Raw genomic sequence first — 288358 nt, forward strand, 5'->3', positions numbered from 1 at the left:
TTTCAAACTGTTTGTTTCTTTGTTTGTTTTGTTCTAAAACTTATTAGAACAACTTAATTGCTATAAGTTGTATTACTCATCTACCTATCTAATGGTGCTACACTTCTCCAAGAGGGTGACAGAATAACAATTACCCATAATACACTGCAGAAATCCTCAGCCAATGAGATGCAAGTCTGTGTTGGTTTCACTAATATGTTACCTTTACGCAAAAATGTTATGTTGGCCGAACAAATAATTTTTAAGTAAAGCTGACAATACACACTCTTTTGTTGAATGAACTAGATTAAATCAAGTTCACATTGTTAAATACATTTTTTTAAGTAATCATAACATGAACGGATTAAGTAAAATTAGCAAAGGTGAAAGTACATTTTTTTGAGTGTAAATCTCGGTATGAGGTTGCATTAAGTGTCCATTTTACTTAAGGTTCACTGGTAGCTCTTTCTTGGTTCTCTTGTGTTCAAAATTAAACTCTCTCGTTCTAGCTTGTCTATGATTTCTATTCATCCCTAGAAGTACTGCATAGATTTATACAATCCAGTCAAACTGCAGTGTACATACGCTGTAAGACATAATCAAGGAAGAAGCTGTTGAAAGGATGCAGATGCAACAAGTAACCTAAATGGCATCACTGTAGAACGAATATTGTAGAAGCAAATATAATTATGGTTTGCAGACGTGCACTGCAGTAATAATGCAATAACAACACATGATTTATAGCCCAAATGTATTATATTTATTTATTCGTAAAAGGACATTCATTATCTGTTAAAATGTTGATGATAAAAGTATGCAATAACAAAACTCAGAATACAGCATAATTTTGAGTCACCTTACAATTAACAGATTCCAGATGTTTCAAAAAGTCCCAGCGTGATGCATCATATTTGTTGATATTTCAATTAAATTAATAAGTTTTAACTGAAAGAAAACAGTCAAATCGGAACCACTGGGCAACAATCCAGCATATTGTGTAATAGTGCTTCAGGCGACCCGAGTTTGAGTCCTAGTTTGTTGTGCTTTCCTGATCTTGTTCCCTTCTGTCCTCTCTTATCCCTTCCTGTCTCTGCTTCTACTGTTCATAATAAAGGAATAAATGGCCAATATATATATAATATATGTATATTATATATGTATATATTTTTTTATTCATACATATTATATACGATTATTATCTTCTATTTATCTTTAAGAAACATTAAAAAGTCTGCACTCTAAATAAGTCATTTTTTAAAATACTTATCCAATTCATATATAAGGGGAACTAAAATTACACAGACATTTTGGCTGAAGGCCTTCTTGAAAATGTAACCTTCTATTTTTTTAGTTTTGCTATAGAGAATGTGGCCTAGATGCCTACGTTAGCTAGGAGATTGTGATGGTTGCACTGATTTAAAATTCTAACAAACTGATGTCAGTAACAATCCAAGTAATCCATACATGTAGAGAAAAAAAAAATAAGTTCAGAAATTATGTTTTTTGTGTATATAAAGTTGGATGATACCGAGAAAAAATATTGAACAAAGAAGAAACGGAGGTGCAAAAAGGCATGGAAAGCCAAGACACCAGCTGAAATCTATCAGTAATTAAAAAGCAATCCTAACCCTAGTCAGTGGAAATTAATATTAGTTGGTAGAGTCCCAACTAATGGCCTATAAAAAGGTGTCTCATGACCTATGTGTCACACAAGAAACATTTCATGATGGTTAAAAGCAAAGAGCTTTCTCAAGACCTTAGCAACCTTATCGTTGCAAAACATACTGCTGGCATTGGTTACTGAAGGATTTCTATGTTTCTGAATGTTCCAATGAGCACTGTTTGGGCCAAAATTCGTCATTTCAACATAAACCGGCCACGACCAGTTGACCCTCGCAAGATCTCTGACAGAGGAGTGAAAATAACTATCAGAAGACTTGTCCAAGATCCAAGGACCACTTGTAGAGAGCTTCATAAAGACCTGGAATTACATTGTACAATTGTTTCAAAGAAAATAAGAAGTACAATAAGTAATACACTTAACCACCATGGCCTTTATGCACGCTCACCAGACAAGCCTCTATTGCTGAAGAAAAAGCAAGTTGAAGCTCGTTTAAAGTTTGCTGCACAACATTTAGATAAACCTGTGAATTACTGGGAGACTATACATTATTCCGGTCAGATGAGACAAAAATTTTACTCTTTGGATGCCGTAATAAACTCAATGTTTGGAGATCAAATGGCACTGCATATCACCCCAAAACATCATGGTTTGGTACTGGCAAAACACATATAATTGAAGGAAGGAAGAACAAAAAATGTCCCGAGACATTCTTGATAAATATCTGCTGCCATTTACCAGGATGATGAAGATGAAAAAAGAGTGGACATTTCAGCGACACATTGATCCCTAGTCTATGGAAAGATCTAGAGATTAGAGTTCATAGAAGAGGCCCATGGACCATGTTGGTGTGGCAGAATGGGCCTAAATCAAACCTGATCAATGTATAGTATGCGACCAGTTTCTCCATACAGGAGGTGTCTTCAAGCTGTCATTATCAACAAAGATGAAGTATTAAAATACATTTCAGTAAGAGTGTTCTGTACTTTTTTTCCTTGGGTCATTCCATTTCAGATGACTGAGTTGGAACTGATGGGACAGTGGACAGTGGTGGAGCCAAGGGATTGAAGGACTAAGGTGGAGCCAGTGGGACTGAGGACTAAGGTGGAGCTGGTGGGATTGAGGACACTTTTGAAGCTAAGGTATCGGAGGACTAAGGTGGAGCCGGTGGGACTGAGGACACTGGTGAAGCTGAGGTATCGGAGGACTAAGGTGGAGCCAGTGGGACTTAGCACACTGGTGGAGCTGAGGTATGGGAGGACTAAGGTGGAGCCGTTGGGACTGAGGACACTGGTGGAGCTGAGGTATCGGAGGACTAAGGTGGAGCCGGTGGGACTGAGGACACTCTTGAAGCTAAGGTATCGGAGGACTAAGGTGGAGCTGGTGGGACTGAGGACACTGGTGAAGCTGAGGTATCGGAGGACTAAGGTGGCGCCGGTGGGACTGAGGACACTGGTGAAGCTGAGGTATCGGAGGACTAAGGTGGCGCCGGTGGGACTGAGGACACTGGTGAAGCTGAGGTATCGGAGGACTAAGGTGGAGCCGGTGGGACTGAGGACACTCTTGAAGCTAAGGTATCGGAGGACTAAGGTTGCGCCGGTGGGACTGAGGACACTGGTGAAGCTGAGGTATCGGAGGACTAAGGTGGCGCCGGTGGGACTGAGGACACTGGTGAAGCTGAGGTATCGGAGGACTAAGGTGGCGCCGGTGGGACTGAGGACACTGGTGGAGCTGAGATATCATAGGACTAAGGTGTAGCCGGTGGGACCGAGGACACTGGTGTAGCTGAGGTATCGGAGGACTAAGGTGGAGCCGGTGGGACCGAGGACACTGGTGTAGCTGAGGTATCGGAGGACTAAGGTGGTGCCAGTGGAACCAAGGACACTTTTGGAGCCAAGGGATTGGAGGACTGGAATGAATCCGTTGGGACAGAGGTCGGGGCATCTAATCAGCAAAGCTGCTCCCGTGATTACCCCTAAATCGCCATCACCTGCTTTTAAATGGAGCAGCATTTAATAGACAGAGCTGTAGATCGCTGACAAGCTACGCAATATCACATTCATTATCAAAGGGATAATGAACGTGATATTGCGTAGCTTGTCAGCTGAGCAGGAGGATGAAGTGATGTCTGGGGAACTAATGTTGATCCTGGTATAATTGTTGGAGTTGGAATGACTAGTGACCTGCAGGGAACCATGGGCCATCAATGCTGTACAGAAACAGGTTTGAAGGAAGAGCCTGGGGACAGGAAATAGACATTGAGTCAATTATGATGGCCTGAACCAGGAAATCCACTGAACCAGATGGAACCAGTGAAGGATGAGGAGGAAAAGCTTCCAGGAAGATGAGTACAGTACTGTGTCTACTTTAAGCAGGGCCTATAAGGGATGACAGAAGGCAGCGACTCTCAACTGGTGGGCCACATGCCTATTCTGACAGGGTTGCTAGGAGCAGAGGGAAAGGCAACCCTAATATAAAACAATGAAATCTAAATGAATATATTATGATGCATTGTTAGAATATCAAAATATGTAGGGCATATATACGTATTATTATTATTATTGACTGAATGTGTATAGATTTTTTTTAAACAAAAATAGCATACACAATTACACATTTAAAAATTTCATAAAAAAAAAAAAAAATAATATATATATATATATATATATATATATATATATATATATATACAAATTTACAAACCCCAGGAAAGTGAGCAAGTGAGCATACATAACAGTAGCATTAAATATTAAAATAGATTACAACATTCTCCAGGGTATGTCCTGATTTTGCTGAATTATATTTTGTTGACCCTGGAACAACATTTTAATCCAAAAATGTTGTCATGACCATATCCCTACACCTAACCATGAGTAATCCCTAAAGTGACAGATGAATGACACTGATATACAAATAACAAACATTGGTTGTAAGCCGAAGCTTAATAAAAAAATAAATAAACTGGTTCTTTACATCTGATTGGTTAATCACAAGTGTTTTTCCAGGGTCAACAAAGATGTTGATCCAGTAACATGTCACATTTTCTTTACTTGAGTCTGGTAAGATTCACAGGAGAACAGATACATCTGAAAGTATCCACACTCCCCTTAAGTCAGCACTAATTCTTTCAATTGCCAAATTTTGGAAAAATTGGCAAATAAATAAATAAATAATATTGTGCATTATTTTAAATAATTTATGTAATTAATTCATGATTGAATATGAGAATTAATATTGACTTTAGAGTAAAGAATACGATTGCCAGACTATTGCACAACACGTCCATTACCTCACTGGTTGATTGCATCAGAATGTAATCTTCAGTCTAATATAATCTTGGCATAGTGGTCTCAGTAGAGGAGGCGAGCCATGTTGGAACACAAGTCTGCTATTTGCTTACCTATATATAGGTTCAAGATGACAGAGGGAAGGCCATAGAGAAATTAGAAACGAACGTCCAGCTGATCATAGTCTTCTGAAGCTCAGAAATTCATCTGTTCTCCACAGAGAATTTATTTATTTATTTATTTATTTATTATTTGTGAATTCCTCTGATACCATTTATGACAGTTTTAAGACAGCCTGGACTTTCTGATGAATACTCTTTTATATCATTATTTAAAAGTATTTTATATTAATCTTTTAACGCAGATTCATTATTATGCAAAATCATTGTAAATAACATTTTGATTTTAGGTACTTAAAGGTGCAATAGGTGATTGTCTTCATAAACATTTTTTTGTTATACTGGTAGATCAAGTATATTTCAAGTATACTTTATATAGCAAGTATACAAATATCAGTGTTCTAGTAGTATACTTGTAAGTGTACTGTTTCAGTACTCCTTGGGACTAAATTGGCCCACTTATAAAAGTATACTTTTAAGTATACTATAAGTATAACAGTAGTAAACTTTGAGTACATAACTAGTTTACCTCTATGTTTATAGTTTGTACTGCAGTGAACTTATAGGTTTACTGATTTACTGATTATACTGTTTTATTAATTTAATACTATGTACACTTTTAAGTATAGTCTCAGTAAACTTCTAGTTTAGTAGTTTTATACTGCAAGTATCCTCATAAGTTTTCTTTAAGTGAACTTTTCATCATACTTTAAGTATACTTCTATGTCCCTGTTGAGGTTTTAATTTTTATATATATTTTGTTATATGATTATCTTAACATTAAAACAAAAAACATCCAAAGAAAGAACATGGTATCTGCTTGTAAACAAAAACATTTTATTCTAGCTTTATGCATTCTTTTTTAAACAATTTAACGTGGGTAAGTTTCATAAAAAATAAATAACATTTTGAACAAAAAGCTGAAAAGCTGTAATTATTACCTCTTCATCGGTCAACATTTTTTTCCATAACGTCACATTTTTGATGCTGTTTCATGTTCAGCAAGGATGTGTTACATTGATAAAAAAGTTATACAAATATTTTCTAACAATATAAGTCTCTATTTTGGTGTCTATTTTAAATAAATTGTGTTCAGTTGGACGTTTATTCATTGTCATTTTTGTGTCATTGTTTATTGGTATGAAACATAATTTTTATATAATTATTAGCATTATAATATTTTTTTCTGGTTCTCAGGTGAATGTAAAGAGAAGAAAATTGAAACATTAGATTACAAGAAAGTAAAACAGAGAAAGTAAAAATAAGTATGACTTTGACAATGCATGAGAGGATTGTGGAGGTAGAGAAAGAGAAGGATTGAATGAGGGGCTAAGAAGGAGCGATAAGCAGACCTGTGGGTGATGTCTTCAGATGTGGTTTCAGGGTGCCGATGGTCACAGATGACTGGCTTCACTACAGAATGAAAATCTCCTGAGTCCAATATCTCACTGCCCGCTAATAGAGACTGTCACTCAAAGCTCTGAAAGGCAGCACACACACACATGCACACACATAATCATACTCTCTCTCTCTCACACACACACCAAGATCCTGGCCATAAATCAATGCCTCGTAAGTGAACGTGAGAGGAATATGAAGTCGGACTGACTCATTCACCTCAGTTTAAGACATCTCAGGAAGATGAAACGATGACAGCAGTCTGACCTATAGCCAATGAAACACTCATGGCTCTGTGTCAACCTCATTCAACAAATTCAATCTAAAATCCCTATTTCATGTTGTGGCATCACTCTATAATCCACCAGACATTAAACAGGGAATATTTTTAGCGTGAAGATGTCATACATCATCTAATGCACCATATATTGTCTTCGCATGATTCATAATGTGCTTTGAGTGGATGGAAAGTGGAATGTAGATCGGAGTAAGTAGCTACTTTATCACCTTAACTGCTGCTTTAAGAATTGCAGATGCATTCTGTTAGCTGACAGTTATCGCAGGAAACTGATAATTGGATGTCAGTAGTGACTTTCAGGATGGAGGACGAATTAAAGCTTAAAACCTGAAATAATGTGTTGCAAGGAAGTGTGCTGTGGCTGATTAGTGATGCGTGCTAATGCAACCATCTGGTTTACTGTTGCTCAGTGTTGCTCAGTACTGTTGCTTTCAACAAGTAAATGACTTACAAGTTTCAATAAACATGACATTAAAAGTACAATTTAGTTTATTATAAATGCTTGTCGGTATAACTAAAAAAATTCGGTATTCAGTTTAAGCATATTGCAACAGACAATATAGAAGTAGTTATGAAATTACAAACTTAAAGGGATATTTCACCCAAAAATGAAAATTCTGTCATTAATTAGACCTCTGTTCATCTTCAGAACACAATTCAAGATATCCCCCATTATATAAATTTTTCTACATTTTGAACACAAACAAAGTTACGGACCGCAGCTCTGATTGGTTGTTTCTTACCGGGAGCGATGGAGAATCTGCAGATGGCAATAGGACCACTGGGAGGAGTCAGAGGAGCTCGATTTTTTCACAGATTATCTGTCTCATATTCTACTGTCAGGACATAATGACAGGTTTAATAAATATGTAAAAAATATATTTTTACAAACGTTACTTACTGCAGTTTTAAGGGAGGCAGTTATACAGAAATACTTTGATGACAGACTTTGCTCGGGCATTGCTGAATGACCATATAACAACATTTCAACAGTCCGTTGGTTTGTCAAGATTGACCGTACCATAGCGCAAAGTCGCATTACTTTTTTTGATGCGCTTGGAGGAATTTGTTTGCTAAATGCATTTGCATCTCCCATTATTCCCATTAGCCAATTTTCACACAAGTCAAAAACCACCTTGAAGCGATACTTCAAAATGCACATAAAAGCAGAGTGATGGAAACCCAGCTATAGACAGTAAGGATTCCTTATGCGATCAAGACTCAGAAACGTAGCAAAGAGATCATTAAAATATGTGACATCAGGGGTTCAATCGTAATGTTATAAAAATAACGACTTTATTCAACAATTCGTCTCCTTTGTGTCACCCTGGTGCCATTTTGGAGAGTATCACATACATAAACAATGTGCAACGTATGTACATGGATATATTGTTTAGTTAAATTCAAAGCATAAGCAACAAAAACTGCATATCCACATATGGTGCAGCTGACACAGAACAGCATACCTTGTTTATATATGTGATACAGTTCTCTCCTTAATGGTGCTATAGGGTGACGAGGAGGAGATGAATTGTTGAATAAAGTCATTATTTTTGTTTTCTTTGTGCACAAAAACCATTCTCATAGCTTTATAACATTACGGTTGAACCCCTAATTCCACATGGATTATTTTAACGATCTCCCTGCAGTGTTGGGAAAGTTCACTTTCTACATGAACAAGTTCAAAGTTCAATTCACAAATTTTAAAATGAACTAGTTCAGTTCATAGTTCAAACTACAAAATTTTGAACTAAATTCACTAAGTTCCAAAAATGAACTAGTTCATAGTTCTTTTTTTCCATATGTTGCTGTGAGCTATTATTTTTCACAATTATTGCCACAGCCCATATAGAATCACAGACAGCAATTATTTCATCAGTTTTAACAATGAAGCTATGCGTCAGATTTCATCTTCATATCCATCTTTAGCTCCTCGTTAGTATAGTGGACAGTATCTCCGCCTGTCACGCAGAAGACCGGGGTTCGATTCCCCAACGGGGAGAGCTGGTTCTTTAAGGGGAAGTCGTGGCCTAATGGTTAGAGAGTTGGACTCCCAATCGAAGGGTTGTGGGTTCTAGTCTCGGGCCGGACGGAATTGTGGGCGGGGGGAGTGCATGTACAGTTCTCTCTCCACCTGCAATACCACGACTTAGGTTCCCTTGAGCAAGGCATCGAACCCCCAACTGCTCCCCGGGCGCTGCAGCGTAAATGGCTGCCCACTGCTCCGGGTGTGTGCTCACAGTGTGTGTGTTCACTGCTCTGTGTGTGTGCATTTCGGATGGGTTAAATGCAGAGCACAAATTCTGAGTATGGGTCACCATACTTGGCTGAATTTCACTTTCACTTTCAATTTTGAATCCTTATCCAACCAGGGTTTACATTAGCATTGAGGGGACAGCATTTCTCCATTGTTGCTTTAATGCTTTGTCTCCCATTCTCACCGACCTTGTCATAAACATCATAAAATTAGTTTAAATGATCATACGCCTTCTTGCTACATGCTGCTGTCGCATCCATGGTTTTTTTTTTTTTTTTTTTTTACTATCGTTCAGGGCACAAAACTGTCTCCCTGCTACATTTCTGAGCCTTGATCATGTAAGTATCCTTGCTGTCTATGGGAGGTGAGCTGTTAGATTTCATAAAAAATATCTTAATTTGTGTTCTGAAGATGAACAGAGGTCTTACGCGTTTAAAATAAGTGTAATTGAGATAAATGAATAATCAATGACAGAATTTTTATTTTTGGGTGAACTATCCCTTTAAATTGGTCAAAAAAGCACTCTTAAAGGGTTAGTTCACTGAAAAATTAAAATTAAGTTATTAAAAACTCACCTTCATGTTGTTCCAAACCAGTAAGACCTCCGTTTATCTTCAGAACACAGTTTAAGATATTTTAGATTTAGTCCAAGAGCTCTCAGTCCCTCCATTGCAGCTGTGTGTACGGGACACTGTCCATGTCCAGAAAGGTAAGAAAAACTTTTTTTTGAAGCATCGAAAATACATTTTGGTACAAAAATAGCAAATAATGGGTAACACTTTAACAAAATAATGTTCCATATTTTAACATTACTAAATGCAGTAGCTGACATGAATTTTTAATAAAGCATAAATACAAATATACAAATATTGTCCGCACACTGTTGTAAATGCTCTATAACAATGATGTAATAATACTTTGACACCATGTTGTTAACTTTAGCATATAACTAAGGTACAGAAGCTGTCACCCTTCCAAAAGGTACTAATATGTACCTTTTAGGTATGCATCGATTAGGGGTAAATAATGTGCAAAAGTGTGCCTTTTAAAAAGATGCTGCTTTAATGACAGCTTTTTTTAAAGAGTGTGTAAATTAATATTAATCAGTTTCTTAAATGTAAATTAAAAACATAAAATTGGTATTGGTTTTTCAATACAGAATAAATGATCTGTAAATATTTCCATTCCATGACACCTGTAATGAATGAATAAATACCATAAAATTACAGTTTTACAGGAATAAAAAAGTAGCGAGTGTTTGTGAAGGTTGTTACACAACACACATTTCTGATTAAACAAACATCTTTAAAAGTGCAATTATTTTACAGTATGATGGACAATTTGATTTTACGGTGAATAACCCGAGGTTAAACAAAGGTTACAGCTTGTCAGTAATTTGTTAGCAGTTGGCGAAATATGCCGATGCATCCTCATGAGGCTCGCTTCATCATGCGAAACAACTGTCCTTTTACATTTATGATGTAACGAGACGATGATGAGGACAAACGATCCATTCTCCTCTCTTTCTCTCCCTGCCCCTCGCACATGGAGGAAAACTTGCATTCTCACACAAATTAAGGGCAAACATTCCCACTAAGCTCAAAAACACATACACTGAAGAGCAGGAGCCAGTGTTTGTGTGTGTGTGTGTGTGAGTGTGTGTGCTAAAGTGATGACAGCTGAGCTGAGAGATACACAAGCCAACATAGATTTGTATTACGTGCAAACATGTCGCTGGGAGTCACTGGGAAGCTCCAAAACAGTTGGTGTGACAAATCTCAGCAGACGCCCCAAACTCAACCACTACAGCCGCCCTCAGGGCCACAACAACAGCCAGAACAGCAACCAGTCGCACTATTGTTTCAGATCTTTATGTTCAAAATCATAAATCAAATAAAGTGTTATTTCAACAAATTCAGATTTATGTGTAGTAACTAACATAGAGACTTTGTGGCATACTTTTTAAAAGAGCACTTATTACAAAAATAATTTACTTTAAACTGTATGAAATGTTGCACTATAACTGCAATTAAATTCACATGTATTATAGTTTAAAACTGAACTTTTTAAAATGCTTTTTTTAAAACCACCTATGTATTTATTCAGATTTCATGATTATATTTATTTGAAAAGTTTTTGCTTACATGATATATGTCTGTGTAGTAAAAACACACACATATGGCATATATTTAGAAAATATGTACATGTATGTATATGTGTATATTAATATTCATATAATTTATATTAATATATTTAATATATCGACATAGCATTTTTTTAAATATATGCAGTAAATGCATGTGTGTGTGTATATATATATATATATATATATATATATATATATATATATATATATACATACATAATAAGTAGACATATTAAACAGACATATATTAGGTAAACAAAAACATTTATTTGGGATGTGATTAATCGCGATTAATCGTTTTACAGCACTTATAATTATTTAATATTATATTATCTGCAAGTACAGTTTTTAAAATAAATTTCTCAGATTTACAGTACACAACAAGTGCACATTCATTACAACTGACCTTTCGCAAAAACCCACCCTCCTTAGTTACTGTTGCTATGTCTCACACTACTCATCATGTTCTTACGCAGTGAAAAATAAATCATGATTAAAGAGAAAACTGACAACACGCTGACAGACAAGACAGAGCAGGTTACTTATGGTGTGAAACAATTTTTATTTTTTTTAAAGAAATGTAAACAATAAATGGTGTTTTGTGGCTCTTTAATGTGTCATGACAGATTGCTGTTTTGCTTCAGTTCAAGCGGCACGTAAACCGATCATCTTTTCATATTTACTTGAAACTCCACTCCAAAATGAACATTTTGTCATTAATCACTTACCCCCTTGTCATTCCAAACACGTAAAACACATGGGAATATGTCTATGCACACAATTTTTCAAGTTTCAAGTTTTCAAGTTCAAGTTTTGTCTGATTTGTTTGTAGGGCAAGATGGCAGATTTGGCGTTATGACTGGTCAGATCAACTGTCAAACAAGCTCCTTGCAAATGGTCAATTAAGCACACTTCTCAATCTCTCTCTCTCTCTCTCTCTCTCTTTAGTAGAATTCTATATTTTTAATTACTTTTTATTTGAGTTTTATGTTTAAATATTTTAGTCCATCATGTCAAACTATAAATTAATATGTGAAATATTGTATACTGTATTTTCCGGATTATAAGTCACACTTTTTTTCATAGTTTGGCTGGTCCTGCGACTTATAGCCAGGTGCGACTTATTTATAAAAATTCATTTGACATGAACGAAGAGAAATAAACCAAGAGGGCGCTCTATGCTGCTCAGTGCTCCTGTAGTCTACACTGAAAACATAGAGCGCCCTCTCGCGGCTGTAGACGGTAATGTTTTCTCTTGGTTCTTGGTTCGAAATAAATGCGACTTATAGTCCAGTGTGACTTATATATGTTTTTTTCCTCATCATGACTTATTTTTGGACTGATGCGACTTATACTCACGTGCGACTTATAGTCCGAAAAATACGGTGATATTTAATTATAATGTTTAAGTAACTTAAAAAAGCATTGACTCAAATGAGCCCCTCAAATGCTGGCTTTTCTTTTCCATTGTCCTGTGTGTCTGTTTTCTGCTCTGTTCATGTGCATTGTGTTAATAGATCTGTGCTATACATTAAACTCTCAGATGGCAGAATTTTATATTTTTTTGCCATATTCTAGTTCATAAATTATTAAAATTTGTAAGACTAAAAATCTGTGAATTCTTGTCCTTATATTACCTTATGAAAAATACTATTTTCTTGAGATCAAATTTCTAGCTTTAAGCTTTGTCATTACAACATTATAGTTTTATTGTTCAAAGTCTTTGTGGCTTTTATATTTGATAAATCAATCAGTCAATCAATCAATCAATCAACCAATATTGTGATATACAATATAATATATAAATTCACAATAAAATGTAGCATTCTTTTACAATTATTTAAAATTTACTACAATTATGAGACTTATTTTATTGTTTTATTTATTTTTTGGTTTGTATTGCTTTAAAACAAGGATCTCGAACCCTGCTCATGGAGAGTTGTCCTGCAGGGTTCAGATCAAACCCAAATCCAACACAACACACTTGAACCCAATCATGGGCATCAGAGTTACTAGAAAATTACAGAAAGGTGTGTTGAATCAGAACTGGAACTGATGGTGCTGTCAAGTCCTCCTGGGAAGTTTGTATTTGGAAAGTTTTAATTATGCCATGAGATGAATTTAAGTCCCTTTGTTTAGAGCAAAGGGCTAGTCGTAGTTCACTTGAAAGCAGAAATATAACCTACTTCAGAGTATCTGATATATTTAGATTAGTGCTGTCAAACGATTAATTGTGATTAAACGCATGCAAAATAAAAGTTCCCTTTCAGTCGGACACTCTTAACGCCATGTCAGTGACCGACTCAAAATGGGATATCGCTTCGATAGACCAATCTACTTTGAGTGTAAACTAAATGAGCCAATGCACATTGGCATGCAATTATTGCATCCAGCTGCTGCTGATCACAGCGTGAGTATAAGAAGACAGCAGGTGCAATGCATACCTGCTTTTCGATCCGAAGCCGAGCGACATTATCGTTCTGCTTACCTCAGTTGTGTCTACGGTGAACTGCGAGTTCAGCACGGTCTGGGAAGCTTCCTGTGTTGGCGAGACAACGTAGCGGCGGTCGTTCCAGTGTCGAGTGAGTTGCACACTTCAGACTGCACTACCTCCTGTTGTGTTGCAAGCTGCCATCTCCCCTGTGCGCCTCAGCACTAAAAGAGCATTTCCTAAGAGCAAATTTCCTCTAAAAGAGCTCCACGGTTGATCTTTATAAAGATGACGGATTGTCCTTATAAGGATGCCGTTTCACCCATGCGTTTCTGGATACAGTCGTTACCTGGCACCGGGTGATGGTCACTGTAGCAATGTTCTTTCATGGGAAGAAGGAGGCGGGAACCGGCGGACAAACAAATCACTTAAATAATAAAATAAAGACAAAACAACGCGGCAGCCCCTCGCAGACGACTGCCACACACAAACAAAAATTACTCCAGAGATGGAGGGATCTGCTCTTTGGGAGATAGTGAACACACCACTCCCTCCCATGGATGAGGGCCGGATGGAGAATCTTTTGTTACCTTTTTCCCGCCGTTGCCCATAATACTCAACAAAAGAGAAATTTACCTTATCTCTGGGTCCCAGTAGTGCACGGAGAGTTGTGGACGGCCAAGCTCCGGACCTCAATCATCCTCCTCCCTCCCTCGGGCCCTTCACCGGCTACCGCTCAAAATGTTGACACAGAAACGGATTTCCAGGTGTGTTCGTCCCCAAGATAAGTTTGCAGCGATCGACCTGAAGGACGCGTACTTACATGTATCCATCCTTCCGTGCAACAGACCTTTGCTGTGGTTTGTGTTCATAGGACGGGCATATCAGTACAAGGTCCTGGCCTTCGGGCTGTCCCTGTCTCCTCATGTCTTCATTAAAGTCACGGAATAAGCACTTGTTCCACTCAGAGAGCAGGGTGTTCGTATTCTCAACTATCTAGATGATTGGCTGATACACAATCTCACAATATCAGGATCAGTTGTGCCAGCACAGGGATTTGGTGCTCCGGACCTGAGCCTGTTGGGCCTTTGGGTCAACTGGGAAAAGAGCAAACTCTTGCCAAGGAAGAGGATCTCCTTTTTCAGTATGGAGTTGGATTCGGTCAAACAGACAGCACGCCTCACAGAGGAACGTGTGCGGTCGGTGCTAGCCTGCTTGAATATGTTCAAAGGTAGGACGGCGGTCCTACTGAAACTTTTTCAGAGGCTCCTGGGGCATATGGTGGCTGCGACGGCACTTACACCGCTCGGCCCATTACATATGAGACTGCTCCAGCACTGGCTTTATGGCCGACTCCCGAGGTGGGCGTGGAAGCTGGCTGGGGGGCCACGTACAATGGGCATGCAGTCTCAGGGGTTTGGACGGGCCCACAGCTGCAATGGCACATCAATTACCTAGAGTTGTTAGCAGTGCACCTTGCCTTGAACCATTTCAAAGGTCTCTTATGAGGCAAGCATGTGCTAGTCCGAACGGACAACATGGTGACCGTTGCGTACATCAACCGACAAGCTGGTCTGCACTCCCGTCGCATGTCACAACTCGCCCGCCACCTCCTCCTTTGGAGTCGGAAGGTTCTGAGGTCACTTCGTGCTGTTCACATTCCAGGCCTGTTCAAGCGTACAGCCTCGAGCAATGCTCCCGGAAGAATGGCGAGTCCATCCCCTGATGGTCCAGCTGATTTGGAGACAATTCAGAGCTGCTCAGTTTAATTCTCCAGAGACCACTTACTGCCAGTTGTTCTCTCCCTGACCAAAGGAACTCTCGGAAGGAAAGTCTGGGAGGACGAGAAGCAAGTCTTAGCACTGTATTGGCCCACTCGGACCTGGTTCTCCAAACGAGTGCTCCTCGCGACAGCCACTCCTTGGCCAATTCCTCTGAGAAAAGATCTACTGACTCCGAGATGGGGCACCATTTGGCACCCACGTCCAGAGCTTTGGAAACTCCATGTCTGGTCCCTGGAAGGACCGCGGAGATTCTAGTTGACCTACCCCAAGAGGTAGTGAACACCATCACTTCAGCAAGAGCACCGTCTACGAGACACACCATGACACCGAGAATGGGAAGTCTTTGGGTAAGCAGGACCTCATCGTCAGGTTCCTTAGAGGGGCCAGGAGGTTAAATCCTTCCTGGCTCCCCTCTATACCCTCTTGGGACCTGACTGTAGTGCTTAAAATCGTGGCCTAATGGTTAGATAGTCGGACTCCCAATCGAAAGGTTGTGTTTTCGAGTCTTGGGCCGTCAGGAATTGTGGGTGGGGGGAGTGCATGTATAGTTCTCTCTCCACCTTCAATACCACAACTTAGGTGCCCTTGAGCAAGGCATCGAACCCCCAACTGCTCCCCGGGCGCCGCAGCATAAATGGCTGCCCGCTGCTCCGGGTGTGTGTTCACAGTGTGTGTGTGTGTGCACTTCAGATGGGTTAAATGCAGAGCACAAATTCTGAGTATGGGTCACCATACTTGGCTGAATGGCATGTCACTTTCACTTTTTGTCACTTTTTAAATCACTACAGCAGGGCCCATTCGAGCCTTTGCATTCAGTTGAGTTAAAGTTTCTTTAATTGAAATTTAATTGAATCTTTCATTGCATTTTCGGTCTACGATACCTGCCTAGAGTTTGGGCCAGCTGACTCCCAGGTAATTCTGAGGCCCCGGCCTGGCTACATGCCCAAGGTTCCCACTACACCCTTCAAAGACCAAAACCTGCAAGCTCTGCCCCTGGAGGAGGCAGACCCAGCCCTGGCTTTGCTCTCTCCCGTCTGAGCATTGAGGTGCTATGTAGACCGGACACAAAGCTTCAGGACCTCAGACCAGCTCTTTGTCTGTTACAGAGGCCAGCAGAACGGGAGTGCCGTCTCTATGCAGAGGATGGCCCACTGGATTGTGGATCGAGGGTTACCATACTCAACCGAGACGTGTTTTTTTTTTTTTTTACATAGTATATGTGTGTGTACTGTGTTTATTTATAATGTGTATATAAATAAACACCCATGCAGGTATACATTTAAGAAAAATATGTTAAGTTTATATATTAAATATATTTATATATAATATAAATTAGATGAGTATAGATATACACATGTAAATACATGTAAATATTTTCAAAATATATACTGTATGTGTGTGTATTTATATATACATAATAAATATATACAGCACACACAGATATATTATGTAAATAAAAACGTTTAATCATTTGACAGCATTCATTTTGACACTGGCAACAAAAGTATTTAACATTTTTCCATGACTACATTTTTTATACTTTTGAAATGACTTAAATTAAAAGACGATCTAAGCAAAGAGGGAAATAATCATAAAACATTTCAATATTATTTTTGTACAAAAACAATTGTACATAAAAAACACACATTAGAAATCAATTTTCAGTGTTTCTCTGCATTGCTTTTTGAAGAGCCTTTGGTTTAGTATTTAGGTTTTCTCTTTAGTTTCTCTTCTGTCTCTGAGATTTTGGATGTTAAACCTCAAACAATATTCTGTTTTTACGAACTTTTAGATTAGATGTTTTACTCACAGCTTAGGCAAGAATCATGCATTTGACATTTGCAATATATTTTACAGTAAGTAGGCCAAGTTTGAAATTGGTCAGTAATATTTTCAGTTAGTTCATAGATAAAGGACATACAAACAATAATAAAAACTTGAAATAAAATAAAATAATAATAATAATAATAATAATAATAATAATAATTATTATTATTATTTATTTTTTCTGCTAGTTGCTAAGGAAAAAAATTCTAATTTTCATTCAGTTAAGCTGGATGTGCTAAAATAATTACAACAAGCTGAAAAAAAATTCCAAATCAAAAAGTTATTAACTAATTTCTAGATGATTTAACAGCAATATATTTTTGTATAATAAACATAAACTTTCATTTACAAAATGACTGTTGCATGATATATAAACGTTTCCTAGCACAGTGCATTCCAAAGTTTAATCAAGATTAGTTCAGTTATATGAACTCTGTTGCAATCTTATTTACAGAATATAGACAATATATGGTCAGTGTGACCAGAAATGAAAGGAATAGTTTACCCCAAAATGAACATTCTGCCAACATTTACTCAACCTCACGTCATTCCAAAGTATGACTTTCTTGTGTGTTTAATCAGCAGCATCAGATTGGCACAATATGTCTTCTTGCCGTGCAACAGAACATTTTCATTGCATAATATCATTTGTGTGTGTGAGTGTGTTTCAACAGGCTCAAAAGGTTCAAACAGGTTTGGAATGATATGAGGGTTAGTTAATGATGACAAAACTCATATTTTTGGGTGACTGTCCCTTAACAGAAAGACCTATCAGGACACAGGAAAGCAAAACCATGACACATTTTTGTTTGAATCTGATATCAGCACATGTACAGTCGAGAAATACACTCTGCTTGTCCCAGGAACCGTTGATCAACACTGTGAGAGGTAAATGTCATTCTGGGGTGATTGTGGAGCAGATTAGCATTCCAGATGAAAAAATGATGGTTAAGGCTGTGTTTAGGAATAAGCTTATCCTTGTTTAAATGTGCCCTCTGAGTAAAGATGACTCCACATAGTGATTTTAGTCCAAAGTGAAAGCACTTAAAAAAAGCATGGTTTTAAATCAAGGGGGCGAAATTCAGTGCAACTGCTACAGGAGGATTTTCCCAGTTCCTGCAGGCCGTAGCTGTTTTAAACTTTTAAAAATTAGTCTATACTTAAATAAACAAGTAGTCATTTTGGATTCTTGGCAAGGTCACTCTCATTTTTTCAGATACCCTTCAGCTTGAGGGAATCACATGGGTGAAAAATCTTACCAAATCTGTCAAGAACATTTCCATGTAACATTTTAATCAAAAAAGAAAGAAATAAAATATCATATTATTGTTTGTTCAGTGAAAATTAAGATTAAGGGAAGATTTCGGGAAGAATGGTTTATCATATGATTGTCACCATTCACACAACATATCCTTCCATAAATCACACAATATGCAGTATATGATTATTGCAGGATATGTAATTTATATATATATATATATATATATATATATATATATATATATATATATGTGTGTGTGTGTGTGTGTGTGTGTTTTGTTATTGTCAGTAGATGAGCCAAGTATGGGACTCCGCTTTTATTACCTTTTAGTGGAAACCTCATGCTTTTTTTCTCAGTGAATGTTTTTCACACTGTCAGATATACAGTATTAAAAAATGTGGTACATTTTTATTAAAAATTTCAAATATAAATATCAATTTAAGCATTCAAATTTGATTATGAATAAACTGAAAATCCACTTTTTTTTTTTTTTACATAAACCTCTTCAGTTTGACATAAGATTTTCTTAGATATATTTTTATATTTGAACTTAACTATAAAATATAATCATATGCTCTATGGGTTTCATAGAAAAAGAGGAATAATCAAATATCGTATTTTGTGATCAAATGCAAAGATGATCAAATTAAATGGAAATATTTATGATAAGATCATTCTATTAATCATCTCTTATTAATTAACTTGCTCTACTTTCAAAAGGAATGACAGATTGAAACCAGTCAGCTAATGGAGTCTTGTAGTCTATTTTGGCTCACTAATGAAAATAGCAATAAATGCTGCATTGTTTCAGAATGTCATATGATATCATATTCCCACACCCAGAAATGTATTTTAGTTAATGTAATTGCAGCTTCTTTTAATGCAAGTTTTAATATATAAAGTGCATTGTGGAACTCACAGATACTTTTGTAGAACACATTTTTTGAGGATGGTAATGTCAGTACAGCATACAGATGGTCTGCTGACTTAGATGTCGGATGTTGTGCTCTTGAGCAAGACACAAAACTCATGTCCTTTCTGAGGCTTACTTCTTTAGCTCACCCTTGTCTTTCTTTTATTCTTTATCTCTTTCTCCATAGAGAAGATGGTGGAACATTAAGTGATGACAAACAAGATTTTCCTCTCCTTTTTTTCACTACTTCATTGAAAGATTATTTACCTTCCTCCAATATCACAAGATCTGATCAGCTAACAGCTGTGCTATTAGTTTAATAAAGTAAGCCGCTGTTTCTTTTGTGGGTGATGCTGGCAAAGTAATGGTTCACCACCATGTGAGATTTTCACACTAACATTTTTTATGACCTATGTGGGTTTTCAGCAGATAGGAAAATACAGTAGTTGGGCAGATTTTGCAGTTCCTGTACACATATGAGAAAACTCTTGTGAAGCTTAGAAACTCCTTGGCATCCTGAATTGACCCTTTACTAAGCTCCGCCCCCTTGGTGACTGTTATTTTCTCAGACCAAAGAGGTAAAAGCTTTCCATTAAGCTTTTCCATTTATCTCAATGACAATTGCTTAGCTCACACAAGTACTATATAAGATTTAAAACAAGCCAATATTGCTCATAGGCACTCAGTTGTTGATATAGTATTTTCAATCACTTTAGCCACAGAAGCCATGTAACAAACAGCTCTGGAGCAGCTGATTGACTGATCATAAGAAAGTGCACAATCCCGAATGTTTTAAGCTGACATAATCAGAAAAATAAAATGAAAGAAAATGATAATAATAATTTTATATATATATATATATATATATATATATATATATATATATATATATATATATATATATATATATATATTTTTTTTTTTTTTTTAAAGAACCAAACAGTTGTTGACCCCCACTGACTTCTATAGTAAAGAAAGAAATACCGTTTGATACCAGCATTTTTCAACCTATCTTTTTATATATATATATATATATATATATATATATATATATATATATATATATATATATATATATATTCAACATGTAAAGAAACTCATTTTAGACCTGAGGGTGAGTATATGATGACAACATTTTCATTTGGGGGTGAGCTGTTTCTTTTAAGAAGTAAGTTTTGGTCAGATGTAAGATTGAGAGTATCAGATAACTCCTTTCTTCTTTTATTTTGGGGCATCAGATAAGGAATTTTACCAGTTAAAACAATCAGATAATCTGAAATTTTGACAGCTGAACAATCTAAAGGATTTATGAGATATCGGTTAACTTGTATTAATCATTACAATGCCCAGATGGTGTAGTTACGCAATCTACCAGCAGGAGCTAACGGAATCATGTTAAGCGACCAACCCAACGCTGACAGAACGTTCTACGAAACACTTTGAAAAATCCAGATGTTTTTTTTTACATTTTTTAAAGTTTTTATATACAATTTAAACTATAAAATAAAAAGCTGACAATAATTTAACAGGTAAATATTTACTTTTAGGTCATTTGAAATAGTATAAATTATAATGTCAAGTTTAACCGGCTTGATTTGAGTTTTATTGTATTCATATATTTTATGGAATGTATTTGGTATTTTCCTTTTAGTTATTATAAACAATTTCAAAATGAAAAGTAACGTTGTGAATTGTTTGAGTTTGCTTATTTAAAGCTGTAAAGGTTAAACAATTTGAACCTCACATAGCTGCATTGCTGAGTATGTCCTCTAAAGAAGCATTGTGGTTGGAGGAATACCCATAATCCATTATTTGATCAGAACATGGGGAATAACAAAAATGTATGCGTTAATTGTTATTTAGAATTAAATGTTGACAATATATTTGTGTTTTTGATGTTTTACATTTTTAAACCATTACCATTCACCAGTCATAATTAGTGTGATTAGTGTTCCTCTTGTTTAGGTTTGCCCAGTTCTTTGAAACTGTATATATATCAACAGTGAAGCAATTTTAAGTTGATTAACTTTCAGGGCTATAAAGTTGTAGAAACTTTTCTCCTTTTTTTCTGTATTGTGACATACATTTGAGTATCCTGTCTAGAAGGAGGAAGATATGATTGTAAGAATCGGTCAGGGTTTAAGTGATTACAAAATGATGAAAATGGTGAATTCCAGCTTTGTTGATTCTACAGAATATTGAGGCATTTTCATTCATTGAGACCACTTGATTAAAAATTACAGTGTCAAAAAACTATTATTTTTTCTTTACATATGCAAGGATAAATTGTTCACAGTAACATCAATAACACACATTTAGAAAATGTATGTTATTATAATTTAAAGTTATACTGATATTTTATTCAACCGTATAATCAAAGTTCAACAAATTCTCAAGGTTGTGTCAGATGTTTTTGCTTAGGAAGCTTGATTTAGCTTAAAATAATAATAAACAACCACTCTACCTCAAAAACTACTTGATACAACTAACTATAGAAGTTAAGAAAACCCCAACATGTTTTGCAGCTGCTTAACTCATGTAACTCAACTTTTGTTATTTTTCACAGTTGAATAAATCACAAATCTCTGTGAATAGACTTTCAGTAAAATAGCACAAGCTAGTCTGAAACAACTGCAGACCGCTGCTGTGGTAGTACTGGTCAGTAACCTTTTTAAGGCAGGACTTAGTGCAGGGTCAATTATTTTGCAGCCCCTAATACGTGACATAAGTATCAGAAGTGACCACAGTTTGTCTCTGACACATTAATCTTATCTCTAGTGGCCATAAGTTTCATTTTAAGGCTGCCCATCCATCTATTCCTCACATTTGTCCTATTGCTGGCATGACGAGAGCCTACAGGGCCTTCACAGAAGGTCAGCTTGCATCTTCTCCGGCAGCTGACTCACAGTCACCTTGCTGTAGGATGTACCGATCAACACACAGGCAGTCGTTTGAGGTGGGGTCTGTTGACAATGAGGGTCCGCCTCTGTGCAATGAAGACTGTCCACCAAGCCATTGGAGAGTCGAGTGGAATTGCTAGCATCTTTGTTGCAACGTAGAGATGTTTTCCGTTGAAGATCCTTCTCACCAGGCACAGGGCTTCCTTTGCATGGGCTGGAACATATTCGTTTTCGAATTCGAGCGGTGTCCCTGCTCAGAGATTTGCGAAAGTTGGGCTTAAATACAAGGTACACCACAGGGTTGTAGATGGTGGAGGATTTTGCAAAGATAGCTGCTAATGCAAAGGCTAAAGGGGGAACTTTACTGGGTTCCACAAATGCAGCCCACATTGCCACAACAGCATAAGGGCTCCAGGCAGTCAGGAAACCGATGCACACCGCCACTGAGAGCTATGAAAGAATCAGAAATAACTCGTGAGAATATTTCTACACATTCTGGAGAAAAAAAGTAAATGAATCATTCTTAATTTGCAGTTGCAAAGCACTGCTGTACTTTAAACTCTAGAAAGTAAATCCTCCTGCATTCATAAATTTTATCCCTTAACACAAATAATCAAAATGATGTCAAAATAAAGTCTTCCTTAAAATGGCTTGAAAATAACTCTTTATAGGTTTTATAAAATAACCTTTCCTCATTTAGTATATATAAACAGATCCATTTATATGCAAATTAGTCTCATCCTCCACTCATTTACACAAGCTTGAACTACCTATTCCACTTTCACTCTGTTAACTTATATAGTTCATGCTGTACAATATTGGATTTAACTAACAATATATGTGTGAATTAGAAACTGATAGCGAAAAAGAAGAGGATAAGCAAATTATGAGGTCTCATCTACAAGTATATGTGCAGTATCAGAACAGTAATGCATTTAATATACCTGTATTGCTCTCTACAATGTCAGAGACGTAACAGTAATTGATATTATTAGTCATTGTTTCCTGGAGCCCAGTCTGAAATTATTTTATATGAATCTTCATGTCATTACACCCGGTCCCTTAAAGGGGACCTATTATTCAAAAATCACTTTTATAAGGTATTTGTAAACAGTTGTGAGGCCGCAGTGTGTGAAAACAATATGACTATAATGTTAAAAATGCACCCACCCACTCATTTCTTTTATATGATTCCAAAAATTCATAAACAGTATCTTAAAAAGAGCAGTTACAGATTTCTCCCTATGTACACGTCAATGTAGGGAAAAGGTCCCACTCATTTGTGAGTCTCTCTACCCTGTTAGCACAGAAAGATCCCTGAATGAGAAGCAGCAGTTCGCCATTACTGTTTTCTTGCTGTAACGTTAGCTGCTGGATATACAATGTCAGCACTATAGAAGCCTTAAGTGTTGTGTTATGGGATGTACCAACAAACACAGGAGTCTCCATAGACTCCATCCATCTGAGCCACTGAGTACACTGTGGATACATTTCATTTTTGATTAGGCAAGTATCATGCATTTTCTTTTTAAATAAATGTATAGCTTTTAACAAGCTATAAAAAATTGTCTGTGGGGTATTTTGAACTAAAACATCAGATACTTATTTTATATCTTGCAAAAAGAGGTATAATTGGTCACCTTTAAGCAATGATGCTTTGCACCTTACCTTCACAATAAGGATATGGGCATTTGTTGTCTTGGTCTGTGGTGACACATGTTTCTGTACTGCCTGACGTGACCCTCGTACAGTGATGAGAATCAGTATGTAGGAGAGGAGGATGATGGCAAGAGGCAGGGCATAGCAGAAGAGGAAGAGACATATAATGTAGGACATGGACAGAGCATCCTGGCCTGGTGCATACCTGAAAGAGAGGACAGGACATATCAGTGGTGATGATAATCAGGGGCAACGCTGGAGTTTCTAGGGCCTCTGCTTATTTCCTTGGGCTGAAATCACTGATTGTGTGACCATTGTCTGAATCCTCTAAACATGTTATATCACGGTGACCGTGATATGCCCTTATTCCCAGATTGTTGGTGTTACTGGGCCACCTGAGAGAGACTGAGAATTATTGGGGGTAAATGAGCCCTGTGTCCTAATGGATAAGGTACTGACTTCTTAAGCCAGGTACTGTGGGTTCAAGACCCATCTTTGGCGAGTGGTTAAAGAGCATAACCCAGAGGTAGATGAATCAAAACCATCCTCTGCTAAGACTTCTACACTTACATAGATATTAAGTCTTTCTAAAAGCAAAGCTTCCACTGTCCTATGCCAAATTGGCCATTGTCTAGCCAAAGCTATAAAAAGTAGCACTTAAAGGGATAGTTCACCCCAAAATTAAAATTGTCATTAATTACTCACCATCATTTATCATTAGGTGAGCAGAATATCACAGTGGGAGAGTGCTGGGCCCATAACCCAGAGGTCGATGGACTAAAACCACTGTCTGCTACAGCCCAACTATCTGCTACTCTGCCTTCTTCCAGGTGTGAAACGTCTCGGTTATGTATGTAACCCTCGTTCCCTGAGATGTCACATCATGACTGACTAACTGGGATCTCGCTTAGAGAGACCAATCTACTCTGAGTGTAAACTAAATGAACCAATGGACATTGGCATGCGGTTATTGCACCCAGCTGCTGCTGATAACAGCGTGAGCATAAAAAGGTAGCAGGTGCAACGAATACCAGGTTTTCGTTGAGGAGCTGAGCAGGTAACCCGGCCACTCAGTGGTGGTACAGCATCTGTGGCATTTGGACATGATGAATGTCGAGACAGAGGAGACTGTGGACTCGCCACAACAGTTCCTTATGAGGAGCTCATGGAGGTTGTGACTCATACTGTACGTAGGCAAATTAAATAACGATTGGCCAGCCGAGAAACTGGACGCTCATCCTAAAAGTAATCTAGATGAGCATTTACTGTGAGCTAGATCACAGACTTCATGATGAGGCCTTCTGTTTTTCCCGGATCTCCATGCCGAGGTTTTCACTGGTGTGGACAGCGACTGCAAGACCCAGTCAACTGCCTAATTGGTACAGTTCTGGAGTTTTTGTAGAGGAGCTATTCTCCGCAGGGCTAGCTCCCTCCACTCTGAAGGCATATGTGGCAGCCTTAGCTGCTTCCCACAACCTTCTGGGTGGTCAAACATTCATTTCCTCCATGGCACCCTGAGGAAGTAGGCCAAGAAAGGCTTAATCAGCCCCGTGGCATAGGGCAGATCAGCTGTTTTTTTTTGCCAAAGAAAGGATCCCCAGCGACCACGCAGACCATTATTTGGTGGGTGGTCTAGGCCATCTCACTAGCCTATGAGTTCTCTGGCCTCCCATCACCTATGGGGCTCAGAGAGCTCTCAACCAAGAGTATGGCGGCCTCCAAGGCTTTCAACTTGGGCGTTCACTTTGTAATATGCTCATGAGATACACACACAGGCAGGGACTTGGTAGTATGGTGCATGGATATTCTCATTCCCAAAGCTATTCTCAACGCAGCTCGATTGTCTGAAGGGGAACGTCTCTAGGTTACGTATGTAACCATGGTTTCCTGAACAGTGGCGCCCCAAGAAAATTTTAACAGGGGTGGCCAATTGAGGCCACAGTAAATTTTGGGGTGGCACATCAAAATAAAGAAAAAAAAAAATAAGGGTTTGTAATATAGACAAAAAGTTATATCTCTGTGAGTTCTAGGATTTTATCGATAACGATAATTAGACTATTTTGCTGAGTGTTATTGTGCTGATATCTTATTTTTAATTGTGCTGACACCTGATTTTTTTATTTTATTTTTACCTTTACACCATTGTTTCTAAAAGTGTGCACCATCTTTTAGGTCAAATACTTGCATTTGGGCTTTTACCAAGCAAATGCAATCATTATCAACAAAATTGATCTTTGCAATGCAGATAAAACAGAAGCTGCATCTGAAGTGCCATTTAGATGTTTTTACACAATGTTTAATGCAGCTCCGTGGAACATGGAATACTTTAACCTGCAGTTACAAATGAATAAATAATGTTTTGATATTTTAAAGATAAAACATTGAAAACTGATGTTTGAAATTATTTGAAAAAAGAAAAGGTTCCATAAAATGTGAAATTAAAACCGCCAATAGGGGGCAGCGATTCACTGTTAATAGGGCTTGGGCGCCACGTTGCATTCTGGGACGTGGCGGTCCTGCTGGTAGCTTCGCGAATGTAAACATTCAGCAAGTCGAACGAGAAGATACAGAGTTGAGAGAAAGAGAAAGAATGGTACAATCGCGAAAAGGTTGTGGGATTTAAAGGGATACACAAAATAGGGATGTCAGGGACCGGTATGTGCACAAAATCGGCACTATTAACAGTTTGGATCCATATGAAATTCCCAACAAAGAGTGGAGCACCGACGATTACTTGCTGCCACACTTTTGCATTACAGATATCCTCGGCTACATTGTTTGTTTTATGAGTGCCTACACTTCAGAACAGTTCCGAAGCTACAAGTCATTGGAGTCTCATGTGCAGTTCACAAATTGATATGTTCAGGAGTTGCAGATCATAAAACCGGCAAACAGTATACGTTACAGTAATCTGGACAAAGGTAAGCTGCGCTAAGCCTTGCTGTTTGGTAAACGCTAGTGCTAACAACCATTCACACATGTACTTTTAACAAAAGTGTAGTTAGAAGCTGTCAACCCTCCCGTTTTTATCCGGGGTTCTCACGTTTTTGAGCTCTTTTCCCACTGTCTTCCCGTTTTAGTATTTTCCTGTAAAATATCCCGTAAGCCCTTCGATTGGACCTGTCAGTCTCTGTACTGTTGTGCTGTTGCTACCCCTTGCCCTTCCAGCGAAACATGTTTTCAAAGCATCGTTTTGCTCACTTGAAAGCAACCTTTAGCGTGATGTTGGGCTTTTTAAGATAGCTTGGTTGTTGTGAGAGCACAATTTCACGCAAATCTGCAACTAAAGTCACGTTAGACCTAGCTTCACAAATTGCTTAACGTTAGTTAATGCAGCAGTTTTGTTTTTGCTGTCAGCAGAGGGATAGCAACAAAAAGATGAATGTTGAAATTTCCCGTATTATGGATAAGTAACCCGAGAAATGTCCCTTATTTTCAATGTTGACTTAAGCAATATAAATTAGTATTCAGATGTTATGGTCTCCGTGATCGCGCCTCCAAGCAGTAAAGCGGTGTAAAGTTAATCCATTCTCATTTTATTTTCCCCATGGCGATTATGTGTTGCGCTATTACACCCCACAATACAGCAACGGTTTACCATGGTTGAAATAGATTTTGAATTAATCAAATTAAGACACACGAATGAGAGGGAGTATGTCTAAACACTGCGCAGTAGACCGGGTAGCAGTAAAGGACGCTATCAACGTGGCGGCCATGCCAATTAATGACGTCACGACGCCCAAGCCCTATAAGTAAGTCATTGTGATTGTACCGAATTATTTAAACGGTTGATTAATTCAGGAACAAAACACTTAAATGTTGCTCAGAGACGCAAAACTGTGGCTGCAGCAGGTGCTGAACTTTTTTTTCACTTCTTAAACTATTGTGAATTTACATTCTGCATTGAAATTAATAGTACCCACTGCAAATAATCCTAGGGGTGGCCACAGGTGTGGCCAGAGCTTATACGGCCACCCCTGGCCACCCCTTGGGGGCGCCCCTGTAATCGCGAATGAATGAGACGCTGCATCTCTTTGCCATACTCCCTGCATCCCTGCAGGCGCTACTTCATCGAATCTAACTTGCGCTTTTATACGTTCTGGTGCTCACCTCACCCCACTTGAGACATCTCGCTGCATTGGACTGATTGTACATGTGCTTCAGAATGTGGTCATGCAAGGGCGTTCCCAAAGTGATTCTCGATGTAGCGTCTCGTTCCCTTAGGCAACCATGGTTACATACATAACCTAGAGATGTTATCCATTATTTGTTTTTGAAGCCATTATCTGTGCCTTTCTGGATATGGTATTCAGCTTCAGACACACCTCTAATAGGGACCAACCTGATTAACTAGCACAGCACAACAAACAAACATGACACTATACTACATTACAGAGACCAAAGTATAAAGAGTACTGGATCTTAAACACTATACACAACTGGGCATCTTCCAACATTAAATGGACAAATGTGATTTACTAACATTATATTTACAATACACAACAGAACTTACAACACTAAAGAGACCAATGTCAATGTGTTTTAGAAGTCATTTAAATACATCTTTAAGTAACAACACACACACACACAAAAAAATTATCTCAGTTTTTACCATGTTTTACAAGCATGGCATGACAATTTAAGGAGAAAATGACATCCATAAACATCTAAACTTGGACAATAAAACACTTGTGTAATCTTAAAAATAAAATAAAATAAAGAGCTTTGGCATTATTGAAATGGCAAGAACTTAAACCATTTAAAACTGAAAATATTTACGAAACAAGGGCAGCTCATGAAGATGTCATTAAACAGGCACTGAAATTTATAAGATTAACCCACTTAACATGTAGAAACTACTGCAATGTGTAGAGATACAGCTTTATCCTTAAGGCACTGTTCATCAAAATATGACAAGTTAGAAAACCTGTATGACTGATCCTCTTCAGTGGAACACAAAGGAGATGATTAGCAGAATGTTTCAGACAGCCACAGCTTCAGACACCAACAGCATTCACATTTATTACACATGCTCCATACAGTGAATATCAGTGGTGTTTAAGAATGAGACTGGCCAAAACATTCTGCTAAACATGTACTTTGTGTTCCACTGAAGAGAATAAGTCTTACAGGTTTGGAACAATATGAGAGTGACAAAAGGACAGGACTGCCATATTTTGACAATCTATTCTTAACAGTTAAAATTCAAGATTTCTAGAGTGGGATGTAATTAAAGGGATAGTTCACCCAAAAATGAAAATTATGTCATTAATGACTCATCTTCGGAACACAGATTAAGATATTTTAGATTTAGTCCAAGAGCTTTCTGTCCCTCCATTGAAACTGTGTGTACGGTATACTGTCAATGTCCAGAAACGTAATAAAAACATCTTCGAAGTAGTACATGTGATATCAGAGGGTCAGTTAGAATTTTTTGAAGCATCAAAAATACATTTTGGTCCAAAAATAGAAAAAACTACGACTTTATTCAGCATTGTCTTCTCTTCCGTGTCTGTTGTGAGCGAGTTCAAAACACTTCAGTTTAGTGATATCCGAATCCGAATCACTCGATGTAACCGGATCTTCCTGAACCAGTTCACCAAATCGAACTGAATTGTTTGAAATGGTTTGCGTCTCCAATACGCATTAATCCACAAATGACTTAAGCCGTTAACTTTTTTAATGTGGCTGAGACTCCGTCTGAGTTAAAACAAACCAATATCCCAGAGTAATTCATTTACTCAAACAGTACACTGACTGAACTGCTGTGAAGAAAGAACTGAAGATGTACACTGAGCCGAGGCAGATAATGAACAAAAGATTAAAAAATAAAAATAAATAGTTGCTCTTTGTCAAAGATTTATTTATTTATTTATTTTTTGGAGCAGTTTTCACAAGTCAGTTAAAATGAGAAGAACAGACAGGTGTACATACATAACTTTCAATATTTATTGCACGTCAACAGACAGCAAGAGTTTTATCCTGCACTTCCAAGTATTATCTTTGTAAGAAAAGTGTTTTTGGCCACTTTGTAGATGCGTGTGTCACATATTACATGTACACATTACATGCACGTACACCTTGAAAATGCCAACTTTTCATCGGATTGCTCCTGACTCTCCATCACTGCTGCTGCTGCGAATCTCACGTGCGTGCGTGTGTTTGACGCCGCTGGTGTGAAAACACTGGCTCTGATTGGCTACCATGAAACACATGACTCTGCCTTAGCCAATCATTATCGCTTATCTCGTTATTAACCCACCTCTTCACTCGCTGTGTGAGCCAGGTGTGCCTTCGGGTTAAATAGTTTATTAAATCAATGCACAGTAACGCACCGCATTTAACGTCCAGTAATGTTAACAGCGTTATAACAATGGGAAAAGTAATAAGTTAGATTACCCCGTTGCTGAAAAAATAACGTTGTTACCTAATGTTGTTTTTTTAAACGGCCTTATTCCAAACACTGTTAATGACATAATTTAAATTTTTCGATGAACTAACCCTTTAAGTACTGAGGCCATATGAAAGTTCTAGACCATGAAAAATACCTAAAAAAAAAAACAAAAAAAACAAAAAAAACAAAGTGCTAATCATTATAGAACGGCAGCAAATGAGAACAGGATGAATATCACTTCTTTTGGGTTTTTCTTTTCCGTGATAATTCTCACAAACTAATTTCCAGATTTCTCACAATTTCTCTTATGTTTTGCGTACTGCATCTTGCCAAAACAGGATCCTCAGCAGGTTTACACTGCTGGCACTCAGTCATTGTGTTTTCCTTTGGCTATATGTGCCTTAAAATGCTTCATTACAGCCGTCACTTCAGCATTTGGGAAGTTGTGGCCTAATGGTTAGAGCGTCGGACTCCCAATTGAAGGGTTGTGAGTTCGAGTCTCGGGCGAACGGAATTGTGGGTGGCGGTAGTGCATGAACAGCTCTCTCTCCACCTTCAATACCACGACTTAGGTGCCCTTGAGCAAGGCATCGAACCCCCAACTGCTCCCCGGGCGCCGCAGCATAAATGGCTGCCCACTGCTCCGGGTGTGTGCTCACAGTGTGTGTGTGTGTGTGTTCACTTGGTTAAATGCAAGGCACAAATTCTGAGTATGGGTCACCATACTTGGCCCAATGTCACTTCACTTCACTTAGCACATTCTTGGTCCTCCTTGTGGGTTTTCAATTTTGTCTTCTTCTTCACTCTCATTGTCTGTACAAAAAAATTTGAATCAGTAAATTCGAACTAGTTTGTATTTACAGTGGAGATTAAAATGAGAGAAATTTCAAGTTACCTGCTGTTTTAAGTTATCCAAAGAGGAATAGAAGGGCAGTTTTTAAATTATTTCATAAATTAAATGTATTCTAAAGTAAAAAAACAAAAACCCAAAAAAAACAAATGAGATTTGAAAAACACTTACAGATACCTCCAAGTTATTGGTGTTAATCTGCGACCTGGTGCTAATTTCCTTAATTATATTAAAACCATATTTACCTGATAAAATTCATATAACTTCTACCGAGATTTGGCCGCTCTAAGGTGACTGAAACCCTTAATTTATTTGGGTCCAAGGAGAAACATATATGTTCTCTAATATTGATCACTGTGTTACCACAACCCCCCCCCCCCCCCCCCCAAAAAAGAGTGAGAAGTCAAGTATTTATAGACTGTTCTCTAATTTTGACCACCACTGTATATTGATAGTAGCATTGTAATTTTAGCACTGGTACCTTGAGGAAAATGGGTTTTCTCAAAGGGCATCTTCTGAACAGGTTCAAGAAATCAGTTACATAATGATCAGGAAACTCAAACAGAAGAAAGAAAATTCCCTGACTCTCGTAAAGCTCTGCAGCGGTACATCCGGAACTTTGGTCAGATTGCTGCACCTTTAACGGCACTGACCTTTCCCAAGGTACCATTCAAGTGGAATATTAGGGCACAGGAGGCCTTTGATGTCTTGTCTATTCCAGGCACGGTCCTATCTCAGTGGTCGCACAAGGATGGAAAGGTGCATCCCTGTGCCTTCTTCTCCCATCGCCTGAGTCCCCCAGAACGGAATTACGACATAGGTAATCGGGAGTTGTTGGCGGTCAGGGTGACTTTGGGGGAGTGGCTTCACTGGTTGGAGGGCGCAGCTCAGCCCTTCCTGGTCTGGACGGATCACAAAAACCTTGAGTATATCCATTCGGCCAGGAGTCTGAGCTCCCGACAGGCTCGCTGGGCCCTCTTCTTTGGCCGTTTCAATTTCACCTTATCTTACAGGCCCGGGTCCAAAAATGTTAAGCCTGATGCACTTTCTTGTCTCTTCGAAGCTCGTGGGGAGGGGGAGGAGGAGTCAGCGGACACCATTTTGCCCAAAGAAGTGGTGGTGGCATCCCTCTCTTGGGACATTGAGAGATGAGTAGAGGAGGCCCTACTTAAAGGGCCTGTGTCGAAGGGGGTTCCAGCGGGTAATCTGTTTGTTCCCACCAAGTTGCACTCTGAAGTAATCCAGTGGGGTCACTCGTCCAGGCTGGTCTGTCATCCAGGAGTCTGGAGGTCGCTGGCTGCCATCCGTCAGCAATTCTGGTGGCCATCCATGGGCAATTTTTGTTGATTTTGTCACTGGCCTCCTGGAATCTAAGAGTAACATCATCATTCTTATGGTGGTGGACCATTTCTCCGGCCCATTTCATTCCCCTTTCCAAGCTTCCCTCAGCCAAAGACTGCTCAGGTGATGGTTGATCACGTATTCCAGATTCATGGTCTTCCGGTCAACGTGGTCTCTGACAGGGGTCCCCAGTTTGTCTCCCGGTTTTGGAGGGAGTTCTGTTTGCAGATCGGGGCCTCTACGAGTCTGTCATCAGGATTCCATCCCCAGACCAACGGGCAGTCCGAGCGGGCAAACCAGGATTTGGAACACACTCTTCGCTGCCTGGCATCCCACAATCCCAGCTCCTGGTGTCAACAGCTGCCCTGGGTAGAATACGCCCATATCTCCCTTCCGGCCTCTGCCACAGGTATGTCCCCAATCTAGTGTTCTGTCGGTTATGAACCTCCCTTGTTTCCCACACAGGAACCCGAAGCTACGGTCCCGTCTGCTTTGGCGATTTATAAAAGGTCTCAATTGCATTGACAACTTCAATCTTTTCTGGGGCCATAGACAACTTTTTAAACCGGATGGCCTCCATCCAAACAAAATTGGTGCTAGAGTGCTTAAAGGACAATATCTACTTTTCCCCTGGTCATCTTTCACCATGAGTGTGTCAATCCATTCAGCACACACACCGGATTCGAGTCATCACGTGGTTGACATATCCCACAAGGACACTGATAACTCCATGCAGCCAAAACAAGCACTGCTGATGGATACTATACCAGCTGAGCCCTGCCCACAGAGCTCCTCACAGACAGACTGTGATATATTAAAACAGCTACAAGATTCAACACCCAAGGACGACTTTCTGCAAAACAGCCAGGGAAGCCTGGACAACATATCACAGCCACCGGAAACACCAGAGACACAACCCCGCTCACTGGACACATTATCCCTCTCTCCAGCATCTCCACTTCTGTGCTTCTCACAGAAAATGGATCAGTTGGTGTATGCTGGGACTAAGCTCTCTCACTCATTCGCTGTAAGCTCTCAGATGTCAAAAAAAAAAAAAAAAAAAACGGTGGGCCCTCCAACCACCAAAGCCCTTCGGCCCTGCTCCTGTGAGATCTCTCCGACCGCTGCCACAATGCCAGGGACCAGACCCTCCATCTGATGAAGGTGAACCGAAAACCACTGATAGCAGCACTCAGTGATATGTGTCAGGTCCCCGCTATAATAGCAGCAACATTCACAAATGTTTACAGAACAAGCGGGAACCCAGTGTGCCTGTAGCTTTCTCTATTTCAGTTTTATCACGTGGTAGAAATCTAAGGCCTTCTCAAGCCGAGGGGCAATCTCATCTTATCTGCCGCCTATTATGTATCAAACAAAGATTGATGTAAAGACACAAAGCACTGCCATCAAGTTAGCATCTTTAAACATTCGTTCACTAAAAAATAAATCATTTCTAATCAATGACTTTATAACCACAAACAATCTGGATTTTATGTTTCTAAACTAAACATGGCTAGAAGACAGCTGCAGTGCAACAATCCTCAATGAAGCAGCCCCTCCTAACTTTAATTGCATGAGTGTCTGCAAGACTGTTAGGAGAAGTGGAGGTGTAGCTGCTCTATTTATGTCTATCAATTCAAGTAAGTGTCATTTGCATTTGACAATGCAGAAAAGTTGAGTGGATGTGGCGGAAAACAAAACTTGAAATTCACTAAAGACTATAACTAGCCACAGCTAGACAAAATTTATTCTCAAACCTTATAAACAGTAACTTAAATAACACTCATTTTTTGCCACTGGTGAGAGACTGACAACCCCCCCCCCCACCCCCCGAGTCAGATTCTCAGTGAAATGCTCTCAGACAGCAAATGCAATAAGTTTGCTTCCTTCTTTTCTGAGAAGATCATCAATATCAGGAAGGCGATTAGCACATCCTCAATTACTGCAGAGGTCAGACAGATTAAGCCACAATATCAAAAAGATACTGTCTATTTTTGAAGCAATTGATAGCAAAATTCTGGAAGACATAGTGCAGCACCTAAAATCATCAACCTGCTATCTTGACACACTTCCCACATCTTTTTTTCAAAAGTGTGCTAAACTGTTTAGAAGCAGATCTTTTAGAAGTGGTGAATGTCTCACTTCTTTCTGTGACATTTTCAAACTCCCTGAAAATAGCAGTTGTTAAGCCCCTCCTGAAAAAGAGCAATCTTGATAACACCATTTTGAGCAATTTTAGACCAATATCTAATCTTCCTTTCATAGGCAAAATTATAGAAAATGTAGTTTTTAATTAGCTGAACAAATACTTAAACCCAAATGGATACCTGGACAATTTTCAATCTGGTTTACGACTGCATCACAGCACAGAGACAGCACTAAGACAAGATAATAAATGATATTCACTTTAATTGTGATTCTGGCAAAATATCGTTGCTGGTATTGCTAGATCTTAGTGCTGCATTTGACACTGTAGATAATAAGATACTACTTGAGAGACTGGAAAAGTGGGTCGGGCTTTCTGGGATGGTACTCAAATGGTTCAGGTCAAACTTAGAAGGGAGAGGCTATTTTGTGAAGGAGAGCATAAGTCTAAGTGGACATCCATTACATGCGGAGTCCCTCAAGGGTCAATTCTTGCACCGCTCTTGTTTAGCCTGTATATGCTTCCACTAAGTCAAATAATGAGAAAGAACCAAATTGCCTATCACAGCTACTCTGACGATAACCAGATTTACCTAGCCTTATCTCCAAAAGTCTACAGCCCCATTGACTCCCTCTGCCAATACATTGATGAAATTAATAGTTGGATGTGCCAGAACTTTCTTCAGTTAAACAAGGAAAAAAACTGAAAGTCATTGCATTTGGAAACAAAGATGAAGTTTTCAAGGTGAATGCATACCTTGACTCTAGGAGTCAAACAATTAAAAATCAAATCATGAACATAAGTTTCATTAGTTGTCAAAGTAGTAACTAAATCAGCATACTATCATTTAAAAAAACATTTCAAGAATTAGATGTTTTGTTTCCAGCCAAGACTTGGAGAAACTTGTTCATGCCTTCATCACCAGCAGGGTGGACTACTGTAATGGGCTCCTCACCGGCCTTCCCAAAAAGACCATTAGACAGCTGCAGCTCATCCAGAACATTTCTGTTTCTAACTTTTTTAAATTCATTTTAAATAAGTACATTTTTAAATCATTTTAAAAGTTAAAAAATTGCTAGTTTTATTTTTGTTATTTTTCTTCATGATTATTTTACTTTCTTTTATGTAAAGCACTTTGAATTACCATTGTGTATGAAATGTGCTATATAAATAAACTTGCCTTGCCTTGCCTTGCCTTGCCTAAACACAATTGCCCCGCCCCAGACCTATGTGGATCATCTGCCATTTCATAGAGTCGATTGATGACTAATATGAGGCAGAGCAACAACTTACTGTGTGATGGAGCCTAGAGAATATCCCTAAAATTCAAGAAATGGGACAAAATGTTTGAAATTTTGTCTCATATTTACATCAGGTGGTTAAGAAATATCACACGAACTTTAGGCTAAGTGCAATAACACACTAATGCAAATGTGATATCTTATACAACAGTCCATATTATACACAGTTCAAGTTAATATTGTGTTATTTTAGACACAATGTTGTCTATTTTGTTCAATTTTGCCTACCAGAAGATAAAGACAAAGCAGAACTGTTCATCTCTGAGAAACCCACATCGGCATTTGATTTCATAATCCATGTTTTGAACGAATTTGGTGAACCATTTGATGCGTTGAACCATTGGCCTTAGTCGGATTTGAAGTGGCGCTGCACAGACCAATTGGTGTATGACAAACATTTACTTGTATGATTGCAATTCATATATTTAATTTTTAATTGATAAATTATTTAAACATTAACTATAATTTATCAATTAAAAATTAAATATATAAATTGCAATCATAAAAGTAAATGTTTGCATTTTATATAATAAATTATGATCATAGTTTAAATTACTTGAAACGATTAACAAAAGCGATTAACAATTTTATTATAATTAACTGCATTAACTTACTTGTCGGAAGCTACCGTATGCTGCGGCTGACTGAAGTTTTGCCCACAGACGCCATCTTGTTTTCACTCACAATACGATCCCGCCAGTCAGAAGTCTCTAAACGTACACTTGTGTGTATTATGAAAATCTTCGCTGATGCAGTAGTTGTACCGGGTCCAGGCTACAGCGACACACTCTCAAGCTCAGAGGTACACAGTGTATAGTACAATTTCAGGGATTTGTGATATGTAATGACATGGAACCAAAATTTGAGAGGGAGTTTTTGGGACTTAGAAAATAGCATATACTATACATTGGCCATAAACCCAAATGTCCCTGTAATTCTGTTGCATATTCAGGTCAAAACGTTGTAAACCAAAAAAATCAACACATAAACAAGCACTTAGAACACCTGGACAACTACAAAGGCCAGACAATCATACAGAAAACCCTAGTATAGTGGCAGAGAGGTGCAGTGCAACTAATAGCATATAAATTACACACATCACCTTCAGGCTGACTTTTTGGCTTTCTTTGTCTGTTTTTCTGAGAATCTTTCAGTGCTCCCATTAACATCCTCCTGGGCACTTACCAGTCTATGCAGCATGCTGTTCCATAAGGTTCAGGGCCATAGTGACCCCAATTTGCCAAGGGACCCACAGCAAACACCATGGCATAGCACCACACCCCCACTATCATCAGACAGGCATGAGAGTAGGAGAATTTGTTACCTATTAAAGAAAGAAAAATCACAGATGCATTCATTTAGCACAAAGTACTGATCACTATTAAATGTGTTATACTGTGTTGGAGAACATTATATATATATATATATATATATATATATATATATATATATATATATATATATATATATATATATATAAACCCTGAAAATACATTTTGAAAGCAAAACATTATTATTATTATTATTATTTATTATTATTATTATTATTATTTTTTTTTTTTTTTTTTTTTTTTTTAGAAACACACCACTTCCTCTTGGCCCAATCCATCTATTTATGTGCTTACGAGGGAAAGATTCTGTACCAAGGAAGCTATACTGTGGTAAGATGAGTTTTCAATCAAACATCAGTCATCCTTATTCTTGTCATTTGTCAGAGTTACATTAATATTTTTTTTTAATTTTAAGGAGACCATAGAACATTGAATTCATGAATAATTTTTGCCATTTTTGTTGGCAAAAACATATGAAAGTTAGCGAATAAGCATTGTAGCGCTAGGTTAGGCCATTTTCACAGCCTCGTTGTGTGTATAGCATTGTGTTTATATTTTGCATCTTGCAAACTGCTCTAACTCAAACTTTCAGTTATTATTATTATTTTTGTATATATATATATATATGTGGCGAGTGGGGTGGGGCCGAGAGGCGTGGGAACGAGGAGTGAGGCCAGGTGTAGTGATTGAAGATGAGCTGCACCTGCACCCCACCGCCAGTATCGAGTCCCACGTAGGAGATGGAAGGATATAAAACTGGAGCGACGACCGTGAAGGACGAGAGAGGACCAGGCCTGGGACATTATTTTATGTTTTGGCTTTTATTTGTGCGCCGGTTCCCGCCTCCTTCTTCCCGATGAGTATGGAGATTTTATCGTTACAGTGGTGCCGTGACCCGGATGGGAGTGAGGTTTAGGGGGGTGAGTGTAACGGAGGCCAGCGAGTGGTGCTGTGCAGGTAAACCTCTCTTCCCGATCTCAAGAGACGCACTAGCGACAGACGTTAGTGGCTGTAGCCATTTAGCCTCCTTGTTAGTGCGTCCGCCTCCCATGCCGGAAGACCCGGGTTCGAGCCCCGCTCGGTGCGAGGAGTGTCAGAGAGGACCCGGGTGAGAGGGGTTACAGTGGTGCCGAAGCCTGGGAGAAGGAGGGACGCGCTGCTGAAGATCCCTCGCTGCTGTGGTGAATCCGCGGTGCCCTCGAGCAGGCGAGGTATGTGCCGCCATGGACGCTCAAGGCGGTGGGCTGGAGCGAGTTGCCAGGGACGGGCGAGCTTGCTGCCGGCCGCCCACGATATGGAGGGGCGGCTGCCGTCCGTGAGGGAGCGGAGGAGTCGGCGCCGTTCGCCAGGGGGCCGGAGCCTGCCGCCTCCGTGATGGAATCCGGAGGGGCAGGGAACAGGGGACTCCTGCCGCTGCCCAAAATCGGAGGAGCCGTCGCCGTCCATCGGGCGGCGGAGGAGTGTCGTGCCGTCCAGTGCCACCGCCAGGCACCGCGGAGGAGATCACCTAGCTGGTGGAGGGCCGAGCAGCAGTGCGTCTGGGAACCGGAATTTTTTTTTTTTCCTCTCTCCCCTCTCTCGTCCTTGTCGCTCCTCCTTCCATCTCCTTTTCTCTCGCCTCGTCTGTCCTACCCCCAGGTTCCCGCAGGTCCCCGTGAGCGGTCCCCCCTGGGGGGAAGGGGGGGGAGTAGAGCGCAGTCTCGAGGGTACCCCCCGGCCTGCGAGGGGCGATGGGGGTATGTGGCGAGTGGGGCGGGGCCGAGAGGCGTGGGAACGAGGAGTGAGGCCAGGTGTAGTGATTGGAGATGAGCTACACCTGCGCCCCACCGCCAGTATCGAGTCCCACGTAGGAGATGGAAGGATATAAAACTGGAGCGACGGCCGTGAAGGACGAGAGAGGACCAGGCCTGGGACATTATTTTATGTGTTGGCTTTTATTTGTGCGCGTCAGTCGCCATGAGGGGCTGACGCGCTGTTTTGTTTATTTTTGAATATTAAAATTATGTTTTGATTGTGCGCCGGTTCCCGCCTCCTTCTTCCCGATGAGTATGGAGTGTATATCGTTACAATATATTTATATATAAAAACTGAAAGAGTTGTCGGAAGCTTAACTGTTTCAGTTTCAGTATGTTTATAGCCAGCCTACATTTAGATTTTTACTTCAGCTGATTGTACTTAGGCTTCAAAATTCATAGAAGTTGTGTTCATTTGTGAAGATATTCATTATGAACAAAAAAAGTTCTGTAATAATCAATAAGCCAATTAAATTCTTTATGGTTTTGTCAAGGGAATCAGGCTGATGGTATCATCAGATGATATGAGATGAATGAGAATTGTTGAGAACTGAGAATTGTGTGCACTTGTTTGTTACTTTCAAGTGCATTTTTAGAATGTTATGTCATGCAGGACAAGAGCAAAACAGTCAAACATGCATGTCCAGCACAAGCTGACTATTGAAAAGTAGCACAGTGGGATTTTAAAAAGGCCAGTAATAGTGCTTCCACAACAAACTATAATAAACTATATTACTCTATAATTATGACATCTATCAGGTGCAGAGCTAAAGACCTATCTGGCAACATGACCTCTAAAATAAGGCTTCAACTGCATCCCAAAAATGTTTGCTTCTCTTCCACCTACAGAATCCGTCTGTTCACCTGCTGTCCTACTTGCCATCTTAATCTCTATTCTCAAGCACACCCACATGCTGTTAAACAGCTCCATCTAAATTGTCTTCTCTGTCCCACACACACCTTCATCTTTTCAACAGTCAGTCAAATCAGATCAGTTTCTCCTAGCCCAATGCTCAGTGTGCATAATAGTTTGTACTATTATGCATTAAGCATTGAGCTCAGAGAAACGCAACTTTGTTCTGCTGGACACTTGTTGTAAAGCTAGAATGACAATAAAGTATTTATACTTGAACTCAACTTGAAATGCAGAAACTGACAAATCTAATGAACTCTAACGAGGCCAACTGCTCTTGTCCAGACATGAGAGTACTGACCAAAAGCCAAACGAAAACTGGGCATCTAGAGCCTGATAAAAAGTACTGTAGAATATCCAATAATTACACTGAAAGCCATAAGGTAATGAATTTCCCTTTGTTATGTGCATCGCAGCAGGACAGAAGGGATTCATGCAGCTACATCTGATTTTTAATTAAGATATGGAGGAGGGCCAGGGTGGAAGATAAATGTATTGTGGTGTGAAAGGTGTTGAGAAACAGTACCATAGTTTGGGAAGCAGACTTTGAGGCAGCAGACGGACGACAGTGCGGTGAGATTTGTCAGGCTGGATAAGCCGAAGAGGACACCACATACAGCATAGTATAAACATGTCAGCTCTCCAAACAGCCACCTGAGACAATGAGAGAGAGGCAAGTAAAGAAAGCAATGGACAGTCATTTTTAGGTTTTCCATAAAAACATATTTGTATTACAAATATGGCTCAGAAGCGATCTGAAATGGCTGCCACTGCCACAGAGATTTGAAGTGTGGAATCACATGTACATTCTTTTGAAAGCCGGTTAAAAAACAGTAATAACTGAATAATTTTAATAAATGAATGATGATTCATTAAATCGTTATTTTTTTCATATTTGCATTTAATTTTTCTCCGAATGTGACTTTATATCACAATTTAAATTATTTTTCATAATTACCAATTTTTTTGTTAAATGTTGAATCTCATAACTACAATACATTTCTTGTAATTGGAAGTCTATTTCTCACAATATGATTTTACCTTACAGTTGTGACTGTATACATTACAATTGCTACATTTTTTCTTTTATTTTCTGCTTTATTTCTTGTAAATATGATTTTATATATTTTTATCTCAGTATAATTGTACATATCAGTTACCATCTAATTTCTTTTGATTGTGATTTCTGTCTTTGTCACAATTAGAACTGCATATTTCACAACTTTCTTTATTTCTCATAATTTCTCACAATAAAATTAGATTTTAGCTCAAAATATGATTTTAAATCTTTATTTTGATAATTTTAATTTTACCATTTTATTTATTGAGATTGTGATTCTTATCTCACAATGTGATTTCATGACTATATATCACAATTGCTAATTTGTTTCTAGTTCTGAAATGAAATGTCACAATATAATTTTGTATTTCACAACTCCTTTGATTGTTTTTCTCATCTCACAATGTGATTTTATGTCTTGCCATTGTGACGGTATCTCACAACTGCCATTTTAATTGCAAAATTATTTTACACAATTGTGACTTTATATCTCAAAATATAAATGATCTCACATCGCCTTTAATGCTTCTGATTTTTATATCTCACAAATGTGATTTTTTTGTAACTATTGCAACTTTATATCTTTTAATTGTGACTTTTTCTTGAAATGAATAACACAATGAGGACATTTTAAATTATATCTCAGAATAATCTTTTTTTTTTTTTTTTACCCTTTAGATTAACAAATGCTTCCATATGTTAATGGTTCTAGTACCAGCACATAAAACAAGTCATATTCTGACTGTCATGAAAACAGCAAGGTCTAACACTGTGTCTCAACCATCTGCAGCATGATACAATTTCATAAAATGCTGTACTGTTGGTTGCTAGTAGGTGTAGGTATCCTACTCAACTGCAATATCCAGCTGTAAATGTGTTATATTGTGGCACAGTGTTAGGCAGTTCTGCTTCAGCTTTGGTCCCGTGTCAATGAAATGACGCATCAGAGCTGCTTTAGACTGTCTCTGTTACAGGGTTGAGCATATTTTAGCACAGACTTCTTGTGGCATCTGCCTACTTGTGAGCAAAGGTGGATGGAATCGCCAAGGGAAAGAGAGTAACTGTCATCCCCAGGTCACTAATAGATAAATTTATGATGAAGAATTCCGCCGGCTTGAGAGATGATCTCTTACGATACGCAACAAGGAGCAGGATGCCATTTCCCAAGAGTGACAGAATACCTAAAAAGAGAAAGAAATACATCTGGTGAACAGTCACTACCACAAGCACTCTGTTTTTCCTTGTTGTAACACCCTGCAACCCCAATTTTACTGTTTTGTTATTGCTCTGACAGCTTGGAAAGACCTGAAACTGCTATGATTTATTCTGGCACGGATCTGAAGTCACCATTTAAACTGTCAAGTGTCGTCTCGCTCTGTTTGTCAATGACCCCTGAAGTTTTGATCTAACATCGCTTGATACTTTAACGTTCACAATATAGCTGTATCTCAAGCATCACATTTTGGCTGAAAAACGTCCAAACTGCATAAACGTAAGTGTTGCATAATTGTGTTCCAAAGAGAAACTTCAAAAAGTCAATTTAACAGAGTGAAATGAAACACAACTATTTAATCGTGATGTCAAGCCTTGAAGGCTACTTTGTCAGTTACTTCTAGTAAAAAAAAAAAAAAGATATATATTATACTTATACTTATACTTATACAATTATACTTCTTTTGGCATATGACTTGTGCACAATGCACTTTTCTTAGAAACAAGTGTGTTTTAAAGTAATTTTGAGGATTGTATGATCTTTGAATAACATCAGACTTTAAATGCAAAATATTTTAAGTGTACCTGAAGTGTACTTGCAATAGTTCCACTTTAGCACAATAAAATATACTAAGTATATCTTTATTTGGACTTCAGCACTACTTCGGCACAGTTAAAGTGCATTAAATACAAATTAGTTCCAATTCAGCAGACTTTAAGCATACTTTAAGCACTTTCTACTTTAAGAATGTTTAACATACTAAAATACAATTGCAGGACATTTTATTAATCACATAAATATAAAAATGTAATTGTAGTATACTTAGGATGAAATAAATGTATTTCAAATACATTTAAGTATCTTTGTTTTTGCACTAGAGACAGTTAAAGCTGCAGTAGTTAACTTTTGACGCTCTAGCAGTTAATAAACAGAACTGTTCACGTCTTGCGGAAGAACATCGTAGCCGGAACTACTTCTCTCTGTTTATGTCTATGAAGAATCACAAAGGTACTGGGTTACTCTGCTGCGGTACCCCCGAAGCAATGTAAAATAGTCAGAATATAAACACTTATTATAGGTGCACCCTAGTGATTCAGGACTAGCCAAAAACACGGTCTGGAAAATGGATTCATGGTGTACTCGCTTTTTATATAAATTTTTCTACATTTTGAACACAAACAAAGTTACGGACCGCAGCTCTGATTGGTTGTTTCTTACCGGGAGCGATGGAGTTTCTGCAAATGGCAATAGAACACTGGGAGGAGCCAGAGGAGCTTGATTTTTTCACAGACTATCTGTCTCATATTCTACTGTCAGGACATAATGACAGGTTTAACAAATATGTAAAAAATATATTTTTACAAAAGTTACCTACTGCAGCTTTAACCATTCTAGACATTGGGTCATATGAGATTTTAATGACAAGGCAAGGTTGGTTCAGGCTGTAAACTATCAATAATTTATGATGTTTGTAAAAAACATGTGATAATATAACGTATGATATCAACATGAAAAAAATCATCATGCCATTTCTCCTATCTCTTCCTCAACTTTACTGTCTATCAACTGTTGTAAGTGAATGGACTCACAGAAGGTTGTGTATAAAGAACCCATGAAGACATCGTGCTCCTTTGGGATTTTGGAAACAAAATGGGAAGTTTCCGTGGTATTTCCCATCTGCAGGAAAAAAAGAAAAGAAAAGAAAAGACAAGAAGTTTAGATGAACAGTGGGGAAAGAATGAGGCTAAAGCTGTGGTAGAAATGGAAAAAGTATTAAACATTCATCAGCAAGCTGAGGGTCTTCACGGCTGAAACATGGGATTTTGTGGTTCAATGAGTTTTTTGGTGAGTCCATTACAATTGAGATTAGCAGCTCATCTCTTGGTGAAAAAAGAGCCAGATTCCCACTCGCAGCTAATGACAACATAGAAATGTCCATTTGTTTTGTGGAACATGTGAAGGAGGGAACGGGAATGGATTTGGGTTTCTTTGAGGATATGAGCAGAACATAAACTGTTCTAGTTCAATTTGTCCACCTAAATCATTTTTTGTGATGTGTTTCTGAAATGTCATTCCTTTTTGTGTAATTTCCACCACATCTCATATTATGTAATTTGAAAAAAAAAAATGTAACTTTTAAAATGTAAGTAACCAGTGCTGGGTAGATTACAGAGTCTGTTACTGATTCCAGATTACATAATTAAACTAGGGTTTGTGAAGGAACTGCAGTGAGTTTGTGTTTAACAAAAAAGAAGAATTAGAGAGAATCAAAACATTATGAATATTTTATTATAAAAAACAACAGAGGTTAAGATTTTGAGCGAATACGTCTTTAAGCTCAGTCTGTTTTTCTCATAAAATATTCATAAGACTTAACAACATACATAAGATAATAACATACACAAATCATATGAGCTATGTGTATGGCACTGTAATGTGTTCTTTGGAGCTTGACAGTAACAACACCCTCTCGAATCTACAGATTTTACAACTTGGGCAAGAAATAATGATTTCATTTGATAACCCTAATTAGAGAAGCACTGCCTTGCGAAAGCTAATACATTTGAAAGAATAAAGATTAAAGGGTGAGAAACAAATATTATAGGGCAGCCTGTGTTGCTTTCATGACAAAAAAAAAAAAAAAAAAGTATTTTCAATTAATCTTTTGGTTCTTATAAAAATCAACCCTTGAGACACAAAAACCCATAGATAAACAGTCAAATATGGAAAAAGCATGAAACTAAAAACAGCTATGTATAAAAGCTCGCCTGGGGAAATAGCTAATACAGTTTAATGGTTATTAAACCAAATATTTCACCACAGAATGCTACAGATTTGTCCAATCAGAATCAAATGTCCATGTGCCGCCTTTTCCCTCTCAAAAGATAACACTTTTTTTCCCACTAGAAGCTCACAAACACTTTCTTTGTTTCCTGTCCTTAAATCCTCCTGAAACATAAACACTCATACAGTGCATATGTGTGTGAACAGCTTATTCAGAATAGAGACATAAAGATGTTCATACAATGATATCCATTCAAAGGCAAAGCCTCTGTATAGAGCTGGAGGAGTCAATGACCAAACTGTGCAAACGGCTTACTTTCTGGAGGCTGAAAAATGTCAACTCAGCTGTTCTGAAATGGAGGAGTGATGCTTCAGCCTGTGCCTGAGGTGTAGGGACACAGCTTGCATCTCTGTCAGGACAATGAGTCACCTTTACACAGACGCAAACAGATACAAATAACACGCACAGTTTCATCAGCATGAAGGATTATAATACTGCAAATCATTTTAGAATACTGGATTCTCGATTTGAATAGTGAACTAGAAATACAGAATGCTAATCATTTGCTGCTTTTTTATATATATATAATTTTTGTTAAAACATTCTGTTAAGTACCCGATTTACAGTAAATGAATAAAAAGCTACATTTGTATGTGTTGTCAAATGCACATATTGGTGGTTTATGTGTTCATAGTGCTAAACAAAGAATGACATCACTTCTGTGCTGACAGCAAAATCCAGCAAAACCACACTCTGTCCAGCACTGTTTCAGTTCATGTTGGCAGAAGACATCAGTATTCTGTTTGTTTGTGTATTTTCTCTTTTATTTTATTTAATGGTTGGCTGCAGAAGGGTACATATAATCTGACTTAAAAGTACTTTTTTTTTTTTCATAAGTAAACTGAAGACAAATGCTCTTTGTAGAATATTCTAATATTTCTTGGGAATTTCATGGAATGTTTTTTTTTTTTTTTTCAAAGGTAATGAGAGCCATAATTCAGCGCCATGTATAAAAACTATAAGAAAGACTTACATAATGTCTGTTTAGAAATTTTGCATGTATAATTGTATCATTTTTTTTTCTGTCATTCTTTGTAACTACTTTTTTTAGTCAACTTGAATTTTTGAATGTACAAAATGTCCTGTAATGTGATCAGTTGACTTTACTAAATAAATAGCTAGCTAAACGTCTAACTACAGTTAATTTTCTCCAAATGGCAATTATTTATGCCTGTCTGAAATATCTTATAAACTAAATGTCTAGTTGAAGTTTGCTGAATAAAGTGCTGCATGTTTACTAACGCAAAATATTTCCTCATTTTTCCTCAAGTCAATTATTTACATGTTAAAGAGGCTGGACAAGTCATTTTGTATTTAATAAATAATCTGATTCAAATGAAAAAAAAAAAAAATATGCATTACATTTAATGAATCACATTCAATAGTGTGTGTAGTTGCAGTGTATCTTTTTGTTTCTCTCTGCTTACAATAAATTAATTCTGGATTGAATTAGCCTATGCAGACACTCTATAAAAATAATACTCTTTAATTGTTTTCTCATTTACAGTTGATTTATGTGCTGTTTTATGTGTTGTCACTTTTAATACCTTGTTTTATTCAGAGTTATTTTTGTTTAAAAACTGTTGCTAGCATAAACTATAACAGTATAGCATCTACCATATTGTCTTTCTAAAATGATAAATATTACAGTTAGAATGAATTATTATAAAGTCTACTCTAATCACCTTAATGTTAAATCAAAATCAATGTTCTGGCACAAACTGGCATGTCTCATTGGACCTCTTTCTGTGAACTCAAATAGCAAGTTCACTAAACATATTGGAAATGTGTTCAGGAACAACTGCACATTATAAAGAATGTCTATGGTTAATGGCGACAGTGCAGAACAAATAAAGTCAGATGAGTGTATTAATAAGTTAATAACAGTGTAATCTTTTACACAGCAAGAAATTCATCACAATTTAAACTAAAGATTTCCTTTTAAGCAAATTATTCATTGGCAAACAAGATATTATTATTTTGTATTTAAATTTCATTACATAATGTCAGTATGATGTAAATTCTGCAATCTTGGCCTCTGGCATTGCAAAGATATTGGATTTGTGTAATAATTCATATTAAAAAGATGAGCTTCTAATATTACATAACAAGGGACAGCAAAAAAGGGACATGATGAAATAATCCAATAAACGATAAAATAATCATTTATTCATACTGTAACGCAAGCTAGGGGGCTAGCAAACCCTTAACAAATCTACACATTGTTCTTTATAAAGCTAGTGTTCAAACAACTCTGTTTGATTAGAGGTTTCCCAGACTTTTTTATTTCATAGAAATGACCCTGACCCTGATTTTTGCAAAATGGTACTGTATCGCTTGTAGCATGATTCACTACACTTTCAAAGTAAATCATTGAGTGGGTGTCTCTAAACAGGGCATTTAATTTCCTTCCAAACTTTTAAATGTAACTGTGGCAACATTTTATCGTGCTGCTTGCTGTTCGTATCATGGCAGTTCGGAAATGAAGTTTCCAGTTAGTGGCATTATAAGGTTAATGCTCTGTCGCATTTGAAAGTAGCATTACACCTACATTAAACCTAACCGATAGTGGTTACAAAAGCAAATATGAGCTAAAAATACATTTGCTGAAGCAGCTATGTAATTTTAGCTTGCTTGTACAAGGCTTTGAGCTCTTTTGTGGAGTGTTATGACTCATACCTGTGAAAGAGCAATGCTGTACCAGGTGAGCCACCAAAAAAGTGGCTAAAAAAAAAATAAAAAATAAAGCTATACACATGGACTGTAGTGAGTAGAAACTGATTACATGTAGTCTAGATTATGTAATGATATTCCTAAAATAAAGTAATTGTAATTAGAGAATATTACTTTTTAAAATGTTCATAATCAGATTACATTTACTTTTTTGTGGATTACACGATTACATATTAATCACAACATGGAAGTAACTTATTGTTGATTGCTAATTCACATATGCCCAATGAGCCTGGGTTTAAAAAGCCATGCATGCTAGATTAATGTAGTTATTTTTGTACAGTGAGGCTCCAAATTGTCACACACCTGGACTCATTTAGTGTTTTTGCCCCTGTGACCCAGTTTCTGTCTTCCGTATTTGGTTTGATTAGTTCCCAGGTGTGTCTATTCTCTTCCTCATGTGTGTTAATTTAGTGATTCCATCCACCTGTGTTTCCCCATTATCCTCTGTACTTAGGCCTTGTCCTTTCAGTTCTGTTTTGTCGGGTCTCTTCATTTGCTACTAACTCACTCACTTACGTGTGTCGATCCCTGTGCTCCATGAGTTGTATATATTAAAAGCCTTATTTCGTTTATCCTCGGCTCCGTATTCCTTCAGGCAGCGTAAAACCGTGACAGAAGACCCGACCTAAAAAAGAAAGTTTAAAACCGCGTGTCTTTCCCTCCGTTTTGCTTTCGTTTTTTCACAGTCTTTTCTTTTCTTAGTTTCTATGGATCCCCTCTATCGTCCCGAATTCCTCATCCTCCTGCTGAAGCAGGAAGGACGTTCTCTCGAGGACCATACCAGACAGTTTCTTCTATTAGCTAATGCCACCAGCTACCCGGACGACGCGCTCTGCACCTTCTACAACACCAGCCTGAACTCCAAATGCAGAGCGTTGTCGTCCGAAGATGGTCCTCGAGAGGATTTCGCCGCATTCGTGGAGTGGACTCTGGCGAGAAATGGCTCATCTTTCACCATCTGCCCCATAGAGGACCTCGCCAGCCCCACTCCCGACCCAGAGACCAGCCAGCCACCATCACGCCGCACGGAGCCAGAGCCCACCGCAGCCGCAGAGGCCGAGCCATCCACTGACAGGGAACAGGATCTCGAGAGCGCCACTGACCAGGTGTGTGAGCCGGCAACACCGTGCATCGTGGGAGTCCTCGTGGAGATCGAGGGCGTGGAGGAAAGCCCTGCCCACACTCCTGCGACTGAGGGTGAGCTGTATAAAGTCTCTGAAGGTCCTATGGAGCAAGTTCTGGATCTGATGGACTGGTCTATGGAGGTAATCCCTAATTTTCCTGTTTCCCCGCTGGTTCCGTCCAGCCCTGATTCCCCTGTATACCCTCTCAGTCTCCCACTCCTACCTCCTCCAGTCATTTCCTCTGCTCCATTTCCGCTGGTTCCATCCAGCCATGAATTTTCTGTTTCTCCGCTGGTTCCGCCCAGCCCTGAGTTTTCTGTTTCTCCGCTGGTTCCGCCCAGCCCTGAGTTTTCTGTGTCTCCGCTGGTTCCGCCCAGCACTGAGTTTCCTGTTTCTCCGCTGGTTCCGCCCAGCTCTGAATCTTCTGTGTCTCCATTGGTTCCGCCCAGCTCTGAATCTTCTGTGTCTCCATTGGTTCCGCCCAGCTCTGAATCTTCTGTGTCTCCGCTGGTTCCGCCCAGCTCTGAATCTTCTGTGTCTCCGCTGGTTCCGCCCAGCCCTGAATCTTCTGTCTCTCCGCTGGTTCCGCCCAGCCCTGAATCTTCTGTCTCTCCGCTGGTTCCGCCCAGCTCTGAATCTTCTGTGTCTCCGCTGGTTCTGCCCAGCCCTGAATCTTCTGTGTCTCCGCTGGTTCCGCCCAGCTCTGAATCTTCTGTATCTCCTGTGTTCCCTCCCGGCCTCCCTCTCCCACCTCCTCCAGGACCTGCTGGTCCCTCTGCTCCACTTTCGCTGGTTCCGTCCAGTCCTGATCCTCCTGTCCTTCCTCCCATCCTTCTCCTCTCTCCTCCTCCTAGACCAGCCAGTTCCTCGTCATCCCTGCTGGTGCCAGTCAGTCCCGCAGCTCACCCTCAGTCCGCGCCATCGGGGCGCGATGGTTCGCCGCTGGACTGCCAGTCTCCAGTTCCGCCTTGGCGCGTTAAGGCCCTGTCTCCGCCTCCAGCCTCCGAGCCCTGGACTCCTCCTCGGTCCTTCGACCCAGCGGCTCCGCCTTGGCTCTTAGCTCCCTCGTCTCCACCGTGGCCTGTCATCCCACCTGCTCCACCGGGCTCCCTCGTCCCTCCGGCTCCACCTTGGTCAGTCGTCGACCATCCGCCGCCTCGGGACTCCTCTCCTCTGGTTCCACCTCGTCACTCCATCCCTCCGGCTTTGTCAGGCTCCTCCTTCCCTCCAGTTCCACCTCCATCCTCGGTCGCTCCGGCTCCACAGCGGTCTGCCAGGACCCTGCCTCCGCCTTGGTCGCCTGAGCCTTCTGCTCCACCTAGGCCCTCCGGAACCTCGACGTCCCCCTGGCTCTGCGGCTGTGCTGCTCCATCTTGGGCTCCTCACCCACCGGTGCAGTCTCCGCCTGTCGGCCCCCTGGTGTCGTCGACCCTTCCTTCACCATGGCTCCTCCCGCCGTCGACCCCACCTTGGATCTCCGTCCTGGCTGGTCTCTGGGGGACCATCTGGCTCCTCCTGCTCCTGTCTCCTCCCTGGCTCCTCCCTCCGTCGTCTCCTCCCTGGCTCCTCCTTCTGTGGTCCCTGTCTGCTGGCCCCCTCCTGGGAGTCCGTCCTCCACCGGAACCTCCTCCCAAGTTCCCACCCACGCCTCCCTCTGTTGTTTCTACGGTGCGAGGACGCACCTACCGGGAGGGGGGAGTACTGTCACACACCTGGACTCATTTAGTGTTTTTGCCCCTGTGACCCAGTTTCTGTCTTCCGTATTTGGTTTGATTAGTTCCCAGGTGTGTCTATTCTCTTCCTCATGTGTGTTAATTTAGTGATTCCATCCACCTGTGTTTCCCCATTATCCTCTGTACTTAAGCCTTGTCCTTTCAGTTCTGTTTTGTCGGGTCTCTTCATTTGCTACTAACTCACTCACTTACGTGTGTCGATCCCTGTGCTCCATGAGTTGTATATATTAAAAGCCTTATTTCGTTTATCCTCGGCTCCGTATTCCTTCAGGCAGCGTAAAACCGTGACACATATATGGTCTTTCAAAGAACACTAACCATCACACAGTTGTTTGACAAAATAAGCAGAGCTCCTGCATGCTCATCTCACATTATTGATGCTCTGTGGCAGTGAGAAGACTCATTACCAGCTCACGCCGAGCACGTCTCTCCACCTGTATTCTAAACCTGAAGGAGTAATTCCATCAAAAAGCTGTCATAATGCCAAAACCAGTTTCCTGTTCAAGACCTGAATAGAATGTAATGAGTACTACCCTAATAAGCTAAAGAAACAGATGAGCCCTGGCTTGAGACTGCACAGATGGGTTAGAAACAACTAGACATTCAGAAATGAGTCAAAGTTTGACGAATTTGATTTAGAAATGAGAAAACTTTTCTATTTTTTTTTTTTTTTTTTTTTTTTTTAGCTTATTATTTGGCATGGACACAACAGAGAAAAATGCAAACATATCAAATAAACATCTGTCGGTTTTTAGCATTTGAATAATTATGTAATTAGCATATACATAACTAACTGCTACACACTGAACATTTCAACATCTGTAGTCCAATCATGCACTTGTATCAATGTGAAATTTTTAAACCGATCATTCTCCCATGTTTGTATTTCTTTCATTGATATTTTGCAGAATGTGTGAGCGGAGTCAGTCTTTTTTTTTTCAAGTAAAGTCACCTTTAATTATAGAGCATTTTTAACAAATACAGATTGTATCAAAGCCATTTTACAGTATTAAATAGGAAAATAGGAACCCATTTATCTGTAGTAAACAGATTACACAATGTAAACATTACACAATGACAAGTGGGTGATTTTGGATTAATGGTAATCGCTATTGCCTTCAGAGTCCACTCCAGAGCCCACTCCAGTCCGGGAGCCTTCAGAGTCCAGAGCCCACTCCAGTCCGGGAGCCTTCAGAGTCCACTCCAGAGCCCACTCCAGTCCGGGAGCCTTCAGAGTTCACTCCAGAGTCTGCTCCAGTCCGGGAGCCTTCAGAGTCCACTCCAGAGTCTGCTCCAGTCCGGGAGCCTTCAGAGTTCACTCCAGAGTCTGCTCCAGTCCGGGAGCCTTCAGAGTCCACTCCAGAGTCCGCTCCAGTCCGGGAGCCTTCAGAGTCCACTCCAGAGTCTGCTCCAGTCCGGGAGCCTTCAGAGTCCACTCCAGAGTCCGCTCCAGTCCGGGAGCCTTCAGAGTCCACTCCAGAGTCCGCTCCAGTCCGGGAGCCTTCAGAGTCCACTCCAGAGTCCGCTCCAGTCCGGGAGCCTTCAGAGTTCACTCCAGAGTCTGCTCCAGTCCGGGAGCCTTCAGAGTCCACTCCAGAGTCCGCTCCAGTCCGGGAGCCTTCAGAGTCCACTCCAGAGTCTGCTCCAGTCCGGGAGCCTTCAGAGTCCACTCCAGAGTCTGCTCCAGTCTGGGAGCCCTCAGAGTCCACTCCAGAACCCACTAAAATGCAAGAGTTCTCAGAGTCTACTACAGAGCTTGTTCCAGTCCGGGAGCCCTCCGAATTCCCTCAAGAGGCTGCTCAAGTCTATGAGTTAATGCCAGAATTTTTCCCATCTGTAAATCTGCTCCAGTTCTCCCCGATGTGGTGATTTCTGCTGCAGAACTGCCTGAGGGGGCAGCATCCACTTCAGCTCTTCTCTGGGCAGTGGCGCCCCCTACTGAACTCTCAGGCTGTCTTGTTCCAGCCAAGGAGACTGCTGCTGAACTTTCTGTCACAGCCTGTTATGGCCATAAAGGCTGTTTATAACCTCTCTGTGCTCTTCATTGCAGTCCTGCCTGAGCCACCAGGGAGTCATCTGCCTTTTCAACTCCAGTGAGGTGGTCATTGGATGTGCCCTTGCTGACTGCCAAGCTTTTTTTCTGCCTGGTCGCCCGCCCGGGTTGGTGTTCGGCCGTAGCCTCATTGGTCAGTCCCTCCAGTCCCACCCTGGTTGTCCACTGGGGTTCCTGTTTGGCTGGAGCCTAACTGGTCTGTCCCTCTGGTTCTGCCCTGGTGGGCTTATTTTCTGCCCTGGACTCCTTCCCTGCCGGCCCCACCCTGGCCGCCTCTGTGTCCAGGCTCTGTTCCACTACACGATCTGGCCTGCTACTCATCCCCCTGATCCACCTCCTTCCGCCTTCCTTCAGGATTTATTTGTCTTTTGTTGGAGCTGCTTCTTTAGGGAGGGGTTATGTCACAGTCTTCAGGTGGTGATCCCAGAACGGCCACCAGAGGGCACTTCCATGTTTGTTTGTGAGCACATGGCCCTTCTTGTTATCTCATTATTGTTTCACTTACTCCTCCTGTGTCTCCCTCGTTACCTCCCATTTGTCTCCCTATTTATTCTCCTTATGTTTGCAGTCCTGTGCTTCTTCATTGCCGTATGTGGTCAGATGTCATTGGTCTTACCGGCTACATATCAATGTGGTTGGTCTTACTCTACCAGTTACACATCAATTAAGTCTGCCATGTCCTGTCTGGGAGCCATATGTGGAGGTACATAGGGTGTCATACCCCTGAGAAAGAAGGACTGGAGGACTGGAAGTACTGGAATCATCCATCGTGACAACGACATGTCGGGAAACTTGTTCTAAGGGCACTCCATAGAAAGGCAAGGTTCATCCATGGGCTGATTGTGCAGTGACACATCAGTGTGATGGCTATGTGAAGTGTACCGCAAAACTTTTTCATGTGGTCTCATGTGAAGCAATCTGAGTGGCATGACTGTGGCTGTGGATGCCATATGCCCCAGGAGGATCTGAAAGTGTTTCAGTGTTACCACCATCCTGGCTCTGAAGGAAAGGCAGTTTAGCACTGACTTGGCATGCTCGTTGGTGAGACACTCCGTCATACTCACCGAGTCTATCTTCACACCAAGTAGATAGATTCTCTGCACAGGAGAGAGCCTGCTCTTTTCCCTGTTGACCGAAGACCTAACTGGCTGAGGTACCAGAGCACCTGGTACCTGTGATCGCACAACTGCTCTCAAGACTGGACCATGATGAGCCAGTAATCAAGATTCCTGTAATAGTACAAGAGGCAAGACATGGGGGAGAGGGACAGCCCGATGGGGAGGACCCTGTACTGCCATGCCTGACCCTCAAACACAAGCTGAAGGAACTACCTGTGTTGAGAAATGATCAAAACATGAAAGTAAGCATCCTTCAGGTCAATCGTTGCAAACCAATCCTGGGGCTGGATGCATGTGATGAAGTGCTTCTGTATTAGCATCTTGAATGGGAGCTTGTGAAGTGTCCGATTCAATACTCGCAGATCCAGAATTGATCGAAGGCCCCCACTGGACAGTTTTTCCACTGGAATGAACGATGCCTCAAATCATACAGCTTGTTAAGTAGAAGTGTGCACTTATATGCTATAAGTGATCTGATTTATGGTGGGTGATAAAATGAAAATAATAATTCTGTAGATTTACAAGCAGAGACCAAAATATCATAGACACTTGTTGGTGGCCTGTTTTGACTTGAGGCAGTAAGTAACCACTCACAGAACACAGAGTGACTGCAATGCACTAGATACCACTCAGCACTGCAAACAGTCATCAACACTTTAGCCTTGTGTCAGTTGACTTTTGCCTGGGACATCAGCACTCAAAATTTTCTTCAGACAATATTTCTGCAGCGGTCTTATTCCTAGTGGAACTGATACATTTTCCCAGTGTCATCCAATCTCACTCAGTGTAGTAGTGCTTTGCAAAGGTGAGTGGAACTACTTGTTCTGAACCCTGGCCTACCAAATAGGGGTGCAGGAGGCTTGCACAAGACACTGGAAGGGGCAGCACCCATGGCACTTTGGTAAAGATCCCAATTCTGAAAGGGAACGAGGGTTACCATACGTAACCAACACGTTCAGTATTATTTTTGAAAAAAAAAATTGTGAGCTTTTGAAAAAATATTAATATTGTAGAAGTTTCTGTGACATTACTGAAAATTATGTAATTTTGTAGCACGTTATATAACATTCCAGAACATTGTGGCAAAAAAAGCATCCAACATTCAACTTCTGAAGATTTGGATGACTCACTTTTGTAAAGTTTATGTTAAAATGTTGTTAGCTCAGTTTTTTTTTCATTTACCATGTAATTTTTATGCATGCGTTATAACATATTAGTTAGTATAAGCTATCAACATATTATTTTAGCTTTCAGGAGCACTGATAATGATACACAAAAAATAACACAATCAATAATCACAAATCATAATCAGCATGTCAAACTTCATAAGGAAACATTAAAATTAAAAGCAAATCAAAACTCAATACACAGATAATGTTATTTATTTAAGTTACAAATGGACTATAGCCTTGCAGCCTCTTAAACATCTTAAACAGACTCCCCAAATGCTCAACTTGACATTCAGTTCTCATTCGATTAGTGCTCTTTTATGTGTGTCTGGAGTGTGTCAAACTATAGCATTGCACAGTCTGGCTTGATTTCCACCCAAGGATGACTCTTGGCCTGTCCTTTACTAATCCACTGGCCAAGACATAAGTAGAGACAAAATGTTAATAGTTGTGATGACTTCAGGAAGGCTGATGATATCACAAAGTGTAATGTATTATTGTGGATGTTTAGCGTCTGCGCCTTTTGGGGAGAATTGCTGATGCGGGACATGGAAATCATTGCGTTAGAGTCCAGAACTTTTCATACTCAAATTTCAGAGGTCCCACTCTTGTTTTTATCACTTTGTTATCGGTTTGTTTAAGTACAGGCTAATTGAAGTAGCATTTGCTCATTGTGTCTGCTTGGTACTTATAAATTGCCTTTATGTAGAAATTGGTTTTATTGCTTTACCTTAAAATATTAAAATCTATCTTTGAATGTTATGTTTTCAACTATGATAAATATGAAATGATGAATACAGTAAACCATTCAATATTTATTGTTAGAAAGGAAAAAGAAAACAAGAACATAATTTTTGCTCAAATTGTGCTAGAATCTAATCTTCATGAGAGATCTTGTGTAACTGCAGTGGCATGCAGTGGGTTTGTGACATATGTACTCTGATCTTTCACAGACCACTGGCCAGTCAACAGGCTGGAGGGATGGATATTCATGCTAGGTTTGTCATGCAATGGCTTATTCAAGTGGGAGGGTATGGCCACTGTGCTGGACCTTTGCAATTGCTCATGTTCTTTCCATGCCACTAGAGAGGTTTTAATTTACAGTATGTTTTGATATCAGACTATATATATATTTTTTTTTATTCTTATTTTTTTTTTAAGCATGATATTTTTTATGTTATGTTTTATGTTATTATACACAGCAGCAGGTCATACTGGTGTGTGCTTGCATACTATGGCTGTTTTACAAGCATACCAAGCCGACCTGCTAAAGGATAACATAATATTTTATGTTATTTTTGCCAAATGTGTTTAGTAACTTTGAGTGTGGGCCCTGAGGGGGCACAACTCATAGCTCCTGGTCTCTCAATTGAGGTTTTTGAGAGCATCCTCCAGTGCAGAGCTTCCTTTACAAGGAAACTGTATGCCTTTAAGTGGAAACTTTTCACTTCTTGGTGCAGCAACCGCCAACCTGACCCAGTCAACTGCCCAGTTCAGTTCAGTTCTAGAGTTCTTGCAGACTCGGTTCTCCGCAGGGTTGACCAACTCCACCTTGAAGGTGTACGTGGCAGCTATAGCAGCTTACCACCCCCACTTGGTGGTCAATCTGTGGGAAGACACCCCCTGGTTACACATTTCTCCACTCCACTGGGTTGATTGCACACGTGATTCAGAGCATGTCACGCTGGACGCATTCCCAAAGCATTTTCCGATGCAGTGTCTCGTTCCCTCCGGGAACCATGGTTACATATGTAACCTAGGGACGTTTTCAACCAACTTTGCTGAAATACGTGTTGTACAGGATCTACTGCATCTCTTCTGTCACCTCATTCAAAATGTATAATTTATTAAGAAAATGTTAATCATATTCTTACTATATCAAACTATATGAGTAATAAAAAACTTGATATGAGATGCAACAAAAACACATATGCAAACGTTTGTTGTTTTGGACAAAGGTTCCATTCTGACTTATTTTGCAGGCTTTACAGGGTTAATAATTATATAACTGAACAGTTTTATTTTCTATTTTATTTACTCCTTACAAAACTTGCCAGCACAATGCCAGGGTGTTGTGCAGTTTTTAGCATGTTGCTATGTTTCAACAGGGTTTTGGGAGGTGTCTAGATTGATGTTTAATTGCCGACTCCAAAGCCTCTAGGGTTCCTTCTTCAAGTTTCTGGGATTTTTCACCACCTTCCGTGCAAAAATTATAACTTAGAAACATGCCAGCACACCAAAAACACTAAACATGAGCAATATAAATAAGGCTTACCAACCCTGATAATTAAACCCAAATGAGGACTCAGGAGTTGTCAAAAACAACCAATTTGGGAAAGAGTCATAAAGTAAATTAATATTCCTCAGCAGTTTTTTAAAAAGCTGTATAAAGCTGTATTATTCAGGTCAGGAAAGTCTCGTCGATCTCTGAATTCTCAAGATAGTAAAAAACAGCGGCGAGCGCCGCAACGAAAACACAGAAGAAGCTTAAGGTTTTACCCCAATTACTCTCAAATAAATTCATGCCAAGCTCGATAAAGAGAGACGACTTTGGTAGTTGATACACTGGAGCTTCTTCCTGTTATAGCGTCCTGTGATTCACACTGTGCATGCGCAGAACGCCTACATGCAATGCAGCGAAAATTACAGCTGTTTGGAAAAGCATAGGCTATGCATTTTTACTTGGTTTTACTGGCACTTGAAGCCTTCAGAACGTGAAAATATCGATCCTAAAGTATTGTGGCAGAGCAAATGAACACCTCCTAAAAACAAGAGTGCCCAGAGTGCAGAGGGTGCATGTTTGTGTTTCTGAGTTCATGCTTTCGAGTTTCTCCATGCATAATTTCATAGATATGTGGCTATATTTAACCACTGGTTCACCTAAAACTCTTACACTATCTGTAGTTAAATGGCATGGTTTGATATAGTGCTCAGGTAAATTTGATCTAAGTAAATGTTAAACTTTTGTAATTCAGAAAAAAAGAACCACATATTGATGAATCAATACATGAAAATAATGTATATGTGTCCTGTTATTTATCTTTTGGTATGCATTTCAGAAAAAAAAATGGTTAGGATTCAGGTGTAACTGCAAATAGTGATTAATCATGATTAATCCACTGAAAATTCTGATTAATTTGATTAAAAATTGTAATCATTTGACAGCCCTAATATATATATATATATATATATATATATATATATATATATATATATATATATATATATATATATATATATATATATATATATATGAAAAGATGTATGAAATGAGACAAATCAGTGATGCTGTGGTTTGGGAGATGGTGTAGGGGAGAGCGGCAGTGCAGATGTCTAGACAGGTGCTGCTTGCTGTAAACTTGTGATTAGAGAAACACACTTATGTCAGTAAACACACTGGGCAGGTGATTCTGACCGCTTCTGATTTTATGGTTGATTTGAATTATGTTATTCAAATGTGAGACTAACAAACAGTTTTTGGGATTTCCATCTTTCACTAAGTACCATAGGAGCTGTAGTTGCATGACTGCAAGAGCTGCTACTTTTTAGTGACAGTCAATGAAAGATAATATATTTTTCAGCCAGGTGGTGTATTATGACATCAGCCTGCTAGGGCTGACTGGACCACATTAACCTGTCAAAGCTTGAGCCCTTGATATGTACTGTAAGAATAAAAGGAGGCATTCTGACCAGTTCAATTGCAGCTGCTTCAGAGATACAGCATACAATACTTGGCAAGACTGCCCTTGATAAAACAAAGTGCACTTAAAGGATTAGTTCACCTCCAGAATAAAAATGTTCTGATAATTTGCTCACCCCTATGTTATCCAAGATTTTCATGTCTTTCTTTCATCAACTGAAATGAAATTAAGCTTTTTTTTTTTTTTAAACATTCCAGGATTTTTTTCCCATATGGACTTCAATGTTGGCCAGCAGGTCCAAAGTGCCATTTCAATGCTGCTTCAAAAAGCTCTGCAGGACAATGATCCAAAACACACCAGCAAGTCCACCTCTGGACGACTCAAGAAAAACAAAATGAAGGTTTTGGAGTGGCCAAGTCTGGACTTAAATCTGATTGAGATGCTGTGGCACAACCTTAATCAGTACTTTCATGCTCGAAAACCCTCCAATGCGGCTGAATTAAAACAATTCTGCAAAGATGAGTGGGAAAAAATTTCTCCACAGCGATGTGAAACACTCACATTGCAGTTTATTGCAAACACTTGATTGCAGATGTTGCTACTGAGGATGGCACAACCACTTATTAGATTTGGGGCAATTACTTTTTCACATAGTGCCAGGCAGGTTTGGACAGCTTTTTTCCCTTAATAAATTAGATCACTATTTCAAAACTGCCTTTTGTATTTACTCAGGTTGCCTATGTGTAATATTAAAATTAGTTTGATGATCTGAATCTTTTAAATGTGACAAATACGCAAATAAAATTAAATAAAAATAATAAAGCAACAGGATCATAGGATGAGTTGCTTCATTCTTCCCTTACTGTTCTTGGGCTGAGTGAGCATAGACATGTCATTGAGGTTATGAAGTGCCATCCACTTTCAAAGACTTCATCCAGTTAGTTTATATCAGTATTCATGTGTGAAAATCACTTTTAACAAGTTTCAAACATGTTGTAGATGGAATTTGATGTTTGATGAAAGCATCAAATCGTCTCTAGGTTACGTATGTAACCCTAGTTCCTCGAGGGAACGAGACGCTGCGTCAAAAGCGCTTTGGGGAACGCGCCCAGCGTGCGCGACTCTGAGTATCGTGTGAAATCAGACCAATGGAAGAGCGTGACGTCACCGGCGGAGTGACGTAAGCGACCAGGAAGCTATAAAAGCACGTGCCACGCAGCTGGCGTCAGCTTCGAGTACCAGCAAGCGCCGGCAGGGTTGCCGGGGGGTATGGCTCCGAGACGCAGCGTCTCGTTCCCTCGAGGAACTAGGGTTACATACGTAACCTAGAGACGTTCCTCTTCAGGAACTCGAGCTGCGTCAAAATCGCTTTGGGGAACGAGTACCAACGCCGCCAGACTACCAAACCCCTGCCTAGTGTGTATCCGAAGAGCACAGCTTAGGTCAGGAGGACTGAAGCGCCTGGAGTGACTGGCATGTCTAGGCCATAGAATCTGACAAACGTGGAGGGCGTGGACCATCCCGCAGCGTTGCAGATGTCCAGCATGGATACACCTGCTAAGAAGGCCTTGGAGGCCGCCATACCCCGGGTAGAGTGAGCCTTGGCTCCCGACAGCGGGGGACGACCAGAGGACTCATAGGAAGCGTTGATAGCCTCGACTATCCAACGACTGATAGTCTGCTTAGAAGCAGGAAAACCCCTCTTGGGGGGACCGTAGCATACAAGCAATTGATCGGTCTTTCTCCACAGGGCAGCTCTGTGGACGTATGCATCCAGCGCTCTAACTGGACACATACAATTTAGCTTCGCCTGGTCGGGCTCCCGAGAGGGAGGAGGACAGAAGGCCTGCAGTACGACAGGTTGTGGTGTAACAGAGGGAACCTTAGGAACATATCCCGCTCGAGGGTGTATGAACGCTTTAGTCATGCCTGGTGCAAATTCAAGATAAGTAGGGGCCACAGAGAGGGCCTGAAGGTCTCCTACTCTCCGCAGAGAGGTGATAGCCAACAGAAAGGAGGTTTTTAAGTGTAAGGTGTCTGTCTGAGATATCTTGAATAGGTTCAAATGGGGGTCTGCACATTGCCTCTAACACCACCACCAGGTCCCACGGGGGAATACGGGACCGTACTGGAGGTTTCAGCCTCAGCGCACCGCGGAGGAAACGTGTAACTAAGGGGTGTCTTCCCAAAGACTGGCCATCGAGAAGGGCGTGGTAGGCCGCAATAGCCGCCACGTAAACCTTCAGCGTGGAGTGGGTCAACCCTGCAGAGAGCCTAGCCTGTAGAAACTCCAGAACTGTACCAATCGGGCAGTTTGCTGGGTCTAGCCGGCGGTCTCTGCACCATGAGGTGAAGAGTTTCCACCTCAGGGCGTACAGTTTCCTCGTTGAGGGAGCTCTGGATTGGAGAAGGGTCTCAACAACCTCGGTTGAGAGACCGGCTGCTAAAAGTTGTGCCCCCTCAGGGGCCACACCCACAGCTTCCACAACTCTAGGCGAGGGTGAATTATCGTACCCTGCGCCTGCGAGAGGAGGTCTGTCCTGATCGGTATCTCCCACGGAGAGCCGTCGAGGAGCGAGACTAGATCTGAGAACCATACTCGGCCCGGCCAGAACGGGGCTACTAACAACAGACGGACCCCGTCCCGGCGTACTCTCGCCAGAACTCCCGGGAGCAGAGCAATAGGGGGAAATGCGTACAGACGAAGCCTCGGCCAGGTCTGTACCATAGCGTCCAGTCCCAGAGGAGCTGGATGAACTAGAGAGAACCAAAGGGGGCATAGAGACGTCTCTTGAGATGCAAATAGGTCTACCTGAGCCCTGCCAAATATTCTCCATATCTGCTTCACTACTTGTGGGTGAAGTTTCCACTCCCCGGGCCTCGGCCCCTGCCTCGACAGTATGTCTGCTCCCACATTTTGTTTCCCAGGAATATATACTGCTCTCAGTGAGAGGAGTTTGCTCTGGGACCACACCAGGATCTGGTGCGCCAGCTTGTACAAAGGGCGCGAATGCAGACCTCCCTGGTGGTTGATATAGGAGACCACCGATGTGTTGTCGGTGCGCACCAACACATGGTGACCCCTTAGGTCTGGGAGGAAGTGCTTCAGTGCACGAAAAACTGCTAGCATTTCTAGACAATTGATATGCCATGTTCGATGGCGATCGCTCCACAGACCACGGGCAGGGTGGCCACTCATGACTGCACCCCAACCAGTGAGGGATGCATCTGTCGCTAGCATTACACGGCGACAAAGAGCTCCCAGCACCGGGCCCTGTTTCAAGAACCAAGGTTTCTTCCATACATCTAAGGCACGTAGGCAGCGCCGCATGACCTTGATAGTGCGAAGTAGATTGCCCCTCGGGGAAAATCCCTTGGTCTTGAGCCACCACTGCAGGGGCCTCATGTACAGCAGGCCAAGAGGTATCACGTTGGACGCAGCTGCCATCAGACCCAACAATCTCTGAAATTGTTTGACAGTGAGTGACTGGCCTTGTTTGACTCTCTCGACTGAGATGCGGATCGACTCGATACGAGCAGGGGACAATCGTGCCTGCATCGTGGTCGAATCCCATACTACGCCTAGATAGGTGGTTCTCTGAACCGGAGAAAGTACACTCTTCTTGGCGTTCAGTCTCAAACCCAGCTCCCCCATATGTGCGAGGACGACATCTCGATGCCGAACCGCAGCCTGCTCTGACTGAGCTAAGATCAACCAATCGTCGATATAGTTGAGAATGCGGATGCCCTGCATGCGCAGGGGGACCAGAGCCGCGTCTACACATTTTGTGAACGTGCGGGGTGAGAGTGCAAGGCCGAAGGGAAGTACTCGATATTGGTAAGCTTCGCCGCCGAAAGCGAACCTTAGAAACTTCCTGTGATGTGGAAGGATGGATATATGAAAATATGCGTCTTTGAGATCTATCGTGACAAACCAGTCCTGGGACCTGATCTGTGCTACAACTTGCTTGATTGTGAGCATTCTGAATTTTAGTCTCATAAGTGAACGATTTAAGACCCTCAAGTCTATAATCGGACGCAGCCCCCCATCCTTCTTGGGAACTATGAAATACCGGCTGTAAAATCCGGACTCCCTGTCTTGAGGAGGGACCACCTCGATGGCCTCCTTCTCTAATAGGGTTTTCACCTCCTGTTCCATAACCAGACCCTGCCTGAGGCCGACTACTGTCTGAACGACCCCGTTGAATACTGGCGGCACGGAGCCGAACTGAATGCGGTAGCCTTTTTCTACTGTGTGCAGGACCATCGAGATACATTTGGCAGTAGTTTCCACGCTGCTAAATAATCTACTAAGGGAATCAGTCTCTCGAGACTGATCTCTGGTGTAAGAGGCCCCCGCAGGGGCGGCGAGCGTCTCAGCCCCGCTACGCGCACGGGCGGAAGATACTGAGAGCGATGCTCGCTGGGACCTGCTGCGCCCTGGATCACTGGCAGGGTTAAGAGACCGGCCCCCAGAGGGCGCTGAGGGGAGACGGGCACCGTGTACTGCGGTGTGTACCGCTCTACCCCAGCAGAGGCTGCCCTCTGAAACCCTGGGTTGTTGGCGTCAGGGTTTCTTGGCCGAGGACTTCTTAGCTTCGATAACCGCCCTGAGATCTTGTTTGGGCTGGGAAGTCCTCGGCCGAGAGCGTCGTCGAGACTCTCGTTCCCGACGCGGAGGAGCACGAGAGGCGACGCTCTGCTTCTGAGCCTCACGGTACGAGGAGCTAGGGAGCGGCTGGGGCATCTCCCGCCCAGATGCCCCGAGGGAGCGACGAGGGAGGAACTTATGGAACGCCGCCGCTTGCTTGCGGGCCTCCTGAAACCTGTCGACGACAGAATTGACTGCGTCGCCGAACAGGCCAGTCGGCTGGATCGGGGCGTCCATGAGGCAGACCCTGTCCCGCTCTTTCATATCGGACAGGGTCAACCATAAGTGCCTCTCCGCGGCCACCATAGCTGCCATGGACCGCCCAATCGCTCGAGCGGTCTCCTTGGTGGCGCGGAGGGAGAGATCAGCGGTCCTTCTTAGCTCTGAGATATCATGGGACTTGATCTCCTCTCCCTCATCTAGCTCCTTGAGCAGATCGGCTTGGTACACCTGTAACACCGCCATGGTGTGCAGACATGCACCAGCCTGACCTGCTGCCGCATACCCTTTGCCCACCAAAGCCGAAGTTGTTCTTAGTGGCTTTGAGGGCAATGCCGGGGCCTTTAGAGATGACACAGCACCGGGGGACAGATAGCTCGCGAGCGTCTGTTCCACCCGGGGCATCGCTCTATAACCGCGCTCTCCCATCCCCACTACGTTCCCATAGTAGTCTGACGAGGGGATGTAGAAGCGGGCCGAGAATGGGCGTTTCCACGACCTGGAGATCTCATCGTGCAGGTCGGGAAAGAATGGCAGGCCCCGGCTGGGAGGTGGCTGACTCGCGCGCAGGAAGCGTTCATCAAGCTTGCTTCTCTGCGGTTCAGCTGCTTTCTCGGTGGGCCAATCGATATTTAACTTGGCCACCGCGCGAGTAACCACCTCCAAGAGCTCCTCATACTGCGGTGAGTGGGGTGGCGAATCCCTGTCGAGCGACTCCACATCAACTTCCTCCTCGGAGGAAGAGAGGCGAAGCGTCGACCCCTCTCCCTGAGTGGAAGGAACCGCTGAGCGTGCTTCCGACTCTAGGGATTGGGTGCCGGATCTGGCAGAAGTGGAAGGAGATAGGGACTGGCCCGTCTCCATTCCCTCCACCAGATCCACTTGCGAACCCCACGAGTGCAGCCGCCGTTCTGCCTCAGCAGAAGCGGGACCAGCACCGCGGGGAACGCTGGCGAAGGCCCCCTCCTCGAAGAGGGCCCTCCGGGAACGAAGCATACGCACCGACATCCGCAAACAGTGCGGGCTGTCGGCCCCCTCGAGAGCCGACTCGGCGTGCTTCGAACCCAGGCAAACCACGCAAAGGTTGTGTGTATCCCCACCCGTTATATATCTCGGGCAGGGAGGAACACACAGCCTAAAACGCGATTTGGAATCGCCAGAATGCTTAACTTTCGCCTTGCTTTTGGGCATTGTCTAGGAGCTCTTAAACTGGACAGACAACAGTAAATAAGACTCACAGACAAACAGTTTGACAATCACACACAGAGCGCTTGCTGAGAGACGCGAAGCTGACACCAGCTGCGTGGCACGTGCTTTTATAGCTTCCTGGTCGCTTACGTCACTCCGCCGGTGACGTCACGCTCTTCCATTGGTCTGATTTCACACGATACTCAGAGTCGCGCACGCTGGGCGCGTTCCCCAAAGCGCTTTTGACGCAGCTCGAGTTCCTGAAGAGGAAAGCTACATTTTGAATGTATTTTCAGTTAGTGCAGACGACAATCTATTTTTAGTATGCTTATCATGAAATAAATATATTTGAAATACAATTAAGTATATTTATTTTTCACTAGGGCCATGGCGTTACATTTTGGAATTTGAACTATTGTTGTAAGAAAAAGAACTGTGTAAACGTATAATATGTTCAAATGTGCGTGTATGTTCTTTTTTTCGTGATCCACAGAAAATAACATTGCTTATTGTGCATTTGCTGCACTTAACAATTGCTCATAATGCTTATTTTTCCAGATATTTCACCAAAATTAATGCAATCATTCGACTCCACACAGATGGTGTGGGGCGATTGTGCAACAGAGTCCACTCCAGCAAAACAGAAGCATTACAAACATCAGCACTGTGTCTTCCAATTATTATCAGCACTGCTGAGTCTGGATAAGCCGAAGAAAACAACACTCTCTGGAAGTGAGGAAAAATAGGCAGCAGCATGATTATGATTTGTTTGTAGATCTCTACTCTTAGAGGGGGCCGTTGTTTGAAAGTCAGTAGATTTAACCTTGTGCAACATCAGAATCACAGCCACAGCCAAAAGCCTGTGGATATGCATCATATAACCACAGATGAAAGCTTGATTCAATTTCCTTCAAGATCATTTTGTTACACTGGTCCCAAAAGCATTTGGACACATAAGATATTTATTATTCAGAAAGATAGCAAAAGCACGCTTGTAAAGAGTACAAAATTTCACAAAGAGAAAGAGTTTGTAATGTTTTTAAATATCGAACACAACAGACCACAAACAGTATTTTATATGTATATATATATACTTTAACTATATTATAGCAGATATTTTCCTGTTGCTAGTGAAGGGTTTGAGAAGGGACTGAGATGTTCTCATGATGTCATTTTTCAAAGTAATCAGTCACATGGCATTTACAGCTCACATTATTGGCTCACCAACTGTGTCCAGAACTGAGTGCTCATGAGCAAAGATGGCAGAATTCAAATCATTTACTTCACTGTAAACCCTGATAAGTTCACAGAACTCAAAAAATATTTTGTAACAGATGACACAAAAACATTTAAGTGATGTTTTTAAATGTTTTAAGTTTACATAAACGTAAAAAATTTAATTCCAGTTGCCTTAAATTATCTCAGAGTTATCTTAAATAATTATATTTCTGAACTTATAATTAGGGAGTAATTCACTCATAATTTTATCTATTTTTCAACTCCTATAATGTGGGAAATACACTCAAAATTAGGCTTTTGCTGTCCATCCTCAGTCTAACCACAGGCTCTACTCTTCACCACAACGGTAACACTACAAATCCAACATAACATAAACTTTTGTAAAATCTAATATAACACAACATTTATGTATTAACTTATGTCCCTCTATGTTAATCTTGTGTAAAAACACACAAAATAACACTTAATTTCTACATTTATTTTCCTTGTTTTCTGAAGCAAAGCATGCTGGGAACTAGAAAACACAATCATTTTAAGTTCACCTCACTACAACAAATTTTTGAGTTAACAGAACTTATTTAAATTAAGTCCAATGAACTTTCGTTATTATTTGAGTGCAATTAACTAATTTAATTTGATTAATTTCACTGTTCGGTTTTACAGTGTTCCTGTGGGACCTGTATGCATCAGCCAAGCAGCTGCCATTGAATTGAATGGGAATGTTAATGGAAAGATCTCTCCAGGTATTATTTAGACCTCCTTACCTCAAAGAAACAGAGTGAAGGTTTCACAGAGCCACAGTGTTTACACTCTTCAGGGAAATCAACCTACAAATAACTGTCACTGAATATTAAACTGGAAGAGGAGGTAAGATTTTAAAATCTAAAGAAAACTGATTATTGTTAGTGACCATCTGTTTATGTCTGTTCATGCACTTCTTAAGTTCCCTTTTTGGATTGACTGAGTAATTAGCATTTGCATATGGATTAGAAAATCATCAATACGTTCTCACCATGCGAGCTAATCTATAAATGTTTAGAAGAGTGATTATTATAACCATCTCAGCATCTTTGTGTCTGTTTCATCAGCTCCCAGGCTGTTTGGGAGGCTTGTTGCAATCAAGTCTCCCAGGTGATCATTTGCTTTTGGAGCTGATACTGTGGGACCATAATTTCCAGTAATTGCCCTTGGAGGAGAAATGCATAAATGCTACTGTGCAGAGCTCTACAGTGTTTCTGAGCACATTAACATCACCTCTGATGCACACTGCGTAGACTTCCAGAGGAAGATTTTATTGCTCAGAGGTTCCTCCTTCTCAGCTAACAAGTGACTTAATTAGGATCTTTACTTTGTTAAATGAATATTAACTTTGTCTCAGTGGTAAGATAAAAATAAATGAGCCATTTGTTAGCATATAAATGTGTAAAGCTACAATGAATGCGGAAAGCAGCTCAGTTCATTTGCAATATGCGTCATTTCCCATTAAGATCTCTGACATTTGACTGCAGACTTTTTATCTCAGCAAATCTAAGCATAATTTAAGATGTTGTTGACATCTTTCTGAAACCATGGCAGAGACTCATGTGAGTGGAAAACAGGAGTCACTTTCCACAAATTGATTGTTCCAGTTTATTAAAGCAAAAAGGGTACAAATCTAATTTCATTTAGAGAGACTAAAATATGTTAGATAAAACAAAAAAAGGTTGTTTTGAGCCCATCCTCCCAATCCAATCCAACCCAAAATCATTATGCTATTTATTGTAATGCAAAAAATGCTTTATAAACTACTAATAAACCTCATTTTTAACATTATTACACGATGAGAAATATATAATATCATTGAATTTTCAACATTTACTAGCCCTAATATAATCTAAATCTGCAACCTTGTTTCTTACAAAAAAATGACAAACACATATAGACTACAGAGAGAAAAATGCAAACAACATTTAGTATTTTTTCACACTAATTATGATTGCACAATACTATGTTATGACCAGTGACTAGTACATTTTAATGTTTGAACATGCACAACTCCATATGTATTGCTTTTCAGACATAAACCTGCTTGGCAGCGCACCTGATACAGCATTGCACTTGTGATGCGGATATTTGAAAAATACACACAAATGCACCTAAATAAATACATGAAAACTCTCTGTCTATCTTGACTCACATTTCTGTGTTCCTCTTATTTTTCCACTTCCCCATTTTAAATATCCCTTCATCTGCATGTAATAATCCTTCATGTTATTGTCTGTCTGCATGTCATTTAATCTTTTTAAAGGTCATCATAGTCTGTAGTCATAGTCTGAAGGTCATTTGTTTAAAATTATGAGCTACTTTCAAATGGACACATGATTTGTTTCCTCAAAAGTTCCAGAGATAATATCCTCCAATCTTTCTCTCTAATCCTGCCTAACTCCATTAATCTCTCTAGAATCTCTTCATTATTCCCACATAAACTCTCAGGGTAGTGTAGTGCTTATAAACAGCAGCATTGTGCACTGATTTCCTGAAGTTCTCAGTCTCATGTGGTCAGGGAGGAGAGAACTGATGTGTGAATATGTTAAAATAGGCAAGTTGATAATTATGAAATCATGAAACTTTATCAAGGTTGGACTGTAATTGCCTAGGATGCCCATATCAGCATTGCTAATTTTTGCTGTAAGGATTTAACTGTTATTACAGAAAGTGTGATAACGTTCAGTCCCAGTGTTCCATGCAATCAAAATCAATCTGGATGCATTTAAAATGAAGGGAATGTATGGGTGGTCTCATAAAGTTTGTTACAGTTTACAGCAACTCTTCACCACTATCTAGATTTCTAGGATTTCTGTGCATAACCGACATCAAATTTCAGGCAGACATGAAATTTCGAGTGATATGTTCATTTAAAACTATTTTAAACAACATGTCTTAAGAATTAGAAATGATGCAGTTTAATCATGTGAAAATTAATTGAGAGCTTGCATGCACATTTAAGTGTAAAAAACATCCCCTATGAAAAATTAAACCTAAATCTAATGTTGAACATTAAAATGAAACTAAATAAATAAAATAGTCCACTACTCACATGCATCTAATAATGAAAAAGTTGACACCATTAGCCCTGACCTGTAAAATCTGATATATGAAATTACTGAATAAATAAATAAATATATATATATATATATATATATATATATATATATATATATATATATATACATATATATATATATATATATATATATATATATATATATATACATATATATATATATATATATATATATATATATATATATATATATATATATATATATATATATATATCAGGCTTGTATAGCTCATATGATATAGAAGAATATGGAGGTCAGACTTGAGCCACAATTTTTTTTTATAAAAAAAACAAAAAAAATTTATATATATATATATATATATATATATATATTCAGAGGCCCAAACTAAGAAAAACATGTCATTTGGTCCATATGGTGATATTTACATAACCAGAAAAGTAGGATAAAATCTTAGCTTGTCATATAAATCAATGAGATCTTTATAACAGTATAACAGACTACTTACAGGATTTTTTTTTCTTCAGCAAAAAGAGATGTACCAAAACCTGACTTTTTTTTATTATGTTATCACATTTTATTTATTTTATTTTTTACAAAGGCCTTGTACTTGGTGGAAAAAAAAGTATAAAATATCAATGAGATGAGAGAAAGAATGCAGTAGATTGTATATAGCAGGTTTTGCTCATGTTGCTCATTAAGAGGCCTTGGAAATAGGCTTTATAGGGTTAAACATAAATTTATACTTATGTTTTAAACCAGCATGATATTTTGTTCACCATTAAGTTCTTCATCTAACATGCATGAAGCTCCTGAAAATGCACTTGACATTTAGCTGAAACGATGCTGTCAGCTAACACTACACGACTGTCCAAACACCAAAGAACATGTTTATTCAAAACAACAGAATAAGCATATTAGTGTTACAAGTTCTGCTCTGTCACATCTACTTCTAAACATTCCAGTTCCCCAGTCGGTCACGTTCTACATCACGTCAGAAAGAGACTGACAAATGGGATCTCGTCCGAGAGCCAAATCACTTTAGAGTGGTTACAAAACGAGCCAATGGTACACTGAGTACCTTGGTCTGCTGAATTTGCATTGCGAGCTCCACTCATGAGCAGATGAAACTTAGGAACTCAGACCAGCTCTTTGTCTGTTACAGAGGCCAGCAGAGGGGAAAGGATATCTCCAAGCAGAGGTTATCCCACTGGACAGTGTATGCTATTGTCCTGGCTTATCAGGCTCAAGACCTGCCATGCCCCCTAGGGGTGAGAGCTCACTCAACTAGGAGTGTAGCTTCCTCCTGGGCGCTAGCACATGGTGCCTCGCTAATAGACATCTGTAGAGCTGCGTGCTGGGCGACACCTAACACATTCGTGAGATTTTATAATCTCTGCATAAAGCCCGTGTCCTCCCGGGTACTTGCCCCTTCGGGCCAGTAAGGACCTGCTCGGCGCTTGCTGCGCCATTCCACTCCACAGACTGGATGCATGCGCTATTCCCCTCAGGTGAGTTCCTCAATTCAGAACCCTGGGTTCCTCCAGCACTGTTGATGTCCAGCACTTGCGAACATGCCCCTTCGGTCAGCTCTGTGTGGGACTAGGTACTTCCATGTGTTGTTATTGCCCTTTCTGGGTAATCCCACGTGTGTATGTCAACAGTAAGTCTCTTCGCAGCATGTGTCTTTCCCTTGGCAAGCCTCTTGCCAGCTCTATCATTGAAACTTCCGCCCTGTGGGCTGGGTACCTCAGAGTTCATGTTTATCACCACCTTTGGTTGATACCTGCCTTTTGTAAGTCCTCCTACGAGCAGGCAGCCTTCTAGCATGTGTCTAGCTGGAATATGCTACCAAGTGCATTCTGTGTAAGCTATAGGCCCTCACTCATGCTGGCCTCACGACAGGGTGCTATCACTCACACGGGACACTGGAAGACAGCCTTGTGGCATTTTGTAAGGGACCCCATTTGTCAGTCTCTTTCTGACATAACGTAGAACGTGACCGACTGAAAGGGAACGCCTCAGTTACATATGTAACCCTCATTCCCTGAAGGAGTGAACGGAGACGTTACATCCCCTTGCCACATCGCTGTTCCACTGAATGGCCGGGTCACTGGCTCGGCTCGTCAGCCAAGACTTGAATGAGAGTTTCTTGCATTGCTCCTTATATACCCGTGCTGCGGGGTGGACCTCGCGATGCAAATTCCGCAGACCAAGGTACTCGGTGTACCATTGGCTCGTTTTGTAACCACTCAAAGGTGATTGGGCTCTCGGGAGAGATCCCATTCCTCAGTCTCTTTCTGACGTAACGTCTCCGCTCCCTCCTTCAAGGAACGAGGGTTACATACGTAACCGAGAAGTTCTGACAAATGAGCAATCAAGTTTATATCTGAAATCAGATAATTATCCTCGCTGTGCATTGGGGATCAAATGCTTATGGGATGATTGCCAATTAAAGAAGATAAAAGTCACATTCATATTTTTGTGGAATAAGGTGCACCACAAAGGCACTATTGAAAGGAAAGGAAGCATTAGCGAATAACACAAATAATAGAAGCTTGAATCTCAGTATCCCCAGACACCCTCTCCAGATCACAGTCTGTCTGATTCCTGAGCCTTTGAATCTTTGCTATGGACTTTCTCATTTGCTCTCAAAGCACCATGCTTTGGGCTTCTCAATGAGATGCTTCGAGTTACATAACCACGCAATTATGAGTGCCAGCGCTGCATGAAACATCAGAATCGTGTCAGCGTCTCTACACTTTTGAAAATGAAGTTTTTAAAGCCGATCAAGTACAGAAACTTGATGACTCATGAAAAAAATTACGAATCCTGACACTCGAGTGAGAGTGTCATGGTCAAGATTAAGAAGAACTAACGGATTTAATTTGTTTCCAAAATGGGCTCTGTTTAATCCCAAACAAACCCTGAGTGAAACTATGGGAAGGTATTGACATCTTTTTTTCTCTTTTTGCTTTTTTCTTGGTGTCATATTTATGTCTGACAGTGTAAATGCTGAAAAGAAGGTACTTTAATTACTAGGATTTGGAAAGAAAGTTAGGTTAGCATTCAAGCAAACTTATGTGAAGTTAAGTGTGTGTGTGTGTGTGTGTTTGTTTGTGTGTACTCAAATCCCTATAAATAATCCCAAAGGGGCATTGGGTATCTGAACAGACAGATGAAAAAATAGACTTAGACTGTGGAAAGAGAAATGCCTGTTAAAATGAATGAGAAAATCTGACAAGGTCGGGGTCAGAAATTAACAGGGGTGTTAATGTGAAGAAAGTTTAGATCAGTTTACATTGCATTAAATATTTCATTGCAATTACCAACAATGAGCCTTTTTTATTTAACAATTCCTATATTTTATGTAGGCTATTTAAAATGACACACAATCTAATAACATTATGCATTTGTGGTGTAAATACAGAGAAATTATATTGTGACACGTGTCCCGAGCTATCATCAGCGGTGCCCTGGAAACGGAGCAAGCACACCAGCATGTGACCGCCAGCCCCAACGCCCACAGGAGAGCACGGACCTACCCTGCACCAGTGCACCCATAGCCAAGATGCTGAGCACCAAACCGCCTCACAACAACGCCTTCCACAACCCTTTCTGTCAATAAAATCTGTAAATAAATTCTGTCAAAAAAGGATTATTATCACCCTTCGGAGAACTTACTTCAGCCCGCCACACTGGTGGAAAATGCAGGCAGGACAGTGAAGAGGACACAGACGACCCCTCCCCACACAGCGTTCTACGATTGGATTGGTTTGGATTGTTTTTTATGCTTCTTACCTCACGTATTTTTATCTGGTTCCCCAGGTGGCGCTCCTCCCCCAACGATGGAAGAGCTGTTGAAACACCTCACCGAGGTGAGCATCCGCCAGCAGTAAATCATGGAGCACATGGCCTCCTGGACGGGGGAAACCGAATGTGAGTTGACCACGCTCCGTCTCGCCACAGCCCTGCGAAATCCGCTACCTGACCCTCGTGTCCAGCCAACCCAGCAACTGCCCAGGATGACAGCACATGATGACGTGACTATGTACCTCCAGATGTTTGAGACCGTGGAATGGGCGCATCGTTGCCCCACTGCTCACGGGAGAGGCCCAGCGAGCGTACTTCAAGCTTCCCCCGAAACAAAGCACCTCCTACGAGGGCTTATGGAAGGAGATCCTGGGACAGATGGGGCTGTCTCCGATCAGCGCTGCCCAGCTGTTCAACGAATGGCCCTTCGACCCATGGCAGCCGGCCCGGGCTCAAGCCAGGTACCGGAGCACGTTGTGGTCGACCGCCTCCTATGTGCCCTTCCCTAGCCCACTATGTTTCATACCGCCAGCATACGGAACCCAGCCAATGTGGATGAACTCGTCGTGGCCATAGAGCTGGTGGAGGCCAGCCAACAACAGGAGGTAGGGGAGAGAGAGCCGCAGTTTCCCCGAAGGGTGGTCTGTGTGCACGTCGACACCAGAGAAGTGTCTGCGCGGCAAGTCACCATCGTTGCGCTTACCGGCGCTTGGCCATTAGACATCAGGCTCGTCCGGGACCTACCCATGCCGGTCCTCCTCGGAAGGGACTGGCCAGGGTTTGAACGCCTACTCGAAAAATTCCTGATAAAACCTCCCCTCTTTTGCATCATTAGTTTTTGTGCTCCCATAAACAACCGAGTAGTACTGAATTGTAACGAGCAGCTTGAACATTCTGCTAAGCATTCACTTTGTGTTCCATTTAAGTAGACATTGTTAGGAGCAGCATGAGAGTGACTGTGTACTGATGTTCTGAATCTTCTGAGCTCAGAGAATGCCTTTCTTAAGTGTCCTGTGCTCTGTTTGGATATCTACAGGTCTCTGAACCCCGCTATCTCCTGATCTCACCAAATCAAGCCTGGAGGTGCAGTAAAGATGAACACACTCAAGCAGAACTGTTCAGCCTGGGGCCCTCACTTAGTGAATCCTGTCTTTTGTTCACAGACCTTTTATTTTTATTGGAATTTCTGAAGGGAATATGCAGTTGAAATAAATCACAACCATGTGACATTAACCGTAGTTAAATCATGATACTGTATACTTTAAAGTGTTTGTTGACCTCATGGAGATGTATTTCTAAAGTTCATAAAAAGAAACTCCATAACCAGTTAAGATGCAGTCACAAAAAGGTCCACTGACAGCAATGATGTGTGAAGCACAGCACACACAGAAAAAGCTTTCAAACCAAGCAACTCTCTGCTGGTCAGTACATTGAATCCATGTTCATCTTGAACATGAGCAAACGACTATAGTCAATGGCTATATATATGTGAAGACTTCATTTTTTTTTTTTACTAGTACTTACCTAACCCTAACCCATCTGAGAACGACTGAGAATCTTTTGCAGTTTGAACATTTTGATCACCCAGCAGCATCTAAAGAGTTGATGTGTTGCAGTGGTTAACCCTCAAGGCTGAAGACTGGAAGGTTTCTGTACTGATGCCCCCAAGAAGGGAGCTATAGTTCAACAGCACTGTGCCCTTGAACGGGGGACTCGGCCCCGGGTTACTCTGGGGGGCTCTTCCTTGTAATAAAGCTCATGGTGTCATACTGTGATGTCACATGCCACTGGAGAAACAACAGCATACCTATTCAAGTGCCAATAAATTCTGCTACAGAAGTATATTTAGATTGTATATTTACAGTAAAGACATTTATAGTTTTACAAAAGTTTTTTATTTTTATTTTTATGCAGCTCTTTTGAACTTGAAAAAAATGGAATGAGCATGGTTTCCCACAAAAAAACACTTGAAGCACGACTGCAGACGGCGATCAACGAGAGTAGCCGCTTGCAGTCGGGTGTGGAGTTGAAAACAGATAGGTTAAATTAAACAGACAGGTTAAATCCATTAACTGGATGGGTTAAATGCAGAGCACAAATTCTGAGTATAGATCACCATACTTGGCTGAATGTCACGTCACTTTCACACTTTTCACTTTCATACTGTATGTCAAGCCGGACAAAAAATGTATTGATCAAATTTAAGTGAATTAAAGCTGCAGTAGGTAACTTTGGTAAAAATATATTTGTTACATATTTGTTGAACCTGTCATTATGTCCTGACAGTAGAATATGAGACAGATAATCTGTGAAAAAATCAAGCTCCTCTGGCTCCTCCCAGTGGTCCTATTGCCATTTGCAGAAAGTCATCCGCTCCCGTTAAGAAACAACCAATCAGAGCTGTGGTCCGTAACTTTGTTTGTGTTCAAAATGTAGAAAAATGTATATAATAAGAGAGTACACCATGAATCCATTTTCCAAACCGTGTTTTTAGCTTGTCCTGAATCACTAGGGTGCACCTATAATAAGTGTTTATATTCGGACTATTTTAGATTGCTTCGGGGTACCGCGGCGGAGTAACACAGTACCGTTGTGATTCTTCATAGACATAAACAGAGAGAAGTAGTTCCGGCTACGATGTTCATTCGGCAAGACGCAAGCAGTTCTGTTTATTAACCGCTAGAGCGTCAAAAGTTCCCTACCGCAGCTTTAAATGCAATATTTGTAAAATACACAGATGTTTTAGAAACATTTTTATGAGCAACAAAAACAGTTTTTACATAGCAGCTGTGACGTCATCAGTCCACCTTGCTCTGATGTCATGCTGACGTGTGCCAAAAAACTCTCGCGACGGCAAGAAGGCTGTGTCGAATTGAGCAGTGGATCGCAGTTGCTCTCCACCAACTGCGCTATTCAAAACCATGATGGGAAATGACTGACTGATGACACAGCTTCATTCTCATTGGCTGAGAATGTCAACTGATACATTTTCTCTTTATTCTAAGAATTAGATTACCCATTTTTGAATTTATATTTACATACGAACAGAACAAAAACAAAACACTGATCCATTAAAAATATACATGCACACATACATACATACAGTACACATCTAAATGGACTGTTTGGCCATTATGCCTCATCTTTGTGCAGTTTCATATGAGAAGTGTCTAGTGTCACATGATGAAAAAACAGTGGTAATTTCGATTACATCTACTTATCTGCGATACAAAATGCGAACGCGATCTCTTCCATTGCTGACGTTTGCAGGCAACAAAACAGAATCAGGAAGTGTCCAAATTTCAAAGGTCTTTTTGACCCTCCCCTTACTGCAGCCACCTACTCTCGCCTACGGTTTCATCCGAAAACTTAGGCAGGTAACTTGCTGCCTTGCTGTCGTATCAGGCAATGACTTTGCAGGCAGCGTTTTTGCAAGAAAGGCACCTCATGAAACTGATTTTGGACAGGCTTCTGAAGCAGAGGAACATTTTAATGATCTGCAGCTAAATATAGAGAGCTTTGGTGATAACTAAGTGGATATTTTATTACTGCAATATTAATTTCTCGCTAGAAATTACATCAAAAGTGGAAAACGATGATCAAAAACATTCATTTAAACACAAACTGACCGACTGCAACATACAGAGGCCATCTTTATTTTTTTTTGCTTACGTCTCACAGAATGTAACGCACATGATTGTGGGATATCAAAGGCAGCAAAGGATACATCTATATATTGCTTGAAATTCTATATTTCTTGTAAACTCATATGAACACTCGCATGTTGCTTGTATTTCTAAGTTAGACTCTGTTGCAATGTTGCAAAATGTATTTAGTACTGAATGGATGACAGTATATTCCAGGAGAGCCAATCGAGCCAAATTCAAATTAGCCTTCTGACGTTTTACACCGGAGATTTGCTTTTCTTATAAGAGTCATCTTCACACTCAAATGGCTCTGAGTGGCTCTTGGCTATATATAAAGCGTTCGGTGTATAATGGTATAGGAGATGGCGATGCACGTCAGCAGTAAGGAAGCAGTTTGCTATCATTGTTTGCGTCACAACGTCCAGGCTTCATGCCAAAATGTCCATTCGACTAAAGGAACATGTCATGTGCAAGTCATTGCAGCAGCAAAAAAAAAAACAAACAAATTCATTGAACTAGACAAGCTACAACATTTATCCAGGGAGTTAAGCACAACCTAAATGCTTTGCGCTGTTGTTATAAGTAACGTCCCACACCAAAATAATGTTTGAAAGTTCAGAATCAGAAAAAGTATTATATCACCTACTCACTCTTAATACTAACACTAGAGTTAAGATGCTGACAATTCAGTTTTGCATCACAGAAATAAATTACATCTTAGAATATATTCAAATAGTAAATAGTTCCTTTAAATCATAATAATATTACTGTTTTTTGTTTTTTTTTAGGGTATGTTTTTACATGTTGCTCTATTTTAGCTTTGCACATAAAACAAATGAAGCAGATAAATGGCATCAGGGAAACTATAATATGAATTGTAATAATATTTCACAATATTTCAGTTTTTACTGCATTTTTATCAAATGGATGCAATATTCAGTGCAAGAATGCACACTTATACAGAACTATTTTTACTTTGCACATAAAACAAACAAAGCAGATAAGCTCAATCAGGGAAACTCTGGAAGGTTGCATTCCAAAATTTGTCCCAGAAGAACACTGAGTGGAAAAGCCTCTGATGAAGCATGAGATAACAGATTCCCTGCTGCTGTGACACTCCAGGTTGGTCTTACCTTCCAGGGAGAGCTGGGTTTCCTCAGCTGCACTCATGGAGGCCAGAGGTGTTCCAGGGCAAAAGCACCAGCAGCCCAACTTCAGCAGGAGAGACGAGACGTGTCCGTCCTCAGGCTGAGGCAGAAAGAGCGCTGGAGCTCGGAGAGACCCGGCGCGGAGCAAGCTAGCATCTGACACACACACAGACACACACTGATGGAGAAATGTGCATTCACACATGCATCCACACAGGAGTAAGGACAGTTCGGTCAGACAGTTGCAGAGGTGTGCTGTGCATTGGGCTGGACTCACTCATTCACACACACACACACACACACACACACACACACACACACTCAGTTGTTTCCCGTGCGGTGCGGAGAGTGGCTCAGTCCAGAACGCTGCCAGTCCAAGCATGGCAAAAGACACACTGAGGTTTGTTGTCTACCTAACAGCACACTCTCGCTCTCCATTCTCCCTCCCCTCTGTATCTTTCATTTCTAGATATATCATAAACGTCTCTCCACCTCCTATTTTCTGTCGTTCCGCTTTTAAATGTCTCTCCCTTTGCATCTGTTTCTCTGATTCACTCTGTTTTAGTTGGGTTGACAGATACTTTCCCTGTATTTGGCACAATTGTCCTTTTTCTCGCTTTTTGCATTACTGCATGCTATCGTTTATATATTTACTTTTATTGATTGTTTGCAATATTCTGCAGACATGTATTTGACAGTTTTTGTGAGATTCCCACCTCACTGGGATGTACAGGAATAAAATAAGCATGACGCCCTTGCTTCAAGTTTAGCGAGGAATCCCAGAAATTCTCTTAGGTATTGATCAAATGTTCGAAAATTGTATACTGCTATGAATCTTAACAGCACATGCATTAAAGCTTGCAAAGCTGAACAGAACCAGACATGTTTCTCAGTGACATGCTCTATTTTTAACCATCACTGATGCTGTGTTCAGTTTTCATTTCAGCAGGAATGATGCATGAAATAAGACAGCTGACTCTTCTATTTTTCTTCTTTTAAAACAAAAGAAACTATCCATTTTTTTTTCTACATCAAACCAATGTCGGATCTGAGCTGTCCAATTTATGCTACAGCAGTGAGATGAGAACGCATCCAAAACAAGCACAAGGTTCTTTTTAAATATGGCTAGAGAATGCCTGTGTGTTTGTGCATGACCAATAAGTTCCTTTAAAGAGGTTTATGTGCAGAAATGTTGTTTTGGTTTCAATGCAAATGCAAAAATGAAATGTTGTTTCAGTAGTTTTCTCCAGCTGTGCTTATCACCTAACTTTCACTATTGTGAGTTTGCTCAAGGGCAGTTTGTTCCAATGATCTGTGAACAGATCACAATATTCAACTTATTTCATGCCATTTTAAATAGACTCAATGTTACTTTTACATACTTTTCATACTTTAACATATATGTGGTTAATTATATTTTATACGTGGCTAAATTTGACAGGCATGGAAATTGATGAGGGTTGTTTGCCTTAAAGGTTTTGTCTCCATCTGGTGTTTCAGTCATTAAACTACATCATGGCATAAGCTTTTACATGGCCTTTAAATGCATAATTTGTCTCACAATTGTTTTCATATCATGTAAATAAATAAATGCATTTTAAATTTAAATAGATTTTTAAGTAAATATTTTTGAAACATTTTGCAAGCTCAAACATATTCACCCTTATACCCAGTGTGTAAAATAATATGTGGAAGTTTATAAACAACTGTAAACCAATGCGTGGTCCCAAACTGCACTGGTCCCTTACTGACAGAGATGGGAAGTAACTGATTACATGTAATACGGATTATGTAATCAGATTCCAAAAATGACATACTCTTAATTATGTTCTAATGTTCATAACCAGATGACAATTACTTTTTTATTGATTACACAATTTCATATTCACACGATGCCAGTAAATCACAATTAATTGCTTCTCCCTGATTCTTTCAAATTGTCCTTTCTAAAAACCCTACCGTGTGTGTCATACCATTTAGCTTTGACTATATTCACAATATGCAATGATCATGTATATAAACGCATCTGAATATGTGTGAGAAAAGCAGCTCTCAAGCGTTAGACCAAGTATGAAACAAATAATTATGTAAGTTACTAAACACTGGTGATGTAGCTTTCTCGATATCTTCATCATATCCAGTGACCTTCATAAAAGTGGTTAGGACCACTTTAGGAAACCCTGATCTAATGTAATGTTTAAGTCATTTTAGGATGCTGAATATATTATTAAAAAAATAAAAAAATAAAAAAAATAAAAATGATTAACCCGCTGTGCTTAGTCACAGCCAATACACAGCAGGTGCAAAAAGGGGGTATGCAGTATATGCAGGAATTACCTAATTAAAAGGTGAGCAATATTTCATATGTTTGAAGAAAATTAGACCTACTTACAAAAAAGAAGACAAAAAAAAAAAAAACATTCTGCTGTATAGGATCAGCCATCAGTTTAGTTTATAAAGCACATTTCAAAGCAACAGAATATGCAACCAAATTCTGTACAGAGATAATAAAATTAGAACAAAGTTAAAAAAGAATTAACACACTGGATCTAATCCTTGAAGACAAATGTAAAAATAGAAACACCCTCAATTAAAACATTAAGAATACAGATACATTTTAGGGAAGAAAAAGAAGAGGAAGATATAGGCTAATACTGAGAAGGAGACTGGCCATTTTGCCATACATTTTCATTATAACATTCAAACTAAACATATGGCTTACTGCCAGACAAAAATTACATCAGTTTGTAAACTACTGAGAGAATAAAATTGGCAAATGTGGCGAACTTCATATAAAATGAATGTAAAATAAAATTAACTACTGTATCCTGCTTCGTTTTACTAATAAGCTATTTTTTTTATGTTGTTAAACGTGAGTTTTCTTGTAGCTACTGTAAACACTATATTATATTCTCATGTATTTTATAAGTATTTTGTAAACACCTCGTGACGCGCCGCTGCAAACTAAACGCCTCAAACAGTTGACCGAGTTTGTTTACTTTGCGCAGTTTGTGTTAGGGGCGTTTATTTCACTCACTGAATTCTTGGAGCCAGTGAGTGCAAAAGCATGATACCACAAGGTCAACACCGTTTGAAAAGTCCCTCTCATGATGTTTGCTAAGTAATAGGTCTGTGGAGCAGTCATGGGTTCTGAGGCGCAGAGGGACAGACTCCGAGAGCTCTTCCGCGCCTGTGATGTGGATCACTCCGGACGCATCGAGAAATGGGAGTTCGTCCGAATATGCTCCGAGCTGCGCGTGCGATCCACCGAGATAGACGCGCTCTTCGCCAGACTTGACACCGACAAAGACGGCACGATCAATCTGGAGGAGTTCATGGACGGCTTTCAGGAGACACACTTGTTGAAGGACGAGGAGATGAGCAGCGAACACGCCGGGGAAAGTTTCTCAGCCGCCTGGGAGGATTTTAAATCCCGCCTCGGAGATCAGCTCAAATTCATCCCCAGGTAAAACACCTGTGCGGTATCTGTCAACTTAAATCCTGAAGGAACGCGTGAAGAAATGTCTACAGTTCCCATTAGAACTCATTTAAATATAGTCCTATCTTTAACGTTCCTAATGGGAATTCTTCAATAGGATTCCAACAAAACACAAAACTTTTATTTTTATTTATATATATATATATATATATATATATATATATATATATATATATATATATATATATATATATATATATATATATTTTAAAATGTAATTTTATTTATTTATTTATTTATTTTGATAAAATATTTTCATAATATTCCTAACTATTATCCCATTAGGACATTTAAGTTTAAAGGAAATGTTTAGGATTTAAAAACTCCCCATTGCCTTAGGCTGTTATTATGAAAGCAGTTACTTTTTTACTTTTCCAGTTCTTATAATGATGTTTATTATCTAACAAAAGGAATGATTCTGTTGGATTCCCATTGGAATTTCTATTGGAATTTGGAATCAATCATAAAATATCTTAATGGAAAATTCCTTAGAGGAAGTTGTTACATTTTTATAGGTATTGTTCACACACACAAATATTGTAACACATGAAGTCCTAATTATATATAGGGTATTTATACAATTCCAGTTGACTATGATTATTTGAGTTGGACAAAATCTCTTTATCTAAGCTTGAATGTGTTGAAAAATATTATTAATTAGCAATACAATTTTACACACACCCGCATGCATATACATACATATACATGTATACATACATGCAGTAAAATACTGTTTGTTAGTAATACAATTACACTATATATAAACATTTATCTATATTTATATTTTTGTTTTTCAATATTATTAATGTATTATTATTGTTGTTGTTGTTATTGATATTGATAAGAACATTTTCCATTACAAAGACCCTTAAATATTTCATTTTATTTTATGTTATTGTTTATTTTTAAAGTATATGATCAGGGAAGCATCTGTTTTGTGTTTAACGGATATTTTGGGGATAGACTGAACTAAACTTATTGAACATATCAATATTGTAGGATCAACGATCAGTATAGCTAAAAAGTCCAAATGAAAGAGTATCACATCTCAAAATCAAAGATTGCATTGTATACAGTTACAGTATACCATATTGCAAAACGAAATATGTCTGTCCTCGTTTTGTTTTATCAGCCTGTGCAAATATCTACAGGTATCCGGTAACACACCGTTTCAGAGATACGTTAAACTGTTTTCCTAAATGCTGATAAATTGTTAAAAGAATCTTTGTTTTATTTACATTTTCTTTTTTGAGGAGTTTTATTTGTGTCATATATATATATATATGGTTAGTGTTGATCTTTCTGATGATCATGTAATCCGGAAATCTTCCCAAGGGTTTTAATCTCCCAACTTGTAATAGTTTAGGGCATGAGATGTTTAGCTGTTGTTGGGTTGATGACGGTCCACACTCAAATTAAGGTTGATGTATCTCATGAGTTGTTTATATCCCGAGGCTTGACATGAGACACATCACCGTTGTGTGGACAGATCATTGATTAGTCCTGGGCTATCAATATCTCTTATATTTCACTCATCTGCCATAGCATTTGATGACACGGGTGCTACTTCATAAAAGAGAACAGCAAAGTCATGAGGCTCCAACACATGCAGTTATGACCCCATCCTTTTCAGGTCATGTAGGTGATGTGAACACCAATGGATTGAATAATGTCTGAAAAACACATGATTATCCTTAAGCAGAACCCTGTTTTATTTAACTGTGTTTCTGTTCTAGTCAGTGGGTTTTAATGGCCTGGTGTTGTTGTTATGTGTGTAGGATTGACCAGATATCAACGCTGTACCAGAACATCAGTTTGACGGAGCCCAGAATCGTCCCTCAGTATGAAAGAGTTCTTCTCAGTTTCATCAAAGAGAGCCGGATACTGAACTCAGAAATGGAACATCTGGCTCTTGCTGTAAAGAGGTAAACAAACTCATGTATATACTGTACATACATAGTGGAGTTCAAACATTCAGAGTTTTTTTTTTTTTTCCAGAAATTCCTTGCAGCATGTTTGTATAATAACCATTTGTTTTGGTTCTTGAGTTGCTGTATGGTATAGTGACTGATTACATCTATACTCATGATCAGACTACAGTTGAACACTACTTTTTTATTGATTACATTACAAAATATAAAAAGGCAGCAAATTATGAATAATTTATTGATCCTTCCTAATTCTTATTTTTATCTGATTACATTTTCTTTTCAAAATTGCTTTGTTTCAGTTTTGTGTAATTGCACAGAGAGACTTGCCACTAGTCAGGTGGCTATAATTAAGCTTTTATTAAGCAGCATTAACAAATACAATATTTAATATTTTTAGTGCTTTATTTTACATTTTATTATTATTATTATTGATGTATAATTTTATTTATTTCATCAATTAGCATTTAATTGAGTTCGAGAAACCCTGATGCAATATGATGTTTAATGCACTTGTTGTCAACAAAGAATGCAAAAAATAATCTTTTTCTTCATATTTTATATAAATAATCTTTTTCTTCATGTGGTGCAAAACTGTCCAATTCAAATCAATCTGGAAACATGTTACATTGTAAGTAATATAAAGTAACCAAAAGTAGTCTGATTATTAGGGATGCTCCGATCAGGATATTTGCAGCCGATAACCGAGCACCGATTTCTTGTCATGGTGATCGGCCGATATCCAGATGCTTTATATAACATATGCGATAATGCTATATATAAGTAATCATAAAAATTATTCCCTATATACAGTGAACATTTTAAAGCTGCGGTAGCGAACTTTTGACGCTCTAGCGGTTAATAAACAGAACTGCTTGCGTCTTGCGGAAGAACATCGTAGCCGGAACTACTTCTCTCTGTTTATGTCTATGAAGAATCACAAAGGTACTGGGTTACTCCGCCGCGGTATCCCCGAAGCAATCTAAAATAGTCCGAATATAAACACTTATTATAGGTGCACCCTAGTGATTCAGGACAAGCTAAAATCATGGTTTGGAAAATGGATTCATGGTGTACTCGCTTATTATATACATTTTTATACATTTTGAACACAAACAAAGTTACAGACCGCAGCTCTGATTGGTTGTTTTTTACCGGGAGCGATGGAGTTTCTGCAAATGGCAATAGGACCACTGGGAGGAGCCAGAGGAGCTTGATTTTTACACAGATTATCTGTCTCATATTCTACTGTCAGGACATAATGACAGGTTTAACAAATATGTAAAAAATATTTTTTTACAAAAGTTCCCTACAGCACCTTTAATATACCTTTAAAATGGAGTTTATGCATAACATTATGTATATCAGGATACTTAATATAAGGCAAAAATAAATACAAACAAAATAGAGCAGTCTGATGCAACCCACAAGGTTTATTTAAACATTATCCAATAGTAAACTGTGGAGGACAAAATAAACATTGTATCCCCTAAAATTGAGAAGTCTGATGTAACTAAATCATTGTTCAATACAAGTCTGAGCATGACAAAATAAATCAATAAAAATAAAACTCCTAAATAACTAATTGGAGTAGTTTGATGCAGTTCATTAGGTTTAATTTAGCATTTTCCAATGTTAGAGAGAGAGGACAAAATAAATCGAAACATTTAAACTCGAACTTGTAAAAGTAACTGATAAGGTTTAATACTGTCCAATATCAGACTGAAGAGGAAAATAGAAACAGAAACATTTAAACTACTGAAAGAAAGATAATCTGTCGATAATAGATACAAAAAAAAAGAAGCATTCAGATTTTTTGTGGCTGGGTGCATGCAAATTAAATACTTTTTTTTTTTCATCAGGCAGACAATTTTTTATTTTGTGTGTGTGTTCGTCTGATAGGGGAAGTTGCAGTGACAGAAACGATGAAATTCCAGATAAAGTTTGAAAGGAGTAAAGCCTGTGTTAATGCTACTGAGTCAGCCCATGATCAGCGTATTATTTTACTGTTACCCCTTATGGCTCCGACGAGGTTTTGTTCTGTCCTCCACACTGTGCCAACTCACAAAAGCCTAACTTAAACATATAGTTCTCCCAGAAATGAACTTCTGCCATATTGGAAAGTATGAAATTCTGTCATATTATCATACTGTGCTCCAAACCTGTATGACTTGCTTTCTCTTGTGGAACATTTTATTTATTTATTTATTTTTGTCCATACAGTGGAAACCAGTAGTAACCAAAACTGTTTGTTTTTTCAAAAATCGTCTTTTTTTGGTTAATGGAAGAACGACAGTTTGGTTGTACTGGTTCATTAAGAGAATTGTGTATCATCGCTGCATATGTGTTTGTTCAGAGCTCAGGATCAGACGGCTATCCAGCTGAGTGAGATGGAGGAAGAGATGGATCACCGCATCCACACTGCAGAGAGAAACACACGTCTACAGGTCAAGAGAAAACATACCACTTGTGTATTATTATTTATTATTGAGCATTTTTTTGTTTTTTAGCAAGTTAGCGAGAAACTGTTTGTAGTATAAATACTATACCTCATAAAGTAACTGTATGTAACACCGCTTAATATTACCTCATGAGCATCTGAGAGCTTATAAAATACATATAAATGCGATATGCAAAATATTTATTTTATAAAACAGGTGCGGGATAGATATTTGCACTCTTCATCATAATAAGTCAAACCATTTAATACTACTGTTTAATAGTACTACTTTTTGTGATCAAACACACAAGAAGACATTCATAACAAAACGATTTAATATTTTTCTGCCAATGAGTTGAGTAATCCAGTTAGATACAGTACGCTTAATCATTATTATACTTGCAAGAAAATACAATTCTTAAAAATGAATGGCACCTTTCTAATTGTGATTTGTAGTGCTTGTTTATCTATAGGGGACTGTGCTGATATGAAACACAAGACATTTTAATGTTTTTTGCAGGCATCCCTCAATTCATATATATATACGGTTTTCTTTTTCATCGACACAATAATTGAAATTTGAATTGATTAGATATTACTTCAGAGCTGGTATTTATTTAGTTTCTATGGATGCAGCGCTCTGTTTATTGTGAGTAAGGAGTTGATATAGGCAGCTCTAAATGAAGTAGCACAGGCAGATCATGTGAGTGTCTTGGATCACATTCAAGGCTTCATTTATCCATGACATCACATTTTAGTGCAGACAATCTTCCACAGTCCTGCATGTGTTCTTGTTCCTTATCTGAGACCCATGTTCCACAACTTATCTCGTTATGTAATGTGAAATGAACCGACTGTTTGTTTAACAGCACCTGTTCAAGTTCCTCTGAAAAGTAAAAAAGCATTTCTATCCATTAGTGCACTGATATTCCTAAACATTTTGTCACCTTTATCGTCTTGATCTAATGTTTTAGAAAGCATCTCTGTTTTAAACTTCTGTACAGAGCTTTTTAGGTGTCTTATTTTAATATTTTACATAACAAAAAACTACGTTATTTTGAGTTGTTTGCAACCATGCAGTCATCATTTCATCTTATCACAACACATTTGGAATTTTTACATCATCGTGATTTTTTTTTTTTTTTTTTTTTTAGTTTTCACTCATGATGTTACCATTTGTTTTAGAAATGTTATAAAATGCAAAGATGTATTATTTTTACCACCGCTTTATGGATTCTGTTCTGTTCTAGGAGTCTAAAAAAGCCGAGGCGACTCTGAGCAGCATGAAACACCAGTACGAGTCTCAGATATGTGAACTACAACAGAAGATACAGACTCTGCAGATGGTGACTGACTCCTACTGATTCTAAATAATAATGGGCATTTATAGATTTAATCGCTATTATTCAGCAGCTTTTTCGCTTACTCGGGAGCAAATTACCCCCCTCCATCCCCAGCTCCTCCTTTCGCCACAATCAGGGCTCCTCGTTGAATCAGACTCCGTTTTTCTTGAACAATGTGTTGCACTTAAATATCACGTACGTTAATGATATCTGCTTTGTTCTGTTCTGTTTATCCTTTGGGGGTTATGGTTTACTAAATAATTATTCTATTAATGTCATTGTCTACTGCAGAGCTGCATTCAAATCGGTTTCATACAGTAACTGATGAACTTTGCATCACTGACGCAGTTATTTAACTGAATTCAAACAATTACTGAACTACATCAAGCTGAATTAGTGATGCTATTGTCATCCGAAGAGCTGCTTAAAAATATTGAAATTGATTGAATCAACATTAAACTGACTAAACAATGCTATTGTCTTATAGAGCTGATTATAGCTGAACTTAACTTGTTTAATGATTGATGAACAGTGGTACTGTTATTGAACTGAATTAATATTGAACTCACTTGAGATGAATAATTACACTATTGTCTTAGGAGCTGATTTATAGTTCATAATTGATGAACTTGCAACATTGACACTTATTGAACTAAATTGAGCACTGAACTAAATTAAGGCTGGATAATGACACCATTACTTTCTGTAATTTCTTATTTGTTTCATAAGTGATGAATTTTGAAACATTAACACTTTTATTTTTCTGCTTTAAAACAATTTGTATTGTATGTATGTATAAGAATGTATATATATATATATATATATATATATATATATATATATATATATATATATATATATATATATATATATATATTGTTTATTCCGTCATATTGTTTTTCAGATCGAAAACCAAAACAGGAGTAGCAGCCTCAAAGAGGAAACTTCAGCACTGAAACGGCAGAACAATGAGTTATTACTGGTATAGCTCCTACTTGAATCTGAATAGATCATTAAAAATTGTGTATGATGTTATATAATGTGTTTTTGTTTTACATTCTTCTTCCAGCAAAACCAGAAGTTGAAACAGGAGCTTTTGGAGGCCCAAACTAATATTGCGTTCTTGCAGAGTGAGCTGGACTCTCTCAAGAGTGATCTCACAGACCAGAGCATCAACTTTGAACGGTACGTGTGTGTGTGTGTGTGTGTGTTTGTCACAGTTGACTAGTTATTGATGAATATGTGATAAACCCTTTTGATTCGGATCTTCAGATCAGGAATTTTTAAGAAGCCCATCAGATGTGTACTCTGAAGTAACTCAGAGCGCCTCTTCTGACTCAGTCTGACACTCCCAGCTGGATGTGTAATGTCAATACGGTGTCAATAATGAAAGAACACAGACTCTCGTTCCCCTGCGTGAAGGCTCTGAGCAGCTGTAAACCGGTTTTGTGAGTGTTTGCAGTGCTGACATCATCAGAGCAGGATATCCTGGTGTCACGCGTCACACTGCACAGGAATGTCTGGACCTTGTCACCTAGTAACTACAAAACAGAGAGTAGTTTACATGCATTATAATGAGTCTTACAGTGTAAAAACGTAAGGAAACCCAAATATTTAATGACTGTCTACATTGGGTGAAACCAACAAAAGCTATGTTTAACAGACAGGAACCTGCTTAAGAAATCAACTGAAATTGGTAACACTTTAGTCTTGGAATAAAATCCTGACTGTTAACTTGCTGCTTATTGGCATGCATATCACTAGCATATAGGCTGTTTTTTTTAGCATATATTAATAGCATATTCTGCATGATCATAGTTTAGGTCTCTTGATCCTATATGTTCAGGTTAATCCTAAATATGTTGATCTGTGTGTTTGTACAGAGATGAGGCTCTTATGAAGTGTTTCTCTGAGGAGAGAGGTAACCTGGAGAGGCAGATCGAGGTGCTTCAGTGAGTTGAACACACACAGCACGTGAAACTACTGCTACTGTAGGAACTCTTCTTGCTAACACCAGATATGCCTTAAAATGGTTTTTATTTAATGCTATTTCTAAGTCATATTGAGACTGATTCACTTGCAGGTTCTTTTAGAAATCAAAAAAAAAAAAAAAAAAAAAAATCAAAACACATTCAAACTGGAGATGTCTCCAGGAAAGTCTGGAAAGTCTGCAGTAGCAACCAGATGCACTGACATTATAAGGAATATCGAGACTTATTGAAGTTAAAAATTTAGATTTTTTTTTTTAATATTTACACATCTTACAATTTTTATCAGTTTCAAATGATTATTTATTTTTTTATTTTATTTTTTATTGCACTTCTATTTAAATTTAATAACACATTTGTGACTTAAAGGGATATATCATCCAAAAATTCCAAAAACATTACCTCATGATTTACTCACCCTCAAGACTGTATTGTATCACTCAAGATTATATTGTAGAAGGCACTGGTGTCTTTACAGTCTTTTTTTACAGTACAACTTCTCTTCTTGTTCAAATGCTCAGTTTCCCAAAACCTTAAGTAGACTGTAAAAACTTTTGACACCAGTGCTCTCTACAATATAATCTCAGTTCATTTACTCGTAAAACCCGTTTTTTGTCTGATTTTAGTAATCTCCACTAATTAAATGAAATAAACCACCCAGTTTGGATTGAGTGAAACAATTAAACATTTTCAGAACATATTTTTTGGAAATATGACAAGAAAAGAAATCCAAGGCAAAAAAAAGTTTAAAAGCCTAATTTCACATTAAGGCAATCTCAGCAAAAACATAAAAAATGAATAAAACTCTGCACGCTGAATGCATTTCGACCTTCAGCCTTCCTCAGAGCGTGTCAGGTATAAAAATGAATGATAGGTGTAAGTATAATTAATTTTACATTGGAAGAAACCAAAAAAGCCATTACGGGGGGCATATAGCCTTGTTAGCCATTACAAGTATAAAGGAGATAAAGAATTAGACAGAGATAATAATAATAATATTAATAATAATAAATGAATAAAATAATAATATTAATAAAGGAAAACGATAAAATAAAAAATGTAGATTTTGAAGTGTTTTAAAATGCTTAAATACATTGGATATTCAATCATTGATGTTTCCTCATCATTAACATTATCATCATCTTTTTATGAAAGTTTTTTATTGTATTTTTGATATTTCTGAAATAGGCCTGAACACAATTAACCTACTTATGAAAGTAGTCTAATGACAGTTTCACTGCTTCTGTTAAGATCTTTTAAAAAGTAATATGTAGCCAATGCTTAATATAAGTGTTGTTGTTTTTTTGTTTTTTTTGCTTTATAGTTGTCTGATTTTGTTGCAAAATGATATTTCTGCTGTTGATCTTGTCCAGGGCAGCAAACAGAAAGCTGCATGACAGTAATGACAGTCTGCGTGCTTCGCTGGAGAACAGTCAGAGCAAGAGTAAGACTCAGGTAAGATCCTCCTTTACTCAGATGCTGTTGTAAAATGGATTAAGCTGTTTGAGAGAAATGTTTGCTGATCAGGTTTATACTTTGATGGCTGTGTGTGCTTTTTAAGAGGTGTGGATTAGGGTTCTAGTTTACTGGATATACATTAATGCATATCCAACAGGACAGACGTGATGTTTTTGTCTTACAGCGTGTTAGTGGGATTTCACCTGGAGTTTACATGAGCACCAGAAAGAATGTCTGTTCCTCTTATTTTGATCGGTAAGATATAAAGTTAAGCTCTACATGTACTGATATTGATTGACTTTCTAAACCCTTAGTATTAATCCAGCCCACATACTGTATATAGACTCCATTTAAAATATATGAAGATGCATAAATATTAAAAATGTGGCTAATGAAACAAGCTAAAAAATAGTTTTCTTGTTGTATCTGATATAAATGGCACATGTTAAAATATATAATAGTTTGTCAAAAAATAAATAATATTAATAATATAAATTCTGATATTTACATATAGAAGTACTATTAAATTATTAGTGTCTTTAAATAATTTTCTATATAGTTTTTTTCTAATATTTTTAATTTATTTTGTTGGTTTTCAGTGAATTTTAGTCAATTTGTTGTGTTTTTGTCATTATTACTATTTTATTTAATAGGATTATAGTGTTTTTGTTGTTGTTGTTGTTTATAGTTTCAGTTGTTTTAGTACTAAACATAATGAAACAACTAAATGAAAATGGGAAATCAGGGTTAACACTGACTGATGCAATAAGTAAAAAATAAATCTCACACATAATGTGTGATAATCAGTATGGTATAACCAATATATTGTATTTAATGAATAAGTTTGAAATATAGAAAATCAATTGATGGAATGTTTGGGTCCCACTTTATATTAGGTGGCCTTAACTACTATGTACTTACATAAAAAAATAAGTACAATGTACTTATTGTGTTCATATTGTATTGTAAAACACTTTTGCTGCTATTGAGGTGGGATAGGGGTAAGGTTAGGGAGAGGGTTGGAGGTATGGGTAAGTTTAAGGGTGGGTTAAGGTGTAAAGTATGGGTCAACAGTGTAATTATAAATGTAATTACATAAATTAAATACAGATGTAATTACATGTAGTTTTTTTAAAATATAAGTACAATGTAAAAACATGTATGTACACAATAAATACATTGTACTAAATTATTAATTAAAATGTAAGTACATAGTAGTTAAGGCCACTTAATATAAAGTGGGTCCAATGTTTGCGATTTTAAATTAACAGTGATGTGGTATTTGTAATACCTGCATACTGAATTATAATTGGTTTCTTCTTTCTTACATCTAATTAACCATGTAACATCCTTTACATGGCCAAGAAAGTGTCACATTGATTCTGACAGAAAGCCGACTCTGATGCAGGTTACCAATTACATAGAACTAAATTCTAAAATGAATGCACAACTATTTCCTCTGCTAATCTAGTTTCTAGTAGCTGTGTTGTTGACACATTGAATACTTCCGCAGGTGCTGTAACACATTTCCGGACGAGGACTTTGATCAGTTCGGGCTGATGGAGGATCTGCGCAGACCGAACTGTGATTCTCTGGCTCTGGCCCTGTGCGACCCCATGCGCAGACGCAGCTGTGAGGAAGACAGTCTTCCCGACAGCTGCGTGGACAGCGGCATGTCTACCCTGCGCTCGAATAACGGCTACGATTACGAGCATGAGAGAACGTCCTGTCCAAGTCCTGTGCAAGCAGAGGACAGTAACACCACTGTGTCTGGAGACACTTCGGATACAGAGGTATGATATCAGGGAATCAGACAATCTCACTTTTCTTCAGAATGGCTTTCATTTCATTCATAACATTTGACACGCTTGTTGTACATTTTAGTATACTTTAGAAAGAGTACAAGTTATAAAAACAATGTTCTTTACAAGAATATACTTCAGTGTGAATTAAAAGTCATGTTTTCAGTTTTAATTGCAAATGAATGAACATATATTATGACTTTAAATTTAGATTAAATGCATTTAGCTGAACTTTAAAGTTTAAAGCTGAATGTACTGATAAGCATTTATGTTACAAAAATATACTTTTAATGTCATTTCTAATGAAGCGTATGTTTTTACGTAGTATTGCATACTTGTATTTATTTGCAATTATGGATTTGTAATGATGAAGATGCAATTTAGTACAATTAAAATATATTTAAAAAAGAAATGTCAAATACTACAGTTAAAATGATAATCAAGTGTGACGTGTTAGTCAACATATCTAAATAAATATAATAAGAGTCCCCATTTTAAGCACAACAAAAGATTATTTTAAAAATAATTATTTAAAATCATATTTTTTAAGGAAAACTTAAAGGGTTTGTTCACCCGAGAATTAAAATTTGTCCATCTTCTACTCACCCTCGAAGCATTCTATGTCTATGTGACTTTCTTCTTTCAGAATAATCCAATCGGAGTTATATAGAAAATTGTCCTTGCTCTTCCAAGCCTTTCAGTGGGGATAAGTGGGTGTTTGTTGTCAACTGTTCAGAAGAATTTAAATAAAGTGCGCACATCTGTAATAAAACATCCCTCACACAGCTCTGGGGTCAGTGCTGCGTGGTTAGTGACGAGTCAGCAGAAGTGAGAAAAAAGTATTATTTACATTTGAAATCTGGATATTTATCGTACAAAAATGCATGGATTCGCTACAGGGGGGCCTTTATTCACCCCCAAGAGCTGTGTGAGGGATGTTTTATTACAGATGCACGTACTTTATTTCACGTCTTTTGAACAGTTGACAACAAACACCCGCTTATCCTCATTGAAATGATTAGGAGAGCAAGGAAATTTTCTACAGTATATAACTCCGATTGGATTATTCTGAAAGAAGATAGTCACCTACACCAGGGATGCTTCGAGGGTGAGTAGAAGAAGGACAACTTTTCATTCTCGGGTGAACAAACCCTTTAAACTTTCACATTATTACACTCTCCATTAAAGTGTGTTCAGAAACATATTCATAAATGTATGCTCTCTAGGTACACATTTTTTTTCTATTATATTAATATTATATGCACTACTTTTAAGATTTTAAATACACTTCAAGTTTACATTAAGTAGGACAGGGTGTTTTGAACGTCTTAATGAAGAAAACCTAAAAGCAGTTTTCAACACATTCCGATTTTTATCTCTAATAAGTCGTTTAAAAATGTGTTCTAATTGATCTGATGGAATGAACAGAAGTCTCACACTGTTGTTACAGTAGATCTTCTTAAGCAACAGTCAGAGGCTTTCTTTTTTGAACACTGACCCTCAAGAATAAAACCTCTTGAGGAAAAAAGCAAATACGAACAGATGGTGAATAAATCAAAGCCATTCCTCTGTACCCTTAACTTGCGATCATTTCAGTATCAGTGAGAATGGCTCAGACTCCTGGTTTAAAATAATTTGTTACATTTATATAGCGCTTTTCTGGGCTACTCAAAATGCTTTACATGAAAGGGGGGACTCTGAATAAGTTGTGTGTGTGCTCACAGGTTCTGGAAGCGCGAGAAGAGGCTGTGATTGGGTCAGACAGCGAATCCATTCTGAGCTGGACTGCATCACAACCCGCTCAGAAAAGCGATGTTACTGCATCAGGGAAGAAATGCCTCTCTGCCGTCTTCACAGAGGTACTGGATTCAAGTGCCAGAAGTATCATAAAAGCTTAAATTTGACCCACGGCATTCTAAATTCAAATCTCAGTTCTGAAGTCGGAGAAGTCTCATACACAAATGTGAATGTGTGCAGAGAGAGCAGGATGTGGCAGTGACTCAGCCTCCATCAGAGAAAGCTTACAGGATTGTGCTGGCGGGAGACGCTGCGGTGGGAAAGTCTAGCTTCCTACTTCGCCTCTGTAAGAACGAGTTCAAAGGCAACACTAGTGCCACACTGGGTAAGACTTTTCTAACACTTTATCACACTTGTCTCAAATATAATCTCTTTGTGAAATTGTTTGTGTCTGTTTCCTTGCAGGGGTTGATTTCCAGATGAAAACCTTGGTGGTGGATGGTGTTCCAACAGTGCTGCAGTTATGGGACACAGCTGGACAGGAGAGGTAAGATCCCAGTGGGCAAATTCAATGGTATGAACTTTAAAGGCCGTGACACACCAAACAGACATCCAAGAACATGCGTCAGTGAAATTGACTGTGTCGTTGCCTACATTTGACTGTGTCTGGACCAAATGTTGCGCTTGAACACAGCAAAAAAATTAAAACAGCTAGCATCTACTGTACATTACGTGACTGCACAAAAGGAAATAACTCTCCAGGCCAACAGATGGCAGTAGTCTGTATTCATCATTCAAAAAGAGAAACCTAAACTAACCGTTATTTAAATAAGTCTCAAGTGTCCCCATAATGTCTCTGTGAAGTTTCAGCTCAAAACACCTCACAGATAATTTATTATGTAATTTTGAAAATGCCTATTTTGAGTGGAAGCAGAAACACGCTGTTTTCTTCTCTTTAAATGCGAATGAACTGCTTCATTTTGTAGAATCTAGAAGGTACCTTTACAGATCGTACCTCCGATACTCTGATAAAAAAAAAAAAAAATATATATATATATATATATATATATCTTTCTGATACACTGCTTGTAATTAACGGGGATTAAAAGAAAGGAACAGGTGGATTTTTATCATTATAGGGTGGTTGTGTACATTCACTGCCAACACACATTTAAGTTTAAACAACATGTAAAAGTGAATTTTGCATAATAGGTGCTCTTTAAATCTTCTTTCTTCCGCATTCTGATGCTCCTTTTTGACTAATTGTCTTGAACTACAGGTGCATCTTAATAAATTACAATGTCATGGAAAAGTTAATTTATCTCAGTTATTCAATTCAAATTGTGAAATTTGTGTATTAAATAAATTCAATGCACACAGACTGAAGTAGTTTAAGTCTTTGGTTCTTTTAATTGCAATGATTTGGGCTCAAATCTAACAAAAGTATACCATTCATTAGAATAATTTATAAGACCAAAAAAAAAAAAAACCTTTTTAGTGAATTGTTGGCCTTCTGGAAAGTATGTTCATGTACTCAATACTTGATAGGGGTAATTTTGCTTTAATTACTGTGTGGCATGTAGGTGATCAGGTTTTGGCACTGCTGAGGTGGTCTAGAAGCCCAGGTTTCTTTGACAGTGGTCTTCAGCTCATCTGCATTTTTTGGTCTCTTGTTTCACATTTTCCTCTTGACAATAGCCCATAGATTCTCTCTGGGGTTCAGGTCTGGTGAGTTTGCTGGCCAGTCAAGCACACCAACACCATGGTCATTTAACAAACTTTTGGTGCTTTTGGCAGTGTGGGCAGGTGCCAAATCCTGCAGGAAAATGAAATCAGCATATTCATAAAGCTGGCCAGCATAAGGAAGCATGAAGTGCTCCAAATTTCTTGTTAAACGGGTGCAGTGACTTTGGTTTTCAAAAAACACAATGGACCAACACCAGCATATGACACTGCACTCCAAATCATCACAGACTGTGGAAGCTTAACACTGGACTTCAAGCAACTCTGGCTATGAGCTTCTCCTGAAAAGAGGACTTCAGACCACTGGATAACAGTCCAGTTCTTCTTCTCCTTAGCCCAGGTAAGATGTCTCTGACCTTGTCTGTGGTTCAGGACTGGCTTAACAAGAGGAATACAACAACTGTAGCCAAATTCCTTGACAGGTCTGTATGCCTTGACCACAGCCTCAGTCCAATCCTTGGGAAGTCCTTGACAATCCTCATAAGGCTGCGGTTCTCTCAGTTGGTTGCACATCTTTTTCTTCCACACTTTTTCCTTCCACTCAACTTTCTTTCAACATGCTTGGATACAGCACTCTGTGAACACCCAGTTTCTTTGGAAAATGAATGTTTGTGGCTTACCCTCCTTATGAAGGGTGTCAATGATTGTCTTCTGGACAACTGTCCGATCAGCAGTCTTCCCCATGATTGTGTAGCCTAGTGAACCAAACTGAGAGACCACTTGAAGGCTCAGGAAACCTTTTCAGGTGTTTTGAGTTGATTAGCTGATTGACATGTCACCATATTCTAATTTGCTGAGATAGTGAATTAGTGGGGTTTTTGTTAAATGTGAGCCAAAATCGTCACAATTAAAATAACCAAAGACTTAAACTACTTTAGTCTGTGTGCATTTAATTTATTTAATACACGAGTTTCACAGTTTGAGTTGAATTACTTTAATAAATGAACTGTTCCACAACATTCTAATTTATTGAGATGCACCTCTATGGATGCATGCCTAAATCCACTAAATTTCTGCTATGATTAGCTGATTAGATATTTGTCTTTACAAGCAGTTGAACAGGTGTTTCTAGTTAAGTGGTTTATGTGTGTGTGTGTGTGTGTGTGTGTGTGTGTTTGTGTGTGTAATGATCACAAACCCCCTGAAGTTCCACCATGAACCTCTAGGGGCACAGTTGTACAGTTGACATAATGTTGACAAAACAGTGACAAAATGTATTTGTGCTATTAATGTTCTTTAAATAATGCTCTGAACTGGTACTGCCACCTTGGAAAGTGCAAAAAAAAACAAAAATCAAACTCACATCACATGCACTTTATGAATACCCTAGTGTGTGCGTAAAAACAAAGCATACTTTGGTCTTAAGGTTGATTGCTTGGGTGTTTCTTTTATAGGTTTCGGAGCATTGCTAAGTCTTACTTCAGGAGGGCTGATGGGGTTCTCCTACTCTATGACGTCACCTGTGAGAAGAGCTTTCTGAATGTGCGCGAATGGGTCGATATCATTGAGGTATTTCCTACACAAAAACAGTCATAATTCTGCTATATAGACTTGACCATTATCTAATCTCTCTATTGAATTAACTAGGCCATTTTTACCTGATGCTACTATGCACTTAAGCCTGCTGATAGGATGAATCTTGTAAACATGTCTACATAGATTTATTTTAATGTGAGAAGCAGTCTCCTACATTGTGTGGAATCAGGCTTGGGGGAAACTCTGTTTTTCTTCTGAATATTGATTTGTTAACATTTGTGCAGCTGCACAAACCTATGGAAAATCAGCCTGTCAAATGGGTAGAGTTTCCGTAGCATCAAGCATAACCACTTTCAATAAGTATCAGGGTTCCCATCTAAGATAACGTTGGACCATGAATCTCTGTAGAAGCTCTCCTGATGCTTGTTGTATGTACCTCCCAACCCCCTGTCCAAATCTGGTGTTGGAGTGTTGTGTTATTGCCAATGCTGATTCACCACATTAGATGAACTCGCACCCACAATATCCATTGCTGTTAAATCCACTGCTGTCCCCTTGTTCCAAGTTGTTTTTCAGTAGTCAGCCCGGCCCAAATCCAAATCCAATTTGAATAGATACTGATTGTGATTATTTTCTGGTACAGGATGTGTCTCAGGATGACATTCCCATCATGCTTGTGGGGAACAAAACAGATCTGAGGAAGGAAGCTCTTCTGGATGGAGTTACTTGCATTCCAACCAGCTACGGAGAAAAACTGGCCATGGTTAGTTCCCAGGCATTATTCACTGTTGCTTTCTGTTTGTTTGTTTGGTTGATTTGTTTGTTTGTTTGGTCGGACTATTTACCAATAATGTTTAATTTACAATATATATATATATATATATATATTGTTCCCTGTCAAGGGAACTTCGAACTGCGTCCTCTGAAGGGACACTATGGGGAACACCTCGTCGTGACCCGTGTCTGAAGCATACTTTGAAAAACGACAACGTGTTGGCCGGCGACAGCCTCTGACGCCGCTACCGGCGCGACTATAAATAAGCGCCCGTAGGACCCGTCACTTATCTTCTTCGTCTTCATTGACTGTTTTGTTTGAAGCGTGCATCTAAGAAACGACCAGAACGGTAAGAGCGATCTATTATCGTTGTCATGGCATCCACTAGCAAGGCGTTTAAACAGTGTGTGCATCCATGTCAGCGTTATTTGACACCTGATGACGCACACAGTCTTTGCGTCTCTTGTTTGGGTGAAGAGCACGCGCGCGATGTCCTTGAGGGGGCAATCTGCACGTACTGCGAGCGTTTTTTCTGTGAAAAAGCTCCGCTCTTGTTTGTCATCTGGATCTCGCGGCTCAGTACCCGCCATTGCCGAGGCACGGAGGAGAATGAGCTCGTGGGGATCACAGGTGGATCTACACTTCGGGAGGAAGATGCGTTGTCATTAACCCTTTCTGACACTGAAGTTAGTGCTCTGCTGGGTTCTACCCAGAAAGAGCAGGAGATATTTGAGAGTGGCGAAGAAGCTGAGGCTGAGCTGCTCATTTCTCCTGCTCTGCGTATGGGGAGCTGTTAGAGGTTATGGATCGCGCCGCGGCAAAATAAATAAAAAAAATAAATAATAATAATAATAAATAAAAAAAATAAATAAATAAACTTGCCATGGAAGCGTTCCAAAAAGGTAACGTCGCGAGGTAGCCTCGATTAGCGTTATTTATCTGACCATAGCCCGCCAGCCCAGGTGAGCCTCCCATTCTTGCCTTCCAGGATACATCCCGCTTAAATGGTAAATCATACACAGCAGCAGACCCTGAACAACAAAGGGGTCCTGGCCCATCTCGATCTGAGGATCGAAGACGGGCACAGAAGGCTAGTGTCGCGGCTCGTGCTCCTCCCCCGCCTGAGGGCAGGGGCAAGAGGAATCGCGGGTCACGAAGAGGTAAACAGGGTCTGAGGGATGTGATTCAGACGGGGCAGCGTTCTCGTCCGGATCGGAGCGATACCTAGGAGTTCGTCACTTCCATTTGGATGTTTTTAACTTCTGTTTTATTTCTCCCCTGCCTAATTCCCCTGTAGCCACCAGTGCTCCACCTGATCGGGGTTGGGTGGAAAGTTTCTCACATAACAGTCTCCTATCCTGGACCTGTTATGTTTTTGGTTGGTCCTATTTTCATAGTGACCACCTTACTGACGGTCCGGACCAAAAGGGGGCGCCCGTAAAGCGGGACTCCAGTACAGGAGTGTGGGTGAGTATGTAACCCTTTCTGCTTATGGGTGTTATGTTGCTGGTGGTTATGTCTACTAACAAACTTTGTGAGTTTCCTTTACAGTGCTCAGTTCCAGCCTTGTGCTCTGGCCACGATCACAGGCTTTCGGCAGGCGGCCGTGCCGCGTGGGTTCGCCCCCCACCAGGGTGCGACACCCACCGCGGAGCGAGTTCCACGTGCGGGAAGCAAGCGCTCTGCGGTTGCTCGTCCCACACCCCTCCCGAGAAGCCTGGCTGATCGTCAGAACTGGCACAGCACTGCAGGGAATTTCATGTATATCCGGCCAGGTCACCCTGAGGTGCCGCCTGGCGGCTTGGCGCATCCAGGGAGGTGGTAGTTACGGAGTCCTTCTGTATGTACTGCCTCAGGTGATGCTCCCCTCGCTTGAGGGTTGGAGCTCGCCTCTCCCGTGAGATCCAGCGCCTCTGCGATGCTTAGGAACCTTTCTGTACACACGCTAAGCCTGTGTACTTTCTCAAAACCACATGGTGGTAAGGGTTACGCGCTCCGCTTCATTCCCTTTCTTAAGATGATTAGCCCCGAGGTTCCTTGGGCTTCATTCAACCAGTGTGTATTAGTTATACACCCCAATCATCGCTTCCCTCAACATGAGGGGCTGTGTGGACTCCCGCATATTGTGGTTTTTTCAGATAGTAGGCTTCACCAGGTCTCTCTGAAAGCGAGCTCCCACAAACTGTGGTTGTCAGGTAGTAGGCCTCACCAGGCCTCCCTGGAGATTTAGCTTCCACATGCTGTGCGTTTCCACTAAAAAACAAGCTCCCACGGTTTGTGGTTGTCAGGTAGTAGGCCTCACCAGGCCTCCCTGGAGTCGAGTTCCATATTACCTTCCACTGATGTGGTTATCTGGTAACAGGTAGTAGGCCTCTCTAGGCCTCTCTGTAGGTGAACTCCCACATATTGTGGTTATCAGATAGTAGGCTTCGCAGGTCTCTCTGAAGGTGAGCTCCCACATACAGTGGTTGTCAGGTAACTTTTCTGTACACACGCTAAGCCTATGTACTTTCTCAAAACCACATGGTGGTCAGAGTGCACATGAACACTTTGCGCACTGTCTCAAATCCACGTAAGTGGTAAGTGTGCACACAAGGCTTTGCGCACTTTCTAAAATCCTGTATGGTAAGGGTTACGTGCTGCGCTTCGTTCCCTTTCTTAAGATGAACCTCGGGGTTCCTTGGGCTTCATCCAACCAGTGGGTATTTGTTATACACCTCAAGCACCGCCCCTCAACATGGGGGGCTGTGTGGGCAATTCTCGCGGTAGTTTAGCAGCGCTCCCCTTTTCAAAAAGGGTCGCCTATGAGCATGCTGTTCGGGACTCGGAGTCCTCCTCTCATGGGAGACTGAATTCTCGGTTTTTTCATCAGAGCGCTCCAGTACTACATACTGTTTTGAGACGCACTGTGAGAGCAGACATCCTGCTGAGGCAGAGGCTGAGGCTCGGGGAATGGCACCTTCGCACCAAGGTGTTGAAGCAGAGTTAGAGAGGTTGGCCAGACCTGGGTGGATCGGTTTTGCGGCTCAAGAGAGCGTCGCACTATCCCCTCTGGCTTCCTCTGACTCATCCAGCTCCATTGGGGCTGGACGCCATGGTACAGGCGTGGCCGAGGCTTCATCTGTACATTCCGCCCTCCAATTGCTCTGCTCCCGGGCCATTCCATCTACGAGCTGCTCTATCAGAGTGCCACGAGAGCCCCTCCTTTGTGACAGGCAAGACTTGGTAATAAACAGTGCTAAGTTCTTAGCCGTATCCCTTTAAAGGAATCTTTCGTGATTCCAAGCCTTCAGCTCTACCCCGGGCCGAGGCCCTTCAGGTAAGTTGGGTATGTAGCTTAGGCCTTTGGCCATAAGGGATAATGTCATGGTCAGCTGCGAACCGTCCCAGGGGCGACTCCCGGTGAAATGGTAGAGTTGGTACTTAGTTTTTGCCATGATTCTGGCCTGCACTCCCCTCAGCATGGCGGCGTGGGTATACTGTTCCCCATAGTGTCCCTTCAGAGGACGCAGTTCGAAGTTCCCTTGACAGGGAACGTCTCAGGTTACGAATGTAACCGTGGTTCCCTGAGAGGGAATGAGACACTGCGTCCTCTTGCTCCCTGCCATGCTTCGGATGCAAGCTTCACGAAGAAGATAAGTGACGAGTCCTACGGGCGCGTATTTATAGTCGCGCCGGTAGCAACGTCAGAGGCTGTCGCCGGCCAACACGTTGGCGTTTTTCAAAGTATGCTTCAGACACGGGTCACGACGAGGTGTTCCCCATAGTGTCCCTTCAGAGGACGCAGTGTCTCGTTCCCTCTTAGGGAACCATGGTTACATTCGTAACCTGAGACGTTTTTTTAGGTGAACTTACTTTTCTGTTCTTTCAATTTTGTCTGTAGTTGTTGATTTGAATTAATCCTTCACATGAAAGAACATTTTTTCTTTGTTAGTATAAAGGCTTATAGTTAGGTTAGGCTAAACTGTGGCTGCTGTCTGTGTTCAGACATACAGTGCCTTATTCTGTGAGACGAGTGCAAAGGATGGATCCAACATCATTGAGGCTGTTCTTCATTTAGCCAGGTAAGCTCTGCTCCCAATTCAAAAAGAAAGTTTTTTAATCTGATTTACATATTAGTCTACATTTGATTTGTAAACTGAAATAGACCAAATAAACTGAGAAGAATTTAGTGTGTGTGTGTGTGTAAAGCAGTGATGCAATTCATGTAGTAAAAAACAAAAAAAATATCAAAATATTACTTTGGACACATATTCTTGATAGCAGGTTTTGTGAGATTCACCGATAAAGAGCTTTCAGATGAACTGACTGCATATAGCCCCCTTCCTCAAATCTTACCCTGGAGGTCCAATGCACTGCAGAGTTTAGCTCCAACCCTGGTCAAAGTCACCTGCCTGTGATTTTCTAATGATCCCAAAGACATTGATTGGCATTGATTAGCATGCTCAGGTGTGTTTGATTTAGGGTTAGATCTAAACTCTGCTGGAAAGTGGATCTCGAGTTCCAGATTTGAGGATCCCTGGCATATAGTATCGTTTGTAATATTAAAGCCAAGCACAAGAGGGCAGCAGTTTTACTGAGTTTATAATGCCTCGACGAAACTTTGTGAAGTGAATAATAACATGTCCCTATGACTGCCATGCTTTATTATTGTATGTTATGCAGCATGTCTCTGTCTTCAGTTCACATGAGAAAACTTGGCATTTACCTTTGGCTGTTCAATTAAAATAATGATTATTTAACATAATTGCTCACAGACTTTAGGCACAATCATGCATTGAAATGTTTTAATGTAAAACTTTTAAACAAACTTTAAATATGAACTAAATATATTAAACTTTAAAAAATGTTTAATGTATATAACAAAATTACAAATGAGAGGAATAAGCTGAATACATTTTGTGTGTATATATATATATATATATATATATATATATATATATATAATATAATATAATATAATATAATATAATAGATTTAATTAATATAAAAATACAAATAAATCAGATCAAAATCAATAAGCATTTAGGGAGAGGGGAAAGGATTTATTACTCAAGACAAAGCAACAACATTGTTGTGAACCTGATTTTTCCTGCTGTTACCAAATTCCCAGCATTATACTTACATATCAAAACTGTGAATATTGGTGAATGTTTTGTCTGTCCTGCACTTCAGAGAGGTGACGAAGCATGCTGATGAGTACAAGGAGCCCGTATCAGTGGCCAAACTGTCTGGAAATCACAGCAAAAAGATGTCCAACCCTAACTGCTGCATGGGCTGAGGCGACAATGCAAGGCTTCTGCACACAGCTAAACAATTATTTAACCATTCATCTATTCAGATGGGAAATAACATTTAGCAATTTTGACTGTGCTAAGTTTTGTCCTCAGGACTTTCTCTGATTTTGTATTTTTAACTGACGAGTCACTTGTTGAAGCAGATCACTGTGTGTCATGCATTGCCTTTAACAGCCCTCAATTTCACAGCTTCTTAGTAGCATATTAGTAGCATATGGAGTAAACAGACACTCAGGCTTACAGAGCTCTGGATGCTGCATTTAGACTTTATTTATTACATGAAATCTTCCTTTAGCTTAGTGAAAAAGAATAATAGTTCCGTAATGAGTTATAGGATTATTGAAAAGGGTGTGTGTGCGTGTGTGTGTGTGTGTGTGTGTGGTATGTGAAGTTGATTGAAATAATGTGAAAAGTTTGTCAGGTAGGATATTATCATTGCTTTATGCAATTCACAACAGCAATGTTGGCTTTTTAATGCTCACTACATATGTTATGTTATATTCTGTAATAAACAGCGCACACTTTTTACAATAAAAATATTTTCTTGCAGGAAAACATTTGTTAAATCAGTTAGAATGACGTGAGTAAGATTTGAATCCTGATGTATTGTTTGTATTTCTTTTGTCATGTTGTCATATAAAGCTCATTTCACTGTTATCTATCAGAAATGTTTCATTTTCATGATGGTTTCAATTTCAAATCTTAAGCAAAAATAAAAATATTGCAATGTTTTCACTCCAGTTTTATTGTGGCAGTACTAACATATAAAACAATTATTATTATTCTTTACATAAAAACAATCAAAAATCACTTTACAAATTTAATAAGGCGATTCCCAGTGGATCTGGGTACTGATTTTTTTATATATATATTTATACTCCCAGAGTTGTATTTTGAAATTAAATGACAGGCTGTTTTAAACGGAAACATTTATAATGCTGCTAAACATGCAAACAAAACACAATTCACATACACTGTGAAATCAGCAAATACTCAAGATCTCAAACCTCAAATAAAAACAACAACAAAACAAAACAAAATCCATACAAGCATTTTCCAGATGTTCAGTTAGTTTGCATATTTTCTTTTTTTATTATATAATTAGCAGTTTTTAAAGGGCAGTATGTGTTTTCATGTTTAACCATATTACGTAAGAAACATCTGACTTTTTTTTTTTTGACACAAAACCCTAATAAAGATCTCAAAGTAAATGACAAGAATTAGCGAATGTTGCTGTTTTTTTTTTTTTTTTTTGGCTTCCCTTAAAAGACAACTGGTTTTAATCACAGCATATACAATTAAGTCAACTCTAAACTGTTATCCTTTTCCATGTCATACTTCATCCTGAAAACACATTAAAATAAAAAATAAAAAAATTGACATTACTGTAATGAGAGCAATTAATGTTTTTGTTTCTTCTACACTGTGAAGATGTAGAAATACTACACAATTTTTTTTTTTTTTTAAATAAAATAGATTTTGCTATTTTTTTTATTTATTTTGGGGTACATAATAATCCTGAAATGACATTCTTTGTAAGAATTCTCCAGAAACATTAATTGCTAATGAACATTTGAAAACATGACAAGTGTGTTGTTCTTTCAGAAAATGCTGGGATAAAAAATAAATAAAAAGTATTTTGAATTTCCAGTTCTACCAGTGTTCAGTTTTGGTTTTTTTTGTAGGCAAATAAAATCACAGTTCTACCAAACATATAACAAAGAAATTGGTTAAATTAGTCTTGGGGTCCCATCATGCAACAGAATAGCAAGGCTACAAAAACAATAAACACAAAACCCAGTGCATAACATTTCTGAATGCTATACGAAATATGTTCACCCTCTGGCCAGTTACAATGTGTTTTGACATCTATATTTTGCCACACTACGATATGTGATTAGAGATAAGGTTAATGGGTAAATTCAATCAACCTGCTTTAAAACAAATGAAGATCCCAGTCTGTCTGTCACTGAAGCTCTGGCTTCCTCTAGCAGATTGACTGAATGTGGCCACTGCTTCTCTGCTTTCATCGGTCATGATAGCACACATTAAAGCAAAAAGCATGACTATCTATTATTTACACTTTCCACATATGTGATGATTTTATTATAATGAGAACCACAACATTGACTGCAGCATCAGAACAAAGCATCGATGGTGTATTTCTATTATTGACTGCCTGATGAATCTATCAATAAATATGACTCAACCCTGAGCTGAAAATCCAGAGAAACCTGAACACAACACAATAGAATAAAGCCATCGTGTCCTTTTCATAGTCCTATGATCATATACAAATAAGACTCCGATGAGCTAGCTGAATACACGTGAGGGATGAGAATGATTTCTTTTCACAGTATTTACAGATGTTTTACATGCAGAAGAACGGAACTCAAAGAGACCTGGTCTGTGTTTTAATGTACACATTTGGTTTTGTGGATGTTTTCACTACCGGAGAAAAGTTTGGACACACTTTTTTGTTAATAAAATGTTCATCATAATTAATTAGTCATTAAAACTATGAAAGAACGCAAATGGAAGTGTAGGAATTACGTAGTGACCAAATAACAAGGCATTAAATAAAATTAAATAATAAAACAATTCATTTTCTGTTAGTATTTGCTCTGAATTAAAATTTTACAAATTTTACAAAATTATCCATAAGACATTAGTTCAAAATTAAATCGTTTAAAATTTATAAAATGTAACACCCCGCTTTTCAGTGTTTCTGACTACTACATACTTCAAATAAGTAACAAATTAATTCATTAATTACAAATGTACTAATTGTGTTCATGTTGTTTAGCAAAAAAACACTATAATTATTGATAGAATTACAGAAAATAATTATATATGTAATTACATGCATTTTAATATAAAATAAGTGCATTTTATTACATGCCTAATTAAAAGTTAAATTGTTAAATCTTTAATACATTGTAGTTAAAGAAACTTAATATAAACCAATAAGTAATTAATTAATAAGTTAATTGTTTGTAGGGGGAGGTTAAATATTAATAACAATGAAATATCATCATGAATTAAAGTTAATAAATATATATGAATTTTAGTTCATTACATTTACATACAAATTAAAATTAACAATTTATGACAAATTGTAACAAATTCAGTTAACTGTGTCTAAGCTTTTGACTGGTAGTGTATACAGTATGATCTTCAAAAAGAAAATGTATTCATGATATATCAGAAAAAGATATATTAATTTACATTGTTGAATACCGATTGAATCACAGGTGTATGCAGTATGATTCTGATTTGATGATGCACACATTGTAATGGTGATTAAATATGAGTCTGTATGAATATAAACCACATGATCCACAAATAACATACAATAGCAATCAAATATCTACTTTGCGGTAATGTATCTATATAAATGCCTGTATGCTAATATGCATATTTGTTTTGTTTTATTTATATATTTTTTTTATCAGAAAATAAAGATCCTTCAGTATTTGACATTCGTTCCTGAGAGCGCCACCTGCTGTTAGACAGTAAATATAAGTGATCTGGGTTTATGTTGAATTGGATTCAAACTACAAATCTGTTGAGCGTGATGCATTGACAGAAATGTGTCATTAGCCCTTTTGCTATCACCTCAGCAACAGATGTGACATGACAAGTAGCTTTGTTGATTTGATTAGTTAATATGCTGCGCTGTGAGCCGGCCAGTCCAGAAGACATCAGTCTCATCCTGGACCTCTGAAGGAAACACAAATGTAATCAGGTCATGCACTAGCTTTGATTTAATACATAAAAAGTGTAAATGGAGCAAGTCTTCAAAGGTTCTTTAGGTTTGGCATACTGCCATTGCAGTATGTTAGTAAAATTTGCAATTCAGAGTTTTTTTCTCAGAATTTTTAATTTAATTTTTGTAAATATAAAATTTTATTGTTTGTTTTTTTTTTCCAAAAAAAAAAAAAGATAAATAAAAGTAAAAAAGTGAAAAAGGCAATTCTGACTTCTCACAATTGCACGTTTATATCACACAAATTCAGACTCCTTCCTCAATTTTCAGGTTTGTATCCCACAATTTAACCTATTCTCTTCAAATTTGTTTATATCTCAATTTAGCCTCTTTTCCACAAATTTGTGAGTTTATATCTTACGATTTGGCCTCTTTTCCTCAAATTTGTGAGTTTAATCACACAATTCAAACTCTTTTCACAAAGTTTTGAGGTTATATCTCATAATGCAGACGGATTTCCTCAGATTTGTGAGTTTATATCTCACAATTTAGCCTCTTTTCCTCAAATTTGTTTACATCTCACCATTCAGGCTCTTTTCTTCAAATTTGGGAGTTTATATCTCATAATTTACTCTTTTCCTCAAATTTGCGAGTTTATATCTCACCGTTTAGACTCTTTCCTCAAATTTGTGAGTTTATATTTCACAATTCAGACTCTTTCCTCAAATTTGCAGGTTTATATCTCACCGATCAGACTCTTTCCTCAAATTTGTGAGTTTATATCTCACAATTCAGACTCTTTCCTCAAATTTGCAGGTTTATATCTCACCGATCAGACTTTGTGAGTTTATATCTCACAATTCAGACTCTTTCCTCAAATTTGCAGGTTCATATCTCACCGATCAGACTCTTTCCTCAAATTTGTGAGTTTATATCTCACAATTCAGACTCTTTCCTCAAATTTGTGAGTTTATATCTCACCGATCAGACTCTTTCCTCAAATTTGTGAGTTTATATTTCAAAATTCAGACTCTTTCCTCAAATTTGTGAGTTTATATTTCAGAATTCAGACTCTTTCCTCAAATTTGTGAGTTTATATCTCACCGATCAGACTCTTTCCTCAAATTTGTGAGTTTATATTTCAAAATTCAGACTCTTTCCTCAAATTTGTGAGTTTATATTTCACAATTCAGACTCTTTCCTCAAATTTGTGAGTTTATATCTCACCGATCAGACTCTTTCCTCAAATTTGTGAGTTTATATTTCAAAATTCAGACTCTTTCCTCAAATTTGTGAGTTTATATTTCACAATTCAGACTCTTTCCTCAAATTTGTGAGTTTATATTTCAAAATTCAGACTCTTTCCTCAAATTTGTGAGTTTATATTTCACAATTCAGACCCTTTCCTCAAATTTGTGAGTTTATATTTCACAATTCAGACTCTTTCCTCAAATTTGCAGTTTTATATCTCACCGATCAGACTCTTTCCTCAAATTTGTGAGTTTATATCTCACAACTCAGACTCTTTCCTCAAATTTGCAGGTTTATATCTCACCATTCAGACTCTTTTCTTCAAATTTCTAAGTTTAAATCTCACCCTACAGATTCTTTCCTCTAATTTTTTTTACATCTCTCCATTCATACTCTTTCCTCAAATTTGTTTATATCTCACAATTTAGCTTATTTTCCAAATTTTTTCAGGTTTATATCTCACCATTCAGATTTTTTTCCTCAAATTTGCAAGTTTATATGTCACAAATTAGACACTTTTCCTTAAATTGCAGAGTATGTATCTTGTAATTAAGAATTGATTTCTCAAATTTATGAGTTTATATCTCATAATTCTGAAGTCAAGATTATGAGATATGAACTCAGAAGTATGAGAAATAAGTCAGAAAAGGTAAAAAGTTGCAATTACCCTTTTATTCATTTTATATTGTGGCGGAAACAAGCTTCCATAGAAAACAGCCCGCATTACCAATAAATAATAATAAAATAATAATAAAAGTCAGTTGTGCAAATTAAATCTAGTTTTCCATTTACAACTTTTTGGGGCCAAATGAAAATGGTTTGTAAATAAAATTTAGCTGCACTTTCAATGTTTGAATACGTTCAATCACTTGACTTCCACAAAATGATATTGACACATATTTGGATTTGTGGCGGTTTCGTGCATCTTCTTTAAATGTATTTTGTGTTAATGTACTGTATGTTGTGCGACTGAAGTGGTCAGTTAAGAGCCTCTCAAATGTACTTGCAACCTGCTATCACATCTGCTCATGACATCTGAAAATCTGAAAAAGAAAAAAAAAATGTTTTATACTTTGTGCTATTCTATATAAAAACACAGCACAGCATTTTAAGGTAAATTTGTTGGTGATAAAAATATTTATACACCACCTACTTTTAGTGTAAATCAGTTTAAATAACAAAACTTAAGCTTTTTTGCTGAAAAATATAAGTAACTGTAAGCGTCACATAAAAATGTATAAAATTTTAAAAACAGATATTAAGTTTTAGCATGTATAGCTTGCCCTCTCTCTCATATCTGTGTGTGTTGCTCTGCAAGAGGCAGAGATTTATTCCAATACAGTGTTATGAGGTCAGAATCTGCTAGTCTTATTAGCTGTGATTTGGTTTTTAAGAAAATAAGTCTTGATTTAGGGAAGCAGGTCTGAGCTCATTACCTGTCCGTGCCTCTTCTACATTTGACGTGCATTTTTGGTGTTTTTATGGAGGTTGACTGGGTCAAAGACATCAAATAATTTGAAACTGACTTCTCAAATGTGTTTATACAGGATTTCACACTTAAACCGGCATCAGGGTCCACAATTAACTTTAGAAAGCATCACATGTAAATTAAAATAAGCAAACTTTTTTGTTGCTGTTTTACAGGCCACTTTACTGAACTCATTTAAATAGTGACCATCGCTGATTATAAGTGAATCAAATCAAAGAAATACTGTACAAGACAAACTACGCTAGGAGGCCATGTGGAAAAACATTTCTGCTGTTTAGCCAGCAAAACAGAAATATGAGAAACAAAGTCATAGAGTCAATTTAAAAGAGTTGACTCTAGTAAAATAACAGAAATTTCTTTCTGAATAAAAATATTGATTTCTTTCCAAAAAAAAAAAAAAAAAAGACTGTATATAGAGAGAAAGGGGCTTATTAATAGTCACAGGAACACCAAAAACTAAGAAAAACCTGTAAAATAAAATTAATTAAAATAAAATCTTTTATGTCCAGAAAATTCAATTACCATTGTTAATTTTGGACCCTGACTGACACTCTTTTTTTAAGTTTATGACAACAGGCAGATGAAATGAATGAAGATATTGAAAAAGCATACATATCCATCATTGGTGAAATGTATGATGTTCCAATGCATTTCTACCAAAGCTGTGCAAGTCATACAGCTTTAATGAACAATTTAAAGGCTCATGTTGCTGTCGGATAGACACTAGACAACTACAGCACAAGTGCTAGGAAACTGCCTCAATTACTGCTACGAGAACGTATCGCCTTGATCTGCAAAAGATGTAAATGAATGAATCATGTGATGTAGTAGAGCAAACCTGTACTGTCCTGTCCATTATATCCCTGCCCCCTGTTCCCTGTATTTCCCACTGACCCTCAGTCGCCCCAGAGCTGCTCCATCATGAGTTCCAGTTTGCAGATGAACCAGCGACGCAGGGGGCAGTAGTATTCGTAGTGGAACTGCTCAAACTCGGGCGTCTGTCGGATGTCATGCAAGAACGAGACGTCCAGGTCCGACTCCAGCAGCACGAGCAGGAGGGGAAGCAGAATCATGAGGAGACCCATGGCCATCACCACCAGACGGGCGGCACTGCGCAGACAGGCTTGCATCTGCTGCCGTCCACTCGACGGGAGGCACAGCGACTGACCCAATGCCACTCTGGCCACTTCCCTCTCCCTCTCGGCCTGGAGCTCCAGCTGCATCTCTGGGTCGGCGTGCAGCTCCTTCAGCAGGCGGGCGGGACTCTGGAACAGCAGGTCTAGGTCGCCCTGGCTCTCCTCCACCGGCGTGGGCACCATGCTGGCACACGGGCTGTACGCTGTGTCAGATATGGTGAGAGCCGCGCACAATTCATCTTCTTGGTCTACGTGTATCTCTCTCCTTTCCTCATCCGCTCTCATCCTGTTGGCTGCCTCGTCTTCGTGTCTGTCCAGAATGTTGTTTTCCCTCTCCTCCATCTCCACCTCCTCAGGAGTGACCGATGGTTTCAGTGGGGACAGATGAACCGAGTCTTTCAAAGCTGAGAGTCCTGCAGAGTGAACAAACTGGTTGTGTTAATCAATTAAAGTTCACCCTTAAATATATATAGTACAGACCAAAAGTTTGGAAACATTACTATTTTTAATGTTTTTGAAAGAAGTTTCTTCTGCACATCAAGCCTGCATTTATTTGATCAAAAATACAGAAAAAAAAAAACAGTAATATTGTGAAATATTATTACAACTTAAAATAACAGTTTTCTATTTGATTAATTAAAATATATATATATATATTCCTGTGATGCAAAGCTGAATTTTCAGTATCGTTAATCCAGCCTTCAGTGTCACATGTAACATCAGTCGATCACATGATCCTTTAGAAATCATTCTAATATTCTGATTTAAATATACTGTCCTGTAAACAATCTTTGGATGTGTTGTGGCAATTTGCAGCACGTGTGTTGTCAAATTGATGTTTTTTCTCTGTTTTTTCTATTTTTAGCATGTTGAGCTCTCAGACACCATAAATATAATCTATTTGACACAATAGATTATTGTGTCAAATAATACCCAGCTCTGTAAACCGCCCAAACCAGTACGCACACACACACACACACACACACACACAATACTATAAAAATACCAAAACAATGAATTATAAGTATTACAGTAATAATACTAATTCTAATTGTACTAATTATTGGTAATATTGAGAAAACTATGGATTAGTAATACTAATACCAATACTAAGAATAATATTAATACTAATACCAATAATACTAATCCTTAGAAGTTTAAATATTAATATCAATACTAAGAATAATAATGTTATAGTAATAGTAATACTAAGAATACTAATATTAAAACTAATACAACTAAAAATAATGATTTAGTAATACTGGTACTAAGAATACTAATGATTAGTAAGAATATTTATGAAATATTAATCAGGACATTTTTTTTGTTTGTTTAAAAAACTGTAAAATTTAATCCCAAAACAATTTGAATACAATGGGTTTGGCACAAAACATTTTAGTCGTTTTGGTCACACTTTATTTTAGGGTCCAATTCTCACTATTAACTAACCATTAACTATGACTTTTGCCTCAATTAACTCCTTATTTGCTGCTTATTAATAGTTTATAAGGTAGTTGTTAAGTTTAGGGTATTGGGTAGGATTATGGATGTCATGCATTATATGTACTTTATAAGCACTTATAATCAGCCAATATGTTAATAATAGACATGCTAATAACCAACTAGTTATTAGTGTGAATTGGACCCTATACTAAAGTGTTACCATTAAAGCTAATAACTTAAATAAAATAATTCATTTCCACTTTTAAGTTATGAAATGTTTATACAGAGATAGAGAGAGAGAGAGAGAGAGAGAGAGAGAGAGAGAGAGAGAGAGAATTCAATCAAATACTTTAAAGAACATATCTAAAGATTCCACATCTACTGCTGTTCTGGTGTATATGTTGTGTGTGTGTTTATCCAGCAGTTGAGAGGCACAGCTGTAGCCTGTTCTTTGGACAAGTCCGGTCTAAATATAGACCCAACTCTCAGACTAGTGTGGATTAAGACGAGTCTCCTGGATAAGTTGTCAGTGACGTTGATCCTTCTCCATGCAACTATTCTCTAACACACACAGAGCTCTGCAATGTCCTCTGACCTAACCATCCTCTCATTTCACTGTGACATTTAACATACTGTCAAAAAAATAATGCACATCTCTTGAGATAAAAACTCGATTGTTGGATGAAAAACATTAAAAAAAAGACAGGATTGAAAGATTTCAAGGCATCAGCACTGACTGCCGCTTAACAGCTCCTGGAATGTAATATTAGTCAAACTAATTGGATCATCATGAGTAATCTATTGAACAGTGTTCACAGAAACACACTGAAGTCAGCAGATGGAGACATATGGGCAAAGAGAAGATGTCACCATAGCGACACATAAAGAGGCATTTAACCCAGGAGGAGGAAACAGTCGTCACTAGCAACAGACCATCATGGCTACCATGGCAACAGTTAGATGCAACACAAACTAAATCTGAGAGAGATTCTCCTAAAGAATGTGAAAGACATAAAAGAAAAAGAAAAGAGGAAAATGTCATGTGACACAAAGGTGACTTGCCCTCCCCTCCTATTATGTGTCATCAAAGCAAAGTACAAAGAACTAGATAAATCACTCATATTTACATTTCCTTTCAAATAAATAAATAATAAAAATTGTAGCCAGTTTGTCTTTTGCTAAATTGCTATTCTCAGCAACTAAAATAGTAAAATTGAGTAGTTTTAGTATGCATTTAGTCGTTTCACTCAATTTTACTATTTTAGTTGGTGAGAATAGCATTTTAGTTGATAAGAACATGCAAAAAGAATCCAAATATTATAAATTCATATGTATCATCATTTAACAAAAATGTAAATCTGTCCTTGTTGTGAAAACCTGCCCTCTTGAAATAATAATATAATGACTAAACTATTTTACTATAGTGTTGTGGTTTAGTAATTATTTAGTAATTCATTTTGTTTCAGCATTATGGAAAGAACATACCGTAAATGGCTACCGTCAACTGTTACATTCTTCAGAATATCATATTTTTTTTGCTCAACAGAAGAGAGAAATTCATACGGGTTTGAAACGACACGAGGGTGAGTGAATGACAGAATTTTCATTTTTTAAAATTAATTCTCTTAATGTGTTTATGTAGTGTTTAATTTTGTCAGTTATTTCAATATTGTTAAGCTACAGACAGTGGAGTCAAGAGTTTTCTGCTGCCTTATAAGTATAGTTCAACCAAAAATGATACGCCTGTCTTCATTTACTCATCCTCATATCATGACGTACTTATTTCTGCAGCACATAAAAAATATATTTTTGAAGAATGTTGGTACAAAAATATAAAATGGACAAAAATACACATAAAACCTTTTTCGAAACATCTCTTTTTTCCCAAATTTGGAATGATATATGGAGGTAAGTAAAGGATGACAAAATGTTCACTTTGGGATGCGTTTCAGATTGATGTAAAATTGCTATTCAATGAAATTATGTGGAAATTATCCTGCATCTAATCCATCTGTACAATCACAATTATAAGATGTAAGCGTTGTTAAATCATGATTTCTGAAGCTTCCGTACCGGTTCCTGAGATGTGGTCTACGTGGCCGAGCAGCCGCACGTAGACGTCTCGCGCCGTGTAGTTGGCCATGCGGAGCTGCAGGTTGTGACATGTGGTGATCTTCACCTGACAGCGCATGGCATATCCTCGCTCATCCAAACATTCATCCAGAACCTTGTCTACATCTTCCTCCCGCAGACCTTCCTCAGCAACCTTTTCACAACCCACCACACGCTCCCCCTGCTCTCCAAGAACCTCCATATCAACACCTCCCTCTCAATCTACCTCAAACTCACGGCTCCTGCTGTCTTTAATGATGTCAAACACTGTCCCTGGCTCTTCTGAATGGGTTAAGGCTCATAGGATGGGGTCCTGCTGGCCTTTTTACTTCACCGAAGAGTGGACATGTGAACAAAGTCGGGGCATTAGGGGCCGGATCAGCCCAAATGCAGGATGAGCTATTTATACCACATCATTCATAGCACAAGGCTTTGCTAATCACAGCGGCTGATTATGGAGAAAAGATCCAGTCCAGAGTACAGTACAGCCAGCAGACATCACACATGTCCGGTTTTGAGGTGTCCTGCTGTAAGTACATCTTCAAATGTAATTTCATGATTACTTCTATTATTTTTTTAATTGTTTAAAATGTAGTGCTGAATGTCAAGCCATGATGCCTTTATTGTAAACTAAAATATACTTTAATGTAATTTCTATTAAAACTTGTATGTCATTTATTTAGAGACGAGGTTGCAATTTAGTATATTTTACTTTAATTGTATTGTTTAAATAACATACTACAATTAAAGTTGTAATGAATTACTTTACATGTACTTTACCGTGTCAGTAAGCAAATATAAAATGTATACATATTTAAAGCACAACAGTAGTTTATAAAAATGAAACGTTTAAGTTTACTTCTAAAAAAAAAATTTGACATTAATTCAAAGCGCACATTTTTAAGTGTACTTAAGTGTGTTAAGAAACAGTCATCAAAGTGTCTCTCTTCAAATACACAAACACATTATATTATTTGCAAGTGAAGGTTTTTTTTTTTTTTACCTTACTAATATTTGAAGCACACCACAAGTGCACATTTAATCCAATTGAGCACACTTCTTTTTCACCATTGCCTCTCACTAGTAGGGTTGGAAATCATTAGATATTTTCCAGTTCCGGTTCTGGTTCTGCCTAACAGTTCCAGTTCCAATTCCGGTTCAATTAAAATCATTAAACAACTATTTAAAAAACATAGTGGTAAGGAAAAATACACAATACTCAACTACTCAATGCTCAATACTAATTATTACTTACTGTCAACTTAATTGAAAGTTTGGCAGTGTCAAAATGCCATTAGAACTGCATGACCATTTGTTCGTGGAATTCGATAGAAACTAACCAATGGCGTTCATTTCTATCGAACTCCACGAACCAATGGTTGTGCAGTTTCTCTGGGTGATTGAAAAAGGCTTCAGAAATCAGAGAAAAATGACTTTTCCCCCTAGCGTCTCAGCCGACACAGTACTCATTCCATATCTAAAGGAACCGAGGTTCCCTATCTGTCGGTCACTACGAGTTATGTCGAACGACATATGGGGTCTCACTTGGGAGGCCAATCATCTCTGAGTTTAAGAGAAAACGGCAATGAAAATTGGCTAGTGGATTTAACATACCTGAGCCACTCCCCGTGCCAACGGTTTTAAGGGCGACAGGTGCATCCACTCATTAGATTTTTGCTTCGGAGCCGAGTGGTTGTATGAAAGCTGTTATACTCCACAAAGCCATTCATCTTGTGTGGTGTCGTGAAGCTGTTCTGGTTGATGGTATGGCGCAAACAGCGGTGTCCCTTTCAGCGATTGCCCTGGGCGCTTCAAATAAGAGAGCAGATTTCCTAGAAGAGCAAATCACGGATGATTCGTGTCTTTTTAAAGATGCTGTTTCGTCCGCGTCCTTCTGGATGCGGTAGTTTCCTGTTCTCTGACAACGGCCACAAGCATTGTCTTCCGTGTCTGGGTATTCAGCACGCTGAAGGCGTGTTCGTGGATGGTTCATGCACGCACTGCATGTGTGACCATGGCAACGCTGCGATCACGTCTCTCCTTTCTTAAAGGGAAAGGAGCAGACCCCTCTGTCACTACCCGTTCCGGTTTCTCTGCCACGAGCAGAGGACTGCTGGCTAGTGCTCTGAGAGATTTGAAGGTGACAGTGAGAGCTTCTCCGCTGGGCCACGCCCCACGGACCTCTTACCCCTTTCGCAGTGTTTGTCCTGTGCAGCTGCTGAGTGATTTTGCAGGGCTGTCTTATGGCAGTCCCAACGGTTCATTTAGTTTGCGGCCGGGGATCAGATGTCGATTGCAGCATCGGGGATGGCTATTGACCTCTGTGGATGAAGATTTGGCAGGCTGCCCCCCTTGGGTGTTGCACCACTGCCGAATTGGACGCAGAGTTGACAGCCGTGCTTGCCCGGGCAGCTGTGAGCATCAGGATGGAGGTGAATGCACCGCCAAGCCCTGAGTGCCCATGGCTGTTCGATTGGTTCTCGGTGTAGAGCGCGGCTCACAACCGCATTTTGCTCTGGTTCCTTTCTTCCTGGATGTGCATGGGGAAGTGATATAGTCGTGGATGGCCCCTTTTTATGGTCGGACGCAGCTCGTTTCATTCCTCCGTCCTCACTTCCCTCGATGGCAGGGCAGCTAGGGGTGCATCGACATTCCCCAGCAGGAGAGTGCTATTGCGGTGCACTTGTGTCCGCAAAATGCCGTCACTAGGAGGAAAAGTCTGCGTCTCTCACCTAAGGCCGGTAAGCTGTAGGCCGCTCTAGCTGCCAAGGCTTACAGTGCTGTGGGCCAAGCTGCCTCTGCCCTGCATGCCATGGTTATCCTGCAAACTCACCAAGCCAAGGCTTTAACAAATGCATGAGGGTAGAACCAACCCGAGGTTGAAGCAGGAGCTGCGCACAGCGCTTTCTGGGCAACGGAAGTCACGACGCAGTCCCTCGGGAAGGCCATGTCCACTCTGGTGGTCCAGTAGTGCCGTTTCTGGTTAAGCCTGGTCGGTATGAGAGACGTTGACAAAGTGCACTTTCTCGACGCTCACATCTCCCAGGCTGTCCTGTGTGGCGACGCTGTCAGGGGCTGTGCCCAGCAGTTCCTGACAGAACAACAGCAGACTGAGGCCATACAGCACATCTTGCCCCGACGTGATCCTCCGTGCTGAGAGTTCTTTGAGGCCGGCGCATCGAGCCCCGTGCAGGAGAGCGGCGCCCCCTGTGTCACTTCCGGCTGCAAAGTCCTCTAGGAAGACGACTAAACGGCCCTGACATGGGCAACCCAGAGATGTGGGAGACTGCTCTTTGGGAGCTGGTGAAGACAGTGCCACTCCTTCCTCGGAGGAGGGCCAGGTGGAGAATCCACAGTTTTTGTTTCTTCTGTTCCGCCACTGGTCCAATGGCCGGTGGCACCCACTTTTTCATAAAAAAACAATTTCCCTTTCCTCCGAGTTTCAAGGCAGGTTGACGATGAGAGACGCACTGACTCAAGAGGTCGCTGTTCAGAGAAGCAAAGCCTCTCCACCCATCTCTGGCCAGTTCCTCTGGGAACACGAGGAGCGTGGCCGTGATGACTAGGAACGCGATGCCTTCTGGGCCATCCAACACAACTCCCCATTGCTGCACCACTGCGGGTATGTCGACTGTCCCTTTGGTGCCACCTGTACGGAGTTTGGGAGCGTGGCTTGCGCTACCCAACTTGTCACGCTGGCTCATTCGGATGATCCGACTTGGTTACGCGATTCAGTTCGCCCGGCGACCTCCCAAGTTCAATGGCATGCTCGAGACTTCGGTGGCAGTCCGGGACGCCTCTGTCTTGCACGAGAAGATTGCTGTCCTGCTGGCGAAGGACGCAATTGAGCCGGTCCCTCCAGCCGAGATGAGGACAGGGTTTTACAGCCCTTACTTCATCGTACCCAAGAAAAGCGGTGGCCTTCGGCCTATCCTGGATCTGCGAGTCTTGAATCGGGCCCTGCACAAGCTCCCGTTCAAGATGCTGATGCAGAAACACATTATCAAATGTGTTCAGCCCCAGGACTGGTTTGCAGCGATCGACCTGAAAGACCTTCCTTCCTCGCCAGACCGTTTATGCGGTTTGCATTTGAGGGTCAGGCATGGCAGTACAAGGTCTTCCCCTTCGGGCTCTCCCTCCCCCCTGTGTCTTCACGAAGGTCGTGAGTATGATGGCATGGCTCACCAGCGAGTATGCCGAGTCAGTGCTGAACTGCCTGAGTTCCTTCAGAGGCAGGACAGTGGTACCACTGAAACACTTTCAGAGGCTCCTGGAGCATATGGCATCCGCATCCACAGTCACGCCACTCGGGTTGCTACATATGAGACCACTTCAGCACTGGTTGCACTCCTGAGTCCCGAGATGGGCATGGCGCCGCGGTACACATTGTGTTACCATCACATCGATGTGTCGCCACCAACTAAGTCCCTGGTCGGACCTTGCCATCTACGGGCCGGGGTGCCCTTAGATCAAGTTTCCCGGCATGTTGTTGTCACAACAGGTGCCTCCAACACGGGCTGGGGCGCAACATGCATTGGGCAGGCAGCTTTAGGGTCCTGGACAGGACCTTGACTGCTTTGGCAAATCAACTGTCTGGAGTTGCTGGCAGTGCATCTAGCCTTATGGCGGTTGGCCATTGTTGCTAGACAGGCACGTGTTGGTCCACACGGACAACACTGCGGCTGTTTGTTCATCAACCGACAGGGCGGTCTACGATCACGCCACATTTCCCAACTTGCCCGCCATCTCCTCCTCTGGAGTCAGACGCGGCTGAAGTTGCTGTGCGCTATCCACATCCCGGGGGAGCTCAATTGTGCAGCCGACGTGCTCACACGACAGCTTACCTTTCCTGGGGAATGGCGACTCCATCCCCAGATGGTCCAGCTGATCTGGAGTCAATTCGGGGAAGCCCAGGTAGACCTTTTTGCTTCCCACAAGTCCTCCCACTGCCAGCTTTACTATTCCCTGTCCCAGGCCCCACTGGGCACGGATGCACTGGCACACAGCTGGCCTTGGGCTCTATGCAAGTATGCATTTCCCCCAGTGAGCCTGCTCACACAGATGCTGTGCAAGGTAAGGGAGGATGAGGAACAGGTCATGTTGGTTGCGCCTTACTGGCCCACCCGGAGCTGGTTTTCGGAACTCATGCTCCTCGTGACAGCCCCTCCCTGGCACATCCCCCTGAGGAGGGCCCCCCTCTCTCAGGGGCTTGGCATCATTGGGCACCCGCATCCAGATCTTTGGAACCTCCACGTGTGGCATCTGGATGGGACGCGGTAGACCTAAGTGATCTGCCACCAACGGACCTAGTACACCCCTGATTCCTTCCTGGGACCTCTCTATTGTCCTGGCAGGACTTCAGAGGGGTCCCTTTGAGCCACTGGATTCAGACGAGCTTAAGTTCCTGTCTCTCAAGACAGCGCTCCTGGTCACGCTCACTTCCATCAGAGGGTCAGGGACCTCCAAGCATTTTCAGTAAGTGAAGAGTGCCTTGTGTTCGGGCCGGCCTACTCTCACGTGGTCCTGAGACCCTGGCCTGGATACATGCCCAAGGTTCCCACCACTCCCTTCTGAGACCAGGTGGTGAACTTGCAAGCACTGCCCCTGCAGGAGGCAGATCTGCCTTGGCGTTGCTTTGTCCCATAAGAGCTCTTTGCATATACATGGACCGCACCCAGAGCTTCAAAGGCTCTGAGCAGCTCCTGGTCTGCTTTGGAGGTCAGCAGAAGGGGAAGGCTGTCTCCAAGAAGAGGTTGGCCCACTGGATAAAGGATGCCATCGCCTTGGCGTACCGTTCCAAAGGCGAGCCGTGCCTCCTGGGGGTGAGGACCCACTCCACATGGAGTGTGGCCTCCTTCTATGCGCTGGCACACGGTGTCAGACATTTGTCGAGCTGTAGACTGGGGGACACCTAACACCTTCGCGGGGTTCAAAAACCTTCGTGTAGAGCCAGTTTCTTCCCGTGTGTTGGGTAACAGTAGCGTTTCTATTCCTCCGTAGCGGCCTGTTCCTAGGCTTGCTTCCCCATTGTCTTGCCAAGCTGAAAGAACAAATAGGGAAGATTTGAAGCAATCTTTCACCAAAGGTTGAAATCCCTTCCACTAACTTTGTGTGGGCGGAACAGCCAAGTGGCCTTCTCCAGCAGCGATGTACTCACCCTTTGGCCCCTTGGTACCATGGTCAGTGAATTTGAGCTGGGGCTTTGGGAAGGTTACGACCTTAAGCGTAGCTTTTGGGGCACGCCACGGCTTGCCAACAATTGCAGTGCCACAGGGTTGTGACAGTGTTTGTGTTGTGGCGTTTTCTATAGGACCCCATATGTTGTTCGACATAACTCGTAGTGACCGACAGATAGGGAATGTCTCAGTTACGTACATAACCCTCGTTCCCTGATGGAGGGAACGGAGACGTTATGTCCCCATGCCACAACCTTGAACCATTCGCTGTTGCTGGGACACGGGGAATGAGGGTTAAGTACATAACCGAGACGTTACGTTAGTAACCGAGTACTTTTTTTACTATTTTACCTCCATTGAATGTAGTGTTGATGGAAGGTAGTAAGTAATGTTGAGTAATGCTAGTCCATCAATCAGCATGTGCTTCGAAGTTGATGTTTTTTACACTATTAATAACATTTTGCTTTTTAAGCAGGAATAAGCTGATAGTCCCTTGAGGGCCAAGACACTTGTTAATTTTAAAAGCTAATGAAATATAAACTGTTATATACTCATAACCATGTACAGTATACACACACTCCATAAAGACCTTATTTTACAAATAATAATGCAGTCAGGAGATGGTCTGATGCAATGAGTGATTTCCACATTTTTAAACATTTAAAATGCTGCACACTAAATAATCTATCCCTCATACTTACAAAATATGTATGTAAATTAATGACAATATGGGACAAATATAATGTCATTTAGTGGTGGCAGGTGGGATAATAAGGTCATTAAACGATAACTGAAACTAAATGAATATGCAATATCATTGACGAAAAAAGACAAGATTGTAGTTAAAAGAATAAAAACATTACCAAAACTTTTTTTATTTTTGCTGAAAAAAGTTGTGCCAAAACATTTCAGAGTGCTGTATAAGACTCTATTATGCGAGTTTTCATGTTTGCGGTTGCCAGATATCAAGGGATCAAATCCCCCAATCAGGAATGAAAGAGCAACTTCTGATGAAATGCAAAAAATAATTTCCCTAGTGACAACAATAATTGCAATTTAAATCAAAATAATATATATATTTCATCATTTTAACCATTTTACAGTTAGAGAAAAATATAACAAAAATGTGTACGTTTCCACTGACTAAAACTAGACTAAAACTAAAACAGGAAAAGTTGACTTAATATGATAAAAATGTAAATTAAATTAAAAAATAGCTGACAAAATGAACACTAGCTCTCACAAGTAAATGGAAATTTTATAAAGTTTAAGTATTTTTATGCTAAAGTTCTAGCTTCCACAGCTGCTGGATTTTAACTGTAAATTTTTATAGTGTAGTAGTGATGTCTGTTTTCAAACAGGATGAACAGGGAACTTCTGAGAAGGGCCAGTGTGACATTCAGTCCTAAAAAGCCTGTCCTGTCCTCTGGTAACTGGATCTGAGGAGGCCTTAGCATTGATGAACCAGCCTCAGATCTCCTCACATGGACACCACAGTTTCATCACATGACTAGACCCCTTCATGAAATGCTCAAGTCCACTCTGCTTGAATGATTCCGGATTAAACAGCTAATTGAATCAGTTAACAGACTTCATTGAACCAGCATCTTCCATCTTCATAATCATGTGTATTGTGTCATTGCTTTAACGCACCTTTGACAGCTCAAGCCTGGGCAGGCCTCGTATTAATCACTGCTAACATGCCGTCTACTGGGAGATCCTCAAGTATATTTAAAGCTCTGATTGGAGTCTCCACGAATACCAGCATCTTATCAGCTCAATCCTAACAGATCCCCAGAGAACTCAGGGTGTCATACCTGGTGACATTGTCTATTTTAAAGGTGCTCTAGAACATTTTTTTCACGCGAAATATACAAGTGATACAAATGTGATACTAACTGGGATCACGTTAGGGCGACTGTATTTAGTTACTGATGCCGTTGTCAAAATAAACTAATAACAGGGATATTTGTCACCCAGGAACAATTTATTCTTTCCCATTCTGATGCTCGGTTTGAACTGTGTGATTGGCTGATTACAAATTTGCCTTAACGAGCAGCTGAACAAGTGTACCTTATAACGTGGCCATAAGTAGTACCATAAACAAAATGTATGACAAAAAAATACATTTATCTGGTGAAAATGTTGGACATCATAAGGTATTTTACCTTCTTGTAGGATAACAACAGTTTCCGAGAATAATAATGTCAGGACTCGGGTATGATCTGTCCTTCTTTTCTTCCTTTTTTTTTTACTTTGTTTATTTTTATATATTTTTTTTCGTTTTCTACTCATTTTTCTACACTTGTTTTCGTTTTGTTTCCTTTTTTCTCTCTCTCTGATTTTTAATATTTTTTCAGTTTTTTCTTCCCTTCGCTCTAGCGCCAGCTGATCTCGCTCAGCAATCTAGGGTGGCAGATTACTCTGTGCAGTTCCATACCCTGGCCGCTACCTGTGGATGGAACACAGAGGCCCTTATCGCTCGCTTTGTAGAGGGTCTCAATGACTCAGTCAAAGATGAACTGTTCTCCCGCGAGGTTCCAGAACGGTTGGATATTGTGATCAGTCTGTCCCTCCGCATAGACGCCAGGAGAGATCTACGCCGTCGAGTTCGAGCAGACTCCGAGCCTGTCACGTTCGTCCCTCCATCCCAGACTACAGAGGAGTGTGAGCCTATGCAGGTGGATTGCTTGCGCCTCACGCCCAAGGAGAAACAGCGCCGCCTGTTGGAGGGTCTCTGCCTGTATTGCGCGGCTCAAGGACACCGAGCTCACTCCTGTCCAGCTAAGGCTGCTCGTTCGCCACATAGAGTTAATTTGAGTGGCACTGCCAATTCCCCTGCTCACAGGTCACGCACTCTTCTGTCTGTGTCTCTGTTTACTAAACACACTTTTTTTAAGGCTTCAGCACTCGTTGATTCAGGAGCAGAGGGCAACTTCATAGATGAAGAGTGGGCACGCGTTCGGGATATACCCATCCAATCCCTGCAGTCACCTATAGTCGCTCACGGACTCGATGGCAGGCCACTTATGCAGATCTCTCGGGTCACTGATTCAGTGAGTCTTCTTACCTCCGGGAACCACCGGGAGGACCTCAGATTCCTAGTCTGTAAATCTCCATCTATCCCTTTGGTATTGGGTCATCCTTGGCTCATTCGCCACAGGCCGAACATTAACTGGGCAGACAATGTAGTTTTGTCATGGAGTCAATATTGTCATACACATTGTCTTCTGTCTGCCTTCTCCCCGGTCTCTGTTTCTGTTTCCCTACAGGAGGAGGAGGCAGAACTTTCTCGAGTTCCTGCTTGCTACCATGATCTGCGGGCGGTCTTCAGCAGGTCCCGGGCTGTATCTCTTCCTCCTCACCGACCGTATGACTGTGCCATCGATCTCCTCCCTGGTGCTTCTCCACCTCGCGGACGGCTGTATTCTCTCTCCGCGCCCGAGCGCGAAGCGATGGAGAAGTATTTAAGTGATTCTCTGGCAGCCGGTATTATTCGTCCCTCTTCTTCTCCGGCCAGTGCGGGGTTCTTTTTCGTGAAGAAGAAGGATGGCTCTCTGCGCCCCTGTATAGACTATGGAGGGTTGAATGATATCACAGTTAAGAACGGGTACCATCTGCCGCTGATGTCTTCGGCCTTCGATCTCTTGCAGGGGGCCGAGTTCTTCACGAAATTTGATCTTCGCAATGCTCACCATCTAGTGCGGATCAGGGAGGGGGACGAATGGAAGACTGCGTTTAACACGCCTAGCGGGCACTTTGAATATCGGGTTCTCCCCTTCGGCTTATCCAACGCTCCAGCTGTCTTTCAAGTCTTTGCTTCAGCGGCTGTTAGAGAATCAGCTGTTCGTTAAGGCGGAGAAGTGCGAGTTCCACGTTCAGTCAGTTTCGTTCTTGGGACACATCATCTCGGTGGGGGGGATTCACATGGACTCTGCGAAGGTGAGGGTTGCCTCCGAATGGCCGACACCTGATTCCCGCAAGGCGTTACAGCGGTTCCTGGGTTTCGCCAATTTCTATAGGCGATTCATCAGGAACTTTGGGCAGGTGGCGGCCCCTCTGACCGCGCTAACCTCCACCAAGGTCAACTTGCGTTGGTCAGCGGATGCCCAAGCGGCGTTTGATGAATTAAAACATAGATTTACTTCAGCCCCCATCATGGTAACTCCAGATACTTCCCAGCAGTTCGTGGTGAAGGTGGATGCATCAGAGGTCTGTGTCGGTGCCGTGCTCTCCCAGGTATCCTCCATAGATAACAAATTGCATCCTTGTGCTTTTTTTTCACACCGTTTGTCTCACGCAGAACGAAACTACGACATCTGTGATCGCGAGTTGTTGGCAGTTCGACTGGCTTTGGGGGAGTGGCGTCACTGGCTGGAGGGAGCGGCTTTCCATTTCTGGTGTGGACTGACCACAAGAATTTGGAGTACATTCGGTCTGTACGCCGGCTAAATGCCAGACAGGCTCGGTGGGCGCTCTTCTTCGGGCGCTTTGACTTCACCCTCTCTTATCGACCCGGGTCCAAGAACGTTAAACCCGATGCGCTGTCTCGTCTTTTCGCTTCTCCAGGCGATCCGCCCCCCGACACTATAATACCTCCGGGGTGCGTGCTGGGGGCGCTTACCTGGGGAATCGAGAGGCTCGTCAGACGAGCGCAGGGGGGAGTCGGGGTGCCCGCGGGGTGTCCCACGGGCCTGCTCTTCGTGCCCAGGTCAGTTCGCTCCGCCGTTCTCCAGTGGGGTCACTCCTCCAAAATCATGTGCCATCCAGGAGTGAGGAGGTCGCTGGCTGCCATCCGCCAGCGGTTTTGGTGGCCTGCCATGGCGGAGGATGTTCGCCGGTTCGTGGGGGCGTGCCCGGTCTGTGCTCAAAATAAATCCTCTAATTCTCCTCCCGCTGGTCTGTTAATGCCGCATCCCATCCCATCCCACCCCTGGTCCCATATTGCCCTGGATTTTGTAGTAGGACTCCCTCCATCCAGTGGCAATACTGTAATTCTCACCGTAGTGGATCGCTTTTCCAAAGCTTTTCCTAAACTCCCCTCGGCTAAAGAAACGGCCCGGGTGGTCACTGATCACGTCTTCCGGATTCACGGCCTTCTGGAGCACGTGGTCTCTGACAGGGGGCCCCAGTTCGTTTCGCATTTTTGGAGAGAGTTCTGTCGACAGATTGGAGCGTCCGCGAGTCTGTCGTCAGGCTTTCATCCACAGACTAACGGCCAGACCGAGCGTGCCAACCAGGATCTCGGTCGGATGCTTCGCTGCCTGGCATCCCATAACCCCTCCTCCTGGAGTGATCAACTCACCTGGGCAGAATATGCTCACAACTCGCTACCGGTGGCGTCTACATGTATGTCCCCGTTCATGTGTAGTCTGGGTTATCAGCCTCCTCTGTTTTCTTCCCAGGGCTCCGAGGCAGCTGTCCCCTCAGTTCAGGCTTTTGTTCAGCGTTGTCGCCACACCTGGAGGAGGGCCAGGGAGGCGCTTCTCGGAGCTAGGGGACGCGTTAAAACTGCCGCAGACCGCCACCGAAGGTTGACGCCCCATTATGTCTGCGGACAACGCGTGTGGCTCTCCACCAAGGATTTGCCACTGAGAGTCCCATCACGAAAGTTGGCACCTAAGTTCGTGGGGCCGTACCCTATCTCCAAGGTCATCAACCCGGTGACGGTCTGTCTCCGGTTGCCCAATTCTCTTCGTCGTGTGCACCCTGTCTTCCATGTGTCCAAAATTAAGCCTGTCTTGTGTTCTCCCCATTCTCCTACTGTGTCTTCCCCTGTCGCTCCCCCTCCCCTTGTTATGGTGGACGGTTCTCCTGCATATAGGGTTAGGAGAATCTTAGACTCCAGACGTCGTGGGCGGGGATATCAGTACCTGGTGGACTGGGAGGGGTACGGTCCGGAGGAGAGATGCTGGGTTCCAGCCCGGGATGTCCTGGACCGCTCGCTCATCGACCAGTTTCACCAACGCCGCCTTTCCTCGGGAGCGCCGGGAGGCCCTCCTGGGGGAGGGGGTACTGTCAGGACTCGGGTATGATCTGTCCTTTTTTTCTTCCTTTTTTTTACTTTGTTTATTTGTATATATTTTTTTCGTCTCTACTCATTTTTCTACACTTGTTTTCGTTTTGTTTCCTTTTTTCTCTCTCTCTGATTTTTAATATTTTTTCTGGTTTTTCTTCCCTTCGCTCTAGCGCCAGCTGATCTCGCTCTGCAATCTAGGCTGCGGCTTGTCTGACGCACCTGTTCCCTCTATCTCATTACTCACCCTATTTATTCTGCTTGATTTTCACCCATCCTTGTCACTGTGTTCTGTGACCTTTTGGCGTTTGGCTTCGGTTCTGTTCTGGTCAGTTCGCTTGTTGGTTTGTATGCCCAGTTAGTGTAACCTGTGCTTTGCCCTCAGAGGATTTCGGACCGCTCTTCTGGTTTTCGACCTGGACTGTTTTTGACTCTGGTACTGCCCACCGTTCTCAGCCCTGTCTGCACCTCGCTTGACCCCTTGTCTGCCCGACTATTCTCCTGCCTGCTGCTTTGGATTTGTTGCCCCCTCTCTCCTGGCGTTCTCGGAGGCTGAGCGCATGACCTGCCCGCTGAGCAGTGTGAAGTCAAGACTGTTTTTTGACGTTAAGACGTCCTCATTAATAAAATACTATTTTTCAGCCTCATTCCGCTCTTGGGTCCTCATCTGTCCTGACAAATAATGTGACTAGATAAGTGTTCCTGTAGCTCAACTGGTAGAGCGTTAGCTAGCCCAAGGTTGGGGGTTCGATTCCCCGGGAACACATGATGTGAAAAAATTGATAGCCTGAATGCACTGTAAGTCGCTTTGGATAAAAGCGTCTGCTAAATGCATACATTTAATCATATAGAATTTAGAATTTTTAGAAGTACTTTTCATTTATTTATGGGTTAAAGTTCTTTACAGTGGAGAAAGGTGTGTATGTACGCAGGCATGTTACCGTTGTCTGCAGAGGAGTCTCTGTTTTCCCTGCTGGAGCTCAGTGCTGGTAGAAGAGGCTCCATGTTCATTATCAGCTGTTTATGACTGAGCGAAGTAAAGCTTCTGCTCTGACCAAACTGAGACCTGATACAGCCATAGAAACAAACAAACATGTTAAAACAGGAACTTCGGAAAGTGAAAGAGAAATAATTAGAAAAAAAAGGAGTTTTTAACAAAAATAATTTGATCGATGTATATTTTTAATGTAGACTATGTAGACATGATATCATGTTCCCAATACAAGATGTTAAGGTCCAATTCTCACTATTAACTATTAACTATGATGTTTGCCTCAACAAATTCGTAATTTGCTACTTAGTAATAGTTAGTAATGTAGTTAAGTTTTGACATGTGGTCAGATTAAGAGATCTAATACATAGTCGTAGAATAACGCATTAATATTTGATTTATAAATACTAATAATCAGCCAATATGCTAGTACTATTCAAGCTAGTTATTAATGAAAATTGGTTCTTTAAGGGCACCTATTATGCCCCTTTTTACAAAATGTAACATATGTCTCAGATGTCCCCAGAATGTATCTCTGTGAAGCTTCAGCAGACAGAAAGCAGCTGTCACAAGGCATGTGAGTACTAAACTAAGTTTTCTTTCACACAATTTTATGTTAAAAACACACATAAGTTAGAAAAACGGTTATGTCTGTTTAAACAGCTGTGAAAGAAATAAAAGTAGAAATAAAAGTAATAAAATAAAAGTGTAACTGCTCTGTACGGAACAGCTTCTACAGCTGTAATAAGACAGCATTTCTAATTTCAGCATTTTCTGTTTTTAAATGCTCTAGCGTGAAGAAAAACACAGTTGATTGTGTACGGCTCACTGAGGGTGTCTCTGCTAATACAGCAATGTCCATCAACGGTCGTGGGTGGGGCTTGCAAAATGCCACACTTTAGAGATTCTGTGACTGCTTGTGATTTATTGGGATTAAACAGCGGGTGGATTTTTATCATTATAGGGTGGTTGTGTACATTTATGTTCAAACAACAGAATTTTGCATAATAAGTGTCCTTTAAAATAACATGTTAGTTTCTTTGTTTATATTTAAACAAGTTTATTTTTCTTGCAGTCTTTTAGCCATGATGAAGATCTGTGTGTTGAAAAAAGTATTATTATACTTGATAGTTTCACCTTCTGATTATTTTGACTTCTCCATTCCGTAAGTGTTGCTGGTATCACTTTGAAATACCTTTATTATTAACGTTGTCATAGCATACATAAGAATCAAAAACAGAGTCCAAATTTGTTTGTTTAATTGGAAGGGTAGGAAATAAGATAAATTGGGAAAAAAAGGCTAAATATATATTGTGGCCTTTTTAAACCATATGAACAGTATATATATAAATATCATATATATATAAATGGAGGCTGACCTGTGTACAACAGGAGGTTCTCTCTGAATCTTTGAACTGGCTTCAATCACTTCTTTAGCCACCCGACCACTGAAATCAAACCAGAAACAATAATATTAAATATCAGCTTGTCTGATTTATGGTTTACTTCCACCAGATCACTGCACAACCTCACCTGTAGCGAAATCTGCTTCCCTTGAAAAATATACTACTGCTGGACACAGTCTTGATCTGACTGGACTTTGCACATCTAAATCAGAAAAAAAAAAAAAAAAAAACAGTTTACCAAACAGTAGCCAACAGTTTGCCTCTGCTACATTTATATTTAAACCTGTTACAATTGCTTTTATTCTGTTGCCAAAAAATAGCAATGTTCTCATTTCTGTTTAATCTTTTTTTGCTATATTTAAATCACTTCTGCAGCTTTTCCCCTACAGTGTGGCCAGACCAATACAAGCAGCTTGTGATTGACTGACTGATGTGTGTGTGTTAATATGAAGACAGTGTTGTTGTTTGACAGAGGCAGGCCTGCTGTCTGGCTGGCATTTAGGCTCTTAATTAAAGGGCTTTCAACAGTAACATAACACCCCTCACACAGAGTAAGACATCAAGGCACTTATATCAGGATCATTCTCAGCAAACCGTGCCATCTGTGTGCTGCGTTTGTCCCCATGACCTCATACTGATATAATTACCAGGATCCACAGCTTAGTCACATTATAAGAAAGATGTAAAGATGTAACTGTTAGCATGGAATGCAAAATCTATCTCCAAAATGTATATTTCAAGCTTTCATTGATATATCAATATGATATACTTTAACAATACAATATATACCAATACTGACATATCCACTTGTTGTTGATGAATGACATCATAAAATATTCAAACTATGGTACGTTTGAGTTGCATACTATATTTTATTATGTTTTAGACTTGCATTGGCCTCACTGTTGCAGTAGTCCATCAAATTACAGTTTTAATGAAAAATAGGACTGTAAAAATACTGCCTGTAAATAATGTGGTGTGGTGTACTATATTTGCTATTAGACATTTTTGCACTGATCTAAAACGCCAAAAACATTTGTATTTAACAAAGTCATTGAGTCCTTTTTATTTAGTTTGAAAGAAACTGCATAAAAAGATTAAAAAAAAATGCTACTTAGATTTCCATTATGATGAAGAGAGAGAGAGAGGGAGGGAGGGAGGGGTGAAAGGACGACTCTCACTTGTAAAAAGCCTGGTTTTCCACGGCACATTTCCACAGGTGCTTGCAGGCTGCTGGTGTGGAGGTGTGGAACGTCAGAACCAGTTTCTTCTGCAGAGAGATGAAAGGAAAGAATGAATAATTGATGTGTGGAACAGCAAAGGTAGATACAATCAACTTAAGTGAACGGGGAAGGTCACAGCGAGTAAGGACATAAAAAATCTATAAATTACACAGAGATGGAATCTGAGCACAATGTCATAAATAATGAGAGACCCAAATCTGTGTGCATGTTAGTGAGAGTGATGTGTGTGCGGGCAGCAGGGAGGCTTAACCGGGAACAGAGCAGGGAATATGAGAGTTCGGATCAATATAACCTCATAACGGCACAGTCAGTCAACCGGTTAGAGACGCTTTGACTGGAACGAACACTACTGTATGTACACCACACTTATTAACCATCGTTTACACTATAGACAGCAGTGGCTTTTACAAGCACTCACATTAGTGTAATAAATTAGTTAACCCATGAGAAGCTGTGCATCCCTGTGATTTGACAAAGATTGTGAAACGTTGTTAGTCACTATCAACAACCTACTGTGTGATGAAAATCTCAAAAGGCCAATGAAAGTTACATTTATTATGATTAACAGTCGCAATAAACAATTCTCCTGAGTAATATAGTTATTAGCCAGTTAATTGAATGTTGAATCAGTTTAATGGTTCATAAAAACTCTGCTATCAGTTTTATATTTTATCACTAAGATAACAGATGGTGTTATACTGGGGATACAAGTAGAGGATGTTGTTAAGACCTACAGATGTGACTTTATTCACACACTCTTCCAAAAAAATAATAAAAAAAAGGTACAAAATCTGTCATTGTGGCAGTACATTTTCAAAAGATACTAATATCTACCATTTAGATACAAGTATGTACATTTAAAGTGGTAATATGAAACTTTAAGGTACTAATAAGCAATCTTCAGGGGTTAATAAGGTACAGAAGTGCACCTTTTGTCACAGCTTTTGTAACTTTTTTCTGTGAGTGATATAACACAGTTGTATATGCCTTATTGATTTTGCAAAACGGTTGCTAATATTACAGATCAAACATTTTCTTCCGAAAAGGTTTCTTAATTTCCGGGCAATTTTATGTTCCAGGGCTGATTTTTTTTCAAGCAAATACATTTCAGCATTTTTAACTGGAACCTTAGAGGCTTTTTTCGATTTTAAAATCCATTACAAGTGAATTATTCTATGTTTCATGCAAAGCTGAATAACTCCAACTTTACTCCAGTATTTAGTGTCACATGATCCTTCAGATATCAAAATATTATGCTGATTTGCTACTCAAGAAACATTTATTATTATCGCTTAATATTTTTAATGGAAACCGTGAACCTTTTTTAGGATTGTTTGATGATCAGAAAATAAAAATAAAAAAGAATACAGTATATATAAATAAAATAGTGCTGACAAATGATTAAACGCAAATAATCCAAAATAAAAGTTTTTGTTTAAATAATATATGTATATGTGCTGTGTATATGCATGTATATATTTCAGAATGTTGTATATATATATATATATATATATATATATATATATATATATATATATATATATATATATATATATATATATATATATATAGACGTAAATACATGCAAATATCTTCAAAATATATATAGTATGTGTGTGTATTTATATATACATAATAAATATACACAGAACACACACATTTGTTATGCAAACAAAATATTTTATTTTGGATGTGATTAATCGTTTGATAGCACTAATATATAACAATTTAAAGATTTTTACTCACTCTTAATTCATCCTTGCTGTATAAAAGTATGAATTTCTTTCTAACAATAGTGCACACAGAATTAAACAAAGAAATATTTCTACAATATAAATTGTTGTATATCATGTATTTTATCACCACCCAGGAGGATATGAACTGATTTATAATGAGTCACATGTTGGATTAATAACCATGCATGAGAGGACGAAAGCTACGTCAGCGCTGTAATGAAAACGTATAGTGGGTATTGGTTTTCTGCAGGGTCAATATGCATTGGATTCCCGTTGACACGTCTGAGATTACAGTGAGGTAAATGTGCTAAACTACCAACCGAACTATGTGACAGCCTGAGCCCAGCAAATATACGTTTTGGATCAAACGTCCCGGGCTGAAGCGGGGGTGAATATGTTAATGTTAGGCCGATGTGACAGAGATATATATGAGGCCTGATAAAGTACTGTAAAAAACAGACGTGTCAGGAGAAGAATCCCATTAACCCCACGCATCGTGTAATCTAAGACTGGAATCGATAGATGGAGTCCTGAACAGAACAGTGAATCCAGAAAGAAATCACATCATTAAAACAAAGCTAAATGTCAGAGCTCTCACCCAAGCTATGACAAGAGATGGACCACTAATCATCTGGGTTTAGGATGGGCATCCCACACTAAACTAACTGGGATTACAAACTGTGCTACGTCAGGTAGTATGTATAGCACAACCCTAAAAACATAACCCTGTTAACCAGAGCTGGGTAGTAACTGATTACATGTAATCTTGATTACATAATCAGATTCCAAAAATGTAGGACACGTTGCATTATATTATTTAAAAATGCTGAAATAATGTAATATACTGTATTTTCTTTCTGTATTCTGTACACTGTATTTCCCGTCATAGTTTAACATCAAATTATATGCAATTTTACTGTATAATATTGTTAAATTTGTGTTTTTCATGTAAAATAGATTGATTTCCCTGTTGGTGTTCCAATGGTGTTCAATGTTCCAAATTGATGATATATCACATACAATAAAATTGTATATAAATAATTTATTTATTATTATTATTATTATTATTATTATTTGAGTAATGCATTTTAGGATTTTCATGCTTTAATGCTATTTAGATCTGTTTATTGCACTATTTTATTTAATCTTTGTGTGTGTGACCCTTTGTCTATTATATTATTAATATTTTATCACTTTTTTAAAATATAAAAGGTTAAAAGTTGAACATTTTTATAAGAAACATTGGATTCAGTTGTGAGCATCATAGCAATGATGAAACCAGATATAGCAATTATATTATTTATTTCTTTCATGTAGATGTCGACATATTAGGGATTTTATTGTTTCATGAGGCGGGAGATATTCTTTATAAAAATTAACAATAATGACTTAACTATTAAAAAATTAATTATTAAATAAAATTAATTTTAACAAAAGCAATGCCTCATTATTGACACACTGGCATTTTTATTATATTTAATTTTCTTTAATTAAATTTTATTGCTATATGAATTATTCAAATTATCTACAGGGAGCTATTTTTTTGTATTGTCCTGATGAAAATAAATAAATAAATAAAATAAAATCCTCAATAAGCCACACAATTTGAGGTATAATTCATGTCAGGAGCGCAAATAGTGCTGGATGAGTTATATAAGAAGTCTCTAAGGTCTGTTCAAATGCCTGACTCTAAGTATATGAATAGTAATTCAGAAATCATTCTGTGAGATTCGAGTAGGAGAACGGGTCAGCCGTTGCTCAACCTCCAGGGATAGTGAACAGTCTGCACTTCAACACTTCTGGGCAGAATAGTGTCTATCACAGAAAGACACGTGCACTTGTGTGTGAAATACAGTCACATGTCCGGTATAAGTAAATGCACACACATCAGTTTCAAGTGTGTGTGAACATGCAGAGAAAGACACTCCAGTGACAACAGCACACAATGATTTTCCCTGTTCACACATACAGTATCAACCCAGAGACTCTCAGGCTTGCATGGGTGGTGACCCAGACTGGCGATGATATAGTGCACAGAAAGAACCAATCACACACACAGATCTAGACATACACTTTAGTTTCATACCCATCATATAATATGCATAACTTCACAAGCAACCCAAGAAATATGTAATAGCTTTAAACCAGAGGTTCTCAACCTTTTTGACTCCAAGTCATTTGTGATTTACTGGATAAGGATTAAGTGTACATAAATTATAATCTTTTTCTTCACAATATTGTAGAGACTGGCATAATTGGAAATATCTGGAAAGCTTATTTTAATGCTTGTCATGTCAAGGGCCCCTGGTTGAGAACCACTGTTTTAAACTATGTAGATAATTTAATAAGTTTATTATATCTATATACTAAAGTTTGGCAACACAATGTCAGGTTTTATATAATTTGAGTTTTCTATTATAACAATGTCAGTAATATAGCAGTGCATTTAGATTCATTCCCCCAAAAAAGGAGGCTTTAGGATTTATTTCAATAATTTATTTAAAAATATTTATTCCATACTTTTCAACAATATTTATTTAAAATATTTATACAATCTTTAGTAAAACACTCAAGAGCAGAGTAATAAAAAGAGAAAGTAAGGAATTTAAGAAAATGACCCCCTATTGTCTATAAAGGATAATATGGCACAAAAAAAAAACATATATATATATATCTTTTTTTTATTCCAATTTAAATCAAAAATGAATATTTGTTTTTTTTTTCATTAGGATATTAAGCAAAATACTGCATGCTTTTCATAATTGTGCAGTCCTAACCGACAGTGTTGCCTGTGAAATACTCATGAATACTCTATGTTGGGCACTACAACTAAAGACTGATTAAAATCAGCACAGATATGTGGGTGAGGAAATGTACTGAGGCTATATAGTCATAATTCATGAGTTCATCAATGGCCATGATGTATATGTTTACTCACCAGCAATGGAAAAGTGCACACAGAGAAAAGAAGACAGAAGCACATGTAAAACTAGATTTAAAGCGCGACACAAACAGAATGCCAGGCACAGGACGCTGAATAAAGACCTGTTCACACCTAGATCCAACTATAACAAAAACTACAGTATGTTAGTACTCACACCAATGGATGTTTTGTCTATTATAATATTCAGTTTTGTCATCTGGAGTCTTAAATGCATGAGCTTTTCAAAGTTCTCACTGTCAGTAATTTTATCGTTTAACAGCTGGGGGGAAAAAATCATTCTGACAGTGATTCCAATGATTATTTTTCCTTGTTATCATTATAGTTGTCATGTGGACATCTCTTTTTTCATATAATCAGAACAATTATAAAAACTTTATAATTGTAGTTATCATTAAAAATATTGCCCTTAGTGTGAACAGGACTTAAATCTGTACTGGAAAAACAAAGCCGCTTTGATATCTGCATTAAAATGGTGAGGTTTAAGAGGCAGTTTATGTAGGGTGACCATATGTGGCTTTCTAAATTGCCTAAAATGTATAGGTTTGGGCTTTGTTTTTCTGTTTTCATACTGTTCACAGTGTACAGTAAGGCAGGATCCACAGAGAACTGTTAAAGCAATGTATTGTACACGTACAGATAATGTATGAGGACTGTAAAGAAACTGTCAGTAGTAAAACAAAGGCAAAACCAGGACTATTTTATTATTATTTGTTTTCATGAAATCCTGACTAGGACACATGAGGGGATAAAGAGGATGAACCTGTTTACTAGGCTTTATTCTTTATGAATGCTTTAAATGAATTTATAATTGTAGAATGAAGAATAGGGGCATGGGAGTGTTAATAAATATATAGGACAGTGCCAGTGAGTTTACCAAAGCTCTCAAATGAATGTAAGATAACACTATTGAGTTTATAATGTCCTTATGATGTAATGTAAAGCATAATGATAATCTAAATGGCTTTAGGTTAGGTTTCTTCAGTATTATATGGTGGGTAAATGCATTATGAACCATATGACAAAAATGAATTAGAGTTTTAAAAAGATAAGGTTTCTTACCTCTCTTTGCACTCCAATCACATAAAACGTTTTCCCTTCAAACTTAAATTTGCTGACATCTGCCCTGCAAGAGTGAGGGATACAAATGAAAGTTACAAGTGTGAGGCGTTCAGTGTAAAAAGGTTGATGTCAACAGACACTCTAGCGCTATGAGAGGGAAACTCTTCAAAAGCATTCATCGGCTTGTTGACTGTGAGCTGGTGTTAACAACCGTACAGAACCTCATATATCATACAGATCAGGAGCACCCACAGATCGCTCACCCATCCGCCGATCGACTGGCCTTACATAATGTCTGTGAGTCACAGCACACAGGCTTTCAACTGTCTGTCGGAAAACAGTTTTATTTACAAGCTCTCAAGCTGATTTTGAGGAAGAAAAGATTCTTATTGCAACTCAATTTGCAAGGTTATTGCATCAGATCTTTAAAAGATATTCAAGACTTTCATTGGCGATGCATCCTTGATATATATATATATAGAGAGAGAGAGAGAGAGAGAGAGAGAGAGAGAGAGAGTCTGATTTCAGAGTCAGAGTCTGATTTCAGGCCTGTTTACACCAAGGAGGATATCTATAGTGATAATAGCTAACATTTTAATTCCACAAGAATAGGAAATTCACACCACTGCTAACATTAACAACACAGAGGAACAATGTTGTTGGAATCACTATCAAACCTTTTTTTCAGCTCATGAACATTTAATAACACTGGCAGCAAATCAGATTCAACTCTAATTTAAAAGAGATCAAGCATTTAAAACAGCAGATGACAAATCTCTACAATGCACTTCCCAAATAGAGCATTATCATCCACTGGTGTGGACACTAACATGGCTATAGTTATTTTTATAGTTATTGGTGTGAAAAGGCCTTAACATACAAACCCGATTCCAGAAAAGTTGGGACACTGTACAAATTGTGAGTAAAAAAGGAATGGAATAATTTACAAATCTCATAAACTTATATTTTATTCACAATAGAACGTAGATAAGATATAAAATGTTGAAAGTGAGACATTTTGAAATGTCATGCCAAATTCTGGCTCATTTTGGATTTCATGCTATACATTCAAAAAAAAGTTGAGACAGGTAGCAATAAGAGGCCAGAAAAGTTAAATGTACATATAAGGAACAGCTGGAGGAACAATTTGCAACTCTTTAGGTCAATTGGAAACATGATTGGGTATAAAAAGAGCCTCTCAGATTGGCAGTGTCTCTCAGAAGTCAAGATGGGCAGAGGATCACCAATTCCCCCAATGCTGTGGCGAAAAGTAGTGGAGCAATATCAGAAAGGGGTTTCTCAGAGAAAAACTGCAAAGAGTTTGAAGTTATCCTCATCTAGAGTGCATAATATCATCCAAAGACTAAAACTTTATAGGTCAAAAAAAGAAGCCATATCTAAACATGATCCAGAAGCGCAGGCGTTTAAAAATGGACCGTGGCAAAGTGGAAAACTGCACATACTGCATCAATTACAACATCATGGCTGTGTAGAAGAAGAATCCAGATACTGAAATGGCCAGCCTGCAGGCCAGATCTTTCACCCATAGAAAACATTTGGCATATCATAAAGAGGAAGATGCAACAAAGGAGACCTAAGAGAGTTGAGCAACTAGAAGCCTGTATTAGACACGAAGGGGACAACATTCCTATTCCTAAACTTGAGGAAATTGTCTCCTCAGTCCTCAGACGTTTGCAGACTGTTATAAAAAGAAGAGGGGATGCCACACAGTGGTAAACATGGCCTTGTCCAGACTTTTTTGACATGTGTTGATGCCATGAAATTTAAATTCAACTTATTTTTCCCTTAAAATGATACATTTTCTCAGTTTAAACATTTGATATGTCATCTATGTTGTATTCTGAATAAAATATTTGAAACTTCCACATCATTGCATTCTATTTTTATTCACAATTTGTACAGTGTCCCAACTTTTTTGGAATCGGGTTTGTACTCCTACACCAAAATTAGCAACTATCAGAATAATTATACACCAATGGAAGGGTAACTACTGTTTATTATTATCATTGCTTATAATGGTCAAGCTCGTTCAAGTTGGGTGGATTCTGATCAGCTGGAAATAATAATTCTAAATGTGTTGTTTTCTGTGCTGTTGTTGTTATTATTACTTACAAAATTAGAACAATTATTATAATTTTCCAGTTATAGTCATCATTATAGTTGTCATCCATGGTTACAATAAGGACTTAAAGGGATAGTTCACCAAAAGAAAAAAGAAAAACAATTCTGTCATTAATTACTCACCCTCATGTTGTTCCAAACTCGGTTCTGGAGGCCCAGAGTCCTGCAGAGTTTAGCTCCAACCCTAATTAAACAGATCTGAAGCAGCTAATCAAGGTCTTACTAGGTATACTTGGGGCAAGTTGGAGCTAAACTGCAAGACACCAGCCCTCCAGGATCAAGTTTGGTGACACCTGACGTAAGAACTTCGTTCATCTTCAGAAAACAAATTAAGATATTTTTGATGAAATCCAAGAGCTTTCTGATCCTGCATAGAGACAGCAACACAACTGAAACATTCAAGGCCCAGAAAGGTAGTAAGGACATCATTAAAACAGTCCATGTGACATCAGTGTTTAAACCGTGATATTATGAAGTGACAATAATACTTAAGTGCTCAGAGAAAACAAAAATAAATAAATAAATATATCAAAATTGTTGGAAAATAAATTCAATTAATTCATCAGTCTTTGATACATTTTCATTTTTGCTCTCTTTGCCCAAAACTATTCTAGTAGCTTCATAAAATCATGGTACAGTAGAACCACTGATGTCACATGGACTGGTTTACCAAAGTCCTTACTACTATTCTGGGTCTGGGAACATTTCAGTTGTATTTCTGTCTATGGGAGAGTCAGAAAGCTCATGGATTTCACCAAAAAGATTTTAATTTGGGTTCTCCAGATGAATGAAGGTCTTACGGGGTTTGGAACGACATGAAGGTAAAAAATTAATGAGAGAATTTTAATCTTTCGGCAAACTAGCACTTTTTAATATACCAGAATAAGCTACAAAGTGGAGACTAGACTTACGATGAGATCACTTTTACTGTTGTTCACCAAACTGTTGGATACAAAATCAAGTACTTCAATAAGAATCCACAAAGCCAACACAATTTTGTGCCAGGTGAAAATACTTCCCTATGGTGATTTCACAGCATGTTCAAGGATTTTATGGATTTGTTGCATTGACCAACATAAAGCTGATTGGTTTAAAAGTGACTTTTGTTTGAACTGTGTTTAATACACTAATGACAACCGACAGTCAGCTTTTTTGTCTGGAAAGTAAAGTAAGGTAAGGTAGTGATGGCAAGTGAATCTGAAAAAAATGAAGATATATAAAAGTGATAAGATGGTTACCATTTTAAAAGGTGGATCCGCTTATTTCCCTGGAAAACCACAAACCCTCTTGCAGTGAATCCCAGAAAGGCTGTGGATCCTGTGAAATCCTGAAATCAATTAAATTAAGCTTCAGATTCATGATGTTTCAGCATTTCATTCCTTTTTAGTTTTCATTTTATGTTAACCTTTTTATTTGTTTATTTTTTTTTTGTCCATGTAAATTTACTAGATGGACGTTTTCTTTTTCTTTTCCAGCAGATGAAGTTCAGTTGCTTTGACAGATATTTGTTTGGTCGAGTCAGTACCTTGCAGGGATGTGGGTCGACTCCATATGTGTCCAGTGTGTGAGCCCTCTGAAGAAGATTTAACTCGGCGAGGGCAGGACACTGTCCCCTACAGAAACAAACAACTCAATCTTACAATACGATCTAGTACAACTAGGTCACACCAAATCTTTAAAACTATAAACTCTAAATGATCAGAGATACACATACAATACTGGTCAAAAGTAAAAAAAAAATATAATATTCATCAAAGATGTGTTAAACTGAACAAAAGTGACACTTAAAGGGATAGTTCACCCACAAATGAAAATTAGATGTTTATCTGCTTACCCCCAGGGCATCCAAGATATAGGTGGTTTTGTTTCTTCAGTAGAACACAAATTAAGATTTTTAACTCAAACCGCTGTGGTCTATCATATAATGGAAGTGAATGGGAATCACGGCTTTGAGAGTCAAAAAACATATGCAAACAAAACCAAATTAAACCCTGCGGCTCGTGTCGATACATTGATGTGTAAAAACACAAAAAGATTGGTCTGTGCAAGTAACTGAACAGTATTTTTATCATATTTTACCTGATGTCTGAACTTTCCTGAGCACGTTCGTGCATCCTTTGTCAGAGGCACTTCTTTCTTCTTCTTGCTTTATGGTGGAATGCAGACTTATAAGTGCTATACCGCCATCTATCTCTCAAATGGACCATTGACACTCCTAATCGAGATTGTAGATAGAGTGTCAGTGGTCCATTTGAAGATAGGTGGCTGTAAATCAGAGGCTAAAACAATATAAATACTGTTCTGTTTCTTGCACAGACCGATCAATTTGTGTCTTTACACATCAATCACAGGGTTTAATTTGGGTTTGTTTGCATATGTTTTTTGACTCTCAAAGCCATGATTCCCATTCACTTCAATTATATGACTGAACGACTGCAATGGTTTGAGTTAAAAATCTTTGTTTAAGTTAATTTTGGGGTGAACTATCCCTTTAGGACTTAAATTGTTAGAACAAAATATTAAGCACAACTGTTTTCTAGATTGATTATATGGCTTACATTTGGTGTTTTATTTCTTCTCACCTCAGCTCATTCTGGTGGATCTCCATGATCTTGCGCTCTAGTTTGAGGGACTGTTTGGGGAAGAGCTTGAAGTCGCTGATGTAGTCTACAGGATGCTCCTCAGGATCGTAGTCCCCAAGCTCAGCTAAAACAAGACAAAAAATCATCAATGACCAGATGAAAAGCTGAGGAGCCAACAAGAGACTTCCATCTGTTCCTGATCTAAATAAGGTTCATATCCATCGCTGGTCGCTTTATGGGCAGGGACATGTGTAAAGAGGATTGAAATATGACTTTTCATTAGTTAAAAAGCTTCCAGAAGAAAATGTCTCAGTAACACCATGTTATATATATTTCATTTCTTTCTTATGGTTTTTGGAGTGAAGTATGACCTGGCCATGTTCTTGACAGCTTTCATGAGATTGATTATACTGAGATCACACTGCTTACTTTAACATGAAAGCAGCCGCAGATCAGCCGTTCTGGCTTCAGCTGTAAAGTTAACATGCTCTTTCCAAATGAAACTGGAGTCTGAAATAGTACTCAAGCTTTGGTTACATCAGAAAATGTAATGAAAAGTGTAATTGACTGTAAAATTCATCTGAAGATGAGATTGTATTCCTACCCTGTACTATACAGGCTCCAAGATACGCAGCATCAGCGAAGGGACACAACAGCCTACCGTGGTACACATCTCTCTTCAGCTGCAGGTACAGAAGATACCTGACAACAGAAACAACAGTAGAGGAGACATCAAAACAAGAGTTTTAGTGTTATTTTGACATGAAACATTCACCATGGATTCTCTTCCTTTGGCTACATTCACAGAACAAGCCAAAGTGTCAAATTTCTATTTATTTATTTTCTGTTTTTGGAGGGTAAATCCAACTTCAGATTTTGGATCAGGATGTTGACATAACCCTTTAAATATGGCCCACATCAGACTCTGAATAAGATAAATATGCATCTATCCCAACATGTTTATAATAATATTATTTTATCTTCAACAAGTCTCATATTACATTTTAAAATAAAATAAAAATGTTATTATCCCTTATTATTATTTTAACTTTTAATTTGTTAACCACTTTTGACTCACCAAAGTAGGACTAAAAATAACACCTCTATTTTATAATTGAAATATAGTTAAAGTGCTCTCACCAAACATAAGCATTCATGGTATGCTAAATACACACACACACACACACACACACATATATATATATTAGAGTAAGGGTTAGGGTTCAGTACAGTACAGACCAAAAGTTTGGACACACCTTCTCATTCAAAGAGTTTTCTTTATTTTCCTGACTATGAAAATTGTAGAGTCACACTGAAGGCATCAAGGCTATTTGAGCAAGAAGGAGAGTGATGGGGTGCTGCGCCAGATGACCTGGCCTCCACAGTCACCGGACCTGAACTCAATCCAGATGGTTTAGGGGTGAGCTGGACCGCAGACAGAAGGAAAAAGGGCCAACAAGTGCTAAGCATCTCTCGAGGAACTCCTTCAAGACTGTTGGAAGACCATTTCAGGTGACTACCTCTTGAAGCTCATCAAGAGAATGCCAAGAGTGTGCAAAGCAGTAATCAAAGCAAAAGATGGCTACTTTGAAGAACATGAATATGACATATTTTCAGTTGTTTCACACTTTATTGTTATGTATATAATGCCATATATAATTCCACATGTGTTAATTCATAGTTTTGATGCCTTCAGTGTGAATCTACAATTTTCATAGTTATGAAAATAAAGAAAACTCTTTAAATGAGAAGGTGTGTCCAAACGTTTTGTCTTTACTGTGCATATATATATATATATATATATATATATATATATATATATATATATATATATATATATATATATATATATACACAGATATATACAGTACATATATACAGTATACATACGGTAATATATATGGTTTGCGGGATATTTCAAGCCATTTCAGAGGTGAAGCAAGTTATCACATTTGATGAAAAATTTGATGAAAAGAACTATTGGAATAATGTGCCCTCCCAAACAGATTTCATCTTGACTTACGGGGTTTGCACAACAGGGTTACAATGCATTGGCCAAACACTTTTTGTGCACTTGCGCATTTCTGTTTTCTCCATTCTCGCTCTTTCTAACCCACTGCACTCAAATCTATTCTTTATATTAAATATTAAACAGAGAAAGAGTGGGGGAAAAAAATAACTATACAGTAGCTGTTTTCTATGTCAAACTGAGTTTTAGCAGGAAAAAAAAAAAACTGGTGCGGAGAAGAAACAGCTTGAATGTTCACATTAATGCATCTATGCATCTCTTGTCCATCACAATCCCTTCCTTCCTGTTTCACATGATGTTCCCATTTAACTCAAATAACCCAGGCTCCCCGTTACACTCTCACACACATACGCCTTTGCACTCTTTCAAGCTTCTGTCTGGCCACAGGAACATCCCGGTTTTGCAGCGCGCAGAGAAAGAGAGGAAGACCCAGAAAGACAAATACATTTATCTTCACAGTTCAGATGGTGCACATGCACTGAGCATCATGTTGTGAGAGCAGCACTAATGAGTTAGTCACACTAACAATCTGCGAGTGTGTATGTGTGTGTTTGTGTATCTATGCAGATGTCCGTGTTTGTATGTGTGTGTTTGAGATGGAATCAAAGCTCGCTTTTGGACCGTAGCTCTCTGATAATGTTAGAGGAATATGTGACACACACTGACAGTCTATTCAGAATATTTTTGCTTCCTTTTGAGAAAAAATAAATAAATCCTGTTAAAATAAAACTGAGGAGTAAACATGTTTCATATTCATTTTTGGACAAATAAGGATGTCCAAAATTATGAAAAGAAAAATCTAGTTCAAAACAGGAAGGTTTATGTTTAAGTAAAAAGTTTTTGACATTTTTCTAAGTATTATTATTTATTATTATTATTATTATTATTAAGTATTATTAATTAAGTATAAAAACAATATTATGAACTCAAACTAACCTTGTCATTGCCAAATTAACTGATATTTTTGTGTGGTTTACAGTTTGGCCTCTGTGTAGCATATTTATAGTTTAATTATTTTAAAGCTTAAATAATACATATATTAAAACAGAATTTTTTTTTTTTTTTTTTTTTTTTTTTTTTTTTGCTATTATAAAAGAAAGTCAGGAGAACAGGGTCTAGGAGGACCATGGCTTTTGGCTCTAACATAACATTTTTTTTTTAAGAATTAAAAATAATGAAGGCAGATATCTAAAACCTCATTGTAAGTTTTTTTTTTTTTTTTTTCATGGTTGTCTTCATTACAAAATGGTCATCTAGATATTTTGCCCAAAAAATATTAAATAGATATCCCTATCCCTATCATATGTTGCACTGGAAATGTCAATTTATTCTAATGAATCGTTTCATCCTTAAACACAGTGCTCTCTCTCACGTGTAGCTCTGGAAAGATTGATTCATTGTAATAAATAGTTTCATCCTAAACAGACTTTCTCATACAAAGCTTCGGAAAGCCTGATTTAATGCGGAGAATTGATTCGTTCTGACAGTTCATTGTAAATAAACAGATTCCAGAAACATTATGCAGTCCCAAAAGTATGTATTTTTGTTTCATCATCTTCAGCTAAATCAGGGAGTGTTTTATTTTTTTTATATAGTGCGCATAACTGTATCTTCTCAAATTGAATGTTGTTTCCCTAACGAGGATTGTTCATTCAAAAACCCACACTGATATATATACAGAATAATGATCCAAATATTTCACAAAGACCCACCCACCTAGAGATTTCAGTCCTCGTCACTGAATAGAGTGAGGCGAACACAATGAGATTTTGGAATATGTGCTTAATTATTCTGAAAATAATGTACAAAAAGTTACAAAAATTAGTTTCTCTTTTATTTTGCACAAGATATATATACAGTATATAATTTCTTTCTTCTGGTTTTTGGAGTGATATGACCTGAGTCATGTTCTTGACAGCTTTCATGAGATTGATTATAATGAGATCACACTGCTTACTTTAACACGAAAGCAGCCGCAGATCAGCCGTTCTGGCTTCAGCTGTAAAGTAAACATGCTCTTTCCAAATGAAACTGGAACAATCTGCCCAGGAGGCATTTTTTAAAATGCAAATCTCTTCCAGAGGATCCTCCGTCTTGTATTCTAGACTTGAGAGATTCAGTGCTGTTTATGCTGTGACTGGCCCGGGTTGTTTTAATCTTATTCTAATGCCATTTGACCATTAGAGCACAGTCCTGTTACCTTGTCAGCTCTTCCTTGATCTTGATCGGCTCCTGAGGGTAGAACTTCACCCTGAAGCACATAGTGTACGGCTGCTGACCTAAAAACAATCAGACGAGAGCAGAGAGAGACTCACTTGAGGGTAAGCCAGTAAATGTGAGAGAGATTATGCAGAGAACTGTAACCGAGGGCATGAGGGGAGCTAAAATGATTATATTAATCCTTGAGATGAGGGAAACCCCTCTGGTGAAGAATGAAATGAAGTCTTCAAAGATAAACGTAATGAGTCTGAGAAGTTCAAAGCTTGGAGGGAAAGATTGATTTCATTGACGTCACCACGTCACTTCAGAGAATGTCTGCTTCGAAGAGTCATTTCACACTTTGTCTGCAATCTCTCTCCGTCTCTTTTCTGATTGGGAGTGACGTTTAACTTGAGTAAGGTTGGTGACGTTAGCAATATTTCTGTGACATTTCACAGTTTTCTACATATATTTACGCTTTGATATGATGTGACTGACACAGAAAATCGTAAGCTGTCTGCACACAGCTCATATTCTCCAAAATGGCGCTACACTGATGTGGAGAGACGCAGAGGAGACAAATTGTTGAATAAAGTCTATATGTTTGCTTTATTCGCGTGCAGAAATTATTATCGTAGCTTCATAACTTTACAGTTTATGGTCTGGACCTTGACAGTTTAATTTACTTGGCAGTCAATGGGACAGTCACAAGCCTCCTGGTTTTCATTCAAAATATCTCAAATTGTGTTCCGAAGACGAATTACGTTTTTATGGGTTTGGAACAAAATGGGGTTAAGTGATTAATGACAAAATCTTCATTTTGGGGTGGAGCATCATTTTAACTTTCATGGTGAAAGACGACCACTGGCTTAAGTCTTGCACAAAGTTTGCACATTTCTAAAACAAAAAAATATTTCCAATATTGCGAGACACCCCCGTAACCATCCCCCCACCCCCTATTGTATATTGCGCGCAAATGTGCGCATCTAACCTTCCTAGCACACATGATTTTAGTTTTGATTTGATCTCTTCACAAATCATGCCTCCCATTTTTATCTTGTTTTTATTTGTTGACCAAAAACATCACTATTGCCATCATATTTTTTGCTTTATTTAACTTAGTTCATCACCAAAATGAACACCGTTGAAATTACTGAATTTTGCCTGCGAAAATTTGCCTGAACAACCCCGTATCAGATCTACAGGTGGAGCTGGGGAAGGGGAAGGGTTTCTGATGCACCATATAGAGTTCCATGACAGAACTTGGCATTTTTGTTTCTAGATATGACTCTCTCCTGTACCATAAGTCTGTACTATTAGCTGTGGTGTAGTGGTCAGATAATGATATGCTAAACTTTTGACCTGTGGTGCAACATTGTTTGAATTTGTGTTACAGTGCAAATGACAACAATGACACTATGTTCACAATGTCTACTGATACAGCTGAATCTGCCACACTAAGGGCAAAAACCAAATAACTTACATTTCATCTGTTTCACGACTGGTTTGCTCGGATCCAACCAATGCTGTAAAACAACAACAAGAGAGAAATTATTGACTGCTGTTCACTGACAGCTAAAGATGGTGTGACAAATCAAATTTTTTATGGTAAGCACTTTGGACAATCATCCTGCTCGGGAAATGATCGTAAACAACATTCCCACTCACATAACAGACATTAATATTACAACATAAATGACTGTAAATAATTCACTGCAGTGCTGCTGGGAGGTTTTCTGCTTGACTGAAGAAACATTGTCGTACATACAGTAGGGTAAAACCCCTTGGTCGGTTGCCATGGTAACTTTGCTCTGAATTTAAAGCCAGTGTGATACTTAAGGATGAAATATCTACCCTGGTGAAAGTGTGGAAACAAGCATGTTTAAGATTTGTGAGATTGTGTGCTGTAGTTTACATTAAGGTTCAACAGTTTGGATGTTATTTCCAATAAATTCTACACTTTGAATTTTCTATTCATCAACAAAATCCTGAAATCACAGTTTCCATAAGCAGAAGAAATGTTTTCAACATTGATAATAATCAAAACGGTTTCCTCAGCAGCAAATCAGCATATTAAAATTATTTTTGAAGCATCATGAGTCACTGGATTGGTGATGCTCAAAGTTCAGCTTTGAATAAATCACACGAATAAATTATTTTTTTTAAATATATTCAGAACACAAAAAACTTTTTTAAATTGCAATATTTCACAATATTACTGTTTTTACTGTGTACCCCACATTTTGCCGGTAGTGTACTTGCTACTCAAGAGACAGGATTTTAAATTATTCACAAATAATGTTCTTACCGTTAGTTTACTTGCGCAGTTGTGTTAGTGTAATTAGTGTAAAAACTCCTGCAGGAGTTCATTTTAGATGTTAATGCGATATTGTCTTACCTAATGCAATGATATTCATCTTAAGTAAGGTTTAAATGCTTAAACAGTGTATCTGTTGAAGTTACCTAAACGTATATGTCAGTATTTGCTTACTGAATATTGAAGCCATAGAGTTGTGAATGTGTACTTACCCTTTGTTTCTCTGGATCCACATATCTGATGCCAAAGTAATCCTTCTCCAGCAAGCTGTAGTGATTACACACATGATCCAAGAGAAACTGTCCTTTAGTGTCTCTCTGGAGAGGAAAGAAAAATCAGATGACTACAAATCAAAGCCATAGTCAAATCTGAATCAATTTCAGACAGGTCATTACATCAGAGATTTGGGATAAAATTAAACAGCGAGCCAGTTCTTACAAACATATTATCATATTCACTGTTGCCTGTATAATGTCATCAATTTACAACAAGGACTAAATGTAATAACATTAGTGACAAAATATGACAAAAGTCAATATCTTTTTAATATTATCTAATTTATTGACTTTTTATTGTGCTATATTCACTCATAAAATACAACCAGTGTAATCTGATTGATTAAGAAATGTCCTTTGAGTGATGTCTGGTTATTTTATTCAACAACACAAAATGACTTACAGACTCACAAGTTATCAATTTAAATCATTCACTGAATGAACTCAATTAATCCATCTGAGCTGTTATCGAATCAACATCTGACTCTCTCACTGAACCACAAGTAAGAATGTTTTGTGTTCTTATCAGTGCGTTCTGTCCACATCACTATACTGATGACACACAGCTATATCTTTCATTTCAACCAGATGATCCAACAGTAGCTGCACGGATCTCAGGCTGCCTGGTGGACATCATGGCATGGATGAAAGAACATCACCTACAGCTCAACCTGGCAAAAACCGGGCTTCTTGTGTTCCTTGCCACTCCAACTCTAAAGCATGATTTCACCATTCAGCTAGGTTCTTCTACAATTACCCCATCAACTTAGGATAGAAATCTTGATGTAATCTAATTATGACCAGCTGACCTTCGAAGACTACATTACAAAGTCTGCTCAATCTTGCAGGCTTGCATTGCACAACATCAGAAAGATCAGGCCCTTTCTAACGGAGCATGCTGCACAACTTCTTGTCCAGGCCCTCGTCATTTCTAGGCTGGACTACTGCAATGCTCTTCTGGCTGGACTTCCATCAAGCACAACCAAACCTCTAATAATGATTCAGAATGCAGCGGCATGGCTGGTCTTCAACAAGCCCAAAAGAGCCCATGTTACACCTCTCTCATCTTCTTGTACTGGCTACCGGTTGCAGCTCGCATCAAGTTCAAGACATTGAAGCTTGCATATAGAACAGCCATAGGCTCAGCACCCACCTACTTCCACTCACGATTACGAGTCTACATCCCTTCCAGAAGTCTGAGATCTGCTAGTGAGTGACACCTCGTTTTACCATCACAGAGAGGCTCAAAATCACTTTCCAGAACATTCTCGTTCACCGTTCCCGGCAGTTGGAATGATCTCCCCACCCCTATCTGGAATGTTGAATCCCCGACAATTTTCAAGTGACAGCTGAAAACTCATCTCGTTTCGACCCAGCTTTTAAATCTTTCACTTTATTTATTCTTTCCCTTTCTAGCTTGTACTTATTTGAACAACGCCTGAAACTTGCTATTACGAGCACTTCCTGTGTCTGTTTGCCTCTTTAAGAAGAATTGCTTTATCTGTTCCCCAATCTGTTCCCCAAAATTTTAAGATTTGGATAAAAACATCCGCAAAATGACTACATGTAAATATAAATGTACAATTCTATAATAAAAAGTCAAACATTAAAATTGAATCAAATCTTTAAAACGTTAAAATACAGAAAATGTATGTTAAGGTAGTGCAAGTGTGGACAGCCATGATGCTGCACACTAGCGTTCAGTGATGATGGCTTTATGGTCTCATAGAGGACAGTGTTTCTGCTCCATTGAGTAGCTCTAATGACCATCAGCGTTTTGACCTTGCTGTTATTATATGTGACGCAGGGTGCTATAGCACACTCCTGATGTGTGAAACACATCTCACTAAGAGCGAGGTCTCAATACCACAACAGAGAGACTAGGCTGGGCATTCTACTCTTATAGTATATGAAGAACAATATCAACATCTTTCTGAAAGCTGCAGTTAATGCATACAAAACAAGTTTGTCTTATTCCGCACATGTGAAATATAGGTCAAGCTCTACAGTGGACAGAAATAAGAAGAGATTTCTCATATCATTGCTTGTCTCTTCTCTTATAATGAAAGACTTATTTATTATTATTATTATTATTATTATTATTATTATTATTATTATTATTATTATATAGAAAGAACTACATTATTCAACTGTATTAGTAATTAGTTTGTTGCCACAATTCTAAGGTGTTATATCTAACAATCTAAACGCCTTAGCAATCACATAGCACCACTCTGAACAGCTTGGTGTAATAAACACAGACCTTAGCAAACATTAACAACACCCTAGAAACCACAAATAACACCCTAGAATTGTAACAATACACCAACATCCACTCACAATACCATAACAACCAAACATCAACACCATAGAAACCCCATAGAAAACCCTACAATAATGACCTGTGATTGTTGGTGTGGTGCTATATGATTGTTGAGGTGTGATTGTTAGTTTGTTGTCACTATTGTAGGATGTTGTTCGTGGTTTCTATGGTGTTGCTATGTGGTTGCTAATGTGTTATGAATAATTGTTGGTGTGTTGCCACTATTGCAGGGTGTTATTTGTGGTTTCTTTTTTTTTTCTATCTTATTTTTGTTTGTTGTGAACATTCATTTGAGTACAATCATGTAGCATATTTCAAGTTACATACACTGCTCAATGCAACCACGGACTATCTTGTACAATTATGTTTTAACTATAAATTATATGCAACCTTCATTAAATTATTGCAAAGTATAACCTGTTTTTCTTTTTACAAAGAAAAGTAATGTTGGTCTCTCTTGTTTTAACCATTTATGTGTAATTGCTTTTTTCCTAATGGCTGCCAAAAGCACACCCATCAGGTATTTATTATCTGCTGTATATTATCTACTATCTCTGGACATATGCAAAAAATAAATTAAATTTCAACTTTCTCAATGATGGCGCAAAAATGTTAATTCCCTTATTTGCCCACAATTTAAATCTTTTATCCAACCTGTTTTAGTTGTGGTTTCTAAGGTGTTGCTATGTGGTTACTAAGTAGCTCTGATTGAATTTTGGTGTGTTGCCACTATTGGTTTTAAGGGTGTTGGTACGTGATCATTGCGGTGTTTAGATTAATTGTTGTGGTGTTGCTAAAATACAAAGGTATTCTGAGCTGTTACTTTGTTGCCACTATTTTACAGTGTTGTTTATAGTTTCTGGGGTGTTCCTATGTGGTTGCTAAGGTGTTCTGAGTGTTTGTTGGTATGTTGTCATTAGGGGTGTAACATAGGGTGACCACCTGCTAATGAGCCCAAGGGGGGACAAGGGGTATGTTTCTGAGGGACAATGTGGGACACTGCCTTGCGCGGTAGTGCCCCCACCCCATGGGCAGACTCACTGATAGTGGTTTACGCATTTCTAGCACATACCACCTTACATGATATATTAATAATGCCCTATTGCCCTAAACATGTGTAATTGCTAATATATGCTCATGACAGAATTGACAGATCCACTTCCACTTACGATTTACTTTAGCTATTTAATTTTATTTATTTTTCATTACAATTTATTCACTTTAAATAAATTATTATATAAAATTATAGGATTAAAATGAATTGTAGTTGCTCAACACCACTGAAACAGTTAAAAAAAAGTCTAAACTCACAACTCCAGAGGTTCACGGAACGAAAAGGAGGAGAAAGGATGGTGAACTTGCATGTTAGTAAAGGCAGGTGCATGAAAAAAAAAAACAGTTTGAAACAGGACACACCTTTTCTTTTTAAACACTTTCTCCATTTTTCAAAATTGGAAAGCGTGCATCTAAAAGTTCCTTCCCAGTGTGTCTGGTATGCATGTGTTTGCGTTGTCATGACAACAACGAAAAAGCTGACAACAACCTAGTCAGCAGTTCAACTGAGGGGTGGGTGTGGCTACAGTAGCGTGCTAAACTGTCAATTTGAGCATTGATTATGCGTGACACAGTCTCAATTTGTGGGACGCATGGATTGGACTTCAAACGCTGTGCGCGCACGCCCTACGCGGGACGGGTGGTCACCTTAGTGAAACAATATACCGGTATTGATGATAATCGTGATATTCAAAGCATGAAATATCAATATTGTGTTAATTTAGGGTGTGACGATATACTGTTTTTGGCGATAACCACAATATTTAAAATGAACAGGACTTTTATGATAACCAGGTAAAAGTTGCGATTGTTTTTAACCTGTTAACAGTGGTTTTTGGTGTTCATATATCTAAATAAAGGGTGATTCTTTTAATACGTAATGCGTTTTCTTTAATTTGTCTTTTTTTTTTTTTTTTTCGCAATAAAGTCCTGGTCAATATGGCCTGTGTGTAGCACTTTATTTCTTTGTTCAAATCTATTACACAATTAGAACTGATGTAGAAAAACTGAGCGACCACATTGCTATATTAAACTCTGTAAAATGTTAAGTTGGTTGTAGTGCCATGCACTTAATAATCTGCAGCCATTCCAGGCACACATAAAACTGAATTAGCAGCGCACTTACTGCATGACTTCATTGGGGATGGTGCAAACGATCTAAAGAGCTTAAATATGCATATGCAAGTTAACAGGTTAAAGTATGAATTTTGATGATAATATTTATTCATCATACTGTTGAACTTGACAGTATTTTCCCACTTGTTATTTTATAGGGAGCTACACAGATTTATTTATTCACAGAGAAAGCCTGAGTCTTGTGCCCTGTGTTTATCAGTATCCTAATGTTTATTGGGTGAAAAAGAAAAACTAAATAAAGTAAAAATTAATTTAAATGATACATTTTTTCACCCCAATGTTTCTATAGATATCACAATATATCGTTATGGTGAATTCTTTTGACCACAATAAAACCATGGTGTGAAATATGTAATAATGTGACAGCCCTAGTTGCCACTGTTGAGGGTGTTATTTAGTTTCTAGGGTGTTACTAGGGTACACTAATGTAGGATGCTGTTTGTGGTTTCTATGGTGTTGCTTGCTAGTCAAGACTTTCGCAAAATCTTAGTAACTTCGACGCACATCTGTTCAAATCACATTGGTTCAACAATATAGAGCTGTTGTTAATAGTGTCACGCAGTTGGTGGAATAATAACTTCTGTTTATTAATCCATTTATAGATTTTTGTTAGGTTTTAGTGTAATTAGTGTCAGATTATTGCTGGTAATAATTCACATTTTAAGGGACGACTGTCACAGTTTTTGTTTTCTTTTGTTTTGCTTTATTTACAGAGACCAGTGTTCAGAAACTGTACATTCTCTTGACAAACTAAAAGAAGTAAAATGAAACTCCACATGTCAAACTAATAAAAAACTCTGCTTCTTACCACGGGTTGATCCACAAGTTTTTTTTTTTTGTTTGTTTGTTAGTTTTTTTGGAACTATGCTTTTGGGAAACACTGAATTGTTAAACCCGGTTTAGAAATGTTAAATGTTATGGTTTGTTTAAATGCTAATTCTATACACCAAATGAGCACTAGTTATAGTGATACTTGCTTTAACAAACACCTCTAATGAATGAGCATGCATGCATGATGGAGAGAGAGGCAAGATGAGGAGAGGTTATTAAATATTAAGGAGTTTAACAAGATAGCGTGAAAGACAAGTTGAAACACAAAGCAACCACACTGCATTGCTGCTTTTTCTTTAACTCTCCACCTTCCAAAATCCCTCCAAGATTCACTTAGCATTAGCAATGCCTCTGTCAGCAGCTGAACAGTCTGAACAAACAGAGTTTAGGACCGTGAAAGCTTTGCCCTAGATAAAATGTTCAGTAATTAATACCCATGCCATATCAATTATAAGTGTGTCTCGCTTAGAACTAAACGTCTAATGTTTGCTAATCCAGAGTTCGCAAGAATCTGCTCATATCATTAAGCAGAGGACATGGAACATGAGCAAAACAGGGAAGAGTGTAAATTAATAAATCTGAGTAAACAAAAAAGAAAAGAAAAAGAAAATAGAAGATTATGGAAAAGGCAGATGTTAGCATTTTGCAGCATGCATACTTATTTGAGCACCTGACCATGTGTGAAAGACAAACCCTTTGTCGATTCCCATTAACCCCTCATTTTCTCAGAATGGTTTAGTCTGTCCTTGGCCCAAATGCATAGGAAGGACTGGTCAATGTTAAAGGCTTGTGGGTATGGTGACGCATATACATATCTTACATAGGCAATCTTGAGGGACCTACCTAATTTGGGATTCTTAAAATCTCTGCATTGTAACAAGAATCTCTACTTATTTCGCTGGATGCTGTTCAAAGGTCCACACATGGAATAAAATCTCATAGTATCACATTTTTAAAATAAAAAGAATGTCTGTCTGCCAGCTTATCTATAAAATGTGTGTGATTAACTTTAAAGAAGAAGAACAAAAAACAACGCAATTAAATGTATAGCTCATCCAATAATGAAAATTCTGTCTTTGCTTTCATCTATACTCTTATGAGTATGATCACTAAAGAACACAGTAGAAGATGTTTTGAGGAATGCTCATGCTGTTTTTACCAATTCAGTGAAATGCAATGGGGTCCAAAAGATTCTAGCTCCAAAAATAGAATGGACATAAAAGAAGCGTAAAATTAATCCAGGTAACTCCAGTGGTTTAATCCAACTCTTGGCGAATCACTGATGAATTTTTAAAAGGTCTATTGTCAATAGTGAAATATGAAGTACAGCTCACAGAGAAGTCACTTTTAAAGCAAGCAGCTTTCTTTTGGTCAATAAAGTCAATTATGCTAGACCAACAAAAATGCCCTCAGGAAATCTTTCACACAAAATTCCTAATCACATTCCAATTGAAATGAGTGGATTTCATCCAGATTTATTGTAGACTTACTGTAAATGTGATCACACCTTTCTAAAGCAATTTCTATAGGATACATTGTAAACAACTATAGAAGGGCTCAGAGAGGAGGAGAAGGGAAGGAGATATGCCGAAACTACTGACAATGGAAAACAGTAGAAGAATGCTTTTATATCCCGGTATTAATTAGGAGATTAGATGGACATACTCCTCCCAAAATTCAATCAATCACCAAATATTTAGTAGGCCAAACATCAAACCTTATTGGTTTTTGCATGCCACATGACTTAACATGTCATGACACAAACAGCCTGTAAATTCTTTAATAAGGAATTTTCTATCATCTGAGATATTAAAGCTTGAACTACTGCCATGAGCTACTTCTTATGGACATACTGTCTTTAAAAAAAATGAGGTGCTCATTGTGCGAGATGTTGAATTTTTGTTGTTGTTTTTTGCTTTGTGACGTCGATATCACAGACATTTCACACTGCAGATTCTGAATCCATTTAACAGTCCTCCTGAATTGTTCTGTATTGGATCTGACCCTGATGACCTGTGCAACATTTATGGCTATAATGGGAGCAATCTTGAAACCATAGAAGCATTTCTCTGTTCCCTGAGTAATCCCTGAGCACAGGAAAGTGGATTCTGCTGACAACAGGTCTGAAGTGAAACTGACCTGCTGCAGTAAGATGATGCCTTTGCCCAAGTCTTTCTTCTGTTACTGTCTGTATCTCATGCTCCATTAACAAATAAAAATCTTAATTTGATCATCAGCTACTTCACCTACAGTATCTTGTGTTTTGAAAGCCAAAGTGGACTAATGTATTTGATGTTTTCATGATTTATAATTAGATACTAGTGCAACATAACACTCCATGTTCACTGATTTACATTACATTCAATTGCCATTTTCGATTATGCATGCAGACCTGAAGTCTGAATATGTCGTCGGCTGTATGAATAATTGGTGAGTTGACATTTGCCACATTTTGCTTGCAACCCATTAAGCTATTCCTGCATTAGAAAAGAGCACAATTATTAGTGCATGCAGATAAAGACAGCATGTGACTGTTTCAAAGATGTTATGGTGTCACAACTTCACTCAAAACACTGTCATTAACGATGTTAATAGTTAAAAATGTCAAGTTGAATACAGAAAATCATTTGTAAAAGAACATTTAGGAGGAAGTACGGATGCCACAGTGAGTGACTCACTATTTCCAACTGATCGGCTGTGATCATTCAAGACTATTAAAGTCACGTCATGCTAGAAAAATAACCGAAGGATGGTCTATTTAAACTAACTTCAATGATTAAATTGAGTAATTAAATTTTTTTATTGATTTAACCTAGCATTTAAGAGTGAATGATCATTAATTCTGCTTGTGAAGACAACAGGATGCTGAAAAGGGTAAGCATAGTTCGTTTGTTCTCAAAATGAATGAATCTGTAACAATCACACTGGTTCTTGACTGCATCATAAAACATTTAATGACAGCTTGAGTGAATTTTCATGTTGTTTTCTGGGTTACCTCGTGAAAAAGAAGTAAACTTTAGCATGTACTTTTAAAAAGATGACTTATGAAAATATTATACTTTAAAAAACATATACTTTATACATTTTCAACACATAATTAAATGTTAATGTATAGTTTAAATGTATATTAAATGCAATTAGTTGAACTTTTTGACCCAGCTCTTTATATTTAATTACAAAAAAATACTTCTATTGTCTTTTATGGTTTTAGTTTTTAGGATTTAAAAAAAAAAAAAAAAAAAAAAAAAACATTATTTTTGAACATTGAAACTCATTTTAAAAATGAACTCTTAATATATACATTTTTATTCATCAAAGAATCCTGTAAAAAAAAGTATCATAGGTTCCCAAACATTATTAAGCAGCACAATAGTTTCCAGCACTGATAATAAATCAGCATATTAGAATGATATATACCAAACCACATATGAAATAAACAATCTTAAAGCTTGAAATGCAGAACATCAGCTGAACGGGCTGTTCTACGGAGCGTAATATGCTTTCATTCCAGCAGAAGTGCTGTAAGTGACAGATACGAGTGTGTATCAGTGTGTGTTTGTGTGTTTAACGGGTCATATATCCCCACTGGCCAAACATGCTGTTGTCTCTTAAAATATCTATCATCACATACCACACACTGTCACGGCACTGCCTCGGGCTACTGATGTACAAGCAGAGCGGGAGGACACACACACACACACATGCTTTCTATCTAAATAAGGACATATCATAGACAGTATTAAAAAAATGACTATAGACTAAACCTATATGTCTACCATTAAAAAAACTTTTTTACCATATTTTAGGATTAAAAGGTTATACATTTGTCACATTTCGCTTATAATTATGGAATAATATTGCGGACAAATCGCGCATTACCGTTTTCATTTTCGTTTAAGCGAAAGCACAGTGTCTGCCAAATTTTAAATGGAAATGCAACGTCCGTTTGCAATTGTGTTTCCCATATTTTAATCGTCCACAAACTGAAAACGCAATTGCAAATACAATTTGCAATTCCTTTTGAATAAAGTCCGCAATATCATTCCATATATATAATTTATATAAATCACTTATAAAGTGATTTATATCAATTATAAATCACTTTTTCAATATCCACAAAATATTTGCCAAAAGAAATGCGTTTGAGCGAAAGAACAAGAACAGCTTTACGAAGCACTAAAACATAGTTGCGCTCTAGACACAGACGTGCACACTGTCTGAAGCACAGAGCTTAGTCTATATTCACAGCACATCACTGACACATCGTTCACCGCCACAGCTATCACGTCATTCATTTACACCCCTCTCCCCTCTCTCTCTCTCTCCCCGCCTGCTTTATCATCCCTTTTTTCTTTCTTCAGTCATTCTTGCAAAATAATCTCATCAAAGCACATGGAGGAGGAGGATAAGAATAGCATGTGCACTATTAATAGTCTCCACCACAACACCACCTTCTCTCCTTCTTGCTCTCCGGACATTTATTGATGGAACGAGAGAAGATGAGACATACATTTCTGCAGATGGGGCAATTTGCATTTGGTTTAATACCAAAATAGCAATGTTTAATCAATGATGACACCGCTGCATTTTTAAGAACAGCACGAGCAGAATTTTCCATGTCTAAAGCTACAACATGCACCTAATAACCCTTAGAAAAAAATACTGCGGTGGTACCATGGTACAGGGATGGAATCAGATGGTAAAGCCAGTACAGATCAAAAGTTTGGACACACCTTCTCATTCAAAGAGTTTTCTTTATTTTCATGACTATGAAAATTGTAGATTCACGCTGAAGGCATCAAAACTATGAATTAACACATGTGGAATTATATATGGAATTATATACATAACAATAAAGTGTGAAACAACTGAAAATATGTCATATTGTAGGTTCTTCAAAGTAGCCACCTTTTGCTTTGATTACTGCTTTGCACGCTCTTGGCATTCTCTTGATGAGCTTCAAGAGGTAGTCACCTGAAATGGTCTTCCAACAGTCTTGAAGGAGTTCCCCGAGAGATGCTTAGCACTTGTTTTCTGCGGTCCAGCTCACCCCTAAACCATCTGGATTGGGTTCAGGTCCGGTGACTGTGGAGGCCAGGTCATCTGGTGCAGCACCCCATCACTCTCCTTCTTGCTCAAATAAAACCTTGATGCCTTCAGTGTGACTCTACAATTTTCATTGTCAGGAAAATAAAGAAAACTCTTTGAATGAGAAGGTGTGTCCAAACTTTTGGTCTGTATTGTACATTTTAATTTTACAAATTATGTTTTTACAGTACCATATACCAAAGGATCACCATGGCATTTACAATAGTATATATTCATTTAAAGAACATGCTTTCAAACTCTAAAGTTCCAGACATTCAATGTTATAAAAAAAAAAAAATGTTGATTTCATATTTGATATCCCTTAAGGCACTGCAAATGTTGTGTGTGGCTTGATTTAGTGGGGTTTTGTCTGCGTGAGGATTGTAAAGGCATCAGTAGCGCACGAGTGATGCAGCAGCTACACTGAAGAGCATGATCTGCCTTAATAATGCATCAGCGATCTGTCCTTCAGACACACACACACACACATTTACTTCTTAGACACTGAAATATGCTGATTCCTCTATCACTGACGGGGCACACTGTCTAGAACTTGACATGGTTTCATTCTGTTCAAAACAGGCAAACACAAGCAAATGTTTTTGATTAAGACCAGTACATTTCTCATGACAGAAAACTAGAACACACCGCCCCAAAAAACTCTACAGTCTAAATTATTTCATGGATGTTTCAATTGCAATTTTTGAAAAAAAAAAAAAAAAAAAAAAAAAAAAATATATATATATATATATATATATATATATATATATATATATATATATATATATATACATATATATATATATATATATATATATATATATATATATATATATATATATATATATAATACAAGTGAATAAATAAATAGAGTTTTGCATTTTCTAAACTGCAAAAATTTTAAACATTTTTGTAAATCTAAAAATCTATGCTTTTCCTTCGCAAAACCCATTGTGGTTCTAGTGGGTTGTGACCGGCTGCTAGAGTTTTCCGTGTGGTGTACTTTAATATGTTTTACAAGGTGTTTGGGTGCTGTTGTGATTTCTATACCACTATAGAAATAGTGATTCTTGACCAAGCAAACACAAAAAAAGATATATTGCAAGTGTTGTTATAATATAAGGACTTTTAAATAATCATCAAAAAAGCCTAATTTTCACACCCACCGATGTTTTGGTACAGTCACATACAAGTTACATACAAAAGTTCTTTATGTGATCGTTTTTTTTTATGATGTTCTCGTCACGCTCATTTTCAGGTTACAGAATCTTTGGCTCCAAAATAATATTTAGGAAAAACATGACAGTCACACAATGCTCCTAAATTGTATTTTTCGCTAAGAGAGATTATTAAAGAAATTATAAAAGACATGGTAATGGTAGGAAAATTAGATGAATGGGGAAATTAAATATATAAAATTCCGATTTTGAATTCGCTTACAAAAATCACACTCCCCTGATGAACTTTGTTTGCAAAAGGTACTTCTTTTAACATTGCCATTTTGTGTAGAGCTTCCTAGATTGCGTTTCATTCTTATAATTTTAACATAATTATCAAAATAATGGCGTGTGGTCATTCACCGTGTTTTGCTCTCTCTCTTATGACTCATCTAAAGCCATATGGAAACAGAAAGAGTTCTGTTGTACCCCACAGGATCACAGACCAGCTAATATTCAGACCAGGGGACATTGCTTTTCTACAAACGTTTAATAAACAAGAAGTTCAAATTTAGATATTTTAATTTTACTTCATCTATCCTTCCCAAAAACAGTTGTTCCAAACAAAGAATAAAAAAACTGGTGGTCACACATCTCAGAACAATTAGTAGCGGCGGTTCATTCCTAAATGAATCAGTGTAATGAATCAGTTGAGTGAATAATTCAATGACTCATTCATAAAAAGAGTGTATCGGTGAAATGTGCAAAAAGCAGCTAGGTAGGAACTGATTACATAATCATATTCCAAATACGAATATCTGTAGATTATATTATAGATACATATTAAAACACTCTAATAATCAGACTACAGTTTTTTTTTTTATTCATTACATGATTGCATATGATTTACACAACAGAAAAAACCCTGCAGTTCCTTCACAAAACTTGACATATTGTAATATTTGTAAAAGTAATCTAAAAGTAATCTTATTATATTACCGAAAATATGTAATGTCATAGATTACTGACTACAAAGTTTGTCATGTAATTTTGAATCAGTAACGGACTACAGTTTGCGAGAAATCTACCCAGAAGTGGTTAAAAGTTACGTAATCATTCCCTCTAATGCTGACCACCTTTCATCGCAATTAGCAACTTCTTTATGTTTTGGTGAACTGACGCCTAATTTGTATGAATTTGTGCACTATTATTTTGACACATTTTCATACAGTCTGCCCAGAGGGGAAAAATGGTCCACTTCCATGAAGTACAATTTTTTCATGCACAAATTTTGTACTTGAAATTTAAACTTAACTTAAAACTGTTTTAAACAATGGATTTAGTGTACTTCGAGTGGTAACTAAATATTTGTTTTTAATACAGAGATAGTATGTTAACAGCACATTTTAGTTCATATACATGGTGTCTCACATTAGAAAAATATATAAAGTTTTAATTTTAAGCATTTTTGATTTTCCACGTGCGTGAAAATAGGGCAAATAGGGAAAGTTTTCATTTTTAGCATTTTAGTTTTTTCGCACGTGTGAAAATAAAGCACTTTGAGTACATTATGGAAACACACCTGGGTGCTTTTTTCCATACATTTCTGTACAAATCACATTGCATGAATTCATTCAAAACGCCACCTTGTAAAGCTACGGTTTCTGATGAGATTGGGTGGGACTGACAGTCTGTCCTGAATGAGCAAACACAGTGGAAAGTCTCTCTTCAGGCCAATCAAACTCAAGGACCAGAACTAACTGCTGACCTACACCATACAAGACACAACGGACATAAACTCTGCATTTAACTCCTCATGTAGCTGATGAAAAAGAAGAATCAAGTGCTTATAACATGTAAAAGTGCACCGACGGAGGTGCAGCCTCTGTCAATGAGGATGGTCATGAAATATGCAGGAGAAAGCCATCACAGAACAAGAAGCTATTAGAGCCCCGTGGCTTTCTGAAATATTCATAAGACCAAACAGAACGCTCCTGCTTTTAGCTCAAAAGTTTATAAACACCACACCGGAGAACGAGACACAATGTATTAAAAGAGACCGGGATGCACATCAATCTTCCCGTCATTGCTTCCTGTCACTTCACCTCTTCCACTTTTTACTCCTAAAGAAAAGACACTTCAGAAAAGTAGAAAGTATTTTAGCTGATTTTACTGATCCAAGAGTAGCTTGAACCCGAGGTAGAACCATAATAAGAGGAAAATTTCCTCACTTCACCATCATAGTGTAGTTTTCTGAAAATGAAAGGCAGGAAATAGATGTTCCTTCCATTAGCGCCAGCTAGACTACACATCCACATCATCATCAGTTATCATCAAACACTTACCTGTAAGCCTGCATCAGTAACTGCATTACAGCTGCCTCCTGGCCTTAACAGATTCAATTATATTTTTATTAGCAAAACGACATGCAGATTTGCAGTGGATTGGATTTTTCTATTGTTTCCAAGAATGTTTTTAAAAGGAAGTGCACTGTCAAGAGTCTTTCCCAGAAACGGGTTTGCTCATTTATCTCGACTGGAACATACTGTAGAGAGCATGATGGGATGAAATTAACCGGCTGCGTCTCAAAAACTAGTGAGCCGCCTGCTCAGACAGGATTTTCGGGGACCATCAGTACATTGAGACGTTATGCAGTGCTTCCATTGGTTTTCCAAATGCAGTGCCAAAATCTCGGTGACTAACCGAGTGATTAATAACTGCGTTATTCAAGTCTCAAGTGCAGTAACATCATGGGTGTTTTTTGTTTGTTTTTTCATGCCATAGTTGCCCTTGGTTTGTGAAATATACTTAAAATAAAAAAATATACTTGTGAAATACGCTTGTATTCAAAGTTTCACTTAAAGTCTACTTAAACATTTAAAAGTAGGCTATATTTTAAAAAATAATAATAAAGAAATACTTAAAGATAATGTTAATGAAACAAAAGACCACTTAAGAGTACTTAAAGAATGTACAGTTTCATAGCTGTTTCTTAACAGCACAATATGTGATAATGTCAAATTAAGAGTTTCACTTCAAAGTATATTTCAGTACGGTAAAGCTGTAAAGTTCTTGATCATTATTTCAACTGTAGTTTTATTTTGTATTTTAAAGTCATATATATATATATATATATATATATATATATATATATATATATTTAAATGTACTAAACTGCAACTTCATCATGAGTCATTACAAATATATTTAAATACATGACATACAAGTTTCAACAAAAAAGACATTAAAGAATGTTTAGTTTATAAATGCAGCAGCACACTTTAACCATATTTCAAAGACAACAGAATTACTAAATGACGAATAAAGTCCTACTTAAGTGAGTAAAAAAAACTTTTAAGTTCAACAATTGTATTTAATAATTTGTAAAGTCTAAAGTCTCTCTCTCTCTCTCTCTCTCTCTCTCTCTCTCTCTCTCTCTCTCTCTCTCTCTCTATATATATATATATATATATATATAAACTCATATCATTTTAAATAATATGCGAAAACAAGTGCATTCCTTTAAATCGTTATGTAACTATTATTCTCATAATTATTAATTGTAGCTACTTCTTTTTCACAACTGCTTTGAAACACAGTTGCTTGGTATAAACAAAAAGGGACTAGACTTTACAAATGAAACAGACAGTCCCCACAGCAAACTGTTGTCCATCACAGACTTTCTCAGCGATCTTTCATCACTTGGAAAAGAAAGAAAGATGATTCGGCGCATTAGACACATTTACACTCAGAGAAATAAAGCTGCTTCACAGCGAGACCAGAGAAGAACTGTCTCTTTCTTACCTTTTTATAATCTGGAGAACCTTCTTTCGGCACAAACAACCTTTTATGCAACAGGAAGGTTCTTCAAGGTGTTAAAGGATCTTGAACCATTTAAACAACAACAATACAGGGTTCTTCTATCTATGGCATCGTGAAGCACCTTTATTATTAAGAGAGAGTACGTGCTGCCTTGCATCATGTTCTCCCAAAACCTCCACAAAACACCGCGAATTCAATTACACAGCGTTAAAATATCCAACAGGCTTTCACCAGTTTCATTTTGCGCAGTTCTGTTATTAATAAACGAGTGTATGAATCTTTCTTGTGTACAAAGAAAGTCAAGGGCGTAAACTGTTTAACAGGCGATCCAGTGATCCAGGCAAAAATGACACGCGCAAACCCTGACGAAAGCGTCATCATCACTCTCGAGACGTGTTCCACCTGAACAAACCTCAAAGAGGCCAGTCCGCCAGTTTAACGCGATGCATTAATAACAAGCGCTATCAATTAATCGCAGTACAGTACAGAAGCGCATCGCGTGTCTGGGCGCGCGCTTACCTGGATGCTGCACGCGATCTCGGAGTCGTCGAGCAGGCGAACCGTGCACCGGACCTCCTGCGTGAGGGAGGAGATGCTCGGACTCCGGAACCGAAGCATTTTCATGGCTCTGGGTCCCGCATCGCAAAGCAACAAATCGCTGTTGGTTTGGGAGAGGAGCACGGGGCGTCGGTCGCGCGTCGCTTATGTCGCCAGCGGAGAGGAGGAAAGAGAAACGTCGCGTTACTACCGGGAGAACGATCCCCCTTTTCGCTTTTCTCCCCTCCCTCCTCCTGAGCTCCCTCCCTCCCTCCATCAATTCAATCCCATCATAAAATGAAATGTGAAGTAGTAGCCTATGCTTTTGTTGTAAAATACAGGAATTTTTAGAATGTTGCTGCTGCATATTAAATAAATAATAAACTGATAATTTAATAATAAACGATCAGACAATCCATGTTTTAACCACACATTTTAAGTGTGATTTTTTTTTTTACTTAAAATAGCAAGTACCAGAAAGAAATCGATCAGAAAAATATCATGGAAATGTTTATATTGATATGGCTTTAAAAACTTTTCAAAAAGGTTTTGAAATCCTTATCAGTTAATCCCGAACATTTCTGATTTTTAAACAACAGTGTCCGAATTTGTGGGTAAAATGGGCAGAATGTGTTAAATGAATCATTCAATGAATCATTCATAAAGATTCATTAGGACTTGTCGCCAACTACTGGTGAAGCGATGTAACTTGCAGACAAATTTCCAGCTCTAATGCATATTAACAGTCTGATATTACACGCTACACTACTACGAGTAAATTGTGAAAAACACTAATGAACATGAATCAGTGGCGTAGCCAAGGGTGTGCCAGGGTGTGCTGGTGCCACCCAGAGTGGCAGCTGGCACACCTAAAAATAGATGCAGAATAATTTTTTATAGTCTCAATAAAAAATGTTTACTAAACTTGGGCTATTGTTGTTTACTTAGAAATTAAATTAAATTTATTAAAATATATACACAAACTTGCTTACCATGTCAACTATCTGATATTCCAATACTTCGTTTAAAAACCTTTATAAATTATCTTGATCTATAACGAGATGAGCGCTGCAGTTCAGAGTCCTGTCAGCCCGATTTAACGTGAAGCACTTGAATTCCCCAGTTTCTCCCGATATACAGAAAAGTAAGTGGCTGTTGAACTGAACGAAGAATAGAGTAAACTTTATTGTTCTGCTATGTGTGTCTGATATATTTGCTGCTTCCATAGACATCAGTGTGTATTTTACAAACTACAAGTTTATTGTTTTACTAGTGATTATGTATATTTAAATGTCTGAAACCTAAAATAAACATTATGTGGTTGAAAACACTGCATATTAATTGTGATATGTGACAAGTTCTGAGCGCGTCCGTCTCTGGCTCAGCGCCAGCCAACGCGCGAAAGCTGTTTGAATCTGGCAGTTCTGTGACGTCACTGAACATTCTAAATCATACTCTCAGAGGCACAGAAATAATAATCCAATATATGGTGCAATAATGCAAAAAATGTTAAAATGTAATTTACATTTTAAATTATTTTTGTTAAAATATATCTGCCTACATTTGGACTGCCAACCAATCAGCAAACAGGAGCTGACTGTGACCCCAGCAGTTTATGATATAAACACTAAACAGATAATCTTTGATTGCACATTGCTAGCTAGCAATATGTTGCAGAGCTCCTTTCTTAATTTTTTTTTTAGCAAAAAACCTTGGCTTGATGTAAAGCTGGACTAAAGGCTTAACTTTACACCTGATGAGGATGTTTCTCCCTCCCCGGGCCCAACATCAACAGACAGTTGTTGCCAGATTGGAAATGTCCAAGTATCAGAAGTTCAGAATTATCGTATTTGGAAGAAAATTATTACAACAATTAACTACAATTTGACACAACCTGCAAATTACCACTAGGAGTATGGTTTGACGGAAGCAGTGCGACAAAAATACTATCCCATAATTGTCCACAGTAATCTGACAATAAATGTGGCACACCCAGATTTTCATATGCACACCCAGAGTCTCTTTTCTGGCTACGCTAAGCAGCTTTCTAAGCCTTTTTTAGGTTAACGTGTGTAATGCTCTAAATAAATTAAATACATAAATGTATATTTAAAACATTTACAAATTAATTACAAAAATACATTGTTTCTTCAGCGTGCCTTTAAAGGAACAAAAATTTATTTTAAACACTGCTGTGACGAGTGGAGCGGGGCCGAGAGATGTGGGAACAGAAGCGAGGCCGGTGGAGTGATTGGAAAGGAGCGACACCTACTCGACCCACCGGTCTCAAGTCCCACGGAGGAGATGGAGGGATATAAAACCCAGGCCTGGTCCTCTCTCGTCCGTCACTGTCGTCACTCCGGTTTTATATCCCTCCATCTCCTCCGTGGGACTCGAGACCGGTGGGTCGAGCAGGTGTCGCTCATTTCCAATCACTCCACCGGCCTCGCTCCTGTTCCCACGTCTCTTTTGGCCCCGCCCCACTCGTCACAACTGCATATGTGACATGAAGTGTAAAATGTAACTAGAAAAAAAAGTTTGTTGTGGACAATTATGGGATAGTATTTTTGTCGCATTGCTTCCGTCCAACCATACTCCTAGTGGTAATTTGCAGGTCGTGTCAAATTGTAGTTAATTGTTGTAATAATTTTCTTCCAAATACGATAATTCTGAACTTCTGATACTTGGACATTTCCAATCTGGCAACAACTAGCATGATTAGCATGTTGTTAACATGCTTCTAGAATGACTAGCATGCGACTAGCATTTTGCTAGCATGATTTTTGCATAATTAGCATGTTGCTAGCATGTTTCTAGCATGCGACTAGCATGTTGCTAGCATGATTTTAACATGATTAGCGTGTTGCTAGCATTTGTTTCTAGCATGACTAGCATGTTGCTAGCATGATTAACATGTTGTTAGCGTGTTGCTAGCATTTGTTTCTAGCATGACTAGCATGCGACTAGCATGTTGCTAGCATGATTAACATGTTGTTAGCATGTTTCTAACATGACTAGCATGCGACTAGCATGTTGCTAGCATTATTTTAACATGATTAGCATATTGCAAGCATGTTTCTAGCAAGCGACTAACATGTTGCTAGCGCTATTTTAGCATGATTAGCATAATGCTAGCATGTTTCTAGCATGATTAGCATGCGACAAACATGTTTCTACCATGATTAGCATGTTGCTAACATGTTTCTAGCATTATTAGCATGTTGCTAGCATGTCGCTAGCATGTTTCTAGCATGATTAACATGTTGCTAGCATGTTGTTTACATGTTTCTAGCATGATTAGCATGTGACTAGCATTTTGCTAGCATGTTGCTAGCATGATTATCATGTTGCTAACATGTCGTTAGCATGTTTCTAGCATGATTAACATGCAACTAGCATGTTGCTAGCATTATTTTACCATGATTAGCATTGTTGCTAGCATATTCCTAGCATGATTAGCATTTTGGTAGCATGTCGCTAGCATGTTTCTAGCATGATTAACATGTTGCTAGCATGACAAGCATGCGACTAGCTTGTTGCTAGCATGATTAGCATGTTTCTAACATGATTAGCATGGGACTAGCATGTTGCTAGCATGATTTTACCATGATTAGCATTTTGCTAGCATGATTCTAGCTTGATTAGCATATTGCTAGCATGTCGCTAGCATGTTTCTAACATGATTAACATGTTTCTAGCATTAGACTATATGTTGTTAATATGATTAGCATGTTGCTAGGATGTTTCTAGCATGACTAGCATGTTGCTAGCATGATTTTAGCATGATTAGCATGTTGGTAGCATGTTTCTAGCATGCGACTAGCATATTACTAGCATGATTTACCATAGTTTACCACAATTTACCATAGTTTACCATGATTTACCATGTTCAAGTATGATTTACTGATTCTAGCATGATTTATCATAGTTTACTGTGATTTACCATAGTTTACCACGATTTACCATAGTTTACCATGATTTACTATAGTATACCATGATTAACCATGTTCAAGTATGATTTACTGATTCTAGCCTGATTTAGCATAGTTTACCATGATTTACCACGATTTACCATAGTTTACCATGATTTACCATGATTTACTATAGTTAACCATGATTTACTATAGTATACCACGATTTGCCATGTTCAAGTATAATTCTAGCATGATTTACCATAGTTTAGCATGATTCACCATAGTTTACCATTATTTACTATAGTATACCATGATTTACCATAGTTTAGCATGATTTACCATGATTTACCAGTTTACCATTATTTACTATAGTATACCATGATTTACCATGTTCAAGTATGATTTACTATGATTCTAGCATGATTTACCATAGTTTACCATTATTTACCACGATTTACCATAGTTTACCATTATTTACTACGATTTACCACAGTTTACCATGATTTACTATATTATACCACGATTTACCATGTTCAAGAATGATTTACTGATTCTAGCATGATTTATCATAGTTTACCATGATTTATGATCTATGATAGATAGATAGATAGATAGATAGATAGATAGATAGATAGATAGATAGATAGATAGATAGATAGATAGATAGATAGATAGATAGATAGATAGATAGATAGATAGATAGATAGATAGATAGATGAGTTTGAATGAGTTTAAATTGATTAGCATCAAAGCTTGATTGAGTCTAATGGGATTTGGAGCTTGGGTCATCTGAATATCCGGTCAAAGAAAGTCTATGGGCATTTTTATGATTTTTAATATAAATTTTTAAGAAAACCGTAACTCAAACCAGTCTGAAAAGATATAGCACACCGAGTCAGAACAGTATGAAGGTCTTACCCGAGTTTGGAGTATGTAGCTTAAACAGTCTAGGAGGAGTAGGTGTCCAAAAATTTTCCGGCCAGAAGAAGAAGAAGAAGAAGAGGAAGAAGAAGAAGAAGAAGTTTAAATAGGATTTCAGTAAGTTGGCTTTCTCAAGCCAACTTAATTAGATCAGATGTAAAGTGTCAAAACTGGTCAGCTTCAAGCATAACCTTGAAATGTATTCAGTGCTTTTTTTTCTCAAGTACATCCTGCTCCAAGTATTACAGATTTATTGAGTGAAGTAAATGGACTGATCACTGTCAATACATTCATTACCTAAAATCATAATACTTTCCATGAATGAAATAACAGTTCATTTCAAGCATAAACAACCAACACACTTTGAAAAAGTAGCATCTTTATTGAAAAGAACGCAGGATCGTATGCCTTTAAATCACAGTGCAGAGAACATAAGTTTATTTATTCTACAGAGTAGAAGCAGAACTTCTGTTCACTGTGATCAGGCTAACAGAACTATGCAGTAATGCAAAGTTTAAAAGTTGTAGAGTGGTAGTTTGGTTAAGAGAGTGTCTGGTGTTTCAAACAGATATTAAAGACATTAGCAGCTTGACAAAGGAGCGAAAACATTCAAGCTGCCTGTCCTCTAACATGCATCTTCATACATCATGTCTGATGCTTTTACTCCTCCGGTTCCCCTAAAAAAATACAAAACAATGAATTGAGATGTGTCATGCTTGTTTTTCATTGTAGGATTTATTAAACTGGATCAGTATTATGCTCTTTAAAAAAATATATTCCAGACTTTTTAAGGGCCCTCTCTTCCTTTGGGGCCCTGGTAATCAGTACTGGTTTTACCCCCAGTCCGACGCCCCTGTCTATGAAGAATTTTAGTCAGGTTTCAGGCCCCACCATAGCACAGAAACTGCACTTGTTAAAATTACAAATGACTTGTTTCTGGTGTCAGATCAAGGCTGCATCTCATGGCTAGTTTTACTTGATCTTAGTGCTGCTGTCGACAATATACAGGTGCTGGTCATATAATTAGAATATCATGAAAAAGTTGATTTAGTTCACTAATTCCATTCAAAAAGTGAAACTAGTATATTATATTCATTCATTACACACGGACTGATATATTTCAAATGTTTATTTCTTTTAATTTTGATGATTATAACTGACAACTAAGGAAAATCCTAAATTCAGTATCTCAGAAAATTAGAATATTGTAAAAAGGTTCGATATTGAAGACACCTGGTGCCACACTCTAATCAACTAATCAACTCAAAACACCTGCAAAGCCTTTAAATGGTCTCTCAGTCTAGTTCTGTAGGCTACACAACCATGGGGAAGACTGCTGACTTGACAGTTGTCCAAAAGACAATTGACACCTTGCAAAAGGAGAGCAAGACACAAAAGGTCATTGTAAAAGAGGCTGGCTGTTCACAGAGCTCTGTGTCCAAGCATATTAATAGAGAGGCGAAGGGATGGAAAAGATGTGGTAGGAAAAAGTGTACAAGCAATAGGGATAACCGCACCCTGGAGAGGATTGTGAAACAAAACCATTTAAAAATGTGGGGGAGATTCACAAAGAGTGGACTGCAGCTGGAGTCAGTGCTTCAAGAACCTCTACACACAGACGCATGCAAGACATGGGTTTCAGCTGTCGCATTCCTTGTGTCAAGCCACTCTTGAACAACAGACAGCGTCAGAAGTGGCTAAAGACAAAAAGGACTGGACTGCTGCTGAGTGGTCCAAAGTTATGTTCTCTAATTAAAGTAAATTTGGCATTTTCTCTGGAAATCAGGGTCCCAGAGTCTGGAGGAAGAGAGGAGAGGCACACAATCCACGTTGCTTGAGGTCCAGTGTAAAGTTTCCACAGTCAGTGATGGTTTGCGGTGCCATGTCATCTGCTGGTGTTGGTCCACTGTGTTTTCTGAGGTCCAAGGTCAACGCAGCCGTAAACGAGGAAGTTTTAGAGCACTTCATGCTTCCTGCTGCTGACCAAATTTATGGAGATGCAGATTTAATTTTCAAACAGGACTTGGCACCTACACACAGTGCCAGAGCTACCAGTACCTGGTTTAAGGACCATGTTATCCCTGTTCTTATTTGGCCAGCAAACTCGTCTGACCTTAACCCCATAGAAAATCTATGTGGTATTGTGAAGAGAAAGATGTGATATGCCAGACCCAAGATTGCAGAAGAGCTGAAGGCCACTATCAGAGCAACCTGGGCTCTCATAACACCTGAGCAGTGCCACAGACTGATCGACTCCATGCCACACCGCATTGCTGCAGTAATTCAGGCAAAAGGAGCCCCAACTAAGTATTGAGTGCTGTACATGCTCATACTTTTCATGTTCATACTTTTCAGTTGGCCAAGATTTCTAAAAATCCTTTCTTTGTATTGGTATTAAGAAAAATTCTAATTTTCTGAGATACTGAATTTGGGATTTTTCTTAGTCGTCAGTTATAATCATCAAAATTAAAAGAAATAAACATTTGAAATATATCAGTCTGTGTGTAATGAAATAATATAATATACAAGTTTAACTTTTTGAATGGAATTTGTGAAATCAATTTTTGATGATATTCTAATTATATGACCAGCACCTGTAGATCATGAAATACTCATAGATCGATTACAAAACTATACAGGTATTCAGGGACAGGCTTTAAGATGGTTTAGATCCTACCTGTCCGATCGCTACCATTTTGTTTATTTAAATGGGGAATCATCTCATTTATCACAAGTAAAATATGGAGTGCCACAAGGATCTGTCCTAGGTCCACTGCTATTTTCAATATACATGTTGCCGCTTGATAATATTATAAGAAAATACCAAACTCTGGAATAGCCTTCCTAAAAATGTTCGGGTTCAGACACACTCTCTCTGTTTAAATCTAGTCAAATTATTCAAATAATGCATCTCATAATTTTGGACTGCAGTTATATCTGATCAAATGTGCATTATTATTCTTTAGCTTGCGTTAAACTAATAAATTTGACTTGGATGGAATGGCAGCTAGACTAATCATATCTCTATTTGTTTCTCTGTTTTGCCACAGATTTCTTCATGCTCCAATCTGGATCCAGAACACCTGAGAAGAGATGATGCCAACCCAGAGGACCTCAGATGATGCTAACCCTGAAACAACATACAGAACTACCAAATACTGCTACAAGTGTGATTGCATCATATAATATTTGCTGTTAATAGTGTTCATCGTCTGTTTGATTACGTCTTTAATTGATTTTTCCATACATTTCTGCCATATGCACATAAACCGACAGTCACCACTGATAAGCTACTACTAAATATTGTAGAAACTTAATTTTCTGTTCTTTATAACAGTTCTTTCTGGTCCTTGAATATGATTGGCTGATAAGAGTGTATTGCAATTCAAGCTATACCATAACCATTTCACTGTTCGTAAAGCCTCAACAAGTGTTGACATTTCCCAACAGTTCCACTCATTCTCTACTATAGGAGAGGAAGAATTGTATAAACTTGTTAAATCATCTAAACCAACAACATGTATGTTAGACCCTATACCATCTAAGCTCCTAAAAGAGGTGCTTCCAGAAGTCATAGATCCTCTTCTGACTACTATTAATTCCTCATTGTCATTAGGATATGTCCTAGATTCTATGGTCACACAACCCGTAAAGGTCCCGTAAGGACACGTAACATCAGGGTGTGACGTGTAATGCACAAGATGAAAATGCTAGGAAAGTTAACTTTCACTGAAACTGGCGAATGTGGAAAGTGAGAAACTAACTGATCTCTGCTTCATTACAGTTTGCACATTTTTTCGTCTCTAATATTGATATGCCTTCAAAACACCTGGTTAAAGAGTCACGTGATAACGTGCGTCATCACTAGTAAGACACACCCTTTACAGCATTGGTTCTGGCTTTTGTTCACACAGAGCTCGTTCCAATCCGACAATATTCCGGCAATTTTCCAGCGACCAATGTGCAGTGTGAAAGGGGCTTATGATTGTCCCAGCAGGTTTGGGTGTATCATACCTGATGTTTCGGTTGCTCTGACTGTACGCCCTTCACTTTTGACCTATCTTGCTCCAGAGCTGTGTGTAATTGTGTCACCTGGAAAGGCAAAACACATTTTGGTATGCACAAAATATTTCAGCAACACAACTCTATGATTAAGGCCAAAGCAAGTGTATTCAGTGAAGGATTGGCTGTGCAGACACAAACCTGTGAGGACAGCTCTTCTTTAATGTTCTGGAGCTCCTCCACCTGCAGCAGAATTTCAGCTTTGTCCTTCACTGAATATTAATAAAGTTGAATAACTAACAAGAATGAAAGCTAGACTGCAGTATGTCCGACTTGTATGATATTCTGCACTCACTCTCTTCCTGTTGAAGCACTTTAAGCAGCTGAGCGTTTCTGGCCTTCACTTCCTTATATCTTTCCTGGTAAATGACAATGATAATTAGTAAACACAAATATACTCTTAAATCACTCAAGTCTGAACTCTTAATCACAGCGAGTTGTTGAGTTAGTCAAAAACACATTCCAGCAAACCATCAAACCCATCACAACAGTTAACCCAAATTTTGCCAAAATGTATTTCCTTATAACAAACATTCAGACAAAACCTAAATCAGCCTTAAAAGAATCGACACCTAATTGATCATTTTCATGAACAGTCTCGTTTTTCAGTTAATTGTGCAGCCCTGTGACTGTTAAATGAAAAACATGCATTCATTAAAAAATATTAATAATAATACTTAATTTAAAAAATAAATCTGGTTTCCATTGCATATGCAGATGTTCTGTAGAACTGTCATAATAAATGATATCTCCACATCACAGCATCTTACCTACCATTGTGAAATAGTCTTTTTCAACTTTATAATTTCCTGGTCTTTCTTTTCCAGCTCATATATTAACTGCTCAGTTCTCACATCCTGGGAGTTTTAAGAAAGAAAACAAAAATAACAGTTGTGGCGTTACACTGAGCTACATTCTAAATTGCGGTACAACAGATTTGTACAAATTCTGCACTTTTGGGGGGTATTTTTTCTTGTATATTGCTCAAGAAGAGTGAATGAGCCAGTTTTCTGACCTGCTCCTGCTCTGAGGAGGTGTTGACCTCGTGGCCGGCGCTGTTGCTGTACTGCTCTATGTGCTTGTCATGCTGCACGATCCGGCTCACATCGTCCTCCAGCTGGTTGAAAAACGTTGTCACGCAACGCTGGATTCACAGGCTTCGAAAGAAAAAACAGGAAGATGAAACTGCAAATGGAATAGTTCACTGCACACTTTCAGTCAGACTCAGTATCCACTAAATAACAGCACTGCACACTGTATGATGCTTCATCACAAGCAGAAATCATGAAGGTTTTTTTTTATAGATATTTTGATGCCAAGAAGACCCCCTTCCTGCACAGAAAGCTGTATTTATTTATTTTGTCAATATAAATGCATGAATATCTTGTCTTGTCTTGTTAGTGTTAGTATTATGTTAGGTAAAAAATGTTAAACTGAATGCACTGTAAGTCGCTTTGAATAAAAGCGCCTGCTAAATGCATAAATTTATCATTTAATTTTATTTTATTGTAAATTAAAGCTAAAAATTACATCTACATGTTTTCTTTTATCAGATGCTTTAATCCAAAGCAACTTGCAAATGAGGTATACAAGAATAGATTTATCATAAGGTATGCTAGCAATACAAAGTTTCAAACATTGTCTAGAACAGAACAAGTTAGAAAAGGGAGGGATATAATTCTAGTAAAAGTAAAAACAGAAGGTTTTCACGGTAGGTTGTGCCGATATACGATAGTATTGTGTGTCAGAGATATCACCTGTGGCTGATGCCTTTGAAAATAGCAAGATGATTATTATTAATAATATTAAGCTAATACTTAATATTAGGGCTTATGTGTTCCATGATATTTCTTTTTCTGCGTTTTTACAGTGTTGTGCTTTATGACCAATCACACACAATTAGGTTGAGTTTATGAATGCAATGGCCAATCAGAGGCATTCAGATGAGTCATTGCTAAAACAGAGTTCAGCTCTCTCACAAATTCTCAGGGCAGATGTACATGTAAAATATGTATGTAAGAGATTTATTCATAATACATTGTAGACAGCTTCGCTGATTGTAATGGGAGTGTTTTTTTAAAGTGCATGTACATGTGCACTTGATGTAAATATTCTTTACTCGTTTTCTGCAGCTGCTTTTTGAATAACTAAGGAAACTTAAGCATTAAATTTAGGAACTTACAATGTTTATATTAAATTGCTAACATGTTAAATACAAATTCAGTCATTTGGCTGCTTTTTAGCCTTTTGCTGGAGTTGTTTCACTTTCCGGCAATGAAATCAAGTAAATAAATAAATTAGCACGATAAAACAGTGTATTGGCGATCTCACCGGTTGAAGATTGGACGATATGAAAATTGAGCATATTGCTCACACAAGCTCATGGATGATTAAAAATCAGATTCTAATCTAAAATTGGTATTAACAAAAAGTTAAAAATAAAATAAAACAAATATTAAATGAAAAACTTGATTAGTACGATAATAAGAGTAATAGCAATTAGAAATGTTGCCTTGGCAAGTAAGAGAAATAAAGTAAGTTTAAGCTAAGTTTAAATACCACTGCTAAATTAATAAAAAACCTAAAACTTAAACATTCATTTAATAATAAAAAATAAATAAACACAAAAGCACAAAATAAACAAAAATTTAATTAAAATATACAAATAAAACCAAATTCTAAATATTAAAACAGTATATAAAGTTGGGCTGCCCCCTAATGTGACGATTCGAGACCAGTGTAACACAGGGAGAACGAGAGATCCAATCGCAGATGTTTATTAGCCATTCAGGGGTAATCCAAATCGTGGTAAAACAAGAGTCGGACCTCCTCTCGCCCACTCACTCCTGAGCGACCTCCCCTGGTCCCACGGAACACAACCAGGCGAGTACCCTCAAAGCCATTCTTCTCCCACTTGGTGGCTGGGGAGGAAATTGGAATAGACATACCACTGGATCTCTTTAGATGGAGTCCTTCTGTGACGATTCACGACCAGTGAAACACAGGGAGAACGAGAGATCCAATCGCAGATGTTTATTAGTCATTCACTGGTAATCCAAATCTTGGTAAAACAAGCACAGGTCAAAGCCAAAACAGACAGTCCAAAGATAAACAAAACAAAACAAAAGAGGGAAGAGGTAAGGAAAAGGATCGAGAACTCGGAGGATGAGAAGATACTGAGGGCACTCGGAATACGAGAGGCTGGTAACACGAAGGGTAGGGACTCCATACAAACAACAGGGAAAGAATGGTATTTATAAGGAGGCTAATGACAATATATTGCCTGCACCTGGTGCAGTTAACTGGAGTGCAATTACTGTGAAGACAGGACCAGACTAGAGGAATTCTAGTGCTTATGGTGAAGTGCCTAAGGGGAAGTGAGCCCACTAGTGGACACCCAGGGAAACAGAGACTAGACAGCGTGACACCTAATAGTCGACTAATCGTTAGACTAACAAAATTTTAGATTATTACCAGAAAATGAAGAAAGTGCTAGTTTATCAATAAATCATTAAAATACAGTGGCCAAGAGAGCTCAACACGCTGCAACTTAAGGAAACATGCAAATTGAAAAAACACCAGCAAATGAAGAAAACATCTTCATCAGTTTGAGAACACAAGTGTTGCAAATCATCACAACACATGCATATAACGAAACGCACTGCAAATCCTCACAACACATGCACATTAATTAACCTTGAAATTATATTTAGCTGAGGATATTAAAGTTAGCCATCTTAAAGTAACGTTTTAAATTTAATCATGTAATTATTCAGCTTATGTAGGCTAATAATCTCCAAAAGATAAATAAATCATGCAATCAGGGTGTTTAAAAAATAAAAATAAAAAACTTGCCTTTCAGTACACCAACAACTCCACTGACCAGTAGCCACTGCACCATAAGCAAATCCCAGCAGGGTCCCACACTTTTTGGGGTCTCCTTGAAACATTTCCATTGTGGTCAGTGCTATTTGTAGCGCATTTTTTCATTTGCATGTGTGGTGAGGATTTGAAGCGCATTTCTTTAATGCATGTGTTGTGAGGATTTGCAGCATTTCTTAATTGGCATGTGTTGTGAAGTATATGCAGCGCTTTCATTATATGCAAGTGTTGTGATGGATTTGCAGCACTTTCGTTATACAGTGTGCATGTGTTGTGAGATTTTGCTGCGCTTTCGTTATATGCATGTGTTGTGAGGATTTGCAGTGTGTTTCGTTATATGCATGTGTTGTGAGGATTTGCAGTGTGTTTCGTTAATGCATGTGTTGTGAGATTTTGCAGCGTGTTTCGTTATATGCATGTGTTATGAGGATTTTCAGCGCATTTCGTTATATGCATGTGTTGTGAGGATTTGCAGCGCATTTTGTTAGAATTTCATTATATGCACCGTACTGTACCGTAAAAAATGCAGTCTCCTTCTTGACACATTTGTAATCATTACTTCTGCCAGTGTGCTGTGGCAAGTTTTATGCGTGGACTTGAGCACTTTTTAAGCTATGTAGGCAATTAAAGTTTCACTGTAATGATTTCAATGGTTTATTAAAGGGGAGGTCTAATGCTGTTTCATGCATTTAGAGTTGTTAACACTGTTAAAAGAGTTGGATTCTCATGCTAAGCATGGCTAAAGTTTCGATAAACAATTTTTACATATAACAGAGTATTTCTATGCCAAATACACACTTTCGGGCTTCTTATTAGTTTTGGAATGTTTTTTCTTTATTATGTAATGAAGGGTGGAACTCCTATGGGCACTTCCCCCGGAAGAGACTGGATTTGATCCTTCTAGATTTGCACATCGTTTGATACTGAAAGAGAGACTTAGGTCTCTGCAGAGCAAAGCGGGCATTTATCACCTTGTGGGTGTTTTCAAACTGCTGGGTGTTTCTAAATCATGCAATCTAAATGATCCCCCTTACCAACCCCACCTCTAAACCTAACGTCACTATGACGTCAGCCAATCAGGTATTATGGTGTAATAACACCCTGATCTGGTAACTCCCATTACTTTCCTGCAGAGACCTATACTTGCTGAAAGATGGAGCGGTTCTTGCTATAAAATATCCTTAGCTGAGGGCAGCCCTAATATAAAGATGACTAAATAAAACTTATTTATACTAAGAAAAACATTTGATTTTTCAAAGACAACTTTTTTCCAAAATTAAGATATTTAAATTACAAATACATGTGCATCTCAATAAGTAAGAAAATAAGTGTATTTTTTTTTTTTTTTTTTTTTACATTTCAAAAAGTGAAACTTTCATACATTCTAGATAGTGGATTTTTTTTTTTTTTTTTCATCAGCTGTAAGCTCTAATCATCAAAATTTTTTTTTTTTTTTTAAATTACAAATGTTTTACGTGCACCAGGACACCCTTGGCCGGAGGTCGATGATCGACTTTGTGGTCGTGTCATCAGACCTTCGGCCATATGTCTTGGACACTCGGGTGAAGAGAGGGGCGGAGCTGTCAACTGATCACCACCTGGTGGTGAGTTGGATCCGATGGCGGGGGAGGAAGCTGGACAGACTCGGCAGACCCAAACGTACTGTGAGGGTCTGTTGGGAACGTTTGGCCGAGCCCCCTGTCAGAGAGATCTTCAACTCCCACCTCCGGCAGAGCTTCGACCGGATCCCGAGGGAGTCTGGAGATATTGAGTCCGAGTGGACCATGTTCTCCACCTCCATTGTCGCTGCGGCTGCTCGGAGCTGTGGCCGTAAGGTCTCCGGTGCCTGTCGAGGCGGCAATCCCCGAACCCGGTGGTGGACACCGGAAGTAAGGGATGCTGTCAAGCTGAAGAAGGAGTCCTATCGGGCCTGGATGGCTTGTGGGACTCCGGAGGCAGCTGACAGGTACCGGCAGGCCAAGCGGACTGCAGCCCGGGTAGTCGTGGAGGCAAAAACTCGGGCCTGGGAGGAGTTCGGTGAGGCCATGGAGAAGGACTATCGGTTGGCCTCGAAGAGATTCTGGCAAACTGTTCGACGCCTCAGGAGGGGGAAGCAGTGCCCTACCAACACTGTTTACAGTAGAGATGGGCACCTGTTGACCTCAACTGGGGATATCGTCGGGCGGTGGAAGGAATACTTCGAGGATCTCCTCAATCCCACCGACTTGTGTTCCGTTGAGGAAGCAGTGGCTGGGGACTCGGAGGAGCACTCGTCCATCACCCGGGCTGAAGTCATCGAGGTAGTTAAAAAGCTCCTCGGTGGCAAGGCACCGGGGGTGGACGAGATCCGCCCCGAGTACCTCAAGTCTCTGGATGTTGTGGGGCTGTCTTGGCTGGCACGCCTCTGCAACATCGCATGGCGGTTGGGGACAGTACCTCTGGACTGGCAGACCGGGGTGGTGGTCCCTCTTTTCAAGAAGGGGGACCGGAGAGTGTGTTCCAACTATAGGGGGATCACACTTCTCAGCCTCCCTGGGAAAGTCTATGCCAGGGTACTGGAGAGGAGAATTCGGCCGATAGTGGAACCTCGGATCCAGGAGGAACAGTGTGGTTTTCGTCCCGGTCGTGGAACACTGGACCAGCTCTATACCCTTTCCAGGGTGCTGGAGGGTTCATGGGAGTTTGCCCAACCAGTCCACATGTGTTTTGTGGACTTGGAGAAGGCATTCGACCGTGTTCCTCGCGACATCCTGTGGAGGGTGCTCCGGGAGTATGGGGTCGGCGGCTCCCTACTTAGGGCTGTTCGGTCCCTGTACGACCGGAGCAAGAGCTTGGTTCGCATTGCCGGCAATAAGTCAGACCTGTTCCCGGTGCATGTTGGACTCCGGCAGGGCTGCCCTTTGTCACCGGTTCTGTTCATAATTTTTATGGACAGAATTTCTAGGCGCAGCCAAGGGCCGGAGAGTGTCCGGTTTGGGGACCATACGATTTCGTCGCTGCTTTTTGCGGATGATGTTGTCGTGTTGGCATCCTCAGACCAGGACCTTCAGTGTGCATTGGGACGGTTTGCAGCCGAGTGTGAATCGGCCGGGATGAGAATCAGCACCTCCAAGTCCGAGGCCATGGTTCTCAGTCGGAAAAGGGTGGATTGCCCACTTCAGGTTGGTGGAGAGTTCCTGCCTCAAGTGGAGGAGTTCAGGTATCTTGGAGTCTTGTTCACGAGTGAGGGAAGGATGGAACGTGAGATTGACAGACGGATCGGTGCAGCTTCTGCAGTAATGCGGTCGCTGTACCGGTCTGTCGTGGTGAAGAAGGAGCTGAGCTGTAAGGCAAAGCTCTCGATTTACCGGTCAATCTACGTTCCTACTCTCACCTATGGTCATGAGCTGTGGGTCATGACCGAAAGGACAAGATCCCGGATACAGGCGGCCGAAATGAGCTTTCTCCGTCGGGTGGCTGGGCGCTCCCTTAGAGATAGGGTGAGAAGCTCGGTCACTCGGGAGGAGCTCAGAGTAGAGCCGTTGCTCCTCCACATCGAGAGGAGCCAGCTGAGGTGGCTCGGGCATCTATTTCGGATGCCTCCTGGACGCCTTCCCAGGGAGGTGTTCCAGGCACGTCTCACCGGGAGGAGGCCCCGGGGAAGACCTAGGACACGCTGGAGGGACTATGTCTCCCGGCTGGCCTGGGAACGCCTCGGGGTCCCCCCGGAAGAGCTGGAGGAAGTGGCTAGGGAGAGGGAAGTCTGGGCCTCTCTGCTTAGACTGTTGCCCCCGCGACCCGGCCCCGGATAAGCGGAAGATGATGGATGGATGGATGGATGTTTTACGTGTAATGTATCTAGAATATATGTACATTTCACTTTTTGAAATAAATTACAAAAAAAAAAATAATAATAATAATTATGTTTTCACGATATTCAAATTTTTGCACCTGTAGGTTTCTATACATCATTATATATAATTTATTATATTATAAATATTTAATATAATGATAATAAATAATCTATAACATCATTTTTCCAAAGACAGAAATTTACTTAATAATTAAAATATTATCAGGAGAACATTTAATTTTGTATTAAATGTGCAGCATCTTTTATAACTCTCAATGTTTTTGAGTTGAGACTTTTCAGCCTGTGATTGTGTGTTCACATTAATCACTCAGATCTCTGTCAGGCTTCTTTGTTCAGTTGATCTGTAACAGACAGTCAGTCAGAACAGCAGTACAGTAACAGTGATTAGTCTCTCATCATAAGAAAGCAGCATTCTCACCCACAACACCCTCCTGCTGGAGGTCTTTCAGAGACACGGTCACTCGTTTGTCCTTCCCCTGCTGATTCTTCTTCCTGTCCTTCTTTCCTCCTGCTTTATCTTTTGGTGACACCGTCTCTGTTCTTTCAGCATCCTTGAGAGATTATAACATCACACATTAAAGAGCATCTACTTCCTAGTTGAAAAAGATACAAAGAAAAAAAACACAAAATGCAAAGTAAGCACTGAAAATAGTTGATGTAGTAGTTACACAATCAACTGCAATCATTATATTACACACCTCTTGACTTCTAACACCTCACTGTAACCACAAGAGGGAGTGCTGACATTTGTTAAAGAGCTAGAGATGAATCTCACAAGTATGAACCTGAGGCACATTGATGCTTAGACAGTTTGGAGATATAAACAGCAGGCAGAAGCTCACTTAAAGCAACTATTGCATGTCCTTAAGAAAAAATTTACTTAAATTATAGTCATTTATTTAATGTATTTAATGTATTAAACTTAATTTAATTTATTATAACTTAGGTACTTATGGCATGTCCACCCCACTCACTTTCATTGTATGCAGTTGCATTTCTGAGTTACTATTACCCAGTTCATTTAAACTATGCTATGTACACTACCATTCAAAAGTTTGAGGTCAGTGATATTTTCATTTGAAAAGATGTATTTTATGCTCCTAAAGGTGATAAATACAAACATACACAATCAATTGACTGTGTAATTGAACCATTTAATATATATATATATATATATATATATATATATATATATATATATATATATATATATATATATATATATGTATATATAGATAGATAGATAGATAGATAGATAGATAGATAGATAGATATATTAAAGTTACTGACTGCTTAAAATATCACAGCAAAGTCATTTTGTCAATTTTGTTATGCCAAAAAAATCAATAATGCATTCAAATGTAGTGTACTGTGCACCTTCTTCTGGGACTGAACACTGAGTGTGATGCTGGACGACACAATTGGTTGGTCGAGCTAAACTGGTTTTATCTAATTGTGTACTTAAACGTAACAGCAGACAGCTCTTCATTACATAGGCCTACTCTCGATCAAAGTTATCTGACACGATCAAGGTTCATTTGTTCTGACAGTTTAACTCTCGGTTCTTGTCATATTTTATTACCATTTTCTAAACTACAGTGAATAAACTGTAATAATGTAAGAAATGCTGAAGGTGTCTGAAATTTTGGTTTTACTATATGTAGGCTCCTTGACTGGAGGTGCAAAGTCTCTTAAGATATTAGATAACTGGACCTTTTTAATGAGAAGATAAGGATAGTTCAGAAAAAATAAACCTGAATGGTATGAATTATATATATATATATATATATACGTATATATATATATATATATATATATATATATATATATATATATATATATATATATATATATATATATATATATATATATTATTAGACAATAAAAACCTACATTAAAAAAAAACTATTGAATAAAAAAGATGTTATTACTTTTCACTTGATGGTTACACCACATGGCATTTTAGAGTAGTTAAAGGGACAATAAGTAACTTTTTAGGTATTTTATTATCTAAAATCAATATTTTTATTCATAAATATGCCCTCAATGGTGTACAAATACCTATGCCAATGTTTAAACTAATCCTTGTAAATGAAGAATTTATTATCTTTATATACATGGGACGGGTAGGTTGACGGAGGCTTCCATGTAGTTCCGCCATCTTGCAAAACTATAATAGCAGAGAGGGACAAAAAGTACTAAGCCAACGCGTTTCCACAACGCTGTTTTCGGTCAGAGCCAGAAACGCAGGTGCAGAGCAGTGAGAGGCGCTTGAAACTGCACCGGCAAGTTTAAAAGTCTGGATTGCATTCTTATTATGGACCATACATATGCCGCGCCACAGGAGAAGAAAACATCGTCGCCAAAACAGTCAAAAATAGAACGTAAAAGGAAACGTGACCGTAGATTACAGAAAACAAGAGTTAATGTCGGGGAAGCTTTTTCTAGGTGGAAAGAGCTAATGCTGGATAAAGATTTCAAAAGAGACGCTGAAGTGGCCAGTTTTCTTCTCGACAGGTAAGTCAGTGTTACAATCTATATTATAATATTTGTTTTATATCTAACAATGCATATAATTCAGAAAATATAACGAATAAATTAGACATAACTACTAATTACAATATTTCATGTTTTCCACAGTCAGTAATTCATACTGTAACATTCGTTTGTTTATGGTCATGTTGCAGTTTGTTTGAAATAACACACCTGTTCACCTGAAGTAAAACTCGACGAAGTGCTATTAGAAGACATCCCGTCAAAGCTTTTTGGTACATATCGCCTACCGTAGATGCAACGCGCATTTGAAAAAGCGAGGCGCTGGAGAGCAAAATTAGTTTGAATGCAAAATACAATTACACCACTAGATGGGAGTAATTCCTACTTAGTGTCCCTTTAAAGCTGCAGTCGGTAACTTTTGACGCTCTAGCGGTTAATAAACAGAACTGCTTGTGTCTTGCGGAAGAACATTGTAGCCGGATCTACTTCTCTCTGTTTATGTCTATGAAGAATCACAAAGGTACTGGGTTACTCTGCCGCGGTATCCCCGAAGCAATCTAAAATAGTCCGAATATAAACACTTATTATAGGTGCACCCTAGTGATTCAGGACAAGCTAAAAACACGGTTTGGAAAATGGATTCATGATGTACTCGCTTAGTATATAAATTTTTCTACATTTTGAACACAAACAAAGTTACGGACCGCAGCTCTGATTGGTTGTTTCTTACCGGGAGCGATGGTATTTCTGCAAATGGCAATAGGAGCACTGGGAGGAGCCAGAGGAGCTTGATTTTTTGCTGAGTCCCAATTCGCATACTATCCGTCCTAAATAGTATGCTAAACTAGAATTAGTACGTCCCAAATCGTAGTATGTTGAAAAGAGTATTCCAAAGATACCCGGATGGTCTACTATTTCCGGTTAGAATTCGAAGTGCAGATCAATGCACACTCTAAGTGCTAATATTGCCCACAACCCATTGCATATGGGAGGGAGGAGCTTTGCGATGGCTTTGCGGTGATGTAAACATGGCAGCCGGGTGCAGCAGCAGAGATGCGCCCCAGGGGGCAAGGAACTCGACCGGAAGTTGAAGTCGGGTGGGGGCTGCCATCTTTTAGCAGAACTTCACTTGCGTTAGCATTCCCATTGACTCCCATTCATTTTGGCGTCACTTTGACAGCGAATAACTTTACATCTGAGGCGTTTAAAGACTCCGTTTGTCCATTATTTATTTCTAAAGATACACGACAATGTATAAAGGGCTCCATTACCCTCTATGTTACATTATGGCCCCGTATAAACAGTTTTTGTAAAAAATAGGCTAACGATTGCGTCATAACCACTCGACTCTCTGTCGCATTACTATACAGACAGGAGGAGAAGCTCGCAGGCAATTAACTTAATATGGCGTACTGGCGTTACATTTTAAAATACTATACAAAATAATTAATCAGAATACTTACTCCTGCTCACTCACGACAAAGAACTCCCCGCTCAAGCTCGCCGTCTCTGCAAGATTAACGATGGCAGTTTGCACGCACAGCCACTTAGAAGATTTACATCTGTCAGACAGGTTGCTGACGTCGTCAAGCTTCGTTTGAGTCTGCGCGTCAGAAACGGAAGTGCTAAAAAACGCTAAAACTGGGCTTCATTTGTCTCAATTGAGTTCCAATGGGGTCGCTGTGTCCATTTCTTTTACTGTCTATGATGCGCCCTCAGCTTTTAAGTGTAAGAATTCAAATGTTTAACCCTAATTAAAGTTATATTTTATTTTGTTACACACATTGCACATGAACCTCAGAACCAGTCGCCTCACAAACGACCTGCGTTTGGTTCTATGACGACGCAGCCCTGCTTCTTCACTCCTCAACTTGGTAGAAGAACACATTGTAAAATGTATTGTGAAAAAAAAACGATGAGAAAAAAAGATGGGAATAGTAAATAAAATTTTACTGGACATAAAGAATGGATGAAACTTTAACAGTTGTGGTGTGCATAACTAGGCAAACACGTTGTCGTTCACGTTGCATGACGTCATCGAAGTATGTCCCAGAACGTGCATACTCTTTTGCTACACACTCAAAAGTATGTACTTTTTCCTCACAAAAAAAGTACATACTTTTATGTCGTAGTATAAGTAGGCGAATTGGGACTCAGCAACAGATTATCTGTGTCATATTCTACTGTCAGGACATAATGACAGGTTCAACAAATATGTAAAACATATATTTTTACAAAAGTTACCTACTGCAGCTTTAAATATAATCTTCTCTTAGTATGGTACCTTTTTATGTTGCTCAAATTCCAGTTTACTGAGCATCAAGGCCTTCTCCAGATCCGCCTCATACAAGTCACTGGTCAGCTGGGACAAAAATTTTAGAATTTGAATGCACATGACCTACATTTTAATATCTGTGTTAATGTGATATTTCATTTTTTGTTCTTTTGAATACATTTGCAAAGTTATCTGAAATCAATTCAAATCAAATAAATGCATAAAGTTAATATCTCACTAACTGATAAGAGACAATATTCCAATAACACAAATTTCTTGTTTAAGGAGGTTTGCAAGTTGGTATCAACCATCAAAACTGTCTTCAAATCTAGGGCCTGGTGTTCTGGATTACTAGTGCTCTACGGAGGCCCTAAAGGGACATGCTGATCATTTGCATCTGATCTGATAACGTACTATAGATGTATTGAAGATGAGCAAACACTACAAAAAAAAAAAAAAAAAAAAAAGAATATAAAAATTGTCTTACAGATGTGAATGCAGACGTCAAATAGAAGTCTTTGTAATGTACATGTGCTATAAAGTTGCATCACAATCAAATGTGGTTGAACATCGAAAGCCCACTGTGTGCATGAGAATGAATAGGTCTTTATGATTTTTTACTGAAAAGGAATAAATCATGTGTGATACTCATCTTGTCTGTGTTCTTTAAAACTGCAGATTCATTAAGGAGGCTTCATGACTGTGCTCAGATTCACAACACGCGATTCTCCTGTAGCTTTGTTTGGAAATATTTCAGTTGTATAAAGTTAAATTTAAAATGTATGTTACTCAATACTAAAACTTTTGCAGTATGTGCCTATTTCACCTCTATTTTAAAGAATTAATTAATGTATTATTATTAATTTATACATTACAGATGTACATCACCTCATTTTCATAACTTTATTTAAAGGTATGAACAGCATGATACAAAAAAGAACTTGGCGTCAATAGTAGATGCATGTGTTTTTAGCATATGGCCACAGGTAAAAGTCAATTAGTCACTATAACAATCCTGATGAGATGACCAGTCCATTATTTAAGTATTTTATATAGCAAAACCTGTCAAGAAATGTCCATCTTCAACCCAACAATCAAAATATCAAAATATAAGAATGATGAAGAATAACAAAATATTTTTAATTGTAGAATTAGTATGTACATTTACAATTGTACATGCCTGCAATCTTTAATCCCCTTCTAATTAAGATTGACAATTGATAATACACAATACAATTATATTCTATAGAATTAGAATTTCACACAAAAGTGAAACAGGTCTGGACTGTAAATGTCATCTTATAATCAAAATCAGAAAATTATATTTTGCATATAGAAGATTTAAGCGTTTTTTTTTTTTTTTTTAGGGCCATAGAGATTCTGGTTCCATAATTTTCACAATAATTAAACAACCCACCGAAGCAAGTAGTTTAGTGTAATGCGCAGTCTCATTCAGAAGTTAAATACATTTGTCAAGTAGGCCTATACCGTCGGTGCATGTTTTTAATTATAAATTAATTAGTTTGACCAGACATGATGATTTTCATTATACAGTACTGACACTATATAAAAATAATACCATGCTGGAAAAAAATGGCAAGTCCTTTATTATTTCAGACAAATGACAAACTCTACAAATGTGCCTGGTTGGAGAACTTTAGAGACAATTTGAGTAAAAAAATAAAGATAAGAAAAATAAAACAAAGAATAGGAGCATGAGAATTATTGTCCTGCTCTGACACAAATATAGCATAAAACTTCAAATCCACTTTTTTCCTTCGCTTCTTAAAAAAACAAAAACAACATACAATGATTGTGGGCTTTCTTTTAGGATGGCAGACCTACAAATAAATTCCAGAGGTAGAGCAATTTCTTTTTTCCCCAACACTAGATTTAAGAAACCCAGCAAAAGACAGGAGAAAAGAAATGCAAAGAAAAGTACTGCGAGCCTTCAGTACCTGGTGAAAATATGATCTGTATTTCTGAGGATAAAACATTACACGCATGGAACAGAGAAAGGAAATTATATTCATACATCCATAGTAATCGTTTTCCATCGTATCTTTGGATATTCACATATCATCCTCTAATGCCGTTTGAGAACGCTCAGAAAAACAAGGTGTAAAAAAAAAAAAACAGGAAAAGAAAAGGAAATTTGTTGTGTGACTGTACATTCTGGATCTAGAGTTTGGAAGAGTGTCAGAACTCACTAAACATTCACTCCTAAAGGGAAACAACAACAATGTCCTCATCCAGGATTTCTGTGAAGTGAGAGTTGGCCCATATAAAATTATTATTTATAAAAAAGAAAAAGAAAAGAAAAAGAACAATCACACAAAATCCACAATCAAGGTCAAGCAGAGGGCCCGGGCTCGTACGATTCTATGATTCGTTCCTATGAAGGTGACAGACGGACGCGTCATGTGTCAGGCCATCATGTGGGGATAGGACTTGAGCTGCAGCCGGATGGACGTCCTGAGAAAGGAGGGCTGCTTAGTTCTGCCGTCCCAAGAGGTGCAGAGCACTGGAAAACAAAACACACGAGAGAAACCATCAGTCAGCTGCAACTATCAGCACTCTTTGACGTTTGGCTGGTCCAGCGACTTATAGTCAGGTGCGACTTATTTATCAAAATTAATTTGAGATGAACCGAGAGAAATGAACCAAGAGAAAACATTACCTTCTACAGCCGCGAGAGGGCGCTCTATGCTGCTCAGTACTACACTGAAGAGCACCCTCTCGTGGCTGGAGACGGTAATGTTTTCTCTTGGTTCTTGGTTATAAATAAATGCGACTTATAGTCCAGTGCGACTTCTTCGTCATGACGTATTTTTGGACTGATGCGACTTATACTCAGGTGCGACTTATAGTCCGAAAAACGCTACTTCTAAAACACATATTAATGCCTTCTGCTGTGTGACCTTTTTTAAGGTCCTTTAATCTGCCCAATACCTAAACTTACATCAAGCTTACTAACTATTAATCCGCAGCAAACAGGAGTTTGAGGAAAAACTCTAACCTAATCGAAAGTGTTAACATTTAACTTTTTGAAAATACAAATATTAAATAAAAGTTAGTTATTACCACTACAACACATGAAAACTTTTTTATTTGAGCTTTCAAATATTGTTCGATATTCGCAATTTCAGATTCACCTCATGGTCATCACTTCTGAAACTTTGCAGCTTGAAATGTAAAACTTTTTAAAATTATAAACAGAGAGAGAGAAAATGATCAAAATGAAGCGAGCGACAAGAAAATCAACCTAAAGTTTTCATTCCCAATGTTTTTTGTTTCTGGTTTAAAGCATAAAGTCTCTTAATTTTGTACAATTTACATTTGAAGCTCAAAAAATGCAGATTGGTTGATAAATGGATAAATAATGTTTTTTTTTTTTAATAGATATGAATTTAAGAGGTTTCTGCTCTGCTGAATTAAGACTTAAGACCCACAGAAACCCTGTTTATAATCAATGAAGCTGATTTCACTTCGGTTCAGCTACAGCACAAGTCTGCAGTCTGTCTACACTGCATAATAAATCTCTCATTTACATTGTGTTGTTATAATGAAAAAACTTGCAAATGCTCAGAATGAGGGGATTCTAACTTAAAATCCTCTGATTGGCCATTGTGCTCACGTGTTCAACAAACATGTCTGTGATTGGCTACAAAATCAGGGTCTGTCCAAATTCGAAGGCTCCTTCAAAAGCGGCTTCCTTCGTTTCTCAGAGTATAAAGCATACAACTGCTGGCTACCGAGATTCATTGTGTGCCGATGAGAACAATTTATTTTTTATGTTTTATAGAAAATGCTGGATTACACTCTGAAATGCAAGTGTAAGGCTGGAACGGTTACATCTTTGAATGTGTAGTATTGACTTGGAGTCCCTAACTGAGCTGTGAACTGCTGAAGTCTTTGAATGGGTCACACACCTGTTCTGTAACAGGTACTGAGCGTTCTGGATCTGGTCTTGGGTCCCGGTGATGGTGATGATGCGGTCCTCAGAACCCTGCAGGGGCTCGTCGATTTTAATTGAGGCTCCGGACTCATGACGAATCTGCTTGATCCTCTGACCGCCTTTACCGATGATGGATCCCGCCAGCTGACAATCACAGCAGAGCGAGTTAAACACGTGTTTCAAATGAAAAGCGCATCGCATTACGAGTGATTTACTCACATCTTTAGGAATCGTGACTTGTGTGGTGATCACAGGACCTTCGCTGTAACTGCTCCTTCCACCTGAGCATAAAAAGAGAGGGAAAACATCATAATGGGAGATTTACAATTACTACATAAAAGTCAACTGGCCTTCTTTATAATATGAGGGAATCCTTACCAGACTGATAGGAGGAATCCCAAGATGAACTGTTTTCTGATTTGAGAAAAACAAAAACAAATGGTAAATCTTTTGTAAAGGTGAAGATGACACTCTTTTGATAGTCTTTTCAATGTCAAAGTGTCTCAATTTAGTTGAATTCACTAAATAGTAAATATTTAAATCAGAAACATCATCTGTAAAATCGCAAAACACTTTTGGACAATTTTTTTTTTTTTTTTGTATTCATTCCCCCTTAAAAAGCATGTAACAAATAAATAATTGAATTGCTAAATAAAATTGGTTGCTTCACATATTGTTCTAATGATGTGCAAGTAGCTGATAAAATCTTTTCAAAGGCATACATGAGGAAAAACATGACCTAAAAGGTGTAAAAAAATTAATGAATAAAAGCCTAAAAAAGCCTGAGCTACATAGCATTTTCTTTATTTAGCATGTATTTAAAGGCAAACTTACCATATCCATCATTCTGCAACATAAGAGAAGAGAAATGTGAGAATCAAAAACCTTGAACACAAATGTTTACACAGAAAAAAAAGCCAAACACACATCAGCAAAGATTTTTTTTTTTTTTTTATGATGTGCATATAAATAATTCATAATGAACATTCCAACATTAACAGATTTAGTTTTGTGAGACAAGTCTTGAAACTGAACTAAACGTAATCAAATGACAAAAAGACTGAATACTGACCATGCTGCCTCCATAACGATCATTGCGCCCTCGCCTTTCCCCACTGGAGAGAAAAAACGCAAAAGCAACAATAAGCCAACATCACATCCTACTATAACAAACACTGTTTCACGACACAGATCCGACACAGGAAAACAAACAAACGCAGATCTAGATAAAGAACGTACTGCCGCCGCTCATCCATGTGGCCACGCTGGGAGCTGTAGGAGTACTGATCATCACTGTCAAAACAAAGAGATATACAGCACAAATCAATACTTAATGATTAACCAAAATATAGCCAAAAATAGATGAGGTGAGTATGTGTCTCACCCTCTCCTGTGGTGTGAGGCTCCCATGGGCATGTTTCGTGGAGGACGACTCCCTCCTCTCCCCCCTCTCTGGGAAGCAGGGGGGCCCCTGCGTGGGCTCATGTCATCGTAGTCTCTCCTGTTCTGCATGTGGTGACCGCCACGGCCTCCGCTGGGGGGCATCCGATCAAAGCCTCCGCCGCTGCTACGCCCCCTCGAGGAGAAGCCGCCCATAGGCCGACGGCCCCGCTCTTCATACATCATACTGAAGCCTCCGTAGTCATACGTTTCATCGTAAAAGTTAGGGTCGTACTGCTGAGCTCGACCTTTAATGGGAGCCTGGAGAGACAGAGAGAGTTCATGAGAAACATGTCTAATGACAGACAGCACTGGCAAACTAGGGGAGGGCGATATGGCAAAAATATCAGATTACCATTTTTTTTTTTTTAAGGAAAATCACGATTCTTTGTGATATTGGTTTTACTATTTTGCAAGTTGTTTGAGCATTACAGCCAAACTAATTTCCCTAATAGACAAAGCCTTTAAATGTAACAAAATATCAAAAGTTTGTTGTATAATTTTTTTGTTCAGTAATCAGGTGCTGTTTAACAGGGTTTTAGACTTTTAGTGCACTTGCTATGTGTGTATGCGCTCAGAAAAAGCACACGTCAGAACAGCACGTGAAAGAAACGTTTAACCCGCAAGGCTTTAAAGCACATGCAAATAATGTACTTTTGTGATTGTGAATAAGGGCAGTGTCCGTGAGTGTAACCATACCACTGATGTGAATGTATGTGGCATTGTACAGTATATGAAAGAAGTGGTACAACTGCAGCTAATAGAATATATGCTGTAGCACGATATTTCTTCAAAAGCAGATCATGGAGACATTTTTATCGTCCAAAAACAAAAACAGTCATATCGCACACCCCTGTGTCAAACTGTCTGAATCAGACCTCCACAATGAGCTCCAGCATGGTCTTAATGCACTCCACCACCCGCTCCGCTTTGCCCCCCACGAGCACCACGCGGTCAGTGGACTGAGGACAGCACTCCTGAAAGAGCTTGATGGTGGTCTGGGTGCTCTGGAAGAGAGAAAGAGTTCGGATCAGCACAGGAAATTCCTCATTTGTAGTAATTCAAATGCTCTTCTGAATGTCTCACTTCACGAAGCTCCTTAATCTTGGCGCCCTTCACTCCAATGATGCTCCCAGCTAGACTCTGATGGATGAGCAGCCTCAGTTCACAGTCAAAGTCCACGCCATTATGATGTTGATACTGTCCAACCAATCAGAGAGGAGGATCAAATGTGTCATTCAAATATGTTGTAACATACACACACACATATATATTATATGAACACACATTGGTTTTTTAAAAAATTTTTGTCGTGGGGAAAAACAAACGAACAAAAAACCTCACCTCTTCCAGAGTAGGTATGACCTTCAGTAATATCTCCGCTACTGTGGGAATATCGGCACTGATGCTTAGGATTCTGTCAAAGTAATGAATCGCATTCCACGAGAAGAGAGAAGAGAACCGATATTAGCGATACACACAGCCAGAAGAGTACCATCAGTGCTTTTTTTAGTGCATTTAACAATGAGGAGAGGAGCCAGACCCCAAAGAGTCATGGAGTCATGCACTCCTTTGCCAAAGGATAGTGGAGAACACAGGAAAACAAAGAAAAACGAACTGAAGCTCCTTCCCGTTGCTGACATGTGACGGAGGGAGGTTAAAACTGATAGAGGCAGAGATGAACATGAATGAAGCAGGGGCTCCAGATCCAGCAGAGAAAGTTCAAAAGTCAAACACAACAGTGAAATAACACAACAGACAAAAGGGAGACATGTCATTTGCACCTTCAAAAATTTCAGCCATTAATTAGCAAGAAACCTTTCAAATGAGAACATTTCCCAAAGGAACAAACAAAGCTAATTCAGAGAATGTTTCTGTCGTTGGAGAGGGAAACAGGGAGGGAAAGGGCTTCCGTACATGACAGAAAAGGCATTTGAACACAGTAAAACAGTTAATAACGGCTCTCATGTTTCATGGCAGTAAGGGAGTAGTTTGTACATTAAGGATGTTAATACACTTCTGATATTGGCAGTAACAGAGCTGATATGACTTGGAGGTTGGAGTATCTGAGTGGCACGTACCGCTCGGGCCCACTGCTGTCTGGGACTGACACAGTGGCATTGTACTGCAGGGGGCGGGGCCAAGCACCCAGAGCAATCAAGCACACGGATGTCAATCAAGTAAGCCGCCCAATAGGAAGGGCACGATTATGGGTGTGGCCAACCAGGGAGTCAGGAGGTCAGGCGGCAGGTGGGCGGTACGAGTCGATCCGGAATATGGGAATTGGCCAAAAATGAACAGAAAAATAAAAACAAGGAAAAGGGGAGAGGAAGTGGAAGAGGAATACATTTTTAAATTGGAAACACTTTCAGGTGCGACTTTTCAATTCTCATAATGTTGGAGGAGAATGGAGAACAGGAGAATATGTACTAGACCAGTATTCAATTGACTAAAGAGTACAGCAGAATGTGGGGAATTTATGATACAAAGCATAGCTGCCTTGGTTCCACAAAACCGTTTCGTTATTCTTGGACTGAGATGATTTTAAAGTGTTCTGTTGGCTTTAATACATATTCTAAAATACAATCCAGTTCTACAGACGTGTGAGCTCCACCTACCATAGTTTATGTGCATGGAAAGTGTGCGAATGTGTGAACTAAACAGAGGAGTACTCACATCTGTGCGCAGAGCTTTAATATACTTCCCACCCTTTCCGATCACCGCTCCGGCATTCTGCAGAAAAAGAGTCGGTCAGCACTGAGGGACAGCAAGAGGAACTAAACGCAAAAGTCATGGGAAAATCAGCGAATTACTTTGCTCTGTAGCAGAATTCGAAGCTCCACCATGTCGTCAGAATTTCGGGAGCGCTTATGAGGCTTGTCCTCCTCCATATCCTCAGCGGAACGCTTGCCTTGAATCCATTTTACACGGAAAAGTTAGTAAAACACAAGCAGCAACAGATCTTTCTTTTGTAGTGTTATGACATTTTGATCCAAAATGACGAGGTCAACATTTAAAAAAAAAAAACAGGGAAAACTGTCATTTCATGGAAGCTTCAACCCTATAAAGCCTACTGTATCATATTTCATATGCAAATTTCTAAGGCCTTTAAATGATCAACAATCAGAACTTTCCTGAAAAACCTGTTGCGCACAATCTACTACACACACATTTATCTGTTCATCTCTCAATCACAATCATTGTATTATTGCATTATGGTGCTATTGTCCTGCATCATTTTAGGAGCCATAAAAGCCTGACGTATCAAACATGACACTCAACAAAGCTTTTCTCTTTAGATTTTGTCTAAAGGTTTAATAAACGGTCACAATATTCAATTTTACAGCTATAATTTCATACGCAAGGCTTTACGGGGTTAAACAAGATACTGCATGAGAAAAGTAAGATGGGATTTTATCCAGTGGGAAGATATGGAAGAAACATTTAATAAAATAAAATTGACTATTATTATTTTACTATGCATATTTAACATTCATTACATTGGTTCCATTCAGATTTTTTGTCCCCTTCAAAAATAAATAAATAATAATAATAATCCCTGGACCGTACCATTGCTCTCTTTGTTGCTGAAAGTGTCCTCTTCCTGTGGGTCATTTTCTGGATCCATTATCTCTCTACAAGCGGAGATGAACAGCTCTCTCTATCCAAATGGATGCCTGAGGGAAAACCAACATGAAAATATAACATGGCCTAATAGGATGCTAGCCCCAAGCTTGTGCGTGTAATCATTTTTAGGATCTTATCAGAATGAACAGTGCTCTGTGTTTGCTGAGCATGACTGGGACAAAACAAAAGAGAAAGAATTAAAAGCAACTATAATGAGTTACACAAAACTAAAACTAAATGTTCTGGTAGGTGTTCTCCAACAATGTACTGAAATGCAACTCCAATACATATTCAACTCAGCTATTTACTGCCTGGTAAAGTATTAGAAAACAAACATAGACTTGGGATGTGTCTCAAACCCTATTAGGTTGCCTACCTAGACAGCACTGGATGTTCAAACTCGTCTGCGATGCACAAACTACTCGCTGTTGTCTAGATATGAAGCTCGCAGTGTTTGATTACAGTAAAGTTAGTATGTCAGTCGCCATCTTCCTGTTCTCGATCCGCTGCCTGACTGGCTAACGTTGATTAACAATAGAGTTCCAGGAAGCTAACGAGCTAGCACCATAAAGTATATTTTATCATCAAGATTACTCGTATTTATTAACGTTACGCCACGTGGAAAAGAAATATAGTAAAATAAGTAGAAAACGCACTTCCTATAGCAACTGTGGAAGTTACAGAAACGTTAAATGATTATGGTTGCTAGTTTCCTTTGGCTAACAGAGATGAAGCTAACTTAGCTATCGCAAGAAAACCCTAAATGCAAATTGCGACCGTGTGCACGAAAAAGTACCTCAATAATTTAGGATAGTGAAACAGTTTGACACGAGAGCATACTGGTTACTTGCGTAAAAACGGTGATAGAGTTAATTTGTGTGAGGAAATGTCTCCACCGACCTGTTCCTGTCGTGCTCCTCTTCAACAACAGTGACGCACTAAATCTTTCTAACGCGCTGTCGCGCGGACCAATGAACTCGCCTCCCTCGCGCTCTGATTGGTCCAAACTCCAGCACAACCGACACTCCAGAAGTGTCAAGGACAATTATTGGTAAAAAGAAACGTCCATCTTTTAAGAACGCTTTTTATGATTGGCTAGCACGACTGCTTGGTATTTCACGACTGCAGTCTCTTTCTGACATGAGGTAAATGTGATATTTTGTTTTGCAAGTTACTCAATGAACTGTTAAATAAGTAGTCGCTGTAAAGGAGCCACAAGAAGACCTATAGTGTGTAGGTTATGGCGCCAATACATTCACTAGAACTCAACGGCGTACTCAAGCTTGACACCATGCAGCCTGCACGTGAATGATTGTCTGGTGAGCTGTCTGCTTTATCTAATCATAAAAAGAATGTAAACTGCAGAATATATCTGACTATCTATCGGTCTGTCTATCTTCTGTCTGTCCATCCATATATCTATCTATCATTGATTAATTGTCATTGTAAAATTATTGTTGCTATGTGGTTGCTAGGGTACTCAGGGTGGTTGCATAAACATGCTAGAAACATGATAGCATCATGCTAGTTACTTGTTAATCATGCTAACAACATGTTAGAAACACCCTAGCAACCACCCTGAGTACCATACAATTGAGTATCATAGCAACCAGCTACCAACAGCTTAGCAACCTCTTCAGGTACCACAGCAACACCCTAGGAACCACCACAGGTATCCTAAAAAACCCAAGCAACCACTCTGGGTGCCCTAACAACTGCATAGCAACATCCTAGCAATGGCCATGGGTACCCTAACAACCACATAGCAAACAGCCTGGGTACAATAGCAACCAAATAGTAACATCCTAGCAACAACCCAAAGTACCTCAACAACCGCATAACAACACCCCAGCTACCCTATCAACTACAAAGTAACACCCTAATAACCACCATAAGTACCTAAGCATCCGCATAGCAACACCCTAGCAACGCCTTGGGTACCTTAGCAACTGCCTAGTAAAACCCTAGCAACACCTCAGCTATCCTAGCAACCGCATTAGCTACCACCTAGCAACACCTTAGCAACTACCCTAGCTACTCTAGTAACCACATAGCAACACCCTATCAACCACCAAAAATACCCTAGCAACTACAATCTTTAAAACTATATGAAGTATTTCAAACTACTTCATAGTGAAAACCTTCATTGTCTACAGACTTTACTTTCTAGTAACACAGTTGAAGATGTAATAAGTGGCTAGTAAATCTTTTTTTAGTAATTTTCCCAACTGTGCTAAACAGTATTGTGTACAATTTGTATTGTGTGTGTATGTGTGTGTATATATATATATATATTTTTTTTTTTTTTTTTTTTCACTAATTCCATTCAAAAAGTGAAACTTGTATATTATATTTATTTATTACACAGAGACTGATATATTTAAAATGTTTATTTCTTTTAATTTTGATGATTATAACTGACAACTAAGGAAAATCCCAAATTCAGTATCTCAGGAAATTAGAATACCGTGAAAATGTTCAATATTGAAGACACCTGGTGCCACACTCTAATCACCTAATCAACTCAAAACACCTGCAAAGCCTTTAAATGGTCTCTCAGTCTAGTTCTGTAAGCTACACAATCATGAGGAAGACTGCTGACTTGACAGTTGTCCAAAAGATGACAATTGACTAGGGCTGTTCGATTCCACAATTTTTGGAATCGATTCCAATTCCTGGTCATGGAATCGAATGTAATCTTTTCCAAGAATCGATTCCTCACTATTGTTTTCGATTCTTTTCCAATTCTTTTTATTTATTTATTTTTAGATTAAAAGGAACCTAATCTCACCATGATGACTGCAGGATTGGTCGTATAATGTATTCTTCCTATAATATCAAGCTAAAAAAAAAAAAAAAAGACGATACAAAAATTTTAGTTTTTTCAGCTTTGCCAGTGAAATTAGTCATAGCTCAGCAAGGACATGCGTTTATCGCATGAATTACATAAGACATAAAGTGTCTAAAATAAATGTGCACAGTTCAGCTGAATGATGAAGTTTACTTTGTATACTTTGCATAATATTAAAAAACCGTACACTGAAACAAAATAAGCACAACTGTTGTAATTATGGCTTAGGTGAATTGTGGTCCTAAAATTCAAATCATCAGGGCCAGCTTGTTTTCTTTCTGTTTATTTTCGGAATTGAGGAATCGATTCCCAGCCCTACCATTGACACCTTCCACAAAGGAGAGCAAGACACAAAAGGTCATTGCAAAAGAGGCTGGCTGTTCACAGAGCTCTGTTTCCAAGCACATTAATAGAGAGGCGAAGGGAAGGAAAAGATGTGGTAGAAAAAAAGTTTTCAAGCAATAGGGATAACTGCACCCTGGAGAGGATTGTGAAACAAAGCTCATTCAGAAATGTGGGGGAGATTCACAAAGAGTGGACTGCAGCTGGAGTCAGTGCTTCAAGAACCAGTACGCACAGACGTATGCAAGACATGGGTTTCAGCTTTCCTTGTGTCAAGCCAAATTTATTTTCTGCGATGAAAGTAAATTTTGCATTTCCTTTGGAAATCAGGGTCCCAGAGTCTGGAAGAGAGAGGAGAGGCACACAATCCATGTTTCTTGAGGTCCAGTGTAAAGTTTCCACAGTCAGTGATGGTTTGGGGTGCCATGTCATCTGCTGGTGTTGGTCCACTGTGTTTTCTGAGGTCCAAGGTCAACGCAGCCGTAAACCAGGAATTTTAGAGCATAATATACAAGTTTCACTTTTTGAATGGAATTAGTGAAATAAATCAACTTTTTGATGATATTCTAATTATATGACCAGTACCTGTTTATATATATAAAATGTATGTGTGTGTTTAAAATTTTAAACTTACAAACTACAACATTTGTTTAAAAAGTCCTTACTGAGTTCTCAAATCATTAATACACATTTTACTCTTTCTTTGTTTAATAGTTGAAGCTCTAGTGTCCCGGCCAGTGAGAGGATGTCAGCGGGTGAAGTGCAGGTTACCCAGGCATGGCTGCGTTCTCAGTGGCACATCCAGGTCCCTCATGCCTGGCTGGACGCTTGCGTGAACTGGATAAAGGAGGAAGCGGATGGCGAACCCATGCCTCAGTCGCTGTTGAATCAGCGCGTCCTGGAGCAATGGCTGCTGACTGACCTGCGAGATCTGTCCCACCCGGTGCTTCCCGAAAGAATATCCGAGGCTCAGAAAATGGATCTAAACAGCTGTTACTGTCTTCAGATGGACTCCCTACTAGATGTCAGCCAGCCTGCATACACGCAACTGCAGCGTATTCGGGGCACCAACTGCTCTAATGATCAAGTCACTGCGGCTACGCCGGAAACACAGCGGCCGTGGGAGGCCAAGCCCACACGTATGGTGATGTTGCAGCTCACAGATGGAGTCCAGAGTCTGGAGGGTATGGAATACCGGCCCATCCCGGCTTTAAGTACCAACCTGCCACCCGGGACGAAGCTACAGCTAGTCGGTCCTATCGTCGTCCGTCTCGGGGTGTTGCTCTTGAAAGCAGAGAACGTGAAGGTGTTGGGTGGGGAGGTGGAACAGCTCTTGGAGATTTACTCCCAGAGCAGAGTGCTGTGTGGGACCCTCGGTGTGCCTGAGGAGAACCATCCACAAGGTGAGGAACCAGATGACCAGGAGCTCCTGGCCAGCGTAGAGGCTCCAGTAGATCATCAGGTAGCTGACAGCGGCTATGACAGCATGGCTTCAGTAGCTTCCTTCAGACCACCTCAGTCGCAACCCCGTCCTCAAGCAACGCCCATTTCCAGAGAAGACGACAACTGGGAAATGGATGAAATTCCAGATGACGACTTCAGAAGCATTCCAGACAATTTTGACGATGTACCGCAAAATGTGGTGGACGGTGTTCCTGAGGACTTCGATGACATCCCGTTAGAAGAGCTGGACAGTGTGATGTGCCCGATCGATTCAGAAGGCAGAGCTGATGCAATCCAGCCCACGATTGAAGAACCAAGCCTTTTAAGTTTTCGCTCTAGTACAACTCTTAACAGCAGAAACTTAAATGAAGTTCCTGTCACATCTGTTGCCAGTTCCTCTACAAACGCAGTTGAGGAACCTTATGCAAACCTACCCAACCAACCCAAAACTGAAGAACCCAGTCAGACTTTTCGCTCTAAAACTCTGCTTTGCACCACCAACCAAAGCAGAATCTTCAATGAAGTTCCTCAAACATCTTTTACAAGTTCCTCTGGAAACACAGCTGGATCTTCTGGTTATGAACGAGAGGCACCTACTTCACCGTACCTCTGCATGTTACAGGCTGGCCACTGGCCGCCCGCCAAAGCTCAGATTTTACGACTACAAGCTTTCATCGTTACCCTCAAAGGAAATTTGCAAAGTAGTAGTGGCATTTGGAAACTCGGGGCCACCATATCTGACGGAACCGGGTACTTGGATGTGGATCTGTCTGACGCCATGCTCACCAAACTCATCGGCTACACGGCACCAGAGGCTCGAGTGCTGCGGAAGGACCTGGCGAGACGCGGTGAGGTGGACCGTGGGATTCAGCACTGTCAAAGAGAGCTGGTGGATATGTGCTGTATGATGAGTGTGCAGGTGGATCAGACGGGCAGAGGAGTCGTGTTGTGTGTCAGTCCGCTCTCTGACCAGGAATGCTCTGAGACACAGAAAAGAGTGAAAGAGAGGAGGAAATAAGCCGTACTTATTCTCTGGACTCTCATTTAACCTAATCTGACAGTGTTTGAGTAACTCGTTTTGGTTCTCTCAGTCTGAGGAAAACGGCTTCTAAAGTCCTTCACTCATATCCGTTACATTGCAGAATTCCACTGTGTCCTATTTTTGAAAATAGTTTTTTGTTGGATTTTTGTTGTTTTTATATTTGCATGTCTTTGAATGCGATTTAATAAATTTAAAAAGATCATTTAAACATCATTACATTTTTGTTTTTCTTTTAGAACAATTTTCTATTTTGTGACTTCCTTGTGTTCTGATAAAGATAGATGTGTGTATATATATATATATATATATATATATATATATATATATATATATATATATATATATAAATTTATATAATTTTTTTTTTTTTTTCAATTAACGCAGGGGCGGGACTAGGGTTGGTACCCCCACTCACAACTGCTTCTTCAACCACTTTTTCGCTTGACAAAAAGTGCATTTATTCAGTCCCAGAATGACTGAAGACCTGGAGTGGGTCAGAAAAGGTAAAAAGAGTTGAGAGAAAATATAATGCATGTCAGATCCGCTTCACATTCAGCAGCAGCTCTTAAAGAAGTAGCAGCCAAAACAACCTAAGAACCAGCTGTTGTGACGTCTATTAATCAGTGGACAAAGGAAAAAAATAGGAATAAATAACTTTTATAGCTTAAAAGATTCATCTACTGTATGTTTAATTTAGAGTTTAGTGTAAAATAACTTAAATTTTACGGAGCCCCGCACATGGCATGCAGGAAAAAACTGTAGGCTAAATCATGTGCACAATTTACAATTTTGTTCCCTTGATTTTATAAATTGTGCACACAGTTTACAAACTAATTTCCTTGATCTGCTTAATCGTGCACATCGTGGTTTATAAATCAAGACAAATTATTAAATCTTGCGCATGATTTAGTTGCATGTCATGTTTGGGGCGCCGTACTATTTCAGTTTGTGTTTACTGTATTTCTGCTAAATATGACCTTTTATTATAATGGGTTTATGTAAAGATTTAGGTGAAGTTCACTTACATTAGTTTAATGTAAAAATTGATATCGCTCAATCTTAAATATTAGGGGGGCAATTTTATAAGGGAATCCGTATTGGTATCATTGATATTGGCCTTCGGTCATGAAAAAAGATGCCATATTATTTTTATAATATTTTTGTTAATGTTAGCAAATATTAATAAATATACTTTATACATATTTATGTTGTTTGTACGTTAATTTGAAGATTGTGAAATTATATTACAATATAAGTTTATTTAAAAACTTTAATGTTTGGTGGGGTCAATCGCGATTTAATTTCAGAAATAAATGTGATTAATTAGTTTTATCGATTTACAGCACACTGTAGATAAAAGCATTTAATAAGAAAAGGTATTCTGGTCAGGTTTTATAAAGTGTGTTACTGTACTTAACACCATCATTCGTGAAAACTAAGGGCTTTGGGTTTGCAAAATATCCTAAATATAAGCAACAATAACAGTTTTGGTTACTTGGGCAAGCAGATTCACATACAAAGACGTCTTAAAACTAATAACAACAGGCACCAATAGATGGCAGCAGTGGAATGTAATTGCTGTGTAAAATGCAACCCATCAATTGTGAGCCAATAACATGCCAAACAGACCCTTTAATGAACAAGCTAATTCCCATGTAGGCTATTCTTCCTGCTGTTCACATAAAGGTATAAAAGAAAAAAAAAATACACAGGAAAAGAGACCAGAATGCAAAATGTTGACTCGGCAGGTTTCATTATAAAGTCTTGTCTTTTGTAATCTCATACTCCATCAATTAAATCCAATCATAAAGTAGCCTTGCCCTGTTCTTAATCATATAGATTCTACAGTTTTATCTCTACAGTTTATGGCCCTGGTCTAAAAATACATGAGTGTCATTAACTGAGTGCGCAGTAAATTGCCCCTTCACGAGACTCCCACTGCGCACGCACGCTCATCTAATTCACCCCTGATTTATATTCTCGCGTCGTACGTCAGTCCTGACGTCATCAGAACAAACGGGTTGCAGAAACTGCGGTGTATGTAGTGACTCGTTTTATTGCCTCGAATTAGGCTCACTCACCCTAGGTGGCGCCAAGAAGTGAGTGGTCTTTTGTGTTGTGAGACTGATGATACTCAGGGCAACTTTTTTTTTAACAATGTTAGCATCACAAGGCCCCCAGGTGAGACACAAGGCCCACGAGCGGCATAAGTAAGCAGATTGAAAATTGTTACCCATGTTCAATGGAGAAGTCCAAGGAACTTCTAGGAAAAAGTTGCCTAGTAAAATTGCTAACGAGGTTGCCCTGTGCATCATCAGCATAAAAGTTAATGACTGACCATGTGACCAAAACAAATCTTAAGATCCTTTATTAAAATTAGCTGTTCTTCAAATCAACTAGCCCTGATTTTCTGCTCACCTACTGTTAAAGTGATAGCTCACCCACAAACGAGGTTATATTATGGAAGTCACTGTCTATCTGGAACAACACGAGGATGAGTAATTGATGACAACATTTTCATTTTTTGGGTGAACTTTAACTTTCCCTTACAAAAAAAATCAATAATCCACCCTCTGCTACCTGTTGCTTGTTCATGTGACTGACGATCTGTGTGTTTATCAAAAAGGCTAATGCCCGATATGATCTCACGGCAATTCATACATATTTCATGAGGTGCCTAATTCTTCACTTCTATGAATTGGCAACATTTTTGATACATTTTATGTATTTGGCGAGTTCCCCGATTTGTATGGATTCATACTGATGACCAACTCCAACACCGCCCCTTATGGGGTCTAGACAAATCTACAAAATCAGACGAGTGAGGTGCTACAGATAAGCCACCTTATAAAATACACAGGGGCAGACTTTAATTCAAAAAGTCAATAGAAATATTATGCCAAATAGAAGCAAAAAAAAAAAAAGTGCTATAAGCACTTTCATGAGATCGGGTTTGCCCACAACAATGAATTTGTTGGCTATTTTATTTTACAAATGGGAATACATGACATGGGTGAAAAAAAGAGGCTAATAAATAATTCACATATCATACAAAACTGCATTGCAGAAATCCTTTAAATATTAAGGTATTCAGAACACAGCAACATAAAAAAAAATCTGAAAAAGCAAACTATAAAATTATAGGACAAAGTTATATATGACATTATAATTTGTGTTTTATCTTTTAATTTTACAGAATTTTATTTATTTTATAAAAGCACAACATTTCATTGAAATTGTAAGCACACTTGAATAAAACTAGCCCCTTTACAGTTTAGAATGAAGTATTACTTTCACCTTTAAGAGCAAAAATGACTATTAAGTTGTTTCCACTGTTAGAAAAAACTGCAAGTGATCGCGCCGTCGCCTCCTTGACCTGCAGAGCGCGCTTCAGCTTCAACTCTCAGCTTCAACAATTTTATGGTATGGTATGGTATGGTATATATATATATATATATATATATATATATATATATATATATATAAAGCCATTTAACATGCACATGAAAATGTAGAAACATTGGACACAACTATGGGGCACCATTGTGCAGCAGCAAGCATCAAAACAAAAAAGGAACCTCGAGGCTGTTCTGACAAAATGTGTGAAAATGTATAGGCCCCCATTCCTATATTTTGCCTGGGGCCCCCAATTCAATAATTCCGCCCCTGAAAATACAAGCAAATTGATCGTGAGATAGCTTATCTAGACCTGCTGTCTTATCAGTTTTATAGGCCTACACGACTTATCGAGCTATAGAGAAAATAACAAAAGAGCTACATAAAATAATACTGTTCTTCTTCTTCTTCTTCTTCTTATTATTATTATTATCATTAGTAGTAGTAGTAGTAGTATTAATAGGCATAATAAAACAATTAGTAGCCTAACTAAAAATCCATTATGAATTTCAGTACACAATTCTTCCACCCCCTTTTTTTCTCTCTCTTAGTTATGAATCATACTGAATCAGACTGAAGGCCATAGACAACTGAAAGACAACTGTGAGTCAGTGCACAGAAGACACGAGAACAGTTCGTTCATTTAAAGATTCATTAAAACGATTCATCCACGAACGAAACACAACTAGTACTGTGCGTAAACTACATTTGACTGGCATCACCATGATCTGAGAAACACGCCTGTAAGGAGATGAAACGACCCTGATTTACGCTGATAACGAAAGCACAACATGCGAATTATCCATAATTCATCCGCCATCAGGTCTTGAGTCTTGATGGATGTAAGGATGCTGCTACACGTTGTCAATAATCAGTGAAGCGTTTGAAGGATCTGCTCTCCTCGTCTCCTCCCCTCGGACGCGCTGCGCATCATCCAGCGCTCGCGCTCCCTCACTCCAGCGCTCGAGCTTCCCGAGAGCGCGTCTTATCTGAGCTCAGCGGACGCGTGCTATAACGCCAGCATCTCAGCCGTTCATCCCAGACAGAGCGAGGCAAACGCAGACGAGAGGAGGAGAGGGATACAGACACTTCACATAGACAGATACGCTAGACAAGGTCGACGCGGGCGCGTGTGTTTCGCGCTCTCTCCGCGCGTTGGATTGCAGGGGTCTTAAATCTGGAGGCGAGGACCCAGGGATGAGCCTGCTGTCGGGGGGCTTCGGCATGTCGGGCTGGGGCTTCGGTTGGGCTCTGCTGCTGCTGCTCGCGCTCTGGAGGCCCGGTGCCGCTTGTCCGGAGCTCTGCACGTGCACCGGCGCGCGGATCTCGTGCGTGGATGCGGAGCGCAGCATTATGACTTTCCCCATGCTCCAGTCCGAGGCAGAGATGGAGAACATCACAGACATGTAAGTTATGAAGAAGAGGTCTTAGAAGACGCATGCTGTTTTGTGCGCAATTGCTTGGTTTCAGTGATGTATCCGGTTATCGTACTTGAATTAGTCTAATTGTGCCAAAGTCATATGTGACCCAGGAGCACAAAACCAGTCATAACTGTTTTTTTATTATTATTATTTTTTTTTTTTTTTTTATGTCAAAAATCATTAGGATATTAAGTAAAGATAATGTTCCATGAGGATATTTGGTAAATTTCCCTCCGTATATATATATATATATATATATATATATATATATATATATATATATATATATATTTTATTATCAATATGCATTGCTGAGAACTTCATTTGGACAACTTCAAAGGCGATTTTCTCGATATTTAGAATATTATTATTATTATTATTATTATTATTATTATTATTATTATTATTATTATTATTTGCAACCTCAGAATCCAGATTTTCAGATTTGTATCTCGCCTAAATATTGTTCTGTAACAAACTATACATCATTGTATCCAAAAAAAACAAAAAAACAAAAAACAAAACCGGACTATAATGAGTGGTTGTGTGCTTTTGGGTCACATTTAAAAGTGCATCTAATTATTAGTCAGTTATAACTGCTGCGCTGCTTCTCTTATGTGAACAGTTTTTTAAAGGTCATTTTGATTGTCTGTAATTAGGTATTTTGAAATCAGCTGCTATTTAAGTCAACAGAGCTTAAGTGCATTTGTTTAAATTTATACCAGCAGAACATTACCATTATCTTAAAAAAAAAACGTAATATATTATACATAATGTCCATTAGTTAACTGCTTTAGTTCATTTATTAATCGTCGTTAATGTTAGTTTCAGCATTTACTACATTGTTAAAATCAACAGTTGTGCTTGTTAACATTAGTTAATGCACCGTGAATTAAAATAAACATAATAATGAATGACATTAACATTAACAAAGATTAATAAATACTGTAATAAATGTATTGTTCATTCATACATGAACTAACATTAACTTGTGGAACCTTATTGTAAATAATTCAGATTGATATTAAAATAAAATATGAATTTTTGTGTGTGTGTGTTGGAATTGACGCTTGCCGACTCTTTTAGCGAGATTGTTCTTGTTGCTGCTTACAGATACATTGCAAATCAAAGCAGCTTCAAATCCATTAATGAAAGAGATCTCGACGCGTATCGCAACCTCAGAAACCTGTGAGTATAAAGAACAGATTTTATGTGCTTTATGCAGTGAGATGGACATTTCTGACATCCGTGTTGTCCTGCAGAACTGTAACAAACACCAGGCTGGAATATATTTCCAGGCAGGCTTTTCAGAGCAACCCGAAACTACAATATCTGTGAGTGCTTCGGTTTTGAAGAAGCTGGATTCATATTAACTGTATTATTCAAACTGAATTAGTTTTGTTAAATGCTTTTGTCAGTGCTGATCATTGCTTTTTTTTTTTTAAAGGAATCTCAAGGAGAATAATCTGTCCAATCTGTCCTGGAGGACGTTTCGCCATTTAAACATCTCATACCTGTGAGTCTCGTTTATTGAAGATATATTGGTTATTTTTGCTTTGCTTTGTTTAAGCGAATAGAAAAACAAAGAATGCAGTGAATAATGCTTTCACACAACATTTATTCGCATTCAAAAGTAGCATTTATTCAAAAATGTTTGATTGCATTTGCAAGGTTATTAATAAATTTGTTTGCCAGTCAGTGCTGACATTCTCAAAAATATTGTCCGATAAACTGGAATATATTCATGCACACTGCTGATAATAATGTAGTCGGGTTTGTTCTGTTGGTGAGTGTTTATGTATGTCATGCTAAAGGTGTGTGTTTGTGTGTTGCAGGTTGCTGGCGGGCAATCCTTTGCAGTGCATCTGTGAAAACGTGTGGCTGAAGCAGTGGAGAGGAGAGGAGGCCGAGGACCTGCTGTGTGTGGACGAGGGAGGAAAGAAGACCGCGCTGTCTACAGTCACACTGCCCAACTGTGGTAAGAATTAGACCAGGATAGAGGCCCGTCAACTAAAGACAAATGAGTCATGTGAGCAAATGTGGTGTCAAACCTAGTGCTGTTGCTCTGTATATAGTTCTGAAGGGTCCTGAAGTGTAGTTTTAACAAGCCCCCTGATCATTTCAGATCACTGAAGAGTGTTTACAGCCAATTGCACTACAGATTGTTTTGTGAACCTGTCACAAAGTTCTATAGATATTTTAACCAATGTTATAGGAAGCAGCGTTTACTCATAGCGGCACGGTGTTGTGTCCTGTTTCACAGTGAAGTGCATCACATTCACATTTTGAAATGACCGCAGCACATGCTGTGTTTCATTAGAAAGGGTCAGAAATAGTCAGGAAAAATTATATTGTGTCTGTTTTGAAATAGACCTGAGGGTCCAGGCCTTAGTTTTATGACTGCGGCTTGAGACGCAAATAATTATTGATCCACAGATCAGCCTCCAGCCAGGCCTATTTTAAGCAATACCACAGAAGGCCCTCGAGGGAGGAAGAGAGGACAAGAGAGTGAGGGAGGAAAAGGGAAACATAGAGACAGACGAGGGGGTCCCCAGAATGTAAAACACTGAGACATTTAGCACGGAGCGTCTGCTGGCCTGTGGCCAAACGCTGTCTGTCTGTGCATTGTGCAATGAAAGAAATGAGCTGCTCCAGTGAACTGTTTCAATTTACCATCTAAAGGGATTAAATTAGAGATTTTTTTTTCAGTGCAGTTTAAACTAGAAAAAAAAAAAATAATAATAATTGGTTGGAACTATCCCTGTAAAGTATTAGTTCACCCAACAATGAAAATGTGTTCAAAATGTACTCACCCTAAGGCCTGCCAATAGTACATGTATATTTGTTTACTTATTGGAACAGATTTGGAGAAATGTAGCATTGCATCACCTGCTCTGCAATGGATGCTCTGCAGTAAATGGGTGCCGTCAGAATGAGAGTCCAAACAGCTGATGAAAACAATAATCCACACCAGTCCTCTCAAGTCCATCAGTTAACATCTTAAGAAGCCAAAAGCTGTGTGTTTGTCAGAAGTAATCCAAAGTCATCTCGTCTGAATCGAGAGAGGAAACAGGTTAAGATCTGTTTTTAAGAAATATGTGAGTGGTCTTTGATGTGACAGGACAAAGAAAAGATGGACCTTTTGACTGGAGGAAGCATGGATTATGGATTTATGGATTTTGGACATGAAGCAAACGGTAAAACATCTCAATGATGGATTGGTTTCTTTCAAACATGCAGCTTTTCACTTCACAATCTTAATTGATGGACATGAGTCATGTCAGTTACTTGTGGATTAAAGTGATGCTTTTATCAGCTTTTGGGACTCTCATTCTGACGGCACCCATTCACTGCAGAGCATCCATTAGTGAACAAGTGATGGAATGCTACATTTCTCTAGTGACCTGCTAAAACATTTTCTTATTTCTGAGTGAATGTTTTTTTAGTGTATTTGCAACAGATTTTGGGTGAACTGTTCCTTTAAGATAAAGAGTTGCAGAGTGAAAACGGTTTGTCTGGTCTGAACAGGCTGAAGGTCTGCGCTGTGTGTGCTGGATGTTAAAGAATCACTCCGAGATTAAGAGCATAAGAAACCATACATGATTGTTATGAAACGATCAAAGCTGCGTGACCTGCAGTTTCCTGCAGAAGCCAGCGATGCCATGGGACGCGGTGATAAGAATGTCAATTGGTGCAGCCTGGGAGCAGCTAAAGATAGAGATCTGATTTGTCTGTCTGTCCATGACAGAGCCGCTAAGAGCTGTCTGCACTCTTTGGCCTTGAATTTAGTGGGAGAACGGCGAGAACAGCACTCCTGTGAGGCACAAGTGATCGGACTTCTGAGCTAAAATATGAAACATGCTGTACGATTCAGTGTCGGTCTAAAGAAGAAATAAAATTACAACACAGTTTAAAAGACTTTTACTTCAGTAATATAAATAAATAGAAATATTTATTTAAAGGGATTCAGTTTCTGAGCTTAATTATCAAATACATATCTATATGTATTGCGGACCTTAAGACGTTTTTTAAATAAAACCATCGAGACAACGGTATTTATTAAGAAGGAGAGTTTTTTTTTCAACAGTAATTCTTGATTGGTAATTAGTGTATAATCCAACCTGTCCTCCAACCAATACGCTCGTATAGGTCGTTTATCCAAATCCCTGAAATACGACCCATCAGAGCGTATCCCACAATTGCGCTCCTATCGGCAAAATATCGTTTTCATATTAATGTTTTGTACTCTTTTATTCGTTTCGTGTAGCTCAGTTGGTAGATTATTTCGTTATACCTTGATATGTAATCATGCTATCATGGGTTCGATCTCAGGAAACAGACGTGCACGAAAATGTATATGCTTAATAAATCATAATTTAGCATGATTTCTGTGAGGGTTAGGTTTAGGGGTGGGGTTAGGTTAGGGGTGGTCATTCGAATGAATAAGCCACCTTGTAAATTATGTAGAAAATAAATAAACGTGCGTTTTGATTGGTAATGACGTGATACGTCATTTCATGACGACAGACGTGATGCGATACTGTCATTGTTTTTACGCCCCCTAGAGGGCGCTTAACTTTAAAACGTAAATATTGGTCGTAATAAGGTGCTTGCACAAACGACCTATATGGTCGTTTTTTGTTGGAGGACAGGCTCGTATAAACTGGTTTGTGGTGTGTTTTCTTTCTAGTTCTCCCTGCTGTGACTCTGAAACCCACTAAAGTGACCGTGCAGAAAGGGTTGAATGTGACGCTGGTGTGCAACACTTCAGGAACGCCCACACCGACTCTGAACTGGACCACCTGCAAATTAAATTCAACATACGAGGTAACTGGAACCCTCATCTCAAATTTACAAATTAAGTTAAGCGCTGAAGAAAAAGAGCTTGATTTGCGAGATTTAGACATTTTTTTACATTTCAAGAAAAACTCTGAATTGTGCGATAAAATAGCAGAAGTGTTTTAATCTGAGTGTATTATTAGGGCACTAGCTTTTTAGCCCTTAGCCATTTTGATGATTAATTGTGAAAGTTATGCATTGTTAATGCCTTTCTTATTATGTGACATTAGAGTTTTACTGAGAAGATTGCTTGTAACGTTAATTATTTGATCACATTTATAATATGTGAAATATGGCAATTTTTGTTGATTTGAACAGATGTTAAGGCTTTGCTTCATGGAACAGGGCACAAAAACCTTAAAGTTAATTTAAATTGTCATTTGCAAACCATTTTCTTAATGTGGCGTAACAGAATATTCACAAAAACAACAATGCACAAATAGCTGTTGGTTAACTTTATCCAAATGGTCGTCCGCCTAAGTGATGCCAACGGAAAAAGAAAGTCATTTCAGATGAGTAGCAAATGACTGCGTTTTGATTAAAGACAACTATTTTTTCTTTGGAATAGCATGCCAAAATGAATTGTGCACAGTAAGGTTATAAGCATTCTGTAAAGAGGGAAGAGGCTTTAAATAGAAATGACATTGGCATTGCTGTAACTCACACCTGCAGCACGAGGACTCAGGTCAGAGGTCAGAGCTCAGACTGGTGAATGTCTCTTCTCTGGACAACGGATGCAGAATCACTTGCGGGTCTGAAAACATGGTGGGAGAGGCTGAGGCCTCTGTGGATCTGGACATACTGTGTAAGTTATCAAGATCACTGTTGCATGAGACTGGCATAACTACTCATTTATACTGGAAATCACATTTATACATTGGATTTATTTTTGTATACACACTTATTGTTTTTTGAAAAAGAAGTCTCTTATGTTTACCAAGGCTGCATTCATTTGTTTTTTCTAAACAGGAATGTCATGAAATATTATTGCAATTTAAAATAAGTGTTTTCCATATGAGTATTATTGTAAAATGTAATGTATTCCTGTGATCAAAGCTGACTTTTCCGCATCATTCCTCCAGTCTTCAGTGTCACATGATCTTCAGAAATCACTCTAATATACTGATTTGCTGCTCATGAATTTTTTTACTTATTTTCAATAAATATCCATAGTGGATATTATTTTATTATTTATTCATTTTACTTTAATAGAGCCAAAAATCCTGTTTTCTGTTATATTAATTTTAATATATTCATTAGCAACAAGAGGTTCCTCAACTTTATTCTTTAATCAGCTAATAATGCATTTCAGGTATTCAAGTTGAATTCTTCTTATTGAAATGCATTACTGGTTTATCATTATTAATGCTGTGTTTATCTGTGCCATATATTTGGGATGCCAGTTCGACCTGTAATCAGCAAGCTGATGGATGCGATCTCAGACCACCACTGGTGCATTCCCTTCAGCGTGTCGGGCAACCCAGAGCCGAAACTGAGCTGGTTATTAAACGACAAACCCATTGAGGAGGGCCCCTTTATCCGCACCATGATCCACGATTACTCCGAGGGCGAGTACCACGGGTGCTTACACCTGGACAGTCCCACACACATCAACAATGGAAAATACACACTGCTGGCCAGTAATAAATTCGGAAAGGACAGCATGGCGGTATTTGCGCATTTCATGCACGAGCCTTGGAACGGTGAGCTGAAATTTGCACGCAAACGAATCAAAACAATGACAGTAAATGTGAATGTAACAGTGTCTGAAAAAAGTTGCTTTGTTTGTTTTCTGTCCTGTGTTTGTCCATCAGAATCAGTTACTGATCCGCTGTATTATGGTGAGTCGCTTTTAAGAGTTCATCATCAAATTATAGAATAATCTCAATAGTTATCATAGTCATAGTTCACAAAAAATTTAGATTGTGACATCATTTATTTGCCATTTTAAACCCACAAGACTTATTTAGTCATTTAAAGTCATTTAAAAGTCATTAAAAAGTTTCTTCTTCTGTTTGTCTTTTTCTTTTGGAGATCCCACTACAGGTATGAACAGAACACACATGAACATGCACATTATAGGTCTGTAGTCTAAAAGCACATGTATCTTAGTGTTTCCTCTCTTTCTAACAGATGACACTCCTATTGGACCGCCTGAGGACAAGGTCGCTGTGAGTAAAATTCAGTTATTTGTGCAGTTTCTGTTGAGTTTTTCCACGTCGGTTACGGTTGTATGCAGTATGATTCTACACACAGTGCGAAGTGGAGCGCCTAAAACCCATTATCCGGGGTAAAGTCATTATTATACACACCCTAAAGTAGCTTGTTCCTCTTATAAAATGACAGCAATATAACAAATGACACAGATTTTCTAAAATAGTTACTTTTATTAATATTAATAATTGGATTCAATTCCACTAAGCTGTTTGTGTTTGGCAAACAATGGAGCGTCTAGCCACTTTGATATAAAATGTGTGTTCAGTGGTGTACGTTTATCATCATTTTACAACAGCTTCAAATGAATTGCATCAAAATTCACAATCTAAGCTATAATAATTAATAAAAGTAATAATATATTTTATTACATCACACTTGTAAAAATGGATCCTAAAGTTAAAAAGCAAGGCAACATGACACATTCAGATTTTGAAGTCTTCTCAGTGTCGTCTTGATGATTATACTAAGCAACCCTACTGTATTTTGCCAATTTGAAAATAATTTGTTCAAAAAATAAAAATAAAATATTTTTCAGTTAAAAAAAAAAAAATCAGTTAGTAAAGTTGATTTATAGTTTTAATGTGTGTGTGTGTGTGTATATATATATATACACACACACACACACACACACACACACACACACACACAAACCTCAATAATGGTGACAGTCAACAAATGTAGAAAGAAAGCCCTTTATAACTCAATGAATAACTAACTAAATAATTACAAAACAAGATGTTTAAATAAAGTCAGCAAACAGCATTTATTCTTATCATTTTACTCATGCTGCAGTGCATTCTGGGAACTCACAAACCCTTAACATTTCAACCAGCATGAAATTCTGTTGGTCTGACAAGAGTTTTTATGTAGAAAATCATGTTTCTTATAGCATTTGGTATACTGAAAATGTTTCTTTTTTTTTTTTACAATGTATAAAGAGATTTCTGTCATGACAACTCTTTGTGTATTTAGCATAAATGGCCATTATATTTCGTTTATTCTTGGAGGAATAAATCCACAGACATGCTGCTGTAAACGTAGAATATTGCACATGAAATAACTCCCATATATAACATAGATGAAATCACCCCGTATCAGGTCTATACAGGTGGAGCTGGGGAGGTGGAGGGTCCTGAGGCGCACTGTAACTGTTTCAGCAAGCATTCGTCCAGTATTTGAATGCTGAGCAGCTCATTGACTGCTGATGCGAAAGAAACCAATCAGCTGCTCCATGTGAATAGACATGTGGTTATATCAGACTGAGTTAGAAACTACTGGCCAGGGCAATCTAGACCTTCATGACAAAACTTTTATTTATTAAGCCATATGTTTATGAATTCTAGACTCCCAACCAGTTTTAAGCACCGTAAACTCTGAAAACCAATAAACTAATAACCTGTGTAAGAGAAAATTGTCACAAAAACCTTAAGGAAAAGTTATTTTACTCTCAGAGTGCATGTTTTTCACCCAACCGTGCGTGAAGCTTTGAATGCTGGTTGAAGACTCTTCGTTCTTCTCGTAGGTGTACGTGGTCGTGGGAATTGCGGCGGTCACATTCACAGGCTTCATCTTGATGCTCGTCATTCTGAAGTTTGGACGCAACTCAAAGTTTGGAATCAAAGGTAAGCACCTCTCAGCTCTACGCGGCTCTGCCAAAGCTTCATTACGGACTGTAGCTCTGGAAAGACGCATTGTTCTGGGCAGAATAAGTGGGCTTTCTTTTGTGATAAAGAGGAATGCTGAAGGAAGGCTGTGCTTCGACTCTAATGAGCTCTACTAATTACTAATGCACACCTAATCTACTATAACATGTTTCTCATAGAGAGAATAGTGCACACTAATATCGAATCATCTTTATTAACTATCGATGACTATCTTTCATTCTTATTTGTCTCTGCCAATGGTTTGTGCCATGCGTCTTGACTAAATTACTTCTCAGGGAATAAACATGTGGATTGTGTTAATGAGGGGTGACTGTTTCCCTGAGTATTTATTTTTTATTTTTTTTTGAAGATATGCACATTTTCTTGAGAAATTTATGAAAGTGAATTATGAAAGTGCGGTTGTTGCTGTCGTAATGCTAGTAATCAAACCATTGCTGTGCAGTGCAGAAAGTGCTCTGAGAAGTTTCTGTTTTATCTCTATGTGGTTGCTAGGTTGTTTGAGTGGTTGCTAGGGGATTACATACTAGCCTGGTCACTAGATATGGCTTGGGTCGCTCATTTAATAGAAAATTATTATTATTATTACCCATTTCTTCATCCAACAGGCAGAAATTGTAAGCTAAATTGCTCAAAGTAATTTCACTTGAAACGTAATTGCACTTTGATTTCAACAAATTCCACATTTATTTGTATCTGTTATGCATGAAGATTTACACACAAAAGTTTAATACTGTTAATGAAATGTCATTGTCTATGGTCAATAGTGTTGCAATGTATAAAGCACAGCTCACACAAATGTCACTTTCTGTTGGTCAACACACAAAATTCCCAGATTGCATGGATTCCTAATGAAATGACTGAATTTCATCCTCCAATGACTGTATAGGCCATTTATAATTTCCCTGAAATACAACCCATAGGAGCGTTTACTACGTAAATGATAGCCCCTACCGACAGCAAGACATGCCACAGAAACGTTCATATTAATGCACTGTGCTCTCTCTATCTGTATTAGGATTTAGGATTTATCTAGTTTGATTGATAGAGCATTATGTTCCAGCAGCGCAACCATCATGGGTCCGATCTTAGGAAACACATGTGCTGATAAAATAGATAGCTTGAATGTACTATGTATAAACAAATGCATAAACTTTCGTGCAAATTTTTAACATTTGAAATTGTAATACTGGTGGGTAAGAGACGGTGTAAAAAGTCAGTACATCATATTTAAACGAATCCACATTTTGATGACAGCAATGACAGTCACACGTCGTTTCGTGACGACACACAATACGACACTGCCGTTATTTTTACAACATCGGAAGTATAGGTCATAATAAACACATACAAGTTGTTTTTTGGAGGAGGGCATTCTGGGATGTTAAATGTGACCACATCTTTAGGGATTTGTCAGTAATTTAGGGATTTGTCAGGGATTTTTTTTACTTGAACGAGTGTTTGCGTTTGTCAGTTAGTCAGTTGGTCTGAGTGAGAGCATGTGATTGTTTTTGTGGTTTCTCTGAGAGGAAGTGTCGAGTTAGACGTCCCGAGGGGCTTATTTTCGCACAGTGGTCTTGAGTGTGTGAAAGCACCTCCTTGGTTGTCCACAAGGACGAAATACACAATTATTAGCTATATGAAGGTTTCCTACTAAATGTTTATATTGCTTTGGTTCTAATCATGCTTTCAATGCTCTTATTTATAATTTTTCTACATTAAAATGATATCATAAGAATCAGAATTTGAGTGTAAACTTTCTAGATTTTAGATCCCAGATTTCCAGTGTGTTTCCACTGTAGAGGCACACACAAATGCAGCGTCTCACAGTAGTTTATAGAAAAGAGAGAGGAGAGGAAGTGGAGTGGGAATGAAGGAGATGAAATTGTAGCCCTCAGGTTCAGGAAGTGAGGTTGTCTGCAAAGATGCAGTGCTTCATCTCCCTGACACACACACACACACACAGAGAGAGAGAGAGAGTCAGCAACCTTCTGCTTATCAATGATTCAGAGGGCAGGTATCAGTTTTCTCTGGTTTGGACGAATCAAAAAAATCAATAAAGCTTGTCAAGGTCAGAAGTATCATCAGTCATGGACTCGTGGCCTTTGGTTAACAAAACTAAAGGTGCACCTCAACCACTATCCCACAATTCTCCTCTCTCCACCATCAGACGAGAAGCTTTTTATAGGAATGTTTCTGCAGGTGCTTTAGTACTTTGAACTCAACTTTAACTGACCAAGAACATGTTATAATATGTAATAGTATAATAATGTTATAATAATTTATTTACTGTATAATATAAGTATTTAGGGCAAGGCTTTGCATTGGAAAAACAAAAAGTTCAAGCACACTCTTTTTTCACATGCAGCCACATGTGGAAGGTTTATCGTTATCGTTTTCGTGAAGTGTTGCCGGAATTAATTTTATTGGTAACCTAGAATAGCAAGTCCAACTTTCCCCACTGTAAATTCTGCCACAAAACATAACGGTTACAATGGTGTGAGTAGATTATGTGTAAACTTTAAAAATGTACTATTTGTTGATATGTATAATAGTAATTGCCATGAGATTGTGCTGGCATGAACACCACTACAATATGAATTTAAAGCTAAACTAACACATTTTTATACAGAAGTCATTTAATTGCTTTAACCAAAAAAAAAAAAAAAAAAAAACAAGCTGTAAAATTCTGAATTCAAAGCATCTGATAAACGTGCCTTATAGACTTCCATTAAGACTTGGCATTACAGTAAAATCTTTTTTTTTCTTGCTTTTACAAACTGAAGCATGAGTCAAAATGAATGTCTGTGATAGAGCTTACCTTCTTTTGAGTGCAGAACATTGCTTTAAGAAACGCAAAATACTAGATCTCTCATCTTGTAACTGTAAAACAAACATGATCTTAAACTACCATGACTCAGTGTCACTGATCTATATGAGGCAGTGGATGTTGGATTTATTAATCCAGCCATCGGGTCAAGGTCACATTAAAGAGTTTCTGAGTGCATTGTTGCTTCATTATTGGGAAGAGAGCATTCGATATTCAGGCGCATTCAAGCGCATGTCAGTTATGGGATGGGCAAGGTGGTAATGGCCTTTATAATGTCAATATACATTCAATAACACAATTTAACAATGATAAATGAGATGCACATTATTGTTTAAATCCAAAAGATTTTATAATGAGACTTTTACAATGAAAGCAATTTCTGCCAATGGTTTTAGCAGTACCATGTACTATATTAATTTATTTCTTTGCAAAACTATATCCAACTTTCCAAAATGACCATACATATTAGAAGCAGTGTTATTTTAGTATTATTGTTATATGATTTAAATATTTAATTTCATGTAATATATAATAATTTCGTTTTGCGTCAATATTTTTTAGTTTTCATTAAAATAGCTTAATTATTATTATTATTATTATTTTTTTGGTGTGTGCTTTTGTCATTTTTATTAGTTTGTTTCAATATTTCTCTTTAGCGTTCATTTTTATTCCATTTGTAGTTTTAGTACTTTTAATTTAATACTTTTAAAATCAGTTTATTTCTGTTCATTTCCTTTGTTCATTTAAGTTATTATTATTATATATTTTTTTAATTTAAGTTTTTAATCTCATATGAACATAACATAAACATTTTTTTTTTTAAGAAAACAAGCAGTGATTCATAATTATTTTTGACAGGCACAAAGCTGCCGATTGATTGTAACATATTTAGTTTGCCTGCAATTATTCTTCTACGTTACATGATCAAATCATTCCCTTAGCATTCATTACTATGTGATTACAACATAGTAATTACAACATATAAGTACATGTATGCTTGTAATCATACTTTTTAACAATAACTATATTATTAATAACTTGTATTATGAGTAACGGGCACTGTAAAATAAAGATTTGCCTTGTTTTTCCCATTATTTTTATTAAGTTCATATAAAATCAGTTTGAATGTCATTATATTGCTAGTGTTATGTTGGTCAGGAAAGGGTTAAATGAATCATTTGCCCTTATTCGGCGCTTTAAAAACTGTCATTACTGAGCGGCAACTTCCGGCTGTCAATCAAAGTGCATCGGCTCTTCAAGCATGTGTGTGTGTGTGTGTGTGTGTGTGTGTGTGTGTGTGTGTGTGTGTGTGTGTGTGTGAAGAGCTTGGGGGTGAAACTGCCTTCCCACCACATGCACTGTTGCCATAGTTACAAGCGTCATAGTTACTCTGTTCCAATGATGAATCATTCTCACAGAGCATGAATCATCATTAACTGAGATCACACGCACAGACATACACTTGTGTAACATGCACATCACACATAAATGTACGTGTTACAGTTATATATTTGTACCAGTAGATGCAGGTACATAAGAAGGGTTGTTTGGTGAATACATAACACTATTAATATGAATATGCTTCACATGATGTCTTTATTACTGATCCTGTGCTGTCTTTCTCTCCGGCTAGAGATCATTGGGATAGTACAACCAAAATACATCAATAAAGCATAAAACATTTTTCATGAAGTTGACACATAAGATGCATAAACCTGGGGAAAAGATGTACCTTTCAGTACAGATCAGTTTGTTCAGTTTCAGTTTTTTCCTAGTTTTAACTGGCTCATGGAGCATTTTGTTATTAATGTTAAGTGTTTGCTCCATAACATTTTAACCATTAACTCCCTCCAGGGACAATTATGCCTGTTTCAAAATGGTAAGCGTAATCTAGCTAGTGGGCACTTAAATGTCATAAATGTTATGTGACATAATAAATATTTATGGGCTCTTCCCCAACACACAGTTTTAAGATTTCAATTTGTCCACCACAAGCAACTGTATTTTCAAGCTTTGTTCACTAAAACACTTTACAATAGGTTTGCTCCATTTGTTAACATTAGTTAACCACAGTAGTTAACATGAACTAATGAAAAATACTAATTTATTGAATACTTATTTAATGGTCTTGAGCTAACATGAACAACCAATGAGTAGTACTTTTATTAATTAACGTAAACAAGGATGAATATCTTCTATAGCATTGCTAATATAAGTTAATGCATTAATTACCGTTAACTAATGAACCTTAATAGTGAACCTTAATGAACCGGATAAAAAATAATAACTATAATGTATGGCGGCAGCACTTCGACCTCGGTGCAGTAATATCATCACTCCTGAAAACTCTTCACGCTGGTTGTATTGACAGAAGTTAGAGGGAGAGAGTGATTTCAGGAGTGATGATATTACTGCACCGAGGTCGAAGTGCTCTTCCGCCATACGTTATAGTTATTATTTTTTTATCTGCTTAGAAAATCGCCACGTTTTATTTTGCACCATACTTACTTGTGTAACTACTCCTGTAACCGTCTTTAAACAGGGAAACATGAAAGTGTTTGGTGGCTTCTTAATTCATCCCTGTTTGGATCTTAAGGAATGAATGGTGCTAAGCTAAACGCTAGCATGGCGGCACCGCATGCTACAGCGATTGAGTGCATGCACTGAGACAGGAGAGGTACGTATCAACTCATCTAAGGCCGGGCATACACTGTGCGATTTTCATCCGATTTTGAGCCGAATTCTGACTCGTGCGACTCTTTTTCGGTTTGGGCCGATTTTCAGCATTTTTGTGCGTCGTTTGTCGTGCAATGTTCGTGCAGTGTACAAGGGGAAACGAGAGGCAATTAACCTCTCCCGACTGGCAATCGGTTGGTCGGATGGATTTCTGACATTCTGACATTTTGGTCGCCTCTCGTGAGGTATCGCACTATTGAAGCAGGGCTACGAACCGATTTTCCGCGTTTTCCTCACTGCACGTGATACAGCGTGTAGTGTGCACGTGATACAGCGTGTAGTGTGGACTGAAGTGATGGAGGGAAAACTGGTGGAGTTATGGCAAAGAAAAATAAAAATAAAAGCAGGAAGAAAACGACTGCTTACCTCCAGTTCACGTTGCAAAATGGATTAACTAGCCACGGCCTCCGAACCACCTGCGCGTCTAGATAAGCCTACGCCTTTTATTTTATTTTTATTTATTTTTTTGACGTTTCAGCACACAGGATTGATCATATCACCAAAGCAGTGAGTTTATCCCGGGAAAGCATGTTTATTCAGAACCCGCCTCAGAGGGATCCTACGTGTTGATTTGATTGATTCCTCACGTGTGAGCAGTCAAATCGCAACTCGACGATCGGACCGTACAGTGAGCGCATACAAATCATGAGCTTTGGCTTTACATCGCATGCGATCTACTCGTACAGTGTGAGTTGGTACCTTGCCGAAATCGCACAGAAATCGCACAGTGTATGCCCGCCTTAAGTTGAGGGAAGAACATAGTGGAATATGGAAAAACGGTCGTGTGTTCTTTTAAAGCTAAATAGAAATGTAAAAACAACTGAAATTTGACAAGAATAAAAACAGAAGATATACTATACTATATATACTATATATACGATATATGGTCATGCAGAATATGTGCTACATAAAGTCTAAAGTGTTGTCATAAAAATGAATAAAAATTACTTAAATGTAAACAAAATAAATAAATAGATAAAAATAAAAGCTAGTTCAAAATTATTAATATTATAATAATGCCGTATTTTCCGGACTATAAGTCGCACTTTTTTTTTTCATAGTTTGGCTGGTCCTGCGACTTTAGTCAGGTGCGACTTATTTTTCAAAATTAATTTGACATGAACCAAGAGAAATGAACTAACAGAAAACATTAAGCAACATTAGAGCGCCCTCTCGCTGCTGTAGACGGTAATGTTTTCTCTTGGTTCTAAATAAATGCGACTTATAGTCCAGTGTGACTCATATATGTTTTTTTTGCTCATCATGACGTATTTTTGGACTGATGCGACTTATACTCAGGTGCGACTTATAGTCCGAGAAATACGGTAATAATAATTTTAAATGATCAATGCCTGTTGCGTGATAGCTCTTGTTAAGGTTGGCAGCTGTTTTGTGCTATGTTGAGAAATGTAGACTGGAATTCGGAGTGTTGTTAGTGCTTGACTAAGTTTATGAGTTTTTTGGCTCATGACTTCATTGTTTCATACTAAAGCAGTAGGTCCAACTCTATCCCTCGTCTGTATGTCCGCCACACTGCCTCTGCCTTTAACCTCTGCATACTAATAACATTCTAGTTTGATTGACATGACGCAATCCAAAAATCTGGAACCGTTTGAAATAATCTTTTTACATTTTTTCCTATTTCTTTTTATTAACTCGTTTATTATTACACATTCCAGCTGCTAATGTTCTATATATATTTTCTTGATTCTTTTCAGATGTTTTATTGTGTTTTTCTGTCTTATTTGTTGGTTTCATTATTTTAGTGTTGTGTTGGTTTTTTATGTTCTGTTGTGTTTTGGCTTCTTTTTAGGTTTTGTTTTATTTCACAATGTTCCCGTCGAGATTGTGGCGAGATAAGAATGACTCAGGTCACACCAGACTGAACTGGACCAAGAATTTGAGGCCGACCTCACCTGCAGCTGCCAAGCCATCTAGCCAATCATACAATAGCTCTATTTAGACAGGACAGATTCTTATTGGTTACTGCAGAAGTATGGTTCTCTGTCTAACCCGGTCTGCAGTGGGGGAGCGGTGTGACCTGCTCTGGTACTTTTGCTGGGTGGAATAATTGAGTGAAACCATCAGTGGGTTTGTAAGCTGCTAGAATGTGTGTCAGTGGGCAAATGAACCTGAGATGCTTTAGCACAGAAGCACAGATCACACCCAAATGGAGTTGCTCATAAATGAATCATGCCAGATGGGCCTTTTTTCACCCTGTTCACACATTTAATAACCAGATAGCAAAATGACAGCTGAACCATAAAGATTCGCACACACTGAAAACACACACGCATATGTGCGAAACGAGACAGTGTGCTCATTTTAACAAAACACTGATATGTAAGGGGCACAGCGTCATCTTCTACCTTTCATATTTGTTTATGGTAAAAATTCAGATAAAATACATTTTTGATTGTGTATATTTGTTGGCCTATTAGTATAAACACTATTACTAAAATAATATCAGATGACACTCAGGTTATTCATCTCATTTGAGGCAAGAAATCTGATTTACCAGTTATTAAATAGAGAATATTCTTAAAGGGATAGTACACCCAAACAAATGAAATTTGCTTAAAATTTACTCTGAAGGCATTCAAGCTATAGATAAGTTTGTTACTTGTTACATCGGATTTGAAGAAATTTAGCATTACATCACATGTTCAACAATGGATCCTGTGCAGTGAATGGGTGCCGTCAGAATGAGAGTCCAAACAGCTGATAAAAAACATCACAATAATCCACATGTGGTCTACACCACTTAGGCATTTTGAACTTCAAATCAGTCATCTATCTATAATGTTGCTTTCTTCAGTGAACCAACATGTTGGTGGATTTTGATGTAAGAGGAAAACAGATGACAGCGTTATTATGGTTTATCGATTCATATTTTGGCCAGAAGTGACTGTTTAAAGTTAAAATGCATTAACGATGGACTTGTTTCTTACAAACACGCAGATTTTCGCTTCACTAGATGTTAATTGATGGACTAGAGTGGTGTGGTGTGGATTAGTTGTGGATTATTGTGATGTTTTTATCAGCTGTTTGGACTCTCAATCTGACGGCTGATAACCTGTATTTACATCTTGCATAATTGTTTCATTGTGTGCTTTGCAAAAATTGTATATATTGTTTATCAGTACAAACAAAAGTTTAGACTCACTAACATAAGTGTAAAACTGTAGTAAAATTTTACCTGGACATGCACAGCTGCGTTGATGTAAAATTATTTTCTGTTTGTCTTTGTTTGATTTACTGTGTATCGTACATTGCATTGTTATATAACAACTCAGGATTGTAAAGTATGGTATATTATTATTTCTTCAAAAAGAAATTGCAAATCAAATTTAAAGTGTCTGTTTTATCAAAATCTCATGAAAATGAACAAGAGATGGTGGTGCATTAAATAAAATGCAGAAATGCAGTTCAAAACACACACACACACACACACACGCACGCACACAAAACCATCTCATGTCCCACAGTGAGGTGGAAGAATTTCCTCTCTGTCTCTCTCTGTGTGTGTCTCTCACACAATCACAGATGTGAAGAATGGGAGGAGTAACATCTGAGCACAGAAGCAGTGATTGGCTTGAACGCAGAAACTGGAAGGTAAAGCTGGCAGCGTTTCTGAATTTTGCCATCTTGAAAGCTCCCTTGGAAAAGTGAAAAGCTCTTTTGAAATGAGCTTTTTGTCCTATTCAGTTCATTGTGAGTGGACATTTGTACAAGGCTTGACAATAACACAACCAGCCTCACCACAGTAGGGCAGTTTAAGCCGTATTTATCGTTTTGTCAGGAAAAGAGATCAGTGCTATAGATCTGGGCAGTACATCTGTGTATGTTATAAGTTGTAAGGCAGAAATTCACTGTTGCTCATGTTCAGGCTAAATGCATTAAACTGTAGGTCCTGTGCTTGTTGGCTCTACAGACGATATGACTTTTGTGGAGGAAATTATTGCTTTGTGATGGGCTCTTTTGACTGGATACTAAGCAGTATTGGGAAAACTACTTTAAAAGTGTTTATTATATTTGTTTGTGAAAAAAGTACTTACAAAATATGTCTACACTACACTGACATGACATAAGGTGGTGGTATCTTTCAAATGCATAACTAACAATGCTATCGGTTATAATATATTTAGACCCTTTTTTTATATGCGTTTGTCGTTACAAGTTTGAGAAGGTGGTTTGTGCACGTTGCGGTCCTAAATGCACATTATAAATGGCCCAAACTCAGATCAGATTGAGTTACTGAAAACAGGGGATCGTGAGCTGCTCGCGTATAAAATAACATGCTGTGCTATAAAAACAGAGAGTGCTTTTATTTGGAGACTGATCTCATGACGAAAACGTACCAATAAAAACTTTTTACAAGACGTGAAATACATAGCGCCTTGTACTTTTCGCGACATATTCGATGTGAAATGTCCACCAAAAGAGTATTTGTTTTTTCCCCCCAGAACAGATGAACAGATATATGGTAAATTTTTTTGTGATGTGTTGTGCGTGTCACCGCAGTTCTGATTTGAAACGTCCGTTGAGTGGTGCTATAACTCTAATGCTCCGTGACGTTTTAAAATAATGTCTAAACCTACCCGATAGTATGAACAAAAGCAAATGTTCATCGTGAGTCATGTTTTTCATGGGATTTGTACCCAAGGATTCCACATCCGGACACCGGCTGAGCTACGCAGCAATCTTGTTACGTCCAGAAAGCGTAACATATGGAGCTGTAATTATAACTGTGTACGAAAACGATTACAAGTGCTCGCTGTTTTACCGCCTCTAGTGTTCATTTCTGTTAGAAACTGCAGTGATGTGTTCTTATTAATACGTATTCCACGTCTTGCGAAAAAAGTTCCCACAGGTGTGTTTTTGTCATGAGAACAATTTGTTTATTCGATGACCACTATTCATGCTATTTTTAAGCCTTACTTCTATTCATAGGAAAATAGCTATTTACTGCAATGCTTCCTTGGCAACTAGCTGAAATAAAATTGTATTTATTTTATTTTATTTTATTTTATTTTTTATATATTTATTGAATTTTAAGTAAACCAAATGTTTGTTTCGGTGTGGTTTTAGTTGTTAACTATTATAACTGCTTCAGACCTGCAGCTTCACACCGAAGAGCCAGAAGAATATGGATTTTGAAATGAGTGAGAATTGTGACAGCAGATTTGTGTGACAGAAAGTGTGTTTATAGGACGCTTATCTTTTAATCCAATCTCCTGTATTCTGATTTCAGTCGTAAAATGTGTTGTATTATGTATAAACCTGTTAGGCAGCCCATTAGCCAATCCCTGATGTCATGCATGGCAGTGTTATTTCGGTGGTTGCCATCCTCCCTTCTGTTCACAACATCTGTTCTCTCAATATGATTTCCTGAGGGCCACAGTCCCTCCGATGACCCTGTGGAAACGCCCGTCTTATGACAGATGTTTTCTTTTCTTTACCCTGAAAATATCCAAGGGGTCTCGTGTTGATTTAGAAGTTGAGACAAATCTCTCAACAACTCCGAAAAGAGGAGACGTGAAAGAGTCTCAGAAAAATTCTCTAATCTAACTTTTCACCTTTGGACTATGTGGTTACCTTCGACACGGTGAAGACGCTGAGTGATGTGCTCCAGTTTAAACAACACTCAAGGTGACGACACATGCTTAGAAAAGAAAACCATTAGTACTGTCTCTAACAAGCTTGGTGTAGGGATTCTCCTGCAACATTTCTGTTTGGACAGAAGGATTGTTGATGATTTTAGCAAAGTTTGCTTTCAGATCACCCTGCTGAATTTCTGACCATCTGTGTTTTCATTGGACGTGTTCGTTCAAAGCGAAATGCTCATGGGGGAATGCTGGGCTATGTTTGGAAAAGCATACTACCATACGTTGCTTGCTATTTACTCTCTACTATGTATAATGCTTATAGTTTTATGGATGAGTTTAGTAAGATTTTTTTTTTTTTTAATAAATTAATTTATCTATTTACCAACATGTGCGTCCCACAATGCAGTGCATCCAGTGCCATTGCTTTCCATGTGTAATAAATTAACCAGACGTAATATCAGCAACATATCAGCATCACTTGCTGTATTAAACACGCAGTGTGGAAAGGTCATGTGATATACTTCATAGCGTTTCTCATATTGTTTTACAGAACAAATGAGATATATACTTTGCAGTATTTAGTCTGCTATTATTTCATTATCTGGTCACAGTCCAAGTGTTAAATAGGAGTAAAATCTAATAGCAGAACATATTTTTTAGTTTTCTTATTTTAATTGAATGGGGTATTAGGATAGATTTTCACCTCAGACCAGTGAAAAATGTGAATGCAGCACATGAGAAAGAAGGAGAGAGAGAGTGTTTTCCATTGTCACTTGAACTTCCTGTGACCTTGGGGTCTTCAGAAGGAAGAGGAGCTGGAGTTTTAATGTCACACGAGAGGGTGAGAGCCTTTTCAGTCTTTAAAAATAGCAGCAGGCATTAAAACCAAGAAAAACAATCAATCTCTCTTATTTTTGGGAATGTGATATTTTCCTCCATGTTCTGGCCTGAACGTGTTTCTGAGATCGTTCAGTGCTGGGGTCCCAGTCAGGAATGCTGTGTAACCGAAATCCAATCCTGAAAACAATCCATCCCACTGCTGTCCTCTTTCAACGCTCTTTCCTTCCCCCCTCATCCGTCATTCCTTCCATCCATCCATCTATCTATCTCTTCTATTAACTCCTCTGATCAATAGATCACTTCCTCTCTGCTAGCAAGAAGAAAATAAGAGTTTAAGAGTGTGCATTGGCTGGGTTCCTTACCGGATAGACACACACACACACACAGACAGAGCTCTCAATTCAGTCTGAGAGGATCTGTGTGTATTTTGGTCCATCTTCCGAATGTGTATCTGAACCTTCTTATTCAAAACTGTTTCACCTGTTCATGGTGCATGTTGGCATTTTATGCACTATATATTTTTTTATGTATAATTATTATTAGTGTAATGCATAGTGTAATGCAATGCAATCTAAGGTTAAAAAACATAATTTTCCATATAATGCACTTTATTGTTTCTCCTCTATGCCCCACCTTCTGAAACGCATTGTTTTTTCACAAAGCTCATCGTTCTGGAAAAGCGAGGTGTGCTCTGATTGGCCAGCTATCCAATGCGTTGTGAATGCCTCAGGCGTGTGAAGGAGTGTCACGTTCCTCCTCATACTGTGATGCCGTGTCCCAGGCCAGCAGCACGAGACTCAGTCCAGCTGCTCTGCTCGTACACATCCCATCATTGGTTCTCTTTTAGCAGTTCAGTCAATGTACTATTAGGAGTAACTGATTAACTCTGGATATTGGTTTATTTTGCGTCAGAGGGAGTGTAAGGCACGTTTATAAACCGAATAATTTGTGGATTAGTGCATACTGGAGACAAAAACCATTTCAAATGATTCAGTTTGATGTGGTTCGATCAGTTCACTAAGTAGATCCGGTTAAATAGAAAGTTTTGTTCGCGATCCGTACATCACTAGATGAGACAAAACCAATAAAACCATTACAAATGAGGCATTTGTTGCATCCAGTGGGGACATAATTATAGTCTTTACGCGTTGTGTACACATGAAACCATGTCTGCATTTGCGATCTGAGAAACAATAAACAAGGGCTACTCTACACTGCTTAAAACTTGCATTTGAATCATCATTGGCAAATTAGAACGAGCCATTTTAGGAGGTGTGGACGAGTCTTAACTGTTATAAAGAATATCTCTTTGGATTTGAGACTTTAGTCTTTGCAACTTTACAGATCTTCTTTATGCACCTAGAGCTTGTAACACTCCAAAGAGGAAGGAAAAATTGGAATCACATCATATGACCCCTTTAATATACCTTTGATTGTATTATTTTGATAGAAAAAGATCATACACCTAGGATGGCTTGAGGGTGAGTAAATGATGGGGTAAGTTTCATTTTTGGGTGAACTATCCCTTTAAGAAGCTAAGAGAAGGGCGATATGTTTTTATGAAATGATCAAACCAAGCACTATTCTGTTGGTTCAGCATTCTGTCGCGGCACATTCACATAAAAATCTCAGTGCAGATTCCTATTGAAATGAGAGTTTGACTCAAAAATTCATAAGGTAACCTTTAAGCAAACAATAAATCTCATTTATGACTGAATTAGTCAGTGTGGATAGATTTAGCACTTCCTTCACCAAAAACCCCTCCCCAGTCACTTATGGAAAGTAGGTGACTTCACTGGACCACAGCTTGTCTTTTCAACAACATAAAGGCTTTGTTTCCCAAATACTTTCCTTTCACTTTATTCCACATTAACTGACAGTCCGGAGGTTTAGTCACAGTGTACGAAAGTGAAAAAAGATGTTTTGATGCCTCATGTTTTGGGACAAAACAACATGTAAAGGCCTTGTACCACAGGCTTGTAGGCCTCACTGTATCCTATTGAAAATAATGCCATTGACATTTTGTGTGTGTTTATTAAGATAATCTATATTCTACTATATGTCTTTTACATTCCTAGCATGAATGTATTTTCATGACTTTTGTCCACAATAGAGCCCTGCAGAAACAAAACCTAAAAGACTAGTTCACCATGGGTTCACTCAAGATTTATATTAGTGCTCTCAAATGATTAATCGTGATTAATCACAAGCCAAATTAAAACTATTTGTTTACATAACATATATGAGTGCTGCTTATATTTATTATGGATATATAAATACAGTACATGCATGTATATATTTAAGAAAAAAAGTATTTTATATTATAATTAGTATTATATTATGTTATATGTATGCATATATATATATATATATATATATATATATATATATATATATATATATATATATATTATTACAATAAATATTTGTATTAATATAACATTTAATTAATATAAATATACATACTGATTATTATTTTTTTTAATATATAATATGTAATTTAATAATATACATTAAAAAAATGTATAGCCTGAATGCACTGTAGGTTGCTTTGGATAAAAGCGTCTGCTAAATGGAAGTGTAATAAATATATACATGTAAATATTCTCAAAATATATACTGTATGAGTGTGTATTTACATATACATAATAAATCTACACAGTACACATACAGTACATATATTATTAGGACCAAAGCTTTAATTTTGGATGTGATTAATCGCAATTAATCATTTGACAGCACTAATTTATATTGAAATATATTGTTTCTCTATATACAATCAACAGCTATAATTTGTAGATTTTTAATTAGATTAATTTGCAATGCTTCGTGCGATTGTAGTTCTTTCCCTCACTAAAGCCATTAAGTACCTTTGTCTTTTTAGATTTTCAAATACAAATTTTTACTTCAAGTAAAACTTTGTAGTGTTGTGATTCACCTTGTATTTGATTGGTTTGGTTTATGAATTATTATGCTTTAAAAAAAACTTTTTTTAAAAAATCCATATGGGAAAATTTAATTGGAAACATACTTTAGCGCCACTAAAAAAGTGGGTGGGCACTTACACATACAAACTAAAGTGTACTTTATGCTAAATACTATTTTGTTTAAAAAATAGACAGGTCCTGCAATACGTCTTGTCCCAAGGTTTCAATAAATCAGCTCAGTAAAGAAGCCATTTCATGGGGTATTTACAGTAATAACGTTAAGAGCATATTTTTTTATAAGAACTGAAGCAGGGTTCACTTTAACCCAGTGTAATTGTATTAGATGTATTATCATGTTTGAATAGGACAATTGTGAGTTTAGATTCAAAGACAGCATCATGTAAATCATTGAGTGTCATGTATCTCAAGAGACCTTCAACATTCAATTAGCCCTTGAGCAGCAGAGAGGATCAATATCTCGGCCTGAGAGTTGTCCGGCCTCGGGCTCATGCGCTGTAATGTCAGGACCCCAGTCACTTGGTCCCTCCTGATTGACTCGTCTTTCGTCTGCTGCATTTCTCTCATTATTCTGCCCTCTTCACCCTCACCAGACTGACCCCTGTCGCTTAACTCCATTTGCAATGATTTTTGCAGTGAAACAAGTACTTAAACCGAAGGTCAATCAATCAAACGCATGTAATGCCTCTGCGTGTCGATACAATTATAGAAATATAGACTTTAAAATTAGTTCAATTATGTAAAACCTGAAAAACTTTGGGTGTGTAATGTTATTGCTGTTTTCATGTTTATTAATGTTTGTTCATGTAATGCAGGGCTTCAAAAACAAAATCATTGAAAAGCCCCATTGCCATTGGACTGCATAAGCCCTGCTGAAACGCTGCTCACCCAATCAAATTCAAGAACCAGAACTGTCTTGTTGGCAGTGGGTCCAACATTTGCTCCATTACTACAGCTATCAGTATCTTCTCCAGCTCAGATGATGCCATAATGGCTGTAAAAATGGTGTTGACGTACTCGAAAAATCGGTCATTATTTTCATAGACACTTCTGCCAGTAACAAGACGCTTGGGTTTTCTAGTAAATGCTTTAAGCTGTCACGCGCCATCAGAGGGGGTCATCGCAATTTGGCCGATCTCCAGTTTCCTGTTTTATTCTCCCAGATATCACTGAGGCTAATGCGCCTACTGCTGTTATTGTCACAACCACACCTGCTACACTCCCAGGATCAGACACTCTAGCCACACCCACTCGTCCCCAATCACCAGAATTCTGAACACCTGTGCATCATCACCAGCACCACATATAAAGCCACCAGTCACCAGCACTCAGTGTCTGGTCTTGCACCGATCTCCTCACTAACCTGAACGACATTCGTCTACCTTCCTGATCTGCCTTACCCTCTTCATCCTCATCGGAATTCCCTCCATCATCGTCTTCGTCTGAGTCACCATCTGTACCACCGTTCACCTAAGGAAGGTTGTGTTGTCTCAGTGTCTTCCACGTGTCAAGATTCACCTGTGTCTGAAACCTCTGATTTATAATAAACACTGTTTCACTGAATCCTCTGTGTCCTCGTCTGTGTCTGACAGAAGACCAGACCGAATGCAGAGCTCTCCAGATACAGGCGAGGACCGCACCGCGGATCCCTTCACGGAACTGGTTCACGCTGTACGGTCCTCACTCATACAACAAACTCAACTTTCTGCACCTACTGTCAACAGTTCTATCACCTCGACACCGCCGGTCACTTCTTCAGTTGCCCCTGCGAGTCCCATGGCCAAACCTGCGACATACAGCGGCACGGCGGAGGATTGCAGCGGGTTCCTACTACAGTGTTCCCTCTACATGGAATCCAACGCTCATCTATTCACCACTGAACGCAGTCGAGTCGCATTCATCATCAACCTGCTCTCAGGTAAAGCTCTTCAATGGGCTCAATCTCTCTGGGACTCTAACTCCTCAGCCATCGGATTAGTCACAAATTTCTGTTCTCAGTTAAAATCCGTCTTTGGTCAACAAACTTCGGCATTATCTGTCCACGATCAACTATTTACTATTCGCCAACAGAGAGATGAATCCGTGAGTGATTATGCCGTACGCTTCCGTACACTCGTTTACATAAGCGGCTGGAATGAGACTGCCTTAATTACAGCATATCGCCACGGTTTGTGTGACAAAGTACAAGGGTGGATTGTGGTATATGAAGACTCACTGGGACTTGAGTGTCTAATCCAAAAATCCATTAGAGTTGCCCGGAGACTCACTGCCTTTCATCAGCTCACTCCCGCTGTACTTCCTCCGCCCGCTATACCATCTGTCGCTCCTCCAGCACCTGAGCCCATGCAAGTGGATTCTAACCACCTATCCACATCGGAACGTCAGCGGAGGATTAACACCGGGCTGTGCCTCTACTGTGGAGGAGATGGACACCTCTTACCATCCTGTCCAGTACGACCTCCACGCCCTGCGGTGAGTACCATCCATATTCCACCTCTAACTGCTCCTTTGACTAAAACCTGGGTTACTCTAAGACATCTCCATTCTTCATCGAAGCCCCGTCGAACTCAAGATAACAACAATACAGGGAAAACCGCTGGGCAAGGGTCGTGTCCACTATTTCTCCCACACAATCATCCTCCGCGTGGGACTCCTGCACGAGGAAGACATCACATTTATGGTGCTGGAGGAATCCACCGCAGACATCATCCTGGGACGCCCCTGGTTAAATCAACACCAACCTCACATCCATTGGCCCACTGGTGAGATCCTGAAATGGGGGCAATCCTGTCATCTTACCTGTATCACTCCCCCAGCTAAAATTCCCAAGGTCATTCCTCCCATTAAGAAGTCATCCCTACCGGTCCAGTCCACATCAGTGGAAAGCCCCGACACCAAGGCTGATCATATCATCCCTCCTGAATATCGGGCGTTCCAGGATGTGTTCAGTAAGCGGTTGGCAACGAAACTTCCACCTCATAGGCCATGGGACTGCGCCATCGACCTCCTGCCTGGAGCAACCCTTCCAAAAGGACGAGTCTATCCACTGTCCATCCCGGAGCAGAAGGCCATGGAGGAGTACATACAGGAAGCCCTCGCTCAGGAGTTCATCCGACCATCTACTTCCCCTGCCGCTTCCAGCTTTTTCTTCGTGGCCAAGAAGGACGGAGGCTTGAGGCCGTGTATCGACTATCGCCACCTCAACTCTCAAACCATCAAATTCAGCTATCCTCTTCCCCTGGTCCCAGCGGCATTAGAACAACTACGCGGAGCCAAGATCTTCACAAAACTGGACTTGAGGAGCGCCTACAACTTAATCCGCATCCGGAAGGGGGACGAGTGGAAGACAGCTTTCATTACTCCTTCCGGGCACTATGAATACAGGGTCATGCCGTATGGGTTATCCAACAGTCCATCCGTCTTCCAAAATTACATGAATGAAGTCTTCAGAGAATACCTTAACCAGTTCGTAATTGTCTACATCGACGACATCCTCATCTACTCCACTTCCAAGGAGGAACACATTCAACATGTCACACTCATACTCCGAAAACTCCGGGAACACCACCTCTACCTCAAATCTGAAAAATGTGAATTCCATACGCCCTCAGTCAAGTTCCTGGGATACATCATCGACCCACAAGGCGTGAAGATGGACCAGGGGAAGGTGGACGCCATTACACACTGGCCTCAACCCGGTTCCATTAAAGAACTCCAACGCTTCCTGGGCTTTGCCAACTTCTATAGAAGATTCATCAAGGACTACAGTTTACTCAGCTCCCCTCTAACTTCTCTCCTCCGGAACCGGCCCAAGTCTCTGTCCTGGAACCCCGACGCCACAGAAGCCTTCCACCTACTCAAGCAGGCCTTCAAGACTGCTCCGATCCTAGTCCACCCTGATCCCAAGCAACAGTTCATTGTGGAAGTGGACGCCTCATCAACCGGGATCGGAGCAGTCCTATCCCAGCGGCAGGGGGATCCTCCTAAACTCCATCCATGCACCTTCTTCTCGAAGAAGCTATCCTCGGCGGAGCAGAATTATGACATCGGTAACCGTGAACTACTGGCCATCAAGCTGGCTCTGGAAGAATGGCGTCATTGGCTGGAGGGAGCCCAGTTCCCTTTCGAGGTAGTAACAGACCACCGGAACCTGGAATACCTCCGTGATGCTAAGAGACTGAATCATCGCCAAGCCAGATGGGCCTTGTTCTTCACGAGATTCAACTTTAAGGTCACTTATCGTCTGGGCTCCCTGAACAATAGAGCCGATGCCCTCTCCCGTCTTCATCAAGCAGATCCTGAACCCAAATCTCCGGAACCAATCCTCCCTCCAGCCATGATTGTAAGTCCTATCGAATGGAATATTGATCATCTGATTGAACAAGAAAACCTTCAACACCCTGCTCCACCGGGAGGTCCAGGAGGGAAACTCTTCGTCCCTCCTCAACATCGGATTACCCTCCTGGACTTAGCTCATACCTCTCCGGGATCTGGACATCCAGGCAGGAGGCGGACCCTCTCGCTCCTTCAACAACGTTACTGGTGGCCATCGATGGCTCGGGATACTGTCCGCTACCTCAAGGGATGCTCCGTCTGCGCCATAGCAGACACCCCTAGAAGACTCCCGGAGGGTAAACTGGTGCCTCTTCCCATTCCTGAACGGCCATGGACCCATATAGGTATAGATTTCATGACTGACCTCCCTCTTTCACAAGGCTACACCGTGTGCTGGTAGTGGTTGACAGGTTTTCAAAGTCATGTAAACTCATCCCTCTCAAAGGGCTTCCCACTGCATTTGAAGCGGCAGAGGCACTGTTCCACAATGTATTCCGCCACTTTGGCATTCCTGAGGACATCGTCTCCGACCGGGGTCCCCAGTTCATCTCCAGAGTCTGGTCTGCTTTCTTCCGTCTTCTAGGGGTGTCCGTCAGCCTCTCATCCGGATACCATCCACAGACCAACGGCCAGACGGAGCGTAAGATACAGGAGCTCAGGAGGTTCCATGAGGATATACTGCCACCGTAACCAGGACTGTTGGAGCCAGTACCTACCCTGGGCTGAATACGCTCAGAACTCCCTCCAGCAATCCACCACCGGGCTCACCCCCTTCCAATGTGTCCTCGGATACCAGCCTCCACTCTTTCCATGGTCAGGTGAGCCCTCGGAGGTCCCAGCGGTAGATCACTGGTTCCGACAGAGCGAGAGGGTCTGGGACTCGGCTCACGTGCATCTCCAGCGGGCAGTGCGGAGGCATAAGGAGCAAGCGGACGCTCGTCGAAGACCTACACCGCAATACCAACCTGGACAGCGAGTCTGGCTCTCGACGAGGGATATCCGCCTCCGGCTGCCCTGCCGTAAGCTGAGTCCCCGATACATCGGACCATTCACAATAGAACGGCAACTGAATGAAGTGACCTATAGACTCCAGCTACCTGCACAGTACCGCATCTCACCCTCATTCCATGTTTCACTCCTCAAACCCTTCACTGAACCTTTGTCTCCTCCATCCACAGAGCCTGGTGATGATGCCGTACCTCCTCCTCCAGCCATCGAAGAAGACAACGACATCTTCCGGGTTAGAGCTATCCTCGACTCTCGACGACGGGGTCCTCAATTGGAGTACCTTATAGACTGGGAGAATTACGGCCCGGAGGAGCGTTGCTGGGTTAATCGTAACGACATCCTGGACCCCAGCCTTCTCACTGACTTTCACCGAGACCATCCAGACCGCCCCGCTCCCCGTGGCCGAGGTAGACCCCGTCGTCATACAAGATCCCAGCCGTCAGGAGCCGCCCGTGGAGGAGGGGGTACTGTCACAACCACACCTGCTACACTCCCAGGATCAGACACTCTAGCCACACCCACTCGTCCCCAATCACCAGAATTCTGAACACCTGTGCATCATCACCAGCACCACATATAAAGCCACCAGTCACCAGCACTCAGTGTCTGGTCTTGCACCGATCTCCTCACTAACCTGAACGACATTCGTCTACCTTCCTGATCTGCCTTACCCTCTTCATCCTCATCGGAATTCCCTCCATCATCGTCTTCGTCTGAGTCACCATCTGTACCACCGTTCACCTAAGGAAGGTTGTGTTGTCTCAGTGTCTTCCACGTGTCAAGATTCACCTGTGTCTGAAACCTCTGATTTATAATAAACACTGTTTCACTGAATCCTCTGTGTCCTCGTCTGTGTCTGACAGTTATATCATTCAGCAACCAAACCTTCTGCATCCTGACAACCTCCGTCTTTTACTTGCTGATGAATAACGCAGTCGAAGAAGTGCAGCTGGCAATCTAAGAGGGAAGAATGAAGATGGTTTCAAGGGTCATGTGATTTACTCAAGTAAGACAGGTTCCTTGAAGAACAATCAGGTTTGAGGTCCTGGGCTGGAATTAGTGGCTTCAACAATAATTTTTTTTATCAACCAATCAGTGTTTTCTCTGATTTAAGGGCTTGATCATAACCAGGATTAAGGATGGATATACTTGGTCATGTGTTTTTGCTTACAAAATAGTCACCCGTTCATGCAAAGAACAAGTTTTGGGTGTCCAAGATGCATTCAACATGAGTAGCAATCGTGTCTCAGGTGGTGGTCTGAGATGCATGGAAAACATGACTCAATCTATCCAGTTATAAGCTGTTTCTTCTGCAGAATACAAAAGAAGATATATACTTTTTGCCCATTCATTGAGAGTCCATGCATGAGGACTGAAAACATCATTGACTTACATTGTATGTACACAAAACACCAGAGACATCTTCTTTTGTGTTTTACAGAAGATCTAAAGTCAACTGGGATCATCATGAGGGTGAATAAATTACGAAAGAATCACATTTTCTGATGAACTATCCTTTTAGGACAGCATAACCCTTCTGTATGTGTGTTCCTCTGCCTTGTTTTCATTTGCTTCAGATGAATTGTGGCATTTGACACCTGAGGTACACCGGGGGTTAAGATATTATAGCTTGATCAGAGTTTGTTGCAGCATGATCTCCTTCTTTTGCTCATTTAACTCGGGTTACTGTTGTGCAACTTAACATGTACAAGTAGATGTTCCAAAACCAACATCCTGTGTCGTTCCTGGAACAACATTCCTATAAACCAATCATGTGCACTGATTTTATGGCTGGGGTTGTGATTGGTAGATGTCCTGTTTGTGTACAAAGACAGCCAAACCGCTGAACCCAATCTAAGACACTACAGACACAAAACCATTGTTTTCCTGTCACTGGCCAGATTTGACATTTTCACCTTTGCTTCCTTATCTTGTTTTCTTTTCTTTTAGACTAGTGGAAAGAAAACATCCAAAATTCCAATGCGTTGTGAATGCCTCAGGCGTGTGAAGGAGATGTCACGTTCCTCCTCATACTGTGATGCCGTGTCCCAGGCCAGCAGCACGAGACTCAGTCCAGCTGCTCTGCTCGTACACATCCCATCATTGGTTCTCTTTTAGCAGTTCAGTCAATGTACTATTAGGAGTAACTGATTAACTCTGGATATTGGTTTATTTTGCGTCAGAGGGAGTGTAAGGCACGTTTATAAACCAAATAATTTGTGGATTAGTGCATACTGGAGACAAAAACCATTTCAAATGATTCAGTTTGATGTGGTTCGATCAGTTCACTAAGTAGATCCGGTTAAATAGAAAGTTTTGTTCGCGATCCGTACATCACTAGATGAGACAAAACCAATAAAACCATTACAAATGAGGCATTTGTTGCATCCAGTGGGGACATAATTATAGTCTTTACGCGTTGTGTACACATGAAACCATGTCTGCATTTGCGATCTGAGAAACAATAAACAAGGGCTACTCTACACTGCTTAAAACTTGCATTTGAATCATCATTGGCAAATTAGAACGAGCCATTTTAGGAGGTGTGGACGAGTCTTAACTGTTATAAAGAATATCTCTTTGGATTTGAGACTTTAGTCTTTGCAACTTTACAGATCTTCTTTATGCACCTAGAGCTTGTAACACTCCAAAGAGGAAGGAAAAATTGGAATCACATCATATGACCCCTTTAATATACCTTTGATTGTATTATTTTGATAGAAAAAGATCATAAACCTAGGATGGCTTGAGGGTGAGTAAATGATGGGGTAAGTTTCATTTTTGGGTGAACTATCCCTTTAAGAAGCTAAGAGAAGGGCGATATGTTTTTATGAAATGATCAAACCAAGCACTATTCTGTTGGTTCAGCATTCTGTCGCGGCACATTCACATAAAAATCTCAGTGCAGATTCCTATTGAAATGAGAGTTTGACTCAAAAATTCATAAGGTAACCTTTAAGCAAACAATAAATCTCATTTATGACTGAATTAGTCAGTGTGGATAGATTTAGCACTTCCTTCACCAAAAACCCCTCCCCAGTCACTTATGGAAAGTAGGTGACTTCACTGGACCACAGCTTGTCTTTTCAACAACATAAAGGCTTTGTTTCCCAAATACTTTCCTTTCACTTTATTCCACATTAGCTGACAGTCTGGAGGTTTAGTCACAGTGTACGAAAGTGAAAAAAGATGTTTTGATGCCTCATGTTTTGGGACAAAACAACATGTAAAGGCCTTGTACCACAGGCTTGTAGGCCTCACTGTATCCTATTGAAAATAATGCCATTGACATTTTGTGTGTGTTTATTAAGATAATCTATATTCTACTATATGTCTTTTACATTCCTAGCATGAATGTATTTTCATGACTTTTGTCCACAATAGAGCCCTGCAGAAACAAAACCTAAAAGACTAGTTCACCATGGGTTCACTCAAGATTTATATTAGTGCTCTCAAATGATTAATCGTGATTAATCACAAGCCAAATTAAAACTATTTGTTTACATAACATATATGAGTGCTGCTTATATTTATTATGGATATATAAATACAGTACATGCATGTATATATTTAAGAAAAAAAGTATTTTATATTATAATTAGTATTATATTATGTTATATGTATGCATATATATATATATATATATATATATATATATATATATATATATATATATATATATATATATATATATTATTACAATAAATATTTGTATTAATATAACATTTAATTAATATAAATATACATACTGATTATTATTTTTTTTTAATATATAATATGTAATTTAATAATATACATTAAAAAAATGTATAGCCTGAATGCACTGTAGGTTGCTTTGGATAAAAGCGTCTGCTAAATGGAAGTGTAATAAATATATACATGTAAATATTCTCAAAATATATACTGTATGAGTGTGTATTTACATATACATAATAAATCTACACAGTACACATACAGTACATATATTATTAGGACCAAAGCTTTAATTTTGGATGTGATTAATCGCAATTAATCATTTGACAGCACTAATTTATATTGAAATATATTGTTTCTCTATATACAATCAACAGCTATAATTTGTAGATTTTTAATTAGATTAATTTGCAATGCTTCGTGCGATTGTAGTTCTTTCCCTCACTAAAGCCATTAAGTACCTTTGTCTTTTTAGATTTTCAAATACAAATTTTTACTTCAAGTAAAACTTTGTAGTGTTGTGATTCACCTTGTATTTGATTGGTTTGGTTTATGAATTATTATGCTTTAAAAAAAACTTTTTTTAAAAAATCCATATGGGAAAATTTAATTGGAAACATACTTTAGCGCCACTAAAAAAGTGGGTGGGCACTTACACATACAAACTAAAGTGTACTTTATGCTAAATACTATTTTGTTTAAAAAATAGACAGGTCCTGCAATACGTCTTGTCCCAAGGTTTCAATAAATCAGCTCAGTAAAGAAGCCATTTCATGGGGTATTTACAGTAATAACGTTAAGAGCATATTTTTTTATAAGAACTGAAGCAGGGTTCACTTTAACCCAGTGTAATTGTATTAGATGTATTATCATGTTTGAATAGGACAATTGTGAGTTTAGATTCAAAGACAGCATCATGTAAATCATTGAGTGTCATGTATCTCAAGAGACCTTCAACATTCAATTAGCCCTTGAACAGCAGAGAGGATCAATATCTCGGCCTGAGAGTTGTCCGGCCTCGGGCTCATGCGCTGTAATGTCAGGACCCCAGTCACTTGGTCCCTCCTGATTGACTCGTCTTTCGTCTGCTGCATTTCTCTCATTATTCTGCCCTCTTCACCCTCACCAGACTGACCCCTGTCGCTTAACTCCATTTGCAATGATTTTTGCAATGAAACAAGTACTTAAACCGAAGGTCAATCAATCAAACGCATGTAATGCCTCTGCGTGTCGATACAATTATAGAAATATAGACTTTAAAATTAGTTCAATTATGTAAAACCTGAAAAACTTTGGGTGTGTAATGTTATTGCTGTTTTCATGTTTATTAATGTTTGTTCATGTAATGCAGGGCTTCAAAAACAAAATCATTGAAAAGCCCCATTGCCATTGGACTGCATAAGCCCTGCTGAAACGCTGCTCACCCAATCAAATTCAAGAACCAGAACTGTCTTGTTGGCAGTGGGTCCAACATTTGCTCCATTACTACAGCTATCAGTATCTTCTCCAGCTCAGATGATGCCATAATGGCTGTAAAAACGGTGTTGACGTACTCAAAAAATCGGTCATTATTTTCATAGACACTTCTGCCAGTAACAAGACGCTTGGGTTTTCTAGTAAATGCTTTAAGCTGTCGCGCGCCATCAGAGGGGGTCATCGCAATTTGGCCGATCTCCAGTTTCCTGTTTTATTCTCCCAGATATCACTGAGGCTAATGCGCCTACTGCTGTTATATCATTCAGCAACCAAACCTTCTGCATCCTGACAACCTCCGTCTTTTACTTGCTGATGAATAACGCAGTCGAAGAAGTGCAGCTGGCAATCTAAGAGGGAAGAATGAAGATGGTTTCAAGGGTCATGTGATTTACTCAAGTAAGACAGGTTCCTTGAAGAACAATCAGGTTTGAGGTCCTGGGCTGGAATTAGTGGCTTCAACAATAATTTTTTTTATCAACCAATCAGTGTTTTCTCTGATTTAAGGGCTTGATCATAATCAGGAATAAGGATGGATATACTTGGTCATGTGTTTTTGCTTACAAAATAGTCACCCGTTCATGCAAAGAACAAGTTTTGGGTGTCCAAGATGCATTCAACATGAGTAGCAATCGTGTCTCAGGTGGTGGTCTGAGATGCATGGAAAACATGACTCAATCTATCCAGTTATAAGCTGTTTCTTCTGCAGAATACAAAATAAGATATATACTTTTTGTCCATTCATTGAGAGTCCATGCATGAGGACTGAAAACATCATTGACTTACATTGTATGTACACAAAACACCAGAGACATCTTCTTTTGTGTTTTACAAAAGATCTAAAGTCAACTGGGATCATCATGAGGGTGAATAAATGACGAAAGAATCACATTTTCTGATGAACTATCCTTTTAGGACAGCATAACCCTTCTGTATGTGTGTTCCTCTGCCTTGTTTTCATTTGCTTCAGATGAATTGTGGCATTTGACACCTGAGGTACACCGGGGGTTAAGATATTATAGCTTGTTCAGAGTTTGTTGCAGCATGATCTCCTTCTTTTGCTCATTTAACTCGGGTTACTGTTGTGCAACTTAACATGTACAAGTAGATGTTCCAAAATCAACATCCTGTGTCGTTCCTGGAACAACATTCCTATAAACCAATCATGTGCACTGATTTTATGGCTGGGGTTGTGATTGGTAGATGTCCTGTTTGTGTACAAAGACAGCCAAACCGCTGAACCCAATCTAAGACACTACAGACACAAAACCATTGTTTTCCTGTCACTGGCCAGATTTGACATTTTCACCTTTGCCTCCATATCTTGTTTTCTTTTCTTTTAGACTAGTGGAAAGAAAACATCCAAAATTCACATTTAAGTGACCCCCCCCCCCCCCCACCTCAAGTATATTTTTCTGGGAATAATTCTTGATAGATGTGTTTTTAAACATTCTCTACTTCATTTAAATGGAATAACTACACCCTTGATGGCCATTCTGTTGAAGCTTTCTGATGTTTCTTTGGCACTTCAAGATGTTTAAATGTGCACTACTTGTTTCTTTTAGTTGGTTCCCTGGGTTTTATTCCAATTACAACAGAAAACAGATTTAAAACTTTGATTGATTCTGTCTGGTTGAAGACCTTTTGTCATTTCGGAGCTCTTGTCTGTAGTATTTATTAGTTTATATGTTGCCTTTTGCTGTAATGACAGCAGCATTTGAGCTCCATGGACATTAACTGTGTTAACCCTGATGATCGTGTTTGTCCGGCATGATTTGAGAATGAGCCAAAGAGCATCTTGTGCTTTAAAGGAATCCAAAACATCTAACCATCTGTACAAAAGAGTTCACAGTACTTCAGTGTCTCACATTCACTAATTTGATTAGTTATGCTATTTTGATTAGCATTGTCAAATTCATATTCTTTTTATGTCATGAAGTTTACTTGCTTTAAATGAAGTGTTCAGAATCCTAAACCTTCCTATTTATGTCCAGTCCGACATTTGCAGTGTGTTCTCAGACTTTTGGACCCCACTGTACAAATATCCTGTCTGACAGGAAGCCCCCCACTGTTTCCATTTATGTACGAACATTTCCTTTCTGATTCTGCCAAATCATTTGACTTTAAACTGGAACATTGTCAGTCTTTTAATATCGGCATGCTGTCCCTAAGAGACCTTGCTTTGATGTTTTTAAGGAAACTTGTTATGATTTTTACTGATATTTTCTGTTGTTTATTGTGGCACTGAATATTACATTTTCCTTGCAAAACATGGGGATATGATGGGATGAAAATGCAGATATAGATACAAATTGCATTTAAATAGCAGTGTACTCTTGCCAGGGAAGAAATGTTTTATAAGCACAGTGGTTCTGAGTGCCAATCTTTGTCTTTGACACAGGTCCTTCCTCAGTCATCAGTAATGACGATGACTCTGCCAGTCCTCTTCATCATGTGTCCAACGGCTCTAACACACCCTCGTCCTCTGACATGAACTCGGATGCCGTCATCATTGGCATGACCAAGATTCCCGTCATAGAGAACCCGCAGTACTTCCGCTGCACCAGTATGCTCAAATCTGATACATGTGAGTCTCTCTCTCTCTGTCTCTCTATTTGTGTATTATGAGACTATATCTTATCCTAATGACAAAAAAGTCTGTCTAGAATACAAAAGTCTGTCTAGAATATGTTCCAGTAATAATAATATATATATATATATATATATATATATATATATATATATATATATATATATATATATATATTATATATATATATATATATATATATATATATATATATTATATATATATATATATATATATATATATATATATATATATATATATATATATATATATATGTCAACTGACAAATCATGGTTAATCACATACAAAATAAAAGATTTTTTGTTTTCTATATATATATATATATATATATATATATATATATATATATATATATACTGTACAGTCAAATCTGTAGAATAATTAAATATATATATGTATATATATATATATTAGAAAAGAAACAGTAGGCCTAATATTGTGAAATATCACTAAAATTTAAAGAACTTTTTTTTTATGTGAAAATATTTTATAATGTAAATTATTACTATGATGGAAAAGCTGAATTTCCAGCATGATTACTCCAGTCTGTCACATCATCCTTCAGAAATTTAGGGGGGGGAAATTACATTTATAAAAGAAAGAAAGAAAATTAATTCGAAAAAAATTAAGCCTGTCTTTAGAACCTTTTTTAAGAAAATATTTATATATTTTTATGTCCCTTTAAACATAATGTAATATGAGAAATGCACTATAATTCAATTTAAAACAGCATGAAGGCATTAAAGGCAATACATAATTTACTTTTTAAATAATATACTTTTTTTTTTTACATTGTAGTAATGAGCATGACCTTTTTTCAAACTCTGGTAATGGGAAGTTGGATAGAAAATGTGCTAGGCATCATTTTCTTCCAGCAAAAAATAATTTCTAATTTATTTATTTTAAAACTGGGAGTGATCTATTCAGACATTTATTTGACAGGTTTATTCATTTGTGAACACATCTGCATACACAAACACACAGCATCTTAAATATTTCTTTTCTAGCACTCTTCACTTGCCTCTCATTTTTCCGTTCGCTGTGTGCTTTCCTCCTCACTCTGGTTACTTTTAATATAGGGTTATGGTGTACAGTGAGTTACTGTAGATCGATGCAGCCTCATCATCTAGCTCTCGCTAATGTAATCGGCTGACTGGCTAGTTTTTCTTCAAAAGCATTTCTTAATCACATTAAGTATAAATCTCTAAGAGCGCAGTGTCTGTTCAAAATCTTCTCTCTCACTCTCTCTCTTTATCTCTCTCTTCTCCAGCACACTAAGCACCTGATTAATTTTGTCTTATCTCTGTACTGTCCTCACTCTCTTAAGGCACGCCTGGGACGAGAAACATCTTTTTTCCACCATATCTGAAATAATCTCTATAGGACACCTTTTTATAAAATTATGTCCAGTGGCTGGAATCACATGTCTTTTGTGTCTCATAAATGAAGCTCGCAGACACCCACTGTGTAGTAAAAACATTGGGGTGTCTATAGAACGCAAAACAAGATTAGAAGAATGTTTCAGCTGTCAATGCAATAAAAGTCAATGGGGTTCAAAAGTTTCAACCGCCAAAAAAAGATGTAAAAGTAACAATATCCAGCAGTTTAATCCAAGAGTTCGGAAGTTTTACGAACACTTTTATATCATCTTTGAATGAAGTATGGTGACACGTCAATAATGGCAATGTTTGATGTCATCGAAGTGTTGCTACATTTAGTTTGAGCTATGAGTTGGTTGATTTGACTTGAGTTAAATTCCTTAAATTCCAAATGAAAGATGAGTCTCTACTTAACCAGGTGATGGGTTAAATCAGATCTGTTTGATTAGGTAGACAAGTGGTTACCAATCCTGGTTCTGGAGAACCTCCAACACTGCACATTTTAGATTTCTCCTTAAACAAACACACCTGATTTAACTTGTCAGATCATTAGTAAAGACTTGTCCAAAATTTCAAATGTGTGTCAATATAAGAGAGACATCAAAAAGAGTTTTTCAGAACCAGGATTGGGATCCACTGAGGTAGACAACCCAGTTATATCTCCCAAGCTACTTGTTCTGTACTCTGCCAGGCAGGTCATATCCAATTTGGATTACTCATGTATTTATGAAATAAGTCAAGTCCTCTTAACTGTCTTAAATCCATCTGGATTTAAGTAAAATATTTTTTTTGATTGTGGATTTACAAGAAAAGAGAAAACTCCCATTGATGGAATATATCCGCATCACTCTGCAGAGTTTGTTAATGTTGTTTTTGTCAGAAGCACACCAGAGCAGTCAAACACCTGAGGCTGCTCATATCCCTGTTACCTGTCATATTACCTGTCTACCTGTCCCTGAGGCCTTTGTTCAAGTTTCCTGTTTGAAAAAAAACAAATCCTGATTTTCCTGTTACAGAGACCATTACTGAGTTTCATATTTTTTTCAGGCATCTTAAGTTAAGTTCCTTCTGTTTCCTCACTTCAACGCCCCACTGAGTCTCCAGCCTACAAAGTCTTCAAGACTTGGGTCTCCAGCCTGTGACACACAATTTCAAGCTCCACGGTCACTACCTAGATAAACTAAGTTTGGCTTCAATCCCATTAAACTATTTTGGGATCGAAGGTTACAGAGTTGAAGGGCAGTGCAAAATGACCATTAAGGGAGGAATAGTTCATTCCACATTTTTGTCATTGTTTACCCACTTTCATGTTGTTCCAGATGTGTATGCTCTCATTTTAATTGTGTAACATGAAAGTAGGAATTAGAACCAAATGCTCTCCAAAAAATGCTGGAAATATTTTACACTGCTGGGTTCAGATGAACCAAAAAAAAAAAAAAAAGGAAATTAAAGTCACTTTAACATACTCTACAGAAACAGCAAAGGAATTCAAATGTATTGATAAGCAAGGGCACCCAAAATTAGCTAAATTATAGACAAGTAAAAACACTGTGTACAAAAGCACAAAAAATAATGGCAAATCAACAGTTATACAGCTCATACATTGTTGAATAAATTTTTGTCTTGTGTTTAAGACCAAATTTGACCCGTTATTTCATTTTTTTCTTACGTCAATGGAAAAAACTATAAAATATTTTTTTTCCCCTCTGCTTTTAAAGCATTTTTAGTCTCTTTCCTCAAGTGCCATTACGGCTCACTACTCAAGTGATTCTGGTTTGAGAGAAAACACTCCAGTTTAAAAAAATACATGGTTCTCGCTGCAGGCATTTCAAAAGTTCTCTCTTCTCTCTGCCTTGATTTCTTTTCTTATTTTCCACACATATTCCTGTCATGAGTGCCACAACATGAATAGGCAAAGCAGTATCGGAACACACTTCCAACCGACTACTATTGTGTTGGTGATTATGAATGATAACCCAAATTGGATCAAGTCAACAGCTTCTTTACCCAAAAGTCTCAACTCTTCTGAGGTCTTGAGGTTTACCTGTGCAACTTTTAGCAGCTGGCCTCAATAACACTCACTCCCACCCGGGTCATGGCACCAATGCGGGTCACTGCACCAAGTCACACTGCACTGGTCCTAGGCACATTACTCTGTGCAGGATCAAAACCAGTGTCATCCAGCATTGGAGGCAGGTTTGCTAATAAGTACTTTAAAGACCACATCGTCTAGTGTCAGTTCCTAGTGAGCCTCTTGAGGACAGGAGAGTGAGGTTTACCTGTGCAGCTCTAACTCACTGGCCTCAATAACACTCAGTCCCACCTGGGTCATGGCACCAATGTGGGTCACGGCACTATTGTCTAACAAATGACTAATTAGAGTATCCTATTCAATATATGGCTCCATAGAGTGACCAATAAATGCCAAAATATGTTGTTTCTTGTGAATCATTTTCATAAGAATAATAGAATATGTAATTGCATTGCATTCTTTCAACAGTTGTTCAGCACATTAAGAGGCACAACATTGTACTGAAGAGGGAACTTGGAGAAGGAGCGTTTGGGAAAGTGTTTCTGGCCGAATGCTACAACCTGTCCACAGAGCAGGAGAAGATCTTAGTGGCTGTCAAGGTTGGCTGTTAAATTTAGTGTTGATGTTAGCGTACTAAACTTTAGGTTGCCAGTATACTCAGTGTATTTGTAAAAAAAATGTGCGTGTGGTTTTAGACTTTGAAAGAGGCCAGTGAGAATGCCAGGAAGGACTTCCATCGTGAGGCCGAGCTGTTGACCAATCTGCAACATGAACACATCGTCACATTCTATGGCATGTGTGTTGAGAGCGATCCCCTTATCATGGTGTTTGAGTACATGAAACACGGCGACCTCAACAAGTTCCTAAGGTACAGTTGCATGAGCTTGTCTGTGTGTGTGTTTGTATTGGAATCCAATAGTGCTTAGTCACATCTTTTCCATAAATGCTTTGTCCTTGTATGTCAATAATTACACATAATTTTTATATATAATATTTTTTTTTTTACAAAGGAAATCAGCCAGTCAAAGCATAGGAATTAAATCCCTGCTAGCTAAGCAAGTTTGAATTTGTAATTGGTGAACACATTCTCTCTGAAACAGATCTAGCAGGGTGCTTATGGCCAATCTCTTACTCTAAAATGAGTGTTTATGAATTGTGCTCTGGTTTCTGTCTGTCCCCATCTTTAGGGCTCATGGTCCTGATGCAGTCCTGATGGCTGAAGGACAGATGCAGCAACAGGCAGAGCTCACTCAGTCTCAGATGCTGTATATTGCGCAGCAGATCGCCGCAGGCATGGTGTATCTGGCTTCTCAGCACTTTGTTCACAGAGACCTGGCCACACGAAACTGCCTAGTTGGGGAAAATCTCCTGGTGAAGATCGGAGACTTTGGGATGTCCCGAGACGTCTACAGTACAGATTACTATCGAGTAAGATTTGCGTTCTAATTAGACTGCTTTTGGATTCTTAAATTACACTTGATAAATATAAATTAAAATTCCATTTATTTTTTACATAATTAGCCATTACTCACATCACTCCAGTCATCCTTCAGAAATGAATGTAAATAAAATGTGGGTATATATATATATATATATATATATATATATATATATATATATATATATATATATGTGTGTGTGTGTGTGTGTGTGTGTGTGTGTGTGTATTAGGGAAGCCTTTCTCTGCCCAGAGATTCAGATTTATTAATCCATTCTGTTACAGTTTCATTAGTCAGAAATGAATGCTGACTTCACAAGGACACTCAAAGCCGATATTCAAGTCCTTTTCACAGTATATGTATAAATCAATATGCTTCTCGTGTTCTTTGCTAGACTCTGTCTACTGATCACTAAATACCAGCGATTCGAAAACCTTGACCCTACCCCTTCCGGCTCTCTTCCTGTATGATGTCAGCAGAATCTGTGTGTGTCTGTGTGTGTGTGTGTTCTGATCCACTATCGTTCCCAGATTTGGAGTCAGGGAGGAAAGTGGCGTGGGAACAGGAAAGAGGGGTTACTATGGCAACAGCAAAGAAAAAGAATCGAGAGCTGGCGCTGTCAGACAGAAACTGAAAAAGTCATTAAAGATCTCTCATTAGTATTCACCCCCATATTCAGCATGAGGGCCTATCGAGAAGGAGAGGGGCCTAAGTTAGGGATAAAAAGTAAAAACCAACTGAAAGATAAAGAAATATAATGCATAGAGAGAACAAAATCAAGAAACCAATCAATGCACTTTGGAATATAAAGCATTTGAAGTGAGACTGACAGTTTATTCTTTGACGGCATGATGTTCTGTTATTGTGTTTCATTCATGCATTCAGCATGAATCATCTATCCAGTGACTGAATATGGGTTGAATGATGTTTAAAAATGCAGAGATGTGCGATTAGATAACTCCCCTCATTTGAGTTCATTTATCTCTGAATACTGATAAATATCATGACACATCTCCATTATATTAGCCTCCATTGAGATTCACATGCGGGTCAGTGGATGTGCGTGTGTGTGTACACCATTGATTAGGCCTATAGAACATCAGTTTCCATAGAAACAGCTGGTTAGGCAGAGGCTGAGGGGTGTAGTTCTGTTGTGAAAGCTTGTTGTATAACCACACAACTTCTTATGAAGCCACATCAGTGCATTATAACCCATATTCAGAACTTCGTAAACATAGTTGATGATCCTCATACAGTCTTGTCCACCTATGTCATCCCTCTTAGAGTCCATATACTGCAATATGGCCACACTTTAGTTTGGGGACCGATTCTCACTATTAACTCTATTAACTATGACTTTTACTTCAATAAAGTCCCAATTTGCTGCTTATTATAATAGTTAGTAAGGTATTAGTTAAGTTTAGAAAAGGGGTAGGATTCAGGGATCTAAAATATGGTCATGCAGAATAAGGCATTATTATGCAGAGCTGGGTAGATTATTTACAAATAATGATTCTGAAATAACATAACCTATGACATTACACAGGTAATATAATCACACTACTTTTTGATTTGTTTTAGATTACTTTTAAAAGCTGGAAATAGAGGAATTAGTGAGAATAAAAAATATTATAAATATTGTGTTGATATGTAGTGAAATCAATAAAAAAGTAACTGTAGTCTGAATATGAGTATTTAAAATTGAATTTGATCTAATTTCAAATACTTCATTTTTGGAATCTCATTATGAAATCCAGAGAACATGTAATCAGTTAATACCCAGCTCTGTTAAATATGTGCTTTTTAAGTACTAACCCTAACCCTAACCCTAACGTGTTAACAATTCTTTAACAGAGAATCAATATTTTGATCTTTTAATTTTAGCATGAAATCAGAATGAACCCTGTTTACTTTCTTAATACGTATTCTTAGACTTATTTTGTACCATTTATCACTACACGTTATTCCATTATTTAAAGAAAAACGTCTTTATAATCTTTCATCCAAATGTTAATGTGCTCCAGTCTTCTTATGAACCAATCAGTCCAGCTTTTCATCTTGACTTCAGCAAAGTGTTATATGATGATAATCATTCAGCTCTGTTCTCTTGTACTTTATAATGTTCATACATACATACTCTTTAGAGAAGGCTGTCAAAACCAAACCTACAGCCTTGAACTGGCCTGTAACAATATCCGGCTTTGCCAGTAATTGTCCGCCTAAAACCAGTTAAGAGAAATTTAAACTGGTCCAAACTGGTCCAAGCTTTTTAGCAGGATGTTGTTGTGCGGATGAGCATGTGTGTGAGTGTGTTCGATTGCAGGGCGAAAAGGTTTCTAATAGTGCTTGTGTGATATATCATTTTTAAAGTGACCCTTCCAGTCTGTAGCTCCACTATGGGACCAGTGAAAAGCCTAAAAGCTTTTGACCTTAATATTTGATGAGTCCAGTATGTTAAACCAATTAATCTGAGACTAATCCACATACTGGACCACAATCTCATAATTAATATTTCAGAGGCAGCGCATTATACAGAAAGCTAATAAATGAAATGATTGGTTTTGGGGTTGAGCTCCAGGCCAGACCAACTCCCCAAGCTTACAGCATCCAAATCCTGAGAGGCGCAACTTACGGCACCATCTGAGGTCCTGACCTTTTTGGACTGAACAATGCTCCAATTGCAACAAACTGTTGACTGTCTACTCTTGCTCTAAAAGTCTGTATGGATCTTATCCCTTAGCATATCTCAGATGCAGGGAGTTTTGTTAGAGTAGCTTGGTTTTATGTGACTTCTGTTTTGTTGATTTGAGCACACCTGGACATCTTAATGTCAAACCACAGTTTAAGAAATATAATATTAAGGGCCATTTGTTTTTATATGTTTAATTACATTGTTTACACATTTATTGGTTTGACAGATTCAAACTCACATCACCTTCATCCTCATCATAACTTTATTATTTGGATGACTCAGTGTGCACTTACTGTTTTACATGTAAAGGTTGGAGGTCATACCATGCTGCCAATCCGCTGGATGCCACCAGAAAGTATCATGTACAGGAAGTTCACCACAGAGAGTGATGTCTGGAGCTTGGGAGTGGTGCTGTGGGAGATCTTTACCTATGGGAAACAGCCCTGGTATCAGCTGTCAAATAATGAGGTACTGACACATAATAACATTTTTACACCAACACTGCCTTTTTTGGGAGAAATCCCCCTCTGAGACACATTTATTTATTTTTTTAATTCACGAGCCAACAAGTTTGATCCAACTACTAAATTTGATACATCCTGCAGAGGGCAGCTCGAATACTAATCAAACTGGGGGCAGTTGCATTAACACAGCCACTATGGTAAGACTGTCTTAGGGGCCGTTCACATATCGCGCCTAAAAACGCGTGGAAAACGCTAGGCGCACACGCTCGGGCAGTTGCGCCCCTGAGGCGTGTGCATTTGCTAAGCAACCATGACGCGCTCTCTCCATGAAGACGCGGAAATTTCAGCAAAGGATAAACGGATTTGCAGCTCTAAAAATCGCTTGATTTGTTAGTTCTTGTCACATGACCCGTGGTGCGCTTGCGGCATTCTGAAAAGTTGAAATGTTTTTAACTCGATGCGGTGCGGACGCGCCTGGAAAAATGGGCGCATCGCACTGCGTCGCGACCGCGTCACTTCCATTATGAGCGCGCATATGAATCCTACATATGAAGCCTACATTGGAAATAACGAACTTGCGCGCGCAAAAGACGAGATATGTGAACGGCCCCTTAAGAAGTTATTTGACCAGCTAGCAGTTAGCCAAGTCTTATCAGTCTTACTTTTAAGATTCAAATTAGACCAATATACCTTTTTGTAACTGAAATTAAAGTTATGACCAGTCTTGAAGAAAAAAAAAAACTAACTTTTTCAGACTAGTCTAAGCAGTTTATTCAGCTGGCCCCTGAACCATTTAATCAGTGTCTCCAAGATCACTTGAAAATGTTAGAGTTCCAGAAAAATGGTTGTCTACCCCCTGCCCTCGACACCACCAAGAACACCCAAACAAACATCTTGAGCACATTATCAACCATAGACAACACCAGAGCAACCACACAGAATACATTAAAAACTAACTAGGAGACCACATAGCAAGGTCTTCCTAAAGTACAACAGTACACAATTTTGAACTCTTCCTAAAGGCTGGTGTCAACAGAATGTCATAGGATTCATAGATAATTGACAAAGTTCTTGGGATAGACCTAACCCGCTAAAGAGGGACATCTATCCCTCCAGGAATAGCTCTACTTGTCTTTCTAGAAATCTGGCATATTGTCTTTGTAGAGTTAGTATTTGACTAACAGGGGCCCTCATCAAGAAGCTCACAGAAATGCCGCAAAGCTCATATAAATGAGAATATTATACTATAAATGTGCCCCTAGGAACAGGGTTAGAAAGTCATGCCCGGACCATCCTGAACACTCTTCACTCTCAAAAATATTGGTACAAATGCTGTCACTGTGTGGTATCTTTTCAAAAACTACATATTTTTTTGTACCTAAAGGGTCCATGTTGGTACTTTAAATGCACATATTGCAGACCTAAAGTGAACATATTAGTACCTTTTGAAAAGGTACTACCCCAGTGACAGCTTTTGTCCCTTTTTTTCTGAAAATGTAGCAACCACATAGAACACCAACTACAAGATGCCAGAAACCACCCAGAACACCCTATTACAGGGGTGACCAGACATACTTCTGGAGGACCACTATCCTGGAGTTTAGCTCCAACTCAAGTTAAACACACCTAAACCAGCTAAACTTCCAGGCAGATGTACTGGAGCAATTTGGAGCTAAACTCTACTCTTCTGACCTTAGACCACAACACCATAATCTACCAGAAATACCTTAGGAACCACTTAGAACACCAAAGCAACCCCTTAACAAGTCCTACATCCATTCAAATCTCAGATTTCTCATCAAATAGTTTATGTATTCAGTAACATAATGCAGGGGTGTCCAATCCTGTTCCTCAGATCAGAGTTCCATCCAGCTCCAACTCCCTTGTCTGGAAGTTGCTAGTTAATCAGGTGTGCTTAATTAGGGATGAAGCTAAACTCTGCAAGTGGCACTACATGAACAAGTTTGGACACCCCTGACAAGTCTACACTATAAAAACTTCAAACTACTTGAGCTTTTGATATACTCACACTTTTCCTCTTGACTTGTCTTTATAAACTATCCTCACACATTTCTGGACATTTATTTTGTTTGACCTTTCACTTCTTACTCTTTGTAGGTGATTGAGTGCATCACCCAAGGTCGTGTCCTGCAGCGACCCCGGACCTGTCCAAAGGAGGTGTATGACTTGATGCTGGGATGCTGGCAGAGAGAACCACACACCCGACTCAACATTAAAGAGATCCATAACCTGCTCCTCAACCTGGCCAAGGCATCCCCAGTGTATCTGGACATCCTGGGATAAGAGCGCTCGTGCCACACATGGGACTGCAAGCGGATTCCTGAAACTGCCCCCTTCTCTATCCCACCCAAAATCTCTTTCTTCTACAGCTTTAACATCTCCTTCCTTGTCCACCTCCTCGTCAACTGCACCTCTTCTCAACATAAAATGGAAATGGGATCTTATCCATGTACAATGACTATGAATTATTTATTTCTGAACAAAAATGGATTGAATGGAAAAAGCAACATTGAAGTGACTATAGTTTAGTTACCAAGAACCAAATGTTCAACCATCTTCAACATCTGGAGCAAGTTCACACCTGTAATTTCCAGTTTGGGAAAAATGCATTCTGGACTTGAGGAAGCGCATCCCTCTTAACAACAAAGGGGAAACAGCAACTCCATAAACAATGACCATTTACAAATGAACAACTTTTCTGCTCATCAAATGCCCGATACAAAGCACAGAACCTGAAATTAGCATGGGCATCAACAGTGAGGAACTACGGCTGGTTAATATAGCATATTCATGCGTATTTATAGAACTGGATGTTATTAATGTAGTTTCACGGTTGAGCAACTCTTGTTAAAAGCTTCTGGATGCTGACAGGATGTTGTTGCTGCTGAACTCATCTGAAATGGAGAAGTAACTCACTAAAATGTGTTTGGATCATAGGCGTTATTTATAGTGGGACATGTCCCCACCACTTTTGCCATGTCCAATTTTGTCCCCCCAATTCCACCAATTTGGCCCACCACTTTTTGAAATGGCTTGCACCAGGGTCATGTGCAGTGGACTCCAATTGTCAAGCATGGGTTTTCGATCTGGTGATTGATTTAGTTATGATGTCTGATTTCCGGACATTTCTACACTTTTGACTTGAGCAGATACTCTACTACTGACCCGATTTCAATATCAATGCTTTATATTTACAAGATCATGTTCAATTATTTGCGCATAAACTTACTAATATTCATTAGCTAAGCCTTCACCACTTGTCCTGTGTCCACCACAGAATTGACACCCATAGCCTCCAGGTTGTTGACGCCATTCGCTATTGAGGGCTAGGTGGAATCATTTGAGACGATGCTGTGCTTCAGTTCCATCAGCTTGCATTTCTTACAGGAACTTAATTACGCAGAGTGGCCGATCATGATGGTGCGGGCTAAATTACGACCTTTCTTTCTCTCTTTCTCTTTCTCCATGTTTTACTACTGAGTGGACGCACTAATGTAGTACTCAAGCTTCGGGTTGTACAACTGCTATAGTGTAATATATATTTCATTACAGGACAAATGTCTCCTATTAGCAGCAACTCCCTCTAGACTCATATGCGCTATCAGTGGGGGAAAGAGGATAGACAGGAGGGGACAGGATGGAGAGAATGAGACAAGGGGAGGAAAATAATTTTAAACAGAGATGAGTCATAAGTCACCTCACTAAAACCACATTTCTTATTCATTTTATTGTACATAAATAAATATATCTATTTATCATTTTGGAGATCCTGTCCCAGCATCCTTTTTGTTTGCATTCACTATTGCACCGTCAGTCCCTTCTTCCATGGTAGACTTTGCACACTAGACTCAATGCCATGAATTTGTCAACAAAATCTTCCAATCAATTGCGTTTTAAAGCATAAAGTCCCAAAAATAATTTAAATTTGGATTTTATTTATTTATTTATTTTCGGAATAAGAATTGTTATCTTTAAGATATGTAACATAATTTAATATTTTATTTAAAAAAAAATACTTTGTGAAGCATTTTTGTTTTTTTGACTTTTGCATGTAAATGATTTTATTTTAAAACAATTATTCTTAATATTATGTATTTTTTTATACTTGGTTGGGAGTGCATATAGAGGTGGCTTCTGGGTTGATGGAATGAGATGTATAAATGAAAAAAAAAAAAAAAACAGAAATATAACTTATTTTGGATGAATGATGAAAAAAAAAACCCAGGTTAGATGTTCAGGTTACATTCACAAAAAGGAAGCCTAATACTGAATTGTGGCCATTTTTCATGATCATTAAGAACATTTTCTCCACAAATTCACAAAAAATACATAGGTGTATTTTCCTTTTTTGTGCAATTTTCATTATTCTCATTACTGTAATATAGTAATTTTTACTGTAGAACAACGCTTTTTTTCATTTAAATTTGCATAATTTAATTTGCACAATATTTTACCATGACTTTTTTCCTCATTACAGTGATAGCTAGGATTTTTGTTATGTTGTATATATGGCAATGGGGCAGAATGTGCTTAATTGTCATGAAAATAATGCAAAAGGCAATTCCTTTGTTTTTCAGTGTTTTCATCATGAAACAGGGAAAATGTTGCTTGAGATACAAATATGAGTTTCAGTGTTTCAGATTAGTCTTGCCTTACACAAAAATCTCTGATTGTCCTGCGACAGAACAGTAAACTGTGACTGCATCAAACACCTTCCTCTACATGTACAGAACAACTTCTGATGTTTCAGAATGTCTATAAGCTAAACTACCTTAAACAAGTATTAAAGTCAATGTGAAAGTAAAACTGACTTTCCTGTTTTGTGCACATTTTTACACACATATAAGTCATTGCGTAATTCTGAAACAACTTGCCTTTTCTGTTGATATCACCAGTCACCAATTTACTGTACATTAGTAAAAGAGCTTTCAAAGGCTGTTTCATGTTGACTTTAAGTCCAAAACTGGGATATTTCCTCCCTTTCTTAATACTTTTAAACATAGGCCTATTGACACCTGGAAAGAAGATTTCTGCAGAGTATCAAGTAGTGTGATCATTTCATTTATGGAATTATGTTTTACGTTCAGCAAGTACAATCAGATGTCCTCGTCTGTATAAGATATATGGACCAGTCAAGTTGTCCGCCAGTGTATTTAATAAAAGTGTACTGTCTTACTTCATAATGAGTGTGTGTGTGGAGTTTGTTATCGTGACAGTGAGTTATGCATATGGATTCATGTTTATAGGTTGGTCAATAGAGGTTCATACTGAGTGCTTTGACAACATGGGCTGAACGCATTGACCTACAGGCATTAAAATGCTTTATTGACAGCCATGTTTTTTATGTCTTATTGGCCGCCAGTCTGAAAATCTACTTCATACAGTAACCTGATGGAGACCAGAGCAAGTTAAAAACTATTCATGATGAAATGGCACAATCGATAATGTTTATGTAGCATTAGTGTTGCTGTAGTATCTGAAGCTTTAAGAGAATAAAACAAGAACTTGTTCAGATTCCCATTTCACTGATGTAGGCAGAGGGGGAAAGAAAGGGGGGACTGATCAATTGGCGGATCGATGGCTTGTTTTGACATTGTACATTAAGACCTAACTAATTGTCAGAGGGCTAAATGCTTTTAAAAACACATCCATGGCGCTCAATGCGATCACTTTGATTTTTCAAAGCATACAGCAGAATTCTCAAAGGAATGCGTGTGTGTGTGTGTGTGTGTGTGTGTGTGTGTGTGTGTTTGTGTGAGTGTGCAAACAACCACAGCTCTAAACAAACAAAGATGCTCTGATCTCACCATTTCAAACCAGTTCTTGAAACTTTATATACATAATTTTTGTAGACTTACAATTCTTAGTATTGAACTATATAGCATGTCAATTGCCATGCAAGAAGGAGACCTCAAATTGTGTGGTTTGTTGAGGAGCGGTGTTACAAAATATGAGGTGATCAGTCAAATATGAACCAGAGTCGTTATTGTTAAGTATTAAAAATCATTTTCATTAATTGAAATAAAGCTAAAAAATAATAAATAAATAAAATAATATAATATAAATATTAAATATATATCAGAATGTTGCTTTTGCAACTAACTGAAATAAGCTAAAGTCCTAAAATAGAACAACTGAAATGAAAATAAATAGAAATATTACCCCTCCAAAAAATAAAGAGAGACGAAAGCACATAATAAAATTACTTAATTTAAATAACTGAAAATATTATATTCTAAAGACCATAACCACCATTGTGACTATCCATTTGAACAGACTCCACTCTTTCCTTTCTTTTTTTCTAGAAAATGTACAAAATACTATAAAAAGTGTCATATATGTTATATATATATATATATATATATATATAATGTGGAACAGTACCAGTAACTTTTAAAAAAGGATAATTACCCAAGTTTTGTAAGGCTGAGAGAAAAAAAAAGGTTTCATCACAATTTAAAGAGAGGGCCACCTCTTTAAGACAGGCCCCTCCTCTTCCTCTCAAATGGATAGTTTCCACCTTGCATCCTCAGAGAGATTCACTTTTAAATGCCACTTCAAACACTTTATGCAGACAACTGTGAGGTTTTGTGGTCCGTTTAAATAGTAAACACCGATCCATCCTGATGTCAGGGATTTTTTTTTTTCTGGGAAAGTATGGAAGATCATTTGGGATATTAGCATGTGCTGTCTATTCATCAGATTGACCACATTAGCGGCTGCTTAGTGCCAACGTGTAGAGAGAAAACAGTTGCTGACAGCAGGCTTTGGGTACTCTGGGTCAATGTGTTTTATCTGTGCTGTGGTACTTTACCATTCTGTCTTCAACTACCACAGCCGATAGAGCATATGCTTGATTTAAGCTTTATCTCATATACTAGGTTTAAATTGGTTTTTAAAATAGATCCTATAATATCCTTGCACATCACACTGTGCGACATGGATCTAACAAACTTGGCTATGACATGTGTAGACTAAGATGATGACACCATATTGACTCGTATATTATGTTATTATAAAAGAATAAGATGTAATCAGCAAGCGCTAGTGGTAAACAAACAGAACTTGATAAATCACACTTTGGCAGTTGTACAATTGGACACCTCTGGTTAACTGTGATGTGTCATGTGAATCATTTACAATGCACTATAGCAGGGGTAGAGAACTCCGGTCCTGGAGTTCAGCTCCAACCCTGATTAAAACTCACCTGCCTGTAGCTTTCTAATAACCCTTTAGTCCTTGATTAGCTTGTTCAGGTGTGTTTGATTAGGGTTGAAGTGATGTTCACCACCCTGCACTCTAGGGCTGCATCCGAAAACTGAAAAATGCTGCCTTCAGTGGACGCATTTCTAGGTAGGAAGGCATCAAGACACGTCCAAATTCAATGTTAGCTTCAGTTCCTGTCTCCTGAGATGCCTTCATCTGGCCGATTTTTGAAAGGCAGAATAGATGTATCCTTCGTTGCCTTTGATATCCTGTGCGTTCCATTCCGTGACAGTTAAGCTAAAAAATAAAGAAGGTGTCTGAAAGTTCCGTTCGGTGGTCAGTTTGTGTGTAAATGTATTTTTTGATCAACGTTTTCCACTTTTTATTTCATTTCTAGAGAGAAATTTATGTTGCAGTAATGAAATATCCACTTAGTTATCACCAAAGCTCTCTACATTTAGCTGCAGATCATTAAACCGTTACGCTGCCTCAGAAGCCTGTCCAAAATCAGTTTCATGAGGTGCCTTCGTGCAAAAACACTGCCTGCAAAGTCATTGCCTGATGATCGAGGCAGCAAGTCAGCTGCCTACGTTTTCGGATGCATAGTAGGTTACAACACCAGATACACTGGGGACACATGTGAATACCAGTTGGAAGCAGCAATGCATCCTGGCTGACAGCTTTGGATAAATCACAGATCTTAATACTGGTTAGAAACAAGTCCACTGAAGCATTTGAGTAGACCGGGGTGTCCAATACTGCTCCTAGAAGGCCACCTTCCAGCAGATTTTAGCTCCAAAACACCTGTCTGAAAGTTTCCAGTGATCCTGAAGACCTTAATTTGTTAAGTTCAGGGTTTAATTAGGGCTAGAGCTAATAGCTGCGTACTCTCCATATAATTTTGAGGTTTCAACATGTTCATATCATCATAGAACTTGTAATAACAGCTTGTAAGATAGGACTTTTCTGAGAGCGCCTACTTTTGACCTAGCCACTACAGATTCATTTAAACATTGATAGTGGTGCTTTAGACCAATTTGGTGTTTGCAAACAGCAAAAAAAAAAAAAAAAAAAAAAACCTGTTTTGAAGTAACACTCTATTACAGAGTGAGTGAAAACATTTTGGGTGGGAGATTTTTTTTTTTTTTTTTTCTCAAGAAACTTTGTGTTCCCTCGCAAAACTTTGCATTCCCTCGCAAAATTATTTGCGTTCCCTTGCAAAACATTTGCGCTGTCTCGCAAAGATACAAGCTGTAAAGTAAACAGGAAGTGTAAGTCCAAGCTCAGCTGGTTTTACGAGTGAATGAAAATATATATTTTTTTTTCACTATGACCCTTTAGTGGCTCCGTAGTCTATGGAAACCATTTAATAAAAGAATAAAAAAGGCAAATATGATTTTATATTTCAAAATTATGACTTTATTCTCACAGTTCCGAGAAACCATTTGAATTTTGGTAAGAACCCAGACAGCAACTTAGTGTTGGCCCAGATCTGGCCCAAATCTGGCCCGCATGAAATCCATGTGGGCCAGATGTGGGCCAGACCTGGGCCGAAACTGCTTTCTGTCTGGGAAACTCATTAATCTCGCTTTTTTTCCTTCGGCTCAGAATCACGAGTTTATATCCCTGACTTCTGACTTTTTTCCTCAGAATTGCTATTGTTGAGGAATATAGTCTGCGCTATGGTCATGTAAACATGCATTTGTAAAGAAAAAATGACAGAATTGTGAGCTAAAATACATAATTATTATGTAAAATGTTAATAGTAATAGGTTAGAAAATCATTTCATGTTGTAACTGTAGAGCTAATACAATACACTCTCTATGAACTGCATATTTGAATATTATATGGACCTATTGTTTAAATAAAATGTATGCATTAAAAGTAATCATGGAAGTTTTTATCCATAGTCTGGCTGTTTAAACGTCTGTTTATAGATTCAAATGGTGTCTTTGACGTCAATATTCTATAAATATTATTTGCAATTCAATTCTGACATCCAAAGGCACAAAAATATATATTTATTCTTATTCTATGGATTTTACCCATTTCCCTTCACTTGTGTTTTTCTGCCAACACTATGCACACACAGCCAGTGGCGGCTCCAGACAATTTTGATTGGGGGGGCAATGGGGGGTCCTGGTCTTTTCAAGGGGGGTCTCATGAAAACCAACAAAAAATACAGTGGACATGGCTAATAACTGCATATTTCTGCTACTAAACAACAAAAACACCTTTGCAATGTAAACAAATGACAGGCTACATTTGTTATTCATATCCTTCACACTGCACTTTCATGTCAGGTATATTATGCATTTTTATTGACATTGATATTTTTACATTTATTTCCAGATAGATATTATTGAGTTTACAGGCTAAAGTGGTCTTGCTGTTGTAAACACTGTTGCTATTGTAGAAAAAATATTTGCATCACATTTAAAATATAATTATATTTTAATTCATTTCTGAATTGTTTTTATTTTTATAATGATAATTCAGAGAATGAGAAAATCTGAATAAGCCTTACCAGTGTTGTGATAATTATTTTTACGTGTTAAAAATAAATAAGTACTGTAATATAATAAAAGTTTATTCAAATAACATAAAAAAGACCAGACCCCTCGATGCCTGTGAAACTTTTCTCCCTCAAACAGCACGCTAGCGTTACTTCTACACTACAGGCTACACACAGCAATATAAACAACGTATCTGCATGTTCTCACATCACATCGTTCTTGTAAAATAATAATAAGTAAATAAACACCAAAATCACTTCGCTGAGAATGAAATACCACTTACCAGCTGCCACGTTGTTGAAAATATCCTCTAGCAATTAAAAAATGCGCGTGCAGCATGAGGGATCTTCCCGGTTTGATGAGGTTGTAGTCAGGTGAACGGTCATCATGTTGGTCATTTTATTTACGACTAAATTATTATTAATAAATTGTACTAATATTATGATTGGGCGTGGGCAGGCATTCACAAAATTGTATGTTATTACGAAAAAAAAAATTGAGGAAATTTTGCTTTGACAAAAGGGCACTTAAGGGGCAAAGGAGCAGGTGCTCAAGTGAACCGGTTCTTTCGGACAATTCGATCAAATAAACCAGTTGAAAAAAAATGGTTCACCGGTTCTTTTGCGCTCGATGTAATGCCGTCATTGGCGATGATTGCCCTTCATTCAAGCCTTTGGTTTACCTGCGCTTATAACATTAGCACAGAATCCACGTGTTGTCATCTTGAGCCTACGGTAATAACGACGTAAATTCGTCCGACAGAAACGGTTCTCGGTTCAGTGTATGAATAAATGTCGAAATAATTATTATTTATTATTGTTCTGTGTAGTTTTAAGAGAAACATTTTTGGATCTTTATCCCGAATATATATATTTTTTAATCAGGAAGAGGCTGGGGGGTCAAATGGGGGGTCAAGGCATTTTTTGGCAGGGTCTTGAGACCCCCCAAGACCCCCCTGGCGCCGCCGGTGCACACAGCTGCAAGTGACGTAACTGTAATGTCTAAAGAAATGCACAATTCTCAGTCTGAGGACGTGAATAACTCCAAATAGAAAGCCACGTGTTGTCATCTTGAGCCTACGGTAATAACGACGTAAATTCATATAGCTTCACTTTGCAGTATTAGTGGTCATACAGAAGGAGGATTGGCTGATAGAGTCATTTGGTAATTCCTGTTGACATTGATCAGGATCAAGATGTTATCGTGACATGGCTTCGCATGGATTCGTGTTCCTAGCATTACTAGCATTCCTTAAACTCCATGAATTAGCTGTCCATCACTAATTAAAGAAACACAAAGAAAAAAAAAGGTATTCGACAATTCTTCTCCCCTGAGTTACATCATCAACCATTTTACAGAGTATCACAACCCATAAGCATGCTTTCCCCTGACCGTAAACAACACAGATTACATTCATGCGCTTTTGGGGTGAACTAACTCTTTAATGGTATTTGCTAAGAATATGGCTCAAAATGAACTTTAAACAATACCTCAAATCCTGAAGAAGCTGCTTAGAAACATCCTGGAAACCATGCAGATTACCTCCACCCCCAAAATGCAAAAATCTACTTTGATAACATTACTGTTCTGTATTTTATTTTGACTTACATTGTTTGTGAATCTTAGTGATACATTTTAAATTAAAATGAGCCTATTTCTATTTTAAATCTGAATAACTAAGAGCCTGGTTGTGTACATTGTATTTTTTTTTCTGATGAAAACCAACAGCACATAATGGGTTCTTATAGCTTGAGTTCGGCCTGCATATCCCCTTGTGTATCCAATGTCCATGTTCAATATTGGTCTAAATGTAAAGGATGCAATGTCACCGTTTTTCTGTAGGTCTTGGTTGGGTACCAGGTTTCACTTCGTGTGCTTGACCTCTACCATCTTCTCATCTTTACCTCCATATATTTCTCACTGCATTGCTCATTTTTACAAGAAACTCTCTCTCTCTCTCTCTCTCTCATACACAAACACACACACACCCCACCCCCGACCAGCATCTTCACAAATTAATAATTCAGAACACATAATCAGTCAATAACGTTCTTTCATATACAACTAAATAATTCACTCATCCACAAAGGACATCTGCATTTATGTGTGTGTGTGCGCACACATTGTGGGTGAGGCAGGTTTCGTTTGTTAGAGCAGCTCTGTCTATGTATGTCTTCATGAAGCTATGAATACACTGACTATATCCTATTATAAACATCTGCAGTGGCTCAGAATAGTTTGTTCTGAGAAAGGGTTTTAAATAATTTGCATATGCCATTTAGTTCCACATTTTTTTTTATTCAATGAGATCACTGTAGCCTAGTAAAGTCATCCAACGTTAACATTTAAATCCTACTGACTTGTCTCCTAAACCAACAAGAGGTTGCAGTGACCAAATACAGTTACCAAATCAAGCATGGCATTACATTTTTATCCCAAGGGTGTCCAATCCTGCTTTTGCAGGGCAACTATCTTGCAGATTAGCTCCAACACATCTGCCTTATAAAACCCAGGCCTGGTCCTCTCTCGTCTTTCACCGTCATACTCCTATAATCAGCTCGGACGTGTCCGACAGAAACGGTTCTCAGTACTGGGGATACAAAAAACAATGCAATCGGTTCTTGACTCGAGAACAAGAAACGCACCGGCAGTGGGCGTGTACGTTCATTATCTGGCTCTGCCACACGAATTTCCCGCCGGCCAATTATTTAAGACCGGCCTTTATTTGTCCGTGTTGACCACGCCCCCGGCCACTATAAGAGGCCCGGCGTTTATTTCACTACCGGTTTTTATTTGAGGAATTACGGTAACCCTGAGCCAACACACCTGTCTGTAAAGGAATAGGGTTTGAGATTAATTTTGCAGGAAGGTAGAGATCCAGGAATAGGATTTAACACCCATGGTCTAGGGCAGGGGTAGGCAAGTTCGGTCCTAGAGATGCTGCAGACCTGCAGAGTTCAGCTTCAACCCTAATCAAACACACCTGAACAATCATCAATGTGTTCAGGATTACTAAGGTTTTTTTTTTTTTCAGGAGTATTTGATTATTTGCTTCACTCGGTTAACGCTTCACACTCCTGTCCAGTTGGTGGCGGTAAATGCACCTTTTAGCTGGTTTGCCAACCTCCATAAAACTCAGAAAGAAGAAAAAGATGTTTTTTTTTTCAGGATTGGAGTCTTCTGGAGTTCTCCAGGACTGAACTTGCCTACCCCTGCTCTAGAGCATGTTTACACAGAGAAACAATTGAAAAGCAGTGTAGTGGAACACCAAACCACATTCTATGCAAACAGCCCCTAGATGTTTTGATGCAACCAAGATCTGTTTGCATTGTTCTACTCTATTTCTGCCAGTAACAAATTAGCAGTGATCTAGTGGGGTTAACTGGATAGGTCTGGGTTGGGCAACTCTAGTCCTTGACACCCAGTCTCCTGCAGAGTTTAGCTCCAACCCTAATCAAACGCACCAAAACAAGCTTGTCCAGGTGTGTTTGACTAGGGCAGGAGTTTTGTTTTTCAGGACAGTGGACTTCCAGGACTGGTGATGAATCAGCTTACCCTAGAATATTCAGAGGAGTAATTTCAGTCAAACACAGTGCAAATTCCAAACAATAGCCAGTGTACTGCAGAGTTTTGCTCCAACCTTAATAAAACACACTTGAACCAGCTAATCAAGGTCTTAGCAGGCATGCTAGAAACATCCAGGCAGATGTATTTAGGCAAGTTGGAGCTAAACGCAGGACACTGGCTTTCCAGGACAGAGTTTGTAGACCCCTTGAAGGTCAATGTAAAATGACTACAATTTAAATTTTTTATCCTTTTACCAAATGTGTATCAAATGTACACACAATGTGACAAAATTGCCCTTTGCTTTCCAAAGTTTTATCCATGGGGATTGTCACTTCAAATTCGAATGCACCCATAAATCGGGGGCTCGTCCGGGATATGAACACACAACTTCTCACACTGGATTTAATTCAACAGTACGCAGTGTGAGAGACTATATATTTAATTGACCACAAAGAAAAACTTTGCTGCATTCCCTTTTATAAATGCTAGTTAACTCTTTCCCCGCCTAACAAGGAATTTTACATTATTCATAAGACAATGCTTCCCCGCCAAACACTAAATTTCTGTTATTCATGAGACAATGCTTCCCCGCCAAACACTAAATTTCTGTTATTCATGAGACAATGCTTCCCCGCCAAACACTAAATTTCTGTTATTCATGAGACAATGCTTCCCTGCACAGAATTTTTCTGTTTCCATGTTTTCACTGTTATACACTAGTGGGTGCCATTATGCATCTCCTGAATGAGTCTTGAATGTGGCGATCAAAAACACAGACCAGGAAGACGCAGAAACAAACTATCTCATATGTAAGCATATGCATATGAAAATTAATGAAATCATCAACTCTAACCGCAAAAATGAAAACTACCTTATATTACAGAGTCAAATGTGCAAGCTTTTGGAGTACTTATGGAAGCCATCTCCTGCATCTTTACTTTGATAATATTACTGAATTCAGATGTAGTTTTTGATAAAAATGTGATTATCTCATTTTTTTTAATGAAACAAACCTACATTCAAGTGTTGACCAAAAAAATGTTTAAAGCTGAAGTCGGTGACTTTTGACACTCGAGTCTAGCGGAAGAACATTGTGTGACAGATAAATACAACAAAATAAAATGATAAGACTGGCATAAAATCTGTGACCTTCATGTGACCAAGATGTAACCTAGAGAATCCAGCCTTTATTTTTTCAAAATAAAATATCGTTATGGCTCAGTGCACTTCTACCTGTTATTTGTTTTGCAAAAACCAGGGAGAACTACCTCCGGCTGCAATGTTCTTCCGCCAGACGCGAGCGCCAAAAGATACCGACTGCAGCTTTAAAGCTAGACAAAAATAGTTTGTTTGTTTTTTTGTTTGAAAGTAGAGAGTCTGATTTTTAGTTTGATGTGTTGCATGTTCAGATATTCATACAACTAAATATTCTGGGGTCCATTAAATTTTTGGTGAAAATAAGCTGGCATTGGCTGGCAACTTTTTTCAAAAATGTTGGTGGGAAAAAGAGTTAACAAGAAAAATAGTTAGATATAGTGTTTTTTCCTTACTGCTGTATTAATTTGGTTTCATTTGTCCACTTGCTTTGCAAATTCGCAAATAGTAATAGTCATGTGGATGCTTTTCCTTTGTATGAGAATTGTGTCTTTTGGCACAGATGGCTCAGCTTTAATTCCTGGTTTAAATTGTTTATGGGTTCGAACAATGTAATCAGTAGGCCATATACATCTATAAAAACCATATGCAAACAATGGAGAGTGTCTCATTATAAACACTGATAAAGATCTGCACAATGAATGGAGTTACATAAAAGCCAATGAATGGGTTTTAAATGAATAGTCAGGGGAGAATCAGATTGTGTTGACATATGCATGTCAAATGTACTGGTGTGGTTAATTAGGGGTCTGATGTGAATGCAGCTGTCTTTGAGGGCCAGCTGGGATTGGGTCTTTTGTTTCTGCACTGTGGAAAATGAAGGGATGTTGAAAAGAAAGAGGAAGTGATAGAGTTGAAAAGATGGGAGCTTTCTTTTGGCATGCCGACTGTGGATTAGCATTCTTCCGCTGCTTAAGCCACATCTCTCCCGCTCCCACTTATTCATTCTCTCATTTTACTCTTTCCTGTCGGAATGGCCACTTGTCCACAGTGTTCCTGGTTCAAAACAAGCTAAGCTTTATGGACGGCATGTTGTAGTGCCACAGTTTGTAAAAACACGCAAAAATAGCATTTGCACTAATGTATATACAAAAGAAGCCTATGGACAAGGCATTTAGGAGACATCAAGAAGCCTAAATGTAAAGCTTGTAATTTTGTTAAAGTTCTTACATTAATTATTTCATACAAAACTGTGTTATTTGAGCTGAAAAGTTGTCTCAGTTAAACTTTTATATATAAATACACTAAATGTTTATTCTGGATGTGATTAATTTTTTGACACCCCTACTTAAAATTCAATAAAATATCTGAAAACATAAAATGTGCTGTATCAGTCTATCATAGTCTATCACAGATTTTAATCTTTAGGTGTTAAAATGTAATTAATTGAAAGCTGAATTTTCAGCATCATTACTTCAGTCTTCAGTGTCACATGATCCTTCAGAATTCAGTGTAATATACCGATTTGCTGTTTAAGTAACATTTTCTATTATCAGTGTTGAAAACAAAAAGTTCAAGGATAGCATTTATTTGAAATAAATATCAGCAAGTACATTAATCTGTCCTTGCTGAATCTAAGTGTTAATTTAAATTTTTTTAATTTAAATCCAAAATAAGTGCAACCAAAGTGCTAATTTTTCCTCTACCCCATACACACGTTTAGCAGGCCAACTGCTGACATCCTACAAATGCGAATACAAACAAGTACACTCACACACACTGCACTGCCAACATCAAAATCAAGCTTTACCTTTCTTTTCTCCCAATAAACCAATAAAACACATAAAATAAATTAAAAGTTGACTTCCAAAAACCATGCACTAATTGCAAAAAAGAAATATAAACATCTACATAAAAAAACAGAAGCTCTCCCAATTAAAAAGCAAGTACAGCCACAAAATGTGGCATGAACACGCACTCACACACAATACTGATCTAGCACTGCAACCTCATTGTGACCCTATCATGCCACATTTAGCACATAACATTTCATTTTTTTTGTTAAGTATAATTAATAATTTCATACAATTTCTTATTATAGGGACTGTTACATTTTCACTTTTCAGAGTTTTAAAGGTTCTGTCATTTACTCAACCTCATGTCCTTCCAAATCTGTTTGGAAGAAGATATAGTTTACTCAAAAATGAACATTTGCTGTTAATTTACTTCTACCCTGAGGCCATCAAAGATGTAGGTGACTTTTTTTTTTCTTCAGTGTAACATTAAAGATGTTTAGCTGAAACCGTGGCCCTTGGTGATTCATAAAATGCAAGTCAGCTGCTGCTATCACTTTGAGAGTCAAAAAGCATATACAGATAACAAAAAAATAATACTCATGGCTCCTGATAATATACCGAGGTCTCATGAAGTGAAACGATTGGTTTGTGCAAGAAACTGAACATTATCTTGGTTATTGAAGCTCTTGGTTAAAGATATTGTTGTAAATAACAGTTTCTTGCACAGACTAATCGTTTCACTCCGTAAGACCTCAATAGTATATAGTCAGGAGCCATAAGAATTAATTTTGTGTTGCCTGTATATGCTTTTTGACTCCCTAAGTGACAGTAGCCATTGACTTGCATTTCATGAATCAGCAAGGACCATGGTTTCAGCTAAAACTCTTCTTTACTGTTATACTCAAGAAAAAGTCACCTATTTCTTGAACGACCTTAGGCTGAGAAAAAACTAAACAAAAAAAAAAAAACAGCAAATTTTCACTTTTGGGTGAACTATCCTTTTAAAACTTAATTTTCATCATACAGAACAGAGAAGTGTGAACATTCTTCATCACATCTACTTTTGTTTTCCACAGAAGTTTGAAAGTTAAACAGGGTTCGAACATGAGGATGAGTAAATAATGACAAAACTTTTCCTCCATTTTAATAATGACGTGATTTCTAACATTACTAATAATGCTGTAACTTGTAAAGCATCTATAATCATTACGGTTACGATTTTGAAGTTAATCTAATTTAGGCCAACTTTTTGAACAAACGAGTTTCTATAAAGTAGGCAATTAGGCAAACACAAGTGATGTAGTACACAGGCAAATGACCGGTGAGATCAGCTAAAGCCTTATACTAAAGTAAGTCTGGTTGAATTTCAGTTAAGTGAGTCTTGGCGGCTGAACTCTGAGTCAGAATTGGGGTCTGGGGGGCATGGTTATCCTGGAGATCGGGTTCAAGATCGGGATCAATCTCATCATTGCTTGCTGCACTGTAATCGACTTCCTCCAGGAACGCTGGCTCATCCTCTTCCAACACGTATGTGGTGGGACTGCAGGAAACACACACACACACACACACACACACACACGGGCTGTCAGTTAATATATGTCAGATAAGTATATAAGAAGTGAGATCATATCTTCAGACAGAAACTATATATTCCCATACAGTAAATCACAATTTGTCTACCTCATTTCCTTTAACACTACTTTAATACTCAGTCGTGTGAGAATTTTATCTCTCCTGCAAGTGATGTTTAGAAGACAAAACTTAATGCCTTAATTTTAGGGTGTTACTGTTAATAAGGCGTTCTGGGTAATTGCTAGGTGTTTTTGTTTCAGTCGCCGTGTTCTCACACCTTCAGACTAAAAGAGAAATCACAAAAGCATTAGTTTTAAATGAACCTAACCTGTCAAGTGTAAACATGCCCCAAGCTTTGCTCGGATGCGAGCAAGTGAAATTTGAAATTTGCCAATTTCAGTTTTTTTGGGCTTCAAAATCTTGACCCCCATTCACTGCCATTAAAAAAGCTTGGAAGAGCCAGGACATTTTTTATGACTCAGATTGTATTTGTCTGGAAGGACAAAGTCATATACGCCTAAAATTCCTTGAGTGTAAGTAAATCATGGAGTAAATTTCATTTTTGGGTGAACTATCCCTTTAATATGTTTATGGCATGTTGCATTTTCGGCAACATATTTTTATTTCTTAAACAAACATGTGCCAATGTCAAGATTCACTGGGCCTAAATTTGGAGAGATTGGCCAATACAGAGTCCCAAACCTAACCCCATTGAAAGTCTTTGTGATGTGCTGTAGTTGACTTTAAACTGCCTGCCCAAAAAAGTTGCAGACTCTAATATTGCATTGGACTGTCTTTAGCTTTAATAACATTATGCTTTCATTGGGGGATTGTTTTGACAACATTATGCAACATCACAACATTTATTTCCATTAAGAGCTGCATTAATTTTTGGCCGAGATCTTGTATTGATAAAAAAGGGAGAGTTAAACCACTCTGTAAAGTCGGCTTCAGACTTTCAGTGGGGTTAAGCTCAGGACTCTACTGTGGTGGCTAAATTATATGTGAAAATGATTCCCCAAGACCAGGCCCAAAAATAACTGTGCCCACGCCTTTGCATCACCAATTCTTCACTGCATGTCTTTAGTAAATCCTGACAGTGCTATTTTTACGCCAAACGACAGTTCGCACTGACGCAAGCTGCTAGTAAATCTGGCTCCTGGTTGTTTCCCTATAATATTCTTCCCTTTAGAAAATAACTCAGAACCCCCATTCAATGTACAGTCATGGCCAAAAGTTTTGGCAGTAATTTTAACTGGTGTTAATGGCCTGGTGTCAAGAAGGACAGCTAAAAAGAAGCCACTTCTCTCCAAGAAAAACATCAAGGATAAACTGAAATTCAGCAGGAAGTGCAAGGATTGGCTGACTGTTTGAGACATCTGGAAATTGGTTGTTTGGAGAAGAAAAGGTGAATGCTTCCATGAGTCCTGTGTTGTGTCAACAGTGAAGGATCCTGAGACCATCCATGTGTGGGGTTGCTTTTCAACCAAAGGAGTGCGCTCTCTCATAATTCTGCCTAAATACTCTGCCTTTAATAATGAATGGTATCAAAACGTCCTGCAAGAGCGACTTCTTCCAACAATCCATGAGCAACCATGTCACAAGCAAGAGTGATAAAGAAGATCATAACACTGACATTTTGGATCCGTGGCCAGGCAGCTCCCTAGATCTCAATCCCATAGAGAATCTGTGGTCAGTCCTCAAAAAGGCGAGTGGACAAGCAGAAGCCCACAAATTGTAATCAACTTCGAGAACTAGTAAGGCAAGAATGGATCGCCGTCAGTCAGGATTTGTCCCAGAAGCTAATATCCAGCATGCCAGAGCGTGAGAAAAATAATCTACAAGTACAGAAGCAGCAAACTTTGCTAAACTTTTGGCCGTGACTGTAAGTCTATGGGATTCCCCATCTCTCAAGCTGCACAATCTGAGTCATCATTCATGCCCTTAGCACAAACGATGCGGGACGAGTTCCGAGCCACAGTTGAATACTTTAGGCTAAAGGGTTGTTCAAATCTCTAACCCTAATTTTGAGCTATAATAAATGGCCGGTCAATACAACAAAACCAACAAACGACTCCTGCAGGTTAGCGGTCGAAAACCTCATGTGGCGGCAGAGGACGCATTTCTTTGCATGCCTCTCTCTCTCGGTGTCTCTCTCTCCTAACGCAATAACCGTACTGAGAGTGATGATGGTTTTATGGCTCTCTTGTTAAGCAGTTAAATGGTTTAATGTGTGGTCTGGTGGTTTGGCTGGTTTTAGTGGGTTTTTAATGGTTTTAATGGTGTGAGGGGGAAGAAACTGGATCCGAGCGAGACGGGCCGAGGGGAGGGGGGACAGACTCAAAGTGGATTAGCGGGCGTTTTGATCAGGTGATTAGATGACTATAATGAGCAGAGTGCTTCTCTCTTCACTCAAGTGCACTGAGCCCCATGTGACCCACGTCTCCTCAAGTGGTGCCGGCCATTAGAAGAGGCTTGCAAGATCGTGTGTGTGTGTGTGTGTGTTATCCATTACAGAAATACACAAGCCGGGAGGGGCCGAAGTACGTTCCCAAGAACCTTCTAGACTCTAGAAGCTTCTGACATCATGGACATCATGGCTATTATTGTTCTGAACATTGTGGGCTCCGAGCTGCCTAATGTTGTATTGAAATTGGATACGGCAGCTGTTGTGCTGGTTCATGCGGCAGCAGAATAACAGGACGTCCTGGGCTGGATGCGGTCACTGTACTGGTGCGTGAGCGTTTACCTGGTGATGTTGGGGATGCTGCGGGGGTCTATCAGGTCGTTCTCCGTGTCCAGCAGATGGGAGTTGTGGTGGTGGAGCTCTAAGGGGGACGTGAAGCGTCTTAGACTAAGCAAAGACGAACTAAGCTGAGCACCCATTTATTTTCTAGTTCACTTGTACCAATCTGGAGCCCCTGCAAACACACACACACAGAGGACATGTGATTTTGTGTCCCAATTCACTCAGTATAGGGTCTCTGAGTGTATATTGTCTGGATGTGGGACATGATGAAATAAAAGAGTTTATTAAATCATATTAAATACTATCATTAGAGGAATTAATTAAATGTACATTTCAGCTCCACTATAAATACAGTATAATATGTACAATTCATAACTTTTTTCATTTGTAACATTTCATTAATTTGATAAATATGGTAACACTTAATTTTAATGACCAATTGTCACTATTAACTAGTTGCCTATTAGCATGCATATTACTAACATTTTATTTATTTGTTTGTTTTTCTAGAGGTCTTAAATGCAGAAATGTGGAGATTGTGACATTCTGAAAGATTAATTCTTCTGATTATTTGAGCTATAAAGTTGCTTTTGTCAATTTTACAGTATTGTCATTTGGGTAAAAATCTGTAATAAATAATTCTTAATGAAGGACAGCACAATAAGCACAATTTTAGTGACATGATATATATATATATATATATATGCAGGTGCTGGTCATGTAATTATAATATCATCAAAAAGTTGATTTATTTCACTAATTCTATTCAAAAAGTGAAACTTCTACTTTTTGAAAAATCTACTTTTTGATGACATTCTAATTATATGACCAGCACCTGTATATATTTGGTAATTGGGGAAACCATACACAAAACTAAAACTTACATTAATACTATTAATTTAATTTTGTTTATATATATATATATATATATAAATAAAAACTAAAGAGAAACTAAAAGCATAACCAAAAATAAACCAAAATAAATAATCTTTTCCTGTAGCCTAGAAGCCGTCTTCACATAATGGACTAATCTGATCTGTCTGTGAAACTAACTAAAACAGTCTGTGTGCTAATCGGCTGATCTCTGATGCATATTGCACACTAAACTGGAAAATAGTTTCTCAATCTGCTGAAATCTGTGATTGGCAGGCTGTACACAACTTCCTCAAGTAAGGGCACACAGGGTCTGCTCGGAAGCACTGGGTCGATTCACAGAGAGCACTGATCTCTGGATCTGCCAAAGTTTGTCAATCTTTGAAAGAGTTTTGTTTGAGGCTCTTAGTAGCAAGTAAACGAGACACCCACAAGCTGCTTGTTTTGTGTCTGGGAAGTAAACAGCACTTACTGTATTGCTTTTGGATTCTGATGGCAATAGTTAACCGTTTCCAAAATATTCTGGTGATATCTGTTTAAGCTGCTCACAGGGAATGCTGAGAATTGCTTTTTTTTTATTTTGTTATTATTATTTATTAACTATTATTTTAACCTGCTGCTAAATGACATGTAAAAACAAATAGCAACAGGTCAGTCTGGTGGTCTCTTCCAGTTTAAAGTGGGCAAACTGTAAATACTAAAGGTTACATGCTGTTTCAGATTCAGACATGTAGTGGCCACTTATTATTATTTTTTTTAATGGGACAGTACATTAGCTTAGCATCTAGCTATTGTAAATGTAAAGTTTGTGACTGTTATATTCATATACTGGGCAGAAAGAAGCTTCAGTCATGTTCCTTGAGTCCCGGATCGTTCACTCATGGACTGGAGCACCATCTGCTGTCCTCCTTCAGCATGAAAGCCTGTCATTTTATATTCAGCCTTTTTTGAACATCATTTGTGATCCTGAATATATAAGGGTCATAAGGGTCAATTTTTCGAAATTTAGATTTATATATCATCATCATAAATAAGCTTTCCATTGATGTAAGGTTTATTAGGATCTCACAATATTTACCGAAATACTACTATTTGAAAAACTGGAATCTGAGGGTGCAAAAAAATCTTAATATTAGGACAACTGTGTTTAAAGTTGTCCAAAACAAGTTCTAGCAATGTATATTACTAATCAAAAATTAAGTTTTGATACATTTACAGTAGGAAGTTAACAATATCTTTATGGAACATGATCTTTACTTAATATCCTAATGATTTTTGGCAAAACAAAAATCTATAATTTTGACCTACACAATGTATTTTTTGGCTATTGCTACAAATATACCCCAGCAACATAAGTCTAGTTTTGTGTTCCAGGGTCACATTTTATTATAGAAACAATCAGTGGTTATATCACTTTTGATAATATTAATGACATCTGTTCAGTGCTTGTTTATCAGTGGATTCTGTTGATGTCCAAAAAACATTAAATAATCAACTTTCAAACTCTGGAAGCAGAAAGGGAACTTAATTTTAAGAACACCATAGAGTCCTGTGTCAATTTTTATTAGAATTAAAATGCAATAAAATCTTTGATCACTGCATAATCCCTTATTTTATTTCAGTATTTCGACAGCTTTAATGTGAAGTAGGTGTGGTCAAACTTTTTCCATCATTTCTCTGATATAAGGCACACTAAGCTGATTTTAAAACAGGCAATGTGTGGAATTATTTTCAGTTTATGAAGTCCAGTGATGAAGATAAAGCTGTTTTTACTTGGAGGACTGCAGAAAGTCATACAGCATTGTTCTTATTCTCCACATTTCCAAAGGTGCGTTGCATGGTTAAAACCATCATTTGAAATGGTTTTCTTTTTTTTTTTTTGGCCTGTTTCCACAGCATTTGCATGTGGTTACAATGAGTTCTGTTTTGAAAGTGTGTTGTCTCTTTGCTAGGTGTTCCCACACTCTGTGAGAAATTAATTTCAATGACATTTCAATGACACAAATCAAAGCCGAATTTTGAATTTGGTTAAAAGTAATCTTGTGTCATTAGAAGCTAATAATGAAACATTAAGTACTGGCCAAGTTGTCTTAGCTGATTCGTGGCCTAAGAATAACCCCTCCCTTGTTTTTTTTTGTTTGTTTTTTTTGGACATTTGTACTTGCCCTGCCTATATTTTCAAGGTACATTTTTATAATATAATATAATATAAAATGTGACCCTGGAGCACAAAGTCGCGGGGGTATATTTGTAGTAATAGCTAAAAATACATTGTATGGGTCAAAATTATATATTTTTCTTTTATGCCAAAAATCATTAGGATATTAAGTAAACATGTTCCATGAAGTAAATTTCCTACTGTAAATATATCAAAACTTAATTTTTGGACATCTTCGAAGGCGATTTTCTCAGTACTTTTTTGCATCCTCAGCTTCCAGATTTTCAGTTGTACAGTATCATGGCCAATTATTGTCCGATCCTTATAAACCTTACATCAATGGAAAGCTTGTCTATTCAGCTTTTAAATGATGTATGGATCTAAAATGTATAAAAGATGTATAAAATAAAAAAAATACACTTAAGACTGCTTTTGTCCAGTGTCACAAATAATGTAATATAATATAAAAATATTTATGTAGTTACTCATTCATTCTTTTTGGCAATTTTGTACATACATTTTTCATTATTTTTATATAAAATATTTAATAGTAAAAAAAATAATTCTTACAATTACATTTTATTGTTTCCTAAAACACTAATTTTTGATAAGAATTATTTTTTTCCAGCTAAGTCTAATTGATGCCTCAAACCTGCTACGAAAATTAATTCTACTAGTTATGCATTAAAATCAAAAGAATTCACAATAATGTCACAGAAAACCACATTTTTATGTTCGCAGGGTATCAAGATACATGTATATTATCAATAAATCAATAAACTTAAATGTAAGTCACATGAAAGACTTGCACTGCCCTAACCTTAACCTGACCTGAAACTCACCGACACTAACCCTTGACTTAGAGCGATCAACTACAAAACTGCAGCTGGACAGATTGAACACTGCAGCCATCTGAGACAGCAGCTTTGGCAGAGTAAAAAAAAAAAAAAAAGCAACACTTGCATTGATAACAAGCCTTCACAAGCATTCAGGTTGCGACTGCCAAAATTGACTACACTGAAGCATCTTTTGTGTTAAGCACAAGCATGGATGGACTGAAAAGGATATTTGTATATTGTAAATGTAAGATGATTTCTAGAAAAAAAAAGTCTTTAGAATGGTAGCATATAAAAGCATCAGATGTGTTACCCTGAACAACGATGACTGCAGAGTATAAGCAAAGAAGATCGCAAATATGTTATTACAGTGTGTGAAGAATGATTGTCCTTTCCATTATCAGTAACACTGTGTGATAACTTTCATTTACACTATTAACAAACAATACCACATTATCAATAGTTTTTTTATGCAAACCCTTATCATTGCATGAAACAGTATGCCTATGAATAAAATTAATTGCACATCAATTTGGGCTGAGAAATAAATGAAATAAAATTTAAGCAACTGCATGCAATGTGACCTAGCGCACAGGTACGGGTCAGGGTAGAATGCATTAAATGCATAAAAATTTTGACACGCTATTTTTCCCATGATTAACTTCAATACATTAAATTGACAATAGGGATGCACCGATAGGATTTTTTGGGGGCCGATACCGATTAAAAAAAAAAAAAACACTTATTGGCCGATACCGATATGTGTCACTTCCTCTCTTATTTGAAATTTTGCCATCAATATGGTAGTTTTTTGATCATGTTTTAAATCAGCAAAGTTCAAAAACACCTGCATTTAAATTGTACTAGCAGTGTTATTGCTGCATCATCAAATAATATTTTTTGAACATGGATTGGATCCATTTAACATTCAGCAGGCCTACATAAATACAACAGAACAAAGATACATATTAGATAATCAGTCCTTTTAAGGTAGGTTTAACAGTTTTCAGGTACATAAATAAAGTAAACAAATGTAAAATAACACTTCACCTGTATAAATTAAATACAAATTAATCCTTTATTGTAATAGGCTTCATGAACATCACTTCTCTTCAGTGGAGACTCTGAAAAACAAGATTCTCTGGTCTGATTAACCGTGAACAGTAGACCATTCACACAGCTACAATGGAGGGACTGAGAGCTCTAGGACGAAATCTAAAATATCTTAAACAGTGTTCCAAAGATAAACTTACGGGTTTGAAACAACATGAGGGTAAGGTATTATTGACATAATTTTGCTATTTGGGTGAACTAACCCTTTAATGAAAACACAGTCAAGAGCATTCAGAAACTGGGCAGAAGGTTTACCTTCCAACAGGACAATGACCATAAGCACAAAACAAGAGTCAGTTATAGACAACTCTGTGAATGTCCTTGAGTGGCCCAGCCAGAGCTTGGCCTTGAACCCAGTCAAATATTTCTGGAGAAACGCAGAAATTTGTGTCTGCCCCCATCAATCCTGACAGAGGTTGAGAGGTGAAGAGGCGAGGAGAAGAACATCAGATAATTGCCAAATGATGATATGATCACATCATATCCAAAACTATTTGAGGCTGTAATTGGTGCCAAAGGTGCTTCAACAAAGTAGTGAGCAAAGGCTGTGAATACTTAAGTGTTAATGAAAGTGGATGCATGTGAGCCTGCATGAAGATTCATGTGAGAGTGTTTATATGGTGTGTGAGCTTTCATGTTCATGAAAGTCAATGCATATGAGAGTGTTAGCAAGAGTGCAAGAGAATGCATGTATTTAAGATTGCGTGTTAAGATGCTATACTGCTGTGGCTGGATGCTTATCAGTGATATTCTAGTGTGTTACATACTGAACTGGCTGATGTGATCATTGCTGGATGATCCTGGCATGGCTGTGATGGTGAGCAGGGGACAGCTGTTTCCTCCCAGAGTTTCTCACAGATCATCCTGTCTGTAGTAGATCTGAGCTGTGCGCAAAGCACTCAACTTCTGCAGATGCATCTGAACAAAGGAGGAACATCAGCACAAAAGAAAAAAAAATACAGTAGTTTGTAACAAAATATACTAAAAAGATTATACCATATGGCCACTGATGGTATACATTTTCTGCTGGATTTCTGATGTATGCTCAAATGCATGCTTACATACAGTTGTGCACAAAACCACTATAGTCTACAACTCTAAAAGAACTGGTGAATATTAAGGTAAAAATTGCTACAAAACGCATTATGATTTATGGGCTTCTATGTATGACTGTCCATCACATTAACCAATTTAGGGAGGGTACATCTGTATAGTCCCTTCAACACTTAGCAAGTGTATGGGTAATGGTAAGCAAAGTAGCAAACGTCATCTTTATGCTGAAAGGTTACAGTGAAGGACAAGGTGAAGTACGATTTCCCCTTTTGACCGCCGGCTGCAATTGAGCTTCGTGAGAAATGATTTATGTGGTAGATAAGAATAGAGGTCAACTTCAATTCTTTAAAATCATAACTGTATTTCGAAGGCAATATAACCATTAATGATAATGTGTAATCATGAACATGGAAAGGATGGTCTTTACTTGCAGTAACAGATGTCTGATCCTGTTCTAACCCATTGATGGCATCCTGTACTGAGTACATCTGTGTTTGTGTACTTGAGTAGAGTACATTTCTGAACTAATGCTTGAAATGACCCACCATAACTGAATTGGCTGTTGGACTTCTCGCACTTGATTATGTTGAATCGATTACAAACTCCAGGACGCATATCGCCCACCTCGAAATAAAATCACTGGAGGTAGTGATTACTATTGATATCTGAATTCTAGATCAAGTCATACTCAAACCTGCCAATAGAAACAAGCAATACACAGAAAAAAAAGAAACGGCTTCTTTATTTTATATAAAGCACATTTATGAAATAAAAAGGGCTTATAAGTTAATGCTGCACATACTTTCTGACTTGTTTTGCTTTCTGTTGGTTTCCAGACTCAAACTTTGAGTTGAACTTGAGAGACTCCCCGTTGTCAAATGCTGGACAACTGAAAAAACATTTTTACATTGAAAATTCAAGCATTTAAAATATCTCGAGACAAGAGCCTGGGTGTGTATGAAACAATATATATATATACACAAACACACACACTCACCAGCCACTTTATTAGGTAAACCTGTTCAATTGCTTGGTAACACAATTTGCTAATCAGCCAATCACATGGCAGCAAGTTCAAACCGAGCATCAGAATGAGAAAGAAAGGGGATTTAAGTGACTTTGAACGTGGAATGGTTGTTGGTGCCAGACGGACTGGTCTGAGTATTTCAAAAACTGCTGATCTACTGGGATTTTCATGCGCAACCATCTCTAGGGTTTATAGAGAATGGTCTGAAAAAGAGAAAATATCCAGTGACCGTCAGTTGTGTGGACGAAAAAGACTTGTTGATGTCAGAGGAGAATGGGCAGACTGGCTAGAGATGATAGAAAGGCAACAGTTATTCAAATTACTTGTTACAACCAAGGTATGAAGAACACCACCTCTGAACGCACAACACGTCGAACCTTGAAGCAGATGAGCTACAGCAGCAGAAGACCACACCGGGTGCCGCTCCTGTCAGATAAGAACACACAGGCTCACCAAAATTGGACAATAGAAGACTGGACAAACGTTGCCTGTACAATACTCAATGCCACAATAAAAAAATAACACATTGTAAATGTCACACCCAGGGGCGGCTATGCTTTGACTAAGCCACACCCCTTCTCAACTTCCACCTCGAGGAGGTCCCCAAAGCCAACCCAATGGCCAAAACAACACGAGAACAAGTAAGTGATAAAACAATCTTTATTTAAATATTTAAAAATAGCTTGGGGAATGGGGAAAGGGCAATTAAAACTAAACTCTGACTCGGTCCTCCAGATGGGCTATGGCCGGGAAGAGGTCAGGGAGCAAGGGGGCCACGGGGATCCGGGGCGTGGGGCTCGGGGCCAGGCCAGAGTCTTAGGTATCCGTAGCGCCCTCCTTCTTCCTCCTCTTCGCTGAATACAACTCACGGTAAGTACTGGTTCACACAGTTCGTTCTCGGGGTGCTCACTCTCTTTCTCTTCCTCCACAGGCAACGGCTGGGACGCAAAGGCACAGCTAATTCGGCTTGGTTTTGCTCTCACCTCTTCACTGATTTCAGCTCACAGTAAGTACTGGTTCACACAGTTCGTTCCTTGGGTGCTCACTCGCTTTCTCTTTCTCCACAGGCAGCAGCGTAAGTACAGGTTTCCTCTGTCTCTCCTCGTGTTACCCACTCTCTCTCCTTTTTTTTCTCTCCACAGGTATCAACTTGGGCACAATAGCACAGTTAGTTTGCTTTGAATGGCTCTCACCTCTGGGCTGGACACAGCGTACTGTAAGTACAGGTTTCGCTCTATTTCTCCTCGCGTTATCCACTCTCTCTCCTCCTCTCTACAGGTATCAACTTGGACACAAAACACAGTTACTCTGCTTTGGATGGCTTTCACCTCTGGGCTGGACACAACGTACTGTAAGTACAGGGTTCGCTCTATTCCTCCTCGTGTTATTCACTCTCTCTCTCCTTTTCTCTCCACAGGTATCAACTTGGGCACAATAGCACAGTTAGTTTGCTTTGAATGACTCTCACCTCTGGGCTGAACACAGCGTACTGTAAGTACAGGTTTCCTCTGTTTCTCCTTGTGTTACTCACTCTCTCTTTCCTTTTCTCTCCACAGGTATCAGATTGGACACAAAGCACAGTTAGTTTGCTTTGAATAGCTCCCCCTTCTGGGCTGAACACAGCGTACTGTAAGTACAGGTTTCCTCTGTTTCTCCTTGTGTTACTCACTCTCTCTTTCCTTTTCTCTCCACAGGTATCAGATTGGACACAAAGCACAGTTAGTTTGCTTTGAATAGCTCCCACCTCTGGGCTGAACACAGCGTACCGTGCTATCTCCGGAGATCTGAAGCACGCTCACAACATATACTGTACTGAACTAGGCTAGAACCAGCAGTCTCCTTGTCCTCCCGCGGCGGAGTGCGTGAAGGCGGGGGTTTATCTGACAGGACACACGGCAATACACAGCAACCCACAGCAATATACAGCACCACGTCAAAATTATAGGTTTTCACAGCACGAAGACTCACCCACCACACTCAGTGTACGAAAAGGACACCCGTCTTCCTTCACTTCGCTTGGTTCGGATCTGGCGATGGAATATGCGGCCTAGCTAGTGATGTCGTCGTTGTGACTACTTCAATAAGTATTCCTTCGGCTCTCCCACCACGCTGTATTAGGGGTAGGGCCGCCCTCCTCCTCCTGGGGAGATCTACACAACGCCAGGTCAATATACAGGACACTTTCGGCTTGCTCTTAGTACTCACATCAATGCCGCTTCCAATCCCCTTTTTCACGTCGTCTCAATTCGCCGTATAATCCGTTCACTTCTCAACCTTTAAGGTTCGCGATGTCTTCACAATCATACAATTCCAGCCTGAGGGAGAGAGAGAGTTAGACAGCCACCAGCAGCGCACCAAGGCGGGCACGACACAGTGCTTCACACACACCAGAAAGAGCTCCCAGACTGTGAAATAACTTGGCCTTAAGTACTGCCTTGTCCAGCGTATCCTCCAATCACCAACCGCTGTCCCTAACTAGGCACAGGTGCATCGAATTCCCTGATTTTCCCTCTTACGGCGCTACCGGAAGTTCCGGTGTTCTGTTTTTCCGGTCCGGGCGGAAACACTTCCGGGCGGAACCAAACTTCCCGAATTTTGGTTCCGCCCCTAAAGATCGTCACCTTGTGACATCCTCCCCCGCCAATCCGTTCTAGTCCCTAGAACGTCCTCGGGCTGTCCACTCACCATAGCGGGCAGGGGGTCGGCCTCGGTTCTCTCGCTGGGATCGTCTCACTGGTGAATCGGGCTCAGCTTGTTCAGGGGCTGCTTCTGGTTCTCTCGGGGCGATCGGGGGTGGTGCCACCACGGGTCTCCCTGGTACCACAGCCCAACCTTCAATCCAGGGGGCCGCTGGTACAGGTTCCGTGGGGACTTCTTCCACGGCTTCAGGGTAGTTAGGGCATGGGCGAATCATGTTCCGGTGCACCACACGGTCGGGGCCTGACTTCCCTTCTGGCCGGATGGTATAGACCGGCTGTCCCGGCCTCTGCTGCCGGCAGACTACATAAGGGGTGGCCTCCCAACGGTCACTCAGTTTCCCCTTCCCCTGCCGCCGATTATCTCTCACCAACACCCTCTCTCCTGGCAGTAGAGGGGCTTCTCTAGCAGTCCGATCATACAACCGCTTACTTTTCTCTCCTGCCGTCTGTATCCTTTTCGACACCTGCTCGTAGGCGAAATGCAAGCGCTGGTGATGGCGCCCCACCCACTCCGTTACACTTGCTTCCTCTTGGTCGGCTGTCACTCCTAGGACCAGGTCAGTAGGCATTCGTATGTGTCTGCCAAACATCAGGTACGTGGGGGCGTAACCCGTAGTACTATGTATACTGTTGTTATAGGCCTGTAGGAGGTTTGGCAATGCACTCACCCAATCGTCCTGCCGTTGTTGGTCCAAGGTCCCCAGCAGCCCCAATAGGGTCTGATTGAATCTCTCGCAGCCGCCGTTCCCCTGAGGATGATACGAAGTGGTGTGAGTTTTCGTGCAACCGTACAACTGGCATAGTTCTCTAATTACCCTGGACTCAAAGTTGGCTCCTTGATCGGAGTGCAGAAACTCCGGGCATCCGAACGTCTGGAAGACGGCCCGCCATAAAACTGTAGCGGTGGTGGTTGCAGTCTGGTCGAGGGTGGGGATAGCCCAAGCGTACTTTGTGAACAAATCCGTTATTACCAAGATGTTCTGGTAGCGATCTCGTGGTCGGCCCAGTGTCAAGAAGTCCATAGCCATGATATGAAGGGGGGCCTTCGCATGGATGGGTACCATTGGCGCTCGGACCTCCCGTCTGGACTTAAACAATATGCATCTCGGGCAAGCTTGAATTAGGGCGTGCACCGATGCCTCTATCCCGGGCCAAAAGAAGAATCTCCTAAGCAGGGACACGGTCCTCTCCTGTCCCTGGTGCCCCAACTGGTTGTGGTACGCCGAAACTAACGCCGTTACCTCATCTGCGGGTACCACGATCTGGCGTACTTCTTCGCCCAACTTCGGGTCACTGACCCTTCTGCACAGAACGCCATCTCTCAGCTCCAGCCTGTCCCATTGCCCCAGCAGCCTCCTCCCAGTATCCGTCTGGGCTAACCTCTCCGCTGGCGTCAGCCGTCGGCCCTGTTCCAGCCATTCTCTTACCAGCCGCACATCTTGATCCCTGGCCTGTCTCTCCCTCCACCGACGGGGATCCCATCCCCAGTTCTCAGGCACGGCCTCTTGTCTGCTGCCTGGTGCCTCTACTGCTCCTACCATATAGCCCTCCTCCGGGCTGGCCCCTCCGGGGCTTTCCGCTTCGGGCAGCCTTGAGAGGACGTCCGCGTTCGTGTGTTCACGCCCTGGTCGGTACTGTAGTTGATAGTCAAAGTTGGCCAGTTGGGCCACCCACCGCTGCTCCACGGCTCCCAGCTTCGCCGTCTGTAAGTGTACTAATGGGTTATTGTCTGTAATGATCGTCACCTTGGCACCCCAGAGGTAGTCTTTAAATTTCTCACTTAGGGCCCACTTCAATGCCAGCAGCTCCAATTTGAAAGAACTATAGTTCGCATCGTTCCTCTCGGCTGGGTGGAGGCTCCGGCTGGCGTACGCGATGACCCTCTCGACTCCGTCCTGCCGTTGAGCCAACACCGCTCCCAGCCCGAGATTGCTGGCATCTGTATACAGAAGGAATGGTTTTGTGAAATCTGCGTATGCCAAGATAGGGGCCTGTAGCAGCTCCTGCTTCAATGTCTGGAACGCCGACTCACAATTTGCATCCCAGTCTACGTTGGGCGACCCCCGGCCCCGGTTACGACCTGTGCCAACCAGCAACTGATTAAGGGGTTTAGCAATTTTTGAAAAGTCCTTTATGAAACGCCTATAGTATCCCACAAATCCTAAAAAGGATCGCACTTGCCTCACTGTCCTCGGGGCCTTCCAGTCTTTCACGGCCGATACCTTTCCAGGATCTACGGACACTCCAGCCGCACTGACCACGTGGCCCAGAAAGTTGACTTCTCTCCGTAGTAAGTGACACTTATCGGGCTGTAGTTTCAATCCGTACTTCTCCATGGCCCGAAAGACTTCCTCGAGGTGCCTCAGGTGTGAATCAAAATCTGGGGAGTAGACAATCACATCATCCAGGTAAACTAATACTGACTCCATTAACTGACCTCCCAAGCACTGCTGCATCAGCCGCTGGAAGGTGGCCGGAGCGTTACAGAGCCCGAAAGGCATCCGGTCCCATTCAAATAGTCCAAACGGGGTTGTAAAGGCAGTCTTCTCCCGGTCTGCTTCGGCCACCTGCACCTGCCAGTAGCCACTGGCCAAATCTAGGGTAGAGTACCATGCCGACTGCGTGAGGCTGGCAAGCGAATCTTCGATCCGCGGCAAAGGGAAAGCGTCTTTCTTAGTCACGAGGTTCAGCTTACGGTAGTCCACGCAGAATCTCCAAGCCCCCGTCTTCTTTTGCACCAGCACTATGGGGGCCGCCCACGGGCTGCTGCTTTCCCTGACAACTCCTTGCTTCAGCATGCCTTGCAGGAGTGTACGTACCTCGGTATACAAAGTGGGCGGAATTGGGCGATACCTCTCCCGGCTGGGCCCTGCATCCCCGGTAGGTATATGATGTTGTACCACCTGGGTGCATCCGTAGTCTTCATCGTGGGTGGCGAACACATGCTGCCATCTCCGAAGGAGGGCCTGTAACTTCTGTGTCTGTGCTTGTTCTAAATCCTCCCCTTGTAATGACTCACCCGCCAGGTGGCTCGGCACACTCCTCTCCATACCACCCCATGGGGTGTCTACTTGTGTCAGGGCCACCTCGATGACAGTGGGGCACACCTGACGAAAACTAATATCCCTCTCTTCCCTTACTTGGTGGGGTGTAACCGTTGTCAGACGGGCTAATCGTTGGTGCCGATGTAGTTGCACCGCGTATGGGTGTACATTCCGTATCCTCACGGGGACTCTCCCCCGCCGGACCGTCGCTAGTCCTCGTGCCACTTCCACTTGTGGACAATCCACATGGGGCTCCACCAGCACCCACTCTTCTGGGCCCGCTCTTCGGGGCGGTACTCGCGCCCACACAACAGCCTCACTTTTTGCGGGGACAGACAAAGCAAAACGACACATCACTCTTCCTACCTCTTCCTGTTCTCTGCGGACTTGGCTCATTTGCACCCTTCGACAGTCAGCTACCACACACTCCCACTTGGGCCTCTCTGCAGGTGGTATCTTCGATACGGGCCTAGCCCGAAATAGCTCTTCCCAGCAATCAGCGAGGACATTCATGCCCAACAGGGCTCGATGTGCACCCAGACAATGGTCTTGCACGATAATCACACCTTTCTGGGGGACCATCACTCCGTGAACCTCTAGGTCCGTCAATCGGTAGCCAATATATGGGATGTCGAGGCCGTTTGCGCCCTTCAGAATAAGCCAGGGGGCCTCCGCCCCTGGTGCCCCTTGTTTCCCAAACACTTCTTCGGATAAACTCTCAGCAAATAACGTCACTTGGGAGCCTGTGTCTACCAGGCATTGAATCTCCTTGCCGCACACTCTCACCTTCGCCACGGGGCTACGCCCAATCATCTGGCTCCTAGAGCCATATCCTCTTCCAGGGTCTTCTCGAGGGGTCCCGGCCACACGACCCACAGTGGCCGGCCGACCTAAAAACCCCCTTCTGACGCCCTGCGGGGCCCACACTGGCGGCTATAGTGACCTGGTTTGCCACAGCGGTTGCAGATGGGTCGCCCTTGCTCGTCCCATTCAAAACGGGGCCGATTAAAGTGGTTCGGGCGCCTGAACGGCTCTCGGCCTCCCTCTGAGTACACTCGGTCTCCAGGCGCCGGCCGTGGTTCCTCCCGCGCCCGTCCTTGGCGCAATTCTCCTACGAGGGCTTTAGACAGTTCAGACATCTGATCGCGGACATCTTTCAAAAGTTCAGCCTTCAGTGCTTGCTTCCAATCAGGGCCTCCGGGTTGTGCTGGTGCTACTTCACTGACGGCCGCACACACTGGGGGACCACTCACCTCAGTCTCATCACCTTCCAGGGCCAGTGCCTCTTTCTTCAGATCTTCGAACGTAAGACCCGGGTCCCTTCGAAACTGGATACGTAGACTCTGTCTCACCGGACCCTCCTTCAGCCCCAGAAGAAACTGGTCCCGCAATAGAGTCTCTCCATCTCCCAACCCGTGGTCCTGACGGGTCTGTAGTCGGGCGAATTGCTCTCGCAACCTCAGGGCGAAAGCTCTAATCGGTTGACGGGGGCCCTGCTTACAATTGAAGAACTGGGAGCGAAGGACAGCTACGGGGGTGTGGTCACCATACTGTTCAGTGAGGAACTGGAACACAGTTTGGGCGTTGGCTCTAACGGCTTCGGGGGCGGCATGCACCTCTCGCCGCGCTTCTCCATCCAGGGAGTTTAACACAAATTGAAGCCGCTGGGCTGCACTAAGGCCCTGTAGGCCGGCCAGGTACTCTAGTTGGGCCTTCCATTCAGACAATCGTACCTCGGATTCTGTCCCCCCATACTTTTGGATCCAGGGGCTCCCCATAAAAACGGGCATAGCACGGGGTTGGGCTGAAGGCCCCACGTCGTCGGTCATTGGACGACCTTGGTTACTCAACTCGAGGTGGAAATCCTGCCGACTGCGCCAAAATCTGTCACACCCAGGGGCGGCTATGCTTTGACTAAGCCACACCCCTTCTCAACTTCCACCTCGAGGAGGTCCCCAAAGCCAACCCAATGGCCAAAACAACACGAGAACAAGTAAGTGATAAAACAATCTTTATTTAAATATTTAAAAATAGCTTGGGGAATGGGGAAAGGGCAATTAAAACTAAACTCTGACTCGGTCCTCCAGATGGGCTATGGCCGGGAAGAGGTCAGGGAGCAAGGGGGCCACGGGGATCCGGGGCGTGGGGCTCGGGGCCAGGCCAGAGTCTTAGGTATCCGTAGCGCCCTCCTTCTTCCTCCTCTTCGCTGAATACAACTCACGGTAAGTACTGGTTCACACAGTTCGTTCTCGGGGTGCTCACTCTCTTTCTCTTCCTCCACAGGCAACGGCTGGGACGCAAAGGCACAGCTAATTCGGCTTGGTTTTGCTCTCACCTCTTCACTGATTTCAGCTCACAGTAAGTACTGGTTCACACAGTTCGTTCCTTGGGTGCTCACTCGCTTTCTCTTTCTCCACAGGCAGCGGCGTAAGTACAGGTTTCCTCTGTCTCTCCTCGTGTTACCCACTCTCTCTCCTTTTTTTTCTCTCCACAGGTATCAACTTGGGCACAATAGCACAGTTAGTTTGCTTTGAATGGCTCTCACCTCTGGGCTGGACACAGCGTACTGTAAGTACAGGTTTCGCTCTATTTCTCCTCGCGTTATCCACTCTCTCTCCTCCTCTCTACAGGTATCAACTTGGACACAAAACACAGTTACTCTGCTTTGGATGGCTTTCACCTCTGGGCTGGACACAACGTACTGTAAGTACAGGGTTCGCTCTATTCCTCCTCGTGTTATTCACTCTCTCTCTCCTTTTCTCTCCACAGGTATCAACTTGGGCACAATAGCACAGTTAGTTTGCTTTGAATGACTCTCACCTCTGGGCTGAACACAGCGTACTGTAAGTACAGGTTTCCTCTGTTTCTCCTTGTGTTACTCACTCTCTCTTTCCTTTTCTCTCCACAGGTATCAGATTGGACACAAAGCACAGTTAGTTTGCTTTGAATAGCTCCCCCTTCTGGGCTGAACACAGCGTACTGTAAGTACAGGTTTCCTCTGTTTCTCCTTGTGTTACTCACTCTCTCTTTCCTTTTCTCTCCACAGGTATCAGATTGGACACAAAGCACAGTTAGTTTGCTTTGAATAGCTCCCACCTCTGGGCTGAACACAGCGTACCGTGCTATCTCCGGAGATCTGAAGCACGCTCACAACATATACTGTACTGAACTAGGCTAGAACCAGCAGTCTCCTTGTCCTCCCGCGGCGGAGTGCGTGAAGGCGGGGGTTTATCTGACAGGACACACGGCAATACACAGCAACCCACAGCAATATACAGCACCACGTCAAAATTATAGGTTTTCACAGCACGAAGACTCACCCACCACACTCAGTGTACGAAAAGGACACCCGTCTTCCTTCACTTCGCTTGGTTCGGATCTGGCGATGGAATATGCGGCCTAGCTAGTGATGTCGTCGTTGTGACTACTTCAATAAGTATTCCTTCGGCTCTCCCACCACGCTGTATTAGGGGTAGGGCCGCCCTCCTCCTCCTGGGGAGATCTACACAACGCCAGGTCAATATACAGGACACTTTCGGCTTGCTCTTAGTACTCACATCAATGCCGCTTCCAATCCCCTTTTTCACGTCGTCTCAATTCGCCGTATAATCCGTTCACTTCTCAACCTTTAAGGTTCGCGATGTCTTCACAATCATACAATTCCAGCCTGAGGGAGAGAGAGAGTTAGACAGCCACCAGCAGCGCACCAAGGCGGGCACGACACAGTGCTTCACACACACCAGAAAGAGCTCCCAGACTGTGAAATAACTTGGCCTTAAGTACTGCCTTGTCCAGCGTATCCTCCAATCACCAACCGCTGTCCCTAACTAGGCACAGGTGCATCGAATTCCCTGATTTTCCCTCTTACGGCGCTACCGGGTGTTCTGTTTTTCCGGTCCGGGCGGAAACACTTCCGGGCGGAACCAAACTTCCCGAATTTTGGTTCCGCCCCTAAAGATCGTCACCTTGTGACATAAATACACGTCTGAATGCAAAAACACACAAGAGCGTTTAAAAGCGGCTGCCTCAAGCAGCTACAGAATTTACTGTAAGAAGACCCCCCCCCCCCCCCCAACCAAATAGACTTTCTCATCGGACCGACACGAATGTGACCTTTTCATATATACACATATATACATATTTACGGGACTCACAATTATACTTTGGAAATTGATTGATAAATCACATACAACAATACCAGAAACAATACAAAGATCCTAAATATGGTGCACTTTGATATAATTTTGACTTGAAGGTACAACTGAGATTTGTCATGCACCAACACCAATATCAATGACACCCAGTGAGTGCAGCTGTGACTGTTTTACCTCCGGGCGGCTGGCTGTGTATCTTCGCCACTATTCGTACCACCATGTGTAGTAGTGGGTGGTGAAAGACACTTTTAATAGTAAGCAGTGGTAAGCACTTCCTCATAGTTAGGCTGGAGGTACTGAACAGTGGATCCAGTGTCCGGACAGGCAAGGCACTACTGAACACATCACAGTCATATATCCTCAAACTGTAGTGAAACTGCCTGGCATGTTCCAATGGAAAGACAAATAAAATGAAACTTTATCCAACACTTTCATACAGTGGATGTGTTATAAAGGATCTTTATCCCATTGGCATCTATAAAGGCCTTCCTGCCAAGCTTAATGTTAGTTAGGTTTTTGATGCATCCCAGAATGCTCTAGCAGATGACCACATGGCGGTGACCTGTGTCATTGCGGTGCCAATCTTGGTAGATTGTGAGTAGTGTGGGAAGATATCCTCTGTCCACTGCCGATGGGCATTTATTCCTGAAGATCACATGCAAGGAATATCTGTTTTAGACATCACAAAAGCACTGCAATAACCTGTTATGTGCTGGATATATTTATATTTATATGTGTGTGTGTGTGTGTCTGTGCGCGCGTGCGTGCGTGTGTGTGTGTGTGTGTGTGTGTGAGAGAGAGATACTGCTCAGAAATGTTAGGGGTCGGTAAGATTTTTTTATTTTTATGGTCAATATTCAAAATAATTTATTCCTGTGAGTCAAAGCTGTATTTTCAGCATCATTACTCCAGTCTTCAGTGTCACATGATCTTTCAGAAATCATTCTAATATACTGATTTGCTGCTCAAAAAACATTTCTGATTATTATTATTATTATTATGAATGTGGAAAACAGATGTGCTGCTTAGTGTTTTGTGGAAACATTTTATTCCTTTTTTTTATTATTATTAAATTTTTTCCTAGAACTTTTACTGTCAATGTTTTTAATTTTTTTATGTATTCCTGCTGAATTCAAGTATTAGATGTATTGGTCACATTTTAGTTTGGAGACCAAGTCTCACTACTAACTCCAAATTTGGTGTTTATTAACAGTTAGTAAGGTAGTGGTAGTAGTTATGTTCAGGTATGGTGTAGGGTTAAGGGATCTATAATATGGTCATGCAGAATATGTGTTTAATAAGCACTAATAAACAGTCAATATGTTAATAATAGGCATGCTAATAAGCAATTAGTTAATAGTGAGAATTAGTCCCTATACTAAACGGTTACTATTAAAGTTATGTAATATAATAACTCATGAATATGGTACTACAAAATGGTTATTAATTCTTGACAAATAAATAAGAAAGATAAATGGGCTAAATAAATAAAAAATAATAATAATAATTTATATATATATATATATATATATATATATATATATACATACATACATACATACATACATATATACATATATATATACCAAACTTTTGATCCCCACTGTATATATATATATATATATATATATATATATATATATATATATATATACATACATACATACATACATACATATATACATATATATATATATATATATATATATATATATATATATATATATATATATATATATATATATATATATATATATATACAGTGGGGATCAAAAGTTTGGGCACCCCTTGCAGAATCTGTGAAAATATGAGTAATTTTCAAAAATTAAGAGAGATCATACTAAATGCATGTTA

The 288358-nt window shown here is 39.1% G+C and overlaps 6 protein-coding genes and 1 long non-coding RNA gene across 9 annotated transcripts; 4 read left to right on the plus strand and 3 right to left on the minus strand.

Annotated features, from left to right (window-relative positions):
• Positions 1 to 21185: 21185 nt before the first annotated feature.
• On the minus strand, positions 21186 to 77891 carry LOC127962876 (opsin-5). Its single transcript, XM_052562473.1, has 7 exons — positions 77594 to 77891; positions 43812 to 43899; positions 42028 to 42190; positions 40476 to 40603; positions 37098 to 37236; positions 23890 to 24085; positions 21186 to 22671 (listed from the first exon to the last, which is right to left on the minus strand). The coding sequence occupies exons 2-7, from the start codon at positions 43897 to 43899 to the stop codon at positions 22186 to 22188; spliced, it is 1200 nt and encodes a 399-aa protein (XP_052418433.1). The 5' UTR covers positions 77594 to 77891; the 3' UTR covers positions 21186 to 22185.
• A 2751-nt stretch (positions 77892 to 80642) lies between these two features.
• Positions 80643 to 103825, plus strand: LOC127962870 (ras and EF-hand domain-containing protein). Its single transcript, XM_052562468.1, has 17 exons — positions 80643 to 81074; positions 82886 to 83032; positions 85392 to 85482; positions 86726 to 86821; positions 87723 to 87800; positions 87888 to 88003; positions 88702 to 88770; positions 90180 to 90261; positions 90449 to 90519; positions 91778 to 92057; positions 93791 to 93925; positions 94044 to 94188; positions 94269 to 94350; positions 96941 to 97055; positions 97666 to 97785; positions 101785 to 101861; positions 102973 to 103825. The coding sequence occupies exons 1-17, from the start codon at positions 80752 to 80754 to the stop codon at positions 103076 to 103078; spliced, it is 2133 nt and encodes a 710-aa protein (XP_052418428.1). The 5' UTR covers positions 80643 to 80751; the 3' UTR covers positions 103079 to 103825.
• A 2215-nt stretch (positions 103826 to 106040) lies between these two features.
• On the minus strand, positions 106041 to 163493 carry LOC127962871 (FERM domain-containing protein 3-like). The gene is made up of 14 exons (XM_052562469.1): positions 163281 to 163493; positions 147288 to 147392; positions 146242 to 146284; positions 144760 to 144838; positions 141135 to 141232; positions 140531 to 140654; positions 139474 to 139561; positions 139187 to 139275; positions 135807 to 135870; positions 130005 to 130093; positions 128951 to 129025; positions 128797 to 128865; positions 127368 to 127492; positions 106041 to 111092 (listed from the first exon to the last, which is right to left on the minus strand). Exons 1-14 carry the CDS (start codon positions 163383 to 163385, stop codon positions 110440 to 110442), a joined length of 1806 nt encoding a protein of 601 aa, XP_052418429.1. The 5' UTR covers positions 163386 to 163493; the 3' UTR covers positions 106041 to 110439.
• A 22792-nt stretch (positions 163494 to 186285) lies between these two features.
• LOC127962877 (heterogeneous nuclear ribonucleoprotein K) lies at positions 186286 to 194691 on the minus strand. 2 transcript variants are annotated; one of them, XM_052562475.1, is made up of 16 exons: positions 194627 to 194691; positions 193670 to 193776; positions 192913 to 193010; positions 192776 to 192832; positions 192181 to 192224; positions 191444 to 191516; positions 191186 to 191299; positions 190978 to 191106; positions 190044 to 190360; positions 189899 to 189952; positions 189732 to 189774; positions 189494 to 189506; positions 189038 to 189073; positions 188879 to 188940; positions 188634 to 188803; positions 186286 to 187225 (listed from the first exon to the last, which is right to left on the minus strand). In XM_052562475.1, exons 2-16 carry the CDS (start codon positions 193725 to 193727, stop codon positions 187195 to 187197), a joined length of 1299 nt encoding a protein of 432 aa, XP_052418435.1. In that variant the 5' UTR covers positions 193728 to 193776; positions 194627 to 194691; the 3' UTR covers positions 186286 to 187194. The 2 variants fall into 2 exon arrangements, with proteins under 2 accessions (XP_052418435.1, XP_052418434.1); XM_052562474.1 differs by lacking the exons at positions 186286 to 187225; positions 188634 to 188803; positions 188879 to 188940; ... (1 more) ...; positions 189494 to 189506; positions 194627 to 194691 and adding an exon at positions 194523 to 194546 and having other exon boundaries at positions 189618 to 189774.
• A 119-nt stretch (positions 194692 to 194810) lies between these two features.
• Positions 194811 to 199617, plus strand: rmi1 (RMI1, RecQ mediated genome instability 1, homolog (S. cerevisiae)). The gene is made up of 2 exons (XM_052562470.1): positions 194811 to 195045; positions 197634 to 199617. The coding sequence occupies exon 2, from the start codon at positions 197665 to 197667 to the stop codon at positions 199378 to 199380; it is 1716 nt and encodes a 571-aa protein (XP_052418430.1). The 5' UTR covers positions 194811 to 195045; positions 197634 to 197664; the 3' UTR covers positions 199381 to 199617.
• A 3818-nt stretch (positions 199618 to 203435) lies between these two features.
• Positions 203436 to 254218, plus strand: LOC127963718 (BDNF/NT-3 growth factors receptor). Of its 2 annotated transcripts, XM_052563768.1 has the most exons (18): positions 203436 to 204206; positions 205335 to 205409; positions 205484 to 205555; positions 205669 to 205737; positions 206057 to 206199; positions 208912 to 209048; positions 209733 to 209865; positions 210464 to 210763; positions 210875 to 210901; positions 211095 to 211106; positions 211194 to 211231; positions 212800 to 212899; positions 240809 to 240994; positions 244898 to 245028; positions 245125 to 245297; positions 245617 to 245857; positions 248870 to 249028; positions 251143 to 254218. In XM_052563768.1, exons 1-18 carry the CDS (start codon positions 203998 to 204000, stop codon positions 251326 to 251328), a joined length of 2391 nt encoding a protein of 796 aa, XP_052419728.1. In that variant the 5' UTR covers positions 203436 to 203997; the 3' UTR covers positions 251329 to 254218. The 2 variants fall into 2 exon arrangements, with proteins under 2 accessions (XP_052419728.1, XP_052419729.1); XM_052563769.1 differs by lacking the exon at positions 211095 to 211106.
• A 23053-nt stretch (positions 254219 to 277271) lies between these two features.
• LOC127963662 (uncharacterized) lies at positions 277272 to 285218 on the plus strand. Its single transcript, XR_008154873.1, has 2 exons — positions 277272 to 278163; positions 284845 to 285218. It is a non-coding gene; the product is annotated as an uncharacterized LOC127963662 (long non-coding RNA).
• Positions 285219 to 288358: the final 3140 nt, after the last annotated feature.

Source organism: Carassius gibelio, chromosome B8 (assembly GCF_023724105.1).
Source record: "Carassius gibelio isolate Cgi1373 ecotype wild population from Czech Republic chromosome B8, carGib1.2-hapl.c, whole genome shotgun sequence".
Lineage (NCBI taxonomy): Eukaryota > Metazoa > Chordata > Actinopteri > Cypriniformes > Cyprinidae > Carassius > Carassius gibelio.

What these genes read in the sequence shown, in the direction of transcription:
- LOC127962877 (XM_052562475.1), bottom strand. Translation starts at nt 193,727, where the DNA reads ATGGATCCAGAAAATGACCCACAGGAAGAGGACACTTTCAGCAACAAA. An exon ending in TTAAAGCTCTGCGCACAGAT is followed by an intron (nt 192,225 to 192,775) that starts GTGAGTACTCCT and finishes CGCCCCCTGCAG; the next exon opens with TACAATGCCACTGTGTCAGT. An exon ending in TGCTGGAGCTCATTGTGGAG is followed by an intron (nt 190,361 to 190,977) that starts GTCTGATTCAGA and finishes CTGTCTCTCCAG; the next exon opens with GCTCCCATTAAAGGTCGAGC.
- LOC127963718 (XM_052563768.1), top strand. Translation starts at nt 203,998, where the DNA reads ATGAGCCTGCTGTCGGGGGGCTTCGGCATGTCGGGCTGGGGCTTCGGT. An exon ending in ATGGAGAACATCACAGACAT is followed by an intron (nt 204,207 to 205,334) that starts GTAAGTTATGAA and finishes TGCTGCTTACAG; the next exon opens with ATACATTGCAAATCAAAGCA. An exon ending in TATGCTCAAATCTGATACAT is followed by an intron (nt 240,995 to 244,897) that starts GTGAGTCTCTCT and finishes TTCTTTCAACAG; the next exon opens with TTGTTCAGCACATTAAGAGG.
- LOC127962870 (XM_052562468.1), top strand. Translation starts at nt 80,752, where the DNA reads ATGGGTTCTGAGGCGCAGAGGGACAGACTCCGAGAGCTCTTCCGCGCC. An exon ending in AGATACAGACTCTGCAGATG is followed by an intron (nt 86,822 to 87,722) that starts GTGACTGACTCC and finishes ATTGTTTTTCAG; the next exon opens with ATCGAAAACCAAAACAGGAG. An exon ending in AATGGGTCGATATCATTGAG is followed by an intron (nt 97,056 to 97,665) that starts GTATTTCCTACA and finishes TTTCTGGTACAG; the next exon opens with GATGTGTCTCAGGATGACAT.
- rmi1 (XM_052562470.1), top strand. Translation starts at nt 197,665, where the DNA reads ATGTCAGCGGGTGAAGTGCAGGTTACCCAGGCATGGCTGCGTTCTCAG.
- LOC127962871 (XM_052562469.1), bottom strand. Translation starts at nt 163,385, where the DNA reads ATGAAAATGCTTCGGTTCCGGAGTCCGAGCATCTCCTCCCTCACGCAG. An exon ending in TGATTGGAGTGCAAAGAGAG is followed by an intron (nt 130,094 to 135,806) that starts GTAAGAAACCTT and finishes ATCTCTCTGCAG; the next exon opens with AAGAAACTGGTTCTGACGTT. An exon ending in GAAAACCAGGCTTTTTACAA is followed by an intron (nt 129,026 to 130,004) that starts GTGAGAGTCGTC and finishes TTTCTGATTTAG; the next exon opens with ATGTGCAAAGTCCAGTCAGA.
- LOC127962876 (XM_052562473.1), bottom strand. Translation starts at nt 43,899, where the DNA reads ATGGGAAATACCACGGAAACTTCCCATTTTGTTTCCAAAATCCCAAAG. An exon ending in TTCTTTATACACAACCTTCT is followed by an intron (nt 42,191 to 43,811) that starts GTGAGTCCATTC and finishes TTCTCTTTTTAG; the next exon opens with GTATTCTGTCACTCTTGGGA. An exon ending in ACAGCATGCTGCATAGACTG is followed by an intron (nt 24,086 to 37,097) that starts GTAAGTGCCCAG and finishes CCTCTCTTTCAG; the next exon opens with GTATGCACCAGGCCAGGATG.